This window comes from Salvia splendens, chromosome 17, assembly GCF_004379255.2.
Source record: "Salvia splendens isolate huo1 chromosome 17, SspV2, whole genome shotgun sequence".
Taxonomy (NCBI): domain Eukaryota; kingdom Viridiplantae; phylum Streptophyta; class Magnoliopsida; order Lamiales; family Lamiaceae; genus Salvia; species Salvia splendens.
The window spans coordinates 28231087-28516204 of NC_056048.1; the positions used below are offsets into that span (position 1 = coordinate 28231087).

Here is a 285118-nt window from a genome sequence, read left to right on the forward strand (position 1 = left end):
AGGGTGTAATACAACCCAAAAGAAAGAATACAAATGAAAACTGAATTGAATCGAAATTACAAAGTGAAACAAATAAACCGTGAAAAGATTTAGCCGAGTCGAGGAGGCCTCTTTCCGCAAGACGAGATACGTCCCGGTAGTGCTCTCGGTTTGGCGTGTCGTCCCCAAAGATAAAACGGCTACGTCTCTTTTGATGCTGCACCGCAATCAACAGAGCTCCGACGAACTGGATGGAGGAGAGGGCAGAGCTTCGACATAAAGACAATGCAGAGAGAGGGAGAGAGATTATGCTTGTGTAATGTGTGTCTAATGCAGTGGAATGGCTAGCCTATTTATAGGCCAAGCCACCATGCAGGGTCAACCAAGCCATGAAGGCTCATTATGTCGGATTCGTAACCGTCGGGGTTTCAAGCGTGTGGCAGGAGTGTGCCTTTCGCGTGTGGAGCGTGTGCTTTTCTCACGTGGCAGCCGTGTAGGCTTTGACTGTGCCACGCTTGACGATGTGTCAAGCCACTTGAATTGCTGACTCAGCGGTGGTCTAAAAAGATTAGTAATGGTCCAGACCCAAGCCCAAAGACCACCCAAAGACCAATTGCCAATACCCAAGTCCATGATCAAGATCGGGATCGGGATCGGGCCCAAGCCCGCGGCCCGCGACCACGAGCACGAGCACGTGCACGGGTTCGGGCGGGCGGGAGGCGGCGGCGGCGCGCGTGTGGGCTCTTTCACCCATCTTGGTCCACTATAATTATTAAGTAACATAAAGTCACTTAATTTAACACATTAAAATATGTGTTACTTCTCCTATGTGGGATAATTAACACTAGTTAATTATTCCCTAAGCTCAAACTCCAAGCTTTAATTAAAAGCTAATTATGCACAACTTTAATCCATTATTTCTCACTCACCGAAATCGGATTTGAGAAAGTGAATATACTACATTTATCTACGTTAAATGTAGATCGTCGCTATATCATTTAATTTCACAAAATTAAATGTCTCGTCACATTTATTATTTGGTCAAAATCCATTGACCGGGCATATTTAATCCATGATTTTTACAATCCCCTACATGAGTGGAAATAGCCGAATGCATATGCATGCAGACACAAGCTCAACCCTCGAAAGGTATATAAGCATAAGGATAGGTAGTTGTTGGCTTTGAACCCTCTATAGTCGACACCATCGGATACACAGGCGGCTTAGTAGCGCGATGCTTTGAACTAATCCCCCACAACGTGCACCGAGTCAATGGTGTTAACGCTTAAACACCTCAACCTCATCCGTTCTCACGTTTTGTGTCCATTGCGGTCTTGGACACCACTTTGGATTCATAAGTGCGTTTTGTGAAGCGACCACACTTCGCACTTACATAGGTGATTCTTAGTCAAGTACCTTGCCATACTTGGTCTCTTTGAGAACTCCATCTCTTTGAGATCCTTAAGAACCATTAAAAGCCATAGACGTAGCCTTTACCACTAGGCAAGTTCTCCAACACTCTATTGCTCTCTAGGGAATAGATATAGTTGAGTGTTTCTCATGAACTCTCATAGCTTAGTTGTCCCTTTGAACCAAGTTCTTGGGATCTCCAGTCATCATGGTTGGGTTGCCACTATGATAATTCTTTAGTTTGTGGATTTCAAACCCATTCCCTCTAGCAACTTATTCATTTGATCACGGTTTAACCCTTTGGTTAGCGGATCCGCTAGATTATCTATTGACTTCACATAGTCAATTGTAATCACCCCTGTTGTGATCAAATGTCTCACAGTGTTATGTCGTTGACGTATATATCGAGACTTACCATTATAGAAACCATTGTTTGCCCTTCCAATAGCCGCTTGGCTATCGCAGTGGATCAGCACTGGTGGCACTGGCTTAGACCAACATGGAATATCTTCAAGGAAGTTCTTAAGCCACTCGGCTTCCTCACCCGCCTTATCTAAGGCAATGAACTCTGATTCCATTGTTGATCGGGCTATACATGTCAGTTTTGTGGATTTCCACGATACAGCACCACCCCCAATAGTAAAGACGTATCCACTTGTTGAAAGTGAGTCTCTATTGTCGGATATCTAATTTGCATCACAATACCCTTCAAGTACCGGGGGTATCTCGAGAAGTGTAGCCCATGATTTTGAGTATGTTTTAAATATTTCAAAACCCTCACAAGAGCTCTCCAATGCTCTTTGCTTGGATTGCTCGTGTAACGACTCAACTTGTTCACGGTACAAGGATGTCAGGTCGAGTGCAATTGGTCAAGTACATAATGCATCCGATCACCCGTGCATACTCTTCTTGTGCAACGGGCTCACCTTTGTTCTTGCTCAAGTGAACGTCGAGTTCAATTAGAGTCTTAACCGGCGCGCCATCATAGGCTTTGATTTTATTCAATATCTTCTCAACATAATGTGATTGTGTTAAGATGATTCCATCAGACGTTCTTAGAATCTTCATTCCAATAATTACATCGGCTAGACCCATGTCTTTCATGTCAAAGTTTCTCTTTAACATGGCCTTTGTATCGTTAATTACTTGAGTATTGCTACCCAAGATTAACATATCATCAACGTATAGACACACTATAACATGACCGTTATTAGTGCTCTTGATGTACACACATTTGTCGCACTCGTTGATTTTACACCCATTTGATAACATCACATTATCAAACTTCAAGTGCCATTGCAATGGCGCTTGTTTCAATACATATAGAGACTTTACGAGCTTGCATACCTTTTTCTCTTGTCCAGGTACTACAAACCCTTCGGGTTGTTCCATATAGATTTCATCTTCTAGTTCACCATTTAGAAACGCGGTCTTTACATCCATTTGACGAATCTCAAGATTGTGCAATGCAGCAATAGCGAGAAACACTCGGATAGATGTAATCCTTGTTACAGGTGAATAGGTATCGAAGAAGTCATGTCCTTCCTTTTGTTTAAAACCCTTTACTACTAGTCGGGCTTTATACTTATCCACTGTTCCATCGGACTTAAATTTTCTTTTAAGTACCCATTTAAAACCTAGAGGATTCGTAACCGTCGGCGGTTACAAGCGTGTGGCAGGAGTGTGCCTTTCGCGTGTGCTTTTCTCACGTGGCAGTTGTGTAGGCTTTGACTGTGCCACGCTTGACGATGTGTCAAGCCACTTGGATTGCTGACTCAGCGGTGGTCTAAAAAGATTAGTAATGGTCCAGACCCAAGCCCAAAGACCACCCTAAGACCAATTGCCAAGATCAGGATCGGGCCCGGGCCCGCGACCAGCGACCAGCGACCGAGACCACGGGTTCGGGCTCGGGCGGGCGGCGGCGCGCGCGTGGGCTCTTTCACCCATCTTGGTCCACTATAATTATTAAGTAACATAAAGTCACTTAATTTAAACACATTAAAATATGTGTTACTTCTCCTATGTGGGATAATTAACACTAGTTAATTATTCCCTAAGCTCAAACTCCAAGCTTTAATTAAAAGCTAATTATGCCCAACTTTAATCCACTATTTCTCACTCACCGGAAATCGGATTTGAGAAAGTGAATATACTACATTTATCTACGTAAAATGTAGATCAACGCTATATCATTTAATTTCACAAAATTAAATGTCTCGTCACATTTATTATTTGGTCAAAATCCATTGACCGAGCATATTTAATCCATGATTTTTACATAAATTCATTTAGACCCTTCTTGGTATGATGGAATGGAATAAAGAGGGATTGAAATGGAGATTCCATTCCATTCTTATGCTTGGTGAATGTAAGGATAAGAATGGAATGGAATTGTGTTGTTTGGGTATGTGTATTGTGTGCACAGTATGTGAAGTGTGTGTAGCGTGTGTGTGTGTGCACAATGTGTAGTGTATGAAATGTGTGCGCGCGCAATGTGTGTAGTGTGATTTTTTTAATAATTAAAAATTTAAAAATTTTAATTTTATTATAAAATTTAAAAATTATTAAACGGTGTGATATTGAATTTAAATATAATATAATATATAGTAGAATTTTGTTAAAATTTAAATTAAGAAAAAAGGAGAATAAGAATGGAATAGTCATTCCTTAGCTAAATGGATGGAATGACTATTCCCATGTGGAATAAAATGGCCATTCCAAATGGAATAGTGATTCCTAAGAAAAAAATTTACCAAGCAAAGGAACGGAACGAAGGTAGGAATGTCATTCCATTCCCCCATTCCATTCCACCATACCAAGAAGAACCTTAAAGTTGATTAAATCTAAACTGGTAAAGACCAATTTAGTCCTCGGCTCGACTAATTTGTAACGGATTCAAATGCCCATTTATATAGTATGTTATTAATTGGATTGAATTATTCACTTTACTAATTTTATTTTTTATTTTTTATTACCATGAGTATCCATTGGTGAATCTAGTAACTATTTTTCGTGTTGATTTGTAGGCACCTCTAAAGTTAGAACAGTTGGTCTAATAATTTAAAATTTCTCCATACCAAAAGGCAAGGATTGATATCCTAATTATTTGGTTAAAATGGACAAGTCTCATGCCACTCAACCTCAACCATACCCCTTGAATTACACTTTACGATATTTTAATGCATTGTTAATCCATTACAAGTAATATTTTTAAGGAATAATACGTTTCAGTCTTCAGTTTTTAGAAGTTTTCAAGATTCACGATTCGGTAGCTATTCATAGTGGATTTTACTACGGTTTTTTTATCAATTTATTTCGTTCAATTATGTCTTACTGGATTAAGTCTTTTTTATAACTAAATTTTTATTCCATTATAGGTTTTGAATGTTGATTAGATTTATGTAAATGTTAAATGATGCCAATTTGGTTGTTACTCTATGATTTATTATGCCCAATGCTTATTTTCATATTTAAATAGTTGGCCACTATTCGGTACATATGCTAGTTAGTACTCCCTCCGTCCCACATAATTTGGGACACTTTGACCGAGCACGGGTTTTAAGAAATGTAATGAAAAGAGAGTTGAAAAAGTTAGTGGAATGTGGGTCATAGGAATGAGTTAGTGGAATATGAGGTCCACTACCAAAAATGGTAAAAGTGAAATGAGTCAAATTATATGGGACGGACTAAAATGGAATACTGGGTCAAATTATGTGGGACGGAGGGAGTATAAGATATTATAGACGAGCTAACATATGAATTTAACTTTACATGATTTTTTTTAAAACAATAAAATATGTTTGTTTTATAATGTTAATTTAATAAGTAACAGAGACGTAGGTGTGGGACGTGTGCCCGTAAATACCATAAGAATCTTTCGACCTCGACGACTTTATGAGAAGAATATAAACCTGTCCCTAAATGTAAATATAGCTAATTATGCATGTAAAAACAAAAAACAAATATGTTTGTGCATATATATCTTCAAACCCATAATATTATAACAAGTGGCGGATGCAAGATTTTAATGGTGGGGAGTCTAAAAATAAAATTAAAAAAATACTTTCTCCGTCCCACAAAAATATGCATTCTTTCATTTTTAGTCAATACCATAAGGATATGTACTTTCTAAATTTGGAAACTATTTTTTTCTTTATTATTTTACCAATTATGCATTAAAACTTGTGTTCAACCAAAAGTGCATTTTCTTGTGAAACGTATATGGCATACATATTAATTAAATCATAATGAATAAATATAAAAGTCAAAATACAATCATATCATGACACTTCTCTTCTATTTTCATATTATGTAATCGGTGCATAATAGTTTTATGAGTAACATTAACAAATATATTCTTCGTCTTCTCTTCTATATAGTTTTTAATATGAGGAACTAAACAACCCTGTAGCAGTTAATTTTCGATACTATTAAGTAGAGAATTCTTGATGAATTTCATCACAATTAGTCACAATTTATTTTCATTTTTTCATTTTTCTCTCATTATTCCTGTCAATCAGTCACAATTTCTTTCAGTTTTAATTATATATACATTAGTTTTCTAGCAATAGAAGCAATCAATATTAAAATAATATATTGAAAAAATTACTTAAGAATAAAAAATGTTTTAAGCAAGAAGGAGAAATAGAGAACGAAAGAGAAAGAAGTAGAAGAATACAACGCATGCACAGCAGTTGGAGTAGATTGTGCAGAATCTGTTGATTAATGGTGAGGGTTAATCCTAATTAAATATTAAATAATAGTATTAATTTAATTTTAATATAAAATTACAAAAATACCCCTGATTTTTTTGTAAAATTGTTGGGGTCCCATAGAACCTGGGAACCCTCACAACTCCGCCATTGACTATAGCACATGATTTTAGAAGATATTTATTTTTGTGTTAAGTGTGACATTTTTCTAAAATAAATTTAAAAAATGTGATATCTATTATTGAAGAAGATATTATAATCTTATTTGATTTTTTTTATTTTGTTTAGTTTTTATTAGTTCAATAGGGAACCAGTTCCACCCGCCGCTACGAGTGGTATGAATATAGCAACTGTTGAATATCTATAACATTATTGTCGGATCATAAATTAATCTGTGCATGAATTTTTAGGTATTAGTAGTATTTTAATAGCTAACGGACGGAGGGAGTAGGATTTTCTTGTGGCGGCTTTTTCAAGACTTCGTAGTTATGAATTGATAAAATATGAAGATTCATATTGATTGTTTTTATTAAAAGCATGGAAAAGAGAAAATGAAATACATATATAAATATAGTAGGAGGATAGAAATTTATTTTAGTAAACATGAAAGTAAAACACACAGCCCCAAGTTAATAGTAGATCAATTGTCATTGTTGTGGCTAATACTAGATCAATTGCCATTGTTGCGGAGCAAATACTGAACACAGCGTTGCATCATGGTGATGAGTGGTTGAACGGCAACGAGCGCAAAATTCGATGCAGCTTCCTCTTTGAGCTCGTACTCGATCCCATGTCGAATTATACATTGCTTCTCGTTTCCCTCCACCTCTATCACTTCGAATCTCACACGATACAGCGTGAACCCTAAATCCAGAAATCCACCTTCCACGACTTCTGCCTCCTTCACACGCTTCTCGTGATCCACCACCGTGAATTTCTCTTTGTACGACTTCCATCCCCCTCCCATCCCTGCTCAATTAATCAATTAAATTAACTCGGATAATTGAATTGAATGTGGATGGTACCTGGCTGGAAACCGACATCGAGAATGGTTCCGGCACCGCGCCTTTGACGACGTCGATCCGGCTGATGAGGTCGGGGAGGGCTTCCTTCACCAATTTGGGGATCTGGAGAGTGCTGTGGAGCTTCCACGCTTCGGTTGCCGGTACGTCAACCGTCTTCTCAACGGATATTGTTCCGTACATCTTCGATTTCCGGTTGTGGCAGAGGAGATGTCTATGCACTACAAAGAGGAGTTGAGATTGAAGGGTTATTATTTATAAAATAAGGGTGTGTTAGAATTGGTAGATAGAGGCATTCATTTTGCATTTAATGACCCAATGTAGTGTTTGATTATTGGTTAAATTTTCTGTGTGACTCGTTTGATGGGCAAGGGCCAGTTGAATTAAGGCTGAAAATGACTGTTTTATTATCATGAAAAATCAGTAATAATAATATGTGCAACACTATTTCAATCTTAAATTACAAGGAATTTACTAATATAGCCTCGACCTTAGAAATATAAAAATAATGTATAAAATATCTTTGAAAACCGCGCCAAGTCAAACATGAACATCATTTTGCGGACGAAGGAGTACCAAAAATCATCTTTACTAGCTTTGAAACATCACTTGAAAAGACTAGTTCAAGACATAATTGATCTATGTCAGTAGGTGAAATAATTCTGCGACACGTTCTACCATCACACTAATAAAAATATGAAACATCTATGTCAATAGTAATTCCGCCGGTGGATAACTTCGACCTGAGCTCGATTAGGATGATTCTGTCAGGGGCGGCGCTGCTGGGGAAGGAGCTGGAAGCGGCTCTGCTCAGCCACGTGTTGCAGACGGTTTTGGACAGGTGAAAAGTGAAAAATAACTGATATACCTAACTTCATTTTTCATGTCCTTTAAATGATCATTTAATACCGGAAACACTAAATTCAATTTAATTACTCCTTATATTTGTGTAGAGATTATAAGAACTATACTACTAATTGATTTACTTTATTTTACTCTAAATTCTGTGTTAGGAAAATTAGTTGGGTAGGTGGAGGAATGTGAAGTTAGTTAAATTGTCATTACTCCTTATTGATGTGTTGCATATATAACTAATCGATTCAAATCCTTATTATGGTACCACTTGCATCTAATACTTTGTCAATTTTGAATTATAATATAACTAAATATTACTTACTAAAAATATAGTATGGACAAACATGCTAGGAAATTTATGTTTATTAGTCCGCCCATGAATTTATTATTTTTGTCTAATATCATGAATTACTTGTGGTCTATCTAACCCACCTAGAATAATAGACATACAGACTAGGAAATTTATGTTTATTAGCCAGCCCATGAATTTATTATTTTTGTCTAATATTTTGAATTCCTTGTGGTCTATCAAACCCACCTAGAATAAAAAAATGATAGAAATTATGATATTATTATACATGGCTAAGTACATAACTTCGTGTACGAATTTTTAACATGCATGTTGCGTGGTAGCAACGGCAGAGATTGGCAGTCATTCTATAATTAATTAAACAATTTATTGAAATTATCTGAGTAAGGCGGGAGCATCACTATAAAGAAAAGGGTTAAATCAAATGAAATCAAATTAAGTAAGCCATTCTATTGATCAATAAATGTTGAATTTGTTGAATATTCGGTGCAATATCTCTCTCTAGGAACCGTGCATTTGTTTTGTATACCTCCAAAAAATTGCATTTTGATTTAGTTAACTAATTCCTTATTTTGATTAGTTATTAATTCCTTCTTTTGATTAGTTATTAGTTTTTAGAGAAAAGCTCTAAGTTCATGTATTTGAATCAAAATTTTATCATAATTAATTGTATATCTATCTAAATTTATGTCTTGTAATTAAAGGCAAATAATCCAAATATATACACATATATATACCTTAATAGATAATTTCAAAAGGTCATCGTTGAATATTTGTTGGTGGAATTTATTTGGGCCGTTAATTAATTCTGGCCCATGCAGAATTAATTAGGCTGAGCTCAAATCTCTTCCTCTTTACCGTCTGATTGTGCCACGTTGTCACTCACCCGAATTGTGATTTGGGACCGTTGGATTGAGATGTGTGTTTGTTATGTGTGAGACGGCCCTTCCACTTCCATTTACTCTCTATTCTCCCTCTCTACTCACTCGATTCAGTGAATTCTCTCTCTCTTCTCTCTTCTTCTCCGATGTCTTTTCCGGCGGTTTCTCTTCAGTTTATCACTATTTCTTTGAGTGATTGACCGGTGGTCTTGCTGGTGAAGGCAACTACTTCGGTTGCCAATGTATTTGTGAAATCTAGGGTTTTGTGTGTGAGAGATTTGGCGCGATGTTGTGTTCTGTGCTTCTAGATCCGGTGTGAAGGAGTCGTATGGTGTTGTTATCGACGGTGTGAGGTTAATCACTAGTCGGATTCAACGATTCTCCCTTGGGTCTGGTTTCTAGAGAATAGATCAGTTCTATAGGGGTGTGGCTGAGCCATCACCTTGATCTATTCTGTGTTCTTCTTGACTCTTGATCTTCTTGTGTAATATCTTTAGATCTAGCATGATCATGTTTGTTATTACTAACAAGTTCATTGAGTGTGCAGAAACCTTCAAGAAGTGACGACGGTTAATCAAGAATGTGCTAGGGTTCTTAACTATAATTGTAATAGTTGATTAGCAATTTCTTGTAGCTTGTATTCTTGATTAAAATCAGCCCATGGTTGAAAGTTTGGTTGAGCTCTCTTGTATGAAGAACAAAGAGATCTTGGTAAATAGTGAATCCGAACTGGTCTGATCCCTACAGACTGGTTCAGGGTTGGGCCTGTGTGGCTCGGGGTGGTGGATTGCGCTTGCAAGTTCTCCAATGTCTCTGTGTAAGCTCGATTAAGACCTGTGCTGATCTGGTGACCTGTAACATGGGGTGGACATGTGGTCTTGGTCTGGTGGTCTTGGTTTGAGGGGAGAATCGTGAGGGCAAACAATATCCCATAGTGAAAAATGAACAAGAGTTGCAAGCATATAAATGGGCTACCCCAACTCCATTAGTATGATGCCTTTTGGGAAGTACCCTAAGAGCAAAACCGTGAGGGCTTTGCCCAAAGCGGACAATATCATACTAATATGGAGTTCGGGTGTACGCCACGGGTCCCCTTACTTTTGTATTCAGCACATTTTTTCGTATAATTTGTGTTTTGGAATAATTCAAACTCTAATTATACTCCTTATTTTGTCTGTTGAGCCTTGTTGTGAAGATCATATATTGATAATGGCCTTTCTTCTTTTAAGAATTATCATACTTGGTTTTACTTTGGAATTTCTCTGAGGTAGTACTGCTGAACTAGACTAGGTGTTATTGTATTTAAGTTTTGTTCTGCCCTCGTGAGGCAATTCTCGTTTCTATATACCTGAATAGCTGTTGTATATATCGATTTCAATTTTTTATATTGCCTTGGATTCTGATGGCCCTGGTTCAATTCTATTGCTATTTACAGCCGAAACAGATTCACGAGATAAAGGACTTCCTGCTCACTGCAAGGAGGAAGGATGCCCAGTCCGTGAAGATCAAGAAGAGCAAAGATGTTGTCAAGTTCAAGGTCAGGTGCTCGAAATACCTCTACACCCTATGTGTCTTTGACCTTGAGAAGGCCGACAAGTTGAAGCAATCCCTTCCACCAGGTATAATTTGCCAGCATTGCTCTTACTGTCCATATAATTTTATCAGAATTTTGTCGCACCTTATCTCCTTTCAAAATCTTATTAATTGCTATTATCGGTGCGTCTGAATTGCTGAACATATATTCCTTGTGTAGTTTTAGGAGTGCCTAACTGAAACGAATTTATTTGCTGCATTTGCAGGTCTAAGTGTGCTGGACCTTTGAAGCTGGAACGATCTGCCTTTGGAGAGTTGTAGCACGTCGAAAGGGATTTAGCTTGAGCTTTTCTCAGTATATGTTTGAAGACTGTTTTGATGGAAATTAATTACTCTCATTTGTAGTGAAAACATATGTTGTGATCAATACATGCCTTGGGTGTTTAAGATCGTATCAGATAATGCTTTACTTTTAAATAGTAGTAGGACATGACATGACTTGACAATTGAGATTGAATTTTGCATTGTTTGGCCCTAGCTCGCTTTATTTGTTCAGACTTGTTCATTTTAAACTAAAAAGTTAGTACCTTCATAAAACTGAGTCTTTGTGATTTTGTTCTTTAATTTGTATGTTAAAATTTAAAATTGCCAAAATTATTAGAAATTTGGTGCAAAGTCAAATTGCTAGAACCATTAAGAACCTAATTTGTGTTTCTCAATTCCTATAACTAATAGTATTAATCTTGGAGACAGTTGACCACTTGAGCTATAAATTTTTATATCATTATTTTAGACGAAATGCTAATCACTGTCACTATAGCCAACAAGTCTATAATCATTAGTAGCTGAATATAATAGGCCATAGTCGATCGTACCTTTGAGATATCAGAGTATTCTCTTCGCTGCCTTGACGTGGGTAGTGGTTGGATTCTCCATGTAGCGACTTACGAGTCCTGTTGCGTACAATATATCCGGCCTTGTGCAAGTTAAGTACCGCAGGCTTCCAACCAGGCTCTTGTATAGTGTCGGATTCACCTTTTCCTCTTTATCGTTCTTTGATAGCTTGATCCCGCATTCTACCGGTGTGTTGATTGGTTTGCAATCCTCCATTTTGAACTTCTTCGGAATCTCCTTTGCATAGTGTTCTTGTGTGATGAATACTCCATCTTTACGTTGTTTTACTTCTACTCCGAGGTAGTATGCCATCAGCCCGATGTCTGTCATCTCGAATTCTTCAGTCATGGCCTTCTTGAATTCCTCGAACATGTTTGGATTGTTTCCTGTGAAAATGAGATCATCCAAATACAAGCATACTATTAGGATATCATTTCCTTTACTTTTCACATAGAGCTCATGCTCATGTGGGCATTTGGTGAAGCCGTTATCTTCAAGATATTTGTCAATCCTGGTATTCCACGCTCTCGGTGCTTGCTTTAGCCCGTACAAAGCTTTCTTCAACCTCAAAACTTTGTCTTCTTGCCCATTCACCACATAACCTTCAGGTTGCTTGATGTAGACTTCTTTATCAAGAAATCCATTCAAGAAAGCCGACTTCACATCTATTTGATAAATCTTCCATCTATTCTGGGCTGCAAGAGATAGTATTAGTCTAATAGTTTCTAAGCGAGCGATAGGAGCAAATACTTCATTATAGTCGATTCCAGCTCTTTGGCTATATCCTTTTGCGACGAGTCTAGCTTTATATCTTTCAACTTCACCGTTGGAATTCTTCTTGATTTTATACACCCACTTAACTCTAATAGCCTTGTGTCCTTTTTGGCAGTGTCACCAGCTCTCACGTGTCATTCTTCTCGATGGCTTTGATTTCTTCATCCATCGCGACTCGCCAATTTTCACTTGTCGTAGCTTCTTTAAAGCTAACTGGTTCACAATCAGCAAATAGGCAAAATAAGGTGAGATCTTCTAACCTTTCAGTGTCGTCATATACTCCATCCAAGCTTCGTGTACGTTGTGTGGCTCTTTCATTCAAGAAAGATGGTGGCGAGCCTCTGATAGATGATGTGGGTGTTTGTTCTTGTTGCACATCTCTCGTCTGTTCGTCCGTTCTTTGATCTCCAAATTGAGGTATGAAGGTGAAGTCATTCTTCGAGCTGAAATCCCATACTCCTTCTTCATCGAACTCCACATCTCGGATAATCATGGTTTTCTGTGAAGTTGGATCATATAACTTATAGCCTTTAGTGTTAGAGTTATACCCGATGAAGATGAATGGCTTGCTTTTGTCATTGAGTTTACTCCTCGTCTGATTTGGTACGTGTGCATAGGTTTTGCTCCCGAACACTCTCAAATGGGCGATCCCTGGTTTTCTTCCACTCCAAGCTTCTTGAGGCGTCATTCCCCACACACTTTTTGTTGGGGACCTGTTAGACAGGTACACGGCGCACGCCACTGCTTCTGCCCAAAGCTCTTTTGGCAAATTCTTCGTCTTTAGCATGCTTCAAGTCATCTCAATGATGGTCCTATTCTTTCGTTCAGCCACTCCATTCTGCTGGGGGGATCTCGGAACTGTTAGTAGCCGCCGAATTCCGTTTTCTTTGCAAAATTCTAGAAACTCCCTTGATGTGAATTCTCCACCTCGGTCGGTCCTCATTGCTTTGATTTCTAGACCACTTTCTTTCTCGGCGGCAGCCTTGAACTTCTTGAAAGCGTCAAATGCTTCTGATTTCTGCTTTAAGAAGTATACCCACGTTTTTCTTGAAAAATCATCAATGAAAAGTAGGAAATAATTATTTTTACCGAGGGAGCTTGGCTTGATTGGTCCACACACATATGCATGGATTAACTCCAATGGCTTCTGAGCTCTCGAACTCGACTCCTTTGGGAACGGCTTTCTAAAGTGCTTCCCAACTAAGCATCATTCACAGAGTTGATCAGGATTCTTGATGGGTGGTAGCTACCAAAATTCAGGTGCCCAAATCAAAGATGCCATAGCCAAGATTTATCTTTATAACATGCTTGAAGACACTTCACCACATCATTTTGAACATTTAATAAAAACATTCTATTCTTGGACATTGGCACCTTGGCGATTAATCATTTTTGCCATCTCTTATTGAAAGACTATAATCTTTCATATGAATGTTATAACATTTCTCTAAGAGTTGTCCAAGACTCAATATATTGTTTCTCATGTTGGGCACGTAATATACGTTTGAAATAAAATCATGAGCTCCATTCTTCGAACGAATTAAAATCTTGTCTTTTCCTTTAATTGGAATTTTAGATTCATCACCAAAGGAGACATTGCCACTTACTGATTCATCAAGCTCCACGAACATGTTCCTGTTCCCGCACATATGGTTGCTAGCTCCTATGTCAAGGTACCACATATCATCTTTTCTTCCAGCTTCTCCTTTATAAGCTAGAAGAACACATCCATTTTCTTCATTCGTATTCTCCATGTAATTGGCCTTCTCTTCAACTTTTGATTTTGTGTCTCTGCACTCGGAAGCATAGTGCCCATATCTATGACAATTATAACACCGTATTGAAGATTTATCGTACCTCGATTGTGGGGAGCTCCTTCCTCGTCTCATATTTGGGAACTCCTTTCTTTCTTCATTATTTGCAAAATATCCCTGACCACGTCCACGAGCATATCCTCGACCACGACCGCGATCTTGTCTTTGTCCGGGAACTCTTCCTTGTCGACCACCACCATTGCCCGAACTTTCTTCTTTCTCCTTTGGACTTACTTGCAACTTTAGAAGTTGCTCCACAATTTCTTGCTTCTTCTTTTGTTTCTCTTCTTTTGTTTCTCCTCATATGCTTGTAGCGATCCCAATAAGTGATCGATAGTCATTTCCTCCAAATCTTTTGTTTCTTCTATTGTCACTACTATGTGCTCAAAATTAGGGGTTAGAGAGCGCAATATTTTTTCCATGATTCTAACATCCTCCAATTTTTCACCATTTCTTTTCATTGACACCGCCAAGACTCTTGAAAAGTAATCCGAAATTGATTCGGACTCTTTCATATGCAAATATTCAAATTCTCCTCTTAAAGTTTGGAGACGTACCTTCTTTACTCGATCCGCTCCAATACACGAGATTTGGAGCTTCTTCCACGCTTCTTTGGCGGCGCTTGCACTCGAGATCTTCTCGAAATCGTCGCCCCCTAGAGCTTGGTAGATGAGATAGAGAGCCTTCTTGTCTCTCTTTCTCGCATCTCGCAATCTATCCCTTTATTGTTGGGATAGACTAGCCTCGTCTTGCGGCTCCTCGTAGCCACTCTCCACGATCTCCCAAACGTCGTGAGCTCCCAATAACGCTTTCATCTTGATACTCCAATTATCGAAATTGCTCATATTGAGCATGGGGACTTGAAACGACGGCAAGTTAGCCATACTATAGGTAGGAACTTATGGCTCTAATATCACTTTGTTGGAATATATAGGATATATGTTGGAAGAGTATTTTAGTTTGGAGGAAATATTTTAGGAGACAATGGGTGGAATATTTGGGAAGTGATTTAGGAGATGTTGGTGTGAGAAAAACTAGACACTATTTATTTATCAAATTCTCTCAACTTCTCAACTTATTCAAAATGTTACAACTCACCCCTATTTATAGGCATCCTAACATGCATATGGCTATGCCAAACTCGGGATTACTAGGGTTAATGCATATTAGACCCTTAACCGGTCCAGCTAACCTAAGTAGACCGTTGGGAGACCAGTAGCCAAACGAGGAGCCGGTATAGTAGTCGGATGCATGTGACAATACTGACTTGTTGTGTTGGAGCTTTATTGACAGCTCCTGCAGTACTCGGTTTCCAACATTGCGGAAACTAACTTGTAGACATACCGTGTCGTCTGGTTTGTTGTCATTGTTGTTGTAGTTTTGAGTGTGCCGTTTTTGGAAAGATTGAGAATCGATGATGTTGCCCCATGATTTGCAGACAACTCAAAATCTCAAGAGGGATTGCACGGGGAGATGTAAGAGAATCTCTGTCGTTCATTGCTAATGATCTTTTTTCAAGAGATTAGAAGAAGGGGGAAGGGGTGGAGATAGTGATACGAACCCTGCATCCTTTATATGCGAAATATAAATCCTATCAACATAAGATAATCGAGTTATACTCGAACTAGGACACATTAGTTAATAAGATAAAAAAGTTGATTTCTTAAATAAAACCAACTCCTACTCCTACTCCATTTCGCATATTTATATACATATATGTCGATAGAGATACATTGGAATAAGAAGTGTTTGTTATTGGGATTGAGATGAGATCAAATATGAAATTGGTTTGTCAAATTAACGATAGCCAAATTAAAACATTTGTATAAAAAAATACTTACTTCCCATGTTCCAACTAAGTCAAGGAGAAAATAGGAAGGGAGTCATATTCCTTTTTGGATATCCCAATTAAATTGAATAATTTCTTTTTTAAGAAAAGTAAAACATTTAATCATACTCTATTCATTCACCTACGTTACTCCCTCTTATCTCTTCTGTTTTTTTCATCTCTCTTATTTTATTTTAATTTAATCCACTCAACATATATTAGGGTAATAATTTATTTGACATTTATATTTGAATTAATATAATATTTACGTACAAACTAATAATTTTAATAATTCTTTAAGAACAATTGATGAAACAAAAGCATTTTCTTTGCGCCAACTGATCCAAATTTGAACTTGGGCTAATATTATAATTATCATAAATATAGACTAAAAATTACAAAAGTATCGAACTTGGGCTATTTTTTTAAATTATTTTGTATGCAAAAGTAAGAGAAAAAAGGTTAGTTTGTTACAGGCCTAAAGAAACGCTAATTTCTTACAAACTGGGCAATCATTAAATCAAGGCCCATTAAGGTTTCATATCTATGGTATATATAAGCTCGCACAAATCAACGCTCCCTAAAATTAGGGTTTTTGGCTCACTCTTCTTCTTCGCTTGCATCCGCCATCCTACCCAAAATGGTACTCTCCATTGAATCAATCTACTGTTTTTCATTTATTGCATCGATTGAGCTGAAATCTGTTTGTGTCTTCTTCTGATTCACGTTGTTTAATTTTTCTGTGCCGTTTTGTTGTTCTTAATTTGATTTGCAGCTGCCATCTATATGAATATGCGTTTTGATCTTGCTAGTATTGTTTACGGTGTGATTTGAGCTTGATTCAAGCGTGATAAGCTGGATTTATGTTGAAAGCTCTTGATTTAGTTGTAAAGGGTAATAGATTGATATTTTCTTGCAGCTATCAGTTTAAAGTTTCTGATTATGTTAACAAAAAGAAATGTAGTTAGTGCAGCTGTGTGTTTTGAATAGTTAATGTCTATGCAATATGCTAGCTCGTTTTTTTTGTTGAACATGATTTTTTTATGATTCTAGCAATGTATTATAGCTTTGCTTTTGTATTCAGCACATTTTTTTCGTATAATTTGTGTTTTGGAATAATTTAAACTCTAATTATACTCCTTATTTTGTCTGTTGCATTGTTGAGCCTTGTTGTGAAGATCATATATTGATAATGGCCTTTCTTCTTTTAAGAATTATCATACTTGATTTTACTTTGGAATTTCTCTGAGGTAGTACTACTGAACTAGACTAGGTGTTATTGTATTTAAGTTTTGTTCTGCCCTCGTGAGGCAATTCTCGTTTCTATATACCTGAATAGCTGTTGTATATATCGATTTCAATTTTTTATATTGCCTTGGATTCTGATGGCCCTGGTTCAATTCTATTGCTATTTACAGCCGAAACAGATTCACGAGATAAAGGACTTCCTGCTCACTGCAAGGAGGAAGGATGCCCAGTCCGTGAAGATCAAGAAGAGCAAGGATGTTGTCAAGTTCAAGGTCAGGTGCTCGAAATACCTTTACACCCTATGTGTCTTTGACCTTGAGAAGGCCGACAAGTTGAAGCAATCCCTTCCACCAGGTATAATTTTCCAGCATTGCTCTTACTGTCCGTATAATTTTATCAGAATTTTGTCGCACCTTATCTCCTTTCAAAATCTTATTAATTGCTATTATCCGTGCGTCTGAATTGCTGAACATATATTCCTTGTGTAGTCTTAGGAGTGCCTAACTGAAATGAATTTTGAAACGAATTTATTTGCTGCATTTGCAGGTCTAAGTGTGCTGGACCTTTGAAGCTGGAACGATCCGCCTTTGGAGAGTTGTAGCACGTCGAAAGGGATTTAGCTTGAGCTTTTCTCAGTATATGTTTGAAGACTGTTTTGATGGAAATTAATTACTCTCATTTGTAGTGAAAACATATGTTGTGATCAATACATGCCTTGGGTGTTTAAGATCGTATCAGATAATGCTTTACTTTTAAATAGTAGTAGGACATGACTTGACAATTGTGATTGAATTTTGCATTGTTTGGCCCTCGCTTTATCTGTTCAGACTTGTTCATTTTAAATTAAAAAGTTTGTACCTTCATAAAACTGAGTCTTTGTGATTTTGTTTTTTTTATTTGTATCTTAGAATTTAAAAATGCCAAAATTATTAGAAATTTGGTGCAAAGTCAAATTGCTAGAACCATTAAGAACCTAATTTGTGTTTCTCAATTCCTATAACTAATAGTATTAATCTTGGAGATAGTTGACCACTTGAGCTATAAATTTTTATATCATTATTTTAGACGAAATGCTAATCAAAGTCCTAAACAATTTATTGAGAATAACTAAATTATTGACAACAACTAAAAATCTTAAAATCTTGGTGCTATCAAACTAAGGTGTCCATGTTATAGAGTCCCCTCCGGTCTTAGTATTTGGTTGATGCATGATAGATTAAGTGTTTCTTACGTTCGTTAGTGTGTAATCAGGCTCTGCCCGCTTTTCTTACCAAATAATAATAATAATAAGACCCAAATTTATGTCCTAAATTGTTTTTTAAGACCTTGGTTATCAATTTTATATGAAACAAGTTCCAAATTTCATTTTCCATCTCATCTCTTTTGTTCAAAATGAAAGAAAATCAAGTCTTGCGTAGTTCGATATTTTAAATAATTAGCCACGTAATATAGTAGTGTTTGATATATTTGCCACTAAAAAAGTAGGAAATGAAGTGTCCTCTCTATAACGCATACTAGTAAATGAAGCTTTGAAAATAAATTTTGTTAAATTAAAGTACTACGAAAAATGAAAATAAACAATCGTACAATGACGATTGGATCATCTTTTATCCAATTAAAATATAACAATTGCTTGAAAAATAAGAATCGTGGTAGAAAAAAAATCCAGAGAAACAAATCTAAAGTTTCCCTTCACTTTGCGTCTTCCTCAACTCAATGTTCATGCACGCTCTCCAAAACTAACACTTCGGCAGCGCTCTCCTGTCTTTCCTCTGTATTGTTGTTCTAGAGAGAGAGGAGAGGAGAGGAGAGGAGAGGAGACAGATAGAGATAGAGATCCTCTCTCGACTGCTTCCGTCGAATTATTTTCAGGTCAGTTATCTTTTCAGATATGGTGGTTTTCATTTCTAATCTATTCAGCCGTTCATCTTTAGCTTAATTTCCATAATGCAAATGATCGATTTGGTTGAGGTGCAATTGGATTTATGAAATTGGAAGGAGTGAGGTTAGATCCTGGTAGATCCCGAACTGTATTGTAGGCGGAGTTATTTTGCAATGTGAAACCGAATTCGTTTTGTTGTTTTGTTAATTTTGTGTGATTTGGTTAATACGATCGAGATTATTCATATCTAGCTTGAATGTGTTTGCATCCAGACGGATCCGCGTTGGATTGGGTAGAGTTGTGGATGGAAGGAGCTAAATCATTTTGTAAGCATTAAGCCTACAGTTTATCGCTTTGAAACTTTTGAAAGGATGAATCTCTGTTTGATTCTTCTTTCTGCTTTCTTAGCTCTACAAGTTGAGTATCTGATTTGAAGGGAAAGCCGACGAGCAGGAAGAGTTGGAGTCGGTGCAGGACACTCAGCCATTGAAGTCTGGTGGGGGGAACGGCCAGATTCGATTTCGATCGCCGTCTGCGGCTGAGCTTTTGGATGAGCAGCAGCAAGTTCAGACGGAGAAGGTTTTGAAGAGAAACAGGCAGCACGAGACCTTTTCGGACAAGTTCCAGAGATGGCGTTGTGCGATGCTATTGGTTTTTGTCCCTCTCCTGCTGATTACCTTTGTGCTATTTCTCATGCCCTCGAGATCGTCTCCTGATTCTATCCCTCGAAAGTTTGCGCCCGAATTCATGTCTAAGAAATACGCGGTTATCTTTGATGCTGGAAGTTCTGGCAGTCGGGTGCACGTCTTCTGCTTTAACAAGCAGCTAGTTCTTGTTCCCATAGGAGACGAACTTGAGCTTTTTGTGCAGGTTATCTTTCTAGCCCTTCTCTTATAGCTGTATTTGTTTCAAAACTTTCACCTGCGTTGAATAATTGGTTAATGAGACTTTTGATTGATAATAGGTATAGTTGAAGAATGTTGCAGTGATGTATAGATTCCTCTAGTTTTAGAGAGTGGATGCTTATATTTTCTTTGGTGGTGGTGCAGTTCATGGAGGGAGGGGGGGGGGGGGGTTATTATGATGTAGAACAGGCAAGATGATTGAAGGGATCAGCAAGGACATGATAATTCTTTTAGGTATTTGTATGGTCAAATATGTCCTTCTGGTCGATTTTATCTCAGTCCTCAACTGTCAATTTTCAGTGTTGCCATAAGCTTTTTTTTGTAGGAGAGGGTATCGATTATGTTGGGGTTGCTGTGTCTCTGATCCTTTTCCTTTGGAAACAAGAAGCATCTTCTTAGATGGGCCCCTCTTGTTTCTGTTTAGGAACACATATCCAATACCTTGAAAAAACGAGAAAAGTAGTCAAGTCAAAATATTTCTGTACTAATAATTTATGGGGACATGGAGAGGAATGTTGAGCTGGGCTCCTACTAAAATATTGTTGCATTTGCAGTGGTTGTGCTAGAATTCAAGACCTAGTAGCAATTATCATAATTTATGTCCTTCACATATACTTTTAATTTTTTGTGTAAAGCCTCTGTTTCAATATATTAGTGGATATAAACAATTTTACTTTTTTTTCAGAGCCTATGCATCTAGTACTCTCTCTCTCTCTCTCTCTTCCTAACATTATGCTGGGTATTGACTGTCATCTGTAGTTGTCACCAGGTCTGAGTGCATATGCAAAGGACTCTGAGGCTGCTGCAAAATCACTATCAGAACTACTTAAAAAAGCTGAAGCAGCAGTTCCTGAAGAGCTGCGGTCCATCACACCAGTTAAAGTTGGGGTAGGGAATGTCATTTTCTGATGAAGTACATGAATAGCTCTTATCTCCTTGTATAACCTTAAAAATTGAGTTGCACCAATAATGTTCATGCAGGCTACTGCTGGGCTAAGGCAATTGGAAGGTGATGCATCTGACAAGATTTTACAAGCAGTAATTACATGCTCCAAAATTCTTATTGCAATTGTCCTTTTTTTGCCTTTCTCCTAGTTCATTCTAGTTACTCCTCTAAAATTTTGCATAGGTGAGTGATTATTTGAAGAAAAAAAGCTCATTTAAATCAAAGGATGACTGGGTCACAGTTTTGGATGGCAATCAGGAAGGTGCTTACCAATGGGTATGTCAAGATATACTATCTTATATTCCATTTGAGTGAAGAGTTGATTGTTATCTGCCATTTGTAAAATTGACATTTGTAGAAAGCTAAAGTTAAGTATTTGTACTCGACTAGCTTAACATGATCCTTGCTTGCAGAATGACCAGCAAATTATATACAGTTTTCAAGTGCTAAACTCTTCAACATTGTATACATTGTTCTCTGAAAACTAATGTCGATACGGTTACATGTTTACAGGTGACTATTAACTATTTATTGGGAAATCTGGGAAAAGAGTACTCCGGTACTGTTGGAGTGGTTGATCTCGGGGGTGGTTCTGTTCAAATGGCATATGCCATCTCAGAGTCAGACGCTGCTAAAGCTCCTAAAGTATCTGGTGGAGAGGAGTCATACGTGCAGGAAATGTATCTCAAGGGAAGAAAATATTATCTTTATATTCACAGGTATGTAGTCCTCAATGTTTTTATTTACTCTTACCTCTCGGCCTTCATGCATGCTACTAATTATGGTTGTTTTTCTTTCTCTCTTTGTTACTGATTGTTTGAGTACTGATGTATTTTCATTAGTAAGGTACTTCTTGCTCTTATGATAAGAGTAAATGATCTTGATACTATTTTCTTTCTTATGGGGTCAATATTTTTTACTTGCAGTTACCTACATTATGGGTTATTGGCTGCTCGAGCTGAGATTTTGAAAACTAGTCAAGAATTTGAGAATCCATGTCTACTTGTGGGCTATGATGGTTTGTACAAGCCTACTTGATACAGTATTTTCATCTAATCTTGATTTCCGTTTGTGTTTGGTTTAGCACAAGCTTACTTGAAATTATGTAATATGCTTAGGAACTGGTGATGATATATGGTTCATTTTCTAGGTTCTTACAAATATGGGCCAACAGAGTACAAGGCTTCTGCTTTACCCTCTGGCTCCAGCCACAGCAAATGTAGGGAGGCAGCTATTAAGGCTCTAAAAGTCAATGAATCTTGTACACATATGAAATGTACGTTTGGGGGTGTCTGGAATGGCGGGGGAGGCGATGGCCTGAAGAACTTATTCGTTGCTTCATTTTTCTTCGACAGAGCTGCTGAGGTAAGTACAGTAGTACACCCTCTACACATGTCCGCTTGACACAATTAGCACATTCTTGTCATTGAATCATGGTAATTCTCCTGTGTAGGCTGGTTTTATCAACCCAAATCTGGCTGTTGCAACAGTTCGTCCATCTGATTTCGAGGAAGCAGCTAAACAAGCATGTCAAACTCGTCTTGAAGATGCCAAGGCTTCATATCCTCGTGTGAAACCAGAACACCTTCCATTCATGTGCATGGACCTTGTTTATCAGGTTACTCTGCTTGTTGATGGGTTAGGTGGGTAACTGCATCCATGCTTTGGTTAGTTTGAGCACGTGCACAGGTTGAACACAAGCGAAACTGTTGATTGTGTGTTTCATGTGGCAGGCATTGAGCCATGGCAAACAATTACATTGGTGAAAAAAGTTAAATACCAGAATTCACTGGTCGAAGCAGCGTGGCCACTGGGCAGCGCCATCGAGGCTGTTTCATCGCCCGCCTAACTACTTTGCCTCCCGGTTAGCACATTCTATTGATCTGAGTGCATATTCTGCAACTGGTTTGCGAGTATTGCTTTTGGAATTGGATTTTTTGGTGACGAAATTCGTGATTCAATATATTCCTTGTTTAATTTTGTTAAAGAATGAGAAATAAGTATTTGAAACATAGGAATAGCTTACCTGAAATTATTACTGGTATTTTTACGGACTGTACTGATAAAACATAAAGATTCAACATTTTTTTGTGGCGTTAAAAAGTAGAAATACTAGTATATTTTATGGATAGTACGTGTATATATAATAAATCAATTCATCTTTTAACATATAAACGCCTTGATGTTGATGCACGAACAGTTATAAATAAATTAATCTTCTTCTTATCCAAATTTCTAGAATGGGACAAACTAGCGTTTAACCAAAATCCTTACACAATTCATTAACTTAATCAAATTTTTTGTTCAAATCTAACTAACCCCATTTAAGTCGAGCAATCATGTTTTTTTCAATTTTGTCGTTTACTTAGTCCTTAATCGCACGTTAGACTGCAATAATTGGAGCTTGTTGTAGTTAAAAACTACCTCCATAATTGACAATCAACCCACTAATGACCTGCTAATTAATTTTTTTATGTTAATTATGTGCCAATGGCAGCTAGGAATCACGGCACAGTCGATAGTTCTAACTAATCAATGCCAAATAGTAGTGGTATGTTAATTGTAGTAATATAGTACTAAAATATAATCATTAGATGCATATCATCTACAAGTAGGAGAAAACACATTCCATCGTCTATCTCCAAGAGAAAAGAAGAGAAGAAGATATTGAGAAGAACAAAGGTATGTCTACTAAAAACTAGAGAATTAATGTATTGTGCTTTACATTATATTGTGAGATGACTCAGATGTGCCGTTTATTAAGCTCATTTTTTTTTATTTTTTTGACGACAATTGTTCACTATTGATAGTTATATCAATTTATCTGTGAGATATTGACTTGCTTTTGTGATTTGTGGAAAAATAATAGTTTGCGGATGGTTAGAGCATTCTTGATAAGTAAGCCGATTTAAAACTCTAACCATGCTTATATTAAAACTAACAAAATAAATATGTAACAAAATGGATAAGAAAATGTTATCATGGTTATGAACTGTAAATTATAGAACTTACACTTAGCTCTCTTTCTCTATCTCAATGTTATATACACAAAGAATGGCAGAGGAAGCTATGGCCGCCATCCTTCAAGTTGTAGTTCAAAACCTTATCGACCATTCCAAGAAAGAGATCTCACTTGTCCGAGGTCTCGACGAAGAAGCAGAAAAGCTAAGCACCAGTTGTTACGGACGTTCTCGGTAACGAGGCCGGTTAACTAACTTCTCGGAGTGATAAGGTGATCGAACCTTCGACGAGCTCGAAGGAAAGCTCACGATTTGCTGTTTCACGGACGTTCTCCGTTGGGCAGCAAATAAGGAACGAAAATTATACTTGTTGCTCAAGACAAGTTTAGGGAAAATATTTCATTCATTGATGGATTAAAATGATAATAACCTCTCCTATTTATAATACTCTAATACTACTACCCTAACTTCCTATGATATATGATCGTATCAGTACCCTCCATGAATTCTTGAACGAGGCTGAGATGCGTACTATTCCCGGTGGGGCTGTCAAAAGCTGGCTGAAGAAGCTTGAAGATGTGGCCTTCGATGCTGACAACGTTTTGGATGAACTCAACCATCATCTTCTCTCCAAACAGATTAAGCCCATCAAACCCATGAAAGAAAAGGTTCTAGCATGCTTCTCATCCTCCAAATCGCATTGCACGTTCCCGAAATATGGCTGTTAGAATCCAAGAAATTAATGAGAATTTGGAGTCCATTAACAATGAGGCAACTGAGCTTGGCCTTGTCGGGAGACTTGCTGACGTGCCCCCTACTTTGGTAGATGCTGCTTTTGAAACTGATGCATTCACAATTGATCCAATATTCATTGGAAGAGATGAGGTGGTGTCGGAAATAGCCGATCCGATGAACGTTTGATTTCCATCCTTACCATTGTGGGAATGGGAGGATTGGGGAAGACAACTTTGATTAGGAAAGTCTTTCATCTTCTAAAAGAAGAGAATTGGTTAATATCATATACAGTTGATTGTGAAGGAAATAAATGGAAAAAAATTGTTTGCGATTGAGGAGGTGAAGAAGGAAGGAATGATCGCCGATTTGTTTGAGACAGCGCATCTCCACTTGTACAATTTTACTTATGTTTTTACATATCTGTTTTTCATGTGTTTAGGCAAAAATGAGAAAACTGAAGACATGTAGGGCGAATGCTTAACAAGTATCACCTTCTGCCCTAATTTTTATGTTTCTTATTTTTTTGGTAGTCTCAAATTTAAGAAATTCCAAATTGATAGTCAGTCTTAAAATATATTCATAGTTATGCCCTACACTAAATATATTTCTAGTACTTGAAAATATATTAATGTAACAAAGGTTGTGTTATATTGTTAACTCGTATTTAAATTGCTAACTACAACTAAATGATAAACATTATATTTTCAAATTAAGGTCAATAGGGGAGTGTTAGACATTATATCTTCAAATTAAGGTTAATAGGGAAGTGTAATATTGCTAACTCAATACTACTTAATTGCTAACTATAATTAAATAATAGTCCTTAGATATTCAAATCAAGAGCCTAGATCATCAGCTCCGAAATGTCAATACGATCAAAAACAACGTCAATAAGGGTATTAAGGTCAATTTACAACAAATTAGTTGTAACTAACTTTTGAAAAATATCCATAACTTTAAAACGCATATAACTTTCTCGATTTAAATTATTTTTCGCACAACATATATCAAATTAAAGATAATTTCATAAGGATTCTAACGAGATCTCACTTGCATATGTTCCGATGTCAAAATTTGAAAAAAAAATCAAAAATTTTCAATTTTTTCATACAACAACAAATGTCAACATAGTATATAAAATATGTCAATATAATACATATAGAATGTCAATTTTAAAGCAATGTGTTGGCATAAACAATGTGTTGACATTCTCAAAGTATTGTGTTGATATTTTCAAAACACTATATTAACATTTTCATTCAAAACCCTAATTTGGTAGTTTTTTTTCTTTTTCGATTTAATTAATAAAAACGAAAATTACACGTGACAAATTTTAGACCACTAGATTTATAAAATTCTATGGTCTTAAATTAGTTGTAGTTAGCAACTAGAGTGAGTTAGCAATTGATCACTCCCCAATGTCAATATCTATCATTTTCGAGTATCAATGTATCCAACAAAAAATTTCAACTAAGGTATTTATGTCAATTAACAATAAAGTAGTTATAACTAACTTTTTAAAAAATATCTCAAAAGTTTAAATGCATATAAGTATCTCAATCTAAATTATTTTTTCACACAACATATATCAAATTAAAGATAATTTTATAAGGATTCTAACGAGATCTCACTTGCATATGTTCCAATGTCAAAATTTGAAAAAAAATTATTGAGCTTTCGTATTTTTGTAGTACCAGATTAATGTAAATATAGCTAATAAAATATGTCAACATAATACATATAAAATGTTAATTCGAAATTATGTTGACATATTCCAAGCATCACATTAATATGTTTAATACACTATATTGATATTTTGATCCAAAACCCTAAATCTAATAGTTCTTTTATTTTTTAAATTTTAAATAACAATAAAATAAAATTACACATGTCAATTTATACACCATTAGATTTCTAAAATCATATGATCTAAAATTAGCTTTAGTTAGCAATTAAGGGGTGAGCATGTCAATACATAATTGCATTAAAACTTCTCAAATTAAAATAGAGTGAACCTCGACTACCGTTAAAGACCAACGATTTCTTGTACTTGAAGATTATCATGCCATATATGCTTGGTATCAAGTATCAAGGTTTTAGCTATGGTATCCTTTTTCAAATGTAATGTGAAAGAGAAAATGTAGAAACTCACATAAAAAGAAAAAGCAGTCCATGATTTTTCCTACAAGATAGCAGTTACCGGGCATATAAGCCAGTTATATTATAGTAGTACAAACTACCAAAGGGGAGAGAAAAATTAAGAAAATGGCAAAAGTAAAGCTCCTATGAAGCCAACAAAACGAGAGGGAAAAAGGAATGAATAATGGCGCCATCCACAATTCCTTGGCTGCTTCGACTGGTGATGCACCCACATCACAGTTTACCCACTTTAATTTTTCTGTAACACACACAGACAGAGAGAGAGGACCGTTAATTATTGTGTAAATAACTCTTGCAATTTTTCTTTTATGTTTGATGATGAAAACAGATGCCTGCCGTGTTTAAATTCAGCGTCATATAAATAAATACTCCTATACAAGTCCATTTTGTCTTCACTCGATTATTTTTGTCAAAAAACCACTTCCACCTTCACAATTATCGAAAACCAGTAACATAATAATAATTCAACACTTTACTCAAAAAATGTTTAAATGTACCTAACGCTAGTTGAGCACGTACACGTCATTGCATACACTTTGAACGAATTATTTCATGAAATGAAAATGAAACATCTCCAGTTCTATCATCACCACGATTGCAGTTGTTAGCCTTGACAGTAACGCTTGTATATACGAATAATCCAAATCTTAATTTAAATAATAAATTATATGTTGGAGTTTCAGTATTTCCGGAAAATAATCATAAACGATGTCGAGTCTAGACCAGTACAATTTTGCAACTGAGCGGCAATGTTGGGTGCTCAGCTTTAATTTTTTGTTTTAAAAAATAATCAACTATCTTGATATCATTTCCTAATAATCGGATTTAATTGCCATTAATTTAGTAACAAAAATGCTATAAGGGTCGCGTACGTAGCAGGGAACTAACGGACGAGGTTCTTTATCTAAAAAGGAAAAAAGTCAATTAAATAAAACAATTTAAAGGTAAAAAGGTTTATATTTAAATTTCCATAGATTGAAGGATTAGAAGAGTTGTACTTAATTAATCACGGTATTATGCTGTTGAAGGTTTCTGTTTGAATTTTTTCCTAGTAAGAGAAAATTGTGTACACGTTTTTCTTGATACTATATATATACTCTCATCTTTTGCGTTTCTCTGATCCATATTGGCGATTCAGTTATGTGAAGCACTTAATTAGGAGGCTTGTGTATCTTTTATATGGGTTTGAGTTTGTTTTCATGGGAAATACTTGAGGAGAAAACACATAATTGAAATCATGTCAGATTTAGTGAAAGTAGGTTTACAATTTTCAAATACAAATTACTATAGCTATTAAAATCAGTAACTGAAAACTAAAAGAGACAAAAGAGAGGAATGGGCAAAACATGCATGACCTATATGGCATATTTATACTATCAAATGCAAATGATCTAAGGTGGAGTATATAGTGAAATGGCACTGAAAGTCACATCTACCATATAGTAACATATTGTGTGGTAAATGCATATATATGGAGAGATGATCATGGAAATCAGAATTCTAATAAGGTAAAGATATCAAAATATGTTGAGAAGATGCAGATGATCAATTTCATTGGCTCAAAATCCTCTCAACAGATACCTAACCTGAGCCTCGAAAGCATGTAACCTTCCTAAACCGCTGCACCTCAAAGCATGACTTAGAAATTTGGCCTAAAAGCTCTACCTACATATAGCCTTCTTATCCAAGCACTTTAAGCAATCTAGCTATACTCTCTAGTCCATGGCTACAGTGAACGAAAACTAAATCACTAGGTGGGGAGCACATAACTATGAATCAGCATTTCACATCCTTTGTACTGGTTTTAAACGTCCACCCAGCATTAGCAGCCTGGCACTTGAGATGACCATCAATGAAAATTAAACACACAAGTATTATAACCCTACATACCATGAGATCTTCAAAAAAATTAAGGAAACCATCAAACATATAGTGAACATTAAAATTACTATACATTGTTGACCACTCACTGAGTAAATTTCTGCCTGGTCTAGAATCAGATGCAGAAGAAACAAATGATATTACAAATAGCCAGACTCCCCATTTTTTACTTCACATATATAGTCACAAAAAGATCCCTTAGGTATTCTAGTACATCAATAGGTGAACAACATCTTATATGCATGATTGAAACAATATCCAAGCATTGCTCATCCAGTGGCAGACGCTATACTAACTACTGAGCAAGAAGGTCAAATTAAATGAGTAAATAAACAAACTACGACATCTTCTATGAATACACCTTATGATTTATGTTTGCGTTCAAACATCAAGAGTTGATAAGGCCAAGAGGCCCAAAACAACTCTTGCACGTTCATCACTGGGCCAATCTCAAGTGTCAGTGCTGCTATTACAGACTGCAAGGGTGGAAATAACCTTTAAAACATGGACATGAGCACACTGCTCAAGATATAACCACATAAGAGGGTCATATCAGCCACCACCCTACCCCAATATTAGATGGACATAATATATATGTATGAGCACACTCCTAAAATTTCCTAACTAGCAATTTACCCTCAGAAGTCAGAACCTTACCCTACTATTAGGTTATTGAACATGAAAATGAGAGGCAGCACATGAAAGAAATACCATAACGAACATGGTTGGAAACATGATCTAAACGATTGAAGAGCCATGCCCTTCATAAAATAGCAAAAGAAAGACACAAAAATGAAGGTGAATAATATTACCTGATGAAGAAAGGGCATTCAATGACTCCCTGCACCCTGCTCCGGTTGATTACCCGATGGTTGGTGTATTCGGGAGAGAAGATTAGCTGCAAACAGAAGTGTACTCTTGTAACGTTCATTTTTGTCAGCCTCTGTTTCGGCACTTTCCTGGGTTGCCCCAGATGGAGGAGCACCCTGAGGCGGCTGACTTTGATGTGCTGCCTCTATTCTGGAAGAAGGTAATGGCATATACGGCTGTGGCTGGGGAACACCACTAAGTTGATTCGGTGAAGCCATAGGATAACCCGGTTGCTGGACAACAGATGGGTTATACAACCTCTGAGCATCTTTTCCATTATCCATCCCCTGACCCATCAAGACATCCTGAGAAACCCCTTGTAGATAGTATGGGTTGATATCATGTCCACTTTGCGAGGAAAAAACAGGTGTTACTGGTTTAGATGAAGCAGCACCTTGAGTCGCCATATTGATTGGGTGATCATTCATCTGGCTGTTTGGAATGTACATTTGATGGAACTGGTTAGCTGCATTTGCACCTGCATGAGCAGTTTGAGCTGCCTGCAGATGGTGCAACTGTGGGTTGATCTGGCTACCTAGCTGTTGCAAGAGGTGACTGGCCTGACCTACCAACTGCTGCTCATGCTTCCAGGGAGCCACATTGTCAGGACCACCAGTAACATGTGATGCTGCACCCAACGTAGAGGTGGTCTGCAGTGATGATGCAGTTTGTAAACCAGAAGAAGCATTGTTTGGAGGAAGTAGTGATGTCAGAGTTGCAATGAGTTCAGGTGTCAAAGCTAAGCCAGATTGTGTTGCAACTGTAGCTGGGGGAACAGAGTGTGCAGGAAAAGAGCCAGTTACAGGAGTAGGAACTTTTGGAAGCATGTTTGGATCCTCAGGGAGAACTCTACAGTTATCCAAAGGCCATTTCTCTGATTGATTAGGAGCATATCCAGTATGTGGAACAGTCAATTTGTGCGGATTTGCATACTGAGGATGACTTAACTGCGGATTAGTGGGAGCGCTGCTAAGAGCTACATCAGAAAATTTGAGAACAACTCCATAAAGACGTTCCGGCCCTGAAACTTTTAGAACTTTAGTCAAGAAATCAGATGGAGGCACTAGAAATAAGGTTGTCCCATCATCTAACTTCGCAACTCCTGCCCTGTCTTTTGAACCCAGGTATCTCAAGAACTCTGTATACGAAGCAAAATCCTCCTCACTGTCAGGTACAAAGAACACAATATCAAACCCAGTAGCATCCTCATAATGTTTGCTCAGCAAGTCCAATCCAGTTCGCGCAGAGCAATTAACCACGTCAGGGCTGCACCAAACAAAAATCCAAGATCAGATAAGGGAACAAAAACGATCTCACGAATATCCATCAATTCTAAACTTAATCTATTTACTGTGCACTACAATGTTGAAAATTAAGAAACACACACATCAACAGAAATTCCACAGCATACACATTTTCAAGCCAAATAACACTAGGTTCTTAGAAGGTGCCCATGCTAGGTATGTAGGATATATAGGGAGTGAAAGAGAGAATGGGTTTTAATTCATAGCATAAAAACTTACTAACATAATGTACAAAATCACAAATGATAAAACTACATGAAATATTGCAAATAGATTGTTTAGTTGCTTGTTAAAGAACATCCAAACTTTGCAGGTTGTGGGTTGCTACCAACTATATCATATGATGCTGGAATATGCAAGCCAAGAAGATCATAAACCTAGTTGAACTTCTAACAGAATAGTTGATAAATCGTAGGCTATCCATTCTTGTAAACTAAACAACATTTTTATTACAGAAAGATCTGTACAAGTGATTCAAGAAGCATCATGCCAACCACGAAGCTGTATTCTTACAATCATTAGTAAACAAGTGGTAGAATTGGTCATAAGTCACTTACAGATCAGCAGCAAGGCCGTCTCCCAGAGCAACACATCGAGCATGACAAACAGGTGTGCCACCCTTTGCAATAAGACCCCTCCATATGCAATCATGTTCAGCATGACGCTGGCCGGACCCACCAATCATGCCCCTTGTCATAGAACCAGATGCTCCACTACTTCTAGCTAAAGGCAGTCCATACGGCTCATCCAATTCAGCTCTTTCTGAAGGTAAAGCTGTCTCATACCTTGACCTTTTGGAGTCCCTTTGAAAATGGTTAGCATCAAAAACGTCCATTGTACCAGGCCCGGACCTGTTTGGTATATTGAAACCTATTGACGGAGAAGAAACTATTCCAGGTGGAGGAGATAACCTATTCCAAGACGGCCCTCCCATCAATGTTTTGGGACTAGGGTTCTGTAATTCAAACGTACTATGAGGCCCTAAGGGTGGCCTCACATATAACTCCGCTCCTCGAATTCCAAGGGATGGAATTCCAGGATTATTGCCTAGTAAAGCGGTATGGTTAAGACCAAGAATGTCCATCTGACCTGGTTGAAGTGCATATTCACTAAATTGTCCTCTCCCTCCAGGGAATTCTCCACTAAAGTACTCAATTAATATCCTGGGATCATTGAAGAGTTTTCCCTGTAATCCTTCTTTGGCACGCCTTGCTTCTTCGACACTTCTGAACTCTACGAAAGCACAGCTCTTGTCACTAATTGTCTTAATCCTCTCTATTTCCCCAAATAGAATGAAGGCATTATGGAGCATATCTTCTTCAATAACAACGGCAGGAGGATATCTTATCCATAGAACTTTACTATGCGGTGCATCTCCATATTGCAATCCAGCTGGAAGGAATTGCTGCAATGACAACATTAGAGTAAATAATTGAATCAATTGTGAGAAGGCAACCACAATCGCACACACCACAAACTTAACATGATAAACATGTTCTTAGAAACTGAGTCTACAGTTAGTGTTAACAAATTATAAGATCAAGGGATTCAACATAATGTACACATGCAGAGACGATGAGTAGACTACTCAGTATCATCAACATTATTCAGTCCCATGCATTAATGCACTGGTAGAATTTCCTAAGTTAACACTCACATTTTTCCTTTTGGTCCCAGCAAGATTAGGGTCAGAATAATTGCTCATGGAATCATGTCCAATCCACATATTCCTACCAGGAGCATCTGGACCAAGCTCCTGTATAGATTTGTAAGAGAAACCGTATTTCAGTCAGTAAAGGACTGAATGAACATTACGCTAAGAGATTAAATACACGTTCCAAATAATGACAAGTAGATAAAAGAGAAAGACTCTTGTGGTTAATATGAAAAGTTCATAGAGAATCACAGGAACAACTCGTGTCAAAGTAACTTACTCTTTTGGAAGACTGTGACCTGAGATAATCCACACGTATATGAGCCCCACCAATCTGTTTCCCATTCATTGTCTTCAGTGCCTGGGTAGCATCCTCCAGTGCAACATAATCAACATAAGCAGTGCTCCGATCTCTGAGGAACCTGAATTCCTGGATTTTTCCAAAGTTGAGGAATTCATTCTCCAGTTCTTCTTTGGAAACAGATTGACTTATTCCAGCCACCCACAAGCTTTTACAAGGTTTAGCCTGCACAGAGAAGAGATTCAACAAGTATTCCAAAAATGTATTATTGGCAGCAAAGAAAGAAATGCACAACGAAACACAATACATAGCAAAATGTTTATAGATTTCCTACGTAATACTTCAAAAAGAGGAGATTGACCTAGATGTTGTTCTTTTATCATTTACACAAGCAACAACAATACAGGTCATGCAAAACACACCTTATACAGTTAAAACCTGCATGTTTTCTGAATATATCTCTAGGCAATTAGATATAACGAGATTGGTAATGAACAATCAATTTAATATATTCAGGCTTTTTGATATAGAGCTCAATGCTCTGCATGAAAAATGTTTATAAACACATACTAATGCAGTTTATTGAACATGGAATCAGCCATGGGCGCAATCAAACTTCATTATTGGTCACTATGAGGAATCTACCCACCAAAGAGAGCTGGTTCATAACTTATTATTCCCTCAACGTCCAACATTCATTCTAAAGAAACCAAAATTGAGTCATTAGCAAAGGCACATGTATGAAGGCAAAATAAAATTATCTAGTCTTGATAAAATTGAAACGAAAGTTAACAAGATGTTTTCCTAGCCAATTGCATCGTGTATGAAAAACAAGTCATTAGCAAGATAAAAGGCCTATATTGGTCAATGAGTGATCAATGTCATTGGGATGAGGACCACAGATCGAATGTATTTTCCTCAGCTCATTGTTTGTGTTTTAGTTAGTTGTACCAATTGGATAAGTGGAATGCTTTGTGTTTGAAGAGCAGCAGAAGAATTTTTCCATTTATGACTTCCATAAGATCTATCAAATTAAAGAACATAATAATTTGCTGCAACTTGAAAATACTTCCTTTTTCTTAATGGGAGACTATTTTTCCATCAGTGATCATTGTCAAACTACATATAGCTTTGATATATGCTTATCATGTTGTTTTTCAAAATTCTCTCAGTATTCTCAAACTCAAGATCCTTTCAGCATCTGAACCATATTTTTCATTCAACATCGCCGCTATATTATCACAAAAGCATTTTCCCTTATGTTGGGTAACTTGGGTTAAAGACTGTCAGAGCAGTATAACTTTGTAAAACATATCTCAATGAATTGCCACGTTAAAATTTATATCTTCCAAGCCAATCCACCCTTTATGTTGTACAGAGTAAAGACGGTTAGTAATTGCGTAAAGAGAGCTTGTAGGGCTGGATGATGATATTAGAAACTCTTTGAAGAACAATATAAAGATTTATTTTCATTGGAAAAGCCTAACTATTATAGAAGTTCCCCGGGCTTACAACTTGTAAACGATTAATTTGAGTATATTAGCAAATGAGAAGGACTCACAATTTTACACTGAAATAGATAGATTCCAAAAGTAAATTTTGTTGTCTTAATTATCAACTGTTTTCAAGGAGGGAAAATAGAGTTGTACAAATGAAGAAGACAATGTACTGGTTGGTATATATTATAACCTCTACTCTGGTAGGGAATAAATGAATACAGTGCGCATTTGTGAACCATTTTTTTCTTCAGTTGACTTTAAATGTATAATAATGAAAGACCTTAGAGGTTAGGCCCAACGTTATCCTATTGTGGATTCCAACATTTGCTTATAAGGTAATGTGATGAGATGTTTCAATAGATCCTATCAATTAAATTGCCTATATTGAGCGTTTCACCAGGAAAATCACTTTTTCGAGCAAATGCACAAAAAAATGTTTTTGCAATAGCAACCAAGTTTTGGGATATGAATCCACAGTTGAAATGTTATACGTGTTGGAACGTACGCAAAAAAAAAGGAAAAAGCAAAGTTGCTTATTAAAAACCTAAAACGATTAAAATTGGCATCCAATCCAGCTCTATTCAGCTCAAGTACAGAAACATATTCAGCAAAACCAACTAATTTGAAATCCGAATAATAATTTACACATAACAAAGTCTGAAGCCAATTAATCAATAAATATTCACCAACCGGTTTTGCAAACTCGATTTTTAAGGAACTTCCATGGAAATAGAAGCCCTGGAGAGCCAATTTCGCGGATCTCGCCTCCTCCATTTCCTTGAACTGCAGGAATGCGTAGTTGCGAGCTGAGTACGTCGTCACGCTATCGATTTTGCCGTATTTCTCGAATAGCGCCTTCAGCTCAGCCTCACTAACGTCCTGCGACACGTTACCGATCCATAGATTGTTCGAGGGAGGGTTCTCCCGCTGCATATCGCCGCCGCCGCCGCCGCCGTAGCCCGGAGCTGGAATCCCGGCCGGCCTCATTAGAATTGAACCCAATCGAAAAGTATGAGGCGGAAACGGAAGGAAGAGATCGACGGAGGTTGAAAGAGAGAAAGAGGGGAATCGATGTAAATTAGGGCTTTCGGAGCTGAGCTGAGAATTGTTCGATTTGTAAAACGCTGCCTTTTGTAACAATCATTCGCATATATACTTATCCTGTATATCTATTTTAGAATTTCAAATATTGTGTTATTTAAGTTTTAACATTTTGGTTTATTACCCTAAGAGCATCAGCTGCGCGGAATTCCCAAAAACACCTCCTGCCACATTATACGGACTTCTCATTGCACTGCCACATTATACGGACTTCTCACTGCACAGTGGCGGAATTCCCGACGGACTTCCCACAATAAAAAAAATTCACAAATTCACGAATTAAACAATTTACGGAATTAAAATTTCGACGCGAATACGGAGAAAATGCAACTTTATTTAAAAAAACATACTTCATTAAAAAAATACATAATTACTATAAAAAAAGTACATTATTATTAAAATAAAAATCGGCTTCTCACTCCTCGGATTCCCTGTTGCCAGTCCCCGCCGCCGCCCCCCTCGCCGTCGCTATCCGACATCTCGTCGAACCCCAAATCGTGCCGCATACTGTTGAGGAGGAGTTTAAGCTTCCGCTTGTAATGGAGGTCGGTCGCTTGGCGCCATTCAACCATCGCACGTAACAAGGTTTCATGTCCCACGATGCGGGCGAATAAGGGGTTCTCGGGATCATTTTGGGGGGTGCTGCTGATTGGGCCTCGGCGGATCCACTGGTGCTTCCTCTCGACATCCGCGTCGCGGACTTTTGCCCAATCGGGCGACGGCGGCGGGCAGACGATGTGGGTGTGGGGAACTCTGACTCAGGAGGGGGGAGTTCCGCAGAACCAGCACTGCTGCTGTACTCTCCGGAGGTGCTGATCTTCGTCCGTTTCGGCCAGCCAGATTCAACACCCGCAGTGAACTTGGGTGAAGACTGCACCACAAGATACACCGGCCAATACTTGAATTCCCCGAAGCCCTTGTCAGCGTCGGGGAACTGCTGATGAGCCAGCAGGTTCACATCCTCTGCAGACATGCCACTGGTTGCCGAGCGGAGGTTGTTTGTGTAAATGCGGGCAAATCGGCTAAGCTGCCTCTTCAACCGATCCCACTGTTTCCGGCATTGCTCTGCGTTGTGAGGCTTTCCCCCTGGCGGTTTGAACTGGAGGTAGCTTTGGCTAATGCGCCACCACATCCGGTTGATGTGCTGGTTCGCCCTGACCTATGGATCCTCCACTACACTGATCCACGTCTTCGCCAACGCGACGCACTCGTCCATGATCCAGACGGTCCTCCTGCAGCGACAGGCGATCCTTGCATCATCCCGGGCATCGTCATCCCCGGCATCTGGGGCATCATTCTGGTACTCGGCCCGGGCATCTAGGGGATCATCTCATACCACTGCGGGTACATGTTGTAGTACCCGGGCATCATTCCCTGTGGCATTTGGGATTGGGGCATCATCCCCGGCATTTGAGACATCGCAGCGGACATCGGCGTACTCCCGCCAATGGGAAATGCGGCGCCGGTGACTCGCTCGAGGCGGGGAATCGTTGTCATGGTGCTCCATTGTTGATTCGAAAGAAAGGTATTTTTAGAGAGAGAGAAACTTGTTAATACAAGTGGTGCAAATGAAATGAAGTTCAACGGTATGTATATTTAGGAACCGAAAAAAAAACATTTAATGAAAAAAAATGGAATTCCTCGGGCGTCAATGCAATGGCGGACGTCCGCACGGAATTCCGTGGAACTGCGAATTCCTTCGCGGAATTCCGTATCCGTGTATGCCTTGCACAATGGCGGACGTCCCCTACGGAATTCCCGCACGCCGGTGGGAATTCCGCGTTGACGTCTGCCACTGCTGATGCTCTAAGGGTGTCCACTATAGGCGGACAGCCTCCTCCCACCCCCCTTCTTGCACAACCGTTTCATAGTCGTGCCACCCGCGTCCGCCCCGTTTCCACGCAATAGGGCGCCGCAGCCCTCGCCCCACCCCTTCTTCCTCAGCCGTGTCCTTGGCGACTCGGCGCCAAACGCCCTTCCGCCCCGATTTTTTGTCTTCTTCGGGGCGGACGCCCCGCCCACTATAGACAGGCGCGAGGCTTAGCCGCTTCCAGGCCCCTATAGTGGACACTCTTAGATGTTTTTCTTCCTAGAGTTGAACATTCAAATTTCAAATCGATTTTTTGTCTAAATCGATCCGATCTAAAAATAAAAAAATTATGAAAAATAAATCTAATCTGATCTGAACTGACCAAAAATCTGAATCTGAAAATCTGAAAATCCAATTCAATTCGAATAATCTGAAATTATATATAAAAAAATAAAATCTAATAGTATGAAAATCTAAAAAACAAATAGAGATGTCACATTTGAGAATGACATTAAATTTTATGAAATATTGTTCAAGGAGGGCATTAGAATGACAACTAGAATTAATGTGATAATCATATAATTCAATTACAATAAAAAATATGTTGTGCATATTCAATTTGAGAAACTATCATTTTAAGATCAAAAAATATTATTTTCAAATTTTATAAGGGTATTTTAGTCAATGCATAGTTAAAAATGGTAGGTAATTGACATGTATAGCATTGCATAAACTCTTTCTCGCTCCTTAAAATTATCTTAAATCTTAAATTACAATAAGGAGGAATGATGTGCTGCGCGCTTTTATATGAGCGCTACCTAAGCTACTGCTGACATGGCACTAACATAATCATTTTTTATTTTATTTCATATTAATTTCTTTCGTTTTCTCCCACAAGGCCACAAACACGAATTCTGTTCTTCCGCCATGGACATACCAAAAAATTCATTCTAATTGAGATGTTCATCCTTCTGTGCAAAACATTTAAATTCATAAGTCATTTTGTTCCGATGAGTTTTCGCCAAAACGATATCTGCAAATTTTGCATCCTAGTACAGTAGTACTCTTCTTCTCCTTTCTCTGCAGATTCTCCATTTTCTATGCAATAAAAAAAGCAATATCTCTTTCATACTTGTGTAAAAAGAATAAGAAACCAATTATTATGATAAAGGGGTGATTGAAATTTTTCATTTTGGTAGTGAAAAATAATTGCAGAAATTTTAGGAATTATTCAATATCACCGTACTCATTCCTTTATTTTTCTTCAATGAATTTCTCTCCTCAATTAAAAGATATCACTGTAATATTCCTGCGCAATTCTCTTTCTTCTTTAATTTTCTTCTTCTCAATTCTTTATCACAATAAAGAATACACCAAGAATGATAAAACATTCTGCAATTTTCAATTTTCTGACCACAATTTCACTCTTGATTTTTTTCAACCTTTCTCTTTCTAGGTGATAATTATCGTCAGCAGCTATCCTCCTTTGACAGAAATCAGAAAGTTGCTAAATGTAACCATGGCTTCTGACTGTGATTTAAAAAATACTAAGAATTAGGTGGAGAAAATTGTAGAAGGGAGATAGGAAGAAGATTAGAAAATTGTTGAATGTATCTATAGCTAATGACTGATAAAAAACCAGAATTAGGCGGTGAAAATTGTGGAAGATACGTAGAGATCAGATCTTTTTTTTCAATTTTGCAGAGAGATGTAGGTATTCGAAGCAGGGATTTGGATCCCCTGCGGTGCACAGCACTGCTGTGCACCTCACAAAACAATAAAAAAAATATATTTTTTTTATTATTAAAAAATTATTTTGTAAGGTGCACAGCAGTGTTGTGCACCGCAGGGGATCCAAATCCTCGAAGCAGAGAGGAGAGAGAAATTCAGAAGAAAATAAAAGGAAGGAGTGCATGAGTAGTGATCTGGCATTGTCGCTCAAGAGTCGCCCAACAGATCAAGACTCTTACAATAAGTATCTCAATTATTTTTTTCCAAAAAATATATCAATTTAAATATAGTTAAACGAGGATAATAAATGTAGATTCGTCTCATTAACCACTGTATTACAAAGTATATGATCGAAAAAGTAATCATATAACATAGTTTTCAAATAATAATTGTAGATACTACTCCTACACAACATATTATACTCACTAGCAGTGTTGTTAGGGTCGCGGGGCGCCCCGGGGCGATGAGGGGGGACCCCGGGTCGCGGGGCGATGGGGCGACGGGGCGAGAGACCCACGAATCGGGGCGCCAGAATAGCCGAATGCTGATTATATTTGTGTCTCTTTTATAAGTTTGTTGCTTGAATGTTTATCACATCAAATAAATCTACATACATCATTACTCCATATTAAAAAAGAAGATTATACGAAAAATATAAATTTTTAAACAACATAACATAACTAAATAACTGAATTTTATTATAAAAAATCATCAAAGTTCTAAAAAAAATTGCAAAATATAAAATAATTAACTAAATAATATCGTAATTTATAAAATGTAATTTATAAAATCGCAATTCTAAATTAAACAAATAAATAAAGCGTCGTTGCAATTCTCTAAGAAATTAGTTATATAGTTAAATAAAAATCAACATATATTTAATTTAATTAGAACATCACAACATATTTAATTAGATTTGAATGTAATTTTGATTGGTAATTAAAGGTATTTTTTATTTAAATTAGAACATCACAACATTATTATAGTAAAATACATATATTGTTAGTCAATTTTATGTATACAATTCAATAACGCTAAAAGAAAGTATGAAATCATTCTTAAATTCGATTTATATATAATATTTATAATTTTATATTTTAAAATCTAATATTCTCTTGTATTTTCAAATTCATAATAATATGAAAATTAAAATAAGAAATTACTATTTACACACATATACACCAGTCAAGAGTGAAGACCAACTAGCAAAACAGAAGTGGCCCCCACCTCATTCTCTCTCTTTCACTTTCCCTGTAATCCCTCCCCCATTCTCTCTCTACGCTGGTTCACTTTCCCTGTAATTCTTCCCCCATTCTCTCTCTACGCTAGTTCGTCAGTGAAACCGACGATCTTCATCTTCTTCCTCGCCCCAGCCGCTCGCCCTAGCCGCTCGCCCCAGCCGTCTCAGCTGCCCCAACGGCGGCCCCTGAATCTCGTCCCACCCTCCCACAATGGGACGACGTCGGTCTCGACCCTTGCGACCCGCGACCCAAGCGCGCTCGGGGCGCGATTTTAACAACACTGCTCACTAGTCACTATCTTTATACACTACGTCATAACATATTATCCTCATTATCTATACACTACTCCGAGCATATAAAATGACCATTTCATTATATTATTTGAAATTGCACCAATCATCTAAAGAAATATACTAGTGACACCTCGAATTAAAGCAAGAGATTCAAATCTTAGGATATCTATGATAGTATTATACCATTGTAATCTAAACAAGCTAAACTATATATCTACAAAAGTTTGTTACAGAGTTACAAGAGTAAGGTTACAAAACGATGGGGGTGACCCAGATCTTATTGCCTGTCATCTAACAAACTACGGTTAGATCCCTTCTCCGTCAACGGATTGTAGCTAGAGTTAGGTTTTGGCAATTTGCTAGCCAGCAAGATTGTTAGCTTACTGGCAATCATGTATATGATTACTGCTATCTCATCAATCTTCTCCTCGTATTGTTCGTACACGAAGCACACACTGAACACAAAGACCAAAGCTGCAATTGATTGACCACGAAGAGAAATCATTAAAGGATATCAAAATTTGAAACCAAGTCAAGCGCATATGATCAAAAGAAATAGCACTGCTGTCCACGACGTACCAAGACCAATGGCGTGGACCAAGTACTGGGAAACAATCCACTTGAAAACATACATGAAAGATGCAACCTGTAATCAACAGAAAACAAATTAAAGCTATCTACATTTTACATTAGCATTGGATACACTGGAGATGATAAAAATGACAGAAAGCACAGAAGATTACTCCAAGCAATGTGTGCCTCATCAGTTATGTGAGAAACTTCTACCCCCACGAACAATCAAATATAAAAAAAATCAACATGAGCAATTTAGGAACAAAGGACGCTCTTATATTAAAGGCATGTTACCAAATGCTTATTCAAGAAAGTATATCAATTGGAAAAAACTCATCTACCATCAAGTCTTTGCAAAGGACTGAATTTTCACCATTTTGGACTTAATACAAACCATTTCAAATTAGGAAAAGTTCAGTAAATACATACCTTAAAAAAGATAAGCCAATCTTCTCCTTGAGCCAATGACTTGATCAGGCACTCCACCTTATCCCACATACATTTCATCGCGAAGAAAAAGCTTCTCACATTAACTTCTGAGATCTCAAAACACGATGGTGGTAATCTAAGAACTGTGGATCCATATCTGTAGAACATGTGTTATAAATAACTGAACATGATTTCAATAAAAAATACGATGTTGAAATTACGCGATATATTCACTCAGTGATAATAATGCTGAGTATTTTATTTTATTTGTAGAAAATATTGTAACCTGCCAATCAATCAGATGCAGTTGTTTGATTCAGAAAAAAGTCCAAAACCAGAGTACGATAATGAACATGTGAAAGACATTGCTACGGCATTATATGGAAGAATAAACATAATTAATCTTCGCAGCAAAAAACAACCTCATATCCAAGAGAAGAAACTAGCAGAGAGATATCTGACAAGCAAAGAGGATAGTTTAAATCAAACTTACCCAGACAACTGTAGAACATGGTGCCCACAAAGTAATATGATGGTTAGCAGCAGCAGTTGGGCAAGAGATGAAACAAAAGTATTCCCAGACAGGAAAAACCAATAATACATAAAACCAAGCAATGCAAAACATATAAAGGTCTTCCTCTCATCACGCCACAGCAAAATATCAGCAACTGCAGCAAAATAGCACAGTGTCACCAACGTGACAGAGATTATAAAAAAAATTTACGCATCTCTTTCCGCAATACCTAATTGCATCCCATACAGAGGATGTGGCATCTATCCAAAAGCGAGTGGGTGCTTTGTTGTTTGGGGGTGGGGGGGGGGGGAGAGTTAAGATACTTCAGTTTATAGAGGGAAAGGAAAGGCTTATGCTATCCATTATGCCAAAGATTCAAGTAACACAATATTTTATATGATAAGAGACAGTGCAGTTGAATTAGCAAGGCCACTGATTTAACAGGGACTTCTGTTCCAAACATCATCTAATTGAATTGACAAATTGAAGAAACCTAAAAGTCGAGAACAAAAAATATATGACTGCATTGTGATACCATGGACCGGAAAATAAAACCAACCTTGTCCACCGCCTAACAGCTTTTCTATTTTTGATGGTTCATCGCTGCATCTGTATCTCATAAAAACTGGCTCTATGGCCAAATCGGAGAATGAATCAACAGTTAGTGTCATCGCTTCCTGTGACAAACAACAGTCCCCACTTTAAGGCATTTATTTGGTGATCAACCTACTCAAACTTGGGATGTGTACTTCCCAAGCTACTGGACAAGTACATTGGTGACATAAATTGTTAAACAGGAAATCTTCATTCTAGGAACCATATTCCAGATGCAAGAAAAACTATACAGAATAGCTGACAAAGATCTATATTCTGAAATATAAGCGTCAATAAACTTTTTGTATATGTAAGATGCACTGATGCAATGAAAAATAAAAGAGTAGACAAAATTGAGTGACTTAAAAAATAGCAGTTTAACTTCAAAATGTTCGACCTGACTTTAGTTCTTTAACGATAAAATACCAACCCATCCCAAATTCTCACAACAACTTGCTTAGATAAAGAATCAATGGACTTAGTCTACTTCTATAGATAGATGAACATGTAATAAGTTCGGAATTTGTAAGGTTAGGGGGACCAAATGTTTAATTTTTACCATGTTCATTTTGTAAGTGTATTGATATATAGGATCCAAAAACACCCTCAGAGTCTTGTATGGGGCCATTCATTTCTCAAGACAACCTGCTAGCATGAGTATTTGATATATCTATCTCGATACACATATACTCATAGTTATTCACAGCCAAGTCATCAGTCATCATTATAGAGAAGAGTCGACACGAGTTGAACATGGAATAACTTGCTTATCCTGTTGACGAAATTATTAGTGGGACTTGCAAGTCATCTTGCAAAGCAATATTCTTTGAGCAAGTTGTAAAATTCATCCTACTTTTCCCTACTTCATCAACTCATCTAGATAAGACCAAACCAACCTTCACAAGTTCGAAAATTAATACTTTCAATATTATTTGAGCAACAAAGATAGTATATAGCTCTTCTAGGTACTTCAAAAGAGAGTATGAAAAGTGAATTTTCTTATTACAAATTATAGTAGGAGATGTTTTTAAAGAGAGAATGGAAAATGTTACCTTCAGGGAAACAACTGGTGAGTAATTAATATGTTTCTGAGCAGCAAGACAACTAAATGTCCTCGTGCATGAAGCTAACTTGTAAATAGAGATAGAAGGATCAAGCTTTTTGAAGTCTGACTTCCGATGAAGCAATTTTATTAAAGAAAATATGTGTTCAGCTACGAGAGGTGGAATATTAAAGAAAGGCCTGCAACAAGATAAGTAAAATGCTATAGATCAAACAATAAGAACATTCATCCCAACTGCAGGCCAGTAAATCAAAATTGCAACACAAGTGATATGAAACCATCAGCACAAGAGGTTGTCCATATATCGCTACAAGCAACCACCTACAGTTCAATTTTCTGGTTATGAAAAGTGGGGGACGGGAAAAAGGGATAAATGTATGGTGGAGGCTAGAGGACTTCGGTTTCTGCCAGTTAGCAGAAAAAGGAAAGGGAAGTAGAAATGCAAAAGGTATGAAACTGATTACTTGTGAGAAAGTTATTAACTGAAAAGGTTTCATTCATCAGGAAACTAGACTTTTCATATCAAAGGGAAGTTTTTGTCCAAGAAAACTTGCTCAATAACAACATTAAATATTCAAAGCCAACTGATTAAAGATTAGACCATCTAATTGCGGGAAAATCGGGTTTCTAGGCTAGTTTGCCTTTAAAATAACGTAAATGTACCCATTTTGTTATCTATTCTATAAATGGGAAAAACGCCACCCTCGTTGGCGTGTTTTTAAGTGAAAACGCCAACCGTATTGGCGTTTTACAATTAAGAACCGTATGTGTCGTCGTATTGCATGTACGTTGAAAAACGCCAATCCCACTGGCGTGTTTAACAAAAAACGCCAATTCGGTCGGCGAGTCTATACAGAATGTTGCCTTCCGTTGTGGAAAAAAAGGCCAAAAATTCTCCAAGTTATACACGCCAGTGGGATTGGCGTGTTTCACAAAGCGCCACCTCCTTCAGCCTATGCGGCACCGATACGGATACGTGTATCCGTATCCGAAGGATACGGATACGCGGGTACGGCTCTTTCCCAAACAACCCAATACGCGGATACGTTTTAACTATTTTTTTTAATAAATAATAATAGTGCATAATAAATTACAAAATTGATATTCTAATTCAACATAGAGACATTAAAGGTCTATTACACTCAGATTTGGAGATGCCATACTGCTGAAATTGAAAGCTCTAACAGGGGAAGGGAGAGAACGATGTCAAGAACCTTGCTGCAGCCGCGCGGGCGTGGGTCGTCGTCGTCGTCGCAGTGGCGGCGCAGGCGCGAGTCGGGCGTGGGGACGAGCTGGGGTAGGGCAACACATTAGCCGCTGCTTATATACTCCTTTCAACAGGGCTCCTTTAGATGGGCTTTAAACTGGGCCGTATCCACCGAAGATACGTATCGAATCTGAGGTTTCCCGGCCCAATACGGCCCACCTCGCGGATACGCCCAGGATACGTATCGTCGGTGTATCCGTCGCGTATCAGTATCGGATACGTATCCGATACGCGATACGGCAACAGGGTGACGTATCGGTGTTGTAGAGCCTTCAGCGGCGTGCTTGAGGTGGTTTAGGGTTTACTTCGAGGAGCTGGAGGAGAGCTTCCCTCGCGCGAGCAACGAGCGGCTGATGCTGGAGAGGGCGGCGGGGAGGGCGGTGGTGGACCTGGTAGCGTGCCCGCCGCATGAGTCGGTGGAGAGGCGGGACGCGGCGGCGAGGTGGTGCCAGCGCATGCATGGAGGGGGGTGGTCGTTTAATGAGGTGAACGACGATGTGAGGTCGCTCCATCCCCACGATAATTCTTTGTGGTAATTAGTCGCTCCATCCCCACGATAAGGAGATGGCGTTTTTGTGAAACACGCCATCAAGATTGGCGTCTTAATTCAAGGTGAAGACGCCAACTCCATAGACGTCTTAATTCAAGGTGGAAACGCCAACCGCGTCGGCGTTTTTCAACGTACATGCAATACGACGACACATACGGTTCTTAATTGTAAAACGCCAATACGGTTGGCGTTTTCACTTAAAAACACGCCAACGAGGGTGGCGTTTTTCCCATTTATGGAATAGATAACAAAATGGGTACATTTACGCTATTTTAAAGGCAAACTAGCCTACAAACCCAATTTTCCCTCTAATTGTTTCATCCACCAAAGACTTCTTCTCTTATGATGGTCATATTTTCTGATAAATTAATTCATAAGGTCTAACAGCCATTCTCCCTGTTCAAAATCTTCAAGAGTTTGGACAAAAGCCTCAATGCACCTATGAGACTGGTGAAGAACTCAAGAAGAGAGGAACCGTTTTGGGAAGTTTGTAGCATCTAACATTCAATGAGAGAATAGTACCTTGGGTGCCCCAAACGATCTAGGAAAAGAAATGCAAATTCCCGAAACTTCATTGGCTCCAGATTTGTTATAAAGAAGGCCTGAAATATATATCAGCACAAAACACTATTTCACAAATGAGAGTGATTGATAATTGACAGAAGAAAGAAGAGCTGAAATTTTGAAGATACCTTTCCAGACACAGTATCAATCCGAGCGCTTAGAGATTCTTCAGCACAGATATGAGCATGAGCAACATTATCAACATATGTGAAGTCCGACACATTGTTTCCACTTCCTATAATAAACTGAAATGAGAAAGCCTATTACTAATTCCAAAAAGTACATACCCAACTCAATTAATAATATAGAACGAGCAATAGGGAAATAGTAGAGAAAGATCCTATGATTTGTACTTTTTCCAATATAATGAGCAGAAGCATGCAACTGATCATTCAGTAGTCAATCATCAAGAGAAACACGTGGCATCTACTCAATGCAGAACAAGACAGTGTTTGGAAGATAAATTAATATCTTTTGCAAAATCTTTGTGAGATAGCAATGTAGCTTCCGCACCTTATCCCAATTGGATTTTGCCATATTCACCAGCAAGGGCATGAGTTGCGGGTCTCCAGGTCCAAATACATTGCAAGGACGAAGCGCACAAGTTAAGAGGTCGTCAGCACCATTTGCAGACAAGATCAGCGCCTCAGCTTGAGTCCTAAGGTCAGCAACCATATCCCAGAACTGCAGCATATGTTCGTGACAAATGTGACTAAGAGAGAGAGAGGGGGAGTAGAAGAGAGAGACAAGGAGTTTCACTAAGACACATACTTGCCCAGAATATGGCAAGGATTCATCTCCACCACATATGTCATGTACATCATCGAAAACTACATCAGCAGAACTGCTGTGTATTAGCCGTTTTACTCCGCATTCTCGACAAGCCTTCACTACATTCTTTGCACCTGAAGAATTGTGACAAATAAGGATTAGTACAAGATGAAATGCCAGTAGACCGCATAATTATTTTATTACCTGGAAAATGAAAAATTACCTTGAACGATTACTTTGTAGCAAAGATAAAAATCTTGGGGAAATAAATCCATAGAGTCAGTAAAAAATACAACTGATACTCCCCTCAAAGCTGCACAGATATGAAAAGGTGTTACTAAGCAGCAACAGAAGAGCAATAAGTGTTCTGTCTTTACAAAATTACAAAGAGGCCTTAACATAAGAAAATGTCTAATGAGATGAAGAACAAAATTGATCGAAATCAAGAAGAGCTAAAGAATAGAATGAACCACAGAATCACAGACAAGGCAAAACTGCATAGAAAATTAGTTTCCAAACTCACTGTAAGAATGAATAAAAGCAATAAGTAGTTGTTTCTTCCAATGACAAGGGTATCAAGTATCTTGTTAGTCATTCTCATAGACATAGTGCTGCAGCTTGGGAAGGTTTTAGTGAACAGATTTCTCTCTAGAGATTGCTTTCTATCAAGATTGTAATATCCATTTTGGTATAAGTCAAGTGGAATGTAGAAGTACAGTAGAGTCATCTTCCCCAACAAAAGCTCCAAATTAAACGGTGTAACTATATAATCCCTACTCATCTATTAGATAAACTGAATTCCTAGTATCATGTGCTGAATTTTCAAAACCTTCAACACGTATCCGTTCAAACTCCAAATACAATCACTAAACTGAACCCTCCATGAGCATTACGTATCAATCGTATTATAGAAACATGCAACTTCAATTCAAGCTCAGAATGAGTACCTTCCACGATTTGGGATTTATCCCGCACATCAACCTGGAAATAAGCGGCGCGGCCGGAGGCGATCGCATCGGTTAGGAGCGGCTCTGTAGGCTTGAGCTCCGGAGACTTATGAGAATCGGCGACTCGGACGATCCAATTACCGAGTTTGAGCAGCCGCTCCACCAATGCGCGGCCGATAAATCCCCGGCCGCCCAAAACGACGCAGGTTTTCGAGTGTTTGTCCGTCGAATCACCGATTTCTTTCGGCATTTTCGAAGAATCGGCCGCGGATGAATCGAGAATCGGAGTGAATAGAATGGGAGAGAGATGAGAGAGAGAATAATGCAGGGGTGGGGGAGGAATGGATCTTGTGTGGTAGGCTCCACAGGAATCAAGTGGTCGGTCGACTGAACTTAATTTTCTATTGGACTTTTTCCTTTTTGTATTATCTGCAAATTGGATTTTGATTATATCTCAAGGAATATTGTAGTATTTGCTAAATCTTTATTGTCTGTGCCTTGTTGGGAATTTTCTTTGTGCAATATTTATAGGTGACAAAAGTTGTTACATTGATAAAAAAAAATTGGCTACTTTTTTTAAAGTATTTTTTACTTTTTATAATAATTTAAGTTCCATAAAATCTAGAGTAATAATCTACAACAATTTGAAATCATTGTTTTGAGTCATGTACTCCAACTCATGCCAATTTCATGAAATTTGTACATAAAAGTCATTCTTAAATATCATCCCACAATTAAAAAATGTGTTTTAAGAGAAGATTTTGGTTTGATGATTATATTTTCCTATGATTTTGATTGGTTGGTTTCATTCAAATAAGAAATTACGTAGCAAAAAAATTCAAGTTAGGTGAACAAATTCAACAAATCAAACTGCTTTCTTCATTATGAGTAGTCTTTACTTTTACAGCCATTTTACCTACTTTTCATTTGCCTCTTCCAGTACTTTGCGTTGAAGATTTCAGTAACCTTTCCAGCATCGATTCCATTTTCTTTTTCCTCCAGTACCCTTCAATTTTAATAAGAAATTTATTTTTAATTTTCAGATTCGTTGATCTTCAATAAAGGTAAGTAAGTATATTTAATTTATACCCCCGGCTTATTAACAAAGAAAGTTAACTTTATTTTCCAAAGTTACACACCACCAACTCAGAGGGATAAAAGAGAAACCCGATATTTCATCATTTGATAAAAACAGAGAATTCTTGCCTTCCAAACAAAGCAAAGTTCAATCAGAGCTTGGGATCCAACACACTGTAAAGGACCTACCTTATACATACATTACTCTGTCCATGTCACCACTTTCTTTCTCCAACAATGCCACAGTATGAGTCGTCTTCACTCCACGAATCGAGTTTAGCAGACTTCTAGAAAAGTCAGTGTCGCTGGTAATATACCTCCCTCCAGTCTCCTTATCGACTCTAGAAGTTGTCCTTGGCTTGACGGATGGCACCTAGCACCTCTGCATCATCTGCAGACTCGGGTATTTTGAGTGACTTCCGAATTTCCACACTTGATGTACGAAGAAACGGGTTACACAGCTTCTCGTTTCCTAATGAGGTTGGGATCTGGTGCACATAAGAATATCAGACAGTTTCTTGACATACAATTTAGAGAGAGAAACCATACTTCCGATGAAAATGTTTTTAGTGTTGCAAGAAATTAGACGAGGAAGTAAATGTGTCTCAGAGACACTGACACTCCACAGTTTTCATCAACTAACAATCCCTCTCTGCCTTAATGCAGCCTACACTATCAATTTGTGTGCAGCTATGCAATCATATAGAGTTCATAGCGTTATACTGGAAAATTGTGTGCACGATTCAATAAGCTGAAGAGCATGCGCATTTACAAAGTTAAAAAATACTATGAAAAAAACCTTGCAAAAAGAAAAACATAGCAAAGTATTTCCCCGTGTTTTAATAGAAAACTTAGTGTAAATAATAAGGCTACAGGAAATACCGTTGGGAGGCCCTTATTACGGAGGTGAGCTATGAGGGAAGCATACGACTTCAACTCCTCATTTTGAGGTTCTATAGATAGGGCGAACTTTGAATTACTCTGTTCAACATGTCACGCCAATAGTCACAAGAAGCAATTAGTTTGAGAAAATCATGGGGCACAGATATATAAGCAGGGCACTCAAGCCTAAAAATTAGGACTGCCTTTGTATCTTGGGCCAATCATAAAAGATTTGAAGTTAACTTACCAATGTGTATTCATGACCACAGTAAATATTTGTGTCATCTGGCAGCGCCACAATCTTCCTCAAGGAAGAGAGCATCTATTTAAGAAGCCATGCACAGGATGCCGGTCAGATATGTATCACTAATGGCACTTGGACGCAAGTTTATACAGGCAAAAAGATGTGAACAGTGAACAGTGAACAGTGAATGAAACAATATTGTAACCTTACAAGAAACGTAAGTCATCATAATTACCTGCGCGGGAGTCCCTTCAAAAAGTTTACCACATGATAAACTGAACAAAGTGTCTCCAGTGAAAATTGACTTCGATCCAGGAAAGTAAAAACTTATATGACCTGATTGCAGAGATCAATAATAGGTAAGGCAACATCGTGAAAATAATGCCTGCTTGTACTTGAGAACAAATAAAATAGAAAGAAATGCCAACACCTACTTTTCACTCCTCACCATACTTAGTGATTGAGTTAAAACAGTACTCCCTCCATCCCTAGAAAGATGACCCCTTCCTTGCGCAACACGAGATTTTATGCAGTTTTATTTTGTGTGTTGAGTGGAGAGAGTAAAGTAAGAGAGAGGGAATAAAGTAGAGATAGAGGTGTTTCCATTTTAAGTAATGGGTCATCTTGCCTGGGACAAACCAAAAAGGAAAGTGGGTCATCTTCAATGGGACGGAGGGAGTACATAGCACAATACCCACTAGGAACAAAAACTGCAAATGATTATATCCAAACATAATACATGCAATCTTTAGCTTTCTAATAATTTTATGGGAGGGCTCAAAACAAAGACCTAGATATGTCACTAATTAAACAAAAAGGGCAAGTGAACTCAGAAAAATTTTTACAGCTGATATACTTCAACTAACGACACATGATGCTAATGAGTGAAGCATTTAAGTATAACCTTTTGTGTGGCCAGGGGTCTCCATCACAAGCACCTCATGGCTTGCAAACTTCCATTTGTCTCCATCATTCAAAGCTATGTCAATGCCAGGAATTCTCTCCTTGTCTAGACCAGAACCAATAACCTACATAAAATATATAGAGGTGGCTCTGATATACTTCATTAAAGAATGATAATCAAGAAAATACTAGCAAATGAGTAACACATATTCACCCTTACAACTAATTATTAAAAATAATAACTAGTGACAAATTCTAAGGTAGAACATTCTATATAAAAGTAGTAAAAAATATTACCTCTGGAAGTTGGGTGCTAAATGCTACTTTGACTATCATGCATGGTAAGATTGTCAGGGTCAGTAATTAGCTTATTAAGAACAGATCCACTTATATAGACACACTTGAACAAGTAGATTAAGTTATTTAGGGAGCTTAGTTTCCCACCTATCAATTGGTTCATCAGAGCCACACTATATTTTTCGTAAAATCCTATTGGAGGATGAGAAAACCCAGTTTTGCATTGCAGATGTAGGCAAAAGTTCTGAAGCATCCCAGAATTTACAAAAGGTGTATAAGAAGTTATGAACCAAAAGTCACATTTGTAGTAATGCCAAAAAACATCCTACCCAGTACAATTGATACGTTATAATCAGCTGAGTTACAATCGATAGGTAATAATAGAATGTGTTTGATTTGATAGGCATCCATCTTATGCGATTTTATTTTGTATTTCTATGATACTAGGTTGTTCATTTTGATGGTCAAATGCTACCAAAGGTGGAGTGTGTCATACCTTTGCACCATACCTTTCTTTTAAGTCCAGGTTGCCACCAGTATGATCATAATGATGATGAGTGTTGAGTATGTAATTCAAATTCCAATTTTTCCTGTTCAATGCATCTATGATAGGAACAGCTTCCGAAGGATCAACCACTCCAACAGTTCCAGTGTCCATATCATGTAAAAGATAAGCATAATTGTCTTGAAGACAAGGTACCTATGAGAAATGAATAATAAGTAAGATATTTACAATTGTTTAAGCTTTCCCTGGTATACAAAAATTAAAAACACATCACACTTAGTTGCCAAAAGTGCATACAAACAGGTTCTTTCTATGTCTCTTGAAATTGATTTGAGGTCAAAAACAGAGACAAATGCAACACTGCCCTCAGCTTACCCACCCCTCGAAAGCAATAAGGTCAAAATCATATGTCCAGTGTTCCTATAAGACACTGGGAAAAACACAATCTCTTCCTTGATCCATCATGAAATGAGCCAACTATTATTATTTAATCATAGATTGTACTGAAACTTCAGACACCATACTCACCTGTTCAATTTGCAAGCTGTTTGACATATTTGTGATACTGCAAAAATTTGAGACTCCTCCAACCGTCCGGCTAACACTGCGTAGGGTTTTGAATGGCATTGAAAAAAGCCTCATAAATCCATACAAAAGATTCTTTCTAAGGCAAAGTTGTCCCATTCCGGGCCACACACATAGCTCCTTCTGAAATGACAATACAACAAACTGATTTAGGTAAATCAAAGGAAACACCATTTCGTTGTATTTCAGAGCAAAGGGATCAGAGAAGTTGATTTTGAAACCAAAATTAGAGTTTAAAAAACAACTACAATTGCATTCCATCACCTAAACAACATACAAAAGAAGAATCCCAAATGAGGCCCAAAGCTTAGTAGTCATTAATATCCAAACCAAAAATATTAATGACATGCTTCAGATATACAATCAAACACATACTTCTAATACCAATAGGCACAGCCATCTTGAGAGGCAAAACAGTTAATTCACAAATCAAACTTGATAACTAAGACAAAAGAATGGGAAAAGGATCAAATATCATGAACTAGTGAATGAATCTAAAATAATAGTTAAAGACATGCAAAATTGAGAACTCATTTCACTTACAACGGTCAGAATGTATAAACATGTTATTCAAACACAAACATCAGAATGGCTGCCTACACTAAAACTCAAATAATGATAAAAATAGCAAGCAAAAATTGGTAAAAATGATACAACAGTCAACCAACGATCTAGTCCTCCAGCTTATGAATCATCATAATTTACCAAACAACGGGGTTAAACATTACGTAAACACAATGATCAATCACACTACCTAAGATTGAGTACTCACTTCACTATACATGAGCAGAAATATGTAAACAGAATATCTGAACACATATACATCATCAATCATCATAGTCGTTCCTCTCAGCTAAAAGCCAAAACAATAAACAATAAACAAATAAATAATCCAACAATAAAATATTGAAAGAAATCGGAATCACTGATTAAAGAATCTTCAGTGAAACCCCCAACCGACAATTTTCTCACAGATGTGAAAACGTAAAACACGAATCACATTCACAATTCTCCATCCACTAAACGATCCCCACACAAGCACATAATCAGCGAACGATTGAACGTGAACAACACGCAAATGAACTAGATCGCAGCGGTTTCCTTCAATTAAAAACCTAATACAAAAGGTATTATAGATACTAGAAACTTATAGCTCAAATCCCCAAACATATCTCGCCATTTGGTTACCGAATTTGAATACAGTGTGAACCATAAACCCGAAATAAGACTCACAATCTTAAACATTTGAAAACGATACATAATTAGGGGAATTTGAAACTGAAACAAAACAAAAATTGAGAAGAAAAAAGAGGAGACCCTGGGCCTAGAGTGAGGGAAGGACGCCATGGCCTTAGGTACAGCTCTACAGAGGATCATCTGCATCTTCTAGTCATGACACAGTCGCCTTTTCTAGCTTTTTGGTGAGTGGTAGGAGAGAGAAACGACGCGGATATCACACCCACACTCAAAACGCACCGCACAACCAACAATAATTACACTTACTTTCTTTAAACCAAAAATATTTTTCAGGAGAGAGAAAGGTGAATCAGATCTATAGAATGACAGGGAATGCCATATATACTTGAATTTTATTTCATTAAAAAATAAAATAAAACTCATATACATAAAACATTACATCATTAATTTTGAAAAAAAATTATATAATGTACTCCATAAATTAACCTAATATTCCAATATTAGTAGTACAATTTTTTCATAATTCACAAGTATAAAAAAAACACAAATACTACTGTGAATCCCCAATAGCCACACTTTTACCTTGTCTCTAATTTGATTACTTAGCAAAACCAAAGACTCGGTTATAGGTCAAATGCATTTTTCATATTAGGAGAATACACTGTGCAAATTGTACTTAAATTTATTTATTATAATTAACTCAGCCTGTAAACTAAAAAATTAAAATTGTAAATTTCATCACAATAATAAATTAGTACATTATAAAATGTAGAAAATGTTATATAGTCGATGATACTTGATAGTAATGTATAGAATCAAAAATATCATCAATATCGTTTCAAATATGAGTAATAATTTTATTGTATATATGATCATATCTATAGGTGTGTATAACAACAATTTAAGTATACCACAATAAATTTGATTTACAAAATACTATTAAATGATAAAAGTAACTTAATTTGAAGAGTAAATTATAATTATTTTTTACAATTATCATTTTTTGCATACTAGTTTTTTTAATAAAGGATTACCAAATATTACTACTATAATAAAGTATGTGAGAAAAAGAGAAAGTATATAAAAAAGAGAAATAATTTTTTGGAAAAAAAATGATACAACTATCTCGTCACAGCTCAAAAGGAATACAATTCAACTATTTTAAGACAATGAGAATAAATTTATTTGATTACTGTTTATCAAGATTTTAGTATTTTAAAATATTTTTATTTTCAATTCTTTAAATATAGAGTATTTTTTATCATTATTAGTGTTTTGATTATGCTTTTATTAATCTTTTATATATTTAGTAGTATAATTTTATTTATTGGTATCGGTACTCTTTTAGCTTTTAATGTAAATAAAACTAAAATAAATTTATGTCAGCAAATCATACAAATTAACAATATTTTAAATGATTTATCAATAGCATGAAACAAGCAATTAACAAATCCACGTCAAATATATAAATAAATTAGATCACAGAGATTTAAAACTTAGTTTGAGAAATCAACTTCTTTACATTTTGCTATTAAATAATGGTAGTGGTGTCTAATATCTTTTGTCATTTATTTCTTCACCAATAATCATGTTTCATAATCTCAATGCATATATATAGATTATAAGTATGCATAGATATAGATATAGATATAGATTGTAGTATGTTTTTTCATTATTTACAAAGCCTCTAAAATCCAAGTAAAATACATTTTTAGTGGATTTATTGTAAGTCCCTAAATTTATATTTTATTGCAGAACATTGAGGACCTAAAACGAAAAAATGAAAAATATTTGTGATATTGGATTAAACCAATGTTTTAGAAACAAAAAAAGAAGCAAAATTATAGTGGAAACATTAATTGGTAAATGCATATATTAGAGACTTGATGAATAATATGTGCAATTATGGAGTCTTAATATGCATCGAGTAAAGAGAATGTGGGGTTATATTAATTTTGACAGCTATTGGACTTTGTTGGCCACCTACTAACTACAACTGAACTTTTAATTTTTGGTCTCCTACTTGGATTACTCTTATTTTCTTTACAAATTTACATTTTTTTTTAAAAAAATTAACTCTTATATAAGAGAGGAAATTACAGCTGATGTCAAGAGGGTTGCAATAATGTCTAAGCTCTTTAGACCTAGGACAAAGGCTCTACACATCAAATTTATGAGTTGACAAAAAGAGTTTTATATACATAAGAAAAGTGCTTTAAATAAGAGTTGAAATTTTGGTATATAATTAAACTTTGATGTGCAGTTGTAGTATAGTTGTAATATTAATTTATTGAAAATGATAATTCCGGGAAAGAACAACCCTGCGAAAACGAAATTTAGGAATATGTTAATTTAGGTCGATTTAAATAGAAAATACGTAGTTATGAAAATATAAATATTTATGTGATGTCATGATCAAAATCAATCGTATTTATTGGTTGGCTAATAATGGACACTCAATTCTAAAACCCCATCTTTCTAGATACGAATTCCGGGTATTTATATAGCGAATATACGTTTTCATTTAAACAAAAAATATTTGTATAGTAAATACAGATTGCGACTTACTACATTTTTCGGATTATTTATCCTTTAGCGTTGAACTATTTCTCTACTCAAAATCATAATTATCTCAATTTTATTATTAATTGTGCCATAAAGACCGAGCACACTCTCATGGGTTATAGTAGTATTTTATTTTATTTTATTTTATTTACATGTATATTATCTTCACCTTTTCAGGTGGATAATTTAGTTTTGATAGTTCATAAGGTAATTGATATCTTGCTTCCTAAAAGGCTAAAACCGAGGTATGCTCAAATAAATTTTATTTAAATCAGAATAAGTTTTAAAATTTTATTTGTATAAATGAGTAGAATCCGAAACTATAAATGCTGAACTGCATTCCATAAAAGCCAAAGGATTTTTTTCTGGAAGCATAACTTAAAGCTCATCCTGCAATCAAGAAAATGATGACAATAAGCTTTCATAAAGAAACTGCATGACTGTGTGTCTCTGTGTGTGTGTGTGTGTGTGTGTGAGAGAGAGAGAGAGAGAGAGAGAGAGAGAGAGAGAGAGAGCTGACATGGTAGTCATCCAAGTAATCATCAGGATCATGCTGCAAGAAAATGATTCAAGTAAATAATAAGTTGTAATTACAAACTAGTTCATTAAATCAATCAACAACAAAGATCAATAATGAAATGAAGCTTCTTTCAACTACCCCATTGAAACTTAATATCCCTTCTCTGTAAAAAACTTTATTTCATTCCTTTCTTTGGGGTAAATGAGTAAGTTAATGTATGCTGACTAACTGTATGCAGAAAAAGTAAAAGCAATGTGATAGTCAGAGAAACGAGCGAAGGCGATAGAGCAACGTACCCTTCTACGTCGTCGATGATCCTTGTCTTCCTCTTTTGCTCTTTTAGCGTCCTGCATAGACAGTTATCAGAAGAGTAAGGGTCAATTGTAGAAGGTGTTGTAATTGCATCGTTCTAAAAGTAGTGCGGAAACTTACTGCCTCTTCATTTGCTACTCTCACTTTTTCTACCTCCTCAAATGCCTCCTTTTCAATCTGAGGTATTTGAGCTCAACAACATCATACTAGCAATCAAGACAACAGCGTGCAAGTATAGACAATCTAAAAGCATTCTTACCTCCTTGTTTGCCAGTATCTCGTTAACAACTTCTTTTGCATACTGTGGTTCATCACATACCAATATGTTATCAAACACTGAACCAGCCTTCACCTGCAACGACATTGTGTGAGAGTACGGTGTGATGTGTATGAATCTTTATATGGCAGGAGGATAGTTATGCATATATTCTGCAATTGCAATGAATCCTCAACAGAAGGCTCTTTGAACATATGTCTAAGACACTTATTTGCACCTACATATTGCATGATAAAGAAGTGAAATTACTAATGAGATATCCTATTCTTTATATATACACAAACTGACAAAAAAATCTGATATTAAGTAAAGTCATAGTAGCATTATACCTGCCAAACTTCAATACCAACATATTTTATTGGTTTTAACACATAAAGGTCGGGGTCATCTTCAAATTCTGCAGCAAGAAATCAAGAAGATTAGAAGTGCACTTGATTGTTTTGTAGATATTTCCACTCAAGATCTGTAATAACAATGAGTAGAAAGAGCTGTGGCAGCATCTAGCTACCAGCTTACGAAATTTTCTTGTATAGTTGAGGCCTACCAGGGTTGTCAATCCAAGGAATTTTCCACTTTCCTTTGTAGTTCGGGTTCTTGATTTTCTGAAGCAACAGGTAAAGAAAGTTTAGATCTAAATTCTTAAAAATAATAAGCAACTTTGGCTGTGAAGTAAGTGAAATTGTACCTTTGGCTTCCAAGGGCCTTTATAAGCTGGGTTGGGTACTTTTTTCGGTCTCCATATTCCATCCTCATCTTCATCCCAGTCAGCAGGCTACCAACAAAAATACATTAGACTTAGTAGTTAATACCAATCTAATCTTACAAGGGAGTATTAGAGGGAAACATTGTTGTAGGAATGCTACAAGGTACGACAACCGATACTAGCAATGTATTCGTGCTTAAGCTATCAAAATAAAAGTTGGTAACAATTTTCAATAGAACTATTTAACGCTCAACAAACCTTTCTAGCTTTTGGATCAGATATTTCAGCTGGTATGTTATCATAACCCTGCAATTGTCAAAATGCTTCATGAATTTGGGAATTCAAAGTCCTAGCTGAAGGATAGTACAACATTTTACGGTCTAAGTAAAACTAGAAGTAACATACCTCTGGTTTAACACCATCAGGGTCATCAATATATTCTCTATCGTCCCAATCTGCTGGCTGCAAAAACCAGAGCATAGCAACTGAATTTAGAGTGCTCCCTAAGGGCACGATTGCATAATAAGATGCTCTATCAGAAACCAGAAGTATGTGTATAAAACTGAATAGAGATGGGTATTTTTTTGGTACCTTTTTTGCACGGACATGTTTAATTTTGCGAGGTGGGAGGATGTCCCAGTCATCGTACATGCTTCCAGACTCTCTTTCACGATTATCAACTAAGACACTGTATGTTGCATCAGGTCTCAAGATGAATGTGTAGAAATGAGTCAATTTGTCAGTTTCACATTGTAAATCCTTTTTAATTGGATAATTCTGGCCCTGATACGAAAGTATGACATGAAGCTTCTTGGTCTGAGGGCCGCAAATATCGGGTCCAAACATCAAGCTGCACATTGATAGCGGCAACCACAAGGATTAATAGGTAGCCTATATCAGCACTGAGTTAAAAGAAAAGGATAGAATAGACACATGTAGAGAGGGTAAACAAGAAAATGACTATGGAAGACTTAATAAATTCTGGCTTAAGTTTTCATTCCAAAATATCCACTTCCTATGACCATGCTGTAAACAATAAATTACACATACATGAGAAACACAAAAATAAATGCCAAACTAATATGTATTCTAAAATAAGACTGCAAACACAGAGGCATGTCTCTGAGACTGTTACATATTTCATAGAGCCACATTCGCAATAAATCATGAAAAAATAAGAAACAGTCAATAAGGATAACAGACCTGTATGGAGTGTCACCGCCAAATTTCTTCTGGTTGACATAGCCAGAGAGAAGCTTAATGTAACCGCCACCACATTCAATGTCTTGCTCGAACTTTATAGAGTATTGGAACACAAGGGTTCTATTTTTATTGCTAAATTCCGGTATCTTTGCAGAAATGGCATAGTGTTTGGCATCCTTATACGTTTGGATACCTGCTCGAGATAGCTATATCATATCAGATAGAGCTAGAAGTATCTCATAGTAAACAATTAACTGATTCCTCTATGACATGAATGCATAAAAGAATAACAGAAGTGTTCACACGAACTAATGGCCACTACCAAAGCTGCTCTCTCAATAGCGCCTCTTTTCAGATCAAGTCACACAGTTTCTCTACGGCAAAGCAAGGACTGTAAGTTAGCCTCATAGTGTTGTTATCATCACATGGAACCGATGTTCACTTCAAGGGAGATGCAAAAATATGTATAATGTTCAACACATGTTTGGTAGTATAAGTTTTCCCCAGTTAGTTGTGTCAAGCTCATCTTTCGACACTAGCTACCTCGTCTTCTTCGCTATAAACAAGGACTATATGTATTGTGAATGCACTTCTTCTTCTTTTTTGTTTCTTAGTCACTACATGATACAATGATATAGCATTGTGCATATATTCTGCCTCACAAAAAGAATAGATACTCTCTAATTACTATCTCATAGCAATATCAACCAAACATCCAAACAAGCACATACATACACAAACAAACTATACCTCTGTCATCTGGATCAGAGTTCCATTTTCCAGCCGTGTGCTTGAATGTACCCGCTTTTCCTTCACTCCTTTTCCAGTCAGACAGCACCCACCTACTTTTCCACTCATCTTCAAATCATCAAATATCAACATCAAAACAAATTGAAAAGAAAAATCACACAATTTCAACATGGTTATTTGTGTTCATGACTTATACAGTGGAAAAAATGCTTATGGTCCTAGTTCATCGGTGATATAAACCTAATAGCAATATGCAGCATCAATTCATAAAAACTGCAAATAAATACAACCACTAAGACGAAAAATCACATGATTTTGTTCCGATTCTATAAATTTTTGTGGACGACGGATTAATTTAGAGAGCAAAAATCATTGCTCGCTTACCTTCAAAACGTTCTTCGAAAAATATTTCCGATACAGCGAAGTCGATAGCAATCAGGAAAGTTAACAACAACAGAAGAGACTGGTTAATGCGAATTTCCATTTTTAATCACCAATAATTTCGGAACACTATCATCAATTCTAGCCTCAATTTGGAAATGTTTGTATGTGAAGTGTTAACTGCGAAGATAGAAACAGAGAGTTCGGTTAGTTTTAAATTATTGGAGTGAAGTCAACTCACGAGTCTACTGTATTTTGCAGAGTCAGTTGACTTTAGACAAAATTTATTCAATTCTAAGGGTGTCCACTATAGGGGGCGGACAGCCCCCTCCCACCACCGCCCCCCTTCTCGAACCGCCGCGCCGCCGCGTCAGCCGCGGCTACTGCAATAGACAGCCGCGGCTATAGCCCCACTCCTTCTCTCTCTGCCACCCTTAGCCGCGTCCTCGCCTCGCACGCGGCGATTCCGCGTCCGCCGTCCCTCCCCTCACCCGCCGCGTCCACCCCCGTGGCGGACACCCTTCCCACTATAAGCCGCCCCGCTTCCGCCCCGCCATCGCCCCGCTCGCGGCTATAGCCGCGTCCACGTTATAGTGGACGCTCTAACTTAATAGCCTCAAAATTAGTGTCTTAAAGTTTGAAGTAAGCACATCATTAAACCCATAGCCAATGCATGAAATGAACCTTATCACTATCCACTGTGAGATGTGATCACCTTCGTGTAGTTCAATACTCGAGAAGGAATGAAAGTGGCAAATGATATAGGCAATTTCTGGAGAAACAATAACTCTCCATTGTCGATTTGGCTGGAAAGTTGGATACTTCAATCATCGGCCAACTCCCGGTTAGTCTCACATATGTTAACTTGTTGGATTTGAGCTAAATGTTGACTTGATATTTCTCGCAAAGCTTCCAAATCTCGTGATTATTTAGCTGTTAGGGTAGTCTATTGTGCAAAGCGATAAGATGTATTGCTCTAGAAGGAGATTTCATAAGTTAAAAGTTCAGTGGATTTGGAAGGTGGAAAGCCTTGCGAGCTTCGAAACAGAGGAATAGTCACTATATTGTCTGCAATAACTAGAGATAAGATCGTGCAATTTTTCAGTTCGGTTGAGGGAACTCGAAAACCTGGAGATCAGATTGCCTACGCCACAATAATTCTTTGAAATAGAGCAGTTCATTTATACCTCGTGCATCAGTTTTAAAAATGATCAATGTGCACTAAAACATACGTACAATGGAAGGAAGGGGTAAAAAAGTTCAACTTTGAAATCGGTTTATTTCACCGGTATGCATTTGTTACACTCTGTGTTCTCAAATTCGTGTTATGAACTAAACGTCTTCATAGTGAACTGAAATGTTCGTATAGTGAACTACAAGTTACAACGCCCTTATAGTGAACTAAACCATAAACTATTCGCTATAATGATATTTTGGTTCACCATGTATTTTCAAACGTGTTATGAATGAATTAAAATGATTTTATAGTAAATTAATAATATAGTAATAATTTATATGTAAAATTTAAAATTGCATGAAGATAACCAAGAATGAATATTTCATTTTTTACTATAACATAGGTAAGAATTAACATTGAATAACTTTTTGATTAAAAATCTCCTTCTGACAATGAAAATATTAATTCCTAGGCCCAATAAAATAAGGTACAATAAAATAAACATGGGTCCAATAAATGCATTATAAAAGGGGTTAGAACGAAAAAGGATATCAAAGATTATATTTACGCGACCTTACGTGACTACGTCACTCAATCATATAAAAATAAAATATTTGATTAAAATAAATTATAGTAGTATTTAACTAAGATGCAATTTTACTAATGTTTACTTTATTATCTAACTAACTGAGGATTAATGTACATATCCAGCTGAATCTAATAAATCATTCTATAATCGCCGTGGTCGACATTATAAACATCATAAGCAAACAGACTAGTTATAGTTCAATTTTCATGTATTGATATAGTACTACAGCTTTTTGATTGGATATATAAGTATTGATGTTGACAAAATATCTGGTGAAATTAATCAAGATGGTAAAATACTGTTTTCTTACTAGAATAAATTAATCAATTGAATATGTGTCATATTTTCTTACATGAATAGTTATTAGTAAGAAGAAAAAACCTATATAACATTTTTCTAACCTTGACCATCTCGATTCTCATTTCAACACCTACGCAAAATTTTCCATCTATAAAATTTATAAATGACATACCAAAATTTTAAGTTACTAGGAATCTGAATTTTACTATATAGAGTATAGATAAAGATTGACATTCCTTTTTAAGAATGCAACTAATGCTATACCTTTGAAATCCTTTGAATTAGATTGGATAATACCAAACAATCATGTCTTGAAACACTCATGATTAACCTACCTAAATAGATAATTCAAATTTTAAAAATAATGCCGTAAAATAGGCATGCGTTAATATTCCATCTTGTTCTCGTCGTATGATTGTATCCAGCCCTTAAAATTATTTAACTACATTCCTAATTTACAACTCATAATCATTAAATATAGTTTATTAATTTATTCCACATGAAAACAATTCGAAACCAATACTTATTAGAACTGCTTTCAAAATTACTAACCTTGTAACCTTGTTAGTACTACAATTTACTATACTGTATATAAATTTTATAAACTATCATAATAGCAATTCAACCTTTTGTTTTATTGTAGCAAAGTAGAACGATATAACAACATAATCTTAATCCCAAGTTTAAAATATTACCCAAGTTTTGATATCTGTTTCTTATAACATTATATATTAAGCTTTAGCATTCTTATTAATAAAAATATAAAAAATGAAGTAAGAAATCTTTTATATTTATTGGGCCGAATGTCCATACCCATTGCCTGCCCATATAATCACGTCACTATAAAATAATCGATTCATTTTCATTAAACACACACAAACACACACCGTGTGTGTATATATTTTGTATGTATATACTCATCGTCTCTCTGAAGCTTCCTAACCTTCTCACCATGTGAGATGTGATTCGTCTTCTCTATTTCTCATGTGATAAAGCTGTTTTGGATTCCCCTCACTTCACCTCTTTTAGAGATCTAATCTCGAAGAAAAAACACGGAGAGAGAAAAACGAATTAGAAAATTATTCTATTGTAAGCACTTTCTTATGTCTTTGGTTTTTGTTTACCGGATTTCCTTGCTTTCCAGAATTTTCTATTAATATATGGATGTGCGTTCTGTGGTTCATGTACACATTCCATGCTTTAATGTTGTGAGCTTTTTCTATTTAATTGTTTTAGTGTAAAAGTGTGTTTGAAGCTCATTGAGTAAGCAGATCTTTAGTTGAGTTCATGTGATTTGGTTGTATTTGTGATTAGGATTTGCAATTTAGAGCTGCTCTGATGATTTTTTTTGAAGTATTGATTGTTAACATAGAAATTTTACTTGTTTAGGGTTTTTACTAGCTGCTTCCAGTTTAGGAGATTTACGAGAATTGGAGCGGTCATTTCCGAGAAATTCGAAGAGTTATATTGTTAGGCATTTGCTTCGTTTTTAGTCTTCTGAGCTTCTTGTGCGAACTGAGGTTGGCTTTCTAAGTAAAATTGTTTGGTTTTGGAGATTGTTCATTTTAGAGATTGTGGATGATGGATAAGGATAAATCTCACCATGGGAATGCACTTCCGCCGTTGGGGAGATACCCTGTTTTGTCTCCACCTGGGAGTAGTTACAGTGCAAAGTTGGAGCAATCTGGTTCGTTGAGTTTACCTCCGTTGGGACCAGGCAGTTCATCAGAGCAGGGTCATTTTGGTCATGGTATGCAGTCAGATTCTAGGCAATTTAGCCATGATATAAGCCGCATGCCCGACAATCCACCAAAGAATATTGGTCATCGACGTGCTCACTCTGAGATTCTTACTCTTCCGGATGATATTAGCTTTGACAGTGATTTGGGGGTTGTTGGTGGCTTGGATGGGCCTTCTTTTTCCGATGACACCGAGGATGACTTGCTTTCCATGTATCTTGACATGGATAAGTTCAATTCTACATCTGTAACTTCATCATTCCAAGTTGGCGAGTCGTCTAATGCAATGGCAGTGGAGCAAGGTCTTTCATCTGGTCCCTTGGGAGCAGCTGGTCAATCTTTATCAGAAAAACCAAGGATTAGGCATCAGCATAGCCAGTCCATGGATGGGTCGACTACTATCAAATCAGAGATGCTCATGTCTGGTTCAGAAGATCCCGTGTCTGCTGATGCTAAGAAGGCCATGTCTGCTGCTAAGCTTGCTGAGCTTGCTCTTATTGATCCAAAGCGTGCTAAGAGGTAGCATTTTCATTCTGATTCCATTACTTTTTTCCATGGTAAATTAGCAAAATTTTGAATATGCTATTTGCATCCTGCATGTCCATGTTAATTTTTTGTTCATACTTTCTCAGGTTTACTCAATTTGTATTACAGTTATGTACATCACTATTTGTGTTAAGTTGAAGATAACATCATGCCTTCAACATTAAGAATGTGAAGAATATTGCCAATTCAATTCATTGCTGATCTGAATTGCCAGTAGCCATCTATTTATGTCTTACTATTTTATAGTGCATTTAGCGTGTCAGTTACTATAGGAATGTTAACAGTTAAGTTTCATAAGAACATGTAATTACGAGGAGATAGCCTTAATATCCTTGTGCTATTTTATCTGACCAGCATGTCTTATGCTTTCTTCTAACAGGATTTGGGCAAATAGGCAGTCAGCAGCAAGATCAAAGGAACGTAAAATGAGATACATAGCTGAACTTGAAAGGAAAGTACAGACTCTGCAAACAGAAGCTACTTCGTTGTCCGCACAGTTAACTTTACTGCAGGTGACTTTAGCCTCTTTCCTGCATCAATTATTAGTTCATGCTGGCTGCGAGCTCCAATAATCAATCCCACTTTCCTGCTCCCTTGAAAGAAAGAAATAACTTGGTACATCTTCTGAGGCATATACTTGTTGACTGAAACTTCAAAGGAAGAGTTTAATGAATAATTTAATGAAAGGAAGAGTTTAATGAAAGGAATAATTTGCTGTGTCAGAAATTGGTTAGGGTTTTATGTTTGGGTATGCAATGTGTTATCTGGAAATGAATGTGATTTGGCTTAGCTGAAATGACAGAATTGCACAGTTCTTCTCTTTGGTTATTATATTCATTGTTCGTGTAATCATGCGTGTTTCTGTGTTTTTTCTTTCTAATATTGTTGCCCGTGTAATCATGCACCGACCTAGTATCTTTGAGTATATCTATAGAATGTTAATTGTGTCTTGCATTTTTAAGCAGAGAGATACCAATGATCTTACAGCTGAAAATAGTGAACTCAAACTGCGGCTGCAGACGATGGAACAACAAGTGCACTTACAAGATGGTAAAATATCTACGCTTTAACTATATTGAATAGTACATTTTATCCATCTGTTTCTTGTGCACTCTTTCCTATCTAGCTTTCTTGAAATAATTGAAATAAGAAGATGCAGAATGGGGCTGGGAAGGAAGTAGAGTATTGGCTTTAAAGTCTCAGATAATTTACTCTTGCTAATCTTAGTATGTTGGCTTGAGTGGTTAGATTATTTGACCATTTCGTCATCTATGCATCAAATCATTGCTGAATTTAATTTTCTTAAGAAATCTTTTTCTAAGTGCTTGCTCTAGAGAATTTGTTGATCTTCCAAAGAATAAAATGTATATTTGGATTTCTTTACTACTAATGTCATAGAAGTAAACATGAATCAAGTGAAAAATGAAAATGAATAATAGATTGATGGTACTCTTTGGCATGAACTGTCATAGGATTGATGAGGGAAGAATTTTGGTTGAGTGCTTATATTATTTGAAGATTGAATAACCAATGCATTTGTAAAACCAAAATTGATATATAATTCACATCCTACACAATAAAAGCTAACAGATATTCTCCTTCACTCGAACTTCAGCTTTGAATGACGCATTGAAAGAAGAGATTCAGCATCTCAAGGTTCTAACTGGTCAGCCAATGTCTAATGGTGGAGCTATGATGAACTTTCCTGCATCCTATGGAGCTAATCAGCAATATTTCTCCAACAGTCACACAATGAACACATTGCTGACCGCTCAACAACTTCAGCAACTCCAGCTACATTCTCAGAAGCAGCAGCAGCACCAATTTCAGCAGCGTCAACTTCATCAGTTTCAGCAGCAACAGATGCAGCACCAGCAGGAGCAGACTGCCGATATGAAGCTTAGAAATTCTATGCAATCTCCTATGGAAAAGGACCGTGCCCCCGACTCATCATCGAAGGACTAGGCATGTTTATTGGGCAGAAGGCTGCGTATGTCATGAATCTCTGTTGTGATCTCTTAGCTCAGTTACTTTGTTAGTCCGGTTTAGGTAAAAATGCACAATATTGGTTTTAGTAGGCAGTTTATTCAATTTGAGCTCACTCCATATTTGTTTCATTACTCTCACCTAGTGTAATGAGTTTCGAGTATTATGTTTAGTAGTAAATCTTATTTACTTCACATGACTGTGTTCAATTTTTTTATTTTTAGTAAAAACAATCTTTCAGCACCTTTTTATGTATAGTCAGTTAAAATCATTAATTTTATGTTTGATAAAAGTACTCCATGTCTTATTGCATGATTTTTTGACTGAATTCCCCTTCATAAGAAATTACTATACGTTTAGATAAAACTGAAGGTTTGAATTATTCATATATAGATAGATAACTAAGTGATATTACTAATATTTGACTTAAAAGCAATGATGTCAAGTCAACACACCTCAAAAAAAATGACTGGTGTTAGTACGTTGTAATCAAACATATGACAAAATGTGTTCTTTTAAAAGATTATTATGTTTAACTCGGGCGGTAAAACAGTAATGACAATAATAAAAATAATTGCACCAATATAGAGTATTGTTTTATTTTTATAGCAGGTAGAATATATGCGTTGCTTGACCTACAATATGCCTAACTACATGTGCATGTGTCGCATCAAAACTGAATCAGATATTTCATATTCCATACTTGAATAAAACAAAAAAATGCATTGCAAATATGGAAAAACACAGTGAGCACACTAACTAACGCGCAACATAGAATACTTAAATTGCAATAAAATCTCTCACATGAGAAACCAGATGTGATGTAAATTGTGGTTCACTGATCAATTCCAAATAAACAGTTTATTACATCGTGTAAGTTCAATTGAACACTAGTCCACAGTTCACACAACCTTGTTAGGGATCTGACTGTACCATAAATTAAACAGCAAACTGCCTACATGACTGTATATCCGGGACCTCCGCCGCCCTCCGGTACTGTCCACTCGATATTCTGTTTCGGGTCCTTAATATCACAGGCCTGCAGAACGAAAAGAAAAATCGAACTCATCAACTAGAACAATTTTATCAAAGAATCACAACATTATGATAGCATCAACGGTTCATCTTTTTCATGGTGGCAACTTCACGTTGAGTTGCTTCTGGAAGATTCTTGATACGCGCATTTTCTAACGATTGATGTATGGAGCATACAAATTCGTAACGACTGTACCTTGCAATGCAGGCAGTTTTGAGCATTGATCTGTAGCTTCTGATGGCCATTTTCATCTGTGGTGTACCTATGATTCGTGCAAGGATCATCAACGAGGACTGGGGATAAACGGGTCGGATTGGATGATTTTGTTATTAAGTGTACTTACTCATAAACACGAGCTGGGCAATATCTTGATTCAGGTGCAGCGTACACGGGCAAGTTTACAAGTTCAGGAATTTTTGGGTCCCTCAGGCGAAGGTGAGCTGGTTGGTCGTGGTCGTGATTTGTACTGCTCCTGAAAGAAAGTGAAAATTGAAATTGGTAACCATGTCATAGCAGGATTAGCAGAGTTCAAACATGACTATATAATATGAGAGAGAGAGAGAGAGAGAGAGAGTGCCTGTACAAAGATGTTGGTACGTCAAAAGATATAACGCCATCAGGCTTTGGGTATTCAATCGGGTTCCACTTCTGCGCTTCCTGCAGTTTCAAGTATGACGAAATAAGTAAAGAGCATAGTCGCCGCCTTCACTTAATAGGTAATGAAAAATAAGTATATAAATAATGGATTCATGATTATTAGTCCCAACTAAAGCAAGAACAGTGAACCATGATTATTAGCTCTTACATCTGTTGCCTCGTGATCAGGTTTTCCATGCTTCAGTGTCCAGGGAGATCTACCCTTCATTATATAACTGGATAAGGAAGCACCAAACAGATGGTAACGTACCAGCTAAAACATGAAGACAAAGTCTAGAACAACGTTTGACAAAGAAGCTTTTGATGAAATGAAGGAATAGTTAATCTTACTGTTCCAAAGCACTTAGTGCTAGACCAGGATATAGACCATAATCAAATGCCTGCAATATAGTAAGAGATATTTTAGTTCCCTTAAATAATTATTTTTAAATAAATCATAACACTCACCGGACGATAATTTCTTGCACTGTGAAGCTCTTTCCATATCCAAGAACTTCTTAAACTGTCCCAGAAGGCTTCTAATGATGAGCCTTCGCGAAGTGCTCGGAATGCAGATTCCGCAGCTAGCATTCCTGATAAAGAAGAGAGAGATTTAGATTGACACAATAGTGAAATAATGAAATTAAATAAGATAGGCATTCTCTCAGTCCAAAACTGACCTGCCTCCTTTGAAGGGAAAGAGCAAAACATCGATAGTGGGAAGCTTTTCATTATTTTTGAATTTGGAAAATAATAATTTAACAAACAATACGAAGAATTTTTTATTATGATTTCTCTTACAGCAATGCCCATCAGATGAAACTTTAATAAAAATATATAGATCAATACCTGATTTCATAGCAGTGTGGGATCCTTTTATTTTTGGTACGTTTAGGAAACCAGCCGAACATCCGATGATTGCTCCACCAGGGAAAACTGGATATGGTATGGACTGCAATATAACGAACATCATATATTAATTGAAATATGTTTAAACACATAATGTATTTTAGAAAATTAAAACTTTTCTTCCAATGACCATATAAAACTACGATTGATTGTTTCAATTCTTCAGTTATTTGTTATCTCTTTTGTTTTTCATGTCCAGTTTCATTGTAAGTTGGAGAAGAATGAACTGCATGATTCACCTGGTAGCCACCTTCGTTCAACGTTCGAGCACCATACTCAAGGACAGTACCTCCTTCAAGCAGAGGCTGGATTGCAGGGTGATGCTTAAATTTCTGAAGAGAAAGAGAAAGAGAAAGAGAGAAAAAAGATAGATCAGTACCATATTCAGAACTCTCATGAAAGATCAGTAAGCATGCTTTAAGCAAAATTTTCAGTTTGTTGATGAACGAGCTGGTCAAGCTTTACCTGAAACTCTTCATAAGGATTCAAGTAAGGATTGCTATAGTTCAAGGCAACCACAAATCCAAGAGCAACCTAAGGAGAGGAAAAATATAGAGAAACCCAAATTTTTATAAACAGCTCAAGACCATCATAACATCAGTTATCCACATCTAGAAATGTTAGGATCCCATATCGATTCCACACAAAGCTACAATCTTGTGATGTCTTTGCATAAGAAAACTTTTTGGGAATAAGGAAGGCATGTAGAACTAGTGCATTGCAGAAATGGAGGATACGATTAAAGCAAGTGGCATGCTGTAATCGTGGGAAACTGGAACTAAATAAAATGCTAGCAAATAAAAGCTATTGATAGATGGGAAATTACAATTTTTTTGTCTATATGAAATGTAGATGCTTAAGAAATACCTGTTTATCTTTCATATGATACAAGAAAGATCCCCCATAGGTCTTGGGATCCAGTGGCCAGCCTATGGCGTGGAGCACAGAGCCAGGATGATGCTTTTCTTCATTAATCTCCCAAACCTGACAGATTAATAATCTAAGGAACAAGGTTCGCTTGCCTCATGGATACAGTAGCAGCAAAATTGTTGGTTGACAGCTCTTAAATTAGACGTTTTAGTGTCAGATTGGAAAATTACTAGTTAGAACACTTGCAATAATCCACCTCATTTTCATATGAGAGAAAAGTACAAAAGAATTTTATCAGTGCCAATGTTTCCACACTGTTGAAATGTCCCTATAGAACATTTTTATGGAGGCTCGTGGCGACAAACATACAAAGATGAGGTGCATGTAAGAAGAAAATGAGAAGCTCACAACCAGAAAATAATAGACCTTCTAATGTGCAAGGTTCAGCAGGAAAATGGAGCTCGCTCGCGTAGAATGCTGCATATATACCTCTTTAATTCCTAAAGCATAAGTCTGATGTTGCCCGTGCCCTTTTTCTCGCAAGTTGTACTTACTTATCACTTTCTGCGTATATCATATGATCCCAAATCAATTTACATCCCCATAGCCAATTTGTCAGCCAAGATATTCTTGGTAAAGATACAGATAACAGATCGTTTAGAATTACCTCTGATAGAGACCCTCGACAGCCTTCTGCAAATAGAGTCACATGGCCTGCATCAAGCACAAGACAACGAGATGCTTAGTGCCAGAGACAACCATTTACTTGTTCATTTTAAGACGGAGCAAATTGTGATATGATTTCGGTGTTTTTAATTATTATATTACTATAAGAACCAGCACTATTGCACAATATATATGCTATATCTAAAAATTGCAAAATCCACAGTATGGTACCCCGCACCCAAAGATCCATATCCATGAAGAAGAATGTGTACACAACATGACTTGCCTTTTAATTCCACACCCGGCTGAAAAATGTCTTTTTTAGAGCCATCTTTAGCCACTCCCATATCATTGGTAGCAATGCCGACTACCTTATCAGTAGAGTCATATAAGATCTGAAGAATAAATTGATAGAGTGAGAGCATATACTTGCGAACATAACATTGATGAGCCCCAACAAATAAGTACCTCGCTAGCTGCGAAGCCTGGGTATATTTCAACTCCTAACTCTTCAGCCTTCAAACCCAACCAACGTACCAGCTGACTCAAACTGCAGAACTAGCTTCACATTAATATATGTGTCACAAGCAACAGTTCCTATTTTATTCTACAGATTGAAATATAAATTCAGTCTGATCATGTCTCCCCTGATTGTAAAGCTGATGATCATGAATTTTTATTTTCCCATTGGATGGTACATGGTTCCAATGATTCATATTACCATAAACAAGATCATGAGAAGTTACAGTAAAAAAGACTTTGTTTAAGGGAGGCTTCTAAGGTTATTACCTTATGACATAATTTCCTCGGTTATCGAATGGAGATGGTAAGGAAAAAGCTCGAGTCTTAGAAAGCAACCAAAATTTATCAGATGAAACAGGGACATAGATGGGTGCCTGGAAGTTGTGTTGATAATTAGAATCAAAACATTGCAATGAAGACCATTAATATGTAGCAATATCATTCAAAAAGCCAAAAGAATGTTCTTTTCTATCATTGTCACACAATAAGATCAGATTTTATCAGTAAGATTGAAAGTTTGTCAACTAAAATAGAAGAAGCAAAAATTGTCAGAAGTTACTTCAATTCATTTTTCCTCTCCAGTGGTTTCATGATCTCTCTAAAAAGTCTGGAAGATGTTATCTCCATAAAAATGCTAATGCAATTCATGCAAAGTCGATTGTAGTGTTCCCACTAGCTAGGAAAACAATGTTCACAAGCTAAGTCAAAAAATTCATATCCCCAACTAAAGAATTTTTATAATCTTGAAAAGCTACATTCCAAAACATATTTTTTTTAAATGGAAAAAAAACACACAAACCTCCTCTTGTTTCCAATTTGGCAGAAGCTCATCCAATGCTCGAGGCTCGAAAACATTCCCCGATAGTATATGAGCACCTAGTGTACAAAACAGAGGGAATAAATGACAAAGAAGAACAGAAAAGCAGAAGCTGCTTGTGCTTGAACATAGCCCATAACAAATTATTACTGATTAGAAACACACTTCATACATATAGCCTCCATTTAATCAGATTTCTTAGAGGTTAATTTTCACAAATCTCATATTTCAATTTGTTAGTAATCCTCTACCTTTCTCAAGCCCCAGCGAATATCTATAACTGCTTCAATATTTCTTTAAATTAAAAATTTTGAATGAGCAAATGACTAGTTTCATACCTACTTCAGCTCCCTTCTCCACAACACACACAGACAAATCAACATCATTTTCCTTGCACAATTGCTTCAATCTTATTGCAGCTGACAAACCAGCAGGTCCCGCCCCAACAATCACCACGTCATAATTCAAACACTCTCTCCTCGCCGATTCACTGCAAAAGCTCCTCACTCGACTGAAATTCGAAGGAGCTCGAAGAAACCTAGACAGCCAAAACCCAATGTAATTTCGACTGAAAGGTGCAGTCTTTGATGAACTAGAGTGAGCAGAGGTGTTGGAGAGATGGTGAAACAGAGAAATTTGAATTCCGGTTACGGATTTCGATGATTTGAATTTGGAAGAGATGAGCTTGAGCATGATTCAAAGAATTGATTTAGATGTCAAAAATGTTAGCTTTGCAGCTATTTACATGGAAAATTCGAGGGAGAAAATCTTTATCAATATAGAAACAACTGAATTTTTTAGCATAGAATCGTGTACACTTCAATCTTATTGATTTTGGAGTATATTAGGATTATATTTGATGATAAATATCTCCACGTCACTAATTACAAGAAATAATGAGTTTTGATGATAAGTTAGTTGTAGTTCGAAAATACTAATCCATATGATTATAAAAATTAAATCTTATTTTCTAGCACCAGAATTGTCATTTGTTTGTGAATATTGAATTCGGAAATAATTAAAATATTTTGGATACTAGATTTGATGGTGAATATCAATATCAAGAAAATAAATCTAGATTAAATTGAAGTTAAATAGAAGTTGGATAAATAGAATAGGACGTGGAAACACGTGGAGATACGATTGTTTTATTTAAATATTTTAGGATAAGCTTTGCGGGATTTACATCAATCAGCATAAACTAGCTTCGAATTTTGTCTATGTAATTTTTCTTTTTAGTTTTAAATAATTAGTAATTCAGAGTGCTAATACTCATGTAAATTGAGTTGATTATTCCATAAATAACGCCTAGCTACCACCATGACCATGAATATCATAACATGATACACAAAATTAAGCAAAAAAAAGGGAAAAAACACAAAATAATCTAATTAAGATACTAGAATGATTCTACAAAGTGTAATGCACCATGGCAATGTGGTTATGAGCCACAGTTCCAATCCACAATTTCCCATCCCTCTCTCTAACCTCACTCACTAGCTTCATCACTTCCCCTTTCCTATCATCAAGAACGTCCAAGATCTCTCCATCTCCATTCAATCTTGCCACCATCGTGTACATCGGCGTTCCGGCCGATTCCGCTAGGTATTTAATTGGAACCGGCAGCCGGAAATAGAGGGTTCGCATCCACGGATAGTGGATTAGAATCTCTTGCACCGCCGTTCTGCAACAGTCTATCGCCACCCAGAAATCCCCTCTCTCGCTCATCCGCACGTTGTCAGGGAACCCGGGAAGGTTTGCAGCCACCTCTACCTTGCCGGACTTTGGCCCCTCCAAGAAATATTTCATGATCCTACACTTTAAGTGGTTACTGCATGCAATAGCCTATCGAATATTTTTGCGACAAAAAACATAAAATGTAAGTGAGATGTTTCTATTTTGACACATGATGAATTTAGGTAGTGGTGTTTAATCAATATTTTTATAGTCACATGCATTTTTATGATCTTGGAATCACCTGCAGTTGGTAGTTTCGGTGTAGAGAAGGAAAGATTGGTCCTTAGACAACTGCACCCCATTTGGAAAAGCCAATCCTCGGTGAACTACGTGTGTAGTTTTTGTAGGAGGATCATATCTCAAGATTCTCCCTGTTGATTCCCCTTCCAAAAGTATCAAGAAATGATCCCTACATTAATTAATCTTCCAATTTCATCACCAAAATATATATACACATGAATAAATATATCTTGATCTTAGGAACTTACACTCTATTGTATCTAGTGCTCGAATCTGTGAAGAAAATGGAACCATTTTGATGAATATCAAGATCATTAGCAAAAAGAATTGGTTGGCCATCCACATGTGTTGCTAGTGGTGTTGCTAGCCCACCTTGGCCTCCCACCACCATCAGCCCATAATAAGCATCCGTGATGTACAAATCCCCGCTTTTCACGTCGAATCTCAGCCCGAGAGGCCGTCCACACTCCGCCTCCACCCTCCACTGCTTCTTCGTCGTCGAGTCCACTCCTTGCGCACACACTTTCTCCGTCCTAGAAAATAGTACGTGCAATGCTAATGGTCAACAATTTTGACTAATTAGACATGTCAAAAATTTTAAAAATTATCCGGCCCAAAACCGAACCGGACTCGATTGGGCCGGGCCGGGCCGGCTTACCAATTAGGTGAGACGAGGGCGAATGTCTCCCAGCCCACGTCTTCGCCCATCCACCGCACAATGCGCCCGTCGGCCAGACCCGAATACGGACCCCGGCCCAAAGGGTCAAACTCGAGAGACTCGGGCCCAAAAGTCTCGTTCTTGAAGAGCAAATAGCCTAGCCCTAGACGGCTCCGGTTGTCCCAAGGCCAGCTCTTCATCACTTGTTTGTAAGGAGCAATGTCGTTTCTCACGGGCCGGAAGTCACGGCCCGCAATCGGGCTCAGCCCGAAAGGGTCCATCATTATAAAACTCAATGCTAGTAAAAAGAGAAGAATGTAGGGGTGCTGCAAGAGAAGTATTCTCTTCTCCATGAAATGATGATGATGATCAAGATTATTTTGATTGTGGTAGGATTAGAGTGTTGTATAAGTATTACTCCATAAGAGAGGGATGGTGGAATTGATCATGAGATTGTTGTGTGGAATTATGTGGTTTGGGAGTAGGTTCTATGATAAATCACTAATAATGTCATGCTTATCTTGTTCGTCTCATTTATAGTTGAGAAGTGGAAAAGGAAATTGATGATTTCTTCTTGCAATATTGGTTGTGTGTTTTACCTTACGAGAGCAAATCTGCAAGACTTCTTCAGTTCTTGGCTGATTATGACTTACTAACAAACTGTAGTCTGTATGTATAATTGATGTGCATATCCAAAGATGAACAATAGAGTGTGAAGTAATGAAATTCACACCGTATATGCCATAGAGATCTTATTTAATGGAATTTGTATAGAAGTGTTCGGTTTGCAAGATTGTATTCCGGATTAAATTAGTAGTATGTTTGGTTCATGAGATTTAGTCCCTCAGCTCAATCCTAGATGGATAATCATGGGATAATTAGTCATAGCTACCCCCTATGACTAAAATAATGTTACAACTCAATCCTAGATTTTATCTTGGTATTATTTTATCTAGGAAACCGAACACCACCTTAATATAAGTACAAAATAAAAATCGCGGGTATCCTAAAACGACAAAATGAGACATTTTTTTATAGACGGGGAGAGTATCATTTTCTAAAATCTCGTGTCCAAAAGAAATTCATCACTAATAAGACGAATAAAATGTTCTCTCATTAGAAATGAAATGTTTTCTCTTTTAATTTGTACACTAAAAATGACACATTTTTAAAAATGAAACCAACATCACTATTTTTTTTTCTATTTTACTTTATTTGCTCTTCATTTTATCATATGAAATAACAATGTAAAATCTTGTATTGAAAAACTTTAATATAGAATGGCAGAGGGAGTATATGTTATTTTATTTTAGGGATATTGGCACATAATATCATGGAACTTTAAAAAAGTTGAGTTTTTCCCACGAATTTTGAAATTGACAAATAATATCGCGAACTTTACCCCGAGTTTGTTATTTCCCATCAAAGAAAAAATTCCGGCAAATAATATCGTGATACAGACTTTTTTTCGTAATTTCTCGACAACAACTTCGAGAGCTTCAAAATTTTTAATTTTTGAGAATAGTTTTTCTTGAAGCACACCCTCCAAAATTGTTCTTCAATCTATTAATATAGCCGGAATTTTTTTATTGGTGGAAAATAATAAACTCGGGATAAAGTTCGTGATATTATTTGTCAATTTCAAAATTCATGGGAAAAACTTAAACTTTTTGAAAGTTTCATATATTAAGTGGTAATATCCCTTTATATATTTATTGAAAAGCAAAAATTGATGATGTAACTATCAAGCTCAATTTGAAGCAACAACCACGGTCAACTCTTCACTTCCTCAACATGTGATTATCCGAGTATTCTCGACAAATACTATGAATTCACAACTTTTTTTAATTACTTTAAAAGGAGGTTAAAATTAAATTATTATTCTACTTTTTTTTTTCTTCTTTTACCTTTTTTTTGGTTTGAAATAATTATTCTACTAAAATCTCAAACTTGGCTATTTTAACTTTGAATCCTATAGGTTATCCGTATGATCACGATTAAAAAGATCATTTCAGTTAGTAAGATGAATTAATTTTTACTACTATATCATTATCAAGTTCATAGCAAGCAATTGGAGAGTCGTATAAAAAAACATTGATTGAAGTGTGGAAATTTATTGCATTTGTTAAAATAATTAGGTCATCTGCAACGCGATCTCTTATCCGTCCCTTAAGAGCATCCACAACCGTGCTCTTGCCAGCGGCACGGTTGTGGGCCCGGGCGGTACTATTCATGCCTGCTCTCTGGCAAGAGCACAACACCCACAATTGTGCTCTTCCGCAAGGACGAGCACAATTAATTTAAAATTCAATTAAACAATAACATTTCCATAATATTAAAATTCATTTAAAAACCACAATAAATATTACAAATAACAAATAAAATTAAACATTACATAATTAAAATCCTAAAAATGAAAAATTACATAATTAAAATCCTAAAAATTAAAAATTACATAATTAAAATCCTAAAAATTAAAAAAACCACTACTCGTTGCCGAATTTCACCCACATGTGGTTGATTAGGTCTTCTTGTAGTTGATTGTGGATTTTGAGTGAATGTTGAATGTGTTGATAGTTTGTATAAGAATTATGAATGAGAGATGAATGAGAGATGAATTGATGTGATAAATGAGTGATGAATGTGTGTATTTATAGATGATTTTGGGAAAAAAAAATCAAAAAAATTCAGAAAAAACGGGAAAAACGGCCATATTTTTTGGATTTGGAAAATATATTTTTTTAATTTTTTAGCATTATTTATAATTAAATACCGATTTTTAAAACAAAAAAAATAAAAAATGTTTAAACACAACGGCTGTGCCGTTGACGAATGGGAGCGCGCCACGTGTGCGTCCGCTGGCACGAGCGCAGCGGCGGCGGATGGCGTCCGTGCCAGCGGCGCGGACGGCGGTGGCGACGGACGCCACCGCTGCGCATGCTCTAACCGTCTCTTAAATTACAATTCTTGGACCCCACTGTACTTTTTTACTCCATCTCTTAACTAAGGGATGGAACCTGCAACCCTCCATATCTTATCCGTCCCTTAACCGTCTCTTAAATTACTATTCATTCAATTTCATTTTTTATTTTTATTTCCAACAAATTCAATTAATAAAAACACACTTCATTAAATAAAATAAAATTACAACATAAAATAAAAATACAACTTAAAATTCAAAAAAATAAAAAAAACACATAATTAAAATCCTAAAAAAAAAATTACATAATTTAAAATACAATTTTATAGGAAAAAAACTACTCCGCCGGCGAATCATCCCCCGAAGGCGGTGGAGGTGCACTGAAGCCACCTGAAGGCGGAATACCAAGTTGTCTTGCCATAAACTCAATTCCGGCAAGATAGGCTTGGTATTGGGAAGACGTCATGCGGGAAGTGCCCGCCATTGTGGCGGTCATGTACATGGACATTAGGGAGTTCGAGGGTGCCCCCGAGCCCGCCTGGCTTGGTTCGGCTCGGCCCCTCCTCCCTCTGGCCGCCTTCGCCGACATTTCTCCCTTGCGGCCGACGGCGCCCACGGGAGGACCTCGGCCTCGTCTGCCGTGCCCTTAACCTCCTGCGAGGTAAACTTTTGTGCGGCGATGCCTGAACCGCCCTCGCGAGAAGGTCTATGTATGTTTGGAGTGCTCCAGTTGTGTAAGAAGCATACGCCATTATGACCGAGTAGTACGACAATATCAAAAGGGTGTTTTCTCCCCTTGCAGATTTTATTCCTCAGATTTAAAACTTGAAGAGATATCATCCTTTTGTAGCCGTTGCCGGAATCCGGGGATAACCATGTCGCCGTTGATCTCTTGGATATAATGTTCTCTCTCTCTCTCGACACTTTATAAGTAAGAATCCTTACAAACTTTTTTTTTAATTGTTTTTTTTATCTTTTAAATATCTTACATTTGATTTTGTCTTTGCAAAGGCATATAGGTATGTTAGTATGTAGATGCACCGGCCGGAGGCATGCATACGTCTTCATTTCACTTCAATTAAAGCTTCAATTAAGTTTAACACACCCAACCTCTCATTTTGCAAAATAAAGGTAACAAATGCTTGTAGCTCATATCAGGGGTTTAACACGAGCACCTCTTTTGCAGCTCAGATTACTATTGTTTTCTCCGGAGGGAAATTCCGACTTAAGGTGACTACTCCTTTTACTTTTAATTTTTGGTAGAAAATGACCACAACTCTCTGTAAAACTCAATAATCATTTCATACGAGTATTGGCTTTTTGATTTTGATTTAGATTTTTTTGGTTAATTTTGGCTTCGGCCAGCATGAAAATTCTGCCCCTGTTGCCAGCCAAACTACAGAGTTTATGGGACACAATAGACCTTCGGCTTCTGGTACTTAGCCTCTTCTTAGACCAAAGAAAATGGGTTGCCTTCGTTCTATGGCTCTCCTACCTCTCTGCTGACACTGTCTACTTCTGGTAATTCAATGAATGCCGCCGATAGGAGGCATATGATCACTCTATTTTGGGCTTCTTTCCTCCTGGTGCACCTCGGCGTCTCTGCCTATGCTATGGCCGACAACGAGCTTTGGCCTCGGCACTTACTCGGTCTAACTCTCCAAGTTATCACCACACTCTACATATTTATGAAGTCATTCTCCAACTTCGGCCTCAACATTTTGTGGTTGCTGATTCTCATTGTCGGGGTCATCAAATTCGGCGAGAGAAGTTGGGCTCTCTTCGCCGCGAGTAAAGATCAGATTCGTGGTGATGAGTCGGATCCTGGGCCCAACTAAGCGAAATGATACTGCTTTTAGTGAGAAATACGGTTACAGAGTATCGATTGGGAAAGCCCTCGACCTCATCCCATTGTCTTCACAAGAGGGTGCCTCGTCGTCGTCAGTTATCAACATCATCTCGTTATTGTTGGTGGAGAGATTGAGACCATCCCTTCGTCATCGGTTATCGACGTCAACCCTGGACAGTCACAGGATCCTCCTGATGGAGTCAATGAGGATTATGAAAGAATTGCTAACATCTTACATGTGGCGTATTCTTTCTTCACAACATTCAGAAAGTTGGTTGGGGACATGACTCTTAGCATTCAAGACCGGGAAATCAGTGTTTTTTACTTCAAGGACTTGCGATGGGATGATGCTTTCCTCATAGGATTGGCATTCGACTTGTTCTATACTAAGTTGCCTTTGGCTTTCTCCTTATTTGGAATCATACTTCGCCATCTCAGTTTTTCAATCACCATTACTGCATTCTTCACCTTCTTGGCCTTATTCTTCAAGAACATGATGCATTACCCAAAAGAAGATGTCTGATAGAATGATGATTCTCTTGGAGCGATGCTTGACAAAGAAGCCGCATTTAAAGGAGTCCAGATTTTTATAAAAAAATACACAGTTTTATCGTGCGCGTGGGGCCGGCAAAGAAGAGATGGTCTAATTCAGCACTTCAATCCCAAGAAAGTACTTGAGATCTCCCAAGTTCTTCATCTCAAATTCCTGAAACAGATTTCTTTTTAAGTTCTCGATCTCCTCAAGGTCATCACCTGTGATAATCATATCATCGACATAGATTATTAAGCAAGTAATTTTATCTCCTTGCCTTTTTAGAAACAGGGTATGATCAGAGTTGCTCTGTGTATATCCGTAGCTAATCATTGCTCCAGCAAACTTTCCAAACCACACTCTTGGGGACTGTTTTAGCCCATATAAGGTCTTTCTAAGCTTACATCCTTCACCTTCCCTGAATTCTGCTGCAAAGCCTGGTGGTACCTCCATATACACGTCTTCTTCATTTTTTAACTCACCATGCAGGAAGGCGTTAGTTACATCGAATTGGTGGAGCGGCCAATCCTTGTTTGCTGCCACAGATAGCAGAACTCGGATTGTGTTCATTTTGGCCACTGGGGAGAAAGTTTCTGAATAATCCACTCCATAGGTCTGGGTATAACCCTTCGCAACTAATCTTGCTTTGTACATTTCTATCGATCCATCTGGTCTTCTCTTGATGGTGAAGACCCACCGACATCCCACTGGTCTCTTCCCTCCATGTATAACACATTTTTCCCACGTGTTGTTTCGAGTGAGAGAATCTATTTCTCTCTTCATTGCTTCTCTCCAATGTTTGTGTCTCATAGCTTCCTCCCACGATTGTGGAATATCCTCTTCCTCATATAACGCCTTCTCGAATGCCTGAGCCATCTCTGATAGATGACTTGTGACTAAGCATGCAGTGGAGTAGCGGGCTTTCCTATTGATCTTTTCAGGTGTATATCTTTTCGGTGGAATTCCCCTGTTTGACCTTGGTGGAAGAATATATCTCCCTGTATCGGAGTCAATCCCTTCTACTTCTTCCACTCCCCCTGAATCTCCATCAGTGTTTTCCACAACATGATCTAATACTTCTTCTGCACTCACGTTATTAGTAGGATAAATATTGGATGAAGCAGGGACATGAGTACTTACATCGGATAACCTCAACAGGGATCTAACTGGGTGAGTGTCGCCTTCGACGATAGGCCTTCCTACTTCAGAGACCTGCTCAGTGGAACTGCGTACTGCCGTCTCTGTTAGGTCCGCTTTAGGATTACTTGGAGTTGGTACCGGTGGCATCGATATCCAACTTAGCGAGTCCTCAATATTATTATCTCTATTACTCTCCCCCTGACCGCTAAGATGGGTATAGAAATACTCAGTTTCGAGGAAGTTGCAATTCATTGTGATGAACATTCGGTTGGTTTTCGGATCAAAGCACCTATACCCCTTTTGATTCACCCCATATCCAGCAAAAACGCATTTAATTGCACATGGGGAAAGTTTGGTTCTTTCATGTTTGGGGGTATGGACAAAAATGGAACATCCAAAGATACGAGGTTCAAGTGTTAAGGGTGGAGGAATTTTGATAAAAGTGGATAAGACTTGAAGTGGTGTTTGATGTTTGAGGATACTTGTGGGCAGTCAGTTTAAAAGGTAGGCTAAGGTGGCAATGACTTCTGGCCAGAAGTGTTTTGGGGTTTTTGATTCTATGAGCATAGAGCGGGTCATGTCTAGGAGAGAGCGGTTTTTTCTTTCAGCGACACCGTTTTGTTCAGGAGTATGGGCACAAGAGGTTTGGTGTATTAGGCCTTTTCTTGAAAAAATTGTTTCATGTTGGTATTAACAAATTCCCCCCCCCCATTATCTGATCTCAGGATTTTGATAGTTAGCTGAAGCTGGGTTTGGATAAGATTGAAAAAATGGGAGAAATGTGTAAAGACTTCGGATTTGTGTTTCATAAAATATACCCATGTCATACGGGTACAATCATCGACAAATATTAAGTAGTATCTAAAGCCTTGCCCCCGATAACTGGTGCGGGCCCCCACACATCCGAATGTATTAAGGAAAAAGGAGAATCAGTACGAGTATTATTTAAAGGATAAGAAGTTCGATGGCTTTTAGCTAAAAAACAAGTCTCGCAATACATGTCATGCTTAGGAATAAATTCAGGAAATAATAATTTTAAGTAACCGATAGAGGGATGTCCTAACCGTCGATGCCAAAGCCAAACTTTTCGATCTGCAGACCCGTGAGTTAGCATGGCAGTCCCTTTTTGAGCTATCTCGTCTATGTAGTAGAGCCCATCGCGTTCAGTACCACGTCCAATTATTTCCCTGGTTTGGATATCCTGCAACATACAGAAGTGCGGTTGCATTAGTAAAGTACAATTCAACTCTTTTGTAACATGGCTGATAGACAATAGTTTGTGAGACATAGACGGAATATATAGACAGTTTGATAACTGTAGGGTAGGCGATATCTTCACAGTTCCTGCCCCTTCAACTGTTGTAAATTCACCATTAGCAGTCTGAATATAGGATTTCTTTGGTTTGTGGATATTCTCAAGATATGAAGCATCATAAGTAATAGTGTCTGTCGCACCACAATCAAATATCCATCGGTCATTTTTCCCAACATCATTAGATATTTTACATACATTTCCAAGGTTTTCTAAGGGCTTAAATCGATTTTCACACAAAATTTGGGCATTTTTGAAGTTATTTAGGAATTGAGGGCTTAATTTGGGTGAAAGAGGAGTACATGGGTCAATTTGCAAACAATGGGGTCTTTTATGCGAATATGGTAAGTTATGGGGTGGATTATAGGATTTTTTGGAAATATGAGGATTCAAATTAAAGATTTCCCCAAGTCCTAAACCTAACTTACCTGGTTCCGCCGTCTCCTCACTCTCGATCAATTCCGACTCCGCCCAGTTTGCAATCACTGTTCCGCCGGCAAAATTTGCTTCTCCGGTCTGATTCGCCGCCTGAAAGACTCCGTGCATGCCTCCTCCATCGCCGCCCGAGTTTGAGCAGCCTCTCGGTTGCCCTCGGTGGTGGCGAATTGCCCTCCATTTCCTACACGATCCTGTTCTCCGACGGCAGCGGCAGCGTGGCCGCCGCGGTTCCATGGCGTTGTGCGAGAAGGCGGCGGTGCATTCGATGGTTTACCGTGTTTTTCTATCCACCAATCGGGGTACCCAACTAACTCGAAACACAACTCTTCGGTGTGTTTCTTTTTCTTGCAGTACGAGCATACCAGTCTGGATTTGTCCTCGTCATCATTCCGCCGGTTCCATCCAGTTGCGCTGCCTCCGCCGCCGCGACCGCTGCCCCGCGAGCCGTTCGGTACCCAGCCGTTGGGCTGATTCTGCCTTCCTCGAATGGCTAGTCCAGCGCCTACACCTTCTGAAATAACTCCATTGTTGGAGTTGCTTGGCTGCAATACCTGGGATCGCGTTTCCTCACGTTGGACCAGGTTGTAGGCTTGATCCACAGAGGGAAGTGGCTCCATCTTCACTATCTCCCTTTTGGTAGCTTCATACTTACTGTCAATTGCAATTAAGAATTGATAAAGTCTAAGTTCTTGGATGAATTGATCGTGTATCTCGATATCTTCGGGATACTTTATCCGAGTTGTTTGTTTTTGATCTATTGATAACCACAGATCTTGTAAGGTACTCCACGTTTCCTCCAACGATTGGTTTCCCTGTTTCACCATGCTTGCTTTTGTGTACAGGTCGTATACCTGGAGTTTGTCTCCTCCGCTTCCGTACGTGATGGCTAACGCATCCCAGATGTGTTTGGCCGTCGGTTGCTTTGAAACCCGGTTGACCAACCGTGGTTCGATGTTCTGTATGAGCCATGTAAATACGCAATGGTCGGCTTGCTGCCATTGCGGGAAGGTTGGATCTGTTCGTGGCGGGGGAGACGACACTCCAGTTATGTGAGAAACCATCCCCCTGCCACTTATCGCCGTTTGCATCAGTACGGCCCATGTGGAGTAATTCTCCCCATTCAATTTGTTACCTCCGATGTGGAGAGGTTGAGCATCGATTTTGTAGGTTATTGGTGGTTCTGGTGGGTTGTTTGTATCTTCTGGTTTGATTGTTGTTGGTGGCATCATCATGGCAAAACTTTTGCTCATGATTTCGGCGATTTGCCGAGCGATCTCATCCGACTGGGATGAGACCACTGTTTTATCGTCTTCTGACATGGTTGGGTGGTTCTCTGCAGGTTTTGGCTATAGGGTCGAGAAAGGTTAGGGACTATGATGATACGTTTCTGAGTCCTGCTCTGGTACCATGTTAAACGGTACAGAAGAAGACATAGGAAATTGTTGTGGGAAAGGATGATAATTCCATTGAATATTGCTCCCTTTAAATAGGGGCTAGAACACAATATACATGGTAAGTCTTGCACAAGAGAAAAGAATAATTCTATTCTATGAAACTTATTCTGTCGATTATGTAATTGAGGTAATTGATCATAATTGTGATCTTTCCTTTCTTAACACTATTAATATCTAATTTGGCCAAAACTTTTAAGGCCTCAGTCTGTCACTGCTTTATTGCCTATTTTCTCATGGTTTTTACATATAATCTCTCCATGCATGTAATTTTAAATTTTAAATTAAGTAAGGTTACCCTCATTTCTGCCTCATCTCCCATTTGGAACTTTGTATCACAATCTCATATTTGGATTAATAAATTATTCCTAACAAGCAAATTTTTTAAGCGTTAATATCTTTTTTTCTTCTTTACATTTTTTTATACAGAGACGATGATTGTTTGGTGATAGAGAAATTGGACCATCTCCAGTCATTTCGATCCCTTGATAGAAATCTTTCTCAACAACTTTATATTTGTATTTGCAGAATGCATATATTAGTTTATGCAAAAGATCTTGTCAACATTATTCTCTCTCTTACTTTACCATATCTTCACTTTAACAACTTATTATCATTTTTATAAAATGAGTACGCAAAAGTGACCGGGACTCCTAATGGCTGACATAGTGAGTATATAATTAATGTGTATAAAAACAGAATGTTAAGTCATGAATTTTTAATTTTTTTCAATTGTCTCATCCATGCACGGTGACTTGAAAACGTATTTTGTATTTGCACGGTGACTTGAAATTTGCACGATGACTTGAAATTTGCACGGTGACTTAAAAACGTATTTTGTATTTGCATGGTGACTTGTAATTTGCTGCCTAGAAATACTGAGATTTTCTGTATCTGTTTCATTGTAATTAGTGTATTTTATTTAAGTACGTAAATTGAGAAGGTATATCTACGTGTACATTAATCACATATCAATAATTTGATTATTTTTTGCTTGTAAATATTCCTCCGTTCGCCATTTTTTAGACAAGTTTCCTTTTCCGTTCGTCCATTCATATAATGAATCTCACATTGACATTCTACTAATTCATTTCACTCATATTATTACTATAAACTACTACTAATATAGTACTAGTATATATTAACTTGTGACAACTAACAACGAACGCGAAGAGCAACTTCTTTGATCATATGAGTTATAAGTTATAACGAGACAAACCATGATATGAGATATATAACTATAGAAAACTAATTTTTCATTAAATTATTCTTATAATAAAATAACTGAAATTTTGCTCATTTCAAATTATTTTATATCTTGCCTCAATATATATTACTATATGCCTTCATCATCCCATAGTGAGAAAATTCACATTCTCCAGATCCTGCAATCAAGATTGGAGCATGCAAGTCCCCCTCCCCCGTCGCCTTGAATAAATAAATGTGGTGCAAGTAGGCATGCACAAACCGACCCGGCCCGGCGGTTAACCGGCGGTTCGGAACCGCCGGTTCATGAACCGGAACCGGGCCCGGAACCGGCGGGTCGAACCGGCAGAAGGGTCGCAGGGTCGGAAGGGCCGGTTCAGGTTCGGCAATATATTGAACCTGAACCGGCGGTTCAAAACCGGCGGTTCGGCGGTTCGAACCGCCGGTTCAAAGGGTCGAACGGCATAGGGTTCGTAGGGGTTCAAAGTAGGGATTGGTATGAACCGGCGGTTCGCCGGTTTTGGGCGAAAACCGCCGGTTTTGGATGAAAACCGCCGGTTTGAACCGGCGGTTCCGACCGGTTTCCGCCGGTTCCGGAAGCTTTTCAGGCGTAGGGGCTAGGTGAGGTCAGAAACCGGCGGTTTGTGTCGGAAAACCGTGGACCAACCCGCCGGTTTTGTGGAAAAACCGCCGGTTTTGTGGTTGAACCGCCGGTTCAGGCGGTAAACCGGCGGTTCGGCCGAAAATTTGAAAATTTAAAATTTGAATTTTTTTTTATTTCTTCCAATTTTACTCCTATAAATACCCCACTTCTCCTTCATATTTCCTTACCCCATTCTTGTGTTAACAAGGATTTCATTCTCAATCTCCATTTCTCTATTCTCTCCTCATTCTCTCTAATTGCGCAAGTTTAATTCTACACTTTCTGCTCACTACTATATTTGTTGTGCTCATAATTTACCACTTCTTTTATACTTTATACATATTTCATTCCAAGTCAATATTACTTTTCATTTATCAATATATTCAATATGTCTTCTTCTCGTGGTGGATCGGGACGTGGTGATCGGGGCAAGGGAATAGCCCAAGATCAAAGCACTACGCGTCCCTCAAAATCTCGACGACCTAAATGAGGGAAACTTTTGACAATTCTACTATAATTGTTGATTGTTAGACGAAACTCAACATTTAAAGTTGAATTGCTAAAGATGTCCTTAATTTAGTTATGTAGAAAGATCTTCTTCGCCGGTTAAGAGTATATATATAATACACTTATACGTTTAAGAACTTCAACGTCATTTCTTGTCATTTGTAATTAGTTCTTCACTAGTAGTCTCATTTGTATTTAAATTTTGTTTAAGACTTCAAGACCGCCATATGTTTTCAATTTGTAATTGTTGTAACTTGTAACGTGTAATTTGTAAACATGCAATTTCAATAAAATTGCAACTTTAGCCGTATTTTTTTCAATTTTATTTACTCACATTGCATACAAAAACAAACTTGAAAAGTGTAATTTAATTTGATTAAAATTGAAAAGTTGAAAAATGCAAAAAAAAAAATAAATAAATAAAAATTCGTCGAACCGCCGAACCGGCCCGGAACCGGCGGTTCAAGCCGAAAACCGGCGGTTTTGAACCGCCGCGTAACCTGCCGGTTTTTTGAACCGGAACCGGAACCGCCGGGAGCTAGGCGGGCCGGTTCAGGTTTGGCAATTTCTCGACCCTTGAACCGCCGGTTCGCGCCCGGAACCGGCGGTTTACGACCCTTGTGCATGCCTAGGTGCAAGTAGGCTTGAGCCATTTAATGACCATGCTAATTAGTCACCAAATAATATACTACTGGGTGTTGTTCGGTTTGCAAGATTATATCCCGCATTAAATATGTAGTGTGTTTGGTTCATTGAGATTCAATCCCACAATTCAATACTAGATGGATAATCATGAAATAATTAATTATAGCTAACCCGTACGACTAAATAATCTCACAACTCAATCCTAGATTATGTCTCGGTATTATTTTATCTAGGAAACCGAACACCACCTACTAGTATTAATAATGACTTCATTAAAATAACATCAAAATAAATATGGCCACTAATAGAAACTCCTTCAACCACAGCCATACATGCAAAAAAAATGCATTTTCTCTCTCTTTTTCCCATGCTTTGCCGCGGTGTCTCAACTACGTTCTAGCATTTGATACACAAGATCTAAACCCTTATCTCCCACTTCACTTCTCCTCCAATCAAAAATTCTTGTGTTTTTTTTCATCACTCATTTTTTGCTCTTTTTCATCCAAGAAAACACACTTCACTCACTTGAGCTTCTCTTTGTCTCACTTCTTGATTTCAGCAGATATTTTGTTGAATAATAGACCCCTTTGAGTTTTGACAACAACCCTTCAATCTATATCTCATCAAATATCTGTTTTTTAGTGGTTAAATTTTTGAAAAAAGATTGTTTTTGTTTGTGAAAAGGGTTGTTGTAAAAATTTGATCTTTGAGGGTCGAGTGGAAGATGAAGATTCAGTGCGATGCGTGTGAGAAGGCAGCGGCGACGGTGATCTGCTGCGCCGACGAGGCGGCGCTGTGTGCGAAATGCGATGTCGAAGTTCACGCGGCGAACAAGCTTGCTAGCAAGCACCAGAGGATTTTTCTTCACTGCCTCTCCAACAAGCTCCCTCGCTGTGATATTTGCCAAGTATGTCAATCTCATAATCCTTTTCTTTTAGTCATATTTATGTGGTTTGAGTTTGATTTGTGAGATTTGATTGTGTTGTTGCTGGTTTCAAGATTCACTTTTTGGTTGTTTTCATGGTTGATAACCTTCAATTTTTTGACTTGTTTTAAGATGTTAAAGATTCATTTTTGGGTTGGATTTGCATATATGCCATGTTTTGTTTATTTGATGATATAATTATACACCTCTTTCAATTGAATCTAAAACAGTATTACACTTTGTTACTGAATAGATCTACAAGATGCTTTGCTATTTAGATCACCAATAGAAGAAATTCATGCCAAGACTCATTAGTGCAAGATTCAAACAATCTGATAAATTTTCTAGACTAAAATGAATGCATCAGTTATGTAGCTTATGATCCCTTTGCATAAACTCTGATGCAACAGGAATAATAAGTTGATTTTAAACATAGTTCTAAGAATAGCATGATTTGATCATTGAAGTTTGAAGTTTGGATGAAGAATATCAACTTCTTTGCTACATCAAAACTCTTTTGATAATAGTAGTTTTTTGTTTCTTGGATATAAGAAGACTATATGTCTTATCTGCTACTCCGCGTGCTAACTTTGACCACAATGTAGGACAAGCTGGCCTTCATATTCTGTGTCGAGGACAGAGCACTCTTCTGCAAGGACTGTGACGAGCCCATCCATTCAGCCAACAGCCGCGGTGCAAACCACCAACGCTTCTTAGCAACCGGGATCAGAGTGGCTCTAGCCAATGCTTGCAGTGAGGCTAATGTCAAGAGTGACTTGGATCCAAAGCCCCCAAAATCAACCTCACAACATACTGCTCCAATCCATGCTTCTGGAATCACATCTTCGTTGTGGGGTGTCGATGATCTGCTGCAGTTTTCTGACTACTCTTCACCAAACAAGGTAAGAACTGAATGTCCTTGACACTAGTACTAATCCTTGAGCATGAACGTTGACTCATATTGGCCATATGTTTTGTCTTGATCAGAAGGACTTCAACGAGCTCGACTGGCTCACGGACATTAGCTACTTTGGCCAGCAAGTATGTCCGGAGGTTTTATCAGCAGCGGAGGTGCCTCAGCTTCCGAGTTCTCACATGATCTCTTTCAGACAGCCGAAATCGTACAATCCTTTCAAGAAGCAGATGACCGAAGTTGATGATGATGAGGAGGAGTTCTTCAGAGTTCCTGATCTTGGTTGAAATCTTGATGATCGCAAGAATGTCATAAAAAGGAGTTCATGTATAGTTGGTTAGGGCATATCTGTAGCATGTTAAGGAGATTTTCTTGCATGCATGATGTAGCTAAATGATGTTTTTTGTGACCCTTCTTTGTAGGAGATAAGTTTTTGCTTTTACATTAGTTTTCTACCCGTTTCTTGATGCACCCTTTTTCATTTCTTTTGATCGTTCATGCCGATGATCTTGACTTCAAAGGTGTTCAGTTACTTGAGATTGAATGGATCCAAAATTATTTGCAGATTAACTTTGTTATGGGAGGAAAGTGAGACTAACTAATAATAGGTTGCACTTGCCCAACTCATTTAATCGAATAACATCTATGAGAATTCTAGTAAGTATATTAAAGACTAAAGTCCCAAAATAATCCTTAACATATTGCGTTTTTTTTTTTTTATTTTAGTCCAAAACATTATCTTTTGAATTATTCGGTCTCTCACATTTGAAATCGGATCATATTTGGTCTATTTTGGACGGTTCCGTCAAGTTTTTGACGGCTTTAATTACCGGGTCACAAATCCGTCACTAATCCATCACTAATTGGGAGAAACTGATCCGTCACTAATCCGTCACAAATTCGTCACAAAATCCGTCACTAATCCTCATCATACTATATTTGTTGCCAATCGACGCTACGTTAACATTTCATATGTAATTCTTAGCATACTATATTCGTTGCCAATCGATGCAGCGTCCATAGCTCCGCCGCCGCGACAACGGGGAGGGGATGGCGGAGGCCAGTGTCTGGGAGCAAGACAGCGGCGATTGGGAGAGTGACGGCGGCGGCCACCACAGTGAAGCTGCTGGAGCTACTTTCAATACCATAATTCAATTGAAATCAAACGAGGAATCGAGAGCCCCTCTGTAATTGTTCAAGAACTACTGTTAGTTCAACAAATTGATAGGAGAGAGAAGTGTTGAATGTTGATTGTGGTTTTAATTTAATTTTTTTTATGTGTTTTGGAAGGTGAAAAAAATTGGGTTGAAGGAAAGAGGGATATGGGTAGTAGATGTGGGAAGAAATGGCGAATCTGATGCAGCAACAGCCATCTTCTCTCTATCACAGAAACTCCGGCGAATAAGAGAACGTCGGCAATCACAAACCCGGCGAAAATGACCGCCAAGAAATCGGCGAGGACTGCCGCGTTGACCATCCCTCGTCGAGCGGTTGGTTGAGCTCTCTTTTTCTGTTGAGTTGAAACCAAACTGCAGTGACCGGTCACTCCCCCAATCGCCGCCGTCTTGCTCCCAGACACTGGCCTCCGTCATCCCTGCGGCGGAGCTATGGACGCTACGTCGATTGGCAACGAATATAGTATGATGAGAATTACATATGAAATGTTAACGTAGTGTCGATTGGCAACGAATATAGTATGATGAGGATTAGTGACGGATTACTGACGGATTAGTGACGGATCAGTTTCTCCCAATTAGTGACGGATTTGTGACTCGGTAATTAAAACCGTCAAAAATTTGACGGACCCGTCCAAAATGGACCAAATGTGATCCGATTTCAAATGTGAGGAACCGAATAATTCAAAAGATAATGTTTTGGACCAAAATAAAAAAAAAACGTAATATGTTAAGGACCATTTTGAGACTTTAGTCTATATTAAATGATTGAATCCAACATTTACCATTAGCGAGAGTTTTAAATTTGCAATTTGTAATTTTTTTTATATTTTAATGTGTTTATTAATGTTTCATAAAAATTATGATCAACTAAGATTAATATTATAAAGTGTTTGTCACCTTAAGTTAGTCTTCAATGAATAATTTAGGATAATTCTACCTTATAAAATTATTCTTGCAATGGTTATACTTTTGATTATTTAATTTCATATTATAAAATTATTCTACCCTAAACCCTAAATATGGCAAAGACACTCGACTCGATTATTTTAAATTCACTGTATAACCACCGATAGTCGATACACCACGCAATACATAAATAATCATATATTAAAGTATAAAACTAAAGAATTTCAAGAATAAGATAAACTTATTACACTAGAACTAATTATATGTAAAATAAAAAAATCAAGAATATTGTGCTAATTATTTGCACTAATTACTAAATACTCCAAGCTGTTACAGATAATAGATAAGAGCTGCAACTAAAGCTCTGTAGGTTACTCTGTTTCGGAAAACTGGAAATGGACGCAGCAAAATTGGAAGAAGTGTTGAGGGTTTTTGATAAGTCTCTTTCTCAAATTAAATGGAGGCTTAAGCCTTCTTCTAAATCTCGGCTTCAAACCGGTAATTGCCTTGTTTTTTTTAATTGATTTTCTGCTCAAGTTGATTGCCATTTGAAGTTCCTTGTTTTTTGAATTGATCAATTGATGGTCTGCGTGCTTTTTATTTATTTAGCTGGTTTGGGGAAACTCAAAGTTACGGTTTCGTTATTGGTCCTTCGTTGCTTTTTTGTGGGAATTAGTGCAATTTTTTGGAATAGATGGATAATCCACTTTTCGTAATATTCATTTGTATATCTTATCTGAGGTATGATGGATTGCGAAGTTGCTGTTTTACTCTTTTAGTAGTTGAATTGAACTTGTGCTTTTGAGTGTTATTTGGAGAATGGGATATTAGGGCATGCGAGTGGTTGATTGTTGATATAATTTCCATATGCAGATATTTTGGCTTTGTGTTCAAGAATGAGACCTTGCATCATGGTAGATTATGGTGGGAAGATACCTGAATTGGGGAATAATCTTTGTGCATTTCTTGAACACTGCAAGAAGGTAATTCAGTGTTCTACCAGCTTGATATAATTGGTTCATCCATGTGGTTAGGAACTGTGATGTTATATATTTTCACATATATCACAGCAGTTGGCTCTTCCAATGTAGTAGGCTGTTCGGCATGCATGTACAGGTCGACAGAAGTATTATAAGTCAACTTGCGAGTCTGGATTCTGACATTACTAGGACACACATTGATGTTTCCTTAGCATTGTTGACATATGGGAAAGATATCAATGGATGAATATTCCAGTTGAGTATTTTAGCACTGTTAACTATTGGGAAATAGCATGCCTCTTTATTTCATGTACATGCTGAATCGCAGGAGTCCTTGATATGTAAGCTTTTGCACGTCTTGGTAGTAGATGACATGGTGTATCTTGTTGAGGCCAGAGCACTTGCAGACTTTGTCAAATCAAGTTTGGAAACTGCGGTGCTGTTTATGGACCTCGAAACTGATCCTCCAAAGGTAATATTATCTTCTGGCAAACTGTCATTTTTTTGGGTGTATCTTTTGTGGATAGAGCATAACGCCCCGATGGTATGATTCCAGATGATGACGCAGGCGGAGGAAAACCCTGCAATGATGCAGCTTCTGTCAGCTCAAAAGCTGTACTCCTCTGTTTTTCACACGGATGGAGTAAACGGTGATCACTTTCAAAGTCGAGAAACTCACAACATTGGGTCCTCTCTTGATGGACCTGCTGTTTTTGAATCTCCTGTGATGGTCGATCTAAGCTACTGCCTTCAGGAAAGTGATGTAACCATCCCAACGCTTAACCGGTAGGGTAACTCTTTACTTTTATCCCTAATTTTGTCTGATTTTTATCCGATAATGCTGCCGTTTTTGGTTTATTGGTGATTCATATTCATCATACTATTAAAAAATGATTTTTAAAGTACTTGACATTTTCCTGTTTAGGATGTAAGCTTAGCATGATTAGCATACACATTGCTTTTTTTTTCCTAGCTCGCCGTGAGTTTCATGGAGATTGTAATGCTACCACAGATGGCTGCTTGGTTACCCTGTTGTTTATTTGTTTGGGAAGGACCACATTGAGCGTGCTGTTTATAATCTCTCTTCCAAGTCTCTTCACATCTATCAAATATTTGTCACCAGGTATCGTTGTTCCCACTTTGATAATAGCTAGTTCTGACTCTTGCAAATATAGTGATTAGTGAGAGCTAATGCTATGTTGTTGCCATTATGGAAATTTTGACATAGGTCTAACTCATCAAGCAAAGTAAATCGGAAAGAAGAACTGATGAGGTGGGTGTTTTACTTTGCAAATCGACATTTTGTTTTATTGCCCGTTGCATGAACCTCTGACAGATTATTTTAATACAATCCTTTGCAAATTTTATTGCCCATTTTACTTTTGTTCTATTGTAGCATCACATAAGCCAATTATCATGATGCAAAAGATGCTAAAAATGAGTTCTTCGTAGCTCCAGAGAGAGAGGTCCTTATTATCCTTTCTTTCTGGACCAGTACATCTCTGATTCATAACGGCCTCAAACTGGAGTTTCTGTAAACGTTCAATAACCGCTTCAACAATTTTCCTGTTTCAGTTTTACAGTGCCTTATGACTTGAGCCTGGAGGGAAGCAATGAACCATGGGCAAAGTCATTTCTGGCTGCCTTGAAGGAAAGGTGGGAGAAGTGCAAGCACATCTGGGGATCACTACGTATGGAGGTTAGTGGTTGTTATCCACAGGCAATTGCTCTGTGACAATATCACACATATTGTGTACGTATTTTGCAGAAGATAGGAAGAGTTTCAATTACTATTCACTCGTGCAACTGTTATGATAATCTAGATTTTTTAAATCGCCTATTGCATCTACCAAGGTTGGCTACTTATATGAGATCCAATTAAAACAGATCTAGTTAAGACACATAAAAAGCAATAATGAAACTGATGAGCTTATGTTTCCTGCCTAGTGATGCCTTCTGCTACTCTCTATTTTGTGCAAAGATGTAATCTTAGTCTCTTATCTGCCTCCGTATTATAGCACTGACTTTTAGAGACGTGTTCTGCCACTATATCGGCATTGGATGTGCTCATAATGATGTGATTAACACTGTTTGTTAATCCTATTGTTTAACAGTCTTTAATAACTGTACTTGTATAGTTTTATCAATCTGGTGAAGTTTGGTTGTGACTTGTGACATTTAATGGCTGCTTCATGCCATATTATCTGTATAGGTAAATATTCTGGTATATCAAGATAACATAGAAATATTTCAGATGATAGTGATGGCTGAAACTTTGGATAAAATAATATACTCATACATATTGATAAGGACATCACTTTTGTCTCAATTGAATTACATGCGAAGTTTTTGCCTAAGAGCATCCACATTGGGACGCCCTATAGCCCACCCTATATGGCGCCCTATCCTCCGCCACATCAGCATTTTATCCTCATACCCATTCACCTGCAGTGGGATGTCCTATAGTCCGCCCTATAGTCCTCTCTATAGCATTTTATTTATTTGAATAAATAAACACTACAAAATTTGAATAAAAACTTCATTTTATTGAAAGTTCAAAGAGTACAGTACGAAATAAAAAAAACTACAAATTCAACGGCCGTTACGGTTCCAAATTTCTTCAACCATGTCGGACATGAGTCGAGAATGGTCTTGTTGGTTGCGCATTGAGGTCTGTCTAGCTAAACCTCATTGTAGCCCACCGGTAATCCTCGAACGTAGGGCGGGGTTGCTGTGCTGGAGCTAGATCCAGCTTCATCATCGCCCCAATTGGTGACTCCCCCACCTTCGTATTCGACTTGCACGTCCTTGTACCAGAAATGCGCCGGACCTTTCACTATTGCCCACCGCGCTTGGAGCACACCAAATGCCCGCTCCACATCCTTCCGCGCAGCCTCCTGCTTTTGCGCAAATAAAACTCTCTTTTGACCTATTGGGCAACTGATCGTCTTCAAAAAAACAGGCCACCTCGAGTATATGCCATCGACCAAGTAGTACCCCATATGATGTTGGCTTCCGTTGCAGTGAACTCGATGGTCGGGCTGTTGCCATTGCATTGCTCGGTGAATAGATATGATGAGTTAGGACGTTGATGTCGTTGTTCGACCCCGCCAAACCGAAGTAAGCATGCCAGATCCAGAGCCGATGGTCAGCGATGGCTTTGAGGATCATCCTCGGGTGGTTGCCCTTGTATCCACTAGTAAATTGGCCTCTCCATGCCGTCGGACAATTCTTCCACTCCCAGTGCATACAATCTATGCTCCCTAGCATTCCAGGAAAGTCGTGAACCATCTCGTGCATCTTCATCAGGGCCTGGCAATCGTCAGTAGTCGGCCTTCGCAAATATGTGTTGATGAAAGCCTCCACAACTCCCCCACAAAATTTCTTCAGGCACTCGCGGCCTGTTGTCTCCTTGACGTGAAGGTACTCATCGAACATGTCCGCCGTGGTGCTGTAGGCCAACTGCCGGAGCGTAACCGTGCACTTCTGCAACGGCGTAAGTCCGGGTCTGCCGATGCCATCTTCCCGATACTGGAAGTAAGGATCACGTGCCTCCAACGTTTGGACAATGCTGAGAAAAAGATCTCGCTTCATCCTAAACCGGCGGTGAAAAACCGTCGGGCCCCACCGCGGTTCCTCCGCAAAATAGTCTGCAAACAGACGTTGGTGAGCTAGGTCGTGCTCGCGGCGGACAAACGTCCGACGACGAATCGACCTCTGGATCTGCTCCGCTTGGACCTGCACCTCCGCTTCACGCTTGCGATCCATTTCGGCCAAGCATTCCGCCGCAGTCTCATGAACGCAATCGAACAAGGCCCGAGTAATACCCTTCGAGGTACTCCAATCGTCGCCGGGTCTCATTTTTTTAGTGTGAGAAAGATTGGTGTGTGGGGAAAAGATAATTGATGAGAGATGGAAGAGAAAAGTGTGGAAAAATGGAATGAGAAGTGATGTATATAGATAAAAGAAATTTAAAAAAAAACTAAAACGCGTTGGATCGTCCGCATCGCCAGCAATGGGGTGGATGATACCCCGGACAATGCGCGTTCCAATGCCATATGACATCGTCCGCATCGGGCGTGCTATCGTTCATCCCATTGTGGGTGCTCTAATATACATAAAATTCAAGCTTGATAAACAAGGAGGTTTGGGTTTGACCCTGTCCCGATTGAATTACATGTGATGTTAGTTTGTTATAATCAAATAATTGTAGACTAAAACATCACATGATCAATGAAGCATTTTGTTTTATAATCAAATCATTGTAGACTAAACGCAATCATATTCTTTATGCAAATTCCTCTCAACTTTAAATTTATGGTATCAAAATTGTTGACAATGTACCTTTTATTAAAGAAAAAGGCAGAAATATAGTATATATGTTGCTACTTTGTATTTATAACTACTCACAGTTTAGGAATTGCCTCAGCATTCACTACAATGTGCCGTGTGCGAAATCTAAACTCAGGAAAAGTAAAATTGCAAAAGAGAAAATATGGTTTATGGTTAAACCACCAATTCGAAACTCTAATAAACCAAAATGAAACTGCAATAAACAGACAGACATTCTGGTGCCTATTTTGGTCCAGTTTTGAGCACTTCAAGCACCTCAGAGTGGTTGGGGAGAGCAGGGATTGCACCCTTCTTGGTTGTGGTTATGGCGCCACATGCACATGCATATTTCAACACTTCCTTCAGCTTTGCTTCATCCTGCACATGTTGCACGAGGGATGGTTAGGGTCAGATCTAACTTTAGACGAGAGATGGACCTGTTATACTCGTACAGATCGTGCAAGCACAATATATTGAAATAGGAATATGTAGTGGGGATTTTACCTGAATGATGGAAAGATCATCAACTATCTTTGCGAGGAGGGATCCGACAAATGAATCACCAGCGCCAGTGGTGTCAACTGCCTTGACACCATAGCCAGGCACAGATCCTTTGAAGTTCTAATTTCCATAAAAAAGATTAAGAATTAATGATAGCAAGAGAAATAATAATCAAGAACTAGACAAAAATAAATCATAATATTTCCAATATCAAAGTCTATAAATTGACCCTTCTCATATGGAGTAGTAATAGTCTTTGTTGAAAGGTTGGAATCAAGAATTGGGTATTGGGACATAAAATCACATGATTCACACCTTCCAAGATATGAGAAAACGAGAAGAAATATTATTCTACAGTTTATAGTAGTAAACCTTCATTAATAAGTTTTAAAAACCAACTGTTCAGAAATACAAAGAAAAAACCATGGCTTCTTGCATCAGCAAATTAAGTGCATTACTAGGGGCCATTTTCTCAATAATTATAAAACTTCATGAGCTGCTTTTGATGTCCTTTTTAAATTGCCACACAAGAAAACACCTACTACTTGTCTCCACAGATAGACACTGTATTTGGAGTGGTCATTATGACTAATTAATTCAACTCTTAACCCGCCCACTCCTACCAACTACATTATGAAGAAGGTTAGGTGAGAGCATACCTTTGCATAGTATTTGCAGCCCTTATCTCCAAGTGTGACCAAAAGGAGCTTCAAGTTGGGGTGCCACAAAGACATTGCAGATTCATCATTAATCTTGCTGCTGCCGGTGAGGAACTCAAGCTCGTTGTCGCTGACCTTGATCAAATCCGCCTTGTTCCAGATGCTCAATATCTGCTCCTTGGCATACTCGGCCGAAGGCCACAGTGGCAGGCGGAGGTTGGGATCATATGAGAGAAAGGCCCCAGCTTTCTTTGCCTCCTCCATGGCCTTCATGTGGGCTGATCTGCATGGCTCCACAATCAAGCTGATTGATCCATAATGGAAAATCTTGGCCTGTACAAATCAAACACATGTTACCACTTGCAATTAATTAGCTAGTACATCAATCAATGACTTATAAATGAAGGATTAGGGCGGCGGCCTAATTGGTGGAATATGGCAGTACCACAGTCACCAACTCTATCTGAGGGAAAAATTTAAGTCTATTGCCATTTTCAATGCTATACATAAAAGGACAAAAGGTTGAGCAATATTTTAACGCCACATATAAAGATATTCCAGAAGAATTTCATTGTCCAAGATAGTGCCCATTCTGATAAAAACTGGTAGCAGTGTGACTGCCAAAACTAGATACTTCTCTCAAATACAATGAACTCGGTGCTTATCTATATCATTGAAATCAGATATTTTGTGTTTAGCAATCAGATTTGAACAAAAACAGATGACAACAAAATAGTTACTTATTTTCTTGAGGCAATTTTGTGTGTGAGAAAGAGCTCACAAATCACATCACTCTTGGACATTTTGTTACTTGTATCCATCATGCTCTAATCATAAACTCTATAAAATGAATAAAAGAAGCTTATGACTGCAGATACAAAAAGTCAGATCATGGAATAAGCTAATTTCATTAACAAAAGTAACAAAACTAGTCGTTTGTATTTTGTATTTACAACAACTAATGGATAAGTGGATATATTAGAATCAAATGCATCAAATGGGTCAATTGGATTAAGAGTAATATTCATGCCTAATAAAAAGGTTCACGGCAAAGAAAATTGAAGAGATCTCAATTTCAGCAACCAAATGTGGGCCCCGATATTAATGTTGATAACTAATCCAACCATTCATGGCACAATTAATTAATTAATACGACTGCTATTTTGGATCCTAAAAAGCAATTAGTCAAAATTATACACCGCATACGAAAATATGATGCGCGTGAGATTCACCTACCATCGTTACAATCCAAATCCAATAGCAAAAGCAATAAAAAATTGCTGGAAAATGAGATCTATTAATCCGAACAACCATGAAAAATCAAATTCAGCCAAAATTCGTAGCAGAAACACGTCTGTACATATAGGATGATCCAATAAACCAGATCCTTCTGATTTTAAAAAAAATAAATAAATTCAACATCCACATTCTCACACACACATAATGTTGCTGCAGATAATTTGGATCAGATCAATTATACTCACAGATTTAATGAGATTGAGATTCAACTCCTCCGGCTTGAGGAGCATGTCAGCGCTGGGATTCCTGTAGAACATGAACTCACGCTCACCGTCGTCGCGTAGGGTCACGAACGCCAGAGCGGTGCGTGCGCCCTTGTCAAAATTGATGCCTTCGGTGCAGACCTTGTTCTCCTTGAGGATCCCGGCGAGCATTTGGCCGAACTCGTCGTCTCCGAGCTTTCCGACGAAAGCGGCCTTTCCGCCGAGCCTGGTGATGGCGATGGCCACGTTGGCGGGGGCGCCGCCGGGAGCCTTGAGGAATCCCGGCGCCTCCGCCAGCGACAAGCCGGAGACCGTCGGAACGAAGTCGATCAGCATCTCGCCGAAGCTCACGATCAGACCCTGGCCGGCACCTGATTTCGCCATTGTTGAACTGAGAGAGAGAGAGGAAAAAAAATGAATATGTAGTGTACGTAACTGTGTGTAATTGTACGCTAGAGTGTGTGTGTTTTAGACAGGAAAATGGATGTGGGAGACTGATGAGAAATGGTTGTTTATATAGAAGGGTGTGTGGGGTAGGAGAATGGATTTTTATTTTTTATTTTTTTGTTAATGTGTTTTATTTAGATATTTGGTTGTTAATTGATTGGGTGGCGAAAAAAATGGATAATCCACTAAATATTTAATAATGGAATGTAAATTTGTGGGGTGATTTTTTGTTTATTTATCGGCTTGTGTTGCATTTCAAAAGGTGGGAACTCGAGGTCACGGGTTCAAACCCCGCCACCTGCAGGGAGACTTTCGGTCTTAATCTGCAAGTCCGGTCGAGTTGGATTAGTCGGATTCCGCCACGGTACACCTGTGATTAAACAAAAAAAAGTTGGAACTCCCCAATTTTATTTTCATTTTTGGTGCAGATATTTTTGTATCTTTTTGTAATTAAATGTTGTCGAATGTTAATATAGTTGGGTAGTTGGTTGGATTGGAAAATTCCTTTTAATTATGTGTGTTGTCATTGACTTGTTGAATGATTTGGATAAAAAGATATAACTATGAGTTTTAGTATACCTGTATTTGTTTTTGAAAATATTATTTTGTCATTATTAGTATTATTCTGTTAGACTCCTAATTAATAAATATAAAAAATAATAGTTATAGAATATCACTTTATGGAAGAAGAAAAATAGACATCGTTATAACTTATGCGGTTATGCCACATCGGATAACTTTGGATTATTGGATATTTGCATAGTCTTGCTTTAAGAAAGTTGTGATTAAGTTTAATCACTTTCTATTATTTATGGGATTGGCATTTAGAAATATTGGATACGAAGATATTCGATAAAAATATGGATTCCATTAAGGAATGGGTTATTAGGTTTAATAGTAGTAGTACTTTGTAAAGTTCGAACTGAAGTAATAATGCTTCTTATTTTATGAATATAATTTGAAAATCTAACATGTTATCCTTAATTAACAAGTAGTACCAACTACGTAATATCTTACTGTATATTTTTGTATCACATGAACAAATCATATACTTATACGGTGACAGGATTTTATACATACCATTTATGGTAGGGATAATCATCTATAAATACACGTAATATTTACAATAATAAATTACGCACGGGTTGATTCTACTCCATATAATTTTTTCTGTATACTCGTTTGAATTTGAAAGATTATAAATACACAAAAACTGCCTAGTCCTTTTAAGGCTGATAAACAAAAACTAAACAAAAGAAGCAATCCATGATTCAAAAAATAATCATAAATATATCTATCACCTTGCTAATTCATTCCATGTTCAAGCTGATAATCTGATGGTGATGACCTCAAACACTCATAGTCATAGATCAAAATACTTTCTTGGATCGAAAATCAATTCTCATCTGCACCTTCATCACAACAAGTCAAATCTTCACTTAACATGGCATCACCTTCACAATTCAAATTATGTGAAGACTCTTCGTCCTCCGACAGTTCTCGTGCAGTCAATGAAGTAGTTTTACTAGGACAACCTATTACCTTTGGAGGATCCAAGATTGATTTGGGATCTCTGTCATTTGGACCACTGTAGAGTGCAACATGCCTGTAGTACAGTTCTAGCTCCTTCTCAGCAATAGCAATGAACTGTCTCACAGACTCGAGTGATTGTTCGTATTTTGACTTCTCCAGTGCCTGTTAAACATCCCATGTTTTATTCTGCAAACAAGTACTTACTAAAGCAAGTAGTTTCGAGAAGCATACCCGTTTTTTTGAGAGTGTATCAATTGGTGACATGACCTTCGGCTGCACATAGTTTTTGCCACGATAGAAGATTATGGTGTTATCTTTGAGGATTTGGATAGGGATTCCACCACTTAGCCTAGCGATTTCATCTGCATACTCGTGCACTACGCCTGGCTTGCAAGGCTTGCAGATAACTTCAACAGTTTCATGTCTCTTCCAATGCATGTGCACATTTAGGATCACTCCTCCATAGACTCCTCTTCTTCATACTTCAACATAGTTGGACCTTTTCTGGGCCATTTTCTTCATATAAAATAGCTCCTCGCCAGTCAATACCTCGGGTTTAACCATAGGTCCCTGAGCTTTGGCAACTTCATACCTTTTCAGCCTTTCAATCAACAAGGCTTCCTTGGTTCTAGCCTGAAACCAACTTTTCGTGTTATGAGATAAACAAGAAGACTTAGAGGATGTTTGCCTGAGCTTATTATCATCGTTAAAATAGCTTATTAGATCTTAAAGCAACTGAGGAACAATAAATCAACAATAGTAACACTAAATTGCTAAAATCAAGCATAACAACCCAAATTTTGATTCTATAAGAAATTGTGGGCATATACTTGTTCAAGCTTGTACTTAATCCTTTCCTCAGCAGTGGCAAATTTTCGTTTTTTGTCGCCTTTGACTCCAAGCCTTCTCGGGTCTCTCTTATTGGCAGCCTTTCTCTGACGAAAGACCAGGGCACTGGTATTGCCATTTGACAGAGACATTAAGCTTTATGCCTACCTGCAGCTGACAAAATCTTTTTCATCGCAGAATACTGAGTTTTAGCATTTGAAGAAGCTAAGGATATAAATATTCAAGAATTATTTAAATAGGACAGGCAGCTCGAGCTACAGAAGATATGGATGGATACCAACATCTTGAGCTCTCCAAATACAAAAATGTGGACTAACTTAGTAGCCAGAGCATTCTAACAAGCATTTCATCAAACAGTTGGTGCCCGAAACACATCATTTTGAAATAATGCTACTGCTGTTCTAAACGTACTGAACTTCTACAAATCGAAATTTTCCATTTTCGAGCGTATTGAATTGCATTAACGCAATCCCAAAATAACTGGAATTTGAACTAGCAGAAACATATATCAATTCAAACCATGTTAAGATTTGAGCTTCAAGGCGAAGTTTGAGTCAAACCTTACAGTAACAGGATCAAGAGGCAAACGAACTTTTTTTTCTGTTTGTTTCTGGAAATCAATCATTTGTACTTTCCGGATGTAAAACTCCACGTTCGAAATAGCAATCAACACACACTAAACCAAACGCGCAAGAACAACAATGCACAGCGTTTACGTGGTTCGATCAATTTGATCTACATCCACGGGAGAACTCGAGTATGTTGTATTGATGAAGTAAACCGAGATTACAATGCAAATCAACGATGAAACTACACAATCTATACAGCTTCTATACAAGATTCCTCTGCTAAATCTCAGTAGCAAGATGAACTAACCGAAGCTAAGATCAATGAGTGAACTCTCTTCAAATCAACACTTCAAGGTCAACGCTCCTCACTTCTTCTTGAGCAAGGATTACAGAGCTCTCTCTTTCTCTCGATCTCTCTCAATATGTGTATCTCTTCTTGATTTCTTGATCATGCTAGAAGTGTGTGTGTATGAATGCATATATATACCCCACTCTAACTAACTCCAACCGAGCCGTGATCCCATGCGCTCAACCTCACGTACACCCTCATGCACAACTAACTTAACTAACTAGTCAAGCTTGATGTTGTGAGACGCATTTGGTTAACAACTCTCCATCTCGTTTCCAACATCAACATTTACTGTCATAATTCTCCATTTTCCCACTTCTTTCACCTTTTCAGAATGCTCCAACTCCAAGCAGTCTGTGAACTTGGAGGCAGGTATGACCTTGGTTAAAGCGTCGGCCGGATTGTGCTCAGTGGCTATCTTCTTCACCTCTATCTCCCCTTTCTTGACTTCATCTCGAATGAAATGCAGCCGTACATTTATGTGCTTGCTCCTATTATGAAATGTCTGATGCTTGGATAAGCAGATTGCACTACTGCTATCACAATTCACACTCACCTTTCCTTGCCTCTCACCAAGATCTTCCAACATTCCCTTGAGCCAGAAGCTCTCCTTCACAACATCTGTAAGAACTATGTACTCAGCTTCTGTTGTGGACAAGGCTACCACAGATTGCAGATTGGATTTCCAAGAAACTGCTGAACCATACATTGTGAAGATGTATACAGTTTGAGATTTCCTATTGTCTTTGTTTGAAGCATAATCTGAATCACAGAAGCCTTCTAAAATCTCTTTTGTCTGGTCTCCATAACCCTTGTATAAGATTCCATACTCTGAGCTTCCCTTCAAGTACCTCAACATCCATTTCAGAGCCTGCCAATGAGCCTTGCCCGGATTGCTCATGTATCTGCTAGTAATGCTCCCTGCATGAGCAAGGTCAGGTCTGGTGCATATCATCGCATACATCACACAGCCAATTATATTAGCATATGGTATGTCTTCATCTCATTTAGTTCTTCTTCAGACTTTGGTCCTTTCTCTGCACATAGCTGAAATTGATGCCCCAATGGTGTTGAAACAATCCTTGACTCACTCATTTGATATTTCTGGATCAACTTCTCAACATAGTGTTGTTGACTCAACCACAATATCCTTCTTTTTCTGTCTCTAATGATATCAATACCCAGGATTCTTTTAGCCTCTTCCAAATCCTTCGTTTCAAATCTGCATTTGAGGTCATTCTTCACTTTCTGAATTTCATTGATATCTGATCCTGTAACAAGCATATCATCCACATATAAGAGTAGAAATGCCACTGACTTTCCATCCCTTTTCTTCATGTATACACAGCTATCGTACTTGGAGCTTTCAAATCCAATCTTCTTCATATGATGATCAAACTGCAGATTCCACTGTCTGCTGGATTGTTTGAGGCCATATATGCTCCTTTTCAGCAAGCACACCTTATCCTCATCTCCTGGCCTTACAAATCCCTCTGGTTGTTCCATGAATATGCTCTCTTCAAGTTCACCATGTAAGAAGGCTGTCTTCACATCCAACTGGTGCAATTCCCAGTCATTCTTTGCAACCAATGCCATGAGCATTCTTATGGAGTTGTGCTTTACCACTGGAGAGAAGATCTCATTATAATCAATGCCTTCTCTTTGATTATATCCCTTAGCCACTAGCCTGGCTTTGTACCTGATCCTATCTCCATCAGATGCCTCTATCTTCTTCTTAAAGATCCATTTACATCCAATAAGTTTAGCAGCTTCTTTCTAGTAACAAGGATCCATGTCTTATTTTGTAGCAAGGATTCAATCTCATCTTGCATTGCCTTAATCCATTTATCCTTCTCTCTGGATTTCATGGCTTCCTTGTAATTCCCAAGTTTACTGGATTCAATTTCTTTTGCTGCACAGAAAGCATAGTACACAAGGCTTGCATTGTTGTATCTTGTTGGTTTTCTGATTCCTCTTCATCGGGAGAGGAAGGAGAAACTGAATGTAAAGGTAATTAACAATTATTATGAATTAAGTGTTGTTGCTCAGCATGATTAGATTGTGTATGATGTGAAAAGACGTTAGAGTGAAGTATATGTGACGAACAGTGAAGTAAATATGCTCAATATGTGTTGTACTGTAGTAAATATGCTTTGTAGTGAAGTATATTAAACATATAGTGAACTATTATATGTTTACAGTAAAGTATATTATGCATATATGCTCACAGTGAAGTATATTCTTCTTATAGTGCATTATTTTTTTCATCACAGTGGAGTAAAAACATGCTTAGAGTGATGTATTTCATGGTTAGAGTGAAGTGTTTGTGATCCTTGCTTATAGTGATCTATTTTTTCATATCAGTGAAATAAAAATATACTTAGAGTGATGTATTTCATGGTTAAAGAGAAGTGTTTGTGATCCTTGCTTATAATGATCTATTTTTTTCATCACAATGTAGTGAAGTATATTGAGCATATAGTGAACTATTATATGCTTACAGTGAAGTATATTATGCATTTAGTGAACTATTATATGCTCACAGTGAAGTATATTATTCTTACAGTGGTTTACGTACCAAAATGCCCCAATGATTTGAAACCAAAAACTGGACAAAGTTTCATGACCCTTGATCGCGCATTGGACTTCTACAAAAATGGATCGAAAAAGGAAAAAGATGTCATTACTTGGATTTACGTGGTGTGTAGCCGAGAAGGTACAAAGCAAAGAAGGAGTGAACAATCTGAGGTGAAACGCAAGCGTTCTTCTATTAAGTACTTTTGTAATGCTAAAGTGTGTTGAAAGTTTTTTATGGGGGTTGGTTATGTTATACTGAAGAATATTGGGGAAATGTTTTCTTTCTATTTACTTGAATGTTTATAGTACATGATCGATACACCCTTTATAGGTCTAAGAGTGCACCTATATGGTATGTCTAAATTACAGTGATTGGGATTCTATCTTAGGAAGTAAATCAATTACAAATTATCACAAATTATATGAATGATCTTCGGTATCTTCGGCATGATCTTCGGTATCTTCCAACACTCCCCCTCAAGTTAAGTGATAGGATTTCCAACACTTAACTTGTCTAGTGCTTCTCGAAACGACTTCGAGTTCACTGCTTTAGTCAATATGTCAGACAACTGATCTTCGGACTTGACAAATGGTAGCTCGATGATTTTGGCCTCAATGTTCTCCTTTATGAAATGTCGATCCACATCCACATGTTTAGTTCTATCATGTTGAACCGGGTTTTCTGAGATACTAATCGTTGTTTTATTATCACAGAACAACTTACAAGGTTGTGACGGATGAAGGCCAAGTTCCGTCATGAGTCTCTTTAGCCACAATATTTATGTGAGACCACTCTTTATGCCTCGGAATTCTGCATCTGCACTTGATAATGAAACCACCTTCTGTTTCTTGCTTCTCCAAGTGACAAGGTTCCCTCCCACAAAAGTGAAATACCCGGCGGTTGACTTTCTATCGTTGGGGTTCCCCGCCCAATCTGCATCAGTGAACCCATGTACTTCTAAGTGACCATGTTTTTCAAATAACACCCCATGATTTGCCGTTCCTTTCAAGTATCGAACGATTCTTATGGCCGCTTCCCAATGGTCTTCCTGAGGTGAGTGCATAAACTGGCTGACGACGCCCACCGCGTATGCTATATCTGGACGAGTGTGTGAAAGATAAATAAGTTTTACCACTAATCTCTGGTATCTCCCCCTGTCGGTGAGCTTTCCTCCTTCTCGTATCTGCAATCCATGGTTCTGTACCATTAGAGTATCGGCAGGTCTGCAATCTATCATTCCCACCTCTGCGAGCAGATCAAGCACATATTTCTTTTGGTTTATGAAGATTCCTCGATTTGATCTTAATACTTCAATGCCCAAGAAGTACTTGAGGATGCCTAGGTCTTTCATCTCGAACTCTGTGAACAGGTTCTTCCTCAATTCACCTATCTCATCTTCATCGTCTCCTGTGATAATCATATCGTCAACATAAATGATGAGGCACGTAATCTTTCCATCCTTTTTTTTGAGAAACAGTGTATGATCTGAATTACTCTGCTGGTATCCATATTTCTTCATCACTTCGGTAAACCTGCCGAACCATGCTCTCGGAGACTATTTTAGCCCATAAAGCGTTCTTTTCAGCTTGCATACTTCTCCGGTCCTAAATTCGTCAGTGAACCCTGGCGGAGGAACCATAAACACGGGCTTTGGCAGTTCACCGTGCAGGAAGGCTTTAGTAACATCGAACTGATAGAGAGGTCGGTCTCTATTTGCGGCTACTGAGAACAGTACCCGTACGGTGTTGATCTTTGCCATTGGGGAGAAAGTCTCAGCATAGTCGACTCCATATGTTTGAGTGTATCCCTTTGCCACCAGTCGGGCCTTATATCGATCAATCGACCCATCTGGTCTTCTTTTGATGGTGAACACCCATCTACATCTCACGGCCTTTACTCCTTTCGGCAGTTTTTCCTTCACCCAAGTGTCATTTCTCATCAAAGCTTTCATCTCGGTAAGCATAGCTTCTCTCCAGTGTTTGCACTTCATTGCCTTTTCGTTTGTCTGTGGGATTTCCTGTTCTTCATACAATGCAGCCTCAAATGCTCGGGCCATTTTGGTCAGGTTTCTTGGGCAAAATTTGCCACTCCATATCTGTTTTTCTTTCCGATCCTCTCAGGAGAATATCTCTTCGGAGGAACACCTCGATTGGTCAGTGGGGGGAGCACATACCTCCCCGTATCACCATCTATAGTATTTTCTTCAATCTCTGCATTGTTAGCACCATCTGTAGTATTTATTTCAGGAACTGGGTTCTGACATACCTCAGATATCGGTTGAGGCGGGTCAGATGAACGTGGTTGAGGAGACTCTGGAGGGGCCTGCTCGGCGACAGTGACAACCGTCTCTGGTGGATCCTCAATCAAGTGGCTTGGAGGTGACACAAACCAACTTAGACAGTCCTCATGATTATTTTGAGGGTTGTTGGACTTCTTCCCCTGACTACTAAGGTGGTGAGTGTAGAAAAACTCGGTTTCAAGGAAATCGCAGTTTATGGTGGTGATGATTTTCTTAGAGCTAGGGTCGAAGCATCTATACCCTTTATGGTTGACCACATACCCCACGAAGACACATTTAATTACACACGGGGAGAATTTTGTTCTCTCATGTTAAGGAATGTGGACGTAGACGGTACACCCAAAGACTTTTGGTGACAAGATAAGGGATTCAGGTATTTGGGCTTGCTGGGAAATGATATCAAGGGGAGTTTTGGTTTTCAGGACTTTGGTCGGGAGTCTATTGATTAGGTAGACGGAGGTTGCAACAGCTTTTGGCCAAAGGTTTTTGGGTACGTTGGACTCAATCAAGAGGGCACGGGTGATTTCTAGAATGATTCGGTTTTTCCTTTCAGCAACTCCATTTTGTTCGGGTGTGTAGGCACATGATGTTTGGTGTAAAAGGCCTTTTTTCTGGAAGAATTCTGCCATGGTATGATTAACAAATTCCCTCACATTATCAGAACGAAGGATTTTGATGGTAGTGTGGAAATGGGTTTGTATCATGTGAAAAAAAAGATGAATTTGTCAACCACTTCCGATTTGTGTTTCGAAAAATAGATCCAGTTCATTCTGGTGCAGTCATCTATGAATGTCACAAAATATCTAAACATATTTCCCCCGATAACTGGTGCAGGCCCCCACACATCAGCATGCTCTAAATCAAACATGAATTTCATACTAGTATTTGAAGGTTTAAAAGAGTGTCTGTGGCTCTTGGCCAAAACACAGGTTTCACAAGAAAAATCTCTAGGTAAAGAAAAATTTGGGAACAAAAGTTTAAAATAACCCTGGGATGGATGTACTAGTCTTCTGTGCCACAGCCAAGCCTCTATTTTCGTGGACCCGTGAGCCAGCATCACACTGCCATGTTGAGCTACCCCATCCACGTAGTAGAGTCCTTGGTTCTCAGTGCCACGCCCAACGATCCTCCTCGTCCGAATATCCTGTAAGATGCAGAAAGATGGATGCATTAGGAGTGTACAATTCAATTCTCGTGTCACGTGGCTTACTGACATCAGTCGCTGAGACAAGCTAGGGACAAACAAGTAATTTGATAGTTGAAGGGTAGGAGAGATTTTTATGGTTCTCGCTCCGGCTACCGTAATTAATTCCCCATTGGCAGTTCTAATGTAAGTTTTAGTAACTTCTTTGAAATCACTAAAATCAGAAATTTCTGGAGTCATAGTGTCTGTAGCACCACAGTCAAAAATCCAACCCTTCCCATTATCCCATCTATGTTTTGCACGGAGAATGCAGCGGAAATTTCTGTTAGAGGTGCAAATCGGTTATATGTGCAAATATGGCTAATAGGGGGTGCACTTGTGATAGTAGGGGATGTTTGGGGTGTTTTCTAGAATTATCCAATTCTGTAGGGTGTTTTTCCGGTTTTGAGGAACTGGTGGGGCAACATTTAGACACATGTATATTAGGGGGGTCAATTTTAGGATTGTAGAGTAATGGAGGACTATTCTGCAAAAGTTGTAAATAAGTAGGGTTTGGGTTTGATCTTCGACCAAACCCGTTACCTCTGCCGCTGTTCCATTTGACCGACTCCGTCTGGGCTCCCGTCCGCTCGACGAAGTTTCCGACCCGGACCCTACCTCCGCCACCACCGTTGTTATCGCCGGAGTACTCCTGGTTGGCAGTTTGATTTCCATCTCCATTTGGTTCGTCTCGGTGTTGATTTTGGGGGTTCCCATGCCTCTGTCCCGTCTCATTGATTTCGATGGCTGCGAGCTTAATTTGAGCCCGTGCTTTCTGTTTTTCATCCCACCAATCCGGGAATCTCACACGGAGAAAGCAGGTATCCCTCGTGTGTTTGTTTTTTCCGCAATGCGAACACCATAGATTGCTCTTGTCAATTCTTCCTCCGGTTTGGTGGCTGATTCCGGTCGGTGGCAGTCGTGGCGATCCTTTGTTGGTCGATCGATCTCTTTGTGCCCCGAACCCATATCCGATTTCTCCCGATGATACATCGGTGCTTCCAACGCCGGGGTCTTCAGCGGTTTTAGGGGATGCCGGTGGCATGATTCTCAATCGAGCCGCCTCCCTCTGGACCCGTTCGTAAGCCTCTTCAACTGAGGGATAGGGTTCCTCGTCTTTGAGGATATCTCGTCGGATGGTGTCTTTTTCTGATTCTGAATCGGACATGGTTGTTTTTGTGCAGGGATTTTAGCCTCTTGGCCGTGATGGGTATGGTTTTTGGTAAGGGTTGGTTCTCGGCCTCTTGACCGAGATTGGTATTGGGTTGCTTCGGCTATGATGAAGCTTTTCTGAGCCAAATCTTCGTCTGCTCTGATGCCATGAAGAATATTGGGGAAATGTTTTCTTTCTATTTACTTGAATGTTTAGAGTACATGATCGATACACCCTTTATAGGTCTAAGAGTGCACCTATATGGTATGTCTAAATTACAGTGATTGGGATTCTATCTTAGGAAGTAAATCAATTACAAATTATCACAAATTATATGAATGATCTTCGGTATCTTCGGCATGATCTTCGGTATCTTCCAACATATACAAAGTTTCGTTGAAGAACATAATCACGTATAACCATGGAATACATCACTCTAAGCATGTTTTTACTTCACTGATATGAAAAAATAGATCACTATAAGCAAGGATCACAGAAACTTCACTATAACCACGGAATACATCACTCTAAGCATGTTTTTACTTCACTGATATGGAAAAAATAGATCACTATAAGCAAGGATCACTGAAACTTCACTATAATAACAGAATACATCACTCTAAGCATGTTTTTACTTCACTTATATGAAAAAAATGGATTACTATAAGCAAGGATCACAGAAACTTCACTATAACCATGGAATACATCACTATAAGCATGTTTTTACTTCACTGATATGAAAAAATAGATCATTGTAAGCAAGGATCACAAAAACTTCACTATAACCATGGAATACATCACTCTAAGCATATTTTTACTTCATTGATATGAAAAAAAAAGATCACTATAAGCAAGGATCACAGACACATCACTCTAACCATGGAATACATCACTCTAAGCATGTTTTTACTTCACTGATATGAAAAAAATAGATCACTATAAGCAAGGATCACAGACTTTTCACTTTAACTATGGAATACATCACTCTAAGAATGTTTTACTTCAATGAGATGGAAAAAAATTGATCACTATAAGCAGGATCACAAACACTTCACTCTAACCGTGGAATACATCACTCTAAGCATGTTTTTACTTCACTGTGATGAAAAAATAGAGCAATATAAGACAGGAATTACTTACCATTGGAGTCTTTGGTTGCATTTTTTTTTCTGTCGATCAAAACCTACATAAAAAAAAAAGAGAAGTAATCAAAAACCAGTAATTAGCACTAATCTACACAAAAACAACAAATCAAAAATTGCAAATTCAGCTATACAGAATCATGACATGATAGCGACAATTCCAGCATCGAGTTCTCAAATCTCAGAATCGTTTCAAATCTCAGAGTCGTTCTCAAACCGACTCCATTTCGACCAAATCTCAGAGTCGTTTCAAAATGCGAACACATACATTGATCAGTTCTACTAATAGGCACCATGGAATACATGGTGTATACAGCCGGAACCTCCGGTTGTATAAATCACAATACACGAAAATATTGTAGATTAAAATAAAAAAATAGTAGGAATGACTCACGGTCGGAGCCTTGGTGTATACAGCCGGAACTTCCGGTTGCATTTTTCTTCGAACGTTCAACAGCTACAAAAAAATTCAAATCTAAATCAGTTCTAAAATCAAAACCTACAAAGAAATGTTAATCAGTAGGAAATTTACATTTTGAAAAATCTCTTTGATTTGTAGCCATTTGTTCGACGAAGGAATGTGAGAACTAGATGTTGACGACTATGTAATGAGGTGACGACGACGACAAGGTTGAATCGCACGACAAAAGTTGGAATTTTGCAGAAGAGAGGAGAGGAGAAGAGAAAAGTTGAACAGCGCAAGGTTTAATTTTCAAAATGAGAGCAATTTTACTTTTAACCCTAATTTTGTTCGTTATATGACAATTATACCCCCGCCTTCTTGTAGTGAAGTAAATCTTTGGTACAGTGAACTGATTTTGCTTCAATTTCAAAAATGACAAGCCCTTGATTTCTTGATCTTATGGCTGAAATTTGTTTTCTAGTTATTGACTTAATATGCACTTGCCCCATATCACTACTCAACGAAAAAATATACAAATAAAGTATCTTTGTGCATAATTTACATAGAAATTTAAGCATAATACCTCTTTATCGTGCATTTTCCCCCACCTCACAATACTTGAAAACTCAACTAGAATAAGATAATAACAAAGCACTGAACAATAACAATATCAATATGGACAACTAAACAAAATGTTGAACACAAGATACTACGATGTTACATAGCACCAAAAACCACTTAGATCAAATTCAAGCCACAAAAGCTACTGATATATCTGATTAGTTACAGCAGTCTGTCACAATATTAAGACAAAAACTAGACATTCATTCATCAGGAAATGAAAAAAAAGTGAGCTACTTCTTTTTACCTCCTTTTCCTTTCTTTGACTTGCCTTTATTCTTACCCTTTCCTTTACCCTTGTTGCTGTGATTGGGCTTTACTTCCTCAGCTGCTGAATTCCCTTTCTCTGTCTGCTTCTTCTTTCCTTTCCCCTTGTCGCTGGGATCAGATTCAACTTCGACCGCTGCTGAATCCTCTGTTTTACTATCTTCATCTTCAGCATCGCCGTCACAGTTTTTGTCATCGCCCTTCTCCTTGGAGTCGACAACTGCACTTTCATCATTCCTATTTGTACATGTCCCTAATGCTTTAGGAATCTCCCCAATAAGATCCCAGTTTATTAGCAAATTCCCATATCCATTCCCTGAGCTTGAAGCAGTCGCTGAGCCCATTTCTGAAGATTTCACAACAGTATTCTTATCTTCATTGCTAACTGCAGGAGGCGTGACTATACCGCTAGGCTTGGTCACATTTCCTTCAACCATAGTAGGTTGATCAGATGCTGCTGTACTCCTAGGAAACAGTTTCTTCATGATATCAGTTCTGCAAGAGAAGGAACTCAAGTCGAGTAGGACCGCATCAGGATAGCTGAAGCTGCGAGTGATGTCACCACCCGAAACCACAATGACAAGAGGATCACCAATAAGCTTGAAAGCAGTAGCAACTGCTGAAACAAATTGAATATAACCTCGCCTTCTAGGTCGAAGAGCATCATAGAACACCTTTGGCAGATGCCTTGTAATATCAGATCGAGACATCTTCTGATTCAATATATCAAAAGCTTAAGCCCCATGTTATACACAACACACACAGAATCATGACCAATCTCAGCAGAAACACAGGAAGATAATATTTGCAATAAATGCCAGAGTTCTTAATCCATACTTCTGTTTCAGTTATGTTACAAAGAAATTGGTCAACCACTAGGCAAACAAAGTCTGTCATGCTATCAGGACGAGATTTGTTGTGCGTGGTCAAACTAGTTTCTGGATTGGCATCTGGTGGCATACATACCAAGTATTCAACAAATGAGGATTTCGATGTGAAAAAGATGCCGCTAGGATGAGGAGCCAGGATCAACATTCTTTGCACAAGATAAATGAAACATTGTGGAGAAATATAGTCATACACCCTCCAATCGATGTTATAAGTTTCTTCCAACGCTCTAAGCAGTGCTTGACCCAAAGCTTCCCTTGAGAACCTAAGTGAATATTCTTGCACACATTGTAAATGTGACGCACTGCCAGTAGACTCACCAGATTTCGCTTCCTCTGCAGGATCTGACCCAGTAGGTCCCCTGAGAATCTCCATGAATGACTTCCAAGGTGTTCCATTTGAAAACCTTTCAGAAATTTTATCATAGAAGCCATGATTCAGCTTGTCACTACCCAGCATTGTCATCACTGCCCGTCCAATCTGCCCACTTGTAAGTTCCCCCCTTCCAGCAATATTTCTGATAACAATTTCTTCGAGAAAATTGCTGGAAAGTTCAGTTTCTCTCAAAGATATCATGTTTTCTGATAAAGACTCTCGAGGGTCCAAAGGGAAATGAAACATAAAGCATTCAGAGCACTGGTCCACAAAACTCTGCAGCTTTTTGCTATCTCCAAAGTTCAAATGAAAGAACTTGGAATCCAGGAAGAACTTTGCAATGTTAAAAATGAATAGCAGACACATACTTTTGCAGTGCATAGACAAGCGCTTCATCGTGGAATCATAAAGACGTTGAAGAGCCTCCAACACTTTAAGTCCAACAAAAACTAACTCTTGAAGCCAGAATTTAGAAGCCGCTGATGCACAGTGACGAGCTTCTAAAGTCGCCACATTCTTGTTCCAACGAATAAAACCCTCAACAGGTTTTACCCAAGCAGCATCAGGATTCAGCAAGTGAAAGGCAAAGCTGGAATTATCAAGCAACCTCAGTCCAAAGTAATGAAAACAGAAGCCAACGACACCTAGTAATTCGATGGAATCATTCTTTTCAAGTCTGTTGAGACATTCTAATATCTCTAAACTATGTACCTTCCACAAGTTCCAAAGGTAAACAAGTGATCCACCAGAGACATGGTTCTCCCCTATTCTCTGAGAAAACGACCTTGGATCCAACAGAAGTTCATGGTCCCACTCATACTTGGTAGCATTCACTTGAAAATGTACTTCTAGAAGTTTTCGAACGACAAGAATTTCAATAATTGGAGTTTCATAATGCTTTGAAGCATTGTAAAAGTGCAGCAATTCAGACAAATTCTTGTTATCATAAGACAAAAAGTTGGACTGTGCACAAATTGATGCATGATAGGTTCCAGAAACCTTTTGTGCAACTGACCTCATTCTGTTTAGAAGTTCCACTTTCTGAGGAAATGATTTTATTGGCCACCCTCGATTTCCATATCCCCACAGAACACAAGAAATAACATAAGAAAAGGCTAACGAACAAGCATTATTAAATTGCCCCGCCTTTTCCAGCAGATCAACCTCACGCAGAGTATGTCCCAGACTCTTCGCAATCTCGGAAGCCTCATTGAAGTTTCCTAACTCTTCTTCCAGAACCAGAAGATATTCAAGGCAATCCAATGACCTTAGAAAGTTGCGTTTGGAATCTGTGGAACAGAAGGCTCGAACAAACCTCATCAGTGATGCATCCTTTGCCTTGTGGCACTCTAAAGCACAATTTTCCAAAAACTCTTGCACAATTCTATTAATCTCCATAAATTTAGCCATTATTATGCTGTTTGACAGCGCGTCCTGCTTCCACTGCTCAATATACTGCAAACCGAGGTAAAAATGTTTCCCCCTGGAGCAAGCTGATAAGCAGTCTCTTAAGAAGTTCCCACTCTCATAAACTTTTGCAGCAAGTTCATATTTTCCAGCTAATGAGAAGCACTCACCAGCTTTTCTTAGTTCTGAGTTACCACATTTGTCCCAATAGATCCTTCCTGCATGGATGAATAAGCAAATATGTATCATGCCAAACAAATAGCAATATATCTTCGTTGAATATTAAATTTGTACAGAACAACCTGATTCCATACCCCACCAAGAGGCAAAACAGGTATTTTATTTTGGTTTTCTGTTTGTCCAGAACAGCCTGGTTCTAAACTACTTTTTATAGAATTTAATATCAAGAAAACACAGATTGCATAACCTTCAAAAAAATGAAAAAATCAACATGCTCATTGTGAATGTCATCTGTAAAATACCTGCTCTTTCAAACTCCCCCAGTTCGTAGAAACATTCAGCTGCAGATTCAACTAGGTCGATTGAATCAAATATTTCTGCAGCCTCTCGAAGCACTGTAGCTGCCTCTTCAGAATTTGAAGCGCGTAGACTATCAGCAACAGCTCGAAGACCAGAGGCCTTAGCCCTTTTCTCCCAAGTCTCATCACCTGCTTTTTCAAAGCACATTGTCGCCATCTCATAGTTCTTCTCCCAAAAGAGCTAGCACCAAAAATAAAAAGAGAGAAGAAAAAAAAACACTTAAATACACCAATACTGAATGGTGAAGGAAGAAACAATAGATGAAAGGATAAAGTACTAACTAACCTTGATACCCTGTGATTTCCACTCTTTCGGAGTGCTAGCCCTCTGCATGGCCTCCGCTAGAGAATCATCTATTTTCTTCACTTGCACAAGAGACAGCTTCCTCCAATAATCAAGCATTGGCTTGGAAACCTCTACATCGTTTTCACAAATCCATAATCTTTGCCTTGTTCGAGTAATCGCCACATATAATTGCTTCAACTCAGAGCATAGGAGATTGTGCTTTGACTGGCTAAAACTCGGGAAGGAATTCCCAGAATCCCCAGAAAGAAGATCTTTTTCATTCAAGAATCCGTACACGACTCTCCATTGGTTACTCAACGGCGAGGAGCCAAAGAAATTATACAGTAGAACATCCTATATCCATCATAACATCAGTAAAACTAAAGGTGATTGTATTCTGACAAAATAAAGATAAAACAAATTACTAACCTGAAACTCAAGGCCCTTGCACTCCACTATAGTCAGAATGAGAGCTTGATGACCAATGTACTCGGAAATTTCCTTCTTTGCTAAATCATCCCGTACTAGAATAACCTGGTCAGCACCAAAGCCCACCCATTTTCCACTACTCTTCCCACTATGTCCAAAAATAGAAATGATCAAGTTATCATCACTTCCAGGCTCGAGAACAATCGGAGACTCACCATATATACGACTCGTCTCAGGGGGCAGTACATCAATAGAGTGTGGGAAGAAATGGCATATAAGAGCTACAACACTTTGAGCTAACCTAAGTACTCCAGTATGGGTACGGAAATTGTAGGACAAATTAAACATATCGGATATAAGTCCTTTCTCTTTCTTCCCTGACAAATCACGATTTTGAGATCCCATAACAAACTCTTCATAGAACAAGGATCTAATATCCTCAAACCTGAAGTCAATCCCTCTGGCAATGGTCTGTGCGGTATCACCAGAAAACATAAACCCTTCCTCAACATTGTAACAGATGTATCTGAAAAGGGAAATTTGCCTTGTTGTAAGGTCTTGGACTTCATCAATGTAGACGAAGTCCATTTTATCACCTGCAAGATCTTCTTTGTTGAGTCTGAGATGAATGTCACTCACAAAATCAGCTAGATCAAATTCACCGCTTGCTAACTTCATTTTCTCGTAGTCCTCAAAAATATCATAAATTGCTTCTCTCTGTTCCACATATAAAGTGGATATCCTACTCTTAGATAATGATATGTAATCCTGTCTGCTTCGCTTGTAATCAGATGCTCCACCTTCCAGAGGACCTCCTTTAATATGTGAGATTATCTCAGTATAAACTCTTGAAGCATCCAGACTCTTTTTCAGCTTGGCATTGAAATGGGGCCAATATATAGAGGAAAATCGATCATAAGTGACCTCGTTATTCCTCAAGAAAGATTGTAGCCGCACTGATCTTCTGTCTCCAAATTGAGGGGAATCTCTTACCAAAGGAAACCTCTGAAAATATGACTTTCCCAGACTGCCATCGAGCATCATCAAAAACTTGTGAAATGTAATGATAAGAGGGTATTTTTCCTGTTGAATGCCAACAAAAGTATCTGGGATATCTTTAAATTCAGAAACTTCATCAACATCATCCATACCAGTGAAGCTGTCATGTCCAGAGTTGTTTTCAGTAGAAATGCTGCAAAAAGTTAGACATATGTAAATCTCTCATGAGTTAGTCTTTGAAAAAAGAATGAAGTAAATTCTGTTGCAGTGCTATTAAAAAATTCTTTCAGACAAAGAGCGGGGTGCTTGAACAAGGAGGTCAATTTCAAACAAGTTTAACTTCAAAAATTCAGGAGGATGTGTAATGTAAATGACTACTTCTCTTTTAAAAAATACATACAAGTATAGTGAAATGATATTCTGTTACACACACACACACACACACACATATATATATATATATATATATGAAACACTGCAAATGGCTCTTCAAAATGGGGTGTGTAACAGCTCCTGTCTTAATGCCACAAAAAAAATATGCTGCCAGTAAATGTTTATGTACAAACTATTCATCACATGAGTGCTGTAAACAGATTGTAGCAGTGCAACTAGATGATACGGTGACAGAGTGGGATGAACACACCTTTTCATCTGAGCTACATTCTTTTTAACAGCATGACACAGTTTTGGGCTAACGGTGACAAATAGCTGGTGTAATACAGGATCTGTGGATCCACCACGGCATGGCTCAACAGCAACTTCATCAGTGATACTCATATTGCCACCATCATCTTCCTCTTCATCTTCATCTTCATCTTGATCTTCATCGGTGGTACTCACATTGTCGTCAGCTGCCACAGAATCCCGTGAAGCAACACAGTACTGCTGCAATGTCTTGTACAGCTTCATAGTTAGAATAGTCGTTTTCCCAGTGCCAGAACGACCTAATATGAAACTGCTTCTAGTAAAATGTACTATTTCCCTCTCCTCATCGGTAACTTCAAATGGAAGATCAACACATTTACCCTCATTATCCGAAAGCAAATGATTTACAGTACCACATGACAAGGAGTAGAATTTCATCAGCAACAGGCTTTCACTAACTTTTGAGTTTTCAACATAAGTTCTGCATTCAGCGGAACTAGTACTTGCACCTGAGACTGATTTCGTGCTACTAGGATTCTTAAAACGTGATGTATCACAGGAGAGCGGCCAACTCATTGGCACCTCCAAATTCCTAAACAAAAAAGAAAATAACTTAAATAGGTCTAACAAAAATATGCTCGTAAACAAAAATGTAATGCCACAGGTACACTTGAAATATTGCATACAAATATTTCAAACCACTATATATCCTACATATGCACAACATGATGAGTTATTTACACACAAAATGCACATCATTAAATATCATGATGGCATCCAACATCACATAACCAACTGACATACCTCTCAAATAACTTGTCATTGCAGTGGTTGATGAAAACATCTGTATACATAGAAGCTATACTGTCAATTCTTTTCAACAATTTTGTGGTGTCCGTCATAGGCAATATGTCCCACACTTTCAAAACTTGCTTATAGATGGAGTCCTTCATCATGTCAATGGAGCAAACAACATAGTATATATCAATCTTAAATTGTTTTATGATGTATGAAGAATTCTCACATTTCCAGTCCACATTTAATTTCCGAGGCCGCCAACCTCGTCCGAGTGTTAGTAACAAATTTATGACCAACTTCTTTGTATTTGAAAATCTCAGTTTCTGAAATGACTTCCTGAAGTTCTCACTGAACAAAACCTGGAGTAATGCACAACAGCAGGAAAAATCAAAGGCTATAACATGGGAACATAACAGTCAGTGGCTCAGTATCAAAACCATAATTCACATTAAAAAACATATCATAGGAAAGGAAGAGATGAAGATCAATGCTTAACCAAGTAATAAACACCACAAATATTAATATCCCGAGAAGAGTTAGGCAGCAAGGTGTGAAAGTATGACATATCTGAAACAATTCAACTCAAAGTAAGGAAGCTGTTTATTGATGCAATGATGCTGACATACGCAATTTCTGAAAGAGACTGACCAAACGAGTAACATAAGATACTAAAGATAACATAAATAATCTAGTACCTGCCACCTTAAATTGTCGAAAAGTGTACTCTCCCCACTAAAAAGGTCATCAAGTTGATCCAACTCCTTTTTCACATCTATAATAGTTTTTTCAATGTCGCTATCATCATCAGCATTGAAGAAACATCGCCGATTCTTGGCATCAGATACTATTTCATCCCACACTGAATCACTTTTACACAAAGTTCTCTCATTTCCTAATATCCACAGACAATGACTAGAAGAAAGGGAAAGATTGATCATAATCTATTTTAAACAAAACGCAAAGTGATACAAAATAAGATGTAGAACCATTTTAATCCTTACCGGGCTCGTGTCAATGCAACATTGGTTCTTTTAGGACTGCACAAGAAACCAATGGAACCACCTCTGTGAGACCTTACAGTTGATATAATTATAATATCTTCCTCACCACCTTGAAACCCATCAATTGACTTCACCTTAACTGTAATCCTCTCAAGGTTATCGTATCTAGATCTGAGCTTATCTTGAATTGCTGCAACTTGGGCAGCATAGGGAGAAACTAAACCAATACTGAGATTTTCCTTTGAGCTATTCCATGCTGCTCATGATACATGTCAAAAACAAATTGATAAGAAACAAGGATATACATTTACATGAGACAGGTATGCTGGGGAAACAAAAAAGGAAAATAGGGTTTTATGTCACTAACATACAGAAGGTGGTAACTCATAATCATGGAAACATCTGATATAAATTAGAGAAATGTACCTTTGAGGAGTTTCTGGACAAGCTTCACAACCACGGCAACCTCAACCATGTTTCTTTTGCTGACACCCACATCATCTAACTCCTCTCTTCCACCACAAACATTTATAAACGAATAGGGACCGAACATTTTCCCTGGAAGATATGATCTTTCGTAGCTTTTGCTCTGCACATTAGGTCCATCAAGTATCTGGTGTTGATAAAAATTTGCATTTGGAAACCAACTTATTGATGGATGCATTCTGTACTGCACATTAAGTAGATGTTTGGGATGTCCCATTGAGCTTAATCTTTCAAACAAGCTTCTCCCAAAGCCAGCTTCTTCAGACAGCTGCATACAATCATTATCATTATTGATAAACATCCACTGAAAAAGAAATCAGTCAAGAGCAGTACAAATTATGCAACTAACAAATAAGAAATCAATATAGAACCTTGCTTGATACAGTTGCTGGCAACTGAATCTCGTCCCCAACCAGGATAGCATGCCTCACATCTTTAATCTGAAACGCAATGGTTGTTTCACACTCCTTAACCTGAGCTGCTTCATCGACGACCAGTAACTGGAAGGGCTCCATATCAACCGAATGTAGCTTAAATGCGGATGATATAGTGCAAAATATCAGTGAAGCTTTCTGGAAGCAAAACTCTTCAGTTGAACTTTTACCAAATACTTTTGGAAAGCCAAGATTACTAAGAGAAGTCTGAAGAGATTTTATAATGAACAGACACTGACTTCTGACATATTGTAAGGATGTTGTATCAAGAAAGGATTCAGAACCGGTCATTATTTGCTGCATGAAGATAGTTTCTAAATCCATACATGTAACGCCATTGTTCTCAAACAGCAACTTTTCTAGCGAGTCAAGAAGAGAAAAAAGTTGCATTATCTTTTGGTGGTTCCCATTGTCAACAAAACTTCTTGGTAAATGAGTGACAACTGTCAGCATGCAATTTCTCAAAGGTGGTGCTAAACTTTTAAATCGATCTCTAGCATAATCCAGAAGTGAGTTTGTTCCAGACTGCACAGCTTCACCATAGCAATGTTCTCGGGAGTGGATCTTGTCATTTTCCACAAAGATCCTATGATGAGAGACACAGTTTTCAAGAAAATCAAGCATGGATGAAACACAATGCATCCAACCAGTTAGTGGTACTAAGATTTCCGTAAGCCTATCAACCCGGTAATCTAAAAAGATTTCCTGGATGTCAGAGCCAACTTTAAGGCGATCATTGTTCCCAAAGAGGAGCATGCCTCCTAAAGGACAAGTCAACAAGCTCTTCCCACTTTCAGTTTTAACTGAATTTCTCACGAGTGTCGTCACACGAGAAGCCAACTCTGTAATTGCAGTATTCGTTGGAGCACATATGAGGGTCCTCACATTCATTTCCAAGAGGATATACAGCAAGGTACTCAAAGTTGATGTCTTGCCAGTCCCAGGTGGACCCCATATCAGTTCCACAGAGGGTTGGTGAGTGCATCCAATTCTGCATATGGAGGCTCTGATTGCCCCAAGTTGTGATTCATTTGACTTGGATAATAAAGTTGATCGAAATTTCTCCTCCACTTCATTGTGAAATTTTTTAGGGCACAATTCACAACTTTCCTTGGCCTGTTCAAAAACATACAAACTAATTAAAACAGAGGCAAGCAGATAAATGTAGATTTACCAAGTAGATTAATTCAATGCAAAGCTAACCAATAGAAAAACAAAATATTTAGAACAACAACACTGTTAACATAAAGAAGCATATCTTTGTAAGATCTCATAATGGGAGCATACTAAGAAACATCCGACATTTATAAGTGCCTGATCAGCTACTACAAAAACAGAACATCAAAGCATCAAAGATAGTTTGGAGATGAAAATAGAGACCTGAATATTGGTTAAGGAAACCAAAGTACAACAAACTGCTATCACTATCATACGCGGTGTCTACTAGAAACTATACATCCTTCACAGCAAATTAATTTTAAAAAGGTATAATAAGTTCAGAGATTTATAAAGCTTTTAGATCGGTAAAATGGCATACCAGGTCACTCTTGACTAATACTTTCTCAATGATCTTCAGATTTTGGCGCATTCTTAATGCCATCCATATCCTTTTGTGAGTGGTTATGTTTGTCAAGTATACCACATAGAGAGACTTGCTTTTCTGATCAACTAAATCAGCCATGCCTGTGGTTTTAAGTTTGAATTCACAGGATGAACTGTCACCAATCTCATCCTCAGAAATTTTAACTACGGATGCAAAAGTGTACATTGTTCCAATGCGTTGCAAGTCAGAAACACTTTCAGGTTTTGAATCCGATAGGAGTACAAGATCATTAGGCAATGTTCTGTAAGGCTCTTTTCCACGATCACTAATCTTGTTTCTCCAGCTGTCAACTTTAACATTATACAGAAGTGTGTCTGGTTTTGTCACTTTGAAAGAAACCACTTCAGCAAAAGGAGCTTTGTAAACAGTCTCCAAGGAAGTAGCAATTGCAGCTCGCATTTCTTCTAACAGAGGGAAATCAAATGATGAAAGATAATGATCCACACTTTCAAATACCTCTGGAATCTTCTCCACCTGTACATAAATAGAAAGTTAGTCAGTGAAATCAAAGGAGGTTAAAACTGAGCATTTAACATATCCATTCATCTCATGAATGTAGAGAAGCAGTATCGATCACGAGTTATATCTATTTATCAACAATCAAAAAGTGATATCATCTTCTAAGAGACAAAAAAGCAAGTAGTTAAACCTCTCTTCTTCATCCAAGCATACATGCATTACTAGTACCGTAGTACAGCATATACAGTGCGAACCGGTGCTTCACCAGACAACAAGTTTAACCAACGTGTTTAACATGTTGAGTCTTAATAAGCCAAGCAGCCATGAAAGAAGCATATTGAGAACATCAGCAAGACATAGTACCTTCTTAAGCCTTCTCATTTATAACAATGTTTAACAACGCTAAGGACCACCCAAAAACATCTCTTTCACTAAGCACTAGCTGATTAAAATTAAACCAAAGAAAGCAAGCTCAAAAAGTCTACACTAGCTGAGTAATAGTCCGATTCCGGTTATCCTGTGCTGAATACCTGTTGAGAGGGCATTGACTAAGAAACCAGCTCAGACTAAATACGTACTACTTCATACTACCTCCGTCCCCGAATAAGAGTCGCTAATTTCCTTTTTGGGTCGTCCCCCATTAAGAGTCACTCTTCATTTTTACCATAAATGGTAGTAGGTCCCACATTCCACTAACTCGCTCCACTCACATTTTATTATAAAATCAATATAAAAAGTGGGTCCCACATTCCACTAACTTTTTCAACCAACTTTTCTTTACATTTCTTAAAACTCGTGCCCGGTCAAACAACGACTCCTATTAGGGGACGGAGGGAGTACATAACTAAATCCGCTAAAAAAAAATCAAAATTCATAATCCGCAGCTATAGAAACTCACACACCTGATGTTTGTACAGATCCTCGTCAAAAATGTCTTTCAAGGACCACGAAAATAGCAAATCAGTAAAATCATTTTTACGCCATGAGCGCTTTTCAGTTCCCACACTGTTTTCCTCCATTTTAGCTTCCATTTCTCAAACAGATTCTGCAGAAAATGAAGATTAACTCAGAAGACATGAACATAACACTTTTACGAGCATGAATGGTTTTTTTTGAACGAAATTCAAAGATGAAAACAAAATGCATTTCCTTCGTGCTGTGGAAAATGTTACCAACCAGAGAATCTTCCGTACGTATAGTTGCTTGAGCACGATCCTTCCACTACAAGAGTGAGAAATTGGAGGGTTTTGATCATGGATTCTAAAAAGCTGGGAAAATGAAAAGTCTGTGGAAAAGGTGAGAGAAATGGTCTTGGAAAATGTAAAAGGCGGGTCTATTCAATTTCTTCTTTTTTTCCACATGCGATCATAAATATTTATTACTTTTACTATTATATTCCAAAAAATAATTAAAGTGTGGTAAAAGAGTCAATTTTGGGATAAATTATTTTATTAAAAGTGCATAGAGAATTAGAGATAATGAGATTCGTACGGTACAATCTTATGAAATCCATGTAAGACCATCCACAATAGGAATAGCCCAGCAATAGCCCAGCCACTGCCACATCAGCAGCACTAAAAATCCTCCAGCCACATCATCAAAACAAGCAAATAGCCCAGCAATAGCCTAGCCATAGCCCAGCCACATAATATCCACATCACTATTAACAAATATATACAAAATGAAATAATTAACAATCACACAATATGCGAAATTTAATTTACGACACAAAAACGAGAAAATTCACTAATATTAATAAAATTTAAAAAGTACATTAATTAAAAAAAATTACATAATTAAAAAAAACTAACGGCGGTCAATCCTCTGTGCCCATAACTCTTCAATTAAATCCTTTTGGAGTCGAATATGAGCCGCCGTTTGGCGCATGTCGGCATGTGCTTGTAAGAGGCCGGCTTCATCGTTAGGTACCCCACTCCGTACGTTGGGGGCGGCCACGCCGTGGCTTGGACCGGCTTCATTTTCGTCGTTGACCCAATTGGTCAGTTCGCCACCTTCATCTTCGACAATCATGTTGTGCATGATAATACATGCGTACATGATGTCAGCAATGCATTGGACATCCCACATACGCGTTGGACCCTTAATTGCCCCCCATCGAGACTGGAGCACACCAAATGCGCGCTCCACGTCCTTGCGCGCCGACTCCTGCCGTGCCGCAAAGTAGGCCTTCTTCTCATCTCCTGGGCATCGGATCGTCTTCACAAAGACGGGCCACCTAGGGTATATCCCATCCGCCAAGTAGTAGCCCATATCATGTTGGCTGCCGTTGGCGACAAAACTGATGGCCGGACCGACGCCCTGACACTGCTCGTTGAAAAGTGGCGACGAGTTGAGGACGTTGAGGTCGTTGTTCGAACCAGCTATCCCAAAATACGCGTGCCAAATCCAAAGCCGGTAATCAGCTACGGCCTCCAGGATCATCGTGGGATTCTTTCCCTTGTAGCCGGACGTGTAGAACCCCTTCCAGGCTGTGGGACAGTTCTTCCACTCCCAATGCATACAATCAATGCTGCCTAACATACCCGGGAACCCATGCTGACTCCCGTGCATCCGCAACAGATCTTGGCAGTCTTCGGGGGTAGGCTTTCGCAGATACTGATCACCGAATACTTCTATCACTCCCAGACAGAAATTCTTCAGACATTGCAGGGCAGTCGTCTCACCGATGTGGAGATACTCGTCCCACATGTCTGCCGCGCCTCCGTAGGCCAACTGCCGGATTGCCGCAGTGCACTTTTGAATAGGTGTGTGGCCGGGTCTGCCAGACGCATCGTGTCTGAAGCGGAAATACAGATATCGAGACTCCAAAGCGTTGACAATACGCATAAACAGGTCCCTGGTCATCCTAAAACGACGCCTGAAAAGGTTGGCGGTGAACCGAGGCTCCTGTGCGAAGTAGTCTTCGTATAGGCGCTGATGTGCAGCTACGTGATCCCGATCAATCACACTGCGGCGGTGGACCACGTGGGGAGGTCGAGGTATCGCCGGCTGCAAGGCACTTTCCATCCATTGGTTTATCGCGTTGGTCGTATAGGCGTCCAACGCCTCGGCCATACGACGTTCGTACTCCTCAGCATCCCCTCCGTTACCACCACTACTACCACCAGCGTTACTCATTTTGCGTTGTTGATCTTGAACAGAAATTAAGATAGAGAGAGTACTCGTTAAAACAAGTGGTGCGAATGAAAATGCCGAGCAAAGCGCGTATATATAGTGTTTCGGAAAAAAAAATTTAAATTTCGCGCTGGGCGGTGCGCTGGGCGATCCGGGAGCTGCAATAGCGCCGAACGGACCGCCCAGCCGACCGCCGAGCGCCACGCCACCGCCCAGCGCTGCGCGGTTTCTCTCTCCACTCAGCCGCTGGGCGGCTGCAATAGACCGCCCAGCGAACCGCCCAGCGCCGGCGCTCGGCTGGGCGGTCGCTGGGCGCCTATTGTGGATGGTCTAAAAGGAAATTTTCACTAAGCTACAAACTTTGTGGTTAATAGTATCCAAGTAATTTGGTTTAACACAGCTTCTAAAATTTAGATCATGAAAAATGAAGCATGAGCAATGTCATTTGATCATTCTTTTACATTTTTTGATTTGATTTAGTTTATACTTAGTATTGTGATTTTTCATCATAATTATCTCTTAGTTCAGTGATACATTATAATAAATGGAACTTTATTATTGATCAAGCTGTTCCTTACTTCGAAACTTATTAATGTCATATTATTGGCATTTGTTGTAAGTGGTACGATGTGAAATTCTTAAATTTTTTCACAAACAACACACCTATGTCCTAGTAAAATTATTCAATATTCTTTGTTGATGTACACTTTTTTATTGGTTAAGATAGTCAAGGGGTACATAATTTATTAGGTTATTGATAATTGAGGGTAATGGGTATATTAACTTAAGGGTGTCCACTATGGGTAAGGCGGGGCGGTCGGCGTGAAGGAGGGCGGAGGGAGAAGGAAGGCGCGGCTATCATAGTGAAGGGGGTGTCCGCCTCGGAGGTGGACGCGGCGAGGGGGGAGGGAGGCGGCGGATGCGGGATAGCCGCGTGCGGGGACACCCTAATAGTTGCATAATAGTTTCAATTTCCATGCTAGTGGTATATTAACATATATTTTGGCCCATTCTACGTGATGGAAAAAACGTACTACATTGGAAAGCATAGAAAGGGACAAAGATATTTTTTCTTCGCGATTAAGGAAGCTGAATATGCCGTACAAGCAGTACGCTCGAGCAAAGGTAAGAGCATCTCCAATGCCCGGATGTCCCACTCGGACATCCACTAGGACTTCCCAAAAATACATCTTGTCACGTCACTAGGACTTCCCATCCCACTGCCACGTCACTAGGACTTCCCCTGCACAATCCGTCCTTCCCATCGCCCTTCCCACTAGGACTTCCCGCAATAAAAAAAATCACAAATTCACAAATAAAGCAATTTACGTTTACGGAAATAAAATTTCAATACGAATACGAACGGGAAAAATTAACAACTTCATTAAAAAAAACATACATGCTTCGAAAAAAAAATTACATAGTAATAAAACAAAAAAAATACATACTTATACATTCTCGGCTCACTCCGCGTTGTCCTCGTCGCCCGTGCCGCCCCCGTCGTCCCCGCCTCTGATATCGGCGCCAACAAAAAAAAAATAATTCTGGACGTCCGACCCGGATGTCCGACCCACGCCACAATGACGGACGTCCACCCGCCCGTCGCCCCGCACGTCCGAGGACATCCGACGTCCTTACTGGACGTCCGTATCCGACTTGCCACGCCACAATGGCGGACGTCCCGGTCGCCCGTCGCGGATGTCTGACCGGATGGAGATGCTCTAAGAAAAATAATGCTTTGGAAAACTCTCTTTTTAAATTTTACACCATCATTAACTTTTTAAATGAAATATCCAATCGTTTTAAATATTTCCTTTTAATAATCTCAATTATATATATGATTATAATAATAACCTTTAATGTGTAAAAACTAGTATAAGAATAGGAAAGAGAAGAGCATGCATTTGATAGTACTCCGTAAATTTGTATGGGTGGAAATGTCACAAGTAAAATATAGGAGTACTACATCATGATAGTATATCTAATAAATTCATCGTCTGAAATTTTGACTTCGTAAATTTATGAGTACGTGTCACTAACTCGGTTTATCATATAAATTCGAATTAATTTTCCTGTATCAATGTACAATATATAGATCAAAAAAGGCATCATGTCTTTTTCACTTTACCAATGGGCCAATATAAACTTAAGCTATATTTAAAATTACAGTTTACGTAAAATTAATTAGGCCGTACAAGCCTACTACGCTGAAAGCCCAACGTTTTATTAGTACTACTCCGTCCATTTAAAGACACTATTTTATAGGAGTAGTATTATTTATTTACATCTCCATCCAATTAAACACGCAATTTAGACACAAGTTCTAAGAAATTATTTTTTATAGAACAAAGTAAGTAAAAGATATAGGTCTTATTTTTATATATTATTAATTTAATAAGAGTAGTAGAATGTGAATGTAATGAGTTTGTAGATTACGACCCCACTTATTAAAAATGAAAAAAAAAATGTGTCTTTAAATAGATAACTTTTCAAAATGACAAAATGTGCAAGGTTTTGGTAGATGTACTACTTCTATAACTATTATTATCATTATTTATATTATTATTATGGGCCGGGTAACATGGGTTGTTCATAAAATGAATCAGAAACATAATTTTTGTGTAAAAATACTAATTTTATTGGAACTATCGATATCCAGTTAATCATTCAATCACGTCGGGTATGATGATGAAATAGCATGTAAGAAGTGGACCTTTGTACATTTAAAATGTTGAAATAAATGTGTAGAATTTATCAAGTACTAATATCTTGAATATTTAATTTTGTTATCTAATTATAGAAATCTGATGCAACTGATGATGCATTCTATGTAGATCAATTTAGTATTGTGACACGGCCATGAAATATAAATAGTGAAAAGAAACTCAAACAATCTCTACGTGGATTGCAAAAATAAACTCAAAACAGTTGCAAAAGCAACAAGGAATCCGGAAAAAAAAGTAAAGCTTAATAATTTAAAGCAATTCACGTTATAATTAAATTTAAACTTACTTTACATGTTACATTAATTGATGATCCTTCTATGCATTGAATAAATCCAAATACAAATTGGTTGGTGAACTTATGGTCAACGTATTTGGCGCTGAAAAACGTTAAGTGAGAGCATCCACAACGGTGGACGTCGGCCCACGTCCGTCCGTGCCAACGGCAAGGACGAGGCTCGCCGCTGCTGGCACGGCGCTGTTCGATGCATCAAGCAGCGCCGTGCCAGCGAGTAGGCGACGTGGCGGCACGCGATTGGGCAACGGCATAGCCGTTTCCTTTGAATATTTTTTTTATTTAAAATTCGTTTTTTAATTTTAAATAATGATAAAAAAATAAAAAAAAATTCCAAATCCCAAAAATATGGCCGTTTTTTTGCCCGTTTTTCTGAATTTTTTTGAATTTTTTATATTTTTTTCCCCAAAATCATCTATAAATACACACATTCATCATCCATTTATCACATCAAATCATCTCTCATTTATAATTCTCATACAAACTATCAACACATTCATCTATCACTCAAAACCTCAAATGGATTTCACCCATCTTATGGCGGAAGCGGAGCGCGAAAAACAAGAATACTACGAACAATATCGTGCCGCTTACGAAGCATATGTCGCGGCGAATACCCCCGCTCCTCCTCCTCAACGAACTAGATCAACTCGCCGCTACATCCATCGTGACCGGGAGGGAGCCCACGAAAGGCTCGTTGCAAACTACTTTGCCGACCAGCCGCGGTTTCCGGCAGATTACATCAGGCGCCGTTTTCGCATGTCAAAGCGCTTGTTTATGCGAATCGTCAACACATTGTTCGCACGTGTTGAATTCTTCCAAACAGGTCCAGATGCAGCCGGCCGGCAAAGTATCATGCCGTTGCAGAAGTGTACGTGTGTCATCCGACAACTCGCTTTCGGGTACCCACCACCGATGATTGCCAACGGTTGCTTCGTCTTCACGAATCAGTCCATGGCTTTCCCGGAATTCTTGGCAGCATTGACTGCATGCATTGGAGGTGGAATAATTGCCCGACTGGTTGGAGGGGGCAACACTTAAGCAGTCACAAAGGCGGCGGCCCAACACTTATCCTTGAAGCGGTCGCCGACTACCGCCTATGGATTTGGCATGCATATTTCGGCGTTGTCGGATCCAACAACGACTTGAACGTGCTCTATTCGTTACCCCTCTTCAATGATGTGATGAATGGTGTAGCACCGGCGATCGACTTCACCGTCAACGGAACTACATACCACATGGGTTACTATCTCGCCGATGGTATCTACCCAAGGTGGTCGACTTTCGTGAAGACGCTCAGCAACCTGCACGACCCGAGACGGGTTCTTTTTGCGCAGCGTCAAGAGTCCGCGCGGAAAGACGTCGAAAGAGCCTTCGGGGTCCTTCAAGCCCGATTCAACATTGTGATGGCCCCGGCTCGGCTGTGGTATGTGAATAATATAGCTGAAATCATGTTCACGTGTATTATCTTACACAACATGATTATAGCCGACGAAGGGCCGAGGGCGGCTAGCTTCTACTACGAGGATGAAGCCGGAAGCTCAACAGCGAGGTCTCCCCCACGCCGAGGTGAGCATACGACAGTTGGCCAGAGGATTGAGACAAGGCACACAATGCGCGATACCCGAACCCACATTCAGCTACAAGAAGACCTAATCAAACACATATGGGCGAAATTCGGCAACGAGTAGTGGTTTTTTAATTTTTAGTATTTTAATTATGTAATTTTTAATTTTTAATTTTTAATTTTTAGGATTTTAATTATGTCGTTTTTATTTTATTTGTCATTTGTAATATTATTTAGGTTTTTTTAATGAATTTTAGTATTATGGAAATGTTTTTGTTTAATTAAATTTTAAATTAATTGTACTCGTCCTTGCGGAAGAGCACAGCTGTGGGTGTTATGCTCTTGCCAGAGAGCCGGCAGAAAAAGTGGGTCCGGGCCCACAACCGTGCCGCTGGCAAGAGCACGGTTGTGGATGCTCTCATGAACCAGATTATGAGACAAAGTTTAGCCTATTTAAAATATCATCGATTGTTATAAAATGAAATTTCCTATTTAAAATTTTCGAAATTTAAGACTACAAAATGGACTTTGCTCGAAAATCATACTTTAAACTATAATAACCCTACATATAATTGATAGCTACATTTTATTTAAAAGTACGCAGAAGCAATATCTACACTGCACTGCATTTTATCTATCTATATATATATATATATAGAGAACTGTTCTGCTGCACAACTTGTGTGAGCGTTATGTGAGCGACTCTGATCCACAGAACTGTTCTGCTGCACAACTTGTGTGAGCGTTATGTGAGTGATTCTGATCCACGTAGGAGAGAGAGGGAAACACGTTCTTATTTTTATTTCTTTTCTCTTTCTATTTATACCTTTTATCTCTCTCCTTTTAGATTTCAGAATTTTGAATATATCTCGTCCTCTTTGGATTTTTTTCTACATCACCGTGAGTTTGTCGAAAATTCGCCGCAGAACGTCACGGCGGGATCGAACATCAATTCGGCGGCGCTCGGGCGCACCCGGGGGTTGGCGACCTTCGCAGATCTGCAGACTTGGGCGACCGCTGAGACATAAACTTTGTCTTCACGGTGGGGGAGTTCAACGGCAGCACGATCAACACAATAGACTGTAATCCCGTGGGAAATTCAGAGAGGGATCTGGTGGTGGCAGAGCTGGATTTTTTGGTGAATGATTTTTCACCATCGGTCAAATTCCTCAATTTAATGAAAAGGAACGAGGGGTGTGCGGTGGGGTGGATTTTATGTTTGTGGATTTTTTTCAACAATATAATCTTGGAAGATGAAACTAGAAGAGATCGAGATGCAGTAAATCATCAATAATTTCTCTTCTGATTAACTTAAACAGCAAAATGTCGTCTAAAATATGTTGCATCAGTGTAGCAAAAAACAAGAAATATACACTAGTCAAATTACTGTAACTCTTACCCGGTCTGTGGGGATACCATAGTAGCTTTGTTAGCTCTTGTGTTTTGTATCTCTAGTACGGACCGAGTCACTTTTGGGCTCGTCTGATGTATGTTCTTTTGGTGATTTTTGATATATACAGGTTGGGGGTCCGCCTTAACCCCCCGCCGTGATGGTGTTTGAGGAAAAAAAAAAAAATTACTGTAACTCTTGAATATTGAGATACTCCTTCTGTTTTGTTATACGCTTATATGTCACTGGCTCGTGTTTTAGTTTTTGATGTTTTGATTTTATGCTTTCTTCCAAATCTGCAGAACTATTATGCGATATGAGTAGTTTATACTATTAATTCATATTGAAGGTTGGGCATGAGATGGATGTTCAGCTTCCAAAAGCAGACTACTTATGTCAGTTTCTTCATCACTCATGATATAAGTGACTAGTAATAAATGAATTATTGTTAATGACCATTAAAGAAATCTCATTCTCGTAATAAGTTTCTGATCAAATAAAGTAGCATCTCAATTCAGCACTACTCCATTCATTAGCTTTGAAGTTCCTGAAAAACACTGCTAATTATTTCAGTTCAATTATTGTGGAGTACATATTTTGTTCATAAAAATATCACGAAATAAATGACCAATCTCATAAAACCAAATTTAATGCATAGAGAAAATGAAAACAAATAATTAATCTCATTAAAAAAACTAGATGTACTCTCATAGTTATATTAGCAGCAATACAGAAACAACATAAAAAATAATTTCAATAACTATGGAGATCAGTCTTTTTCGTTTGCAAAACCATTGTCGTCGTAACCATCGTATGCGATTAATCTGAAATAGTAAAGTTAAATTGATTGATTATTAAAACAACTATAAAATACAAATGATAAAATTCAACAGCAATTCACATACCAGTCATGCAATTTTGGACAATTACGTTTATCATGTGATACTCCACTTAGTCCACATCCATGACAAGCTCTAGACTTTAAAGTTGACTTCTCCTTTGACGATAACATTCTCTTACTGCATCCCTTTGTTCTTATATTAGAAGGATCGCCAATATTTCTGGGTTTATCTAAGTTCTTCCTTGTTTGACTACTGGGCACAGTGGTTGAACTAGCACCCATCTCTTTGATTTTTCCATGCAATGAATCAAGTTGTTTATTCAAAAACTTTGTCCCCTCATCAGTCAAAGATGCATAATCAATCAATATTGATGCCTTATAGGATAACTTGGAGCGTCGTGTCATCAAAAGTCTTGTTGGATCATCGTTGGTATTTTCATCATCTAGTGCATAAACAACACCAATCTTTGCTTCTTGCGTCCATCTTTTGAGTATATACTTCTTAGGTAGTTCAAATATTTGGCTAATCCGGAAGAAAGCTAGCATGTGTCTGCACGGAATGCCATCAAACTCGAATTTTCCACAACTACAAGATATATGATCTCTTTGTCTATCATGCATGAGTTGCCTTGGTTTTGAGGAGGAACTTTGAAAACTTACAACATTGTACATCATGATATCATCTCTTGTAGTGGTATGCTCCACAAAGTAACCATGACTTTGACTCATTTCATCTTGAAACTCCGTCCATTTTTTCTTCGTGTACACTTTAACCATTTGTGTTTCCATCGGCCAATTTGTTTTGATTTTGGGATGCTCATTCATGTCAATATGATCAGCAACTAACTCATTGTGTCTTTGGTGTCTTAGTGCTCGATTGAATCGAGTGATAAAATCCATCAATGAGTTCTTGTGAGAGACATACTTTTTGAAAAATGAATGCGAACTCTCAGATCTCTGACTACTTGACATCCCAGCAAAAAATACATGTCTAAAGTATGCCGGAACCCACTTATGCCGCAATTCATACATCAACAAGATCCAACTATTAAGTTAGCAGGTCTAATAACATCTTTCCAACCATGCTCGAATTCCTCAGGAGAAGTAGAATTTTTTATAACATTTTTTATGCTCTGATAATGCTCTCTGAAAGTCACTGCTGAAATCTTTTCCGGAAATTTATTCAATATGTGCCACAAACAATAACGGTGTACTGTTTTCGGCAAAACTTGTGCAAGTGCTTTCGTCATAGCAGGATCTTGATCAGTGATGATTGCTTTTGGTGCCCTTGTTGGCATAGCTTCCATGAACTTATTAAGCAGCCACAAATATGATTCTGTCTTCTCATCACTTAGAAATCCACAACCAAACATAATTGTTTGATGGTGATGATTTACTCCTACGAACGGTGTAAAAATCATTCCGTACTTATTAGTGTTATAGGTAGAATCAAACACAACAACATCACCGAATACATTATAAGCACTCCTTGATTTATGATCTGCCCAAAAACATCTTTTGAACCTATTATCTGAATCTGTCTCATAGTCAAAGAAAAATGATGAATTTTTCTCCTTTTCAGATGTAAAGAATTCTACCAAAGTTTCGGCATTGATCCCCTTCTGTTCATCCCTCATATCTCTCTCAAGATTCCTGATATCTCTTTCAGTGCAACCTACACTTTCAGGCCCCCCATGCTCTATCTCCATTAGTTGCATTTGCTGACAGGTCGGTATATTAGCTTCTGAAAATTGTTGTGTCAACACTCTCTTCGCAGCAGAGACACTACGGTGTGATCGGAGTAAATGCACCTTTAAAGGAGTAGAAAGTCCATGATTATGACATTCAGTAAATAAGCTAATACTCCAATAGGGTCCAGTTTGTTGTTTGACAATGGAGATCTTTGCCTTACAATCAGTTCTAACTTCACCACGAGCTCTTTTCTTGATCGGGCCACCACTCGACGCTCGATTTTTTGAGCGGACTTCATCAATTTGACCAGCTTTAAAGCATACAAATTGTTTCCAAACAACTTCATTCATCTTATTCTTTTTGCTATTGCTTATTCTTGCACTAAAACCAGCTTCACGTGCATATTGATTGTAGAATTCAAATGCATCATCTATTGATGCAAATTTCATTCCAATTTCTGGCTTTCGATCATTCGCAGTTTGAGGAATATGCAGTTCATCATTCATATTTTCACTCCTTAGATATTGATCAATGCATTACTAATTTTGAATTTAACTGAATATAGTATAAAATATTTGGGATTATGATATATAGGCAGAAGATTCCAAAGTCATTTGATTGTATATTTATTAGATTGATGGGAAGTTTTGTATTTCACGTGAAAGTTGTTATGGCTATTAAAACAGTCGCACTGCCTCTATGTGGCGAGTTCTCAACCCTTTAGAGAACCTTGAACATGCAAGCGTTATGCATAAATAACTATTTTAAGGTCGAGATTTGGAGTTTTGAAGATTTTCGTTTGATTGCAATAATCATCTTTTTGCATTTCCAAAATGATATATTTGTTTCTTTCCTAATATTAGAAAATCTATCATGATTCATGTCTTTATATAAAATGTAATTCTCCGCATATTAATATATGCATTTCTAAAAAGATATTTTTAAACATCCTAAATTATTCTCACACTGTGAACAAGGATCACTAGCTGGACTATGTGCTCATAGCTTTGTCAAAGCATATCAAGGAAGATATTTCCACCAAGATAGAAGATCATGGAATAATTGATTGATTCAATCACATAATAGCCTAGAATAGATTGATCACATTAATGATATTTTCCATAGTTAGGGAAAAGTCTTTCCTATAAATTGAGAGGTTGTAATACATTGTAACTCATTCAATCAATATACAAAACATCTTCCCTACTCATACTTACAACCTTTTCGGCAATATGATTCACCTCTCTCGATTACCACCTTCAAGATGGTATCAGAGCAGGACGATTCGGGCTTGAGACTCAGAGCAATCTCATCATAGTCTCGAATACCTTTCCCGACCTTTTTGAACCCTGCAAAAGCAACCAACACACAGGATGTCAGAATCCGAAACTAATAACTCCCAAATTACCAGCCAACCAATCACCCTTTCTACAGAACAATTTGCAGAATTTATGAGACTAAGTATGTCTCAAAAACCTCCAAAACAGTCGTTTCAAACTGAACCCCAACCAGAGTCGTTGGGAGATGTACACATACAAACCAAGCTCAACGGGGAGAACTATGCCCTATAGGCGAAATTGATGCAGAAGGCGATCGGGGGGGGAAGGGTCTGATATCTCACATTTCCGGAGTGTCAGACCACCCTCCTTCACCAATCGACTCGGCCTACTCAAGGTGGATACAGAGAGATCATTGTTGCTTCAACTGGATCATCAACAACATCGACGCCAGCCTCGTAAACGAGGTTTCCCAATACGAAACAGCCCAAGATCTCTTGGGAAAACTTGGTTGTTACGTACGGAAACGGCGCCGATCCATTCCAAATCTCAGACCTGCACAGACGAGCATACAGGATGAGACAAGGAAATTTATCATTGGAAAATCTATGGCAAAAACTACAGGACTTGTGGATCTCTATCGACAGCAGAGACCCGAATCCGATGGACACTCTGTCCTCAATCGAGAAATACAACCAAATCATCCAACGACACCGACTCTACCAATTCATATGGGCGCTCGACGACAGATATGACAAGATCAAGCGAGAGATCATACACATGGATCCTATCCCAACGGCCAGAAAAGCCTATGGAATTGTCAGACGGGAGGCCGACAACAAAAAGGTCATGAACTCAGAAACCAAAGACTCCGGAGTAGGGGTCGGACTAGCAACCCTCGATCGAAGCCGAACATACTCCACCCAGAACCAGCCGCCACCATCAAAATTCTACCGACGAGATGAGGACAAAAGTAAGCTCGTGTGCACCCACTGTGGGGGGAAGAAGCACACAAAAGAAACGTGTTTTCACCTCCACGGATTCACCGAATGGTGGGAGGAAATGAAAAGGCTCGCCAACTGAGAAATGGTCACCGAAATAACAACGGAGGAGGCGGAAGAGCAGTGGCAGCCGTGACAATCGGTGACCGGGCTACCTACGCCGATGTATCGGCGGGCAGCATCGACCCAATTGTGGAAAATGGAGGCGGTGACAGAGATCAATCGGTGACAGGGGAGAAAGCCGTGGCGTCGGCTTCGGTGGCCCTAGTATGGTCAGAAGGTAACAAAACACGGGGAGACCTCACCGGCGACAGGCAGATGGCGGCGGCTAGGGTCCCCACTGGAGAGGACATGGCGATGGAGGCTAGGGTTTCAATCGGTGGAGTCGTTAGGGTTCATGGAGGAATTGGGGATTTTTCCCTAAAAACCTTCCCAAATCAGAAACCTAATTTTGACCCCAAAACTACCCTGATTTCCCAACCTGACCCCGAGCCAAAAGTACCTCTCAAATTGCACCCCCATACTCTTCAAAATGTCCCTCTTACCCCCGAGCCAGAAATATCCCTCAAATGATACCCAGTGACTCCTACAAATTACCAAATAATCCCAAGAAACTAAAGCCACCCGATATTTACCCCCTTAAGAATGAAAAATCCTAGTCTGAACCCCATATTTTCAAAAACCTGCCATCTATACCCTGTAAAAATTCCTTTGATGTCTTAGCATGTTCCTCCATGTCTCAAACAGGCCCTAAAAATATCCATTGGATTTTTGATTGCGGGGCAACTGAAACAATGTCATTCGATGCTTCTGATTTTCTGACTATCTCAAAATCCACGAAGTCCTATGACCTAACAGCCAGTGGGGATCTAGCCCGAGTCTAAGGGGCCGGCACTATTAATATCTCGCCCACTCTACGCCTATCTAACTGTCTTTTTGTCCCATCATTATCGCATAAGCTCTTATCTATCAGTCATGTGACTAAGGAGCTTTATTGTAAATTATTAATGTAGCCGAATTTTTGCATGTTACAGGATATCAAGACGGGGACGATAGTTGGGTGTGGCACTGAGCGACGAGGACTGTACTATGTGGACGAGATAGCCCACAGAGTGCCGCGATGCTGACTCACGGACCGACAGACAGACAAGCTTGGCTTTGGCATCGTTAGTTAGGACATTCGTCCATAGGATATCTTCGCATGCTTTATCCTAAGTTAGTTAATTCTATGAACTCCTTTCATTGTGAAACTTGTCTTTTAGCCAAAAGCCACAGACACACGTTTAAGTTGAACAATACGAGAATGAAAAAACCTTTTGCTTTAATACATTCTGATGTGTGGGGTCCGGCTCCTGTTAATGGGGGTCAAGGTTTTCGCTATTTTGTGTTGTTCATAGATGATTATTCTCGTATGACTTGGATATATTTCTTGAAAAATAAGTCTGACGTTTTTGACAAATTCACCCAATTCTATACCTTAGTCCAAACTCAGTAAAACCAAAAAATTCAGATCTTAAGGTCAGATAATGGGGGGAATTTGTCAATACAAAAATGCAAGACTTTTTTCGGGAAAAGGGATTAGTTCATCAGACATCTTGTGCATACACTCTAGAACAGAATGGGGTAGCAGAAAAGAAAAATAGATATATCCTTGAAATTACCAGAGGCCTTTTAATCGAGTCCAAAATACCCAAATCTTTTTAGCCCGAAGCCATTGCCACTGCGGTCTACCTTATGAACCGATTGCCCTCGGGGATCCTAGAATTCAAATCACCCTTAGACCTTTTTTCCCAACATTTCGAGTTACCCTCTTCCCTGTCTCTGGAACCTAGGGTGTTCGGGTGTACAGTCTTCGTGCACATCCCTAAACAAGACCGTACCAAATTTTCCCCATGTGCCCTCAAATGTGTCTTCCTCGGTTATGGAAAAAACCAAAAAGGGTATAGATTTTACGACCCAACCACTAGGACCATGCATACCTCTATGAACTGTGATTTTGTAGAGGGAGAGTATTTTTATAGCCAATCTAGTAGTCAGGGGGAGACACAACCTTCAGATAATCATCCGAACAGTGACCTAATAAATTGGATACCTACACCCATGCCTACCACTGGCCCAAGGGAAATCCAATCAGGGGGAGAACCACAGTCAAGTCCTGTCACAGAAGTTGGTCCAACAGATGAGGTTAGCGGCACCGCCGGGCCGTCACATCCTATAGTACAGAACGGGGAGCAAAGTGACAACAACCAAACATCAACCCCGTCATTAATTCTTGAGGTAACTAGTTCAAACAATGATAGTGCATCCTCTACAAACACAAATCTTGACAGGAACAATGGAGCCGAATGTGGAGCCAGTGGAGGGTGTGGAAATACGGAACAACCATACGAGTTACCTACTCGAAGTACAAGAGGAGTTCCACCTCTAAGATTCTCACCAGAATGGAAAGGGAGAAAGGCCAGATATGCAGTAGCCAATATCGCCCAAGGACAGCTATCAGAAATGGCCCGAGCATTAGAAGCTGCCTTGTATGAGGAGGAAGAAATTCCACAGTCATTCGAAGAGGCATCAAAACATAAACATTGGAGAGAAGCCATGAAGAAGAAGATAGATACCCTCGTCACAAATGAAACATGGGAGAAGTGCACACTACCTAATGGGAAGAAACCAGTTGGATGTCGGTGGATTTTCACCATTAAAAGAAGAGCATATGGTTCAATCGAGAGATATAAGGCGAGACTTGTGGCGAAAGGATACACTCAAATGTATGGAGTAGATTATGAAGAGACCTTTTCCCCTGTTGCAAAGTTGAACACTGTTCGAGCATTACTGTCTTTAGCAGCTTGCAAAGATTGGCCCCTACATCAGTTTGACGTAATCAATGCCTTTCTTCATGGAGAATTGGAAGAAAATAAAGAAGTCTATATGGAAGTTCCCCTTGGTTTTTTGGCAGAATTCGGAGCAGGCCAAGTGTGTCTTTTGAGGAAAACACTATACAGACTAAAACAATCACCAAGAGTCTGGTTTGGAAGGTTTTGCCAGGCCATGGTTAAGCAAGGATTTACACAAAGTCAATCCAATCACACGCTCTTCACGAAGAGACGAGGAGACAAGATAACATGTCTAATCATCTATGTGGACGACATGATCATCACGGGAGATGACAGTGAAAAAATTCAAAGCCTGAGAGAGAACCTATTCAAGGAATTTGCGATGAAAGATCTCGGAACGTTGAAGTATTTCCTTGGAATCGAAGTATTGAGATCAAGACACAGGATATTCTTGAGACAGAAAAAGTATGACCTAGACTTGTTGGCAGAAATAGGTTTATTGGAGTGCAAGCCAGCAGAAACCCCTATGATCACAAATAATGGCTTGAAGATAGAAGAAGGAGCCAACCTTGCAGATCGAGAACGGTATCAACGGCTGGTAGGAAAGCTCATCTACTTATCGCACACCCGACCAGACATCACTTATGCAGTTGGGGTAGTCAGTCAGTTCATGCACCGACCACATGGAAGCAGCCCTAAGAATCGTTCGATATCTGAAAGGGACGGTGGGCTATGGAGTGTTCTTGGCCAAAAGAAAAGACCTTGAGATTGACGGATACACTAACGCTGATTAGGCAAGCAACCCCGTCGATAGGAAGTCCACAGGAGGCTACTTCACCTTTGTTGGAGGTAAGAGTTCAGAGGTAGCCTTGTCAAGTGCTGAGGTAGAGTTCAGAGGAATTAAGAGTGGACTTATGGAAATCATGTGGTTAAGGAGGTTATTGGCAAAAATTGGCTACCCACCTACACAGAAGAGCCAACTCTTCTGCGACAATAAGGCAGCAATCAGCATCTCAGAGAATCCAGTGCAACACGATAGAACTAAACATGTGGAAGTCGATCGGCACTTCATTAAAGAAAATCTCGAGGCCGACACCATTGAGTTCCCGTTTGTACGATCTGAAGAACAGCTGGCAGACATCTTGACCAAAGCAGTCCACCCAAAGGCCTTCAAGGAGATTTTGGGCAAGTTAAGTATCAGGGATGCCGTTTCTCAACTTGAGGGGGTGTCAAAGCATATCAAGGAAGATATTTCCACCAAGATAGAAGATCATGTAATAATTGATTGATTTAATCACATAATAGCCTAGAATAGATTGATCACATTAATGGTATTTTCCATAGTTAGGGAAAAGTCTTTCCTATAAATTGAGAGGTTGTGATACATTGTAACTCATTCGATCAATATACCAAACATCTTCCCTACTCATACTTACAACCTTTTCGCCAATATGATCCACCTCTCTCGATTACCATCTTCAAGAAGCTTAATACAGACCATTTTGATATCTGATAAATAGTCACGAGACGACAAATCAATTACAACTTGGATGATTTTACATTATTGTAACGGTTTAAAAAATTTTGTTTAATTTACAAAACAATAGGATGGAGGAATTTAAATTGTGGAGGTACTGAAAGTGATTCAGCATCGTTTTTGTTAATATATACAACCAAACTTTTGGTTTTTGATCTTATTACTCTATATTTTTAGATTTATGCATGGAAAGAAGGAAGTAGGATCTTTCGTAACTTCTTTTGCGTTATGTTTGTTTCTTTGCGCTACAATTAATCAGTTTAAATATGTACTACCAAGTAATACAACTTTTGTACTTAAAATTATAAGGTGCAACAAATTTTTTAATTATAATAGTAGTTGATACAATGTGAGTAGAGAAATTATCTTAATTTAGAAGATAACCATTGTAATGAATAATAATATAAAATACAGGATGCAATATGAATCATGTTATACTAATAATAAAAAAATCATTAAAAATAGTAAAGATAATATATTTTGAGTTATTATAAATGAAATGAAAATATAAAAATAATTGAGTTTGATGGTTTGTGACTGGTCAAACGGTGGTACAAAAATTGTATATATATGTATCACCGGATTCAATCAGTTTCCAGTCAAAGAAGCTTTCTTTCACAAGGCAGCAACATTTGTTCTTCAAGCTCACTGACACATACACAAATTATACGAAAAAAGCCAATGCCAGTAGCGGTCGTCGTTGGTTCCTCGTCGCCCTCTGCCACCAAGCTTCACCACGGCTAGTTTCTCGTTCCCTCTCATATATTTGTTTCGTTGTTGTATGTATTATGTTGATGATCTGTCAAAGCTACTCTGAGACTGAGCGTGTGGAGATATTCACAATTGCATGCTTGAATTCGGTATCTTGCTTAATATTGTATATTTGAATTGATTTGATGGGTCAGTGATTAAGTGATGAATACTAGCATAAGTTAATTTGATGGATCGGTGATTAAGTGATGAAGGAGAAAAACTGATCTTATTTCCATTCATTTTCTGTTGTGTTGCTCTTAAACTGAAGATTTGGCTGCTTGTTGAAACCAGACACCTTTTTTAAATACTACACATTTGGAGTGGTTTTGGTTGATATGGTCTCAATTTCAAGAGGATCTACACCAATAATGGGATTTTGGAAACTATCTAAAATCGGTTTCATTTTGAATGTCTCAAAAATACTCACATTTGCTTGTTTCCGGAAGTTGTAAGTTAAATGGAGGTAATTCCACAGGGCTGGATGGAAGATATGGACTTGGCACAGATGGAGGTTTTTGTGCAGGCCATGAATTTGGATAATTCATCTAATAACGTTGCTGAATTGATGAATTTTGCTGCACAATCTCGATGGTGTGATAACTCTTGTAATTTATTTGACCAGATTTATCCTCATTCCGTCTTGTCCCCAACTATGTCACCTTTCACTGAGTTGAACTTCAGTCCACATGATCCAGGAAATCCTCTAGTGAATGGGGATATCATGGGAAGTTTATCCTATCCACTAGGGTTTCCTCCTAGTGAAAACCAATTGCCTCTTCCTACAGATTCTACTGATCACAATGCTAGTTTGATCAGAACTCGGTGCCATCAATATATAGTGGGTGACCTGAGGAATACCGTCATCCCAAGGTCTCCTATGCTACTACCACTGGCCGAGAGAATGCTCAAAGCAATGTACCTACTCAAGGAGTCGTTTACAGAGGGGACTCTAGCCCAAATTTGGGTCCCAGTTAAGAGTGAGAACAAGCACATCTTAAGCACGCGTGAACAACCTTATTTGTCAGACCACCAACTTTCTGGATACCGTGAAGTGTCCGAGTTATTCACCTTTTCAGTAGAGCCAAATTAGGTTCTTTTCTGGGGCTTCCCGGTCGTGTTTTTACATCAAGGACTCCAGAGTGGACTTCAAATGTGATGTACTACAATAAGACCGAGTACATGAGGATGAAACATGCAGCTGATCATGAGATTCGAGGGTCTATTGCCTTACCTATTTTTGAGGATGATTCACTTGGAAGGTCGTGTTGTGCAGTGTTAGAGTTGGTTACCAAGAAAGAAAAGTATAGTTTTGATTTGGAAATGAAAACTATTTGCCAAGCATTAGAGGTCAGTTTCTCTCACTCTCTATATATGATAATATTCCTTATATGATAACATATCATAGGATAAAGTTTTAATGGACTGAGGTGTAATACCATGATTTATTATGAAAACATAACTACACAAGTATGATTCTTGGTCCTTAATTAGCTATATATTTTTTTATTCTTTTTATTATAAGAAGTTTTACTGTATTTGTTATACATGTCGAGGCCTTAAAATTCCTTTGGTTATAACAAAAGATGCAAGTGATAATCTAGTCAAACTTCTTTTATAATTCCCCTTTATTGATTCTACATAATTTGAGATATATGTGGTTCTAATAAATTGTGATTACATGTTAATACTTGCGTCCAACCTTTTACAGGCTGTGGATCTAAGGACCAAGGTGCCTCCTAAGATTTGTCCTCAGGTTTGCCTCCAACCTTTGTTTTGGTTACTCATACATTCTTTTAGAAGCATGGTGGATTAAGTTATGTAACAAAATGTTTGTTCCAGGCTCTCTCCAGGGACCAAAGGGCCATTTCAGCTGAGATAAAAGATGTTTTACGTGTTATTTGTCAAACGCATCAGCTTCCTCTTGCACTAACATGGATCCCATGTAGTTACATAGAAGGGACTAATGATGAAACTATGAGGATGTCTTCTCTTAATGAGAAATATGTTCTTTGCGTTGAGGATAATGCTTGTTACGTAAATGACAAGGATATGGAAAGTTTTGTACATGCATGTGCAGAACATTATCTTGAGGAAGGACAAGGTATTGTTGGAAAATCACTTCAATCAAATCAGCCCTTCTTTTATCCAGATGTGAAGGAATACCATGTTAATGATTATCCACTTGTTCAGCATGCTCGTAAATTTGGCCTAAATGCCGCCATAGCCATCAGAATAAGATCTATGTACACTGGTAACAACGACTATATACTTGAGATCTTTCTTCCCATCAATATGAAAACAAGTGTAGAGCATCAACTCTTGCTTAGCAACCTCTCGATTACCATGCAGCAGATCAACAAGAGTTTGAGGATTGTATCGAACACTGAATTGCTCAAGACACATGATTCTAAAATTGGAATGTTGGATAATATGGTGGAAACTTCATCAGAAAGAACATTGTCTAGGAGTTTTAAACGACTACCTATCGACAGAGAGTCGACTAGTGGTGATGGTCTAATGGGAAATGCACATGAACCGACAAAAGTTTATTGTCCTCGTGAGAAGGTATGTTTGTATTTGATCTTCTTTCATTTGCTTAAAGCAGGTTGTGATTGTTTTAGCTAGGATGATGACACATTTTAAAATTGCTAAATTAAAAAGGTTTTATGACATATGATTCAATTGCAAGACTTATATTTCTTATTGCATCTTATTATTGATGTAGCCAACTGCTCGACTGAAGAAACAAATGGAGAAGAAGAAAAGCATGGCTAAGAAACATGTCAGTTTAAGTGTTCTTCAAAAATACTTCTCGGCGAGCCTTAAAGATGCTGCAAAATGTTTAGGTGGTAAGTCGTCATGTTTAGCTAGAAACATCGAAAGTAGGATCCAATTCACAAAGAGCAATAAGCACACACACGAACACCCAACAAAGATGTGAATTACTTTATGTATGCATGGGACTCATTGTAACATATGCATGATCATAAGGTTGAGACTATATCTTCTTGTTTCCACAGTTTGCCCCACTACTCTTAAAAGGATATGTAGGCAATACGACATCCAAAGGTGGCCATGTCGTAAGATAAAAAAGGTGAGTCGATCTTTGAGAAAAATACAGAGTGTTCTCGGCTCTGTTGAGGGTGTGGAAGGAGGACTTAAATTTGATGCAACCACTGGAGGCCTTGTGGCAGCTGACTCAATCCTTCAGGAGGAAAAACAAGTCATACTTCAAACAAAAAATCCTCAAATTGGAAACTCAGGTTTGGTAATCCAGAATATGTTACCCTCTTGTTTGAATATAGATATGACTACCATGGAAATGGAAGGTGAGACCAGCAATCGTTTTAGAAGCTACAATTCCAGATTAGCTGTGATAGAAGCCAAGCTATCGAAGAAAGAGGATCCCAAGTCACTTTTCACCTTTAAAAGCTCTAGCCATATAGCATTTGCTGTTGACAGGGATGACATAGTCGAATATAGCAAGTCGACTTCCTCTGGTATGACAGACTCAGTCAGTGGATCAGGATCAACTTCAATTGTAAAAGGCAGTTCGTCAAGCTCCAGAATAAGACAGATCACAACAACGGATACATGCGTTGGTGATAGTTGGTCAAAAGTTACCATAAAAGCTACTTATAAAGATGATACCTTTCGATTTAAATTTGAGGTTGCTTCTGGATGCTTCCGTCTCTACGAGAAAGTAGCATCGATGTTCAATCTACAGACGTGGCAATTCCAGCTCAAGTATGTTGACGATGAAGATGAATTGGTGATGCTGGTGGGTGATTCTGATTTGCTCGAGTGCCTCGAAATATTCAATTTTATGGGCAAACAGAGCGTGAAGATCATGGTTCGTGACATCCCTGGCATCTCGAGGAGCTTAAGTGGTAGTACATCTTGTTAGAATCTATGAGGGGTCCGCTGATTGGAATATTGTGCGATCGTTGATTCGACTTTTTGAAACTTGAGAGAATATAAAACTGGTGAACTTGGATTTGGTTGGATAGCTTTCTTTCGTTGTTCATGAACATGTTAGGGTTTGGAGCCCCTTGCACAGTGGAAGACTTGTACAAACAAATAAATCAGACATAGGATCTATTTGACCGATTATGAGATTAATCTATTCACATGTTAACACGGAATTGCATGCTAGAACGCAAATAATTCATGCTCATAGAATGTAAATCCTAAACATGAATTCTACGGTTTAGAGTTATCGATTTGATTCTCCAAAGAATTATCGATTGCTCGCGCCTTCTCCACGATGATCTTCAATACTAGACCACGGATCTTCTGACTGGTGTCCCGAACTGTATCTCGACATCAGGGTGGGCTGATCTTATCGAAACACTAGGACTCGAATAAAGAAGACAGAACTTTCACACGGAGGAGAGTTGAAAAACTCACGGAGGAGAATTTCACTAAAAAAATCATCCCTCTCTTAATAATTAGAGTGGGCGAAATTTTTCCCACTAAAAAATTGTGTTTTCTGTCTCTTTTATTCTCATATTTATATTAAGTTCATATTGGGCACAGTCAGGGATCTATGGAAGGTTTTGGATATGGGCTCCCCCAATTAGCTTTTTACTAATTAAATTGAACCCACAATTTAATATAAGCTTATATTGGAATATTACGAGCAACCACTACAGACGTAATATTGACCTCCCCATCCAAATCCAAAATTACAAGTAATCCGGGTTTCCATTTTGTTTATTATTTATTTCTCGCGCTTAAGATATAAATGTCCATTAATTAATTAAAGTCTGCTATGGACTTAATTAATTAACATCTTATTAATTCCAATAGTGGACTTAGCAAGAAACACTTATTTATTATTCATAGAGTAATAAAACTCCAACTGGTCAGTTTCCGAATAATAAAACCTTGTTCAAGCTCCTCTTGAGGACATTATCAAACGAGACTCTCCTCGCTCACGATTCAACATAATAGCAATTCTAGCACCGCTAGATAATGATCACCACTACCCAATATACCTGGATCGTTGGGTGACGAAAAACCCGCACCTTTGGTAAGTCAAAGTAGTAGATACTCAATATCGTATACTCAATGCTAACGTATGTGGATTAAGAAATAGATATTTATCAAGACCTCATCTTTCAGTAGATAGCATAAAGACTCGTCTTGCTGTTAGATCCATTCAGTGCTATACTACACAACGTCATCTTATTTCAATAAGGCTTAGAAATAATCGGACTGACATTGCAACCTTTCACGATAGGTAGCCAAAGCCTATCTAGTTTGTGAAATTCTTCTTTTTCTTTTGCAAAGCATTGCATAGAACCGACTGTAGTTACCTTAAAGTGGACGACGCCCACAACCAGTCTACTAAGCAAAAGACTTAGGCTTTGTTTACTTCTTATGCATTTAAATGTTTATAAAACATCTTATAAACGCACAAGCAAACACAATGTAATAATATACTGATTCTATTCGTGCGAAATGCTCGAATAATACTGAATCGGGTCAAAAGTGGATTGTAGAGTTTTTCCGTACACAAGCAAGATTCTATTCGTGCGAACTCGCTCGAAACATGCTTTTCAGTATACTAAACCTAACAATCTCCCACTTATACTCAAAACATGCTTTCGAGTATACCCACTGCCAAAAACTCTCCCACTTATACACAAAGCAGGTCTTGGAGCTAGATATATCGAACTACCATTCATTTCGCATCATGTTTGAAACATGTTGCCACAAAGGCAATTTCTGTGAAAAATCTGCTTGGTTGTTCTCTGATAATATCTTTTGCACTACTATGTCTTTACTGCGTACTTGATCTTTAATTAATTTCATCTCTCTATGTGATTGCTTAGCTTATGATCTCGTGTTCCTCTTGAGTTAGCCTTTGCTAGAGTAAAATACTCATAGGCATACTCAAACTTACGATCAAAGCTACTAGGAGTATACTCCTAATGTAAGCACATATAATGAGGATGACTTACTCGATCACTGATTAGTCATAAGACTAAGTTAGTGTAACCCCAAGGACATTACATGAATGACTGGTAAACTAAAATATAGCAATTAGTCTTTCTCAAGTACTATGGTATATCCATTACCTCAATCAAAGTCCTTCGCCATGGTTAATATGATATATACTTGCTATGCAAAAGCACAACTAATATCAAACTTAGTACACATCATAGCATACATGAGACATCTATCTCCAAAACTAGTCTCATAATTCTTGTTCTCACTAAGCCTCAAACGACACTTGACTAGAGACAAGACAATTCCATCTTGAAAGGTAAAAACCTTTGCATGGAAATTCTAATGCTAAAATGTTCCAAGCAATGTATAGATATAGGATTCCTAAGAGAATCTCAACATTTTTTCTAGTAATCTTAAAGACTTAGATGCGTAGAATGTAATTAGTTTCTCTTAAATCATTTATCTTAAACTGGGTAGACAACTAGTTTCCTACGCTAGATGCCAATCTTAGTTGTTTGCAACTTTTGTAGATTTCATTATCGTAGAGTACCAATAATACCATATTTAATGCACTTTCAACTTCCTTGTGCTTACAACACATTTAAGGGCACATGTTAAATTTCAAACATTTGACAATCTTGATAAAAACACATATACTCTGACTTAGACGCTGGCCTAAGACCACAAAGGTCTTCATAAACTTCCAATCATGTGTTCCTTGCCCTTTATTACATACCTATTAGGATGTTCCACGTAGATGATTTCTTCAAGACTTCTATTAATAGAAAGCTGTCTTGACAATCATAATACATACATTCTAATTTATGTAAGTTCTAATAGACAGAAGGATCGAACAAATCTTGGCACAACGACAGCGAGAAGATGATATTTCTCTTTGGGCATAGCCCATTGTCATTGTTTAGCCATTTGAGATCCACATTTACACTTGCAAATGTACTAACTCCCACTGACTGACACAGCCTGTAGGTAGTATTGCAAGTCTTGTAAAACATGTTGTCTATCTAAGATTGTAGTTTGGAATCTATCACCTTTCCAAGGATGAATATCCAAATGAACCAATTCTACATTGTAGTTAAAGGGAATATGTTCAAGTTAATCTAAGACCGAGTCTTGCGACACTCTTAGACCCATGAACTTGTTATGTTCCTAGGAACGCTCCCACTACGATATGGTTCTTACAATCTTGGGTGTTGAAGTTGATTTTATTAGTGCAAAATTTCTAATGGTATGAGTCCTTGGTAATGTGGAAAATTCGATATCTCTCTCTGTCCTGAGAGTTATCACGATGTTAGGCTTTTAGTTCTTCTCATGATCTTCATACAAGAATTCTATCTTTGAAGATTACAGAACTAATAATCTTACATCATTTGGGACAACCTTAAAACATACCTCAGTACTCAATTCCAATTACTTGGATACCTTTCCAACATGCGTTGGAACAACATTACACCTTGAGATGTGCTAGACTAGAGTCGCTCTAGTCCACAACTCGTGTTTTGTAGAAGGTACTGATGATGGTAGTTTCTTTAAGGTGTATCTCGTTGTATCTAACGTTTATCCCATTAATGATAAGATTTTCATGAGTACAACTCATCACTTGATCAAACTTGTCTTAGAAAGACTTTGATTCCTTCTTACATAACTATCCCATTCTATGAAAGAATGCTTGGATTCGTTAATGGAGATTAGACTCCCACTACTGATCATAACTCTTTGCTCGTCTCCTAATTGGTGTAAACCATTGAGACTTGCTAGTCTTTCTACGTTGCACTTCTATAAGTATTATGAATCAAATGATTCTAACTCATAGTGCATCGAAAAGACATTCTCGACTTTCAAGCTATTTAACAAATTGTTAAAATCTTGATAGTCTAGATCAGTTTGAACAATAACTAAGTATTTTCTTGGCCTTAAGACTAAGAGCCATAAATACTTTATCATTCATTGTTTAAAAAGTTGATGTGTTGTTTAATACTCAATCTTGTTGCATCTATATTGTTTCAATACTATGATGCCTTAAACATCAACCATAAAACAATAATTGAGCATTAATAGCTCCCACTGCCACAAAAGCCTATTTGGACCAAGATCTCTTACTTGGAAGTTGCATTGTCATGTAAGTCATTGTCCTGCTATAAAAGAGGTCAATCCAACTTACAAAGCATATTCACTCGCTTTAAACAAACTTTGATGACAATTCAGGCTCTCCCATTTCCAAATCTAGTCTTTTGTTCAAATGAACTAGGACTTAGGAAAAATGCAGCCTTTATGAATTCGTCATCTATCATGTTACTTTTCTTTAACAGTAATATAACGACTAATGTTCTGAAGGTTTTCTACTTTTCGGTTAAACCTTCTTTTAGTCATTTCTTATTACTCCAGGCGATGACTTGAGTCAGAAACTATTTGAGTGATCAAAAGATTCCTCAAAATATTCTGTCCTTTTAGGATATTCCAATCGAATCATCTTGACAGATTCTATTGATATCCATCTTTCATCGTCACTAACCAAGACTGGTCGTGCTACTTAAAAGAAAATAGCTTGACCTTATTCCTTAAAGAACTTGTCAAGTACATGCAAAAAGCATTCTCGAACAATCTTCGTGGAATTATGTCGAGGAAATGGAGGACATGAATCATTGAGTATAAACTCCAAGTTTTAGCGATGAGAATCTTATCCATTTTAATTTCCAATCTACATAATTTTGGCATTCGAGTTCATTTCTTTAAGGATCGCAGACAAAATATGAATGACATAATGAAGATTTGGCATATAAACTTATTGTCACATACTTATGCTCAATACATAATCGCAAATAACCACAAAACAATTATGTATCTTGCAACTGTAAAATTAAAATTTTGTACCCTCCAGAGGAAGTCAATACGCATTAAAATCTTACAATTTTACTGGTCACAACACCGACGAATAGTCCAGAGACCACAGAGTGGCATGGCCGCCTAATGTTGCCTAAGCAAGACCACCGAATTTAGCATTACAGAGTCTCATTTCTACAACACACTCTCATAACAATGCTCATGTGCTGCTAACAAGATCAAGCTATCCCATAAATTATATGTGAACTTCCGAATCTTGCAGTTTCTTAGGATTATTGTCCACACAGAGCAGGTGGCGATAATATTGGAAACCACATTCTAGTTCATACTATTTATTTTTTAGAAATCCGCCCTCATGAACTCGCTATTTCTTAGGATTATTGTCTCCACAGAGCAGGTGGCGATAATATTAGAAAAAAACTTCATAAATTGCAGACCAAATGATGGAGACCATATACAACGCACTTGTTGTAATTATCGCTTAGATATTTTTATATGGTTTTTGCATAATTATCACATAAGCAGATAAGACAGATAATCCACTTAAAATATATAAACACCAAATAAACAGATAATTCCATTTAATGCATGGCATTTAAACACGTTGGATAATTAACGACAATTATTTAATCTAGTCAAGGGAGAATCAATTAAATAATTATGTTTTATCTTGGATAGTAATTATCCAAATTCATTTAGGATTTATCAAGATAGTGTTAACTATCTAAATCCATTTAGGATTATTCTCGATTTTATTCCGATAAAATCAAATCCTTCAATTCAAGACAACGTTGATATAGGATTATCATTATTTAAACCGTTCTAGGATATTAATAGATAGAAACGATTCCATCATAATCCATACGATAAATAAAATCCAATCAACCAAGATTTATATAAATCTTATTTCTTTTTAGAATAGACATCTAGAATATATCAAACACCACTTGGGATTTCTTCGATAAATTAATTTATCTAAATCCAATTAAATAAGGATTTTCTTATATATTATCTTTATCGTAATCTATCTAGGATATAAATCCGAAAGATAAGGATAACTTGGATTAATATTTATTTTAATCCATCTAGGATTAGTCTTAATAGAATTAAATCTATTCAAATCCATAGGATAAAATAAATTAATATAAATATTAATCCTAATCCATCTTGGATTTATTCTTGGAGTAAATCCATATAAATCCAAAGAATTAGATAATATTATATTATAATTATTCATATTTATCTAAGATTTATATAGGAATAAATCCACATAAATCTGTAAGATAAGAATAAAATATTATATTATCACTATCCAAATCCATCTAGAATTTATCTATGAATAAATTCATATAAATTCATAGGATAAGAATAAAATAATATTATCATTATCTAAATCCAACTAGGATTTGTCTCGGAATAAATCCATATAAATCCATATGATATAGATAAAATTAGATTATTATTTTCCAAATATAACTAGGATTTATATAGGAATAAAATCCATATAAATCCATTAAATAAGGAAAGAATCTAATTAATCCATGATTTGATACAAAATCAAATCTTATATAATATATAAAATCCACAAAAGATATATTCAAATCTTATTCTCATATTTATCTTGAATTATTTCCAAAATTGAATCCAAGGATTTAGAAACTCTAATCAAATTTGGAAGGTGAAGTCACGAGACGAGTCGATGCGACGTCGCGCGGGTGGAACCCGCGCGAGCGTCGCGCATAGGGTAAACCCTAATCTTGCGTCGTCTAACTCGAGTCCGGGAAACTACCCGCGAAGGGCTCCCACTCGTCTCGCGAGCTTGCCGAGCCTGACGTCTCCGACGCTACTGCATCGACGTCGCTCCAGCCGCTGCTGCCCGTAACTCCGCTGCCATCGCGCTTGCAGATCGCCGCTGCAATCGTGCAGCTGCGTCGCTGCTCTCGCTGCAGCGTTCTGGCTGTCGTGACTGCACCTGCTGTGCCGCGTAGCGCAAACTGCCCAGCCTGTAGGCTTGGCCTGCCGACGCAGCCTGCCTCTTGAAGCCCTGCGGAGAACTCCGACGCTGCTGCTGCCACAACGGACTGCCGTTGCTTTTCCGTAGCCGTCGGCGCTGCAAGTTGCAGCCTCCAACACACAACAATATCCCATAAAAGGCTCCAAGTTTGATTCGTTAGATTTAGTTCTTTAATCAAGTCAACGTGAATAATCAGTAATTCCAACACCAATTCACGTAAGGATAAAGAAAACTAAAAGGAAACATGATATTGAATTGAGATTTGCACGACATGAATTAAATAATTACAAGATGTACTCTTCAAATAAACATCACGTAAACTTCATGTAATTCTTTTGTCATGATTCATATGTTGTTATGCAATCTTAAAAGAATCAAAGCACAACAAAAATTAATCCACATAATATTCACATGTTAACACGGAATTGCATGCTAGAACGCAAATAATTCATGCTCATAGAATGTAAATCCTAAACATGAATTCTACGGTTTAGAGTTATCGATTTGATTCTCCAAAGAATTATCGATTGCTCGCGCCTTCTCCACGATGATCTTCAATACTAGACCACGGATCTTCTGACTGGTGTCCCGAACTGTATCTCGACATCAGGGTGGGCTGATCTTATCGAAACACTAGGACTCGAATAAAGAAGACAGAACTTTCACACGGAGGAGAGCTGAAAAACTCACGGAGGAGAATTTCACTAAAAAAATCGTCCCTCTCTTAATAATTAGAGTGGGCGAAATTTTTCCCACTAAAAAATTGTGTTTTCTGTCTCTTTTATTCTCCTATTTATATTAAGTTCATATTGGGCACAGTCAGGGATCTATGGAAGGTTTTGGATATGAGCTCCCCCAATTAGCTTTTTACTAATTAAATTGAACCCACAATTTAATATAAGCTTATATTGGAATATTACGAGCAGCCACTACAGACGTAATATTGACCTCCCCATCCAAATCCAAAATTACAAGTAATCCGGGTTTCCATTTTATTTATTATTTATTTCTCGCGCTTAAGATATAAATGTCCATTAATTAATTAAAGTCTGCTATGGACTTAATTAATTAACATCTTATTAATTCCAATAGTGGACTTAGCAAGAAACACTTATTTATTATTCATAGAGTAATAAAACTCCAACTGGTCAGTTTCCGAATAATAAAACCTTGTTCAAGCTCCTCTTGAGGACATTATCAAACGAGACTCTCCTCGCTCACGATTCAACATAATAGCAATTCTAGCACCGCTAGATAATGATCACCACTACCCAATATACTTGGATCGTTGGGTGACGAAAAACCCGCACCTTTGGTAAGTCAAAGTAGTAGATACTCAATATCGTATACTCAATGCTAACGTATGTGGATTAAGAAATAGATATTTATCAAGACCTCATCTTTCAGTAGATAGCATAAAGACTCGTCTTGCTGTTAGATCCATTCAGTGCTATACTACACAACGTCATCTTATTTCAATAAGGCTTAGAAATAATCGGACTGACATTGCAACCTTTCACGATAGGTAGCCAAAGCCTATCTAGGTTGTGAAATTCTTCTTTTTCTTTTGCAAAGCATTGCATAGAACCGACTGTAGTTACCTTAAAGTGGACGAAGCCCACAACTAGTCTACTAAGCAAAAGACTTAGGCTTTGTTACTTCTTATGCATTTAAATGTTTATAAAACATCTTATAAACGCACAAGCAAACACAATGTAATAATATACTGATTCTATTCGTGCGAAATGCTCGAATAATACTGAATCGGGTCAAAAGTGGATTGTAGAGTTTTTCCGTACACAAGCAAGATTCTATTCGTGCGAACTCGCTCGAAACATGCTTTTCAGTATACTAAACCTAACAGAACATTCCTGGACAATTATGTAAAGTTGGATGGTTATAGCTAATGGAATAAGATAGCACTCGGTTGTCATGTTGGTCTAACATATGTTAGCTTATATTAAACACTATTTTTATGTTTTAATTTTTGCATAGTAATCACCTTTGTCCGCTTGTTTGTCAATATACATATCACATGTTTGCCATCTCTCTGTTTGGCATGACACGTTGAAACGGTAGATACAAAAATCTATTGACAATTATAGCCACATGAATTATTCATAATTCCCGAATTGTCCTCATTAACCCTATTTGGCGTTGAACCCAATTTTTATTCTCGCCCCCTATTTTCATCTTCTCCTCATACTTCATCCCCATATCTACCCCCTTGTCTGGACGCTGCAACCTCCGACGACGGACGCTGCAACCTCCTACGTGGAGAAGAAATGTCAATTTTCCTAAAACTACAGCAAAGAAGGAAGCAACATTACAATTCCAAACAAGAACCACTTCAAAATCATTACAACAAGTTTTAAAAAATTCCAAAAACGACTAAAACAAAGTGGATGTAGTTTACATATTCCTTGCACAAGCTCTAAGAGCATCCGCAATGGCGGACGTCGACGCGGAATTCCCACGGATTTAGCGGAATTCTGTGGCGGACGTCCGCCATTAGGCCACACACGCGCGGATACGGAATTCGCATGAGGACGTCGCAGGTCCGCGCCCTTCCGCGGAATTCCGCACGGAATTCCGTCCTGACGTCTGCCATTGCGTGGATTCTCATGGAATTCCGCACGGAATTCCAATTTTTGCATTTAATTTTTTTTATTTTCTATAAATACGTCTCGTTGAACTTCATTTCATCCGCACTACTTGTTTTAACGAGTATCTATCTCTCTAAATACATTTCTTTTGAATCATCAATGGAGCACCACGATAGTGATTCTTCTCCCGCCTCGGGCGATTCACCGGCGCCGCATTTTCCCATCGGCAGGAGTACGCACTTTTCCCAGTCGATGTCCCAAATGCCGGGGATGCTGCCCCAATCTCAAATGCCATCGGGCATGATGCCGGGGTACTACAACATGTACCCACAGTGGTATGTGATGATGCCTCAGATGCCGGGGGTGATGTCTCAGATGTCGGGGGTGATGCCCCAGATGCCGGGGATGATGCCTCAGATGTCGGGGATGATGCCCTAATCTCAAATGCCATCGGGCATGATGCATGGATCGCCTGGCGCTCCGGGGGGAGTAGGTCGTCGGTCCCCCAATCGCCGGTGGACAACATCTATCAGCCCTTTATGGACTTACTGTCGACGGACAACCCAGTGAGTCCTCCTCTCGAGACTCAGTTCGCTGTGGTCGACACGTTCTCGTTCGAGGAGTTGGGGCTTTCTCCGGTCCGGGAGACTCCGCCGGCGACAGAGAGGAGGGGGAGGCCAGGGCGAGGGAGGGGCAGGGTACGGGGCGTCCCGACTTACGCTGCTGACGTGGGGGATGGATCCAGCCGGCCCAAGCGGACCATCTGGAGCTCAGACGAGTGCGTCGCGCTAGCGAAGGCGTGGATCAGTGTGGTTGAGGATCTATACGTCGGGGCAAACCAGCACATCGACCGGATGTGGTGGCGCATTAGCCAGAGCTACCTCGAGTTCAAACCAGCGGCGGGGAAGCCCCACAACTCCGAGCAATGCCGGAAATAGTGGGATCGGTTGAAGAAGCCGCTCAGCCGATTTGCCGGCATTTACGCAAAAAACCTCCGCTCGGCAACCAGCGGCATGTCCGCCGAGGATGTGAAGCTACTGTCTCACCAGCAGTTCCCCGACTCCGAAAAGGGCTTCGGAGCATTCAATTATTGGGATGTGTATCTCGTGGTGCAGGATTCACCCAAGTTCAGTGCGGGTGTGGAATCCGGCTGGCCGAAGCGGACGAGGAGCGCATCCGGAGATTACAGCAGCAGTGCTGGTTCCACTGAACTCCCCCCCCCGCCGATTTAGAGTTCCCCACTCCCACATCCTCCGCCCGCCGCCGTCGCCCGATTGGGCAAAGGGCCGCGACGCGTTTGTCGAAGGGAAGTCCCAGCGGTTCCGCCTCCGTCGATGGCCAATCGGCAGCACCGACCCAGAACGAGCCGGATCCCGAGAACCCCTCCTATGCCTGCATCGCCGCACACGACGCCTTGTTACGTGCGATGCAGGAATGACGCTCGGCGACCAACCCCCACTACAAGCGGCAGCTTAGACCAGTCGTCAACAGTATGCGCCGCGACTTGGGGATCGACACGCTGACGGATAGCGACGGCGAGGGTGGCGGCGGCGGTAGTGACGGCGAGGGAACCGGCGGCGGTGGATCCGGGGAGTGACGAGCCGGTTTTTATTTTAAAAATAGTGTACTTTTTTATAATTAATTATGTATTTTTTTAATGAAGTATGTTTTTTTAAAAATAAAGTGTGGTCATTTTCTCCGTATTCGAGTCGAAATTTTAATTCCGTAAATTATTTACTTCCGGAAATTGGTTAATTTGTGAATTTGTGAATTTTTTTAATGTGGGAATTCCGTCGGGAATTCCGCAGGGGAATTCCGTCACTGTGCAGTGGGAAGTCCTTATGACGTGGCAGAGCAGTGAGAAGTCCTTATGACGTGGCAGTGGGAATTCCGCGGGGAAGGGCGTCGGGACATCCGCACCACTGTGGATGCCCTAAAGGATAGGCATATAAAGTGGTACTTTGAAATTTTCATATTGTGTGCACACTCTTAATCCATAGGTGAAATCAAGTTTCCCATTATGAACTCCACCAATCAAGACAAAGTTATTGCAAATTTTCCAATAATCATGATAGTAGAATAGAGCACACTGAAATCTCTTGGATTACAAAACAACGTCTCAATTGAAATAAAATACAAAAAACGTCAACCCACATACTGCATTCAGCCACAAAGAACAAATCTAGCAGGCGAAATTGCATCTATTATGTACATAATCACGGTCGGTCACACAAACGAAGACGTAATGTTTTTTTGGAGTTATTCAACCAAATTACCTTCTGAATTGGTCAGACATGGGTCGTGTGCGGTCGTCGGTGCATGTTCAATTGGATTCAACCTCCACACAAAGGCAACGCCGACGGGATCTTCAATTGGATTCAACCTCCACAGACCACAATTAAACTGTGAAGGAAGATTTTCGAAATAGAGTGTGTCGTTACCAAAATTGTCGAAATGGAGTCCGTCGAAATATCACCGCGGATCTGGTCTTCTTGATTTTTAGCTTTTGGGCATTCATCAAGGATTGAAGGGAGTCAGTGTAGTGGAAGGCGGTGGAATAAATGAAAGGGGTATCAATGTCATTTGTTGGTGAGAGGCGTTATCATTTTTTTGGGGATGTTGGACAATCATAGCTTTTGGAGGGTATAGAGATATCTATATTTTTGAAATACCAAACACCAAGAGTGTCAGGTTTTGAAATTGTACGTCGGGTCGTGTGGAGTCCTAACATGGCAAACAAACATAGATATTGGGATAGATAAGGGGGCTTTCTATGTCTAACATAGCAAACTAACATTTAGTGTCTAGCTTTGCTTAAGTTTGTTGAGCTGTTGAAGTTTTAATAGTTATCATGATAAAGTATTAGAAAATGATGAGTTCTTTGTTTTTCTTTTACTTTGAGGAAATATAAATAAAGTTTTTAGTTATGAAAATAGTTTGTCTAAGTAGAATTGATTATTTACTTGGTAGAAACGACATTAATTAGCTATATTTTTCTTACATAATTTTTTCATTTTAATTTAAAGAAGTTTAATAATACTTCCTCCGTCGAAAGTTTGTCACACTTCTTTTCTGTACTTATTTTATAAAAATAATAATAAATAGTTAAAACAGAAATGATAAAGTAAGAGAGAAAATAATGTAGAGAAAAGTATTAACTAAATTATTTTCTTTTTTGCTTTATACTCTCTCCACTTTAATTATTTATTACTCGTACTATTTTTACAAAATGAGTATAGAAAAGAAGTGTGACAAAATTTCAGGGACAAAGGAGCATGCAGTAGTTGTCTTTGTACCTAAAAATTATGTTGGTAAAGATCGCTATTATTCAAACTAGTATCACACCCGTGCGATGCACGAGTCATTTTAATTTCTTCGTATTTATTTCATTATGCGAAATAAAATTTGTGAAATGATAAACAAAAGAATATTCGACATCCTCTTACTTTGGATTATACTTTTTCAATCACATTAACCCCACATGGCCACAAGAGTGCGTGTAAATGCTAACTTTTCTTTAAAATGTCAATACATTCACATTAAAATTTCAGCACATATTTGTGTTGACATTTTAATAAACTGTCTTGACATTTAAATATCAGACTTAAAATTAAAAAGCATTTTAATTCTGTGAAAATATGAATTAACCTTTGAGTTATAACTGCAGGAGCAAGTTTACGTTGCAATAATTTAAGATTGCACTGGTGAGACACTTCCTAGTCGAGCTTCATTTCATTGCAATATAGTGCCCCTATACACTAAAAACCCAAACCTTGAAACCTAAATCCTAAACCCTTAACTTTAAAATATACTCATCATGACCAACAAATGAGCCAAATACCAATAAAATTCTCCATCCGTCCCAGTTCAATTTTACTTTGTTGATCACTTATTCTATTTTGAGGGTTTTAGATCTGTATTCGATATCTTACACTGGGTCGGCCTACTTGATAATCCTTACTGATAGTAGGTTTTTTTACCTGAATCTTGGTTGTAAATCTGATTATATGCTCATATCAAGAAATTGCAATTTTAATTAAAAAAACATGATGACATTCTATTTTTTTTTTTAAATTGTGCAAATCTATACATATATAAAAGAGAGTTTTGGATCAATAAGAGTGGCTCGATCGATACATTTAAATCATAAACCATAAACACTAAACTATGAACTCTTAAACATAAATACTAAACCCTAAACCCTATTAGCTTAAAAAAACCCTATTAGCTTCTAGATTTGAGATCAATTAGAATGGCTCGATACACTTGAACACTAAACCATCAATCATAAATCCTAAATGCTAAACATTGAACCCTGGATGTAACCGTTCTCGAGTTCGAACCTTGGGTGGCGTAATTTGTCTTTCCTCCTTGTTATAGGAGTTGATTTGTAATTTCCTCCTTCATATATATGATATAAATATATGAAGTTAATTTAAAAAAAAAAAAAAAAAAAAAAACCCTGGATGTAACCGTTACCTTCATCTCAATTACATGGAGATATGTATTAGTATTAATTTTCATAAACTTTCTCACTTCTATTAAAAAAAATATGCACACAAAATTGTTGATTAGTGAATTTAGCAAAATAAATAATCTATATTTAATTTTGTTAGTATTATGACAATACATCCAAATTTTTGTTAATAACACCCACAGGAGTAATTGCAACTTGACCCAACTACTACTAACATTGTTAGATTATTGAGAAGGGAGGCTCCTCCCTCAAACTCTCATTCTCACTATCGCGACCTCTTTGTCTCCGGCGTGTAATTGTCGGCGTCGGTCCTCACTCTCGGTTCTCACAACGCTGTCCATTCCCTCGTGAGCTCTCATGCCTCTGTTGAAGAACTCATCTACAGAGAGAGACGTCATTTCTCAATTATATTAACGACGTCAACCCCAAAATCGAGCTCATCATCTTCAGCATCACCACTAATTTTGGTGTACCTTGCATCAGCTCTTCGAGGAATTTTGATTGGAAAAATAATTCTGTGAAGAGAATTTATAGATTACTCTTTGATTCAAAACTCTTCACCTTTCTCATTCCTATATTAATTTGTATGTTAATGAGATCGATCAAGCTTCTCATGCCATTTGCAAAGAATTCCAAACCAATTAATAATTTTATTATTTGCAGACCATGACATTTTATTTCCCCCTACTATAATCAGTGATTAATTAGATTTGTAACGATCATTCACTGCCAGGCCTTCCCCTTGCAATACTCGAACCACTCCATTGAAATTTCTACATTATCGTCATTAACTTAATAAGTCATTGAATATCATGTTGTAACGTTTCAATAATTACTAATATAATTACTCATATATGTATGAAGAGTTGCTACTAATATGATTGAAAATCATATTATGTAAAATAATTTAAATTTACAATCACAAAAACATAAATAATGCAACTTTAGAAATAAACCAATCATATACACATATTTAAGATAATTATATGAAATTTACATTGTCTATAAAATTAATCAAGCTTCCAATAACCACAATTAATGTACTCTTTTATCTCCACCACAAAAAACAATAAGCATAATTTCATATATTTGTTCGTTGTATGCCATTTTGTGTCCATTTCTTTATGCAATTAAGAACAATTAAATACATACAAAAATTAACTAAAAATGACATAAATTGGGGACGTGATAGAATATATTGTTACTACTACTTTACTATCCTAAATAAGTGGAACACGAAAATATTGATATATTATATTTTTAGAAATAATTTTATAAAAACGTAAATCAAATGCATACAAATTTAAATAGAATTCATATAACACTAAAAATAAAAATAAATATCAACAAATTTTAAAAATTGATAAATATGTTATTTCGAAACATCCTTCCAAGCCAAAAATCCTAGCCCTAATTAAAACCCCTCAATTTCTCAAACCTTGTTTCCCCAATCATCTCAAAGTTGAAACACATCCGTTTCTTCTTATTATAAATGATACATATATAATCAATCATCATTTCTTTGACAAAATCCAAAATCAATTTACACAACACAATCAAATGTTTGAAGTTTGTACATCCATCTCCAATTCTGTCGCCGTCGATGCTTCTTTCAACCTCTATTTCCATTGGAAACCTTCCACTCTTCTTCGCTCAAGAACCACGATTAGCCCCCCCGCCCCTCCAATCTAAACTAAGAAATCTTTCAAATAACAGAATACACCTTTCCGGTTTGCATCACTTCTTCTTCGATCTCTCATCGGAGAGAGAGAACACGTCGCCCTTCGGATCAACGGCGTCCACAGCGCTGCACCGCCGAGAAAGCGCTCTGGATTATCATCCTCATGGCTTTGGGGATCTGCAGCGATATCTCACCGCCGTTTCCCAATTATCTCGACCGCAAAATCGAGATCATCATCCCAAGCATTCACCATTGAAATGGCACCACCGCATGCAGAATTATCCTGTGGTAGTAAGTATTTATAGGGAGACGTTACTTTATTTCATACAAAGAGTCTTTTTGATTCAAATGACTTCTCATTCATTCTTATTCCTATATTAATGAATATTGATGGTAGAGTCAAGAGAAAATTAAACGTTACAATGGAGACCAGACCAATCGATATTTCTTCTTAAGGTAGCTACCTACTTTTTAATTTTATTATCCATAATGACATTAAGACCATGTTTGGTTGTTAGGATTCTGTCTGGGAAAGTAATCTGATTCCTTAAATTTTAAATTCATGTGTTTGTTTTCGTTTTTAATCAAACTGGGAAAGTAATCAAAATCCTGAAACAAGGAAAGTTGGTACAATTTTCCAGGATTCTGAATCCTAACTTTTCTTAAGTATTCTTTTTCTCAGTTTTAGGATTCTTACATATTTAATGCAGTATAGTACAGTTTATTATTATTATTATTATTATTATTATTATTATTATCATTATTATTATTATTATTATTTATTACAATGTTTTAAAAATAATTTAAAAGTATAAACCATACTTAATTTCAGGATAATAAATAACTATAATTCAAATTATCATAATTATAACTATATTATTAATATTTATTTTTATTTTTATTATCATAATAATAATAATTTATTAAATAATTAAATATAATTATAATTATATAATAATATAATAATTATTAATTTATAAATTAGTAATTAACAATAAAATTGTAGTGAAATTTTAAATTATAAAATTTATTCAATTAAAAATTAAGTAAATATAATGATAATAATAATAATAATAATAATAATAATAATAATAATAATCTTATGTATTATTATATTATTATATATTATGATGTATAATCCATATTTAAACTATCCATCGTAATAATAAATAAAATAATATAATTATTATCATTTGTAATTAATAATTTATTAAATAATATGTATTATTCTTTTTTATAAATAAAAAATGATAAGTATATTTTTAGTTTAGTGTTTAAATCAAATATATAATTTCAAATCTTGATATTTTCCAAACACGGGAGAGTAAAGTTATTAGAAATTATATTCCCGGGATTCATTTTCCCATGAATCATTTTCCTTGCCAACTTTACTTTCCCGCCAACCAAACATGTCCTAAATGTGATTAAGATGGATAATGTGTTAATAGCACCAGCACCAACAATAAAATGAAACTGCCGATTGTGATTATTAAAAATCAGTTTTAAAATTGATTGTTCCCCTCTCTTTTTTCTTACATTGTGATGACTTCGATATGTCTTTTTAGAAAAAAAAAGAATAACTTTCATTATTATTCATTCTTAATAAACTAAAATTCTTATTAATTATTTTTGAATATCCCTTACCCCATAGAGATATAGAATAGAAAGAAGCATTTTGATTTCCGCTGTAATTCTGAAAATGAATATTTAAATGGCCTTCAAAAGTAAGCAAATAGATGCGAAACATATAAAATGCGGTTAATCCTGCGGTGGCCCAAGCTATTACTGCAAAAATAGGCGATTACAACCAGCTATCATTAAGAATTTCATCGATTTTAGAAATCTAATGGTGTATAAATTGTCAGGTGTAATTTCGTTTATTATTATTTAAATTTAAACATTTAAAAGAACTATTAAATTTAGGGTTTTGGATCAAAATAACATAGTGTATTAAACATATCAATGTGATGCTTGGAATATGTCAACATAATTTCGAATTGACATTTTATATGTATTATATTGACATATTTTATTAGATATGTTTACATTAATCTGGCACTAAAAAAATACGAAACTCAAAAAAAAATTTCAAATTTTGACATCGGAACATATGCAAATGAGGTCTCGTTAGAATCATTATAAAATTATCTTTAATTTGATATATGTTGTGTGAAAAAATAATTTAAATTGAGATAGTTATATGCATTTAAACTTTTGAGATATTTTTAAAAAGTTAGTTATAACTATTTTATTAGTAATTGACATAAATACCCTAATTCACATTTTTTGTTGGATACATTGATACTCGAAAATGATGGATATTGGCCGTTGATTGAAGATCTATTGTTTATCATTTAGTTGTAGATATAAAAATTCTATCATAATAATACTGGGCTAAAGCAGCTCAATTTTCTGTCACTAAAAAGGATTCTAATGATCTCATGGATAATCTTTTCCCCTTAAGAAGTAGTAGGTTTCTTTTGTGATCTATTAACATTATTCTTGTTTTTTCACATCAGATTTAGTAAGTTTTCGTTTTCCTTCAAAAGGTTCCTATAATGCAGGAGTTTACTCCATGCTCATGAATTGTGAAAGATAAATCCTTGATCTGATTTAACATTATTCTAGATCAAATATTCTGATGAAACTGTATCTGACATGGAGAACTGTATTGAAATGACAACTTTTCCAAATTAAAACACAATGGTATAAATTGTTTTACTTGATATGTAAGAACAATTATGGTTTACTGGAAATGAATTAATGCTAGGGTACTGCGTTGATGAAATATTAGTATTTAAAACATCCTATTTAATAAGGTTTTTATTCTTGCATAATAACATTGGGACGTTGGGTGCTATACTACTGATTTGAGATGATCATTTTTGCATACTAACATCAGTTCATATGGAAGGCTTTAAGTTGCCATTTTTCTCAGTTTGGGACTTTTTGGGTGCAATACTACTGATTTGAGATGGGCTCTAAACCATAAAAATGTTAAGTGGGCAATGATATTGCAATAAAAAGATAAATGATAAATCACAAAACAAATAAAAGACACACATAGAAATACGAATAAAACTTAACATTAGAACAATAAAAAAATACTTCATTAACAACATTAAGTAAACAACATTAACTATACAATAATAGGAATAGTAAAATAAAGAAAAAGAAATAGTAAAGCACGAACTCAACCAAATATACACCATCATAGCGCCACAACTTCTCTCTCCTACTGTTTTCTACCCCATTTTCTCCTCCAGTCTATTTAATCTCCAAATTGAAGATTTATGCATGTGTGCAAAAACAATGTGATTCGTCTTCTTTGCTTCCTTTTGCCAATCATTGACTTTGGCTGTGTTTTTTTGCACCAAAAACATGAAAGTGATGAAGTTGACAACGAATGTGCAAAACATTAGCTTCAAAATATTATAGACAGTCAGATTCTATGACTTTTTTTTGTAAAAAAAGAACTATTTTAGCTCAAGCAGAAGAAATTAAAACAAAGTTAACAATAAAATAAATTAACATTAAGAAAAAGTTTAAATGTGAACTAACATAACTCAAACAGTGAATGATCCTCAAAATCAGATTTAAATGTGATAGCGTAATTTCACATTCATCTGAAAAACACATACAAACCTTACTTTGATGACATATGCAATATTGTTAGGCGGCAGCTCATTAAGAAATTAAGGAATGTGAATTCCATAAAACATTTGATCTTGTTGGAGAAAAATTCAATAATGTAACCGGAGAAGCTAATGAAGTTGTGAAAAAGAAACATAGCAAATGAGACATATTTATAGGTAAAAAATATAAAGTAATAAATGCCGCTCGTTTTTGTATAGCATTGGTGTATATATTGCAATTTGGGCATGTCATAATTATTGTTACGTTACTTTTAATTGATACGTTACTTCTAATGACCATAACTGCCGAAACACTAAAAATTCCAAGGAAGATGAAGGAAATTATCTAACGATGGTTGCATTCTTAGAGAAATAAATTCCCATCACAATAACCGTCCAAATATATAGGAGTATATGATTATGATTGTAATCAATTAACCAATTTAATTCTTATCAGCATAACCGTCCAAATAAATTCCTATCATTTTTGTTTATTGCATTTACACCCTATGCATAAAATAGTTATTCAAAACCTCCCAAAACTCAACTTTTATATATGTATAGATTCGTATCCGGTTAATCTTTATCAATGAACCCATGCTTCACCGTCTATAGTGTTTTATTTTAAAAAATGTGAAATGAAATGAATAGTGAATAAAGATTTCATTTTTATATATAATTTTATTTTATTTAATTTTCATATTTATTAGAAATTTAATAGTCGTAATTAATTTTAACTACAGTGAACACTTGAACTTCCAACTTTCTCGAGTCAAATAAATTGATTACGGCGGCCGGAGATCCATCTCCGACGACATATCGACGGCGGTTATAGTTGCTGTTGCTAAAGGTGTATACTCAAGATTGCTTAACGGCGCTGAAAATGAAACGCATCTAAAACAGTTGAGGCACGTTTGATGTAATTTAATTTGTGTTTCCATTTTCCAATCTCTTATTGCTCTGATTTTCTGCCCACTATGATCTGTTTATTGACATAGTTATCATAGCCCATAAACAATTGTTCTGTGCAAAGTTGCCCATAAACAATTGTTCTGTGCAAAGTTGCCCATAAACAATTGTTCTGCTACTTTGCACAGAATGTGTTTGTATCTATGCCAGAACTAGCTATTTGTACCTGTTGTCATTTTCAAGCTATTAAGGACGAAACATATTTTCTTGTGGAGTTTTGCAAGTTTGATTGTATTATGCAAGTGAAATTCTCATGAAAGCTAATATATTTAATCAACTACAACATTGATGCAGCTGCAGAAAGAAGTTTTTTTTATTTGGACATCGGGAAAGATTCTGTATATGTCTAGCTCCTCCATGCTTCTAAATTCCCTTTAAGGATGAGATTTCCTACCCTTTCATTGATGGCAAATCTCCAAAATATTTGTCACAAAATCAAAGATACGTCATCAGTTCACAGATGGAAGGAAGTGTTTTCTCATTATAAAGAGATAAGGAAGGGTGAATTTCAACTGATAGATCACACAATCTACTCTCATGTGCTCAAGGCTTGTTTAGCTTGCTCATCTAGACTTGGAGAGTCCGTTCACGCCACATTGAGTAAGCAGGGATTTGACTCATTCAGTTCAGTGGTAAATTCAGTGATGGACTTTTACTCAAAATCTGGTGAATTGAGCTCTGCATATCGTGTTTTTAATTCCATGAAGAAAAGAGATTCTGTGTCGTGGAACATAATTCTCCATGGGCATCTAGATCAAGGTTTTCTTGAAGAAGGAGTTGATTTGTTTATTCAAGCTAGAGTATTTGGATTCGAACCCAATATCTCTACCTTGGTGCTCGTAGTTCAGGCATATCAAACCCTGCAAGCTTTTGATGATGGACAGAAGTTTCATGGGTACTTGATTCGGAGTGGTTTGTGGAGCCTAACTTCAGTTCAAAACTCTCTTTTGGGTATGTATGCAGCAATTAGGATGGGCTATGCAGAAACCCTTTTTGATGAAATGCATGAGAAAGATGTGATATCATGGAGTGTGATGATCACAGGATATATGCATGTGGATGATAACGTATTTGCTTTGTTGTCATTTAAGAAGATGATTTCAGAGTTTGGAATTGAACCGGATGGACAAACCATGGTAAGCGTGCTTAAAGGCTGCACTCAGTTAGGAGAGTTAAAAACCGGAAAAACAATTCATGGCTTTGTGGTCTCAAGGGGTTTGAATTGTGATTTATTTGTAGGGAACACTATTATTGATTTGTATTGCAAGTGCGGAGATGTAGAATCTGCGATAGCAGCATTTTGGGAGATGCCTTATAGGAATATAGTGTCATGGAATTCTCTTCTTTCCGGGCTTGTTCGCAATGAGAAGCATGCTGAATCATTGAAATTATTTGCTTCGATGGAAAAATCAGGACTTGAGGCTGATGAGGTGACTCTAGTGAACCTACTTCTAGTATGTAAAGTCTTGGGGGATTTGCATCAGTGCAAGTTGGTCCATTCTAGAATAATACGGAGAGGTTTCTATTCAAATGATATGGCTCTGAATTCTTTGATTGATACATATGCAAAATGTAATCAGATTGATCATTCGTGGAGACTATTCTGCCAAATCAAAAGACCGGATATTGTGACCTGGAGTACAATGATCTCAGCTTTCACTCGCTGTGGCTTGCCTGATGAGGCAATTTCTCTATACCGACAGATGAGGCTTTCACAAGAAAGGCCGAACCCTGTTACCCTACTAAACCTTCTTGAGGCGTGTGCACTTTCAGCTGAAATTGGAAGATCAAAATGTGCTCATGGCATTGCTATTCGAATGGGCTTGGCATCACATGTAGCAGTTGGGACATCAGTTCTCGATATGTACTCAAAATGTGGGGCAATAGAAGCATCGAGGAGGGCGTTTGACCAAATCTCACTGAAAAATGTAGTTTCCTGGAGTGCAATTATTGCAGCATATGGCTTAAATGGACTCCCACATGATGCTGTGGCTTTGCTTTCTGAAATGGAAGTCCACGGTGTAAAGCCTAATTCAGTAACAATCCTTGCGGTGTTATCTGCTTGTTGCCATGGGGGATTGGTCGCTGAGGGACTAACTCTCTTCAAGGATATAGTGAACAAGCATGGAGCTGAACTAAAGTTGGAGCATTATTCATGCCTTGTGGACTTGCTTGCCAGAGCTGGAAAACTTGAGGATGCATTTCAACTGATTAAATCCATTCCTGCTGCCATGAAGCCCGGCGCCAGTGCTTGGGGTGCACTTTTGAGTGCCTGTAGGACCTATGAGAATAGAAAACTCACGGAAGGTGCACTCCCTCAGATCTTTGAATTGGAGCCATCAAGTTCGGCTGGTTATTTACTTGCATCTAACACGTTTGCTGCTGGAGGTTCATGGACAGATGCGTCTAGGATCAGATGTTTGATGAAGGAGAGAGGTGTGAAAGTTGTGGCTGGTTACAGTATGGTTCATGTGGGTAAAAACATACATACTTTCACCGCCGGTAATAAATGTCATTTGTTGTCTCATGACTCATATGTTCGGTCTAGCTGTTGAGCAATTGCATTCATGCATGACGATTGATCCAATGGCAAGAATACGGGTTCTCCAGGATCCAGAGTAAGAAAGATTTACAGTCTTGGAAAGCCGGCGTCTTTATCTTTTTTGAAGGGATGCTTTCTTTGTCGGAATTAAAAATCGATTTGGTCAATGATCATCGCATTTCTATAATGACTAAGACACAAAATGATTCTCCTTTAGGTACACATACTGAAAAACATCACACTTTTGGGCAGGGGTCACTGGTGACGACAGGTGATGATTATTATTGTTTTCTTCTCATGCTCATTGTTTATGATACATAATACTCAATTATAAAGGAACTTCTATAATGCCAGGCTGTTAGCTGATGCCTCCACAAAAAAATGAAGTTGCATTCTGATTCAAGAAGATGCCTCCATGACTTAAGGAGCGTGCAATGGGTTGACCACTGATTTCTAGCTGTTGCAGGCAGGCTGAGCTGTCATCTCAAGTGTTATGATTCTATTGATAAGGCATTAAGGTAAAGAACTGAGGCTACTCACCATTTTTGTTTGAACCCATAGGCTGTGTTGACATTTTTGTGTGCTAAGAAGGTCTCAAACAACTTGAGAATTAATCCATAGCACCTTTAGCAACTTTGACACATCATATTTGGAAAAATAATTGCAACCCTTCCTCTGACTGTGGTAGATTCAAAAATGTCTATAAAGGAACTCTAGGTTTTTTCTGTAGCGGATTCATTAGCTTTGTCTTCAACCCCCACCCCCCCCCCCTCCCAAGTGCCAAATACTCTGCCGAACATACACACTTCTTGCTTTTCAACACCGAAAATTTTGATCAACTGGTAACAATCGAAAAACACGGACGAGTTCTGAAGAATTTCACAAATAAAACTATAGAAGTATAGTTGATGAATTATCTGAGTTTGTTAGAGCCCTTGGGTTTTTAACTCTATAGAAGTACTCAAGGGGTTAATATTTTGAGTGATGCTAAATGGCCATAATGTGGCCGGCCATAAAGTGTTAATTTAGTTCATTTACATATATAAAAAATTAGAATTACCGATATAAACTTATATGTGTGTGAATGGACTTGTGAGTTGATACTTATCTTTGAATTCCATTACGTAAAACACATTAATATCACGAATTACTGTATACGTTGAGCAACAATCAAGAAATGACAGTAGTAATAAGTTGAGCAAAAACTACGAAAGAGCAGCACTAACATGTTAAGCAACATATAATGAAGATGATATAAAAGTAAAATCAAGTAGTATTAAACCAAAAATTTGAAAAAAAAATCAACTTTTTTTGTTATTTAATTAATTTATGGCTGGCCATAATGTGGCCGCATAGCATTATTCTAATATTTTTCCACTGTACTACTCTGCTTTTTTGCATTCAGCATATAAGTGAACCAAGTCTAGGGAGCTTCATTTTGCTAGAATCCTCTTGAACACATTTTCTTGAATAGTTGTCTGTTGCTTTTTTGTAAAAAATGATACAGTTCATCCCTACTACTCTTACCAGTTATGTACATTCTATATGTTCACAATCTCACAATCAAAAGCATAGATTCACAATCTGAATTGATAAAAATTTGAGTGCTAGCTACTATAGCAGTAATACTGTTGACATTTGATTTCATCATCGGCTGAAAAGACTCAAATAGCATGAAAAAAATATACTCCAGTAACAAAAACTAGGTGACAAAAATCAAATCAAAAAACAAAACATAGGCCAGAAAGCCACGAATTACAAGAATGAATAAAACTGTTCCTTTTTTTGTTTTCCTAAACTTAAGCATCCCCACTTTGAGCCATTCATAAAGAGTATCTTGCTATGAGTCCATGATCAATGCTTCGCTCCCTTCTCATTTTTTGTCTGAATGACTGCAAAATGTTGCACATACAATATACAGCTTTCTGTATTAACACTTTGTTATCAATGGATCCTTCGCAGATGGCTATGTGAAGCAACATATATCAATCTTTGGGTTCATATGATAGAAATACATATATTCTTGTGGCAGATTAATGGAGAGATAAGAAAAAACCAAGATCTATGTACACTGCAGTCAACGAAAATCACCCTGCTGAAAACGACGAGATCGAGACGGCCGCATCAGTTGCCTAATGCAACGAAGCTGCCTTCTCTCATCATCTGCTTGAACTCATCGAAGTCGACTCTTCCATCGCCATCCGCATCGACCTTGGTGATCATTTTTTTGCAGTCCTCAGTGCCCCTCCCTTGCTTGAGGCCGAGGGACGCCAGCACAGAGTTCAGCTCGTCAACTGTAATGAATCCATCGCCGTTCTGATCAAACACGTTGAATGCCTCTTTCATGTCCTCCTCCTCGTTGCGCTCGTCCATGATGGTCCAATACAAGGTACCAAACTCGTCAATGTCGACGCAGCCATCTCCGTTGACATCCACCCGGTCGATCATCTGGGACAGCTCGTCTCCCGGGATGAAGATTCCCATGTTCTCCAAGGAGCCGTTGAGCTCAGTCTTAGTGATCCGGCCGTCGCCGTTCCTGTCGAACATCTGGAAAACCCGTCTCAGCTCTGCAGCATCCATTCTTTGAGGAGGGCGGAAAGACGGGGAGGATGGGATGGGTGAAGAGGAGAAGGACGAAACAGGCTCGTTCTTGATATGTTGTGGTTGTTCCGTGTACGAGTACCAAGAAGCTGGGAGATACGCTCTGAGCTTCTTAGGAACCAAGTACTGGAAAACTGTGTAGAAGAGCTTGTAGATGAGGAAAATTCTCAACAAGATGGTTGGCATTGTGGTTGGAGGAGTTGGTATTAGGAGGAGGAGTAGTAGTATATAGATAGAGAGAGGAAAGTTGAAATGGAGTAGGAAGTGGTGGTGCTAAATAAGTAGGCGGCCGAATTTAGAGGAAATTGTTTTATGTGGGAGTTGAAAAAGAGCGAGCTGTCTTGATGCAATTGGACGTGTCAAAATAGCGCGTTGTGGATTCTTGAATCGTGCAATAAATTAGTGGCTATTTAAATCGAAAAACGCGTTGTTATAATGAATGCATTTTAGGTTTTGCAATAAACTAATAGTGGTGGGGCCGGGCCGATTTGGAATTATAAAAAGGTGTTGGTGAAAAAGAGAGAGAAAGAGACCGTTGATAACGGATCTAAACAAACGTTTAGCTTGAAAAGGCCGGCTGTGCAAAAACGCGTGCTAATTATTTATGTTGCTTTTGGGCTTTGGCGTAGAATGAGTACTTACTACTCCACTAGTATTTGCTACTCCTATTTGCTACTCCACGAAAATGTTTCCCACCAAGTCCCAAGAGTCTGCTTCAATTGCAGCTGTGAGGTGGCTATACTATATATCGGGGAAGAAGACTGATGAATCCGCGAATTTCTGATGTTAGTGAATGCAGGAAGATGCAGATCACGACACAGAGAATTTACGTGGTTCGATTTACGGAGGTAAATCTACGTCCACGGGAAGAAAAGAGGGCAGAGTTGTATTGCTTGATCTGTTTTCTACAGCTTACAATACAGACTTGCTATTTTGTATTTGATCTCTAGAAGGCGAGAGAGTCTAACCCTATCTATCTGATCTAGGTTCTATTTATACATTGAACCAAGATCGTGGCATGCAGCTATTTACTAGGTAGTGGATGTCGTGGAGATCGTGGCGATCTTGCATGGGTCCACTATCCTGCATGAGTTAATGACTGCTTGACACCACTAAATAGATCGTGGGTGTAGTGGAGGTGGAAATCCTGCATGAGTCCACTATCTCCTAGTTCGGTCGAATACTGAGACCGAACTGCTGAATTATTGCCGAGCAGCTTTTGCCGATCTGAGAGTAGAGCTTGATGCCGACCTGAGAGCAGAGTTTGATTGGTTGGCTTTTACCGAGCTGTAGGCTGGGGCCGAACTCTTTGGTTGTGCCGAACTGAATTCTTTAGTCATGCCGGACTGATACTCTTTAGTCGTGCCGAACTGATACTCTTTCTTGGGCTTTAGGCTGATGGGCTTTACTGCTGTTGGGCTTGTTTAGTACGTACTCCATCACTACCCCCCCCGGAAAGCGAAGTGAATTACTTCGGCATTCTGGATAAAGGTACGGGGTAAGTCGATGTTTGTCCTTGGTCTTATGAAGTGAACTCTTCTTTGACCGGACTCGTCTTTGGTCTGATGAAATAAACATCTTTGACCGGACTCGTCTTTGGTCTGATGAAATAAACATCTTTGACCGGACTAAGCTTGTGTCCTAATTTGGCGAGTTTTATCGCTCGGATCGGACTTTCCGTTGTCCTAATTTGGGGATCGGACTTTCCCTTGTCCTAATTCGGCGAGTTTTATCGCGTGGATCGGACTTTCCCTTGTCCTAATTCAGGCAAGTTTTATCGCGAGAATCGGACTTTCGTTGCAGTTCGTTTCAGACGAAGTGCTTGATTTTTAAGCCGAATTGTGGTCTTGTATCCTCTTTAGAAGCTTGGACTTCACAATCGTTGGCTTATTGCAGCTCGTTTCAGACGAACTGCTTGTTTAAGCTGAATTGTGGTCTTGTATCTTCTGTAGAAGCTTTGACTCACAATCGTTGGCTTGTTGCAGCTCGTTTCAGACGAACTGCTTGTTTAAGCTGAATTGTGGTCGTGTATCTTCTGTAGAAGCTTTGACTCACAATCGTTGGCTTGTGGCAGCTCGTTTCAGACGAACTGCTTGTTTAAGCTGAATTGTGGTCTTGTATCTTCTGTAGAAGCTTTGACTCGCAATTGTTGGCTTGTATATGTTCTAAGAAGGGGATCAGCCTTCGAAGAACAAGATACCTCAGTAACATTTGTAAGAGACGACACGCACAGAGACAGACAAAACACACAAAAACGCACAGAGACAAATAAAGACCAAGTAAACCAAATAAAGCACATTGACTGAACAGGACTCAAGACTGACTGACCGGACTGTCTCTTACAAATGGAACTTTTTGAGGTTGGAAATGTGCCATGTTCGGGGTACCTGTTCTCCTGACATGTGAGCCAATTTGTAAGACCCTTTGCCGAGGACTTCTGACACCCGATACGGACCTTCCCATGTGGGTTCGAGCTTGCCCAGCTTTTCTGCTCGGCTTACTTCGTTGTTTCTCAAGACGAGATCTCCCACTTGAAATTGCAGCTTCTTCACCCTTTGGTTGTAATACCGGGCTACTTGCTCCTTGTACTTGGCTGCTTTTATGCATGCCAATTCTCTTCTTTCTTCGGCAAGATCTAGCTCGGCTCTCAGTCCGTCGTCATTCATTTCTGAGGAGAAATTTAGAGTTCGGGGACTGGGTACGCCAATCTCCACCGGAATTACGGCTTCAGTGCCGTACACCAGACTGTACGGAGTTTCACCGTTGGAGGTTGTGGGTGTAGTTCGGTAGGACCATAGGACTTGAGGGAGATTTTCTACCCATTGTCCTTTGGCTTGTTCTAACCGAGCTTTTAACCCTTTCACCAGGATACGATTTGTTACCTCCGTTTGTCCGTTTGCTTGTGGATGAGAGACCGAAGTGAACCGCTGTTGAATATTCAGCTCTTGGCACCAATTCTTGAACGTCTTGTCGGTGAACTGAGTCCCGTTATCCGAGATGAGGATGTGGGGTATGCCAAATCGGCACACTATGTTCTTCCAGACGAAATCCAATGCCTTCGAGCTCGTTATCGTAGCTAATGGTTCAGCTTCCACCCACTTCGTAAAGTGGTCCACGGCAACGATTAGGAATTTCATTTGCCGAGGAGCTTGAGGAAGTGGTCCCACTATGTCTATGCCCCATTGCATGAAAGGCCAAGGGCTTTGCATAGTGAATAGATCGGTCTGCGGCATCCTTGGGATATTTGCATGGATTTGGCACTTCGGGCAGGTCTTGACGAGCTGCACTGCTTCTTGTACCAAGGTTGGCCAATAATATCCCCATCTTAGAACTTTTTTAGCTAAAGCTCTAGCTCCGATGTGGCTGCCGCACGATCCTTCATGAACTTCTCTGAGGATGTAGTCCGTCTCTTCTGGTCCTACGCACCGCAATAACGGCTGGAGGTAAGACTTTCTAAAGAGGACTCCTTCATGAAGTTCGTACCGAAGTGCTCGGCACGTGATCTTCCGAGCTTCTCTCTTATCCTCGGGCAATTGTCCTTGATCCAGATACTGCAAGATCGGCGTCATCCAGTTCGGCGAGCTGGAAACTGAACGTACCTCGGCTTCATCAATGCTTCGATGCATTAATTCTTCCGCCTTTGAGCTCGGATCTGAGGCCAACTTACTTAAGGTATCTGCTCGGCTATTTTCCGCTCTGGGAATGCGGATTATCCGAAAATAGGAGAAACTTCGGCTGATGCTTTGCGCTTTGTCCAAATACTTCTTCATTCTCTCGTCATGAGCTTCACTTGTACCCAACATGTGATTTACTATGACTTGTGAATCACAATGGACTTTGAGAGATTTGACGAGCAGACTTTGCGCTAACTGGAGTCCGACCAGGAGGGCTTCGTACTCGGCTTCATTATTAGTAGTGGGGAATAGGAACCGAAGTGAGTAGGTTACCTCGTGTCCGTCGGGAGCGACGAGTAAAATACCAGCTCCACTTCCCATCTTGTTTGAAGCTCCATCTACGAATCCGCTCCAGCAGTCTGGCGGCTCTACTTCGGATTCCAAGGGCTGTGCTAGTTCGGCATTGGCAGAATTTTTCTGTTCGGCAATGACAGGGATTGCTTGATCGAACTTGGCCTCTGCAAGAAAATCTGCCAAGGCTTGTCCCTTGATGGCTTTTCGAGGTAGGTACTCGATTGAGTGTTCTCCCAGTTCTATGGCCCATTTGGCGATTCTGCCTGATGCTTCTGGCTTGGTCAAAACTTGCCGAAGAGGCAGATCGGTTAAGACGCATACCTTGTGAGCATAGAAGTATGGCCGCAGTCTCCTTGCTGCATTTACTAACGCCAGAGCAATTTTTTCCAGAGGTTGATACCTTGTTTCTGGACCTCTTAATGCTCGGCTTGTAAAGTAGATGGGAAACTGCTTTAGGCCTTCTTCTCGTACAAGCACCGCGCTGATGGTTTGATCTGATGCCGCTAAGTATAAGAATATTACTTCGGCTTCGGTTGGAGCAGAGAGAATAGGAAGCTCGGCTAGATAACTTTTGAGCTCGTCAAAGGCCTTTTTCTGCTCGGCTCCCCACTCGAACTTTGGTGCCTTTTTCAACACCTTGAAGAACGGCAGTTGCTTTTCGGCTGCTTGGGAAAGGAATCGATTCAGTGCGGCTAGACATCCGGTTAGCCTTTGCACGTCATGTATGGACTTCGGCATTGCCATGTTCTGAACGACTTGAACTTTTGAGGGGTTTGCCTTGAGTCCGTCCTTTGAAACCCAACAACCCAGAAACTTTCCCGAATCTACCAAAAAGGTACACTTTTGGGGATTAAGTTTGAGGTTGGCTTTCTTGAGCACGTTGAGAGTGGACTTAAGGTTGTGCTCGTACTCCGAAGTGCTTTTGCTTTTGACGACTATATCGTCAACATACACTTCGACCTCCTTTCCAATCAGGTGCCGAAAAAGCTTGTCTACCATCCTTTGATAAGTGGCTCCGGCATTCTTTAAACCGAATGGCATCTTTTTATAAGCGAAAATGCCGAAGTCGGTAATGAAAGCTGTTTTCGGAGCGTCACTCTCATCCATCAACACTTGGTGATATCCTTTGTATAAATCAAGAAAACAGAAAATTTCGAAGCCGATCAAAGCTTCTACTTTTTTATCTATATTCGGAAGGGGATAGCAATCTTTGGGACAGTGCTTATTTAGATCGGTGAAATCTATGCACATCCGCCATCCTCCTTCCTTTTTCTTGATCATGACAGGATTGGCCACCCACGAAGGATACTTCACTTCGAATAACACATCCGCCTTCAATAATTGACGGACTTCGTCATGGATGACTTGACTTCGTTCTGCCGCAAAGAGTCTTTGCTTCTGTTTTATCGGCCGGACCGAAGGATCAATATTTAACCGATGAGTGATTACCTCGGGGGGCACTCCGGTCATGTCCAACGGAGACCATGCAAAGACGTCTTTATACTCCTTGAGGAGCTGGATGGTTTTTTCCCGAAGTAGAGGCGTTCCCGCGAAGCCGATCTTAACCGTTCTGGATGGATCGTCTTCGTACAGCTGAACTGTCATCGAGTTCGGCTCCGGTATGACTTCGGTCATCGCCTCTGACTCCGGCTGCTGTGATTGCTATGCTTGATGGTGCCGATCTGACTGCTCGGCACTTCTAAGCGCAATTTGTAGACATTCCTTTGCTCTCTTTTGGTCACCTCGGATGACCGCTATCCCTCCTTTAGTAGGGATCTTGATGGTGAGGTGATAAGTAGAGCAAACGGCCCGAACTGTGTTGAGCCAGTCTCTCCCCAGGATGATGTTGTACGGGGACCGAGCTTTCACCACAAAGAACTCGATCATCGTATTGGAGCTTGTAGGCGCTTTTCCCACCGTGATTGGAAGGCTGATAATACCTTCAGGGCGGGTGTCCTCCTGGGCGAAACTTTTCAGAGGAAGCGGAGCCGGACTGAGCCGAGCTGGATCCACTTCCATTTTATCGAAACATTCTTTAAAAAGAATGCTGACTGATGCTCCTGTATCCACAAATACTCTGTGGATCAGTTTGTTTGCCACTCCGGCTTGAATGACAATAGCGTCTTGGTGAGGAGAGATGGCTGGGACGGGATCGGCATCTGAAAATGTAATCACTTCGTCTTTCTTCAGCCTTTTATGTGTTGGCTCCTCTTGATTGGAACCTCTGCGTTCTGCTTTTAGGGACGACTTAGTCTTCCCGGCAGGGAGAGCATCAATAGTCTGGATTACTCCATCATATTGCGGCTCGTCGTCGTCTTCGGGATCCTCATGCCTTTTCGGATCCTGAGGATTGCAGTTCGCACCTCTCTGCCTTTTGTTCTTTTTCGGCTGCTTGCTTTGGTATTTTTTTAACGTTCCTGTTTTCACAAGAACATCAATACCTGCAGCCAAATCTCGGCACTCCTCGGTATCGTGTCCGTGGGCTTGATGGAAGGAGCAATATTGATCATGAGGTCGCCGCACGGCTGATTTCGTCATCCGCTTTGGTCTTTCGAACATATCAGAATGTAGTTCGAAAATTTCCGCTCTTGACTTGTTCAGCGGTACGAACTGAGCGGGCGGCTTCTCGGGGTTGAGACGGGGTCCCAATCTGTCTTGCACCGGAGCCCTTTGAATTCTTTCAAATGGAGTCCGGCGAGGATGCCCCTGATCGCTATGATCGGGCTTCCTTCTGTCTCCTCGGGACGATGAGCTGTCTAACGACCGTTTGCGACGGTCTGCCTCATCGGCCCGGGAGTACTGGTCCACAATGTCCCACATTTCCTGAGCTGTCTGCGGACCGCACTCAACGAGCTTCCTGTAGAGAGCTCCAGGCAGGATTCCATTTTGGAATGCCGAGATGACAAGCAGATCGTTGAGATCGTCTACTTGCAGGCATTCCTTGTGGAATCTTGTCATAAAGTCGCTGATTTTTTCGTCGCGACCTTGACGAATAGAAAGCAGCTGAGCCGAAGTGATCCGGGCTTCCGCTTTCTGAAAGAACCTCCTGTGGAAAGCATCCATTAGATCTCGGTAGGATCTAATGCTGCCTTGAGGAAGGCTGTCGAACCACCTTCTGGCGTTCCCGATGAGCAGCTCGGGGAACAGCTTGCACATGTGGACCTCGTTGAGACCCTGGTTCGCCATGTTATATTGATAGCGTCCCAAGAAATCATGAGGATCCACGAGTCCGTCATAGGTTATCGACGGAGTTCGGTAGTTCCGCGGCAAAGGAGTTCGGGTGATATCGTCCGAGAACGGGGTCTTTAATGCTCCGTACATGGCGAACCCGACATCTCTTCGGTACGGAGGAGATGGAGTTCTCCTGTGGTTCCGGTACCGAGGAGGAACTGGAACATGTCGGGGTTGAGGATTCTTTCTCCTGGAAGACACGTCACTACTGCGGTAGTGACTTTCATGTCTGGATGAGGAGGGAGAATCCGCCGTTGTCTTCTCCGGCTGTTGGCTTTTCTGCAGGAAGGTTAAGAACTCCTCCTGCTTCTCGGCCAAGAACAGCTTGACAGCTTCATTTAAATCGGGCTGCTGGGAAGACTCGGTGCGATGACTCCTGGAGTGGCTTGTTCCTCCTTCGTGAGAACCGGAGGTAGATGTCTCCCGAGGCCGTTTTTCAGACCTGCGAGCTGGACTAGCTTCCTCACGGTGATCACGAACGGTATTACGGGTGGTATGTGATCTGGTATGCATTTTTTTTTTTGGGTGGAAAAAGGGTCAAAAATTCGCTTTATCACAGATTTGGTTCTCTGTTTCCCACAGACGGCGCCAGTGATGAATCCGCGAATTTCTGATGTTAGTGAATGCAGGAAGATGCAGATCACGACACAGAGAATTTACGTGGTTCGATTTACGGAGGTAAATCTACGTCCACGGGAAGAAAAGAGGGCAGAGTTGTATTGCTTGATCTGTTTTCTACAGCTTACAATACAGACTTGCTATTTTGTATTTGATCTCTAGAAGGCGAGAGAGTCTAACCCTATCTATCTGATCTAGGTTCTATTTATACATTGAACCAAGATCGTGGCATGCAGCTATTTACTAGGTAGTGGATGTCGTGGAGATCGTGGCGATCTTGCATGGGTCCACTATCCTGCATGAGTTAATGACTGCTTGACACCACTAAATAGATCGTGGGTGTAGTGGAGGTGGAAATCCTGCATGAGTCCACTATCTCCTAGTTCGGTCGAATACTGAGACCGAACTGCTGAATTATTGCCGAGCAGCTTTTGCCGATCTGAGAGTAGAGCTTGATGCCGACCTGAGAGCAGAGTTTGATTGGTTGGCTTTTACCGAGCTGTAGGCTGGGGCCGAACTCTTTGGTTGTGCCGAACTGAATTCTTTAGTCATGCCGGACTGATACTCTTTAGTCGTGCCGAACTGATACTCTTTCTTGGGCTTTAGGCTGATGGGCTTTACTGCTGTTGGGCTTGTTTAGTACGTACTCCATCAAAGACATATGAAGATAAAGTTTCTGAAACTGAACTAATCATTGATGGACCAAAAAACAATACTTGAGACATCAATCCCAACTGATTGACATCTTGGTATCTTCCTTAGATCAAAAGTTGTGTGTCGTGTATATAAAAGGTTTGGTATAAATGAAGGAGTCTACACTTCTTGATTGGCGTCAAATCGAGTCCTACTTAAATTTGCAGCAAGCTAAGGGAAGCGAGTTTTGTGTGTGGGAGTTATCAAGGTGAAATTCACATTGATGGGGTACGAACTAAACCCTAATGGCAAGCCCAATAATAGTGACGGCCCATCAGCCCAGAGCCCAAGAAAGAGTATCTGTTCGGCACCAAAGAGTTCGGCACGACCAAAGAGTTCGGACTCAGCCTACAGCTCGGTAAAAGCCGACCAGTCAAGCTCTCCTCTCAGATCGGCAAGAGCTGATCGGTAAAGTCCAGCAGTTCGGTCTCAGCATTCGACCGAACTAGGAGTTAGTGGACTCATGAAAGGCCTCCACGACCTCCGCTATACCCACGATCTATTTAGTGGTACGAAGCAGTTATTGAGCAGTTATTGCTCACCCACGATCTTGTTAGTGGGGCTGCAAACCACGACCTTAGTTCAATGTATAAATAGAACTTAGATCAGATAGAAAAGGGTTAAGCTCTCTAGAGATAAAACATAATTTAGCAAGTCTGTGTTGTAAGCTGTAATCCCAGATCAAGCAATACAATCTTGCCCTCCCTTCTTCCCGTGGACGTAGATTTACTTCAGTAAATCGAACCACGTAAATTCTTTGTGTCGTAATCTTCATTCTCTACCAGCATTTACTAACATCAGAAATTCGCGGATCCATCACTGGCGCCGTCTGTGGGAACAGAGAACAAAATTTGTGATAAAGCGAATTTTTGATCCATTTTTTCCACCCAAAAAATGCATACCAGATCGCAGAGTACCCGTATTCCTGCCCGTGAGAACCAGGAGGAAGCCAATCCATCCCACAGGTCTGGAAAACAGCCTAGGGATAAATCCACCACCAGTTCTCATGGCGAAGGAACAAGCCGCTCCAAAAATCGTCCCACTGAGTCTTCCCAGCAGCCCGATTTGAATGAGGCTGTCAAGCAGTTTTTGGAGGCGAAGCAGGAGGAATTCTTAACCTTCCTGCGAAAAAGCCAAAAGCAGCCGGAGACGAAAACGGCGGATTCTCCTTCTCCCTCCGCACAAGAAAGTCACTACCGCAGTAGTGTCGCATCTCCCAGGAGAAAGAATCCCCGTCCCCCACATATTCCAGTTCCTCCTCGGTACCGGAATCACAGGAGAACTCAATCTCCTCCATACCGACGAGATATCGGATTCGCCGTGTACGGAGCACTGAAGACTCCGTTCTCGGACGACAATCACCCGAACTCCCCTACCACAGAACTACCGAACTCCGTCGATGACTTACGACGGGCTCGTGGACCCTCACGATTTCTTGGGGCGCTATCAATATAACATGGCGAACCAGGGTCTCAACGAGGTCCACATGTGCAAGCTGTTTCCCGAGCTGCTCATCGGGAACGCGAGAAGGTGGTTCGATAGCCTCCCCCAGGGCAGCATCAGATCTTACCGAGATCTAATGGATGCCTTCCACAGGAGGTTCTTTCAGAAAGCGGAAGCCCGAATCACTTCGGCTCAGCTGCTTTCCATTCGTCAAGGTCGCGACGAAAAAATCAGCGACTTTATGACAAGATTCCACAAGGAATGCCTGCAAGTAGACGATCTCAACGATCTGCTTGTCATCTCGGCATTCCAAAATGGAATCCTGCCCGGAGCTCTCTACAGGAAGCTCGTTGAGTGCGGTCCGCAGACAGCTCAGGAAATGTGGGACATTGCGGACCAGTACTCCCGGGCCGATGAGGCAGACCGTCGCAAACGGTCGTTAGACAGCTCATCGACCCGAGGAGACAGAAGGAAGCCCGATCATAGCGATCAGGGGCATCCTCGCCGGACTCCATTTGAAAGAATTCAAAGGGCTCCGGTGCAAGACAGATTGGGACCTCGTCTCAATCCCGAGAAGCCGCCCGCTCAGTTCGTACCGCTGAACAAGCCGAGAGCGGAAATTTTCGAACTGCACTCTGACCTATTCGAAAAGCCAAAGCGGATGACGAAATCAGCCGCGCGTCGACCACAGGATAGCTACTGCTCCTACCATCAAGACCACGGTCACGATACTGAGGAGTGCAGAAACTTGGCTGCCGGTATCGATGTTCTTGTGAAGGCAGGGACATTGAAAAAATACCGAAGCAAGCAGCCAAAGAAGAATAAAAAGCAGAGTGGTGCGAACTGCGCTCCTCAGGATCCGAAAAGGCAGCCGGATCCCGAAGACGATGACGAGCCGCAATATGATGGAGTAATCCAGACTATTGACGCGCTCCCTGCCGGGAAGACCAAGTCGTCCCTAAAGTCAGAACGCAGAGGCTCCAATCGAGAGGAGCCAACGCATAAAAGGCTGAAGCAGGACGAAGTGATTACGTTCTCGGCTGCTGATCCCGTCCCGGCCATCTCTCCTCACCAAGACGCCATTGTCATCCAAGCCGGAGTGGCAAACAAACTGATCCACAGGGTGTTTGTGGATACAGGAGCGTCGGTTAGCATTCTTTTTAAAGAGTGCTTCGACAAGCTAGAAGTGGACCCAGCTCGGCTCAGTCCGGCTCCGCTTCCCCTAAAGAGCTTCACCCAGGAGGACACCCGCCCTGAAGGTATTATCAGCCTTCCGATCACGGTGGGGAAAGCGCCTACTAGCTCCAGTACGATGATTGAGTTTTTCGTGGTGAAAGCTCGGTCCCCGTACAACGTCATCCTGGGAAGAGACTGGCTCAACACAGTTCGGGCCGTTTGCTCCACCTATCACCTCACCATCAAGATCCCTACTAAAGGAGGGATAGCGGTCATCCGAGGTGACCAAAAGAGAGCAAAGGAATGTCTGCAAATTGCGCTTAGAAGTGCCGAGCAGTCAGATCGGCACCACCAAGCATAGCAATCACAGCAGCCGGAGTCAGAGGCGATGACCGAAGTCATACCGGAGCCGAACTCGATGACAGTTCAGCTGTACGAAGACGATCCATCCAGAACGGTTAAGATCGGTTTCGCGGGAACGCCCCTACTTCGGGAAAAAACCATCCAGCTCCTCAAGGAGTATAAAGACGTCTTTGCATGGTCTCCGTTGGACATGACCGGAGTGCCCCCCGAGGTAATCACTCATCGGTTAAATATTGATCCTTCAGTCCGGCCGATAAAACAGAAGCAAAGACTCTTTGCGGCAGAACGAAGTCAAGTCATCCATGACGAAGTCCGTCAATTATTGAAGGCGGATGTGTTATTCGAAGTGAAGTATCCTTCGTGGGTGGCCAATCCTGTCATGATCAAGAAAAAGGAAGGAGGATGGCGGATGTGCATAGATTTCACCGATCTAAATAAGCACTGTCCCAAAGATTGCTATCCCCTTCCGAACATAGATAAAAAAGTAGAAGCTTTGATAGGCTTTGAAATTTTTTGTTTTCTTGATCTGTACAAAGGATACCATCAAGTTTTAATGGATGAGATTGACGCTTCAAAAACGGCCTTCATTACTGATTTCGGCATTTTCGCTTATAAAAAGATGCCATTCGGTTTAAAGAATGCCGGAGCCACTTATCAAAGGATGGTAGACAAGCTTTTTCGGCACCTGATTGGAAAGGAGGTCGAAGTGTATGTTGACGATATAGTCGTCAAAAGCAAAAGCACTTCGGAGTACGAGCACAACCTCAAGTCCACTCTCAACGTGCTCAAGAAAGCCAACCTCAAACTTAATCCCCAAAAGTGTACCTTTTTGGTAGATTCGGGAAAGTTTCTGGGTTGTTGGGTTTCAAAGGACGGACTCAAGGCAAACCCCTCAAAAGTTCAAGTCGTTCAGAACATGGCAATGCCGAAGTCCATACATGACGTGCAAAGGCTAACCGGATGTCTAGCCGCACTGAATCGATTCCTTTCCCAAGCAGCCGAAAAGCAACTGCCGTTCTTCAAGGTGTTGAAAAAGGCACCAAAGTTCGAGTGGGGAGCCGAGCAGAAAAAGGCCTTTGACGAGCTCAAAAGTTATCTAGCCGAGCTTCCTATTCTCTCTGCTCCAACCGAAGCCGAAGTAATTTTCTTATACTTAGCGGCATCGGATCAAACCATCAGCGCGGTGCTTGTACGAGAAGAAGGCCTAAAGCAGCTTCCCATCTACTTTACAAGCCGAGCATTAAGAGGTCCAGAAACAAGGTATCAACCTCTGGAAAAAATTGCTCTGGCATTAGTAAATGCAGCAAGGAGACTGCGGCCATACTTCTATGCTCACAAGGTATGCGTCTTAACTGATCTGCCACTTCGGCAAGTGTTGACCAAACCAGAAGCATCAGGCAGAATCGCCAAGTGGGCTATAGAGTTGGGAGAGCACACAATTGAATATCTACCTCGGAAAGCCATCAAGGGACAAGCCTTGGCAGATTTTCTTGCAGAAGCAAAGTTCGATCAAGCAATTCCTGTTATTGCCGAACAGAAGAATTCTGCCAATGCCGAACTAGCACAGCCCTTGGAATCCGAAGTAGAGCCGTCGGACTGCTGGAGCGGATTCGTAGATGGAGCTTCAAACAAGATGGGAAGTGGAGCTGGTATTCTACTTGTCGCTCCCGACGGACACGAGGTAACCTACTCACTTCGGTTCCTATTCCCCACTACTAATAATGAAGCCGAGTACGAAGCCCTCCTGGCCGGACTCCAGTTAGCGCAAAGTCTGCTCGTCAAATCTCTCAAAGTCCATTGTGATTCACAAGTCATAGTAAATCACATGTTGGGTACAAGTGAAGCTCGTGACGAGAGAATGAAGAAGTATTTGGACAAAGCGCAAAGCATCAGCCGAAGTTTCTCCTATTTTCGGATAATCCGCATTCCCAGAGCGGAAAATAGCCGAGCAGATACCTTAAGTAAGTTGGCCTCAGATCCGAACTCAAAGGCGGAAGAATTAATGCATCGAAGCATTGATGAAGCCGAGGTACATTCAGTATCCAGCTCGCCGAACTGGATGACGCCGATCTTGCAGTATCTGGATCAAGGACAATTGCCCGAGGATAAGAGAGAAGCTCGGAAGATCACATGCCGAGCACTTCGGTACGAACTTCATGAAGGAGTCCTCTTTAGAAAGTCTTACCTCCAGCCGTTATTGCGGTGCGTAGGACCAGAAGAGACGGACTACATCCTCAGAGAAGTTCATGAAGGATCGTGCGGTAGCCACATCGGAGCCAGGGCTTTAGCTAAAAAAGTTCTGAGATGGGGATATTATTGGCCAACCATGGTACAAGAGGCAGTGCAGCTCGTCAAGAAGTGTACGAAGTGCCAAATTCATGCAAATGTCCCAAGGATGCCGCAGACCGATCTATACACTATGCAAAGCCCTTGGCCTTTCATGCAATGGGGCATAGACATAGTGGGACCACTTCCTCAAGCTCCTCGGCAAATGAAATTCCTTATCGTTGCCGTGGACTACTTCACGAAGTGGGTGGAGGCTGAACCATTAGCTACGATAACGAGCTCAAAGGCATTGGACTTCGTCTGGAAGAACATAGTGTGCCGATTTGGCATACCCCACATCCTCATCTCGGATAATGGGACTCAGTTCACCGACAAGACGTTCAAGAATTGGTGCCAAGAGCTGAACATTCAACAGCGGTTCACTTCGGTCTCCCATCCCCAAGCAAACGGACAAACGGAAGTAACGAACCGGATTCTGGTGAAAGGGTTAAAAGCTCGGTTAGAACAAGCCAAAGGACAATGGGTAGAAAATCTCCCTCAAGTCCTATGGTCCTACCGAACTACGCCCAAAACCTCCAACGGTGAAACTCCGTATAGTCTGGTGTACGGCACTGAAGCCGTAATTCCGGTGGAGATCGGCGTACCCAGTCCCCGAACTCTAAATTTCTCCTCAGAAATGAATGACGACGGACTGAGAGCAGAACTAGATCTCGCCGAAGAAAGAAGAGAATTGGCGTGCATAAAAGCAGCCAAGTATAAGGAGCAAGTAGCCCGGTATTATAACCAAAGGGTGAAAAAGCTTCAATTTTAAGTGGGAGATCTCGTCTTGAGAAGCAACGAAGTAAGCCGAGCAGAAAAGCTGGGCAAACTCGAGCCCACATGGGAGGGTCCGTATCGGGTGTCAGAAGTCCTCGGCAAAGGGTCTTATAAATTGACTCACATGTCAGGAGAACAAGTACCCCGAACATGGCACGTCTCCAACCTCAAGAAGTTCCACTTGTAAGAGACAAAGTCCGGTCAGTCTGTCTTGTGTCTAGTTCGGTCATAGGGGTACATGTTTTTATTTGTTTGATTTTACTTGTACCTTTTACTTGTCGTTTTATAAAAAGTTTAAAGTTTTTTTTCTTTCATCTTTTTCATTTTTTTCTATGTGTTTTGTCTCTATGTGCTTGTCGTCTCTTACAAATGGTACCAAGGTATATCGTTCTTTAAAGACTGATCCCCTTTTTAGATCGATTATTAAAGACTATTGTGAGTCCAAGCTTCTAAGGAGGATATAAGACCACAATTCAGCTTAACAAGCAGTCCGTCTGAAACGAACTGCAATAAGCCAACGATTGTGAGTCCAAGCTTCCAAGGAGGATACAAGACCGCAATTCAGCTTAACAAGCACTTCGTCTGAAACGAACTGCAATAAGGGAAAGTCCGATCCACGCGATAAACCTCGCCGAATTAGGACGACCAAGTTCGGTCAAAGAAGTTTACCTCATAAGACCGGGGACGACCATGTCTAGTCAAAGAGGTTTACTGCACAAGACCACTTCGGTTAACTGGGAAAGTCCGATCCACGCGATAAAGCTCGCCGAATTAGGACAAGGGAAAGTTCGATCCCGGCGACAAAAATCGCCAAATTAGAACACAAAGACGAGTCCGGTCAAAGATGTTTATTTCATCAGACCAAAGACGAGTCCGGTCAAAGATGTTTATTTCATCGGACCAAAGACGAGTCCGGTCAAAGATGTTTATTTCATCAGACCAAAGACGAGTCCGGTCAAAGATGTTTATTTCATCAGACTAAAGACGAGTCCGGTCAAAGATGTTTATTTCATCAGACCAAAGACGAGTCCGGTCAAAGATGTTTATTTCATCAGACCAAAGACGAGTCCGGTCAAAGATGTTTATTTCATCAGACCAAAGACGAGTCCGGTCAAAGAAGTTTACTTCATAAGACCAAGGACCAAGTCCGGTCAAAGAAGTTTACTTCATAAGACCGAGGACAAGTACGGTGAAATTTTTTCGCTAAGCTGTAAATACAGTGTTAGAAGCGAAAACAAAATTTCATTTTTCAAATCTTGTTCGGCATACAACTCCGCTACCCTACAAAATGGCGTTACGCTATTACAAAGGACTATTCTACTGTCCAGGGTTGCTGAAGTTAAGCCACCTATCTGCAAAATCCTCTGGAAGCCGAGTTCGGTTGTTCCGAGCAGATGAAGAATAAGCAGGTCGACGAGATGCTATCCTCGACCCAACGCCTCTTCCCCGAGCCCGAGAAGTCCTAACACCTCGGCGATGAAGAGTCTCTGCAATAAGCATCTGCTGATCTTGCTCGCTCATAGTCACAACTCCTCGGCGAATTTCAGTCCGTCCCTGTCTTGACGATTCCGGTTGCTCCTGAGCCCGTTCTCGTCTTGACGTTTCCGGCTGTTCCGGAGTTCGTTGTTGACTGGAAGTAGGATTTTGAACAAGGGAACCAGAGGCTTGATCTGGAGTGCGAGCATCTGTTGGCACGACATGCCGAAGGAATCTTTCTATGGAGGGGCGCCGAGAAAGAACAATGTCGTACCGAGAAGCCCAGCGCCGTAATGATTTCACAACTTGTTGGCAAGCCGAGCTCTCCAGCGCATTGTTCTTCCGGAGTACATGATATTCCTCCCACAGTTCGTCAACTCGACTCTGAACATCTGATATGGTCAATCCCCCGCGCACACGGATGTAATCCTCGTACGCAGTCCTCTCAGCAACGGTCGTATTCAGCTCGGCCTCCAGATCCTTCTTATCGGACTCTAAGTCCTTATTATCGGCCTCCAGCTTCACTAAACGAGCCAGAAGCTCGTCATTCTTCGTCTGATCGGCTATAGCTCTTTTCTCAGCTTCGTCTAAAGCCGAAGAGTACAGCCGTTTCCAGTGAAGTATCTCCATCTCCTTGAGTACAAAGCAGCTATATTAGTTCGGCAGCTGTACCGAGCAGATAGTAAAATACAACAGGAATAAAGGCGAGTACGAAAAGCTATACGAAGACAAGTGTAGAGAATTTTTCATTCACAAGGAAAATTTTTACACTAGGAGGGCTTCAAGGCCATTTTACAAGGAAGAAACTAGACTAAGAGAAGGGAGACGAAATCATACTCCACCAGCTTCGTCTCCGGCTCCTTGGTCTGGTTCAGCTTCTTTCTCCTGAGCTACTTCAGCCTCGGCCTCGCCTCCTGCCGGCCTCGCCTCCGCCTCCTGATCGGCTTCCTTCTCCGGATGCCCGGCCCGTTCGACTTCGGCCTCCAGCTCCAGCGGCTCGGCCTCACCCTCTCCGTTGTAAGTCGAAGCGGGTGAAACGGGTCCCACGGAGGCAAAGATAGCCTCCAGGTTCTCGTCCCGATCAGCTCGACAACTCCGGACTCGGTCTGCAGAAAGCAGGACCGAGGATGAAGCGAGCTCCTCAAGGAGCGGCAGATTCTGAAGCCGAGCTGCTATCTCTCGGCTGTACAGAGGCAGCACGACGTCGGCCCCCTGCTCGCCCTTATCGGCAATTAGCCTTACCAGACTACCGACAAAGGCCGAGAACTGGCTGCTCAAAAAGAGTTTCTCCGTGTAAACACGGAGAGCCTCCCCCTGGGCAGCCACGGCGGCAGCATCCCTCCGTTTCGTCTGCTCTCGCTGGATGACGAGCTGGTTTTTGGCAAACTGAGCTTCATCCTGGGCCGAAATCCTAGCAGCTCTGGCTTTCTCAAAGTTAGCCTCAGCCTGTTCGGCCCGATGACAAGCAGCCGCCAACTTCCTCTGCATCTCAGCATAGTCATTGGACGCTTTGGAGAGTTCGACGGCGACGAGCTTGGAGAGCATATCGTTCCTCTGAAAATGGATAAAGAAAAAAGTCAACAAAGGGGCCACAAAAAATACAGGAAAAAAGCAAGGCCAGAAAATCAAGAAGAGAATTCACCTCGGCGAAGTCCGTGGGCCATAAAAACGGCTCACAGATATGTTCCGAAGGAGGCGCCAAGACCACGTCTTTCTCTGGCGCTCTCGGGGGCTTCTGGGCCTTCCCCCTCCCCTTTGCCGAAGTCGACTCCGGCTTCTTCGGATCCGAAGAGGTTTTTTGCCTTTTCGGAGTCCTCTCGGCATCAGACGCCGAGCTGGTGGTTTTCGGCCTCTCCGGCTCCTTGGACTCCGAAGATTTGCGGCTAGCCTTACTCAGCATGTACACTGCCAAAAAGCAAGAAAGCAAAGTCAGATTTTCTTCGTTAAAGCAGTAGAGCATAAAGATAAAGAGAAATCCTCACCCTCGGCCTCTTCGTCCGAAGACGAGATGTCGAACACGACGTCGCCCTTGACGAGCTCAGACTCCGTGTATTGTTTCCTAACTATGGGAATCTTGTTGAGCTCGCCATCGAGCTCGTCCAACGGTTCAGGCCGAGGATGACGGATAACGGACTCCGGCCCTCTCCAGGGAAAACTAGGAGCCGCGGTCCTATCATAGTAGAAGAAGCGATTTTGCCACTTCGGCCACTTCGTTTTACAAAAGGCCCTAAAGGGCTGTAAAGGGATCAAGTAAAACCAAGACCCCTTCCTCTTAAATTGAAAGAATTTAAGGATCGCCTTCAAAGACAAATCCCTTCCTAACCTACGGAGTTCGGCAGCGAAGGCCGACAAGTGCCTCCAAGAGTTCGGAGTCACTTGGCCTAAAGGAAGCTGAAAAAAATCTAGTAAATCTATAAAGGCAGAAGGGAGGGGGAAACGAAGCCCGCATTCTAAGCAGGCCTCGTACACGGTGGCGTACCCCTCCGGCGGGGAGTCAGCCCTATGATCACCGTCAGGTACCACCGCCTTCCCCCCAGGAAAAAAGTATTTTTCGGGTAGGGATATCACAGTATCCTTACTCAAAATACTATGGAAATACTCTACGGTCTTCTCCCCGGACTCTTTCCGGCCAGAAGACCCCTTATCCCCTTTCCTACCGCTACCCGACTCCGAAGAAGAAGAAGACATTTTTCTTACTTTTTGAAGGTGAAGAAAGTCTGAAGAAGCTCTTGAAAGCGGAAGAAAATTTCTCGAGAAAGAGAGAGTATAGAAGACGCAACAGCAAAGGTGTTCAAATGAGGAAAAAGGAGCATATTTATCAGATTCGGGAAAGATTTCGAGATCGTTGCGCCGTTTCGAATCCCACATTTTCAGGATTCAACGGCCGGATTTTACTGTCGCATTTAATGCAGGCACGCGCAAGGCACGTCCCCTGACGTCAGCCTCCCCCTTACCATTATCCAGAATGCCGAAGTGACTCACCTCGCCGAAGTGATTCACTTCGCTTTTCGGGGGGGGTAGTGATGGGGTACGAACTAAACCCTAATGGCAAGCCCAATAATAGTGACGGCCCATCAGCCCAGAGCCCAAGAAAGAGTATCTGTTCGGCACCAAAGAGTTCGGCACGACCAAAGAGTTCGGACTCAGCCTACAGCTCGGTAAAAGCCGACCAGTCAAGCTCTCCTCTCAGATCGGCAAGAGCTGATCGGTAAAGTCCAGCAGTTCGGTCTCAGCATTCGACCGAACTAGGAGTTAGTGGACTCATGAAAGGCCTCCACGACCTCCGCTATACCCACGATCTATTTAGTGGTACGAAGCAGTTATTGAGCAGTTATTGCTCACCCACGATCTTGTTAGTGGGGCTGCAAACCACGACCTTAGTTCAATGTATAAATAGAACTTAGATCAGATAGAAAAGGGTTAAGCTCTCTAGAGATAAAACATCATTTAGCAAGTCTGTGTTGTAAGCTGTAATCCCAGATCAAGCAATACAATCTTGCCCTCCCTTCTTCCCGTGGACGTAGATTTACTTCAGTAAATCGAACCACGTAAATTCTTTGTGTCGTAATCTTCATTCTCTACCAGCATTTACTAACATCAGAAATTCGCGGATCCATCACACATAGTATCTTCTAATAAGCAATTACTCAAGTGATTTTGTTGGATGAAATATTCGGCCTGTATCTTCATGATGGTGAAGTAGAAAATCTCATACTCCATTTTATATTCCATATTAGTAGTAGTAATACGGAGTAGTAGATATATATGAATTTTAATTCCCTGTTGTTAAAAAAAAAGATTTCAATTCCCTGCTTATTTTGCTTTGTTCTTTTTGGACCAAAAATAATTTCCCATGTAATGATAAAATATTAATTCTAAAGAGAAATTTAGTTAATTGTCTTGTGGTTATTGGTCTTATATGAGCTCATCAATAAAAGTAGTCTCATTTTCCATGTAATGATAAGATTTTAATTTTCAAGAGAAAATTTAGATAAATTATGTAACTGTCTCGTTGTTGTTGTTCTAACTTCTAACATAAGCTCATTAATAAAATTAGTCTTATTTTTCATGTAATTATAAGATTTTAACTTTCAACAGATAAAAATATGAGCTCATTAATAAAATTAGTGCTAATTGTTTGTTAATTAGTTGGGTCAGATAGATCAAGGGCCATAAATATTGTTTTTATTCAATTTAACTTTTCAAGGCCCAAATATGAAATATGTTACTCTGCCTCTAATAATTTCGAAATAGTACTATTGTTTTTCTTGCGAAGATAAAACATAACAGTATTTTCTAATTTTTTTTATCCACGTGTCAATTTATCATGAAAATTTGTATATTAAAAAATTGGATAAGTTCTGATAGTGATTAAATTAGAAATTTGATATTAGTATTATTTTTTGACAAGAAATTAGAAGTCTAAGCACTTCAATAATTTAAAATGGTAACTAATGATATAATTAAGGGTTTTTAGCCTATAAATACATCAACTTTGAGTTTTTTTTCTTATTTTTCTCCTAAACTTTAAAATTTGAATATAAATGCATGAACTTTTGATTTTTTTGATTTTTCCCCAAGATCCAAAATCAAAATACATGTGGCAAATTAAAGCTTATGTGGCAATCAACCTGTTTTATATTAATTAATAAAATAATAAATTTGAATTCCACATCTGCCAACTCTTATGGACCACACACTTCCCACTCTTTCTTGTCGAGTTCTTCAAGAAGACTCTATCACACTGCCGTCGGGACAACGCCGGAGATGTTTGCATCTCCACCAGCCTTCTCCTTGCTCAGATTGAAGCTCGCACCGCGTGAGCGCACTCCTCCGCAAGCTCCCTCTGCATCTGCCCCTCCACCTTCCAAAACCTCCACAATTGCAGTGCGCTATGAACGCGGTCGCCACCGACGCGCACCCCGACAGCATCTACGGAAACCACCACTTGCCTCAGTGCTCGTTCTGCAATGGGGATGACGATGTGAAGAGGATCGTGAAGAATTCTCCGTGGAAGAGGAAGAATTGAGTGCAAAGGAGGAAGATCTCTCGCCTGATCAAGTCCATTCGCGATTCCTTTTTGGACATTCTTTAGCACTTAGAAGGAGGAAGTGCCGACGGGCTGCGCGAGATCTTTGCCGGCAGATGGCTCATTATCGCCGCCATACAAGCTGATCTGTGGCGTTGCTCCTCGTCCACCACTGGAATTTCCACCACGTGAGCGTCTTTACCTTCCGCCATTGATGTAATCTTCGAGAGGTAGCAGGTTGGAACGTGAGACACGAACATCTCCGGTGCTATCTCGACGGTGGCAGGCAGAGCCTTCACGAAGAGCTCGACAAGAAAGAGCAGGGAGGGTGAAAGATGGCTGATATGGACTTAATATTTATTATTTTTTAATTAATATAAACATATTGGTGTAGTTTTGGTTGCCACAAAAGCTTTAATTTGCCACATGTATTTGATTTTATATATTGGGGAAAAATAAAAAACATCAAAAGTTCATGCATTTATATTCAAATTTTAAAGTTTAGGAAAAAAAAAGAAAAAACTCGAAGTTCATATATTTATAGGCTAAAAACCCTATAATTAAAATAAAACAATAAGTTTGGTATTGACAAATTATACTAGTATTCCGCATTTTCTTGATTCAAATTTCTCAACAGAAAAAGAAAAGAGAAAAAAATATAAATTTCAACAAAGAAAGTCGAGCACCTAAAAATGCATCAGGCAATTCGGCATTCCTGCAACTCAGCGTCGACCACAATGAAAACTCTCCCATTTTTGCTCTCTTAATTCTACAGCATCGATCCGCCCCACAGCTTATTATTCCCATGGTTGCTCATCATCGGAGCTTTACTATCATTTTACTATCTCTATCTATTCTTCAATTTTCTCCATCAGCTAAGGCCATCAGGTATTACGCTTTCGATTCTCGTATAATTTTATCGATTTCAGGGGTCTTGGTAACTGTAGCGTGATAAACTTTTTAAGCTGGATGAATTGTATTCAGGCTACGCTAGCTATATAAATTTCGATTAATTTATTATCTTGCTACGGATTTGGATCTTTACTAAGCCAATTTTTTCAAGATTGTTTTATTTTTTAAATTCATTCTAGTGTTATTGTAGTTTTAGGTTTACTTCTGTTAATTTTGGTTAAATGAGGTTGATTTGTAGTTACACGGTTGCAGGAAGGATGTGAGCTTTCAGCTGAAACGGCATTGTAAAACCACGGTGCAAGGAAGATTCTACCTCGCTGATGATAATGGTAATTTAATTTCTTGAGTAAAAATGGATGTGGATATTTTTATATGTATCTAGCCTGTGCGATATTTGTAATTCTTAATTATGATGTTTGTAAATACTAGAATAAGTATCAGATAAATTCTCATGTATAGAACAAGTGAACATTTTTACCTTTTTTGCATGCTTGATTGTACTAAACCATTAGTGGATTGAAGAGATTGTTGTCTAGGAAACTAACTGAGTCTGTTTTATGGAGAATAAGAAGTTTCTTAAAAGATCTCTAGAGTCACATATAACTTTTTAATTTAACAAATTCTTTCATGAAAAAAGGACAAAGAAGTTAGGTAATTTGAGGCTTTCCGGAGTCTGCTTGGTCAAAGGGACCATAATTTGTCAGAAGCCTTATGATCACCAAATATAGTCTTCACGGTTTCTCATTCTCTGCAGGTTATGTATGTGATGCATTCTCAGTTGACCCACGGTCTCGTTGTTGTCCAGGAAGAGGAGATCAGTTCTCTTGTCAGTGAGTTATCTCTTTTAAGTCATTTTTCTTTTTTCTTTTTCTTACTCTTCAAATTCAATTGTATATGTTACTGACGTTACAGTGACATAAAAATAATACTACAAATTTAATTACAAGTCTGAAAATATTAAGTTGAAAGTATTTGCCGTCTGCTTTAAAAATAGAGTACAAGTTGAAAGCAAACATTTGGAATGGTGGAGTGGGAGTGCCAATTTGCAATTTCTATTCCTAGTCATTTTATACCTTGTTTATTTTCATTGTGATTACTTGCAGGGGATGCAATATTGTTTCTCAATGTTGCAACTCGTATGAATTCTGTGTTTCCTGCTGCTTGCATCCGCAGATGGTAATTTCATCCTGATTTTTTGCATACCTAAATAACTATTCTTTCTCACTCTGCTACACTGTCTACTTTTTCTCTAGATTAATAAGGAACTGGCTTCAAACGTCCAAATAGCAAAGCCCGTGACTGCTGGTAAACTCTACTCCTATTAAATAGCGATTTAAATGCAAAAATTTTGTTCATCTTTGCTGTAGGGTTCTTCTAAGTTGGTAATGATCTTAAGCTAGGTCTGTTGATATGATTCTGAATGGCTATCTTTTAAGTTATACTATATGTTTGAAGTTTGATTTGAAAAAGTTTGAGATCAGCTGATCGGCATAATGGCTCCTTTCCCAGTGGCAAACTCTGATATAAATTTCTCAATGTTTTGGATGCATTTTATGATGAGTTCTGTAGCTTTCTCATGCAAGCATAATTATTTGACCTCATGATCTATTCACTGCCATGATGATGTTATATTTGGTCTTTGTTTGACAGGAATCTATGGAAATATTTTTGATTATTGTGCTGGGAGGTGTCGCCATAATTCTGAGAGCGTGGTATGCACTCTTTACATGAAACTATTTCTTCACTTATATTACAGCATTTTGACTGGGATTCGATGTAGTTTTCAGATATTTCAGGTTCATGAAAATGCGTATATGAGTGAATTTCATCATTGTTTTTCCATACCAACTAATTCATCAGGTTAATGCATCATGTCCATGCCTAGTGTAGTAGTGTATACGTCAGAACATTAATATTGTGTTATGACTTCAATGGCAGAGTTGATTTACTTGTTCTTATAGGTTCTGTTATAGAAACTGTTAAGTATATACCTAAAGATTAAAAAAATCTTTTCCCGTTTGGGCATATAGAGAAATAGATTTCAAAAAGACATGCATTTGATTTCCTTCACTGTCTTATACTATTTCTGCGTATAAAAATTGCCTCATGAGCAGAGATTTCCGACTTCTGGCTTGAAATTTTCTTTCAGTTGAAGACGATACCCACACTTGTAGACTTGTAGCACAACCCTCCTTTTTTCGGCCAAACTATTGCTGCAGTTATCACTGATACAATTTATGCTTATTTTATAGTATATGATTGTTAAATGTGAAAGTTCTCAGAAACTAAATTGACCTATGCTTAATAGTATTTCTATGACAGAATCATCAAGCACACAGCTGGAAAGACTAGCCGGCATCAATGTCATTGTTGGAAGGTAAAAATATCCTGATGTTGGTCGATTTATGTTTTCAAATCATAGAAGAACCTAAAAGATAGCATATGCTAATGGATTTCTGTTATTTCCATACACATAATTAGACAAGGAGGATCTTGTGACTCCGTCTGCAAGTCTAATGGAAAATCTTGTGTGCCCAACAAGCTCTCTCTACTGAATAACTGTCAAGTGTAAGCGTTCTTACGTTCAATGCAAGCTTTTCTTGATAACATTGCTCGTCTCTGAATTATTTTCTTGTATAACAATTAGAATGAAAAAATACATGAGCTGCAAAGGTGCCTGTTTGTCAAGCGTCGGAGCTGACCAACCAGCTGAAGTAGTCGATGATGCTCCGACATATCTGGTACGCTTGCAATTTCAAATTTACTGAACCATCTCTGCATATAGTTAATCCATGCATTGATATCGGTGATGCTTTTAAGTCGTTCTCATCACCCAATTATAGAGTGATAGAGAAGCTTCAATATGTACAAAAAAATCTGCCAACATATAACTCAAATTTCTACGTTGATTGTGATGATCTCACATATTGGATGCCAGTTATTCTTTCTTAGTAACAATAAATGCCTACATATATGTAGTGTTTGGTTCAAGTAAAACTTCTTATTGTGAGTAATGAGAACTAGGAAAACTCTTGCACTGAATCTACAAGTAAATAACAGTATTCGCTGAGTGCAATTGCTCTGAACCTATAAAGTAGCTGCACTGAATCTATATATTAATAATTAACATATGGTTGCATCGTTTATTAACTTCTCTTTCTTCATATTTTACGTATTTAGAACCCCGGAGCATGCTTGTACACGGAAAGACAATCTACACTTTCCTGCGACGGCTCTCACAGTCACACAAGGAGGCTTTGCCCCTGTGCATAAGGTTGGTTTGTAACGCGTGTCTGTGTCTGTGTCTGTCTCTCTTAAGAGCGTGATGACAATTCTATTTACTTCTGCAGCGAACATATAGTATCCATTTAGACAATCATCATACAAGAGGAAGAACAGCAGGCTATAAATGGTTGTAGATTAGTTGTTTTTCTCCTACTTTTAACAGGGATATGTGGCTTATCATTAGGTTCTTTCAATACCCTATCCCTTGAAAGAGTTTCAATGTATAATATAGTCCAGAATTTTGAATAATATACTGTAATCATCTCTAGTTTTCGATCTGTATTTTTATTGTTATAATCTTTGCACGCATTGTTTATATGCGACCATGAATACTAATTATTCGTTCAACAAAGAACATTGTTGATATTTTTATTTTAAAATTCTAATTTTTCGTTAATAATTTAAATTTTTCTCTATCTGTATAATTTCATCTCGTACATTGATCAAATGTGTACGAATTAGTGGAGAAATTCACTTCAAATATGACGCTTATGTAAGGTACAATTAAGAGTAAAATTTATGTTTATTTTTCAATAAGAAAAAGAGTAAAATTTTGATAAAAGCTTTTATTTTTTGAGACACTACTATTTCATTTCTCCGACTCTGATAAATCTGGTAGTACTTCCGTGGTGCAAATTGGTTAGAATTTGGAAGTCACAAAACGTTACTAATATTGCAATTATTGTGCCAATGAATGAAATTGCATTTTTGTGAGAACTAATATAAAATGCTCGTGTCTTAGTTAATTACTGTAGTACTAAGCAAATTATTTGTCCGTTCATATGATTTAATGTTGTTAAATTTATATTAGATGAATTAATAGGGGATGTTTACAGTATAGAGTTAATACTAGTATATAAGGAGTAGTTTAATTTGGGATAACATAGAATTAATAATAGCAGTATATCATTAAATAGATCTAATTTGGTATGATGATATTTAAATCACTATTTTTCATGAATCAAAATAAAAAATTGATATGAAAAACAAAACTTTCATGAATCAAAATAAAAATAATACATATAATATGAATGATTGCATTTTGAACGTTGGTTAAACAACCTACTATAGTTTATACAAAACGATTTCTTGTACCACATCAATTTGATTTTGACCGCAATGCGACAATTACAAAATAAATTAAAAAACTTAAAAACTTTTTATTTATAAATACAAACTTTCCCAATTTTATATCAAATATACCTTGATAAAGATAAATATCAGAAATTACTTCAGGTTATAAATATCAGAGCTTCCCTAACAGGACCACAACAGTCCGACACTGAAAGCATCAAAAGTAGGTTCACTGAATGTTGCATTTGCGAATGACAAAAAGTAGGGAACACTGAAAAATCTCTACTCCATTTAAAAGTGTAGTAGAAGTAAAACAGAACAAGGTGAAACTCTAACGACAACTTGATTAGCAATGGAACAAAACTTTTACTACTTAGCAAAAATGCCACCTGGGTGTCAACTTGACTTCTCGAAAAAGCAAAAAAAGATACCTCTGCAAAACACGCACATAAAATTAGGTACCAAGAAATGAATACTCCGCATAATAAAAGATCGGCTCTCATGCAGCTCATTAGTCTGACTCTTTTTCAAATGTGTATGTGTGTGCGAGGATTGTTCTGAATCTTTTTCTAAGGTGTCTGTGTGTGAGAGGATTGATTCTTGCTCCATATAAAGGAAAAGCAGTCTGTGCATATAGGTTGAATCATCTCTTAATAAGCACATAACAAAATTAGATAAAAATAAATGAAAATAATAGTACAAGAATAGCTCTCACGCAATTCCATATTCTGAATCCTTTCTAATGTGTTTCTGTGTGAGAAGTGAGGATTATACTGAACTTTTTTGTAATGTGTAATGTGTATGGAGGAGAATCTTGCTCCTTACAAAGGAAAAGTCGTTTGTGCATAAAATTTAGGTTGAATCATGTACTTGGATTTACGAGTGTCTACTCATTTATATTTATATATATCTTAAACTACAGTTTTATTTTGCAGATGAATATGCAACCAAACTGATACAAACAGTTGCTCGAATTGAAAGAGGAACAAATATGCTCAAATTGATACAAACAGTTGCTCAGAACTTAATACTATCAAAGTGCAACAAAAGCTTAAGCTAGAGCTCATAACTCAAAAAACCAAAATATGCTCAAAACTGTCATGATGAGTCAACAACTTACATATTCAAAATCATGGCTATAATACACATCATATTAATCATCAACAAACACAATCTTCCAGACATAAGTAATACAACAGAAAAGAGCTAAAAAAGAAGTTTAGTACCTTAAATGTTGCTAGGATACATCATCACCCTCACTCTAGTACCCTGTTTAACAAACAAAGTTAACACTCATCACGCATATTTAAACCATCATCATGAACAGCGAAAACAATGCATTGAAAGATAAACGCACCATAGATTTTGGTGGAAGATTGGACTTGAACTTGGCGCGGACAACACCGCTGTTACCATGCGGCCGCGTAACCTTTCCCCAAATGCAACGGTAGTGGGAACCGTTCTTCTTCACCTTCGCCTTGTAAATGTATGCCATGCGCTTCCCGAGGTACCACGCCACTTCCTCTTGAGTGTTGACGCCCTCAATCTGAATCAACGACGTGTTTGGGTACTGATTCGACTTCGACCTATATAATTCACACAACACACACACCGAATCACCAATTTTTCTCCATCAACACATCAACCGAACACAAAATTGTAGCTAAGTTTTACCTCTTGTACCCCAATATAGTCCCGCGGACGTATAGCCTGCGTTAAAACGATCCAAACAGGCGGAAAAGTTTAGAACATAAATCAAAATTGAGCGAGTAATCGGTGTTGGATTCGGACTGAATTAGGCACAAATGGAGAGATAACCTGACACGCTCCCCCTGGCGGCCTTTCACCATTGTCGCTGACTGAAAGCTAGCGTCGGCCGAGTGGCTGCGAGTGTGTGAGAAAGTCCAAAATGCTGAGAGAGGAGCCCTAGATTGAGGTTTATAGGTAGTGATAAATGCTTCGTGGGCCGAATATTGGGTCGATTTTGGGTTGTTGGAGTGTGGGCTCAATGTATTTATGAATAATAATGTCATAGGCCCATATATGTTATTCTTTCTCTACATTATCAATCTCTTACTTATCATTTCTACATTTTAATTATTTATTACTCCCTCGTCCCACATAAATATGCATTATTTCATTTTTAATCAATTCCATAAAAATATATACTACTTTTCAATTTTAAAAACTCTTTTCACTCTAATAAGGTGGGGCTCATTCTCTACTAACAATAGTTTAATTACTTTTTTTCTCTACATATGTCTTACTTTTCTAATTTTGCATTAAAAGTTGTGCCGAATCCAAAGTGCATATTCTTCGTTGTATTATTTTTATAAAACGTGTCCAGAAAAGTTAACGGGTTGCGGATGGAGGGAGTAGTATTGTATATGTAGATATCATTTTATTGTATTAAGAGATATTTTAAGAATATATGTATCACATTTTTTCACATATAAATACATAAACTCTATGAAATAATATAAAATTGTTTTATAAAACGGAATAAATGAAAACAATTATAATTAAATGGCCTAATTCACAATAAAACTCTGAAATTGCAATGCAATAATAATGGGCCCACGATAATTACAAAAAATACTACATCCAATTTTAATTTAGCAGACAAAACCTAATACCTCAGTCCAGAGCAGCTCCGCTCCAACACTCTTTCCGGTCGCCCTCCGCCACAATTCCCGCCGCCGTTCTGCGACAATTCCGCCACCGCGCTGCCAAAAGTACTTTCCGACGCGGTAGTTGATCGCTTATAATCATAATATAGGTGACTTATCTTTGTTAATTTGATTTTGTAAGGAAACTGGGAAATGAAACAGAGTGGGAATCGAGTAATGTATAAGACCATTTTATGTTTATATCTTCTTATTTGTAGGAAAATGTGAGTATAACTCCCCAGAATTCGTAGTCTACTTTTGAATTTTAGCTGTTAAAGTGGCTAAAGTAGAAAAGCTGGTTTAGTGAATTTTAATTTTAAAATACAACCGATTCAGATGGTTTCTGTATTGCATTATATTTACGGTTTTAAGCATTTACATTTTCTGTTCATTGCTTAGAGGATACGTGTAAGTGAAAAATGTGGTAGAGCAATTGTTTATTTGTGGTGTTATGTACGTCGATTACTGATTCTATAATGTGTTTGTTCTCATTCAATTATTCAAATCATACAGTAATGCTTACAATTTTGTTTTACAGATAAACAACTAAGAACATGGCTGCTGCTAGTGGAACCAATGATTTATCATCAGAGATGGAACTGGATGCTTTTCGACGTCTTTTTCCTCTACGTTTTCATGAACGACATCTCCTTGAATCTATAAGGCCGGATGGGCGTCCCCTTGGAAGAGCTAGAGACACTTCGCTTAGTCTTGGTTTGTCACACTGTTTTCTTACCTCTTGTTTGTTATATTGTGATAACTGATTGCTGAATATCCAACATTTGAAAGTATAGGAGCTGTTGCGTCTGCTAATGGATCGGCTCTAGCAAAGATAGGATGCACTGTAAGTGTGTGCTTCTTAGGGATTAAACTATTTGAGTTCTTTGTAAGCACTGACTGAAAGTTCACATTATCCTCAGACTATGTTGGCTGCCATTAAATTGGAAGTCATGACTCCAACTGTAGAGGCACCTGATGAAGGATGCATAGGTAAAATATTTCTGTATTAGATTATCGCATTTGAAATGTTCTTATTGTCTAGTAATGTCAGTATATTAATACTACTTATTCTTTGCAGCCATTGACTTTCACATGCCTCCGATTTGTTCTCCACTAATTCGCCCCGGCAGGCCTGCAGAGGTGGCTCCAGTGATATCTAAGCAATTATCTGACACCATCTTGAGGCAAGAGATCACATGACACTATTTTGGCATCATTAATTCAAGCATGATTTGTTTTTGAGCATTTAAATATTCATTTTGTGCTCACTGTACAAATACACTCAATGCACACAAAATTGATTATACACTGTAGTTGTTATGATCATATATGTATTTTTATTATCATAACAACTACAACATGGGAACTTAAGTTGTAGTATTCAGTTCTGTCTCGATTCTTGATTAGAAAAAAGAGCATTTAGAATGATATGTTAATCAGTAACATTTGCACGTATGTTTTGAATGATGCCTAATGATCTATGGGTTTCTAAAGTATGTATGGTTATTTTTGTTAGGTTCATATTTTGATAAGTTGTAATCTACTTATGTGTTGCCATGTCATCAGCCGTGCATCATGTGCTTAGTATTTTTTAATTCCCTCATTTGTTTTAACTTAATGCGGATTTTCCTTTTGATATGGAGTACAATAATTGCTCCATAGAATTATAATTAATGTTAGTATTAAAAAATTAGCTTTCTAGGAATTCATATTTTTTCTTCTGCAGCAGCAGCCAATGTTTTGTCTACTTTAGTTTAAAATTCATTGCATCTCTGGGTTAAAAGGAAGAAATTAAAGAAAAGTAGGTAAGTATCTCTAACATGGCCATCATATTTTTATCTTTCACTCTGGGAAATACCCCAAAGTGGCCTTGTCTCAACCGAAGCTCCATGTGTTATGGGATACTTAGTTACTTAGCAAACACAATTTTAAAACCCTATGTTGATATTTTCTCTTGCTGTGCATTCTTCTTCTGTTTTAATTCCTCCCAGTGGCAGATTTATTCTTTCAGCATTATATTGGGGGACAATATTTTCTTTTAACTGAAAAGTCAACATATGTTTCATAACATCAAATTTTCTAGTTTTGTTGTGTTGCTCACTGTCTAAATTGTATAGTTCTGGCATGATTGATCTCAAAGAGTTATGCTTGGTCAGCGGCAAGGCTGCTTGGATGGCCTATCTGGTAAAGTATATTTAATTATACATTTCTTCACCAGCTGAATTTTGGTTTCATGCCTTGACTATCACCACCTAACACCATAAGAAATGACTCTTGCAGGACATATACTGTTTGGATGCTGATGGCGCCCTTTTTGATGCAGCATTGCTTTCAGCGGTGGCTGCCTTCTCACATTGTAAGTTATGCCTGGAGACTGCACTCAATAAAGTCTACCTTCCTCTCTTTGATTCTCAACATTCTAAAGTAATTCCACATTGCAGTGCAAATTCCTGTAGTCTCTCTCAATGATGACGGGAGAATAGTTCTTGTGTCTGAGGAGAACAGTGGATCAATGAAGGAAAAGGAACCTGTCAACAAGGAGAAGATAAAGCTTAAGATGAGCAGTCAGCCGTTCTCCTTAACATGCATACTTCACAAGAACTACATTCTAGCAGATCCAACCTCTGAGGAAGAGTCCATCATGGAAACGTACCTGACAGTTGTGCTGGATACGAATTATCAGCTTGTGTCTCTCAATAAACCCGGTGGACCAGGTCTAGCAAGCACATCATCAATCCAGGTGAATTTTTCCTTCTTTTTCTCCTCCTGTGATTTCGTCACTTTTATATCAGAATATTATCATTTGGATGAAGAAACATACTGATGGTGCTAAAAGATCTCACAGTTCCAGCATTGATGCCGTGTAAATTAAGATCATATCTTTCTGACAGCAGGTTCCAGTTTGCAATGACAAACATGCATGTATATGTAGAAGATCCCTGTTTGACTTGTCATTGTCTGGACCAATCTATCCAGCATGTTTAAGCTTGATATTTATTTAATCTATCAAGCTTGTTTAAGCTTAATATTTGTTCATGTAGCAATGCTTATTGCAATAGTTGGACTTATATTTCTAAATAACAAATGTTGTTGCCTGCAGGATTGCATAGTATTAGCACGGAAACGAGTGAAAGAACTTCAGCAGATCTTGGGTGAAGCAATTTCTGATATGGAAGTTGACTGAGATTTGCTGAACTGGATTGTAGTTTTCTATATTTTAAAAAAATTCTGAGTTTTGATATATTTTACTTTTTTCTGTATGTTTTTTTTTTGTTGTAGCTGTAGAAGAGAAATTAGTAACCTGAGATTAGAAATGAGTTCATACGATACAATGAAGTGATTTTCGCTGTGAAGTTCTATGGACTTCTTTACACTGTCTGTGATGAATCTGATGATGGGAATGTTATATGTTTCCAGACAAATTGCACGTTTAAAGCTTAGTTTTAATGTTTTGTTTTATTTTGATGCAAGTTTACAGACAAATTGCACTTTTATCTAGCAAATCTAACGCCACCTGTAAAAATTCAATCTCTCACTAAGAAATGAGAACTATGATTTTAAATACCAAAAATTAGCTGAAATTATGTATCAATGTTATACTCCTATGTTTGAAGGATTTCTTGGTTTTCCCTATTTAAGTGTAATTATATCAGAGGAATAGAGGAGATATGTACATTCAACTTTTTTGAAGGGCCGCAAATGTCGTAATCTCATGTCTGATATTAAGAGATATGAACCAAGTATTTTAAATATGTTAGCAAGTTCCACAATTCAAAAATGAATATATAGAAAATGAATCTACGTGCCTAAAAGTTTTTTACTCAACTTAATTAGAACGGATGGAGTATTAAGGTCGACCAGTTGTATCGTGTTTGATTTTGCACAATGCTTTATTTGCATTGGTGACCAACGTACATAATCTTGAGTTCATTAAGGTGATAGCGAGCCCACCATCAACCACCGACGAGGTCTCCTTTCCGGCCACCGTCTAACAAAACATACCACCCCAATACATGAGAGTCACAAATGCAGCCATCAAGTTTAAACGATCGAGGATTGGGATACTTGGACAATGAGTGAATATTTGACGAGTCTAATGTGTAGGGATGATACAAGTTGATAAAAGAAAAATAGACTTGCAAAAAAATGAAAATAGACGACTCTTTGTCCATGTGAATTACAAAATATTTCATCATTGTTTCATGTTGGTACAAAAAGTTTTATGATTGTTTCATATTGGTACTAATTTTTTTATCATTGTTTCATGGTTTGTACGTCATATAAGTAAAAGGTAAACACCGTTTAAACACATATAACGGAATGTACTAAATTGAAACACGAATGAAAACTTTTTATATGATTTATGTCAATTTAAAAACTTTTTGTACTAACACGAAACAAAGATAATACATTTTGTATGAGTTATGTATTTATCCCGATAATGTAGAGGTAGAAGAATAGATACAGTAGCATATTATTGTGAACTAGTTTCCCTCCCGATGCACGGCACATTATATCTTCTTCTTCTCTTTTTTAGTTTGTCCCACTAAAGATGTCACATTTCATTTTTAGAAAAAAGTTCTCACACATTAATATAAAAAGTATATTTTCCCTTTGCACTTCACCCACAAAACAAAGCCTCCTAAAACTCCGTAAGTATGATATCTTCTATGGAAAGGGGGAGTATATAATATCAAATTAAGAAAATATATAATTCAATAGTGATTAAGAATTCATATCTATTACAAAAATTGCAAACACACATCAACGACATATAATTAAGAAAATATATGATTCAATAGTGAAACAATATCACCAACGAATAAAAAAATATACTTAATTAAGAATTCATGAACAAAATTATAAAATACTTCATTCATAAGTTTTGGAAGATATATGTTCACAGAGATGTAGTATATTTTAACTTGTAAAATATAAATACAGAGTGACACATATATTAATAAGGATTTACCTATTAATATTAAATTTAATTTGTAAACTTCATTGTAGTTTCATCAATAGTATACTCCACAACTTAATAATATTCTAAACAACAATATGAAATAATTATTAAACTATACTAATATATTATAGTCCAAAACAATAATACTAATAAACTATGCCTTGAATGTATATGGCAAATATACAATTAAATGATCAATAACAACCAAGAAAATTTCAAAATGTAGAATGCCATTACATGGAGTGATTGAATTATAGTCCAAAACAATAATACTAATAAACTATGCCTTGAATGTCCATAGGAAGGGTCGTATTGAATTCTTGGCAAATTTGAAACTGTAGAATGCCATTACATGGAGTGATTCTACATGGTGTGTAAAGGATGCGTTAAAAAAAGGTGACAAATTAAGGTTGAGAATATGTTGACATATACACGTTGTGATAAGACTGATCGAGCTGCCTTTCCGAGGTATGATAATTTTGTTTGTATAATAGGAGTATGGACTCTATTTTTTCTCACGAAAAATTGAAAATAGAAACAATGGATCCCTTCCTAATTTGATCACGAAACTTAATCTATAAGGTGCCGAGACATGTTCCTTAAATCCTATTGGTTTTAGATAAATAAAAAAATATTAATAAAATAAGAAATGACACACATAACTTACGATCATAGAAAATACATTTCAAGGAAACTACATTTGATTTGTCTACGTATTTAGCCATTTCAAAAATACGCACACTGGCGTTGACTGATTTAGTTATTGCTAGGCCTTAGATAATTAGGAATGTGAATTACATGACTTCAATTCTTTCCTCGGGTAAAATCACAATGTTAGGAACACATTAGTCACAAAAAAGAACACTTACAATAGACTCAAATAAATATACTATCATTAGCTAAGAGTAATAACATACCGGAATTTTTTTTTACTTTCTGTCTAGAATTCGTGATGTGATGGGAGAGGCAATGAGGATGTGAATTATAAGGTAACAAATGATACCTATTTATAAGCAAAAAGTAGAAAGAAGCTATTATAAATGGATGAAATGATAGGGTTTATGGCTCCACATTAAAAATATTAAAGATTTATACGTTAGAAAGTCGTAACTGACATTTTGTGAGAAGTTGCAATGTACGTTTATAACTATATAAATTTGCTTGTAACTGACACTATGCTTACCATCATTATAATAGCTTAAAGTTTTGGTAGTAATTTTAATTTATTAGGGTTTAGAAAGCGGTTACAAAATTATGAGTACCAAATTTGAATACATTAATTGTATGTTTACATTTATATTGTTGATTGAAATCATGAGCATTAAACCGCTAACCTATCATTATAATTACTCAAAATTCCAAAACTTACACATATTTAAATTTATGCCCCAAAATTAATAAATATTCAATATTAAGGTCAAAACTCACCTTTTTATATGCGTATAGATAGATAGATTGCAACTTGTTCGTGATAAAAGAATTGAAAGGAGTAGTGCGGACCCCACAAGCAGGCACCAGAGTTTCTTAACCCTGTCTGTTTCAATAGGTGTATTTATTAGGCCATCCACAACGCTGTTTCTATACCGTTCCTAAACCGTTCCTTAAACTACTATTTGCGGGCCCCATTGTACTTTTTTACTCCATTCCTTAACTAAGGAACGGAACCTGCAACCCTCCGTTTTTTATCCGTTCCTTAACCGTTCCTTAAATTACTATTCATTCAATTTCATTTCTTATTTTTATTTCCAACCCAATTCAATTAAAACAAACACACTTTATTAAAAAACACACAACATTAAAAAAAATTACAACTTAAACTTAAAAAAAAATAAAAACACACAATTAAAATCCTAAAAAAAAATGCACAATAAAAAACACAATTAAACGTGGGAAAATAAAAAAACTACTCCGCCGGCGAATCACCCCCCGAAGGCGGTCTAGGTGGAGGGGGAGTCGGAAGGCCAAGTGTGTTCGCCATATGCACAATTCCGTTCCACCAGGCTACGTATTGGGAGTGCGAGAAGCGGGAAGTGTCCGCTATTGTGGCGGTCATGTACGCCACCATAAGTGTGTCCGAGCCTCCCCGCGAGCCCGATCCCGTGGCCGGCTGGCTTGATTCGCCTCGGCCCTTCCTCGCTCTAGCCGCCTTCGCCGCCTTCGTCCCTTGCGGCCGACGGCGCCCACGGCTGGATCCCCCGTATTCGCCGGCCGTACCCCCAAACACCTGCGGTTCACCCTCGCTGGCCTCACCGGTGTCACCAGACGGGTAGTTGCCGCTCGCCGTGTGCTTCGTGCGCTTTGAGGTTGAGCCCGAGCTGGAGCGGACACCGCCGGCCACCTTTCCTCGTCCTTGACGATCTGCCAAATATCAATAAATTTGAACTGTAGACCGGTGTCCTGGTAGAAGACATGCAAAGCCGCCCTCAGAATGTCGGCGCCCGAAGCTCCGCTTTGGTAGTGGGCCGCTTCGGCCGAGTAGATGCCGCATAATTTTTTGACCTGTACGTCGACTCGGCCAAAGTGAGAACGGAGCATTGTATATTTGCGCTTCCGGGCCCCTTTCGGCTTAGTCTGGTGGTAGATATCACAGACCTTTTCCCAGAAGCACTTGGCGGCTTGTTGATTCCCGACGATGGGATTGTACGAGACGGTGAGCCAGGCGTTGTACACCGCCTTTGTTTCTTCGTTGATGTACGGATGCCGGCCCAGATCCTCCGGTTCCTCCGCCTCGGCCTCCTCCCTGGGTGGGTTCAACGGGGATATCCTCCCGAATCTGGGACAATCCCTGAGAAGGCCGCGAGGCGGAGGGTCGAGCGTATGCATCCACATCGAAAGTCGGTGGTTGGTACCCACCCGGCGTCGCCGACCCCTGGGTGCCCGGCGTCGACGAACCGGAACCACCAAGTGTGTTGTACATGGTCTCCCAATCGCCGAACGCGTTGAGATCCCACCCACCGGAGCTGCCACGCGCCGTAGTTGCCGTTGTCGGACATTTTGTGAAGAGATTGAATATGAAAATTGGAGAGGAAATGAAGTTGATTTAGGAAGAATAGATGTGTAGTTGTGTGTGAAATGAGGATGAATTATGAGTATTTATAGAATAAGAAAATAAAAATAAAAATTAAAAAAAATTAAAAAACGGTAAAAAAACGGTAATATTACCGTAATTTTTTTTTTATAAAATCGATTTTTTTTAAAAAATAATTATTGCGTCAGCACGTGACGTCGCCCACTCGCGGGCCGGCGAGTGGACGTCACGCACGACGAGGGGAGAGCCACGTCGCCGAAGCGCGTGGCGGCACAGACCGTGCCGTGAGTTGTGCCGCCGGCACCCGGCACGGCATGGGAACGGCACCAAGACGAAACCATGCGCCGCAACGCGTTCCGCTGCGCTTTCGTTCCGGAGGAACGGCACGCGAAACGCCAGGTGCCCGCGTTGCGGGTGCTCTTAGGTTTCAACTAATAATCTGTCTATACAAATTCTATCCTTGACCTCCCACATTCAACAATGGCGTCTTCGATTTGCAAGCACGCAGCCATCGCACCATCTCCTACCACCTTCCGCTCCAACAGAATCCCTATCCGCCGGGTCTACCTCATCAGAAATGGCCGTCCATCCGCCGTCCGCTGCTCCCTCCTCCGTCCTGAGTACATCCCCAACCACATCCCCGACCCCAAGTACGTCCGCATCTTCGACACCACCCTCCGCGACGGCGAGCAGTCCCCCGGCGCCACCATGACCACCAAGGAGAAGCTCGACATCGCGCGCCAGCTCGCGCGCCTCGGCGTTGACATCATTGAGGCCGGATTCCCGGCCTCGTCCGACGCCGACTTCGAAGCCGTCGAATTGATCGCACGCGAGTTTGCCAACGTGGATTCCGACCATGTTCCGGTGATTTGTGGTCTGGCGAGGTGTAACAAGAGGGATATTGAGCGGTCGTGGGCGGCGGTGAAGCATGCCAGGAAGCCGCGGATTCACATCTTTATCGCCACAAGTGAGATTCATATGCAATTCAAGCTCAAGATGTCGCCGGAGCAAGTGGTTGAAAAGGCTAGGACTATGGTGGCTTATGCTCGGAGTTTGGGATGTGAAGATGTTGAGTTTAGCCCGGAAGATGCCGGAAGGTGGGGCAGATTCATTTACTTCTAAAATTAGTTACACTAATGAATTCTTTGATAATGATTAATGAAGCTTTGTATGAATACTGCAGTTTTAAAGTTTTTTGGAATACCTAAAACAACAACAATAATCTAAGTATGAACTCGTTCTCTTAGTTAGTATCAGGATGGGGTCGAGCATTTCCTATAGTCTTTCATGATTTCGCTTCTCCCAGATGGAACTATGTTTTGAATAAGAGAAAACATATTATCTTGTTTGTCTTATATCTGCAGTGAAGATGCTTCTTTTTTGGTTATTATTTTCTTTCTGTTGTTTCTTGGCTATTGAATGATTGGATTCTTATTCAGTAAACTCGCATTTCTGTTGTTTCCGACCACTAGTAAAACATGCAGTGTTTTGCTATGCGCCTGCAAACATGCAGTGTTTTTTCTTCATTGTATGAATTGGCTTACTCATTTCCAATCTCAAAAGAAAGTTGTAGCTGTGGTGTTTTTATAGTTTTAACTTGAATTGGATTTTGGTGGCTGGCTGGGGTGGGTTGGGTGTTGATCACCTTGACGTTCATAAAGTGGCAATTGTTGCACTGAATGAATTCTGAAAACTCTGATTGGAACAGATTTTTCAAAGTTTTGAATTGCTATCGACTTAGGGAAAGGAGTGTCTGTAGATTTTGCGGCCAAATGCAATCTTGTTAATTTGTTAACTCATCTTTCTTATCTTCGGATTCTATTCTTACAGATCTGACCGAGAATTCCTTTATCAAATTCTTGGAGAGGTTATTAAGGCTGGGGCAACAACTCTTAACATCCCTGATACAGTAGGCTACACTTTGCCCTCTGAATTTGGACAGCTAATTGCAGACATAAAAGCAAACACCCCTGGAATTGAGAATGTCATTATCTCAACACACTGCCAGAATGACCTTGGACTTTCTACTGCTAATACTTTAGCGGTATGTGTTTTATATGCTTGGAGTGCTGAACAAGTAAACTCAGGTTGGATTGACACTGGTGCTTTTCTCAACTTCAGGGGGCATATGCTGGTGCGAGGCAAGTAGAGGTTACCATTAACGGGATTGGTGAAAGAGCTGGTAATGCGTCACTGGAGGAGGTGTGTTCTCCTACTCTTTAGTTTTGTGGGCGTTGGAGGGGGAGGGAACCTTATATATCTATCTATACTTTCTAAATTTACCTGCAGTGAGAATTCTCTTTGCTTGGAATGAAAGGCGGAAAGTAATGTGGATCATCATATAGACATTTGAAAGCTAGTTTCTTGTATCTCAAGTGGTTAGTTTTTAGTCTTAATCATTAAAACTAAAGGAAACATAGTAGATGATATGGGGTTGTTAGTGGTTTCTTCTGGTTTGGTACATCATAATTTAAATTCTCTTTGCATCAAATCACAGTTATCTTTATGTCCGAGCACCCAGTTGGCTGAAGGACTATTTAAGTCCCTATTATCCTCTAAATGGAATTATGTCTCTCTTTCTGATCTGCTGCAGGTTGTAATGGCCATAAAATGCCGTGGAGAGCAAGCTCTAGATGGTCTTTACACAGGGATCAATACTCAACATATTGTCATGGCGAGCAAGATGGTACACTATTCTCTGCATCATTTATAATTTTTGAAAATTTCTTATAAGACATAGTCACAGTCTTATATGTATGCATAGTCTCACATTGTTGAACACCGTGTTTTCAGGTAGAAGAATATAGTGGGCTGCGTATCCAGCCACACAAAGCAATTGTTGGAGCTAATGCATTTGCTCATGAAAGTGGAATTCATCAGGTTAGTCTTCGATGGTTCTCTTTTATGCATGTGTCTTCTGGATTTACGTCGAACGTAGCTTTGTAAATCTATGTCTTACGATGATAAAACACAAAGAGACTGTCTTACCTCTTGTTTTGCAAGTGGTGACTGAGAGCACTATGAAAAGATAATATAATGAAATTTGGCAATTTTTAAGATTTCCTATCTTGAAAAGCTATGCTCTAGTTTATGGATCTTCACCTTATAAATAGTGAACTTGCCCGCTGAAGTTTTCAAAGAATATCTGACCCATTGAATTTTAAATGTGTAAAAACAAACAAATCATTATAATATATTATTAAGTAATGAGTAATAACGAAAAAATCATATTTATACATTTTATCCAATCTCTGTTTGCAGGATGGAATGCTGAAACATAAAAACACCTATGAGATTATATCTCCCGAAGATATTGGACTTCTTCGTTCTAATGAATCTGGTATCGTGCTTGGAAAACTCAGGTGCATGCTTTACTACTCTCTTGCACCCATTTCTGCATCTTCATTGTTGTCCTATGGTCGCGATTATCAAGTCTTTTGTGACATTTGTTCTCTACTAAAATGCTACTCCATTCTGTGGCCTATTCCAATTTATATTAGTACTGTAAACTTATAGTACATTGTCACCTAGGTTAAGATTCATGCACAAACATGGGTACGGTAACACTGAATATTTGGCATCTGTTTAACTTAATCTATGGGGAGTCGAAATGAACAAAATACATTTTCCACTGTGTAGTTTGCAGTTTCCCATTATTACTAAATAATCTCAATAAACAAATATAAGTAAATATCATATGTATGACAAATTAAGAAGTGCGTGGAATAGATCTAATGGGGGCTTGGTCGCAAGACGTCAGGAAGAGGCACAACAATTATACCATAAAAGTCATTGTCATCTATTCGACCTGAATCCACCAAGCCAAGTGGTCACAATTCTTATAGGATAACTCATGGTCAAGCCTATGCTATCAGAGCTAGTAGGCATGTCTCATTAGCTCTATAAACGTGAGGATCTCTCAATCCTTGTTGTTAAGTCTATCTCAGTTAGTTACTTTCTAGATCATTGATGTTTTCATGATGATCATCAACATATCCTAGGTCATGATATACCCAGAGTATTCATTGTAATGTCTATTCTTTTTTTTTCCGAATTATTTTTCAGTGGACGCCATGCTTTGAAAGCCAAAATGTTAGAGGTACATTGCAATCTTTGAGCTTATTCTTAACTATTATAGTAGCTTCTGCAAATGTTCCACCAATGCATCAATGTTTACTCTAAATGAATCTGCAGCTTGGGTATGATATTGATGGAAAGGAACTTGATGATCTATTTTCACGCTTCAAAACTGTAGCTGGAAATAAAAAGGTACTGTCTTATCTGCTAAGACAGATGTAGAAGACTAGAATAATGTGTTTCATATTACAAAACTATTTCCCACATGTTTATATTCTGTTGATGTTCCAGAATATCAGCGATGATGACCTAGTAGCCCTAGTCTCAGATGAAGTTTTCCAGCCACAAACTGTTTGGAAACTTGAAGATGTACAGGCATGTCTATACCCAACATTCTACATAGTTGTTAATCACTATTTATAAATGTGGTACATTAAGATAGTTCATTCAATTACCATACTTGTACCTTACCCACAGGTCACATGTGGATCTCTTGGCCTTTCAACTGCAACAGTCAAGCTCATTCATGCAAATGGCGATGAACATATTTCTTGTTCGGTTGGGACTGGGCCTGTTGATGCAGCATATAAGGCAGTTGACCTTGTTGTTAAGGTTAGAAACTTCAAAACATTTCAGCTGTTGTACACTGCATTGCCCTTTTAAGTTGATTCAGATTTCAGGGACATATTTGAAATTGGTGTGTTCTGCTGCTATTAGTGAATATAATTGTAGACACATGTATAATTCGTTAAATTAGTTGCTTTGAGTTTCTGTTTCTAACTTCTTTCTGCAACCAAATTGGTTCATAGTTTGTTTTCTTGTGAATATCATTTCTTTAGGCTGTGAATTAGGGATCCCAAATATGTACTCCCTCCGTCCCACTGTAGTTGGATCATATTCTTTTTGTTTTTTTGGTTGTCCCGCTATAGTTGAGTGATATCCCCTCCGTCCCCAAAGAAGAATATACACTTTGGGTTCGGCACGGGTTTTAATGCAAAATTAGTAAAGTAAGAGAGAGGTAGAGAGAAAAAGTAATTAAAGTATCATTAGTGGGGAATGGGTTCCACCTCATTAGAGAGAAAAGAGTTTCCAAAATTGGAAAGTGCATATTCTTGTGGGATGGACTAAAAAGGAAAGAGTGCATATTCTTGTGGGACGGAGGGAGTATTATTTTTCTGCAAAAAACAACACATTTAATCTCTTACTTTATTATCTCTTCACTTATCTGAGTACTATATTGTCCTCTCTACTTTATTTGTCATCATTGACTATTGCGGTTTAGGGGTCTAATGACTCTAATCTCATTAGACAACACCCGAGCCTTGATGTTTGTACCTCAAGATTCTCATACTAGTTCTCTTTTCTTGTAAATTTAATTGTATGAAACAAGCTTGTTTACAGTTTTGCATGCTCACAGGTTCCTGTAACACTTCTTGAGTATTCCTTGAATGGTGTCACTGAAGGCATTGATGCTATAGCCACTACACGGGTTCTAATACGTGGCGAAGATAGTGTAATAGCTACCCATGCATATACAGGAGAATCTGTCAACCGCGCATTCAGGTACTGAGTACTTTGCATCTTTCAGAAATTTGTCTAAATGATGTTAGAGCAGACAAATTTTGTTTCATTGAATTTTCGTTTTTCTGTAACACAATCATCTTCTATATAACCAGTGGGACTGGTGCATCCATGGACATCGTCATCTCAAGTGTTCGAGCTTATGTCAATGCACTCAACAAGCTCCTAGGCTTCAAGAACCGTCTAAAAACTGAAGACCCCAACAAAAGCAAGGTAATACATACATTGTAAGTGAAGAAATAGCACTTGATGTAGCTTAAGGGTGAGGAGCATTATCTTCTTCTTGAGTTGCCGGTCGATATTCAGTTTGTTCTTGTTTGGTTTATCTCTTTTGGTAGTGGAACGGTGATGGGCGAAAACGCCTTTGCTATATCTTGTATGTAATGGAACTTGGAAACTTAGTTGAAGTTGCTGATCAACTGATGCGTGTGATTTGTGTAACATTTTTGCAGCCACTTGTAGTAGTATTGATTTGTGCTCAGCAAATAATGAGATTGTGCTGCAGGTTGTATTCATCAACTGGTACACGTTCCACTAGATTGCAAAGTCATAGACAAATAAGTTTGTTGTAGTTCCTGTAGTCTATATGAACCTAGTTCCTTTAAATCGTGATTTGTGCTAAAACAATGTTTTTATGCCCAATTAGAAGGAACGCTCTAATTCTCCAAAAAAGAGTGAGGCTCTAATTATGATACCAGTTAAATGCTCGAGTGCATCCATGGAATTATGGAGATAACTAAATCTTAAGCAATTAGATGACCCAGTGCTTATTCCATTATCTTTATCCATGTAATCATACACTCATAACACCAATTTTATTTATAGTAGTATTAATTTTCTTGTTAATTGTTAATTTATTAATGAAACACAAATTAACAATATTATTAAATAACTAAAAGTTACTGCACATAATACTAAATTATTGTACTACTACAATTCAAAGATAAAAAATATAAAGCTATTGTTCTCAACATCCTTGTGACGGTAGCAGGCAAGTATTTGGACAGCTCGAGTCTGAATGGAATGAGTTGCTGACTTACACAATTCTTTGCTTGTTAGATAGCAAAGCTCACTAGCATTCTGTATTATAGAGCATTAGAATTGGTGATGGAACTGTTTCTTTTATCAATCAGATCCAAGATTACGAGTTGAACTTCAGAGTGACTTTGATGCACTTTTCTTGTCTTGTTTACTTTCCTTTTCTATCAAACAAGATAAGAATAATAATAATCAAACACCCCACAACGAAAAGATTAATCAAACATAAAGAGTCCTCAAGTAGGAACTGAAAATTTTAGATTCAAGTATAATAGTATTACAACTTAACAATACACTTGAATTAACAAAACCTGTGTATGAAGCAATAACAGTCGACATATTACAAATTCAATAATCACACAAATACATGAGAGGTGCCTGTCCCCCAACACAAATCTTATTGCAAGAGAGATTCAGATAGAAATTGAAGGCTTTTCAAGTCGATGATTTGGTAGTAGAGGGATTGAACGGAAGCTGTTCGGCGCAGGAGAGTACTTCATTGGGTCCTGCTTGCTCTCGACCGACACCCAACAAGTCAAGATAATAGAGGTAGTGAGAGATGATGTTGTTCATGGGATCAATGTCACCCTGCCCACAAGTGAGCTCACCATATAAAAGATTCATGGTGCTTCCAAATCCAGGAACTCGTTTTGCTAATGTATCATTCTTGGTGGGTTTCCAGTTCCCAACAAAGACGTCGTGAGCAGATGGCTGTTTCTTTTTCACGGGAGTCATCCACCTATAGATTGCAGCCTGGAAGGCAATAGTGGCATTTTGTTCAACGTATTCGGGATGGTTCAACAAATCCTGATTGATGCCTTTACCAATTGCTCCGTAGTTGTAGTTCCTGGAGCGATATCAGAACAAAACATGACTTCTTATTTTTACACAATGTTAGCAGATTCACAGAATACAAGTTAAAAAAAAAAGTAAATGATATCGAATAATGACTACACATAGCCATGGTAAGTAGGCATTAACAAGGTACACTAATACACATTGTTGCCTATATGACACTATGCATGATTCCTAATATTAAGTCTTACTACCAACAGGGGATTAGCACTGGGTACATGCTTGCATCAGTCGATTCTCTACCACCAAAATAAGTCTACAAGTTGATATATAGCCGAGCAAGGTTAACCAAAACTCGAGGAGATTTATTCTGGAGAAGTAGGAAAATAGCTCGCGAGAAAGATAAAAAAAGTACCAGTAGATTGGAATAGCTCCACGGCCATAGTATTCAGCTCCAGGAGCACATGGATACTCGTATTTGTAGAAGTCATCACAATATTTTTGGCTGGGACTCATTTCCTTGTTGAAGCATAGACCCCATGCTAGAGGTCCACCCGTAGCCACTCCATATCCACCTGCATCATTTCCACACTGATAACTCTGCTAGAACGAAGGAAGACAAACAATTCACCTGATAGATGTTTATTTCAAAGTGGCAGAGGATAGATATTTTTGCAAGTAAAAAGACAAGAATCTATATCATGTCTACCATATTGTTTTTCCAAAGGCAATTCAGTAACCGGATTCACCAGCTCAGCCACAATCCTACTTCTGTACGTGTCTCAAAATTTCCAGAAGTTTACAATATCAAAGACTGGTAGTAACTAATAATTGCAACATAAATCTACATTTTTCCAAAGCAAGGCTGTCAGGATTCTACACAGTTTTAACATCAAGACTCATTAGCCGAGGCTAAAGGCAAGAGCCAATAATGAGAAATTGCCAAGACTCTGAAATACTTAACAATCATACAAGCTTTTCCTTTGATTGTAACGAAATTAATATGTCAACATGCATATGAGAGTAGCTACTACAAATAAACTAACTCCTGACAGCTTATGGATATTATTTGACAGTAAACAATCAAATTCATATCACTTACATACATAAACAGCATTATAATAACCAAAACATACAGAAAAGAACTAAAATACGCAGCAAGAGCATTTACAAACTAACCAACAAAGTAACAAGGTATAAATAAAGGTCACACTTTGGACTGCATTGAACATAGATTATTACACCAACAGACTTATATAAATCCCAAAAGGAATCAGTCAATACTACTACAGGTAACAAGTAAAAATGACTGAAGAACCACTCTAACTTAGGGAAAATTACCAAGTCAACCTCATTTGAGAATGGAAATCTTTCCCTCATAACTAAAATCATCGAAAGAATCAAACAAATTTACCATTAAATTCAAAAAAGAGAGGGAAACCATCAGCTACAAGCTCAAATGCACACCAACAATCTAGATCCACAGCACATAATAATCACACTACAAATTTAACACTTTGATGAGTCAATACTTGCAAATTTCTACTCAGATTTAAAAATTACAATTCCCAAACTTCCAAATTTATAAAAATCAAACACAACTAAAAGAAAGTAAAAAAGTAGAAAAAGCTCACACGAAGTTTTGCAGCCGACGTGGCCTAGGAATGCGGCGATCTCCTTCATCTGCATGAGCTTGCCGCCGGTGGTCCCGAATCCGAGGTGCTCAAACGTGGAGGCGGCGAGGATGAAGGACCGGTAATCCCAGAAGCCAACGGCGTTCGCCACCGGTGAGTTCCTCTTGGAGAAGAGATTCTCGAACTGGTAGGTCTGGAAGACATCGGAGATAGTGAGATTGCAGCAGTATTTGGACCAGCCCTTGCACTCCCATCCTTGGTCGCACACCTTCTCACCCTTCACAGTCTTCACTTTGATTTCTTTGTCGGCCGCGCCCGCCAAGCACGCTGCCATTGCCATCACGCAGATCGCCAAACCGATCTTCGCCTCCATTTTCTGCTAAATCACCCAAAAAATTATCAGAAATTAGAGGCGTTTTGCTGAAATTGAAGAAGGAATCGATGAATTTTAGAAGAAATAGGGGGAGCTTTTTATGAGTGATTGACTAATCATGGAATTGACACAAATGCATTGAAGATTAATGGAAGGGAGAGAAAGTGAAGGGCTAACCACTACTTACACACAGTCAGTGTAATTTCAAGATACTTCTTGGTTGGAAAATAATTATACAGAGAACGGAGGAAAGAATCAAACAATGGTGGAAAATCAAGATTTATTTTGCTTGGATGAAATGCGAAGAGAATCAGAGAAGAGATGCCCACCGACGACAGACTGTGTTAGCTCAGCTGTCGCTTTCACGGTCTTCCTTTTTCCTATTTTTCTTTATCTTTCATAGTTTTCATAATATTTCTATAATATAATTCTAATTATAATTAGTTATGATATTATCCTATAAATTTTTGCGTACTAATTAAAATATTTATTAAAATACATCTCAAATAACTTATTTTTTTGTCATGGTATATTTTATTTTACTATATTAATTTTTATCAAAATCTATAATATTAAAAAATAGGAGTAATTTTATAAGTTTATTTTTAATTTTAAAAATTATGAGAATAACGCGAAATAGCGAAGTGTTATATAGTACTCCCTCCGTCCTGGGCTACTCGCCCTTTTCCTTTTCGGCACGGAGATTAAGGAATGAGTGTATAGGAAAGTAAAAAATTACGGCGGTAGGTGAAAATTTTTACTAAAAATGGAAAGAGTGCAAGTAACTTGGGACGCCCAAAAAGGAAATAAGTGTAAGTAGTGCGGGACGGAGGGAGTATAATTTAAAATATTATTGTCGAAGGTAAGTATGTACACTTTGTAGCTTGAAATGGTACTTTATTTAAGAAAATACCCTCACCATATAGAACTAGGATGATTGATGAGACGGGACCAACGACTAAAATCGAAGGCTGTTATGGCATTATTATTATTATTATTATTATTATTATTATTATTATTATTATTATTATTATTAAATTTTTTTTATGAGTTTGGCATTTGGTAAGGGTGGGCTGACTGAGAATAATTGATTACTTGGAAGTGTTAAGGGCTCTGGCCCACCCAGCTTGTGTTTTTCCCCACCGACACTTTCATTTACAACTATACCAACTTCTATTTAGTACTACCACTACTATTTAAAATATAAATAAACAAATTTGGTTGCAATTGACAACTAGCTAAGTAAATATCCGAATTCGAGATCATTTTATAAAAAAGTATTTTTTTAGATTGACGTTTAAAATTTTAGGATACGTTCACTTCATAAAATACCCTGAAATGGGTTCATTTCTTGATAAATAAAGACGTTCGGTTTGTTTGGACTAATTCTGCAAGGCCCTCGAATTTCAATGCGGGCCGCACTATTCATTCAACAAATGAGCAGAAATATATCCATGGAATGAGGTGGTATTCATAAATCATAACCGGATAAATTTATAAGATCATCCACAATGCCGCCCAGCCGAGCGCCGGCGCTGGGCGGTTCGCTGGGCGGTCTATTGCAGTCGCCCAGCGGGCGAATGGAGAGAGAAACTTCGCAGCGCTGGGCGGTCGCGTGGCGTTGGGCGGTCCGCTCGGCGCTATTGCAGCGCCCGGATCGCCCAGACGCACACACACTTTCAGCTACTATTTAATTGAGGAAGGGTTCGATCAGAGGCGATCAAAGGGATTGAGTGCAGCTAAGAGTTAGTAGATCAGAGAACATCGGTTAGTTGTTCTTCCAATTGAGGTTTTGGTTGATTCAGACTTGTATAGATATATGGATTGTGATCTTCGTATTGTATGTGTATTGGATCATTGTTCCTGAACGTTCATCTACAAGATTTCAGCTCTAGCATGTAGGCACATTGCCAAACCACGTAAGTCTTGCGTTCTTGGTTTATGTCTATGTTCTTCATTTTGTTCTTTCGATTTTTCGTGGATAATTGGAATTACAAATTGGCATCATATGAGGGAATCACGATCTGATTGCAATGTCTACGACGCAATTCGAGATTGAGAAATTTAGCACGGAAAATGATTTTGGCCCTTGGAAGATTAAGATGCGAGCTATGTTGATACAATCTCATTACATAGAACATTCACAATAGGGGCGCCGAACACTTCATTTTATTCACACCTCTTATTCTCTCTGTTGGAACATTTTAATATGGTCCAACATAATCGTCTAAAGATTGTATAATATTTATGACTATTTATTGGATGACCCGATTACGTGATCTACTAAGTTAATATAACTTATAGGGTCAAACGATCATCTATAAAAGTATGAGGACTTTTGTGCAGATACTAATTTGGATAACTTTAATTTTGTTATGGGTGAAATTAGAGTTATAATAAAGTTAGGGACTTATTCTCTAATTTGCGGTTATGGTCCCCAACTATTAACGCTATAAATATGTCAATCTCATCCCATTCCGAGAGACAATTCAGAAACTCAAGATTTCCAGATTACAGAGAATCTGTGAAAAGCGTTAATACTTGGAAGGCCAATCACCAATCTCAAGAACAACATGAATTCGAATCCATGTACGCTTCCGCTTTATGTTTATTAATCGTATTCGACATGTATGATTTATGTGTGAATCATTAATTTGATTCCAACAATTGGTATCAGAGCCAATACATGTTGGAACGAATTGATAATTCGTTGATTTATAATTTTTTGTTGGATTCGGTAATTATGTGATTAATTCGGATGAAAATTCGAAACTGTGTTCTATTCATGCGAAATTGTTTGAATCTGTTAAGACTTTTGATGAAATCAAAGTTTATTTATCTGCTGTTCAAAATTTAGTTTTCACTGACTGCCGTCCAATTATTCCGGTGAACGGCGACGTCGCCAAGTCTCCGGCAACGTTGCAATGGTTGACGGCGGTTAGGGTGGTTAAACGGTGCCTTATTTTCATGAAACGGCGCGACGGCCTATTATAAAAACTGATTTTAGTTTCTTAACTTTGGGGACTGCTGCAATTTTAATTTCCGTCAGCAGTAGCCAATTATTTCTTGTCTTGGTCCATAGTTTTATAAAATGTTTGGGCCACTTATAAATTTTTTTTTTTAAGGGCCGTGATTTAATTTTTATTGGGCCACAAAATTTGTTGCTATTTAATTTTAATTTATTAGTCGTTTGTTTGAACTTGTACAAACAATTACTTAAAACAATTAATCGCATTTAATTGTTTTGATTATTAAGTAATTAATTAAATAATGACTTAAAGCTTTTGTTGTTTATCATTCTAAATAAATTAATTAAAGCATTAACTCGCCAAAGTGGGCTCTGATGTGTAGATTAATTTTATTTGGAATGTGTATTATTTGTATACTTGAAATACATGCGAATAGTTAATCGGCCCAAAGGAAGATTGTTATTTGGCCGTGTTTCTTGTGTACTTTGTGGTAATAATATGAGATTATCCTTAAGTCATTGTGGACACTAAGTCGGCCCAAAGGAAGACTTATTGTTTGACAGGAAATGATTATCTATATTTGATTACTACGTATTAAGATGTCACTTGCAAGTTATTATTTTGTCCAAAGATGAAATTTTAATGTTGTGCCGACTTCTTGAAATGGGAATTGTCATTATTTAATTTATTTACTTATTATTTACGTGAGCTAATTATTGTCCTACTTGTTATTTTGTTCTTTGCTAGCTCAAGAATCTGCTATTGGTTTTCTAAATTCCATTCCTGTACTAAAAGGCAATACCTATGCATCGTGGAGAAGCAAGGTATTGATTGGTTTGGGGATTGCAAATTTAGACTATGCACTTCGGACGGAGCAACCCGCCCCTCTTACTGATGAAAGTTCCGATGAGGATAAACGGAATTTTGAGAGGTGGGAACACTCCAATCGCATGAGTCTTATGATTATGCAACATGCCATCCCTGAAAACTTTCGCGGTACTGTCCCGAAAGAAGCAACTGCTAAGGAATTCCTCGAGGCCATTGATATGAATTTCGCAAGCAATGAAAAGGCCGAAACGGCTTCATTGATGCATAAACTTGTGACTATGAGGTATAATGGCCGAGGGGAAATTCGGGAGCACATTATGGAAATGTCAAACACTGCTTCAAAGCTTACGGCACTTAATTTGACGATCAGTGATGATCAACTAGTGCATTTGGTTATGATATCTCTTCCTCATCAATTTGATCACTTCAAAGTTAGTTACAATACTGTGAAGGATAAATGGTCATTGAATGAGTTGATTTCTCATTGTGTTCAAGAGGAAGAGAGGTTGAAGCAAAGTAAGACGGAAAGTGCTCACTTAGCAACAAGCTATAGGGGGAAACGAGGAAAGGACAAGGGAAAGAGGATTCTTTCCGAGTTCGCTAAAGGGAAGAGGATTCTTCCCGATTCCTCCAGAAATGTTGCGGGTCCATCTGCAAAACAGTTTAAGAAGGAAAGATCAGGTTCAGTTTGCTTCTTTTGCAAGAAAGATGGACACAAGAAGAATGATTGTGAAGAATATCACGCTTGGCGCGTGAAGAAGGGTACATTTTTCACTTATGTTTGTTCAGAAGTTAATTTAGCTTCTGTACCTGGACATACTTGGTGGCTAGATTCTGGTGCTACTACTCACATAAGTGTGTCCATGCAGGGTTGCCTCCAGTGCCGAAAGCCGATTGATGCTGAAAGATTCATCTATGTGGGCGATGGCAAACAAGTTGAAGTGGAGGCAATAGGCACATTTAGATTATTACTAAAAACTGGTTGTTATTTGGATTTAGAACAGACTTTTGTTGTACCGTAATTTAGACGGAATTTAATTTCTATTTCTGTATTGGACAAATTCGGTTATACTTGTTCATTTAGAAATGGTAAATTTAGTCTTTATCTACATTCAACTTTGGTTGGCACCGGTTCTCTTTCTTATGGTGATAATCTTTATTTGCTTAATACTATTACTTCATTTAATGAAGCCCTGCATGTGAACTCACAAGGTACAAAGCGTAAATTAATGAGTGAGAATTCTGCCACAATTTGGCACAAACGTTTGGGTCATATCTCCAAACGGAGAATAGAAAGACTTGTGTCAGATGGAATTCTTACCATTCCCAATATGGCAGACTTTCAAGTCTGTGTTGAGTGCATTAAGGGGAAACAAACAAACATTAGGAGATTTGAAGCCAATCGGACTACAGACGTCTTAGAACTTATCCATACAGATATCTGTGGACCGTTCCCTACTGCTTCTTGGAATGGTCAACGATATTTTATTACGTTCATAGACGATTATTCCAGATATGGTTATTTATATCTAATAAGTGAAAAATCTCAAGCACTGGATACGTTCAAGAGTTACAAGGCCGAGGTTGAAAACCAACTTGGCAAAAGAATTAAGAACGTCAGATCTGACCGTGGTGGAGAATACTATGGTAGATATGACGGCTCAGGTGAACAACGTCCAGGACCTTTTGCCAGATTCCTAGAGGAATATGGAATCGTTCCCCAGTACACAATGCCTGGTAGTCCTACCATGAATGGTGTTGCTGAAAGACGAAATAGAACCCTCAAGGATATGGTTAGAAGCATGATTAGTCATTCTACTTTGCCAGAATCCCTTTGGGGAGAGGCACTTAAGACCGCAACATACATCCTAAACCGTGTACCTACTAAAGCAACTGCCGTAACCCCTTATGAATTGTGGACGGGCAAAAAGCCCAGCTTAGGTCATTTACATGTTTGGGGTTGTCCAGCAGAAGCTCGGCCTTATAGGCCAAACGAGCATAAATTGGACTCTAAAACGGTAAGTTGTTACTTTGTAGGTTATCCTGAGCGGTCAAGGGGTTTCAAGTTCTATGATCCCACAACTAGATCATTTTTCGAGACGAATAATGCAAGATTCTTTGAGGAAGTTGAGTTTGGGGGGGAAGATGGTATGAAGAATGTTGTCTTTGAAGAGGAAGTAATTTCACTTCCCTTCATTCCAGAACAAGACGACACTCTCGTAATTCCTGTTCCGCCTCCCGAACAACAACATGAAGAACAACCTCAACCTCCTCAAGAACATCATGAAGTAGTGCCACTTAGGAGATCCACTAGAGTAAGGAGACCTGCAATATCTACGGATGAATATATTGTATATCTCCAAGAGCATGAGGTAGACATTGGAGTGATGGAAGATGACCCAGTCACCTTCCGTCAAGCCATTGAAAGCTCTAATGCTCAAAAGTGGATCGATGCTATGATTGAAGAGATTAAGTCTATGCAAAGCAATGACGTTTGGGATCTTGTCCCATTGCCTGAAGGTGCAAAACCCATTGGTTGCAAGTGGATTTTTAAGACCAAACGGGATTCGCAAGGCAATGTGGAAAGATATAAGGCTCGTCTTGTAGCAAAAGGCTTTACTCAAAAAGAAGGCATCGATTTTACCGAGACTTTCTCTCCAGTTTCAACGAAAGACTCATTCAGAATAATCATGGCACTAGTGGCTCATTTTAATTTGGAGCTACAACAGATGGATGTAAAGACAGCGTTTCTTAATGGCGACATTACAGAAACGATTTATATGGTGCAACCTGAAAACTTTGTGTCTGGTGACCCAAAGAAGATGGTATGCAAACTTAAGAAATCCATCTATGGTCTTAAACAAGCGTCTCGTCAATGGTATGTTAAATTTCATCAAGTTGTCGTCTCATTTGGTTTTGAGACGAATCCTGTTGATGAATGCATATACTATAAGTTCAGTGGGAGCAAATTCATTTTCCTGGTTCTATATGTCGACGATATTCTACTTGCTTGCAATGATGTAGATTTATTACATGACACCAAGAAATTTCTTTCAAGAAAATTCGAAATGAAAGACCTTGGTGATGCTTCTTTTGTATTAGGAATCCAAATACATCGGGATCGTTCCCTAGGTGTACTTGGATTATCACAAAAGAGCTACATCGATAAAGTGTTGGCAAGATTTGGCATGAAAGATTGTAGACCAGGAGATACCCCTGTGGCTAAAGGTGATAAATTCAGTTTAAATCAATGCCCCGAAAATGAGCTTGCAAGAAAGGAAATGGAATTACTTCCCTATGCATCGGCTGTGGGAAGTCTTATGTATGCACAAGTATGCACGCGTCCGGATATTGCGTTCATAGTAGGCATGCTAGGTAGATATTTGAGTAATCCCGGTATGGATCATTGGAAAGCAGTCAAACGTGTTTTGCGGTATCTGCAAAGAACAAAGGATTATATGCTCACTTATAGGAAATCGGATCAGCTTGAGATCATTGGGTATTCTGATTCGGATTTCGCGGGATGCCAAGACAGTCGTAGATCCACGTCAGGTTATGTGTTCATGCTAGCCGGAGGGGCTATATCATGGAAAAGTGTTAAACAAACATTGATAGCCACCTCTACAATGGAAGCAGAATTCATAGCTTGCTTTGAGGCATCACAACATGGAGTATGGTTGCGGAACTTTATTCAAGGACTGCAAATTGTGGATAGTATTGAAAGACCACTCAAGTTATATTGTGACAATAAGTCCGCAGTCATGTACTCCAACAACAACAGGAGCTCGTCGAAGTCCAAACACATTGACATCAAGTTCCTTGCTGTTAAGGATAGAATTCAGAGTAGACAATTGCAAATTGAACACTTAGGTTCAACTTCCATGCTTGCGGATCCTTTCACTAAAGGTTTACCGCCTTCGGTCTTTCATGAGCATGTATTTCACATGGGTGTTCGACCTTGTGATGCTTTGGTTTAGAGGGAGTTTATGTTCATATATGTAATGATATTGAATTTCAATTATTAAGTGCACACTTTAGTTACTTTGGTTTTAGTTACTTTGAATTATGCTTTGGTATTTTCTGATCTCACTACAGTTTCAGAGGACCAGTTGAAAATAGACATGCAAAGATCACATAGCATGTAATTTTCATGCTGTACACTCATATTTTGATTTGTGTTGCTTGATGTGTTGATATTTGTGATCACTGATGAGTTTAGTCATGTATACGTGTTATGACTTAAACTTCTTTGGTTCTATATTAACATGTTTAGTAGACCGGATCGGTAAAGATGATTAATATAAATAGTAAGCGCGCAACTTCAGTAATGAACAATCAATTGGTGACTTTTATGTTGGCCCAAGTGGGAGATTGTTGGAACATTTTAATATGGTCCAACATAATCGTCTAAAGATTGTATAATATTTATGACTATTTATTGGATGACCCGATTACGTGATCTACTAAGTTAATATAACTTATAGGGTCAAACGATCATCTATAAAAGTATGAGGACTTTTGTGCAGATACTAATTTGGATAACTTTAATTTTGTTATGGGTGAAATTAGAGTTATAATAAAGTTAGGGACTTATTCTCTAATTTGCGGTTATGGTCCCCAACTATTAACGCTATAAATATGTCAATCTCATCCCATTCCGAGAGACAATTCAGAAACTCAAGATTTCCAGATTACAGAGAATCTGTGAAAAGCGTTAATACTTGGAAGGCCAATCACCAATCTCAAGAACAACATGAATTCGAATCCATGTACGCTTCCGCTTTATGTTTATTAATCGTATTCGACATGTATGATTTATGTGTGAATCATTAATTTGATTCCAACACTCTCGACTACAAATTTTCTTTCTCTAGTAATAGAATGAATCCCGATAGCGATTCCTCGAACACCAGCAAATCACAATATCGAAGCGACGGGTGCAGGGTTTGGAGGCGGCGACGGTTCCTAGTCACCAGTAGCGGCAGTGGCGGGTCGAGGTTCTCCAGCGGCCAATTTGGGAGCGGGTGGGTTCGGGAGCAGCGACAGCAGTCCCCGGGTGGATTTCTTGGTGGCAAAGTCGGTGCTGGTAGACCGATGAACCTCAATCGCCGTTTGGGGACAATGTATATCGGCTCAATATGGATGGTTGGCTAATTTAGCGAATGATCCCGTCCCAGCGACCAATGAATTATTCAGCAACGAAGAGTTCTCGCTTTTAGATTTAGATGTTTCTCCAATTAGTATGGAGAATCTCGAGCCGGTGAGTCGTCACAGTCTGTGGGTTGGACCAAGAGGACGGTCTACACTTCAGAATAGTCTATTGCTGTTGCGAGGTGTTGGGTTTCTGTGTTGGAGGACCCAATTATGTTGAATGATCAGACAAGGGAAGAGATGTGGAATCGTTTGTGGAGAGATATGAAAGAATAAAGACGCGGGGGTGCGAAGTACCACAATGGGGACTAGCTCCGCAAACATTTTGACCGAATGAAGACCGTTGTTTCAAAATTCAACAGAATCTATGAGAACAACCTCCGGATGATGAGCAACGGCTAGAGTCTGGCAGACGTGAAAGAGCTGTCGATGTGGGAGTTCTCCCAAAACGACATCTTTCTAGTTTTCAAGTTCTAGGATGTCTGGGTCCAGAGCCTTTGTTCAAGCGGCAAAGAGCTTAGACATTATTGTATGAGGTGTCAAGTTCGAGCCCTCTTGACTTCAGTTGTAATTTCCTCATTTCTATAGAAGTTTATTTGTAATTTTTCCTCATTTCTATAGAAGTTTATTTGTAATTTCCTCCTTCGTATAGGAGTTTATTTTTTTAAAAAAAAGTTCTAGGATGTCTGGCAAATCCTAGAGGAGTCCCCCAAATTCCGGGAGGGCTTAAGATATGTTGTGAGATAGGGCTGACGATGTGGAATGAGGAAATTAGAGATGAATAAAGATCACATAAAATAAGTACTCCCTCCGTTCGCCATTAGGAATCCCAATTTACCATTTTAGTTCGTCTGACATTAGGAGTCTCGGTTCACTTTTACTATAAATGGTAGATACATATCACTTTCTACTAACTCATTCCACTCACATTTTATGTAAACTAATAAAATATGGATTCATAAAGTATTTACTGGTTTGATTTGGTAATAAGAAGTAATATGAATTAATAAAACAAAGAAAGAATGGGTCAAAGAACGAGGGTTGATCCATCATCCAAGGACTTCTTGGTTAAAAGACCGACAATACCACCACTTGGTTACTAACTTCAATATAACATTAATTGAAAATGAATATTTTTCTACGTATGGAGGGAGCGATTTTGCTCGTTCCGACTTGATGACCCTAAGGGCATCCGCAGCGGCAGCTCTTCGCTGTCTCGGTCTCATCCCGGAGAGACGAGACAGCAGCGAGACACCGCTGTAACCCATCCTTCTCGTCGCTTAGCTCGGGGGGAGGGGGGTTGGCGGGCCATCTCGCCACGTGCCAGCGCTACGTGGCGAGCTCTGGCGCGCGGCGGACGCCCACTCGCCGCCCCGCGAGTGGGCGTCCTCATCGCTGACGCAATAAATATTTTTTTAAAAAATTGATTTTTCACAAAAAAAATTAAAAATTAAAAATTAACAACTAAAAATTTAAAAATTTCAACGGTAATATTATCATTTTTAAACGGTAATTTTTTCTTTTTTTATTTTATAAATACTCCTACTCTTTCATTTTACACACAAACACACTATCCCTCATCTTTTTTTAGGATGTTATAATTTTTGTGGCTTTTAATGATTTTACGAATTAATAGTATTAATTTAATATTTCAATGAAATATTAATTGAATTTGTTGGAAATAAAAATTAAAAATGAAATTAAGGGATGAGATGGTTAAGAGCATCCACAATGGTAATAGGCCAACCATAGGCTAGCCACAAACTCCTTCTGCCACATCATCAGCACTAAAAACTCTTCCTGCCACATTATCAGGACAAGCAACTGGACAAGCAATAGGCTAGCCACAATAAACAAAATTATAAAAAATAAATAATTAACAATCACACAAAATACGGAATTAAATTTACGACACAAATACGAGAAAATTCAATAATAATATTAAAATTAAAAAAAGTACATTAATTAAAAAAATTACATTAATTTAAAAAAAATCCCGCTTCCACACATGAGCCCCCGCCTCCTCCTCACTCCTCGTCGCCGCCGTTGTCGCCGCTATCCGGAACCCCAAAATCTGCGGCATCTGAGCCCGCGTCTGAGCCCCCAACTGTGCCGCGGTGACATCCAAATCGACCCGCAACTCTCAAGCATTGAGTGAAGAAACCTCTTCTCCACGGGGTCAGTTGCCGCCCTCCATTCAGCTAAGATCTTGTGCATCTGAGCCCGCGTTTGTTGACTCGCGAAGAAGGCGAGCTCGGTTGGCGACTTGCCAACAAGGGGGGATGCCGACTGGACCTCTTGGGACCCCTGGGCGACTCCCCTCGCTGCCCGTTGCGCCCGCCTTTGACCAACCGGGCGAGTGCGGCGAGTAAACGATGGAGGGGACGGGAACTCGTGAACATCCTCGGGGAGGTCGTGGGAACCGCCGCTGCTGCCGCTGTAATCACCGGCATAGTTCAGTCGCTGCTTCTTCGGCCAGCCAGCATCGACACCTGCCCGAAACTTCTCGGAGTTCATCAGCACCTCATAACAGTTCCAGTAGGTGAACTCCTTATAAAGCCCGGGCACGGGAAGGCTTTTTCCGCTATCCTCCTGCAGTCCTCGTCAGTTTGGCCACAGGTCTGCATGTGGAGGGCGTTGGTGTACAAGCCCAAAAATCGGGAGACCGTAGCCATGATTCGGTCCCACCCCTTCAGGCACTCCTCCCCGGTGTGTGGCCTCCCCTCCGGGCAAAATGTTTGGTAGGCTGCTGCTATTTTAGCCCACAAGTTGATGATCCTCTGATTGTTCGAAGTGAGGGGATCATCGCAAACACTCACCCACGCCTTGGACAGCGCGACGTTCTCCGCATCCGGCCACTTCCTCCGTGCCGGGCTGTCGTCATTAGCCGGCTGCGACGACTCGCCGGCCACCCTCTTGGCCTTCCCCTTGCCCTTCTTCTTCTTTGGCGCGCCCCGACCCCGCCTTACTCCCTCCGTTTGAACGTGAGTGTCCGCATCCTCGAGATCTATCCCCAACTCCTCTAAGGAGAAAGTCTCATACCCAGTGAACTGCGTCTCCAATGGGGTCGATGTGTGCGAAGAAGTAGTCAAAAAATCAAGACTGGGGTGATAGACATTGTCCCCCCCGGCATCCCCTGCCTCCCGGGCTGCACCCCCGCCTGCCACCCCGGCATCATCTGCGGCATCATCTGCGCCATCATCTGCATCCCCGGTACCCCCTGCCCGCCGCTCGGCATCGCCTGCCCACCCGACATCCCCTGCCATCCCGGCATACTAACCCCGACTGCCATACTACCCCCCGCTGCCATACTACCCCCAGCTGCCATCCCGGGCATCATCTGCTGCCAATGGTATATGTTGTAGTACCCGCCGCCCATCGGCCCCCATCCAGCTCCCACGGGTACCGTGGGAGTTTGAGACCCGCTCGTCGCTAAAGTAGACTCGTTGTTGTTATCCATTTTGCGTTATTGCTCTTGTACAGAAATTAAGAGAAAGAAAACTCGTTAAAACAAGTGGTGCGAATGAAAATGACGTGCAAATTGCGTATATATAGTGTTTTGAAAATTAAATTTAAAAAATGGGCTGGCCGATGTCTCGCCGATCGGGAGCCTGCAATGGCGGCCAGCCAATCAGCGAGCGCATCGGCCAGCGCTCATAAATCGGCGTGCGCTCGCCTAAATCCCGCTCGTCGCTTACATTGGTTCGGCGAGCGGACCGGCCAGCGCCGGGAATCGGCTAGGCGGTTCGCTCGCCGCTATTGTGGATGCTCTAAGAGATGGATGGATGCATGTGCTGTCTCTTAGTTAAGAAATGAGGTAAAAAGTGCAGTGGAGCCATAAATAGTGAATGGATGAGACGGTTAAGAGACGATATTGAGACACGGATGCAGATGACCTAAGAGATATTTAAGCTCTCTGGACGATCGGGAAGGGGCGGTCGCTCCCTCTACCCCCGGGGATCCATCGGCGGATCCAGGTGGGGTCGCGCGGGGTCGGCCGACCCCACCGGCGGTCCACCGAACATTGCCGGAAAACATCATCTTCGACCTTTGACCTGGTGCAGTTCCGTCTCCGACCCCACGGCCAGCTTCAACTCTACCCGAAGCCTTCCGCCTTTTCCAAAAACTAAGAGGAGAAAGGAACAATACTAATAAGAATAGAGTAGAGATAGATAAGGGGAGGGGTTGCAGAAGAAGCTGATGTATTCTCAACGAAGAAGATAAACAGAGAGGTTAATATTGATTTTTGGGCTGAGGAGCGGTTAATACTCCTATTGATTGTTGGGTTAGAAAATCTATAAGTAAAAAATCTAATTGATTGCCTCTGGTCACTCGCCGTTAATACTGCTTTTTCATTTAATTCGCCTGCCAATAATTTTCTAAGCCATGTAGTATTAACTTTTTTTCTCCTTAATTTTCCCACAAATTTACATAAATTCCTAATTTATTTAAGTTTATTAGTTAAAAAAACCAGTCAATACTGTCCTTTTTAAATAATTTTATCTTTATTACAAGAGTTACAACTTTCTTTATAAATAAAAATTCTATATTTCTACCCAATTATTATTTTGATTAAATAGAAAGTTATAGTAGGAGACTAAGATTAAGATTTTTGAGGGGCATAGGCTTTGCACAAAAAAAATTGGTGCGTTATTGATATTCTTTTAATCATGTTTTATTATTTTTTTACTTTTATTTTTTTTATTTGACCTAATTTTTATGGATATAATAATTATATACTTATGTTTTTTTATTATTGATTTTAATTACCATCCATATTAAATTAATGGATAAATTTATTTTAAAAATATCTTGAGTTTGTATCTGTTCTCATGAGTTTTATATGTTCTTCTGGTGCTAATGTTGAACACAATCAACGACTGGAAGATATGTTTGCAATTATTTCCAATGATAAAATTTCGGCCAGCTTCAAAATATGAATATTCATAAAAGTTAAAAATATGAACTCGTAAAAGTCAACTATCGTGATAAAACAAAGATAATTTTATTTGTAATGTATTTTTATAATATATATAATATTATTATATTAATTATCTCGTCCGACCCCACGATTTTTAAATCCTGGATCCGCCCATGCGGGGATCTACTAGTGGACTGTGGGAAGGACTGTTTCTATTGTGAGGGCTCTTAATTTTATTTTGAGTAACAATAATTTATTAGCTCAATTATGTCATTTTTATGATTTATGACTTCAGTTTTAATTTAGTTTTCAAATGTTTTAATTTGATGGAGTGTGTAACTGGTGGAGTCGTGGAGAGGTAAATTAATTTTAACGGCGCATTTCCTCTTCTTCACCAGCTAAGGTTTGTTCTTTATAATTTGATCGCATAGTTTCAACGTAACAAATAAGTGATTAACTACTTACATTACATATCGAGATCCAGAAGCAAAGGGACTTTCTCCGAAAAGCTTTGAATCAAAACCTCTTTTGCCACATTCTTCAGCTTTTCTCACTACGTAAATTCAGTTATCTGCGCAAATTGGCGTATCCAGCGGTGTTTCTCATCCGGAAATTGGATCTGTCGGCGGAGCATCGTTCAGATCGAAATGATTGTTGACTGCGGGCCTTGGGATTAAAGTGATAGCTATGCAGTGGCTGATGATTGTTTGATCGAAATGATTGTTGATTGGCGTTTGCATTTGTTTTGAAGGTTGATATCTCGTAGCCTGCCCAGGGTGGTTTACCGATGAATAACGGGATGATAGAGTGCAGTGTCTGTCATTCCAAATTGGTTAATCCATCCACTAAGGCTGTGTCACGAGCTTATGATCGACATAGGAGCAAGGTTTCGTCTAAACAGCGGGTGCTTAATTTCTTGTTAGTTGGCGGTGATTGCGTCCTAGTTGGTTTACAGGTATCCTTTCACATGGTTTTATCACAGTGAAGATGTTATTTTTTTCGTAGCAATATGAATGCGATGCTTTAGTTGATTTATTTAGAAGATGGAATAGTGCGTTATAGTACCATAGGTTCTCATTTGTACCAGTGTGATTTCTTATTAATCTCTCTGTTCTGCGCCTCATATGATGTCTGCTTTGTCTTTCCAGCCTGTTCTGGTTTATATGTCAAAGGTTGATGGCCGCTTCGCGTTTAGCCCTATTAGTGTCAACTTTTTGACAGTGGTTATGAAAGTATTTTTTTGCAATTGAAATGCTTATATTCCAGGTATGTCTACCCATTTGATTATTAGAATGAACAGAACTAAGTTTATTACATATGTAGTTTTTTCCTTCTTCCTGTATTGGAAAGTATGATTTTGTATAGATGGTTGAAAAAACTTAATAGAAATAGGAAGTTATGGTGCTTGCACTTTATCAGTAAGGTTATGAGATATGAAGATATTTGATGATGTTTTAAAACAATTATTTAATTTGATACTGGTGAGAGTCACAAGAATCACCTGAAGCTGTTACATTTGAAGTACATCCACTCACATTCTGGATGAGAGTGAGAGGCCTCATAGCATAGTACCAAACTAATATTTGTGATACTTAAAACTCTGGCTAGATATTCACATAATCTTGTTTTGAGTACAATGAGGAGGAATATATCTTATATTAGTCTATCATGGGGTTATTGATAAGTTCACCCAAAAATATTATTATAAAATTATACCACCTGCATTAATATATACCTTATGTACGCCAATATTTCTATCTGTGGTCACATGTGGGTCTTTGTGTGCATCTCATGAATATAAATATATATACTCCATATATGACAATGGGGAATATTAGCATAGCCTAAAAACAATTTTAATGGGGTAGCACGCAGCTGTCTACTTGGGTAATTATATTATATACTCCTATAAGTTATAACCGTGCAAATCATACTCCATGCCCTCCTTGTTGTAGTTATGGTGTTGTGTCTGTCCTGCAGGCTAGGAGACAAAAGTCTGGTGAGAAGCCGCTTCTCTCAATGTCTACGTTCATTCAGGTGCTTTTAAAACGTGGATTTAAGTTCATAGAACTTCAGCTTCAAGGAGACTTGAGAGCATCTCCAATGCCGGCGTCAAAATCGCGACGCCGATTTTTTGCCGACGCCGGTTCTGACGCCGAACCATTGGAACCGGCGTCGGTGAAATCGGCGTGGCCATGCCGATTCGCGCGATGACGCCGGTTCCGACGCCGATCCTCACGGCGCTATTGTGGGTTCCGGATCGGCGTCAAACCGGCGTCAGATTTTATTTTTTTATTTTTTTTTCTTTTGAAAACACTATATATACGCGCTTTGAACGTCATTTTCATTCGCACCACTTGTTTTAACGAGTACTCTCTCTACCTTACTTTCTGTTCAAGATCAATAACGAGCAATGGAGAACAACTACGAAGGTACTCCAGTGACTCCCGGGGGATGGTCTCAGACTCCCCCGCCTCCCGGTGTAGGGTCTCAGACGCCCCCGACTCCCGGGGTAGGGTCCCATACTTCCCCGGCTCCTGGGGGAGGTGGTTGGCCTCCGATGACCGGGTACTACAACATGTACCCGTGGCAGCAGATGATGCCGGGGTGGGCACCCGGCATGCAGCCCCCTATGCAGATGATGCCGGGGTGGGCACCCGGGATGCAGCCACCGGCGCAGCAGATGATTCCCCCCGCGCAGGGGACGCACGGGGGGACAACGCCTATCGGCCGACTTTTGATTTTTCCACCGGTTCTTCACACACATCGACCCCAAGGGATGCACAGTATACAGAGACCTTCTCCTTAGCGGACTTGGGTTTTGATATGAACGAGGTTCCGGAAACTCTCATTCAAAGCCAGGGAGTAGGGCGGGGTAAGAAGAAGGGCAAGGCCAAGAAGGTCGGTGAGTCGTCGCAGCCGGAGGCTGAAATCTGAGGCCGGAGGAAGTGGACGGACGCGGAGAACGTTGCGGTTGCCAAGGCGTGGGTGAGTGTCTGCGACGATCCTCTCGTTTCGAACAACCAGAGGATCGTCAACTTGTGGGCCAAGATAGCCGCAGCCTACAGGGCATTTTGCCCTGAAGGGAGACCGTTCACCGGGGAGGAGGTACGGAAGTGCTGGGACCGAATCAGGTCTGGCGTCTCTCGATTTTCGGGTTTGTACGCCAACGCTCTCCGCATGCAGACCAGTGGCCAAACAGAGGAAGACTGCAGGAGGATTGCGGAGAGAGCCTACCCCGATCCGCAGAAGAAGTACTATGAGTTCACCTACTGGAACTGCTACGTTGTGCTCAACGAGTTGGAGAAATTCCGGGCAGGCGTCGACGCTGGCTAGCCGAAGAGGCAGAAACTGAACTATACCGGAGATTATAGCGGCAACAGCGGTGGTTCGACAGACCTCCCCGAGACGGCCCAGGAGGTCCCGACTCCTCATTCGTTCGATCGCCGACCTCGCCCGGTTGGCCAAAAGCAGGCGCAACAGGTTGCGAGGGGGGCACCCCGAGTTCCCAGGGGGTCCATTCGACATCCCCCCTCGGCAGGTCTACCGAGGAGCTCAAATTCTTCGCGCGCCAACAAATGCGCGCTCAAATGGTGAAGACCTTAGCCGACTTCCAAGCGGCGGTGGACCCCGAGGTGAAGGATTTTCTTCGTGTATTGCTCCAGAGTCAGCGTGAAGAATTGGAGGCGATGAGGAGGGACACCGGCGGGAATAGCCGCGGCGTAGGTGGCGACGGAGGCGGCGACGACGACGGTGAAGAAGCGCTGGGCGACGACGAAGACGAGGACGGCGGCGAGGAGTGATTTTGTTTTACTTTTTAAATTAATGTACTTTTTAATTTTTGTACTTTTTTTTTAAATTATTGTACTTTTTTTTAAAAATTAATGTATTTTTTAAGTTTTAATATTATTATTCGAATTTTCCGTATTTGTCTCGTAAATTAAATTCCGTATGTTGATACGAGTGTAAATTAAATTATATAATTGTTATTAGTGATGTGGATAGGTAGTGTGAAGGCTATGTGAGAGCTATTTGATGTCCAGTTGATGTGGCAAGCTGATGTGGCAGGAGAATTGTAGTGCTGATGATGTGGTAGTGTGAAGGCTATGTGAGGGCTATTTGACGTCCAGTCTTACTGGAGATGCTCTGAATCCAAATTGCTTGCAGTTGACCAATAAAATTTGTTTATTATGTTGACTAGTCTTTCCCCAACTTGTACTGTGGTTTTCCCCTCAACCTCATTTTAATAATTTCTTGACTGACATACCTTGTTTATATGTATTTGCAGGCTGCTTGTAGCAATACGCTACTTGCCGTTCCAGCCCTTCTTTATGCTATAAATAATTACCTGAAGTTCATTATGCAGGTACTTGTATTCGTAGCATTCTAGTACATTTGCTTTTCTTTTAGTACTTTTCTATTGATGTAGTGCTACAAAATGTTTAAAGGTATTGTGAAGCATATGTATCTGTATCGGTTGGTTTTGTTTCTCATATGGTTGGTCATTCTTGAGAGCGATCACTTGTACATATATATATAACGCTGCTTGCTTCATCTTTTAAAATGCCGTTCAACACCTACCAACTGATGTCACACTCAAAGAAGTGATCATAAAGCAACGTATACAAACCAACATATTGACATATGAAAATATATTTCATCTATTGGAAGTTCCTATGTATATATATACCTATATATATATATATATCAGTATGATTTATGCATGGTTGTACCGATTTTTTTTATGGTAAAATATATTTAGTAGGGTTCACTCAGTATCATTGTTGGGATAACAATTTGATGCCTTTTTAACATTAGGATTTGGCATTTATCAAGGCCACTCTACTCCCTTCTTGTTAATTTCAAATTCATTGATAGGGATGCCTTGGATGATAACAATAGTGTTTAGTTTCTTCTACTTTAAATGCTTTTCTGGTTACCATAAAATATGTATCCTGAATATTGCTTATGTGGGATCCCGTTATTCCTTTATCCAAATAAAGAGAAAATTTTGCATTGTATACTTTGGCAAGTACTCCTTCCGTCCCATTCAAGATGTCCACATTTTTGAATGACATGAGATTTTAGGAGGAGTTGTTAAGTGGAGTAAGTGAGAGAAAAAAGTAGTTGGATATTTTAATGGGGAGAGAGGAAAGAGAGATTTATTTCCAAACATAGAAAGTGGACATCTTAAGTGGGACAAACTAAAAAGGAACAGTGGACATCTTGAGTGGGACGGAGGGTGTATTAAACTTAAAACAGTGCATAGCATCTGCGCTATGCACTGTAGCCACAATATTTACGGGCATAGCATCTGCGGTCATGTTCGGCCATAGATTGACCATGAACTTTATGTTAGGGATATCAGTTGTTTTCATTTCAATGCACCAGGTATCATAGGTAACGGAGATCTCTCCTCTTTCATGTATACATATTGGGACTTACCTCTTGCCTTGTTATTTGTCTAGTTCTTTTCGCCTCTTGCAAAAGTTAAGGATGATCAACAAAGTGATATGCTTAAGAAAGCTAATGTGCAGGATGATCATAGGTATTTATTTTCTTTCTTGTTAATCTGAACTTATTTTATGGAATCTTGTAACCAATCTGAGAAAGATCTTCTCTAATCTGCATATTCTCAATGTTTGTTATATTAGGTCAAGGGATTCATCCTTCATAGAAATAGCTGCTGGAGCTAATGAGGAGGTATAATCTGTTATTTATTTTGAAGATGATAACCTCTCGTTTCTAAAATTACATGGCCATCCTCATTACTGTTTTCTGGGTCCAGGCTAGCCATCGTGTGGGACTTGATGAAAGACACCCTCTTCTTCCAACCTAGAGTTGTTTTGCTTCAGTAAGTGACAAGAACTTTATTTGTTATTTCCTTTAACTAGCATGCCGGCCATGTGTGCACGTCCACTGAAGGATGTGTGTGTATTATCTCTGCCACACCATTTTGTTTATATCAATACATTGTTGATACCGCACAAGCAAAACATGCATACCATTCTGCTATTTCAACATTTTAGTGTTTTTGAACATTGAATTTTGTTTCAGGTCTCGACACTATCCGTGCAAAATATAAAATAGAAGACAACGAAATGTTTATTAGAGTAAAACAGAAAGAATAAACTGCGATTGGATGTCACACTAAGAAGCATGGTTAATGTCATTTTCTCTCTGGCATCGTTTCTTCCCCGGAAGAGTTTGACACTACGTTGATGGAGAATTTAACCTTTGAAGATAGTGTAAAAGAAGTGCTACATGTTCTATCTGCCGTCTTACCCTTATACCTACAGTGTTAGCTCATATGTATATTGATGAATTATAGGTCAATTTTACTAATACGATATCTTCCTATGTATTTTGGTTGTGGTCTGTAACTTTGAGATTTCTTATCTAGGTAATTATTTTTATTTTGATGTGACTCTCCAAGTCCAAGAGTAGCTATGTAGATAAATTCAATTTAAGATCTGCATCCTTAAAGGTTAAACACAGCTAGAGATCCTTGTACTAATAGTATATTTTATTTCATTAGGTCATTTTATAAATGTTTGGTTGTATTAATGGATTTGGTTTTATTAAGTCCTTTACTATTTTTTTTTGTTTCATTAGGTTCTTACTAATGAAGATTATTTTTATTTATTTTTATTTGAGAAGTTTTTATACTTTTATTTTTAATTTGGTTGGATGTTTTTAACGGACTTTAGCATTTAATTAACTTTAATAATGTTAGTTAAATTTATAGCAATATGTCCTTTTTCGAAATACTCCCTCCGTCCCCAAAGAGTGTGAACTACGCCGATTCTTGGGCTGACGCCGATTCTCACGCCGATCCGCACGGCGCCATTGTAGGCCCCGGATCGGCGTCATACCGGCGTCAGATTTTTATTTTTTTTAATTTTTCGAAATACTATATATACGCGTTTTGGACGCCATTTTCATTCGCACCACTTGTTTTAACGAGTACTATCTCTATCTTAATTTCTGTACAAGATCAACAACGAGAAATGAGTAATGCCGGTGGTGGTAGTGGTGGGGATGCTGATGAGTACGAGCATATGATGAACGAAGAGCTAGATGCCTATACGAGCCGTGAGGTTGATCGATGCCTGCAGAGTTATATGCAGCCGGCGGTACCTCGCCCACGACCTGTTGTCCACTGTCGAGAAGTGGTTGATCGTGATCATGTAGCTGCACATCAGCGCATGTTCACAGATTATTTCGCAGAGAAGCCGCGTTTTAACGCCAACCATTTCAGGCGTCGTTTTAGGATGAGGAGGGACTTGCTTATTTCGGCAGACATGTGGGACGAATACCTCCACATCGGTGAGACGACTGTCATTGAATGTATGAAGTATTTCTGTCATGGCGTGATTGAAGTATTCGATGATCAGTATCTCCGAAAGCCTATCCCCGAAGATTGCCGGGATCTGCTGCGGATGCACGGGGATTAGCATGGGTTCCCGGGAATGTTAGGCAGCATAAATTGTATGCATTGGGAGTGGAAGAACTGTCCCGCTGCCTGGAAGGGGTTCTACAAGAGAAAGAATCCCACGATGATCCTCGAGGCCGTAGCTGATTACCGGCTGTGGATTTGGCATGCGTATTTTGGGATAGCCGGTTCGAACAACGACCTAAACGTCCTCAACTCGTCGCCCCTTTTCAACGAGCAGTGCCAGGGCGTCGGTCCGACCATCAGTTTTGTCGCCAACGACAACCAGCATGATATGGGCTACTACTTTGCGGATGGGATATACCCTAAGTGGCCCGTCTTTGTTAAGACGATCCGGTGTGCATCAGATGCGAAGAAGGCCTACTTTGCGACGCGGCAGGAGTCGCCGCGAAAGGACGTGGAGCGCGTATTTGGTGTGCTTCAGGCTCGATGGGCTGCAGTTAAGGGACCAATACGTTTGTGGAATGTCGACTGCATTGCTGATATAATGTACGCCTGTATTATCATGCACAACATGATTGTCGAAGATGAAGGTGTACAACTGACTAATTGGGCCAACGACGATAATGAAGCAGGTCCAAGCCACGGCGTCGCCGCCGCCAACGTACGAGGTGGGGTACCTCACGATGAAGAAGCCCTCCTCCAAGCACATGCCGACATGCGTCAAACGGATGCTCATATTCGACTTCAAAAGGATTTAATTGAAGAGTTGTGGGCGCGGAGGATTGCAAGGCGTTAGTTTTTATTTAAAATTATGTAATTTTTTTAAATGTACTTTTTAATTTAAATGAAAATAGTATATTTTCGCGTATATGTGTCGTATATTTAATTCCGTATTTTGTGTGATTGTTAATTATTTATTTTTCATAATTGAGTGATGTGGTTGAGCTATTGCATGTCCAGTTGCTTGTCCAGTTGCATGTCCAGATGATGTGACATGAGGATTTTAGTGCTGATGATGTGGCAGTGGCAAGGCTATGGGAGGGCTATTGCATGTCCAGAACTACTGGAGATGCTCTTAACACTTATACCATTATAATAATGTGGACCCCACCATCCACTAACACTATTTTCACTATTTTTTTTCTCTCTCTTACATTTCTCTTTATTTATTAAAACCCGTGGCGAATCCAAAGTTCATGCTCTTAGGGACGGAGGGAGTATGTATAATTTGCATGTGTATTCTCTTATAAATTATTCTTCACATGGGATTTCCACTCATTTTACTCAGACAGCGATGAAATCATTAGACAAAGAACACCAACACGAACACAACCTTCTGTCAGCCATAAAAACCATAATGCAGGTCAGAACAGACACACTCTATGTAAGATTTTTCTGAAATCCACTACTGCTGAGGGTCTTACAGCTAAAAAACACTTGCCAAGGATTCATCTGAGCTGAAAAACGATGTTCGAGCAACGGTGAGTCACATCCCTGGCTCCTGAGTGGTTCAAGAATAAGAGCAGCAGCACTGAGGAAAAAGATAGCTCCATTACAGGTTCTGATCATTGAAGTTTTCTTAGTATTGATGAATTGTTTTGGAGCTTATACTTCTCCAGATATCTAACTAGAGAATTGGAGTAGCAGTTTGGAGTTTGGGTGAGATATAGGTAATTCAGATAAGGTAGAATGTGTATTTTTCTTCTACATTTTTGGAACAACAGAAGGCTTTGTTATGAAGTTGCACATGGAGATGAGATATAGGCTTTGAAGTTGCAAAAATTACTGTATTTTCATTTCTGAAGTTACTTATACATGCCATGTGTATTTTTGATGAAGTATTAATTTTGGTAATTCCAACTGACAATGTTTTGTTTGAAAAGGTGTATTGAAATTTCTTGATCTGATTTTTGGTCATGTTAAATTCCAAACTATCAAACTGGGCCGATAGGCTATAAGTGGGTACGGAGTTATATGGGCCGAGGACATTTGCCGCAAATCGGTGTTTATTATTTTTAAATACAAGCTTGATCAGATTTATATTTATATTTATAGGATTATATTAAAATGACAACCATATTTAAAATGACAACGCGACAACAGCATAGCATGCAATCTGTAATACATAGACAAATAACTCGGCGTATGGTTCCAAACAATATGTGATGTGAAATCAGAGCACTATGGTGATAAAATGATAATCTAGACAAGCAATTTGCTAACATAGGCAAGCAATCTGTGATACATAGACAAACAATTCAGTATATGGTTCCAAGCAATATGCAATACGAAATTAGAGATAAACAAGCAATTTGCAATACACAAGCAAGCAATCCGAGTCACCATAGTGTTCTGATTTCATATCCCATATTGCTTGGAATCAAATGCCGAGTTGCTTGTCTATGTATTATAGATTGCATGCTACGCTGTTGTCATGTTGTCATTTTAAGTTTGTTGTCACCGTAACGCACCCCTATATTTATATTTATAGGGGTGCGTTAGAATGATAACCATATTTATGGTGATAACCTAATAACCTATCATTTTATGGGTCAAAAATATCATTTTTACTAAAAATGATATTTATACACTATAAAATGATATTTTTTCAGCATGCATAAAATGATACTTTTAATCCATAAAATGATATTCTATTTTATAAAATGATATATTTCGTCCATAGAATAATAGATTATTAGGTTATCACCATAATTAGGTTATCCCATATTGCTTGGAACCAAATGCCGAGTTGCTTGTCTATGTATTATAGATTGCATGCTACGCCGTTGTCATGTTGTCATTTTAAGTTTGTTGTCACCGTAACGCACCCCTATATTTATATTTATAGGGGTGCGTTAGAATGATAACCATATTTATGGTGATAACCTAATAATCTATCATTTTATGGGTCAAAAATATTATTTTTACTAAAAATGATATTTATACACTATAAAATGATATTTTTTCAGCATGCATAAAATGATACTTTTAATCCATAAAATGATATTCTATTTTATAAAATGATATATTTCGTCCATAGAATAATAGATTATTAGGTTATCACCATAAATATGAGTTATCATATGATCACATCCCTATATTTATATTTATATTTATATTTATATTTATATTCATATTCATATTCATATTCATATTCATATTTTAGTGCCAAATACAAGCAAGAGAATGTAGACTAGTCTACCTTGGTGTGCTAGCTATAGCTAAAACCAAGACTATTATTTAGATTCTTACAATTGAAACAGCTCTTAATTGGCCATACCAAAATGATTCAACTTGTTATGTCCAATCAGTAATAGGTAGTAAACTAAACACCATGAAGTAATGTTAAATAATATGATTAACCTACCTTTCAGTGAATATGTTATGCATTTCTAGACCAAAAAACAAGAATTTATTCATCTTAACTCAATACTTAAATCAACACAAGTATTTGGCATTAAGGAACTCAAAATCTAAAGCATAATGATTAGATAAAAGTTAAAACCATCTGATAGGATAAACCCCCTATCGGGTTGATCGGCGTCCGTAGATCGGCGATCGATAAATATCTGTTGCGGGCGAGTGCCCGACTCGCCCGTCGAGCAAGACAGTTTTCTCACTTTGGAGAAGACGATAAAATAATATTGATATTTTTGATTGATTTCTCAAATGATTACAATAACTCCTATTTATAATGCTAATAACTAACTTAATGAACAAGAAAACAAAGAAATTGAAAAGATATGCAAATCCTAATTTATCTAACTAATAATACTTGTATCACCATCGTACTCTGAAATGGTAAAAGAAAAAGTCCATGATGAGGTGCTAATTACACATCCAATTATTATAATACTATTTCAAAAAATAATGCACCATGAATAATTGACTCAAATTTCAACATAGTGGGGCTAAAGCAAAGGAAAGAACCTTCCATCTCACGCTATAAAATAGCAGCTTCCACTCCTAAATTTTCTCATCAAGCAAACTGTAAGAGTATTCATTTTTAATAAAATTCATAGAGCAATGGGTGTGATCACTTACGATGTAGAGACCCCTTCCCCCATCCGGCCGAAAAGCTGTACAAGGCGGTGGTGCTGGACGCAGACAACCTCATCCCGAAGATCATGCCACAGGCCATCAAGGAGGTGGAGATCGTGGAAGGCGATGGGGGCGTTGGCACCATCAAGGTGATTCATTTTGGCGAAGGGAGCGAGTACAAGAGCGTGACGCACCGTGTGGATGCCATCGACAAGGACAACTTGACCTACACCTACAGAATCATCGAAGGTGATGCTCTATCTGGCCTTCTGGAATCCATTACTTATCACATCAAGGTTGTCCCAACTGAAGATGGAGGAAGCATTTGCAAGAACAGAAGCATTTACAACACTAAGGAGGGTGCTGAGATTAGTGAGGAGAAGATCAAGGAGGGGAAAGACAAGGCCCTTCATATGTTCAAGGCTATTGAGGCTTACCTCATAGCTAAACCGGACTACTAGAAGACTGCACCACTGCCTCAATTCATATTTGTGTGTGCGATCAGAGATGTGATATGTTATTCGAAATAATTCATAATTGTGTGTGAAACTATAGGCTTAATTGCCTAGCTACTTGTTTTCTTTATATATTGTGGTTGAGTGAATTTATTGTACTACTATTGAATTTCTCTTGTACTAATAAATTATAAATAAGCATAATACTGCACCTTTGAATTTTTTCCCGGTTGTTGTTACTTTTTTTGTTTATATTCTTTTCGTGCTGAGGTCAAAATAATACTTCTAAGACTTAATTTAATACTCCTCATGTTCCATAGTAACAGAGTCATTTTGCCATTTTGATACGTTCCATAGTAATAGAGTCATTTCATTTTTTAGTAAAAGTCAACACATTTTTCCACACTTACTTTACTCTCTCTTCATCTCTCTACCTTTTTCATTTTCCACTTTATTTTCCATTTACTTAACTCACCTAACACAATTTTTCTTAATCTCCGTGCCAAAAGAAATACCTCACGGAGGGAGTATTTGACATTGAATGGATAATACTAAAAAATACGTCGGGAAAAGACATCGATCAAATCGGACATGTACTCAGGGTAATCATGGACCAAATAATAACTAGTTATCAGTTCTATTATATTTACAGAGATTATCATTAGTACTATTGTTATTTTGAGAGTTTGAATGGACGACCATAATTACAAAAATAGCAATTTATTACGTAGGTATTGGGCTAGATTGTATGTGTGCCTGAAAGTAAATGTAATTTACTTTAAATAATTATAAAAATTGATAAAAATAGAATTTAATTTTTAAAAGATAAAATGGTTAAACAAGTTTAAAATTAATCCTTTTATAAATATTAATTTGATTAGCACGTTTTGTTATATACTTCAATTATGAAGGACTGGAATTAAATAAATTTCTGCATGAATTGAGTTGAGTAGCTGGACGCCTGGACCATTATAAAACTCTAAAGCATCTCGCACGATAACCTTCACGATTGTCTTCATTTACACCAACTAATTACACTTGGAAATTATAGAAACTGAACGGGATCGAACTCAGAAATGTTGACCTTCTCTTTTCCACAAACTTGGGCTATACAAACACACAATCAGGTAAGAGAATGTTTCTATGCTATATATCTTCTCTCATTTCTCCATGACACTGACTGAGCCAAATTTACAACCATTACAAAAACCATCTTTCTCACTCATATTTTCTAAATTTACTTCAACTAACTAATCATGGGTGCCATCACTTAACGATATTGAGATCCCTTCCTCCATCTCGGCCACAGAGATCTTTAAGACCGCATTGTTCGACGCGGACAAGCCATCAAAAACTTCGAGATCATGGAAGGAGACGGTGGCATTGGCACCGTCAAGGTTATCCATTTTGCGAAGGGAGTCAGTATAGGAGCGTCAAGCACCGTGTGGATGCCATCGACAAGGAGAACTTGACCCACACCTACAGGCTACAGCTTCATTGAAGGTGATGCTCTCTCAGATATTATAGAGTCCATCACTTATCATATCAAGATTGTCTTAAATGAAGATGGGGGAAGCATTTGTAAGAACAGAAGTGTTTACAACACCAAGGGCGATGCTGAGATAGGCGAGGGGAAGAAAAAAGGAAGGGAAAGACAAGGCAATGGCTATGTTTATTCTGAAGCTTAAAAGCTCCATACATAAAGATTTATATATGTGTTGTTGTGTTTTGATTCCTTCCATCATCTCTTGTCGAATTTCAACATTGAAAATATGCACCTCTAATATCTTCTGAAGCAACAACGAGATAGACATTTCTGAAGCCATCTCCTGGTAAATCAAGTTCAACACACACGAGATACTCTCAAACTCGGGATGTGCTCTATCTTCAGCTAAAAATACATTTCCACCAATGCTCAACTCAATCCAACTACAGCCAGGTTGCTTCTTCACACCACTGTCTTTCATACGAACCCACATGTTATAAGCTTTTTCTCTCATCCCGTTAGCTAGATACATCTCAGCAAGAATCAAATACACGCCCGAGTTAGAGGGCTCATATCCAAAATCTTCTCCCCAGCAATCTCAGCCAATGAAATGTTCTTGTGCAATCTGCACGCTCCAAGCAATGCCCCCCAAACACTTGCTTGAACCTCCAGCCCATCTATAGTCATCTCATTCAACACATCCATCGCTTCATCAATAAGTCCGAATCTCCCTAAAAGATCAACCATACAAGTATAATGCTCATTTGTCGGCTGAAGAGAGTATTTATTTTTCATAACATTAAAGTAATGTTTCCCAAGTTTCACAAGCCCTGCGTGGCTGCAAGCAGAGAGTATACCGACAAAAGTGATTTGGTTGGGCTCCGCTCTTGATGATCTCATCTTCTCAAACATCACAGTAGCTTTTTCAGCATGTCCATGTTGAGCTAATCCACATATTACAGAGTTCCAAGAAATGGTATCGTGGCAGGTCATGGAATTGAACACAAGTAATGCAGAGTCCATATTACCACATTTAAAATACATAGTTATAAATGCATTAGCAGCAGCAGTAAAGCAATCAATTCCAAGCTTAATAGATTCTGCATGGATTTGTTGCCCAAGATTTATTGATGGCATGTCTGAACAGATAATGAGAAAACTCGTAAATGTGGCTTCATCCATGGAAAAACCATATTCCTTCATTCTGATAAACAATCTTATACCATTCTCAAACTGATCATTTTCCCCAAATCCAAATATGGCTGCATTCCACACGGCTGTATCAAGACAAGGCATCAGTTGAAAAACTTTGTTGGCGTTTTCAACCTCTCCCATATTGATGTACCCAATCATGATATTCGTCCACGACACAATGCCACTGAATGGAACTTTCTCTAAGATTGCATGAGCTTCTCTCACCAAACTCTTCTTGACAAAACTCAGCATGATTGAATTCCATGATTTCTCGTGTTTCTGAGGTGTCTCATGGAAAAGCCTCAAGGCATCTCTGGTCCTCCCGACACTCAAGAAACCGTCTATCATTACACTCCATGAGTTTCTGTCCTTTCCAGGCATTTTATGAAACAATCCTTCTGCAATTTCAACAAAGTTTTGTTGCACATAGCCACCAATCATCGTATTCCATGCTCCAACATCCTTCATTGGCATATCATCAAATATTTTCCTAGCTTCGACAATCTTACCGGTGCCTACAAACGCCTTCACCATAATAGTCCATGATGCAACATCCCGCACGACCATCCCCCTGAACAGTTCCTCTGCCTTATCAAACTCCTGAACCTTCACCAATCCTCCCAAAACCAAATTCCAAGAAACAACATCTTTCAAAGGCATTGCATTAAACACAGTCATCGCCTCACTCATCAATCCATTTTCAACATAACCTAAAATCATCGAATTCCAAGTGTAGAAATTGTTAAACTAAACATATTAAAGTGTATGAGAGAAAATGAGGAATTTTTATTCATCACACGAAAATTGAATGAGGATACAAAGGAGAGAGCTAGCTATTTAAAGGAAGAGCTAACTAACATCTCAACCAACTTCTAACCAACAAACTACCTAACTTGTAACTAACATGCTGACTCATAGCTGACTCAGATCTGACTAGACGCCAGCTGTGTGACAGCTGGACGTAGATATTTTCTCCCATGCACACTTCTTCTTTATCCATGCAAACGTGCTTCTCCTTCATGCTCGCGCTTCTTCTTCATGCTCTTGCTCGATTATCTTCAACACGCCCTATCAAGATGGACTATACAAACTATTAAAGTTCATCTTGTCAAGTATAGATTGGAATGCCGTATCTCCCAATGGCTTGGTGAATATATCCGCGATTTGCATATTATTCCTAACATGTAAAGGCTTGATAACTCCTTGAAGAAATCTTTCTCTAACCGTATGGCAATCAATCTCTATATGTTTTGTTCTCTCATGAAATACCGGGTTCGAGCATATGTGTATGGCCGATTGATTGTCACAGTACAAAGGCACTGCTCTTTCTGTTTTCACTCCAAACTCTTCAAGTAAACCTTTGGCCCACACAACCTCACATGTGGCTTGTGCCATAGCTCTATATTCTGCTATAGCCGATGACCTAGAGATTGTGTTTTGCTTCTTAGCTTTCCATGAAATCAAAGAGTTACCAAGGAACAAGCAATACCCCGTCATGAACTTCCTCGTGTCTGGGCATGCTGCCCAATCCGCATCTGAAAAAATGCTTAACACAGGCTTGCTGTTGCTGGAGAAGAAGAGTTCGTGACCTGGAGTTCTTTTCAGATATCTTAGAACCTTTTCAGCTGCATTCCAATGATCTTCACATGGTTTTGACACATATTGGCTCAGCTTGTGTACGGCAAAGGTAATATCTGGTCTTGTGATGCACAAATATAGAAGTCTTCCAATCAATTTTCTATATTTGGAGGGATCTTCCAGTGGAGAGCCAGATTCTAGCTGCAACTTCTTTGTGGAGTCCATGGGAACTGTTGAGGGTTTGCAGCCTTGAAGTCCCGCATCATTGATCAAGTCCATAGCATACTTCCTTTGAGATATTTGGATTCCCTTTTTATTTCTTGCAATCTCAATGCCTAGGAAGTATTTAGGTACTCCTAAGTCTTTGAACTTGAAGTGGTTCGACAAGAATTCCTTGAAGCTCTCAGTCATCTGTGGATTTGAAGTGGCTACCAAAATATCATCCACATAGACTACTATGCCAAAGAAACCGGATGCATCACTTTTGTAGAAAAAGGAATGATCTGAGGTCGATATGTGTAGTCCAAACTCTCTGAGAACCTCTGATAATTTCAAGTACCACTGCCGAGAGGCTTGCTTAAGCCCATATAGAGACTTCTTTAAACGGCAGACCAAGGTAGAGTTAGGAGTGGCCCCTTCAACAACAAGTCTATCAACTTCTAGACCTTGTGGAATGGTCATATAGATCTCTTCCTCTAGATCACCATATAAGAATGCGTTGTTAACAACCAAATGACTGAGTGACCAGCCAAAAATAGAAGCTAAGGCAAGCATCATCTTCATTGTTGTGAGTTTTGCAACAGGTGAGAATGTGTCTAGAAAATCGACACCTCATGTTGAGTGAAGCCTTTAGCAACAAGTCTAGCCTTGAACCTTTCCACGGTTGCATCAGCATGGTACTTGACCTTGTATATCCATTTGCAATCAATGGGTGACTTGCCCGGTGGTAAAACTGTGATATACCAGGTATTGTTTTTGATCAAGGCTGACAACTCATCTTGCATAGCCAATTGCCATTCCTTTATCACAGAAGCTTGGTTGTATGTGTGAGGTTCAAATATGGTGGACATGGTGATGATGTATTTGAGATATTCAGGAGATAGCTTGGAAAGGCTGAAGTGAGCAGAAATTGGATAAAGAGAGGAAGAAGCAACTGAGTTGCAGATATAATCGGTTAAGTGTGTGGGAGATTTTGTGACTCTACCAGATTTTGTCACAGTGGGGTGATGAGAATCAGAATTTGGGGGAGGTGTGGGTGGAGTTGTGGCAGGAGAGGGTGGTGGAGATGGATCAGGAAAGGTGGAAGGGTTGAGAGAATGTGGAAGAGGATCAGGGAAGCTGGATGAAGGCAGATGAGCCAAGGGAAAAACATTCTCATGGAAGACTACATGCCTGGAGATTATCTCTTGCATGTTATCCAAATTAAGGAGTTTGTATCCCTTGAATCCAGAAGGGTACCCCAAGAAAACACATTTAGTGGCTCGGGGGGAGAATTTATTTCTGTCTCTCTGCAGTGTAGAGGCATAGCAGAGAAGCCTATGATCCTCAAATGGGAATATGATGGAGGTTTCTCAAATAACATCTGGAGGAACTGAACATGGAGTTCTATTTATGAGATATGAGGCACCAAGGATACAATCCCCCCATAATTGAATAGGTAAATGAGATTGAAACAACAAGCTCCTAGCAACATTTAAGAGGTGCTTGTGTTTCCTTTGAACCCGAGTATTTTGTTGAGGGGTTTCAACACAAGAATGTTGAACAACGGTTCCGAAAGAAGTGTATAAGGAGTGTAAGTTGAACTCTGGGGCATTGTCAAATCTGATGGCTTTAATATGTTTACTGAATTGTGTGAGTACAGTGTGGAAGAATTGAGTGAGGATAGGTTTGACATCCGATTTGTTTTGCATGAGAAAAGTCCAAACAAATCTAGAGTGATCATCAACAATAGTGAGAAAGTATTTGTATCCATGGTTTGTGTTTGGGGAGAAAGGCCCCCAGACATCACAGTGGATGAGATCAAAAGATTGATTAGCAACAGAATCAGACAACTGAAATGGCAGATGTTGCTGTTTTGCGAGGGGGCAAATTTCACACAATGAGTGAGTATTATTTGAGAATGATAGAGTTTTTGACATAGTTTTCAGCTTGCTAAAAGATAAGTGGCCTAATCTTTTATGCCAAACATCAATAGAAACAACAGAATTGACATAAGAAGAGTTAGGAACAGGTACAAATGAAGGAATGGGACCTGAGTGAGCAGTAGCTTGAGTGACACCTTGCTCAGAATTTACATCTAGTGTGTAGAGATTTCCCAACCTTCTACCCTTCCCAATCACATTGGCCTGAGAAGCTTCCTGGATGGTAATCGAATTGTGAGTAAAAGTGACATTACATGATAAGGAACTGGTTAAAGAGCTGATGGAGATTAGATTGAAAGTGAAGGATGGAACAAAAAGGACAGAATGGAGAGTGATGTGAGGTGTCAAGCAGACAGTTCCTATATGAGTGATAGGGGCAGTAGCTCCATTAGGAAGCTTAACAGAAGCATTATGCACAGGATATGCTGACTTAAAGAAAGATAAATTGCAGCAAACATGATGTGTTGCTCCTGTATCCAAAAGCCAAATAGGAGAAGGCACAGATATATTGGCTACAAAGTGGTGATACAGAGTAGTACCTGAGAATGGAGGAGAGGATGATTGGATTGGAGATTGAGTTTGTTGTGCGGCTGATGGAGGAATGGAGGGAGATCCAGTGGAAAGTTGACTTTGCAAGAGAGTTATCAACTGTTGACATTGATCAAATGTAGGCATTGCTGATGGAGTAGAGGACTTATCACTTGACTCAGCCAAACTGTCATCCACAAAATTGACAGATTTTGGAGTAGTGTAGTCTCTGGAGCCAGAACTTGGCTTGAACTTTCCCTTGCCGAAGCTTGGTGGAAATCCATGGAGAGCAAAACATTTATCAACAGTATGATTCGTTTTTCCACAATGAGTGCAAACTCTACCTCGATTGAAGTATGAAGAGGCAGCATTGGCTGAGTAAGGTTGCTCACTTGGAGCTGGTGGCAGTGTATGATTGTATCTCGGAGTATCAATTCCTCCAAGAGTACGCTGCCTTTTTTCTTGTAGAACCAGAGAGAAGGCTTTGGAGAGAGAAGGTAGGGGCACCATTGACAAAATGTGAGAACGGATTTGTGAATAAGATGAATTTAATCCGATCAAAAACTGCATAACACATTCAGATTCCTGATGGATGTGCCATTTGGTAGCATTCTGGCACCTGCAAGTCGTCGTGCAAACACACCACGAAAGAGGCTGAGTATGCTTATACTCATCCCAAACTATCCGGAGATTGGTGAAGTAGGTGTTGATGTCATCATCTCCTTGGTTTAGTGACATGATTTTCTGCTTAAGTTGGTAGATGCGAGCTGAATCGCATTGTGAGAAGCGATCACGCAGATCTAACCAAATCTCTTTAGCATCATCGAGATACATGATGCTAGAACATATCTGAGAGGACACCGAGTTTCTGATCCAAGAAACGACCATGCTATTGCAACGGATCCAGGCTTGATAGAGAAGATCATCATCCTGCGGCTTCAACAAAGTGCCATTGATGAACACTAATTTGTTCTTCGCTAATAGTGCGGTAGACATGGATCGGCTCCAATTGATGTAGTTGGAGCCTTCAAGGACATGAGAGACTAGTTGAAGACCAGATTGTCGCTTGGATGTAGATAGTATGGACTGGAGAAGTCTTCCGCAGGCTGGATCGGATTGGCACCACCACCACTGCGCCGCGCCATTGAAGAACGAGAGAAATCAGAGTAAGGTTGCGGAATTTAGGAGTAATTTCACTGATACCATGTAGAAATTGTTAAACTAAACATATTAAAGTGTATGAGAGAAAATGAGGAATTTTTATTCATCACACGAAAATTGAATGAGGATACAAAGGAGAGAGCTAGCTATTTAAAGGAAGAGCTAACTAACATCTCAACCAACTTCTAACCAACAAACTAACTAACTTGTAACTAACATGCTGACTCATAGCTGAGTCAGCGCTGACTAGACGCCAGATGTGTGACAGCTGGACGTAGATATTTTCTCCCATGCACACTTCTTCTTTATCCATGCAAACGTGCTTCTCCTTCATGCTCGCGCTTCTTCTTCATGCTCTTGCTCGATTATCTTCAACACCAAGTAACAATGTCTCTATTCTTCATGCTCTGAAATACACCTTCAGCCTCTTAACATGCCCGCATTTCATCAATCCAAATATCATCGTATTATACGAGAATAAATCACGGACCACCATCTGGTTGTACAAACTCGCTGCCTTTTCGTGGAAACCATTTTGAAAGTAGCCTCTGATCATAGCATTATAAGTGACGGTATTTCTGTGAGGCAATTCGTCGACCAGCTGTTGGGCATCTTCTACATGACCATTTCTCATAAAATTTGAGATCTTTGAATTGACGGGTTTCAAATCGAGCTGCGCGGTGACATTCCGATGATTCAAATATGGTTTTCGACTGAGAGAATATGTACGCGCGACTGCTTGTTTGAGTTGAGACGACATACTCCATCACTAGTACACAGCTTAGAGTTGGTTGGAAATACAGATAAAATAAAGAAAAAAATTGACTTAAGAAGTTGGGATACAATTGGGCCTATCCTCCAAAATTTGGATCAATTTTAAACTACTATAATTAGCATTATAAAAATTTGGGCTTTTTTGCTCTAGGCCTTTGGGAAACAATGGTAAAAAATAAAAGTGAATTATAGTATGTGACTGCCGGACAAAAATGTAAGGAGTAAGTTTATACTCCTTCCGTCCTAGAAGAATACGCATTTTTTCCTTTTTAATTCGTCCCATAAAAATATGCACTTTCTAATTTTAGAAACACTTTTCTCTAATGAGCTAAGAGCATCCACAATGGCGCCTAGCGCACCGTCTAGCCGAGCGCCGGCGCTAGGCGGTCGCTAGGCGAACCATTGCAGAAGCCGAAAACCGCCGAGCGGTTTTTCGGAAATGAATTTCGCCTAGCGCTAGGCGGTCAAAAACCGCTAGGCTATGCGCTGGGCGATCCGCTCGGCGCCATTGCAGCGCCCGGATCGCCCAGCGCATAGCCCAGCGGTTTTTTTTTTTTTTTTAATTTTCGAAACACTATATATACGCGATTTGCACTTCATTTTCATTCGCACCACTTGTATTAACGAGTACTCTCTCTATCTTAATTTCTGTACAAGATCAACACCGAGAAATGGATCTGAACAACGAGCCTAGTTCAGGGACGAGCGGTTCTCAAACTCCCCCAATCCCCGTTGGAGGCGGATGAAATCAGATGCCAGGGTACTACAACATGTACCCATGGCAGCAGATGCTACCAGGGATGCCGACCGGAGGGAGTCTGCCGGGGGGGTTCCCGGCGATGCAGGGTTGGGCACCCAATATGTAGATGATGCCGGGGTGGGCACCCAATATGCAGATGATACCCGGGGGAGGTTCGGCGACGCAGGGGACGCCGGGGGGCGTACCGGCTACGCAGGTGACGCGGGGGGACGTCTATCGCCCCAGTTTTGATTTTTTGACTGCTTCGTCGCACACATCGACCCCAACGGATGCGCAGTTCACGCCGAGCGGTTTTGATGATTTTGCATTGTCGGATTTGGGGTTTGATAGTCTCGGAGTTCCGGAAACTCCCGTTCAAACGGGGGGAGCAGTGCAGGGTAGTGGCGCCCCAAAGAAGAAGGGCAAGGGAAAGAAGGTCGGGGAGTCGTCGCAGCCGGGTGGGGATGAACCCACGGTACGGAGAAGGTGGACGGACGAGAAGAATGTTGCGCTGTCAAAGGCGTGGGTGAGTGTTTGCGACGATCCACTTGTTTCTAATAACCAGAGGATCGTCAACGTGTGGGACAAGGTAGCAGCAGCCTACCAGCTATTTTGCCCGGAGGGGAGGCCACACAACGGGAAGGATTGCCGGAAGGCGTGGAACCGAATCAGGGCTGCCGTCTCCCGATTTTCGGGTTTGTACGCCAACGCCCTCCGCATGCAGAGTAGTGGCCAAACGGAGGACGACTGCAGGAGGATAGCGGAGAAAGCCTTCCCCCAGCCCGGGTTGTATAAGGACTTCACCTACTGGAACTGCTATCTTGTGCTGAACGACTCCGAGAAATTCCGAGTAGGTGTCGACGCTGGCTGGCCGAAGAAGCAACGATTGAACTATACCGGGGATTACAGCGGTAGCAGCGGTGGTTCCTACGACCTCCCCGAGACGGACCAGGTGCTCCCCAACCCTCGTTCGTTCGGCCGCCGACCTCGCCCCGCTGGGCAAAAACGGGCGCAACGGGAGGCGAGGGGGGTCGCCGGGGGTTCCCAGGAGGTCCAGTCGGCATCCCCCTTTGACCGCCAGTCTACAGAGGATCTCAAGTACTTCGCGCGTCAACAAACGCGCCAGATGATGGTGAAGACGTTAGCCGAATGGCGAGCGGCGACGGACCCCCAGGAGAAGAGATTTCTCTTCACATTGCTCGAGAGCATGAATGACGATCTGCGTGGAGGCGGCAGCGGCGGTGGCAGCGGAGGCGGCGGTGGCGGTGGCGACGGCGACGACGGAGGCGAGGGAGCCGACGTGTGATTTTTTTTAAGCAATGTACTTTTTCGATTATGAATGTAATTTTTTTTTATTAATGTACTTTTTAAAAATTTTTGTACTTTTTTTAATTTATTGTACTTTTTTTAAAAAATTAAAATAGTATTATTAATGTTTCTCGTATATGTCTCGTAAATTAAATTCCGTATATTGTGTTATTAGTGATGTGGCTATTGATGTGGCTGGGCTATTTATGATATGGCTAGGCTATGGCTGGGCTATTTCTGATGTGGCAGGAGGATTTTTAGTATTGATGATGTGGCAGGAGGAGTTTGTGGCTGGGCTATGGCTGGGCTATAACCATTGTGGATGCTCTAAGACCCATTTCCCACTAACAATACTATTATTACTTTTTCTCTCTACCTCTCTTTTACTTTACTCATTTTACATTAAAATCCATGCCAAACCCAAAGTGTATATTCTTTGGGGACGGAGGGAGTAATATACTTCAAGTATTTTTTTTTTAAAAATTATTTTCAATAAAAAATCATTGATAATATGTACGAATAAATTAAAAATAAGTAGTACAGTACCCCTCCGTCCATGAAATGTTGTCCAGTTTTGTCATTTTGGAAAAGTTGTCCACTATGCTTTTTTTTTGGTAGATGGACCTCACTTTCCACCAATTCTTTACACTCACTGTGACGCCCCGGAACTTTGTTCTTTTCTTTTGAGATAAATCAGATTTATTAGCTTGTGTGTGCCCAACCAGGAGGAGCTCAGAAATGAGATAATGAGCGAGGCACGCGATACCCCATACACTGCCCACCCAGGGAGTACAAAGATGTATCAGGACTTTAAGAAGAAGTTTTGGTGGGACGGCATGAAGAGGGATATAGCATCCTACGTTGAGAGGTGTCTTGCCTGTCAGCAAGTGAAGGCACTGCACCAACAACCTTATGGGAAGTTGCAGCCGCTAGAGATTCCCGAGTGGAAATGGGAACACATAGCCATGGATTTTGTCACAGGACTGCCAAAATCTCAAAGAGGAAATGTTGCAATCTGGGTGATAGTAGATCGACTCACTAAGAGCGCCCATTTTATACCGATACCTATCACGTACGGGTCAGAGAAGCTAGCCCAGTTGTACGTGAGGGAAATCATTCGCCTACACAGCATATCAGCGACGATCACGTCAGACAGAGATGCTAAATTCACGTCCAGATTTTGGAAGAGCCTACAGAAAGCGCTAGGGGCGCAGCTGAATTTGAGCACGACATTTCACCCACAGACCGACGGACAGTCGGAGAGAACCATTCAAACACTAGAAGATATGCTAAGGGCAGTAGGACTAGATAGAGGGAGCAATTGGGAGCAAGTGCTGTCACTGATAGAGTTTGCTTATAACAACAACTACCAGGCGACAATTGATATGGCTCCGTACGAAGCACAGTACAGGAGGAAGTGTAGATCACCCCTCTATTGGGATGAGGTCGGTGAGAGGAAAATTTTGGGCCCAGATGCAATCGGGGAGATGATAGAAATTGTCAGAAAAACCCGAGAAATGATCAAAGAAGCTCAGGACAGACAGAAGTCCTATGCAGATGTTGACGGACTGACTTGCAATTTAATGTGGGAAATAAGGTTTTCTTGAATGTATCGCCCTTCAAAGGGATAACCAGATTTGGAGTCAAGGGAAAACTCCGACCCCGATACATAGGACCGTACGAGATTCTGGAAGCATTTGGACCAGTAGCTTATCGATTGACGCTACCGCCGAGCTTTGGAAACGTTCACAATGTATTCCATGTATTCCAGCTTAGGAAATATGTGTTTGCTCCGAAGCACGTGATTCATCAGGAAGAGATGATAATGAAACCAGATCTGAGCCATGAGGAAAAGCCAAAAGCAATTCTGGACAGGAAGGTGCAGCGGTTAAGGAATAAATCTATCACTTCAGTGAAAGTACTGTGGGAACACCACGAGCAGCAAGAAGCCACGTGGGAGTTGGAAGATAAGATGAAGGAGCGATACCCCGAGCTGTTCGAGTAAAGCATAGCAAATTTCGGGACGAAATTTCTTTTAAGGGGGATAGAATGTGACGCCCCGGAACTTCGTTCCTTTCTTTCGAGATAAATCAGATTTATTAGCTTAATTAATTTTAGTTTAGAGGACGTGTGATCGTAGGATTTCCGTTGTAATCCCGACTTTTGAAATTATAAGTGCTCGATCTTGGAGAATAAGGAATAAGAAATTATTGATGCAAAGGAAAAGAGAATAAATTAGTACAATACTTCTGAAGAGGATTTTTGCATATCTTGGGCGGATAGATTGAAAGAGACTACACAATGATGTTGCATATACAAGAAATATTGGATACCTACTTGGGAGATTTCGTACACTTGCATGGGAATGAAGATGGAATTACATTCTTAGAGCGTCCACTATAATGTGGACGCGGCGGACGCCGCGTTTGGGGCGGAAGCGGGGCGGAAGCGGGGCGCCTTATAGTGGCGGAGTTGTCCGCCCCGGAGGCGGACGCGGCGAGGGGGGAGAGAGGCGGCGGACGCGGGATAGCCGCGTGCGGGGCGAGGACGCGGCTGAGGGTGGCAGAGAGAGAAGGAGTGGGGCTATAGCCGCGGCTGTCTATTGCAGTAGCCGCGGCTGACGCGGCGGCGCGGCGGTTCGAGAAGGGGGGCGGCGGTGGGAGGGGGCTGTCCGCCCCCTATAGTGGACACCCTTATAGTCACTAGAACTACACGCCTACTTTTCCTGCCAACACTGCATACAAGGAGTACATCAAGTATGACTTACTATTACATGAAATTGGAAAGTATAGCTACTACTCTAAGCCCACTACTAGGTGTTTCCAAGAAAAGGCCACAAGATTTGCCAGGATCATCTTCCCTCCTTCCCTTGCTTCTGCAACCTACAAAGCTCCAAGAGCATCCATGTAACTGCCAGCAAATTACAAAAAAAGGGGTTAGAAGATTCTCACATAAAAAGTAAGGGATGAAAGCTTCACAAAAATAGAAAAAGAGCAATCAACATGTCATCACTCTGCCAAGTCCAAAGAATGGACAAAAGACCAAGATATGCCAAATCTCCCAACAAGGGGGTGGAGACAAATAGGGAATAGAACATGAGCTCATAGTAAGCCCCGAAAGGGAAAGATCCTGCAGGAACATATGCACATACACAGCCAAGAGATCAGCCAAATCCAAGGCTGAAAGGCAGCCATAGAAACAGCCCAGAAGTTACACCAAAAAGGCATAGATAGCCTACTTACAAAGCTCAAAAGGGAGCAAGCTGGCAGCCAAAAATAGGAGACTTTGCCCCCAAGTTTTCAGGCACAAGCTGCCAACAGTTGAGAGCTATATAAGGAGCCACAACCCTCATCTTCTCCCCCACTTTTCGGTCACCACAAGTTTCACATTGTATCATAAGAGGAGAGCAGAAGGGGAGGAGCAAGGAGAGGAATTGGCAGCAAGAACACAACAAGGATTCACCAATCAAGGTAATCTCCCAACACAAACCACGCATCATATAGGAAGCTTCGTACAGCCACATGATCGATTCCAGAACTTAGAATCATAGAGAGCATGAGAACTTAGAACCATAGATGCTCAAGAATCAAGTTAGAACATAGCAATACCTGCTGCTAGAATTAACAGTATGAACCCAAACAATTGAGAAAGGACACAAATCACACTGTAAATTTTATATTCAAATTAAAGCATCAAATCTTCCTCATCAAATAAGCTACTGCCCAAGAATATAAAGTTTTGAAAGACCAAGCTTAAAAAGGGGTAGGGGAAAGGAGGACTTAGCTTAGGCGACGGGCTGTTCGGCGTCGAGCAAGCGACGGAGGCAGCAGCCCTGCTCGCCGAGACTGGCAATGTGGGTACGACGGCGGGCCTCGGAGCTTCGCCGGAATGAGATGGCTGGACGGAGGAGTGAACGGCAAGGAGCCGTGAGGGACAGAGAGGAACGAAGTGGAACGAGGAGGAGACGCCGCTGCTTCTTCCTAAATTAGGGATTTGCAAGGTTTGAAATCAGAAGGGGCGAATCCGGCGGACCCCGGTAAACTGAGTGGACGGCGATTTGGCCGGAGAAGAAGGCGCCGCTGGTTCCTAAATTTAGAGAATTGCAGTTTGAGAGGAAATGTGATTGGGGAAGAAGTACCGATGGCATGAGGAAAGAATTGGGCTAGTGCCCATTTTGTTTTGTCGATGGGCCTTTTAACTAATTAAGTATAATGGATTATTTTGTAATTTCCAAAGTGGACTACTAATTAATTGGCAGAGGGCCATTTAATTTGTTGAGAAGTGAAACTGCGAAATTTAAATGTTAGTTGGGCCAAGTAATGCCTTTTAAGAATTTCCAAAAAGAAATGAATTAAAAGGGGGTGTAATTTGGGCCGATTATTTGTGTGTAAGGACTATACTAATTAGTTGATCGGGCCACCTTATGAAATGAATTGTTGGGCTTGAGAATTTATTTTGGATGAGATTAATTTAAGAATCGAGTTGGAGCTTGATGAATTAATTCATGAATAAACTTCTAAGTTTCCAAGAATGGAAAATGTTGAGTTGGAGCTTGATGAATTTATTTGGGCCGACCGGCGTCGCCCCGCGACGCCATGGGCGGCCTTAAGAAAAATCCGAAGAAGAAGGAATTTAAGAAGGGATTTTAAGAATCCATATTTTATTAATTATTTAAGAGAAAATAGAATTTCTCCAAATAAGCGGAATAATTAAGTACTGCCGTACAGTAAATCCGAGTTAGGATTTAAGGAAAATCCTATAAGCCGAGATTAAGAGATAGATGCTATCCTATAGGGTGCATGCATTCTTTTTCAGAAAAATAGTTCAAGTACTAATTAGCGTGTTACGCTATTTATTTCTAAAGGAGAGATTATTCAAGGGCAAGCGAGGCGAAACGAGGAATTTAATTGAAGATAAGCATACCAGGTGGGATGGTGGGCTGGTGGGCTTTCTTTTAATATCCAGCACTATAGGCCGAGAGTTTGGCGATGCCAAAAATTTAGTGACGAATTCGGTTCCCAGTGGGACAGAAAATCCTGTTCGGAATATGGTGCATAAGAGCTGTGAGCCATCCTAGAGAGGTTGGCCGGCGAGGGTGCTTGTTGAAGGTGGCCACCTTCACGGCACACTAGATTCTCAGACATGGTAGGATACACCAAGAACTTAGAGTGCAGTCGGACTTTTAAGATCACAAAAGAATTTAGTATGCTTGGGCCTTTTAAGAAAAACCCCCGTGTGATACTGTTGATGGATGACAACTTATATTTGTACGTTTTGTTTTCGGCACGTGTCCAATGAGTACTCTTGTACTCAGCTGTAACATCCCAAATTTTTGCGACTTTTATTTTAATATGTCGATTGGAAATTTCATTTATGGGATTGAGTTTGATTATGTGGAATAAATTGTCATGGATGTTTTGGAATGAAGTGCTTTATATTTTTTTTTAATGTGGGGGATCAATTTAAATAAATTCATGCATTTAGTTCTAGCCAAGTAAAGTGGCTATTGTCGGCCCCTCCAATTATTGGAAATTTTATTCTTTCTTGGATTTGATTAATTGTTTTGGGATATTCATCCAAATTAAATCCAAATCAAATTATCCCTAAATTGTGCTACATGAAATTCGAACTCTAACCTATTGTTTTTGTGAGTTTTGAATATTCTCTATTTTAATTAGGAGGATGAATTAGCTCCTTTGATTTAATTGGTACCTTGTTGATTTCCTTAGTTATTTTAAATCCAATTAAATCTTGGCTCATTTTATTCCCTCACCCCAATTAAGTTAAGAGTTGAATTATTTCCTTGTGGCTAATTAAGCCAATTTTCGGCCCCCCTATTTGTAGAGGATAATATAATTGTTTCCTATTTTGTGGAATTTCTTTTATTCAAATAAATACGCAATTTAATACATATGTCTAATTAATTGGGGATGTGAATATTTTCCTTCTATTGTGTCTCCATCCCACGCGTTTTTTTTGGCTTAATTTCCTTGTGGAAATTTATTTAATTGTTGCCTATTTTATGGGAGTCTTTTCCTATAAAGAAATTACTAAATTTAAATCCTATTCTATTTAATTGATGATTTAAATAATTTCCTTGTGCACATCATCAAAATTTTCGCCATCCCTCATTATTTTCCTACTTGGAGATTTAATTTATTTTGTTCCCTTGTTTAAGGAATATTCATTGATTTATTTCCTAAATTGTGGATCTATTTCTCTCCAAGTAAATACCAAATAATTCCTTGTTAATTCTCAGCCATAATTTTCAAAAATTATGCTTCTTTTAATTGTGGGATTTTAATTATTGGCCCCTATTTTATTCCCCACAATTAATTAAATTTTGGATTTAACCTAGAACTATAAAATCACCTAAACTAAACCCTAGCCCCCATTTTTCTTCCTACCCTAGCTGTCCACCCCCTCTCTCCCTCTCTCTCACACGCCTCTCCTCTCCCTCTCCATATTCTCTCCAAAAATCCACCATTCATCCTTGTTCTTGCATCCGTTAGAGTTGATTTTCAAGAGTTTCCGACGAATCGTATCAAATTCTTGTTTCCACCGATTCGTTTCTATCAAGAAAGGTATATTTGATTCATTCCCCCTTATTCTTTTCATTTGACCCTTGTTCTTGAACCCTACATGCATATAGTGAGTGTAGGAATCATAGATCGTAAAATTTATCGGTGTGAATTTGTGTTTGCATGAGAACTTAGATGAATATGCGATTTTGAATGAGTTTATGTGGAGTTTGATTTGAATCCTTGGTGAATAATGTGAGTTTATGTGAGAGCATGATTGTGAGAAACTTTTAAGCATGATTGTGTGTTATAAGCATGAAAGATTGTGTTTGGATGATTGGGGAAGAAACCCTAATAAATTCATAAGCCTGAAATCTGTGATGTTCGGACAGTGGATTCCGACGTGTTTTTGACCTATCAAACGATCGAATTTTGGCATAAAATTTTTACTGAGTAAACTTCAAGGTGTTTTCTGTGTTTCGTGTGAATTTCATCCCTTTTTGTTGAAAAATGAATTTTTAATAAATATTTGAAGTTGGCTGCGCAATTCTGCCAGAAACTTGCATTCTCGCCCAGAATGTTTCGTATTCTGTTTGACCGACCAAATGACCTCCTTGTGATGTGATTTCTGAACTAGATGAAAATTTGAAGTGTCTTCTGAGTTGTGTAAAAATTTCAGCCTCATTGGGCATCGGATGAATTTTTGATGATTTTTACAAATCAACCGCGCAGTCCTGCCAGATTTGTTGTTATGTAGAAATATCACTTGTTGCCAAGTTTTAATGAATTATATGATGCATGTATGATTTGGGAATGTATCCTATGCCGTGATTATATGTGACACGTTTAGAAATATTATGGCATGTTTTTTTTCCTTATGTTGATGAATGTTGGGATGGTAAATTAAGGGAATGATAAAAGGAACGATAGGACATGCATGATAATATAATTTGATGGAAGGCTAATTGTGTTGTCGTTGGCAAGGGTGATTGGGTATACGTGTGCTCGAGGAACGAGGGTTGCCATAAGTTGGATTTTTGTGTTGTTTAAACAATCGAGGTGGGCTTTCTTTTTCAAATCTCTTTATTTTCCGAAAATATGTTGTGGTGTTATAAGGGTGGTTTAACTGTTATGTCATGCCATGATGTTTTGTTTATGAGATTGTTGCCTGATATTTAGTTCGTCTGAGCTTGCTCCGTTAGGCTATATGGCTGTGTTGTGAAATGAATTCGGGTCTGAGTAAGGCCGCAAACCCTATCAGGCTGTGTACACTGGTGGGATCGTGAGCCGTCCTTGCTAGTCGACCGGTCTCGTGGGCGAATAGTGTGGCCACACTTTCGTCACACTGTGATATGATGATTGTGATTGATGGGTTGATGAGAAAAGTGGGGAGATAAATTGTCTGGCCAGACTTTGAAATATTTTTGTGTTCTCGTGATATTTCTTACTACATATAAAACTCGAGATCACTGGTATGGATGACATAACTATATTAAAATGTTTTCGGCATGAGCCCATTGAGTACAACAAGTACTCAGCCCTGCATATTCTTTTTCTTTATGTGCAGGTTGAGCGGGATGTTGCGGAGGATGTTGAGTTGGCCTAAGAACTTAGGATGCGTTGTGTCTCCATACATAGGCGTTATCCTCGACTCTCTTTAAACCTTATTTCCGCTGCTATATTTTGAACTATGTCTCAAGACTTTATTCTTTTTCATACTGTGTTTGAGCATGTTCATTTGTGTTAGGTTTTAATCCGATGTTTACCTTGTTACTCTAAAATGGTTTTTCGTGAACTAAACCAAATGTTTTCTTTTGGAAGTTATTTGGCTTTTAATATTTATTTTCTCCGCTGTTTATTTTGAAAAGTCTTTTGTCATAAGTCGTTGCTAATTAATAATAAATTTATAACATTAAGTTTCTTTAAACTAAAAATTCGTTGTCTAAACTTTTAATGAACTAAAATATTATTCCTTTAAGCTAATTAAGTTTTCATAAAATGTTATCCTCGTATGGTGTCGTTTTTGTCGTCCCTTGGTCGCGATCGCCGCGTTTGTAGTACCCCTAGTATGGGCGGTCGTGACATCAACCCTGCATGTATTTATAAATGTGCAGGTTGAACGTCCAGATGGAGGAGAATTGATCGGAGTCGATGCTATTAAATAATCATGTGGATTTCTCGACGAATCGTGTCTTCATACACGAAGTCGTTTAGTAGGGACCTATTTCCGCTGTATTATGTTAAGTGAGAATCTTAAAGTCTTTGACTAGTATTTCTTCCAGTTTTTCCTTGATTTTCACCCCCCTTCTACCCCGCCTCTTTAATCCCCCTATTAGTCGCGAATTACCCATTCTTGTTATCCTTAACAAGGATCGGGTCGTGACACTCACATTCTATTATAAAATGACCTTCATTCCACTAATTTTTTTTAACTCACTTTTCTTCGCATTTCTTAAAATCTATGCAGAGTCAAACTTGGACAATATTTCATGGACTAGAGTACTTAGTAAAGAAATCAATTGTAAATAGAGATTCATAAAGAGGCTGTGAAACCTTATCTTACATATATGACTCTCCATTCTGATTGGATTACATCTCTCCACGTCAGAATGATTTTCTCTTTATCAAGTTAAGATAAAGAGAGCGGACAGAGAGATTCCCGTCATCAGCAGCTCAACACTAGCCAAGGATGGCAACCACCGCAGCGGCTGCATCTTTCTCGACATTCAAATGCATAAGCTCCAAGACTTGGCCCACCGATCATCTCTCAATAAAGATTTCATGTCCAAAAATCTCGGTTTCTTACTCTCTCGGGATTGAATCAATTCCCTCTGGCTCTAGTGGTTTGTGCAGCAAGTGGAGGGCCCCGCGTATAACCGCCGCGGTGGCACAGGAGGAAGCTGCTGAGGTGGAGGTGGCTGCTGCTGCTGCTGATGAAGCTGCTGAGGTGGAGAGCTCGGGACCAAATACTAAGCTTTATTTTGGGAATTTGCCGTATCTTTGTGACAGTGCGCAGCTTGCTGGAATTATTCAAGCATATGCAAGTCCAGAGCTGGTTGAGGTATGCTATTCTATTTAAAATTTATTTTATTTTAATTTTTTTCTGTGGATTGGGGAATGCATATGAGTTTTTTTGTATTGATCTACTCTACTTTGTTTGTTGTGGGGGCTAGATTTTCTAATTTTATTAAGTCAATGTTTATACTACAACTTACTATAATTCAGCTTGATGTTCCTCAAAATGTAGAGAAATTTAACGATTTATAAGGATTTCAAAATATGCCTTTACTTGATATTTACCTATTTCTTTTTCCTTGTTGGGTCTGTAACGTGATGTATGGAAACTGTATAGGTTCTGTACGACAGGAACACCGGAAGAAGCAGAGGATTTGCATTTGTGACCATGAGCAGCGTGGAAGAATGCAACTTGGTCATTGAAAATCTTGATGGAAGTGTAAGACTCTATCTGCAAAATCAAAAAAGCAAAGTTTGTGTGAGCCTGAAAGCATTTCCCGTGTGTTTGTTGTTGCAGGAATATGGCGGCAGAACGTTGAGAGTTAATTTCTCAGACAAGCCTAAACCAAAAGAGCCGCTTTATCCAGAAGCAGAACACAAACTTTTCGTGGGAAACCTGGCATGGACCGTTACATCAGAGAGCCTAACGCAGGCGTTTCAAGCATACGGAGATCTGGTGGGAGCAAGAGTCCTGTATGACGGGGAGACAGGGAAGTCCCGTGGCTATGGATTCGTGTGCTATGCAACGAGAGCTGAACTAGAAGCTGCAATTGAAGCCATGAATGGAGTGGTACTAGATTATCTCTTCTTCCTAAACTATACTAGTGTTAACCCTTATGCAATGTTAGTGATGGGTGTTGTGTTGTTGGTTGTTCAGGAACTAGAAGGGCGAGCAATGCGTGTTAGCCTAGCGCAGGGCAAGAGTCAATAGGGAAGATATGCCTACACAAAGATGCATTGGATTTGCTTAACACCAAATCACAAAATCAGAGTTGGCGTTGTTATGGTGGTGATGTTTATAGCCATTTTTCATGGCCATCTCTAAATAATGGTAACCCACGTTATTTGAGGTGTGCAATCCTTGTGTATTGAATGAGATATGACAAGTTCAAATAGAAAAGACTGAGTGACTCTTGGGAGTGATATTATGAGTCGAAGCTGCTGAATCAAGGAATTTGAAAATGGAAGCATTATTTTTGTTACTACTACAGCCACTCTTTATTTATTCGAGAAACATGCAAGATTTCTTTGGATTGATTATTGATAGTAGATTACAACGAATGAGTATGTACATCCTTAATGCTCCCTCCGCCCTTCATCATGTGCCTCAATTTGACTCGACATAAGTTTTAAGAAAATATAGAACAAAGTTAGTAAATTGTACTCACATAGCTTTATATATTTGTTTTGTAAATCTGTATATAATACAATTTGAGTGTAGTGAGTAATGAAAATAAGTAAAACTGAATAAAATGGATACACTGCAGTGGATGTGCTGGAGTTGACATGTGTACTCATGCTCAAGCCCGATAAGGAGGGCCCCTGCTCATACATGGATTGTGAAGATGGATGAGCCTATGACTCAGCCGGGGAAGTTCAGTCCGGGTGAAGGAGGAATGTGGAGTAGTTGAAGCAATAGGAAAAGCTACGTACTGTCTTTGTGAAGGAGGAGGAATGTGGAGTAATTGAAGCAATGGGAAAAGCTACGTCTTTGTGACTTCTCCTTCTCGCAAGAAAAAGACTTATATAATTCTTATAGTATTGTAGTCCAAAAAACTGTAAAGATTAAAATAGAAAAAAATAAAAGATTATATACTCTTGGGTAGTGCTCACAGTTTGATGTGTACCTCAGAGTAGAATCAATTTGGACACTATTGATTTCTTGCCACATATTAGATGGCTACTAGATAAAAAAACATACCTCTTCATTAATATGAAAATTTATTTGAATATCAAAAAACATACTACTATCTCTTATAGTGGTATCATTTCAAAATATGAAAATTAAGTAGCTACTTGTAGTACAGCTAATACCATGTAGCGATAATTTCCGATCACAATTTATCCAAGTCATTAACGTCGTGTGGTGCAGGAATCAATTCATATAAATGTTACTAATACATTTCCTTGTATTTTCATCAAATTACAACTGGAGAGCTTGTATGCCTACTAAATGCATTCTTGAATTGTTAAAGCATCTAGCTCAGTTCTATGTATCTGTGTTTCTTCAGTGACAGCTCCTTCACCCCTCTGTTTCCCATAGAAATTTAGCATATGCAGCCAGCACTTCACTGAAATTAAACCAAAAACAACATTACATTCTTAACATGAAAACTTTATGCTTATTTATGAGGTTCTTGTCTTTTCTCGAAAGTTGAGGCAAATCCATGATCAACTAGGTTATAGGTACAAGGTGTTAACCAGCAAGTGATCTGTGTTCATGTGAATTTACAGTTGAATATAAAGTTGCTATAAAGTGTAATCATGTATCCATTGTTACCTATCCATTGGAGATGCTTCAACTGCCCGTTCAAAAAAAGGTGCAGCTCTGTCTTTGTCGTGATGAAGCTGCCACAATATACTGGCATACAGAGAAAGCAGCTGTCCATCACGGGGTTCTTCTTGTATTCCTCGCAAATAATATTCTTCAGCTCCCTCAAGATCTCCATTTTTCTGTCATAGAGCAATGAATCAATCACATATGCATAACAAATATATTAAGGGGTTGTCTGGTTTGTAAGATTATATCTCGGGATTAAATATGTATTGTGTTTGGTTCATGAGATTGAATCTTACAACTCAATCCTAGATGGATAATCTATAATAATTAGTCATAGCCACCCCCTTTAACTAAAATAATCACAAAACTCAATCCCAGACTACATCTCATGATTATTTTTCCTAACAAACTGAACAGCCAGTAAGAATACAGAAGCTATTTACGTATATTATTGTCTCAATGAATTTGAGGCTTGTGATAATGCAAAGAAATATGAAAAGAGTATTGTTTCACAACATAAGATCCAAAGAATACGTACAAAGAAGCTCGATCAAGTATAAGACTCACTTATTGGGAGATCCAATTTACCTGATGCAAGAAAAGAGCATAATCTCTCAGAAAACTAACGTTGTGAGAACTTTCCTCGACCATCCTCCTGTAGTATTCATCAGCATTAGCAGTTTCATCCATGTTTGAGTTTGTAGTGCCAAATGCATTGTCAAGTCCAAGCCCCATGGCAAGATGTAAAGTAGGGCTAGACGGCCTCATTTCTTCTATAAAATCTCCTCCAAATGAATCCACCATAACAAGATACTCATTGACCTGCCATTTCTGATCAAACAGCATGAGTTTAAACTCTCAAAACTCAAATATAATAACAAACAACAACACAACCTGGGTGTCATCAGCCAAATGCTCTTCCCCCTCACTTTCTCCTACATTCCACAAGAAACTTGCATATGCAGCAAGGACATCACTGTCAAGATGAAACCATGCCTTCAATTGTTAGATCAGTAGCCATTTTGTATTCATGTTTGAATACATTCACCAATGCTAGTTTGTCAGAACAATATGAGACAGCAACAAAAATGAAAACTCGCCTATTCGCAGGAGCAGCCTCAACTGCTTTTTCAAAATAGCGTAAGGCTTTAGCTTGGTCACCACGGAGCTGCCATACCAACTTGGCGTATTGAGAAAGCAGTTCACCATCTTCAGGATCCGCCTCTGTAGCTCGAAAATAGTATTCCTCAGCACCACATAGGTCTCCGGTGGACTGTCACGAAGTTAAATTCAACAGTTTTATAGCAATGATCAGACTTTGGATGACTGTTTCAACATTTTAGCACAATCTATGGGAAAAAGAGATCGTGCCAAAGCTCTGCAACACAAAATTCAGCAAGATATTTGTTCCCGGATCTCTTACTCTCCATGATCCTTAGATTTTCTTGAAAATTATACTCCTTAGTACAGGAGTATAATTGATGCCCAAACATTACATGATGCACCAACCAAGATATTAGTATTTTTTATTACACCAAAAGCCCAAATGGCCTATATACCTCTAACAAAATCACTGTACTACCTAAATATGTTCTTGAATAACTGTACAACAGTTAATATGTGTGTACAAATACAGAAACAAATAAAAAATCCTAAATTACAGTATTTTTTATTAATCCTTGACTTTAATGAAAGGATTTTCAGCAGACAAACTGAAAAATATCGATAGGGCTACTCAATAAATACAGCAAAAAACAGTACTCCAGTAAAAACAAAGTTATAGAAACCTCACCTCCAAATATTCAGCATGATTTATCCACTTTGTGAGAGCGGCAGCATCGGCATCGGCATCGCCACCTCCCCCTTCCACCAGAAAAATAGAAGGGCTAGTTTGGTCTCCTCCGGTTTCAATCTTGAGATTTTTTAATCTACTCGGTGCCTTTCCCTCCTCTTCTTCGTCTTCATCCTCAACTTCTTGAATCACTCTCATCCCATTTTCCCCAAAGCTGAACTCAGCATCCACGTTTTCCCCAATGTTAGCAGTACTCTCAATCTTCTCTCTCACCTCCTCCACATTTCCGACATGTTGGCCGAACTCGTCGTCAGTGTATATGCAGAAGGAGGGCTCCGTGCGCAGCAGCATCGATTCTTCATCGCTTTGCTGCGCGAATTCACTCATACTTGTCTACAATTGAAATAGATGGAAAAATGTTAGTGTGAGGCGGTGGGATTGATGAACTACTCTTTTATATGCAAGGTGAGATCAGAAACATGTGATTAAGATAGGGTCTAATTACGGGCAGTCAAAGCAAGTGCAACTTTCTTTTTCCGTTTTTTTGTGGCATTTCTAAGAGCATCTCCAGTGGGCGGATGTCCCACTCGGACATCCACTAGGACATCCCGAAAACACCTCTCGCCACGTCACTAGGACTTCCCATCCCACTGCCACGTCACTAGGACATCCCCTTCACAATCCGCCTTTCCCATCGCCCTTCCCATCCCCTTCAAAAATTAAAAAAAATTTAAAAATCGGACGTTCGACCCGGACGTCCGACCCACGCCACAATGGCGGACGTCCGCCCGCCCGTCGCACCGACGTCTAAGGACACCCGACGTCCTCACGGGACGTCCGTATCCGACCTCCCCTGCCATAATGGCGGACGTCCCGGTCGCCCGTCGCACACGTCCGACCGGACGTCCGCCATTGGAGATGCTCTAAGTTCCATCCGCGACTGATATTGGCAACTTTTATAGGGTTGACTTTTTCTACTCACACGTGAAAATACTTAATTAGCGCACTTATTTATTTATTTATTAAATAGATAAATATTATACTCTTATAATGCTTATAATATCATAATTCAAAATAAGACCAAATCAATATTCTTATATTTTGAAATGAGTGGATGGGATTAATTAAGGCTCACGAATTTCAATAAATAGTAGATAAAATATCAACAAAAGAGTAATATCGTCATTATGTTATTATATGATAATTTTTGTGGTTTTTTTTATATCAACATAATCCATTACAAATATCAACACAATGACATTGATATTTCAATACAAGTATACGAAAATATCTACACAGTTTTATTGATATTTTATATACACTATATTGAGATTTTTTTGCATTAAAAAAATCTGTTTATTAACATGTACGAAAACTGAAATAAAAATTATTAAATTTCATCGTCCAAACGTCATAGGAACATATGCAATTGAGATCTCATTAGAATGCTTATAAAATTACCTTTAATTTGATATAGTACTTTTTATGAAAAAAAAAAATTTAATTCGATAGAGTTATGTAAATTTAAAGTTTGAGATGATTTTGATGAGAGATAATTGACATTAATATCCTTTAAATTTATTTACTAATTACTTGATATTATTTTAACCACTAGATCACTTAATTTCGTTGCTAAGAATTGGTCTTAATCTGGGATGGCTAATTAATTAGCAATTGATCATAACCCTAGTGTATAATATTGTACTCCCTCCGTCCCACTCAAGATGACCACATTCTTGAGTGACACGAGATTTTAGGAAGTGTTGTTAGGTGGAATAAAGTAGAGAGGAAAAAGATAGTTGAATGTTTTAATGAGGAGAGAGGAGGTTATTTCTAAAATTGGAAAATGGCCGCACTCGTCCACGCCTAGCCACTCGCCAGTGGCTAGTCCACTATTGTGGATGATCTTAGAGCATCCACAATAGTTCGTGGACAAGCAATAGATCAGCCATAGCCTAGCCACAAACTCCTTTGCCACATCATCAGCACTAAAAAACTCCTGCCACATCATCAGGACAAGCAACTGGACAAGCAATAGCCCAGCCATAGCCTAGCCACATCGTCAGCACTAAAAACAAATAATTAACAATCTCACAAAATACGAAATTAAATTAACGACACATATACGAGAAAATTCAATAATAATATTAAAATTTTAAAAAGTACATTAATTTTTAAAAAATTACCTTAATTAAAAAAAAACTCATCTTCCACAAATGAGCCTCCCCGCCTCCGCCTCACTCCTCGCCGTCTTCGTGCAAATCGCGTATATATTATTGGATATTTTAGTGTAATTGGGTTAACTTGATTGATCAACGTAATCATAATGAGACATCAAATAAGTTAGAAGAGCAGAGTGTACACTTATTTGAATTCGTTATGACTAGACGGGGGTTCGGGGGCAGCGCCCCCCGAGTAGCGGGGTCCAAGGGGCGGCAGCCCCTGGCTGGGGTCGAGCTGTACAGAAAATTCAGCTTGGAAAGTTTTTATTTCCATTAAAGTTGCTGTACAGAAAATTCATCCGTAAAATTTTTTTCGAAAATTAAATAAAAAAATATTTTCGAAAATTTAAAAAAAAAAACAAAATTGCGCTCGCCGGTCGGGAGGCTGCAATAGCGGCAAGCCGATCGGCGAGCGCTCGCCGAAATTCTCACCGACTTGGCGCTCGTCGGCTGCAATAGTTCGGCGAGCGGACCGGCGAGCGCCAAAAATCGGCGAGCCGGTGCGCTCGCCTCTATTGCGGATGCTCTTAAAGATGGAAGTCAAGAGGGACATGAATTGTATAGCTGGGCATAAAGGATAAAACAAATAAAATATTATCATGATGTTCAGTTTTCTAGATAAAATAGTACTCCCTCCGTCCCATAGCAGATGTCACACTTTTCTTTTTAGTTTGTCCCCAAAAGATGTCACATTTCCTCTTTTGAAAAAAGTTTCCTCTCACATCAATTATAAAATTATTTTTTCTCTCACCATTTAACACACAAAATAACATCTCCTAAAATCTCGTGTCATCTTCCTAGTGTGCCATCTTCTTTGGGACGGAGGGAGTACCAAGATATAATCTAGGATTGAGTTGTGGAATTATTTTAGTTAGAGGGGGTTAGCTATTACTAATTATACTGATGAGACTCATTTCATTCATTGGTTTTGGGGTGATTTTCACTTTTATTGGGGAGATAATGTGCAAACCATGAGTTTACGTGTGCAGGTTTTCTGTTGGATCAAGTAAATTGTGCAAACTGACCAAGCAGACGCAAATTGAGCAAAAGTGAAGTGAAAATGTCGATAAGCCGTCTAATTGATCAAGACGAATTACCAAAAGGAACAGACAGTGCAAGGAATATGATAGAAGAGAGAGAATTCGAAGACATCATTTATTTTAAGGGTACAAATATCAAATTATGAAGAGCATACCCTAGAGATTTGAGCCTTAGGCCGTCTTATATAAAGGGACCAACATTGAAGGAAGATGCAGCTCTCCCAGCTCTTCTAGCTCTCTTTTAGTTTTAGGGATCTCACCATTCTACACACAGTCACACACACATCCTTAGACAGAGTTCTTAGCTGCAAGTCCACTCCACTCCAGAATGCTCTTTGTCTCCTAGCTCGAAGGGAGGAGCACTTTAGTTCCATCCGTTCTTAGCCTTGAAATCGTGTTTCACTGCTCTACGGAGAAAAGATACAATCTTTACATTCTATTTTGCATCGTTTTACTTTTGTTTTCGCAAGTGTTTTAGTGTTTGAACATCTTAGCTCAAGAAATATTTTAGTTACTTCGTTGTTGGTTTTGGATCTTGTCTTTTGGAGCTTTGAATCTGGTTTTATCTGAAGTTATGGAAGTTTTTGTTGGATCTGGTGATGCCGTGTTTTATTCATATTTGTTGGATGCTTTTTCGCAATTGTTAGTTGTTAGACTCTCTTAGACCTAGTTTATTGGTGTTTGAATAAGTAGGTCTAGTTTATTTTGTTTTGTTTTCGTGATTATGGAAGTTTTAGTTGGATCTTACATTTTGTTGAGATTATTTACTTTCATGTTGGATGCTTTTCGCAATGGGTAGTGTTAGAATCTCTTAGATCTAGCTTGTTAACGTATGATTTCGTAGATCCATGCTTGTTAGAGTTTGATTTCGTAGATCTGATCTGTTCTATTTTAGAATTGCATGATTATGGCTAGTTCTGCTTGTTCGTCGTTCTAGTTGATCAGTTAGTGTAGATCCAGTAGTTCTTAGCTTGAATTTCTCGACGTTCCATTTGAAGCATGCATTGTTTCTGCGTCAATGGTGTCTTTTAGCTCTGTTTTAGCTCTGTCTTAACTTAGTTACATGAAGAAGATGAAGTAGGAGGCAGTGGCGGATGCATGAATTTTACAATAGGGGTTTCAAACCACATAACACAAGAAAAATGAGAAATACAAATAAAATAAATAAGAAAAAATGAGAAATATAAAAAAAATAAACAAGAAAAAATAGAAATGGCACTCAGGCTAGTAGGTTTGTAGGCCAACTGCTAAACCACTTGAGCTAATGCTATAATACAAAGTTTCATATGTAATATATATATATAGACAATCAAATTGGTGGAGGTTCCAGTGGCCCCCATCCAAATATGTACGTCCGCCACTGGTAGGAGGTAGTTAGAGATTCAGATCTGAAGTTTGCTTTATGCTTTTGTTTTTCCAGTTTTTACTGTCAACCCAACCAATTTGAGAAATATGGTTTCCATTTACTTTTCTTACCTTGTCTATCTATTTTAGGAAATCTCTAGTATGAGTTGTTAGTTGCAGGTGCTCTTAGTTGTTTTAATTTAGATCCAAATGTTTGCTTTATGTTTAGTCTTTCATGCATATTTCCATACGTTTCAGTCTAGTTAATCAGTTAAGGTAGAGTTCTCTGTTCAGTCTTCTAAGTCAAGTAGGTAATTCTTAACCCACTTTAGTTGCGTGGCAGCAGCCAAACCCTCCCAAAATGTCCTTCACATGTTTAACACTTCCATCCTTGTGGGATTCGATTCTTACTTCCCTATACTAATTAATAATATTTGTGGGTTAAGGTTTTGAAAGCAGCCTCAGATTGCACGTCCGATGACACGTAGATAGGTCTAGAGAGTCTGTCTGGTCAGTTCACGTGTTTCCCATGCACATGCACTGACGTGGATTGGGCTAGCCAGTCTACTTGATCAGTCTGCGATTTTTTTATTTACAGCACGTGTTCCGAGCTAGACTTCATGTACTGTGATTATCCATCTAGGATTGAGTTATGAGATTGAATCTCATGAGTTAGTGGAATATAGAGTCCACTACAAAAAATGATAAAAAGTGAAATGTAATAAATTTTGTAGGACAGACAAAAATGAAAAAATGTGACAAAATATAAGGGACGGAAAGAGTATCTTTTTACCACGTTTGGTAATGGAACCACCTTCCACTCACATTTTATTATAAAATTATACTATAAAAGTAGGACTCACATTCTACTGACTTTTTCCATCCATTTTTCACTATATTATTTCTTAAAGTTCGTGCAAAATCAAATGATCAATTAATGGATGATGGAGACTAGGGGATAGTATATTTTTTTCTTCATATTTTAGTATCAATCATTATTTTATCCACCCAGCTCATGTATATAATGGATATACATAATAATTATGGATGCCGTCCATTTTAATTTTACATTAAATCTTAACTTGTAATGCGTTAAAAATTATTTGTTGCAAAGAAAAAGAAGAAATCGAACATTAGTACTAATTTAATTACCTAATTAATTCTTTGTTTGGGCGTTGTTGCACTTGAGTGAAGTATATGGTGTTTACTGATAAAGATTGAAGAGTTAACGCCAAAACAAAGAGTAAAAACAGGGTTGGAAATACATACTACCACAAAATATAACGTAGAGAAACGAATGCTTCGCAATGAAGAACATTCCACATCCACTTGTTCCTAAATTAGTAAAAATGCAAGAAAGCCAATCCCGATTTCATTCTTTATCTAACCTCCCTACATCCATTGCATTGATGTTGTAGTTATCAATCTCCTCCAGCGCCTCTCAGACCTACCTGCAACCACCGGCAACGGTGGGATCTTCAGCCCACCGTTGCATGTGAAGAAGAATAAAAAATGGCTCCGCCGTCGAAAACGCACCAGCTGCTGGAGATCAACATCATCTCCGCCCAGGATCTGGAGCTGGTGTCGAAATCGATGAAGACATACGCGATGGCGTGGATGAACCCGAAGCGGAAGCTGACGTCACGTGTGGACGAGGAAGGGCGGAATAATCCTACGTGGAACGAGAAGTTTGTGTTCAGGGTGGAGGACGAGTTTCTGAAGCAGGACACTTCGGCCGTGATGATCGAGATCTACTCCAACAATTGGTTCCGCGACACGCTGGTGGGCACCGTGCGCTGCCTCGTCGGAAATCTGATTCCTCAGACCGGGCGATCTCACAGGGGCCAGCCTTATATCGGCATGCGCTTTGTTGCTCTTCAGATACGCCGTCCATCGGGGAGGCCTCAAGGTATCTTGAACATCGGCGTGGCCTTACTGGATAGCTCGATGAGAAGCATGCCGTTATACACCCAACCTGCCATGTCCGCCGTCGGGTACCACGATCTAATGGAGGACCCGGAGGCGATTCCCGGTGATGGCCCCATGCTGCGGAGACTGAGAAGCGAACGTAGCGAGATGACGGGCTTCGGCAATTTCTCCCCGAGTAGCTCCATCATCGTAGTCAAGCCCAAGATCGAAGCTAAAGAGAACTCCATTTTGAGCATCACCGAATGCATGGTTCCCGTGGAGACTGTAAGGAGGGTGGGCAAGGCCAGTTCTGTCATTAATGGCGCAGAGCTCAGAGATGACAGGCCTAGACCACTATCTAGGAAAGGTAAGGCAAGTTCTGTAGTGAGCTATTCGGTGAAGAGCACCAAGACACCGGAATCTCTTAAGGCAATAAATGTTGACGTTAAACAACTAGCAAAAATGTACGACGAGGCCGTTGATAACGACGACAGCAGCCAAGCCGTTAAGGACTCTCAGCCACAGCAGGAGTACGTCAAGAAGGGAAATATGGCATGGTCGGACTCCGAGGTGGGGCCGTCTCCTTCGGAGGTGGCGGCAGTGATGGCGGAGAGGCGGTATCCGCTGCAGGACGATGACAAGGAGAGCTCGGTGTTGGACGGCTGGAGCATGGACGAGAGCGTTGAAGGGCTCAGATCAAAGCTAGAGAGGTGGCGGATGGAGCTGCCGCCCTTGTACGACAACGCCGACGCCGGCGACTTCTCGCCCAGTAGTTATATGTCGTCGACGAGGACTAAGGCTGGTAAAGCTAAGGATGGCAAGTTTTCGTGCTTTGGGAATATATTTGGAATGGAATGCCAATGCGTCTGTGGCAAGCCCGGCGACAAGAAGCGCCAGCTCACGTCTCCGGAATCTTCGCCGGATAAATCATCCATCTTTTGAAGGAACACGCATTTGACAAGTTTATGTGTTTTAGAGTGAAGTTGATACTACTCTTGCATGCATATAATGCTGGTGTTTTTCATTTCAAATCTATGTTGTTTTTGTATGTTTTTTTGGCGTTCATGATTTCAAGTTTTGATTTTTCAATCTTGATCAAAGATTCAAGTGCAGAAAATGGTGGATGATTCGATTGGGAGGTTTTTGGAGTGAGATTGATTTCATGGGCTTGTAATTGTTCGTCTAATTAGTTATTTTACATGATTTGTAAATCAATAATATTGTTGCTCCTTTTTGAGCGTATAGATATATTTATTTAACGCGTATTTTTACTTCGTATATAGTTATCTTAATTACATGTTTGCACCACTAACCTCGTATGCTTTCTATAATTTAGTTTGTGACTCTTAACGTACTCCCTCTGTCTCATTAAAGATGACTTACTATCTTTTTTAGTTTATTCCACTCAAGATGATTCATTATTAAAAATAAAAATCCTTTTATCTAGACTTTATTTCATCTCTTTTACTTTATTTTCTCGAACTAACACAAAATACTACATAAAATCCTGTGCAGCTCAAGAAAGTGGTCATCTTCCTTAGGACGGAGAGAGTAGATAATAATTATTTTAATTAAAAGTAATGTATTGCTCTCTTTTTCCCCGAAAAGTATGAATTATTTATTTATTAGTCTCCTTAAAAAGTACTAAGAACTTTCTAATTTTGGAATTGTTAAACAACACACTACCCCTACACACCATTTTATTTACAACTTATACCCTTACACTCCGTTTGCCCGTCTCACAAAAATATGTGCATTCCATTTTAGAAAAGTTATATCAATTAAATAATATAGGTTCCACTATCCACTAACTCTACTTTAACTACCATTCTCCTTCTCTCTCTTACTTTACCATACCATTCTCCTCCCTTCTCTTACTTTACCAATTTTCTCTTAATTCATGTGCCATACCCATTGCCCATATTTTTATGGGACGGAGGAAGTACTTTACTCTCTCTTCATCTCTATTACTTTATTCTCTCTATTTTAATTTTTATCACATCTATTTTTAAATCCCGTGCTCAAAAGAAATGTCTGAACTAGCTTGTGGTAGATAAAAGGGTTTAGAGTTTTTTTAATCCTCAAACACCATCGCGGTGGGGGTTAGGAGGACCTCCAACCTATCCATAACAAAACCAAAACAGTGTCATACATTGGCCAAGCTCAAAAGTAACTTGGACCACAAAAGATAATACAAATGAAGCAACTAAACACGAGATTAGGACAGCCCCACAGGTTGGATACTATCCATCTAACAAACAAAGTAGAAACATAATAGGGTTTAGGGTTTTTTCCCTCAAACACCTTAAGGTTTAGGGTTTAGGGTTTTAGGGTTTTTTTCCCTCAAACACCTTAGCGGTGAGGGGTTAGGCGGACCCCCAACCTGTCCATATCAACCAAATAGATAAAAGTCTCATATATACAAAGTCCAAGCCTAAAAGTGACTTGAACTAGTAATGAACAAGACTGAAGAACAAGCTAAGACAACCCCCACAAATCGGGTGCTATCTATCTATCTATCTATCCATCTAGCCAAAGCTACGAAACAAGTGAACAATACATACATGTGGCTGGCCCAAAAGTGACCAAGCCCAAAAGCAAGTCATTGGCGGCACATGCAACAAAAACGATGACGGCGTCAAAGGTGTCGGATTGTGCTCAAATTCAGTCAGGAGTTGCGGAACGTGCCAACGACCGATACTCATTGCTTAGGCCATGGATTTCGGGCATCCGAGGTCGTCTGAGGGGCGAAACAGCCAGAGTTACTATCCTGATTCACAAAAGTTACACTTGTATATAAAGGAAGTTACTGTCCTAGTTGATAGAAGTTACTATTCTGATTCATCGTGGTTACTGCTATAATTCATCGAAGTGACTCTTCTAATTCATCGGGCTCACTGTTCTGATCGATAAAAGCTAAAGTTTTGACTGATTAAAGGTATTGATGAGGTGCAAGTCATTGGCGGTGCAGGCAGCAAAAACGACGGCGGCGTCAAAGGTGTCGGATTGTGCTCAAATTCGGTCAGGAGTTGCGGAACGTACCAACGACCGATACTCATTGCTTATGCCATGACCGGCGATGGATTTCGGGCATCTGAGGTCGTCTAAGGGGCGAAACAGCCAGAGTTACTATCATAATTCACAAAAGTTACACTTGTATATAAATGAAGTTACTGTCCTAGTTGATAGAAGTTACTATTCTGATTCATCGTGGATACTTGATAAGACTCGTTTCATGCATTTGTTTTTGGTGATATTATACGCTTTTTGGGGAGATAACGCGTGAAAAAGTGGTGAATTTAAGTGTGCAGGAGCTAAAAAGTGTAAAAGCGGCAAATGCAAGATCGACTTGATCAACTCGGGAAAGGAGTGAAAATTGGCCAGAAATGGAGCTAAGTTGATCAGTTGGAGACAAGCAATGGAGCCTGCCCAACCAACAAGTTGATCAAGTGGAGTTCACTACATGACTGAGTTGATCAATTGGAATTCACCACTTGAGATGTCTGAGTTGATCAAGAGGAACGCTGAGTTGATCAAGTGGAGCTCACTTGAAGACATGAGATGGCTGAATTGATCAAGAGGAGCTCACACACAAATGAGTTGATCAAGATGATTGAGAGAAGCTCACACACAATGACATGGGTTGATCAAGAGGAGCTCACCACATGAGTTGATCAAGATGACTGAGTTGATAAAAAAGAACTCACCATATGAAGACGTATCTCCTGGATCATCCTAAATTACTGCAAGGGGTAAAATGGTCAAATCGGATGAGAAGTTGCCTTAGGGTTGAAGTTGAAGCTGATTTATAAATAGAAGTTTTTTCACAATGAAGAGGAGCGCTTAACGCTACCGTAGTTTAGGTAGAAAGCTCTCTTAGCTTAGTTAGTTTAGATACTACTTTCTTAGCTTAGCTCTGTAGTTCCGGCGGAGGAATTGACAACTCCGACGTCGGGATTGCATTTAATTTCATGTTTTTAAGACTTTAGTGTAGATTTACAGTGTGTTGGTCGTTTCGACGGTGGAATTGATACCTCCATCTTAGAAGCTACTTCACCACCTTGCTTTCTAATTAGATTTAATGGGTTCGACAAAGGAATTGATGACTCCGGCGTTGGATCTCGCTTATTTCCAATTTTTCGAAGCTTTGAATTACTTTCATGTTGATGATTATTTACTCATGTTCCTTGGATGCATTTCGCAATTGGTGTATAAGAGGTTAGATCCATGTAGCTTAGCTCTGTAGTCTTGATGAAGGAATTGACAACTCCGATGTCGGGATTACATTTCATTTCATGTTTTCTTAGTTGGATTTAGCTTAAGCTCCCAAGCTCTGTTCTCATGATTTAAAGTTCGAGTTTCCCTCTCTAGTGTTTAGGTCCATGTTCAAGTGCTTAAGGCGTGGTGGCTAACACCAACCCCTTGTCATAGAATGATCTCGAGTAGGTCCCTAGTCTCTGTGGTTCGACTCCTCTCTTGCCGCATATACTTAGTAATATTTGTTGCAAAAGGGGAAAACTATAAATCTGTTGAAAGGAGGGACACGCGCTTACGACACACGTGCAAAACCCCTTCTCTTCAAATGGCGCCGTTGCCGGGGATAGATGGCGTTTTATGTGCTTGTGTTTGAGACACTTGGTGTAAATATTTGATTTACTTTGTTTATTTTCATTTTTTTTGTAGTTTATGTACCGGGGCCCGAAACTTGGACGCTGGAACAACACCGTGAACTGGAGAGACATTGAGGGTAACTGGAGGATAAAAGCAGCAGCAAGCCCCGTTGTCACTAGATCCGGGTTGAACACAGGAGGTCCATCACATTCCAGCTCTGAAGGAGAGGAAGATACACTCCCGTTTGTTGAACCGATAAAGGAAGAGACCGAACCAGAAGAAAATCCTTTCCATATGGCAGATAGAAAAGATGATGATCCTGAGATTTGATCCCTAAATACCCACATGGATGGCGAGTCGCATTTTTATGGGCGGAAGGTAGAAAATCCATATACCTTCCTGCATGAATTTTGCAAACTGTGTAGGATTAAAAAACGACCGATGGGGTCAAGTGAGGAGGACTACCTACTGCGAGCTATTCCCTTCGTGTTACAGGGAGAGGCTGACACCTGGTTCATGAGGTTGCCTCCTAGGTCTATCCGAACCTGGTCGAAGTTCCGACAGGTGTTTTTGGACTACTTCTTCCCTTCCACGAAGATAAATGCCATGAAGAAGTGGATACAGAGAGCCCACCAAGACATCGATGAGACCTTGAGCAAATACTGGGAAAGATACAAGGGACTACTCGACGCGTGCCCAAATAATCGGATGATGGAGGCTAATGTTTACAACACATTTTATGTAGGGCTGACCCCCACGAGCAATGATTTGATGAACTCTTCGAGTGGTGGTGACTTCTCTAAACTGAAGGTGAGTGAATCCAAAAAGGTGTTGGACAGGTTGATCAACGCAAAAAGAGCGTATGACAACCCACACAATTCAATCCTAAAGTGGGTACCAGTCAATGTATATGCCGATACAGCCGAAGAGAGAATGGAGGCTCGCATGGACAAGATGGAGAATGTACTGTTAGCCGCGATGGAAAAACAGACTCAAACTGCACCTCAGGAGAAGGTGAATACGGTAGCAAGGCAAGAAGGGGTGTATCCTAGTTGTGGACCCTCGGGACTTCAAGCTCAGGTGAGTACTGCTGGACCCACCGGCCATAACTTATCAACAGCCGCCAGCTATCAATTATCCATCGCAACAAGAGGGACAACCTCAATGGCAGAACCGGAACCACGAAGGGAAGAGCAACTGGTACAACAACAGGTGACATGGGAATCAGACACACTAGCAGAATAGAAACCAGAATAATTAGATTGTCTCATATGTTCCACCACAGCAGAGAGGTTACCAGAATCAAAATTCGAATGCCCCCTCACAGCCTCGGGGGAGTCAAGGACCACAAGGAAATTTCCACCGTGGAGGAGGATCCTCTTCCGGCAGTCAGCCGGGAGCAGTTTCCAATCAATCAGCAGCTAAGCAACCCAAAGGAACAGATGAGTTGATTGGTGATTTGTTGAATTCCCAGCAGCACATGCAAGGCAATATGCAAGCCAACAATGATATGGTGCACAAGCTGCAGGATTCCCAGATGGAACACAAGGCAGCTCTGGACATGCTCACCAAACAAATCTCACAGATGGCAACTACCTTAAGTGAAATGAGCGGGAATAATGGAAACATACCCGCCACTGTCAAAATGCCAGACAGAGTCAATATCAGCAAGATCACTCTGAGATCGGGGAAAGACTATGCTGAACCCTCTGGAAGAGTGGAGGAAAGTAGTGAGATGGTGATCGACGAACAGGTGGTAACAAAGGCTCTGGAGGATTATGAGAAGGGGCCACTGCCAAATGCTTCCGACCCTGTACTCCCCGATGAGGAACCTGAGGATCTGTGTGATGAGAAGAAAAGGCATGAGAATGTTGAAAAGAACGAAGGAACAAGCCATGCCATTAAGCGTACCAAGCCTTATCCATATCGGGGGGAACCTAAGAGACAGAAAGAAGACCCCACCGATTTCATGGAAATCTTTGGGAAATTGGAAATCAATCTTCCTCTCTTGGAAGCACTGAAGTTGCCACGATTTAGCAGATCCATAAAGGACTTCATAGCTCGAAAAGCGAAGGCTGATGGGAAGATCGTGATTGGGGAGAGTGTCTCGGCAGTCATCCAGAAGAAAAGGCTCCCCTTAAAGAGAACAGATCCGAGAATGTTTACCTTACCGATCATCATTGGGGATGTCAACATCGAGCACGCGATGTGCGATTTGGGGGCCTCGATTAATGTGTTACCATTTTCGATTTACAAGAAGCTGACAGGGTTTAGGCTGGTTGATACCAAGGTGATCATCCAATTGGCTGACAGGTCGTGTATTAACCCTGAAGGAGTTCTGGAAAATGTGATCGTGAGGGTACACAACTTCTTATATCCAACAGATTTCCATGTGATCAGAATGAATGAGTCAGAGACAGGGGAGTCAAGTGGAGTTTTATTGGGAAGACCGTTCCTGAGGACAACCAAGACGATAATTGATGTCAGTGATGGCACGATATGTCTTGATTATCACAGCGAGAAGTATACATTCAACATCGATGAGACCATGAAGAAACCACTAGACGTGGAAAATCTGAATTCCATCGATGTTATCACACCTTTAGTTCAGGAGTTTCTTGAAGCTGAACTCTTGAAGGAGAAACTTGAGGCCTTTGAGATAGATGATGCTATAGAAAAAGAGGTTTCTAATTGGTGTGAGGCATTGGTAACTCGTGAATTAACTGATGATGAAATCAACAAGGCTATCATGGGATTATGCCACATGATAGACTTAGCCGGATCAAGTGGCTCAGCCCAGCTGAACAGTTTAGAGGGGGTGAGTAATGCTGAGAAGTTACCTGACTTCGGGGAACTTTAGAAAAGAATATGGAGAAGAATCCGCTACCACAAGAGGCAATCTCGCCCAAGAAGGAGTTGAAAACGTTACCACCAGATCTGAAATATGCCTATCTGGGAGATGACGAGACATTTCCAGTGATCATCAACAGTCGGTTAACTGAGGAACAAGATGAAGAGTTGTTGGATGTGTTGAATAGGAATCAGAAGGCGATTGGATAGACATTATCCGACTTGGTGGGGTCAACCCAGACCTGTGCATGCACCACATCCGTTTAGAAGAGGGGGCCAAGGCTCACATAGAGAATCAAAGGAAGTTAAACCCCAACATGAGAGAAGAAGTGCTTAAGGAAGTATTGAAGCTGCTAGCTCTGGGGATCATCTATTCTATCCCAGACAGCAAATGGGTCAGCCCGGTTCACATGGTCCCGAAGAAGTCGGGGATTCAAGTGGTGAAAAAAGACAAGAACGAGCTGGTGCCAACCAGGTTGGTAACAAGATGGAGAATGTGCATAGATTATAGGAAACTGAACGAGGCCACATGAAAGGATCACTTTCCACTGCCCTTTATCAATCAGATGTTGGAAAGGTTGGCAGGGAAACAATACTTTTGCTTCCTCGATGGCTACAGTGGTTATTTCCAGTATATGTGGACCCAGAGGACCAAGATAAAACGACCTTTACGTGCCACATCGCAACGTATGCCTATAGAAGGATGCCATTCGGACTATGCAACGCACCGGGGACTTTTCAGCAGTGCATGATGAGCATATTCTCAGATTTGTTGGAGCTATGCATTGAAATTTTTATGGATGATTTCACAGTATATGGAGATTCTTTTGAAGTCTGTCTGGCTAACCTAGATATGGTGCTGAGGCGATGTCAAGAAAAGAACTTAGTTCTGAATTTTGAAAAGTGTCATTTCATGGTGCCTGAGGGGATTGTGCTAGGCCACGTTGTCTCTGAAAGGGGAATCCAGGTAGATAAGGCGAAGGTAGATGTCATTTCGAAGCTACCATTCCCTACAAATCAGAATGAGATACGAGGATTTCTAGGCCATGCAAGTTTCTACAGAAGATTCATCAAGGACTTTGCCAAGATCGCGCAACCATTGACCTACCTGTTGAAAAATTATGTAGAGTTCAATTTCGATGAGAAATGTAAGCACACCTTCTAGCTTTTGAAGGATCGTCTCATATCTGCCCCAATCATAAGAGCTCCAGATTGGAATCACCCCTTTAAGGTGATGTGCGATGCAAGTGATTTCGCAGCCGGAGCAGTTTTGGGACAGAGAATAGAAGGCGGTGCATTCCAGAGTGGGATCAGGAAGATATACTGATTCATTGCCATGCCTTGGCTTGTGGTGGTCATTTCGGTCCCAAAATGACAACAAGGAAGGTTCTCGACAGTGGATTCTATTAGCCAGACCTGCACAAGGATGCCTATGGGGCATGGATATTATGGGACCTTTCCCTCCATCCCATGGGAACTCCTATATCCTGGTCGCGGTGGACTACGTGTCCGAATGGGTGGAAGCCAAAGCAACAGTGACATGCGAAGCGCAAGAAGTATCAAGGTTTTTAAAATCTAACATCTTCTGCTCATTTCTGTAACCGCACGATAGAGGCCCTAATGAAGAAATATGGGGTGAACCACCGTTTGTCCACCTCGTACCATCCTCAAAGTAATGGCCAGGCTGAGATTTCGAATAGGTAGATTAAAGGTATTCTCGAGAAGATAGTGGGCTCTTCAAGGAAGGACTGGAGCAAAAGGCTGGAAGACGCCTTGTGGGCCTACCGCACGGCGTACAAAACTCCAATTGGCATGTCACCTTATAGACTGGTTTTCGGAAAAAAGTGTCATCTCCCTGTGGGCATTGAACATAAAGCTTATTGGACAATCAAGGAAGTGAACATGTAACCCAAGGTATGCGCTGAGGAGAGAAAGCTCCAACTGCAAGAGTTAGAGGATCTCAGGCTTGAAACCTGTGATGCAGCCATTGGTACAAGGAGAAAACAAAGATGTGGCACGAAAAAAACTTGAGGACAAAGAAGCTGCATGTTGGACAGAAGATCTTGCTATTCCACTTGCGACTCAAGCTGATGCCACGGAAACTCAAATCTAAGTGGACAGGACCATACACCATAGTCGCCCTGATAGCAAATGGGGTTGTGGAACTTCAAGGGAGTGATCATAACTCTGCTCCTTTTATGGATAATGTCCATATGGTTAAACCGTTTAGGGATAACTCGGAAGTGAGCACGGTGGAAGAAATTCCAGTGCGCACAACCAACTTTATCGCCTAAGGTGATCAGCTTGTAAATGCCTCGGGTGTCCACTTGATCAGTTGAATGTAACATTTTCAATTCTAAGTAGATCAAGTGAATCCCTGAAGCATTTGCAAGTCTTGTGAATAGTGTAAATATCGTCCTCTGAATTTTAAGTGGAAATCCAAACAAAATGAAAAATTCCAAAACCAAAAAATTATTTTCGGGAATTCAAATCGGCAGATCAAGGTATACTAGCAGAGAATGAACATTTATCCTGATCCCGTTGGTTTGAATTCCCTAGTTTCCTTTTTAGATAAAATTTTCTTTAATTTCGGGGAGTGTTAAACGAGGGGCCGAGCTGCACGTGCGAGAGAAAGGGGGAGGGGGGGGGGGGGAAATGGAGGTTTAGGAGGGAAAACGAAGAGTTGGGAATAGAATAGTGACTTTTAAACCCTCCATACTCCACTCCCCCAACTACGCCCAAAATATTTCTCATCACGATCTCTCTCTACAGGTTCCGGTAAACACAAACCCTAATCTTTAATTCCACCATAAGT

The 285118-nt window shown here is 39.1% G+C and overlaps 27 protein-coding genes, 3 long non-coding RNA genes and 5 pseudogenes across 46 annotated transcripts; 17 read left to right on the forward strand and 18 right to left on the reverse strand.

Moving 5' to 3' along the window:
* Positions 1-6646: 6646 nt before the first annotated feature.
* Positions 6647-7334, reverse strand: LOC121774067. 2 transcript variants are annotated; one of them, XR_006044906.1, is made up of 2 exons: positions 7127-7334; positions 6647-7070 (listed from the first exon to the last, which is right to left on the reverse strand). XR_006044906.1 is itself a non-coding variant. In XM_042170983.1 (2 exons), the coding sequence occupies exons 1-2, from the start codon at positions 7304-7306 to the stop codon at positions 6767-6769; spliced, it is 468 nt and encodes a 155-aa protein (XP_042026917.1). In that variant the 5' UTR covers positions 7307-7334; the 3' UTR covers positions 6647-6766. The 2 variants fall into 2 exon arrangements, 1 of the variants encoding a protein (XP_042026917.1); XM_042170983.1 differs by having other exon boundaries at positions 7143-7334.
* Positions 7335-9270: 1936 nt separating this feature from the next.
* On the forward strand, positions 9271-11156 carry LOC121773586. Its single transcript, XR_006044772.1, has 2 exons — positions 9271-10788; positions 10969-11156. It is a non-coding gene; the product is annotated as an uncharacterized LOC121773586 (long non-coding RNA).
* A 5404-nt stretch (positions 11157-16560) lies between these two features.
* LOC121773469 lies at positions 16561-18128 on the forward strand. The gene is made up of 3 exons (XR_006044756.1): positions 16561-16655; positions 17431-17614; positions 17807-18128. It is a non-coding gene; the product is annotated as an uncharacterized LOC121773469 (long non-coding RNA).
* A 795-nt stretch (positions 18129-18923) lies between these two features.
* On the forward strand, positions 18924-25191 carry LOC121775175 (apyrase 2-like). 4 transcript variants are annotated; one of them, XR_006045100.1, is made up of 12 exons: positions 18924-19132; positions 19415-19468; positions 19579-20012; positions 20807-20935; positions 21029-21085; positions 21177-21269; positions 21507-21712; positions 21920-22011; positions 22144-22358; positions 22447-22636; positions 22727-23675; positions 24047-25191. XR_006045100.1 is itself a non-coding variant. In XM_042172183.1 (11 exons), the coding sequence occupies exons 3-11, from the start codon at positions 19785-19787 to the stop codon at positions 22840-22842; spliced, it is 1326 nt and encodes a 441-aa protein (XP_042028117.1). In that variant the 5' UTR covers positions 18924-19132; positions 19415-19468; positions 19551-19784; the 3' UTR covers positions 22843-25191. The 4 variants fall into 4 exon arrangements, 2 of the variants coding, with proteins under 2 accessions (XP_042028117.1, XP_042028116.1); XR_006045101.1 differs by having other exon boundaries at positions 24447-25191; XM_042172183.1 differs by having other exon boundaries at positions 19551-20012; positions 22727-25191.
* Positions 25192-26815: 1624 nt separating this feature from the next.
* On the reverse strand, positions 26816-35474 carry LOC121774642 (flowering time control protein FPA-like). Its single transcript, XM_042171497.1, has 6 exons — positions 35048-35474; positions 32838-33083; positions 32561-32659; positions 31461-32308; positions 29542-30865; positions 26816-27086 (listed from the first exon to the last, which is right to left on the reverse strand). The coding sequence occupies exons 1-5, from the start codon at positions 35342-35344 to the stop codon at positions 29560-29562; spliced, it is 2796 nt and encodes a 931-aa protein (XP_042027431.1). The 5' UTR covers positions 35345-35474; the 3' UTR covers positions 26816-27086; positions 29542-29559.
* A 5195-nt stretch (positions 35475-40669) lies between these two features.
* LOC121775340 (3beta-hydroxysteroid-dehydrogenase/decarboxylase-like) lies at positions 40670-48173 on the reverse strand. Its single transcript, XM_042172419.1, has 12 exons — positions 47806-48173; positions 47082-47171; positions 46859-46992; positions 46601-46771; positions 46216-46332; positions 46046-46125; positions 43696-43885; positions 42609-42726; positions 42029-42203; positions 41536-41692; positions 41113-41179; positions 40670-41007 (listed from the first exon to the last, which is right to left on the reverse strand). Exons 1-12 carry the CDS (start codon positions 48053-48055, stop codon positions 40811-40813), a joined length of 1746 nt encoding a protein of 581 aa, XP_042028353.1. The 5' UTR covers positions 48056-48173; the 3' UTR covers positions 40670-40810.
* A 787-nt stretch (positions 48174-48960) lies between these two features.
* LOC121774961 (probable hydroxyacylglutathione hydrolase 2, chloroplastic) lies at positions 48961-53810 on the reverse strand. Its single transcript, XM_042171883.1, has 8 exons — positions 53616-53810; positions 52242-52421; positions 51705-51908; positions 50913-51036; positions 50244-50344; positions 50012-50086; positions 49765-49863; positions 48961-49370 (listed from the first exon to the last, which is right to left on the reverse strand). Exons 1-8 carry the CDS (start codon positions 53679-53681, stop codon positions 49224-49226), a joined length of 996 nt encoding a protein of 331 aa, XP_042027817.1. The 5' UTR covers positions 53682-53810; the 3' UTR covers positions 48961-49223.
* A 2498-nt stretch (positions 53811-56308) lies between these two features.
* On the reverse strand, positions 56309-60425 carry LOC121775034 (calreticulin-3-like). Of its 2 annotated transcripts, XM_042171985.1 has the most exons (14): positions 60210-60423; positions 59826-59933; positions 59076-59268; positions 58464-58722; positions 58278-58334; positions 58131-58178; positions 57855-57941; positions 57714-57771; positions 57499-57566; positions 57152-57244; positions 57013-57069; positions 56877-56927; positions 56581-56613; positions 56309-56450 (listed from the first exon to the last, which is right to left on the reverse strand). In XM_042171985.1, exons 1-14 carry the CDS (start codon positions 60307-60309, stop codon positions 56439-56441), a joined length of 1224 nt encoding a protein of 407 aa, XP_042027919.1. In that variant the 5' UTR covers positions 60310-60423; the 3' UTR covers positions 56309-56438. The 2 variants fall into 2 exon arrangements, with proteins under 2 accessions (XP_042027919.1, XP_042027920.1); XM_042171986.1 differs by lacking the exons at positions 56309-56450; positions 56581-56613; positions 56877-56927; positions 57013-57069; positions 57152-57244 and adding an exon at positions 57255-57386 and having other exon boundaries at positions 60210-60425.
* A 2727-nt stretch (positions 60426-63152) lies between these two features.
* LOC121773416 (probable transcription factor PosF21) lies at positions 63153-66788 on the forward strand. Of its 2 annotated transcripts, none has more exons than XM_042170277.1 (5): positions 63153-63361; positions 63662-64530; positions 64937-65069; positions 65520-65607; positions 66173-66788. In XM_042170277.1, the coding sequence occupies exons 2-5, from the start codon at positions 63851-63853 to the stop codon at positions 66520-66522; spliced, it is 1251 nt and encodes a 416-aa protein (XP_042026211.1). In that variant the 5' UTR covers positions 63153-63361; positions 63662-63850; the 3' UTR covers positions 66523-66788. The 2 variants fall into 2 exon arrangements, with proteins under 2 accessions (XP_042026211.1, XP_042026212.1); XM_042170278.1 differs by having other exon boundaries at positions 65523-65607.
* Positions 66789-67303: 515 nt separating this feature from the next.
* Positions 67304-72822, reverse strand: LOC121774835 (electron transfer flavoprotein-ubiquinone oxidoreductase, mitochondrial-like). Its single transcript, XM_042171695.1, has 18 exons — positions 72338-72822; positions 71982-72058; positions 71450-71556; positions 71129-71210; positions 70947-71055; positions 70662-70708; positions 70484-70558; positions 69992-70108; positions 69590-69658; positions 69364-69456; positions 69065-69167; positions 68684-68808; positions 68567-68616; positions 68385-68451; positions 68157-68236; positions 67923-68051; positions 67775-67841; positions 67304-67582 (listed from the first exon to the last, which is right to left on the reverse strand). The coding sequence occupies exons 1-18, from the start codon at positions 72690-72692 to the stop codon at positions 67499-67501; spliced, it is 1836 nt and encodes a 611-aa protein (XP_042027629.1). The 5' UTR covers positions 72693-72822; the 3' UTR covers positions 67304-67498.
* A 433-nt stretch (positions 72823-73255) lies between these two features.
* LOC121773921 (protein STRICTOSIDINE SYNTHASE-LIKE 13-like) lies at positions 73256-75009 on the reverse strand. Its single transcript, XM_042170838.1, has 4 exons — positions 74635-75009; positions 74225-74509; positions 73978-74145; positions 73256-73812 (listed from the first exon to the last, which is right to left on the reverse strand). Exons 1-4 carry the CDS (start codon positions 74985-74987, stop codon positions 73410-73412), a joined length of 1209 nt encoding a protein of 402 aa, XP_042026772.1. The 5' UTR covers positions 74988-75009; the 3' UTR covers positions 73256-73409.
* A 12649-nt stretch (positions 75010-87658) lies between these two features.
* LOC121773258 (B-box zinc finger protein 24-like) lies at positions 87659-89557 on the forward strand. The gene is made up of 3 exons (XM_042170069.1): positions 87659-88184; positions 88808-89104; positions 89190-89557. Exons 1-3 carry the CDS (start codon positions 88002-88004, stop codon positions 89400-89402), a joined length of 693 nt encoding a protein of 230 aa, XP_042026003.1. The 5' UTR covers positions 87659-88001; the 3' UTR covers positions 89403-89557.
* Positions 89558-91503: 1946 nt separating this feature from the next.
* LOC121773227 lies at positions 91504-94347 on the forward strand. Its single transcript, XM_042170042.1, has 8 exons — positions 91504-91514; positions 91583-91697; positions 92073-92182; positions 92508-92651; positions 92736-92965; positions 93192-93302; positions 93408-93452; positions 93755-94347. The coding sequence occupies exons 2-8, from the start codon at positions 91595-91597 to the stop codon at positions 93912-93914; spliced, it is 903 nt and encodes a 300-aa protein (XP_042025976.1). The 5' UTR covers positions 91504-91514; positions 91583-91594; the 3' UTR covers positions 93915-94347.
* A 2203-nt stretch (positions 94348-96550) lies between these two features.
* Positions 96551-99668, reverse strand: LOC121775048 (fructokinase-2-like). Its single transcript, XM_042172003.1, has 4 exons — positions 99156-99668; positions 97672-98004; positions 97016-97132; positions 96551-96889 (listed from the first exon to the last, which is right to left on the reverse strand). Exons 1-4 carry the CDS (start codon positions 99555-99557, stop codon positions 96755-96757), a joined length of 987 nt encoding a protein of 328 aa, XP_042027937.1. The 5' UTR covers positions 99558-99668; the 3' UTR covers positions 96551-96754.
* Positions 99669-100765: 1097 nt separating this feature from the next.
* Positions 100766-103000, reverse strand: LOC121775049 (annotated as a pseudogene).
* A 9373-nt stretch (positions 103001-112373) lies between these two features.
* On the reverse strand, positions 112374-124231 carry LOC121775509. 3 transcript variants are annotated; one of them, XM_042172589.1, is made up of 14 exons: positions 124065-124168; positions 123818-123960; positions 122391-122930; positions 120791-121969; positions 120360-120687; positions 119934-120189; positions 119628-119844; positions 118939-119291; positions 118133-118726; positions 116491-117682; positions 116062-116415; positions 115719-115956; positions 115407-115454; positions 112374-115322 (listed from the first exon to the last, which is right to left on the reverse strand). In XM_042172589.1, exons 2-14 carry the CDS (start codon positions 123944-123946, stop codon positions 113293-113295), a joined length of 7458 nt encoding a protein of 2485 aa, XP_042028523.1. In that variant the 5' UTR covers positions 123947-123960; positions 124065-124168; the 3' UTR covers positions 112374-113292. The 3 variants fall into 3 exon arrangements, with proteins under 3 accessions (XP_042028523.1, XP_042028522.1, XP_042028521.1); XM_042172588.1 differs by having other exon boundaries at positions 112374-115454; positions 124092-124231; XM_042172587.1 differs by having other exon boundaries at positions 112374-115454.
* Positions 124232-132911: 8680 nt separating this feature from the next.
* Positions 132912-133838, reverse strand: LOC121774586 (protein FAR1-RELATED SEQUENCE 5-like). Its single transcript, XM_042171431.1, has one exon. It carries the CDS (start codon positions 133836-133838, stop codon positions 132912-132914), a length of 927 nt encoding a protein of 308 aa, XP_042027365.1.
* A 59-nt stretch (positions 133839-133897) lies between these two features.
* LOC121774587 (protein FAR1-RELATED SEQUENCE 5-like) lies at positions 133898-135064 on the reverse strand. The gene has a single exon (XM_042171432.1). It carries the CDS (start codon positions 135062-135064, stop codon positions 133898-133900), a length of 1167 nt encoding a protein of 388 aa, XP_042027366.1.
* A 6758-nt stretch (positions 135065-141822) lies between these two features.
* Positions 141823-146042, forward strand: LOC121773595 (annotated as a pseudogene).
* A 19826-nt stretch (positions 146043-165868) lies between these two features.
* Positions 165869-170874, forward strand: LOC121775230 (pentatricopeptide repeat-containing protein At2g17210-like). Its single transcript, XM_042172271.1, is given in 6 exon segments — positions 165869-166095; positions 166451-168672; positions 168674-168774; positions 168916-168969; positions 169053-169216; positions 170661-170874. Coding segments are annotated over 3 exon segments (2250 nt in total). The 5' UTR covers positions 165869-166095; positions 166451-166536; the 3' UTR covers positions 168929-168969; positions 169053-169216; positions 170661-170874.
* On the reverse strand, positions 170368-171674 carry LOC121775231 (calmodulin-like protein 3). The gene has a single exon (XM_042172272.1). It carries the CDS (start codon positions 171483-171485, stop codon positions 170823-170825), a length of 663 nt encoding a protein of 220 aa, XP_042028206.1. The 5' UTR covers positions 171486-171674; the 3' UTR covers positions 170368-170822.
* A 21375-nt stretch (positions 171675-193049) lies between these two features.
* On the forward strand, positions 193050-196967 carry LOC121775026. 2 transcript variants are annotated; one of them, XM_042171973.1, is made up of 12 exons: positions 193050-193286; positions 193563-193639; positions 194065-194140; positions 194414-194486; positions 194564-194615; positions 194961-195022; positions 195098-195170; positions 195633-195687; positions 195792-195878; positions 195958-196051; positions 196491-196584; positions 196672-196967. In XM_042171973.1, the coding sequence occupies exons 1-11, from the start codon at positions 193204-193206 to the stop codon at positions 196581-196583; spliced, it is 825 nt and encodes a 274-aa protein (XP_042027907.1). In that variant the 5' UTR covers positions 193050-193203; the 3' UTR covers position 196584; positions 196672-196967. The 2 variants fall into 2 exon arrangements, with proteins under 2 accessions (XP_042027907.1, XP_042027906.1); XM_042171972.1 differs by having other exon boundaries at positions 193053-193286; positions 196661-196967.
* Positions 196968-197878: 911 nt separating this feature from the next.
* Positions 197879-199574, reverse strand: LOC121775027 (60S ribosomal protein L35a-3-like). Of its 2 annotated transcripts, XM_042171976.1 has the most exons (5): positions 199488-199574; positions 199344-199379; positions 199027-199255; positions 198896-198938; positions 197879-198102 (listed from the first exon to the last, which is right to left on the reverse strand). In XM_042171976.1, the coding sequence occupies exons 1-4, from the start codon at positions 199517-199519 to the stop codon at positions 198897-198899; spliced, it is 339 nt and encodes a 112-aa protein (XP_042027910.1). In that variant the 5' UTR covers positions 199520-199574; the 3' UTR covers positions 197879-198102; position 198896. The 2 variants fall into 2 exon arrangements, with proteins under 2 accessions (XP_042027910.1, XP_042027909.1); XM_042171975.1 differs by lacking the exon at positions 197879-198102 and having other exon boundaries at positions 198736-198938.
* Positions 199575-200266: 692 nt separating this feature from the next.
* LOC121774904 (exosome complex component RRP43-like) lies at positions 200267-203760 on the forward strand. 3 transcript variants are annotated; one of them, XM_042171810.1, is made up of 9 exons: positions 200267-200404; positions 200877-201052; positions 201133-201182; positions 201259-201328; positions 201417-201522; positions 202456-202522; positions 202619-202694; positions 202780-203078; positions 203439-203760. In XM_042171810.1, exons 2-9 carry the CDS (start codon positions 200893-200895, stop codon positions 203520-203522), a joined length of 912 nt encoding a protein of 303 aa, XP_042027744.1. In that variant the 5' UTR covers positions 200267-200404; positions 200877-200892; the 3' UTR covers positions 203523-203760. The 3 variants fall into 3 exon arrangements, with proteins under 3 accessions (XP_042027744.1, XP_042027743.1, XP_042027742.1); XM_042171809.1 differs by having other exon boundaries at positions 200271-200419; XM_042171808.1 differs by having other exon boundaries at positions 200275-200448.
* Positions 203761-208787: 5027 nt separating this feature from the next.
* On the forward strand, positions 208788-214428 carry LOC121774902 (2-isopropylmalate synthase A-like). Its single transcript, XM_042171802.1, has 12 exons — positions 208788-209426; positions 210160-210373; positions 210451-210531; positions 210923-211015; positions 211123-211209; positions 211591-211691; positions 212395-212428; positions 212524-212598; positions 212698-212781; positions 212884-213018; positions 213824-213969; positions 214083-214428. Exons 1-12 carry the CDS (start codon positions 208810-208812, stop codon positions 214216-214218), a joined length of 1803 nt encoding a protein of 600 aa, XP_042027736.1. The 5' UTR covers positions 208788-208809; the 3' UTR covers positions 214219-214428.
* An 812-nt stretch (positions 214429-215240) lies between these two features.
* LOC121774903 (chitinase-like protein 1) lies at positions 215241-218172 on the reverse strand. Of its 4 annotated transcripts, none has more exons than XM_042171805.1 (4): positions 218015-218172; positions 217455-217830; positions 216236-216395; positions 215241-215872 (listed from the first exon to the last, which is right to left on the reverse strand). In XM_042171805.1, exons 2-4 carry the CDS (start codon positions 217825-217827, stop codon positions 215461-215463), a joined length of 945 nt encoding a protein of 314 aa, XP_042027739.1. In that variant the 5' UTR covers positions 217828-217830; positions 218015-218172; the 3' UTR covers positions 215241-215460. The 4 variants fall into 4 exon arrangements, with proteins under 4 accessions (XP_042027739.1, XP_042027740.1, XP_042027737.1 ...); XM_042171806.1 differs by having other exon boundaries at positions 217455-217833; positions 218015-218168; XM_042171803.1 differs by having other exon boundaries at positions 218005-218166.
* Positions 218173-221395: 3223 nt separating this feature from the next.
* Positions 221396-222597, forward strand: LOC121774588. Its single transcript, XM_042171434.1, has 3 exons — positions 221396-221408; positions 221544-222386; positions 222494-222597. The coding sequence occupies exons 1-3, from the start codon at positions 221396-221398 to the stop codon at positions 222520-222522; spliced, it is 885 nt and encodes a 294-aa protein (XP_042027368.1). The 3' UTR covers positions 222523-222597.
* A 9461-nt stretch (positions 222598-232058) lies between these two features.
* On the forward strand, positions 232059-238184 carry LOC121773865 (annotated as a pseudogene).
* Positions 238185-243121: 4937 nt separating this feature from the next.
* On the forward strand, positions 243122-243813 carry LOC121773809 (annotated as a pseudogene).
* Positions 243814-244878: 1065 nt separating this feature from the next.
* LOC121774634 lies at positions 244879-252244 on the reverse strand (annotated as a pseudogene).
* A 4449-nt stretch (positions 252245-256693) lies between these two features.
* On the reverse strand, positions 256694-259808 carry LOC121773585. Its single transcript, XR_006044771.1, has 2 exons — positions 257503-259808; positions 256694-257410 (listed from the first exon to the last, which is right to left on the reverse strand). It is a non-coding gene; the product is annotated as an uncharacterized LOC121773585 (long non-coding RNA).
* A 3125-nt stretch (positions 259809-262933) lies between these two features.
* On the forward strand, positions 262934-265238 carry LOC121775091 (28 kDa ribonucleoprotein, chloroplastic-like). The gene is made up of 5 exons (XM_042172062.1): positions 262934-263265; positions 263489-264082; positions 264374-264475; positions 264554-264826; positions 264914-265238. Exons 2-5 carry the CDS (start codon positions 263711-263713, stop codon positions 264965-264967), a joined length of 801 nt encoding a protein of 266 aa, XP_042027996.1. The 5' UTR covers positions 262934-263265; positions 263489-263710; the 3' UTR covers positions 264968-265238.
* Positions 265239-266074: 836 nt separating this feature from the next.
* LOC121775090 lies at positions 266075-268791 on the reverse strand. 2 transcript variants are annotated; one of them, XM_042172059.1, is made up of 6 exons: positions 268329-268791; positions 267637-267809; positions 267431-267512; positions 267125-267367; positions 266537-266709; positions 266075-266327 (listed from the first exon to the last, which is right to left on the reverse strand). In XM_042172059.1, exons 1-6 carry the CDS (start codon positions 268713-268715, stop codon positions 266279-266281), a joined length of 1107 nt encoding a protein of 368 aa, XP_042027993.1. In that variant the 5' UTR covers positions 268716-268791; the 3' UTR covers positions 266075-266278. The 2 variants fall into 2 exon arrangements, with proteins under 2 accessions (XP_042027993.1, XP_042027994.1); XM_042172060.1 differs by having other exon boundaries at positions 267125-267358; positions 268329-268790.
* A 5575-nt stretch (positions 268792-274366) lies between these two features.
* On the forward strand, positions 274367-276072 carry LOC121774051. Its single transcript, XM_042170965.1, has one exon. It carries the CDS (start codon positions 274447-274449, stop codon positions 275782-275784), a length of 1338 nt encoding a protein of 445 aa, XP_042026899.1. The 5' UTR covers positions 274367-274446; the 3' UTR covers positions 275785-276072.
* A 3822-nt stretch (positions 276073-279894) lies between these two features.
* LOC121774589 lies at positions 279895-282313 on the forward strand. Its single transcript, XM_042171435.1, has 2 exons — positions 279895-280533; positions 280739-282313. Exons 1-2 carry the CDS (start codon positions 279895-279897, stop codon positions 282311-282313), a joined length of 2214 nt encoding a protein of 737 aa, XP_042027369.1.
* The last annotated feature ends 2805 nt before the right edge of the window (positions 282314-285118 follow it).

Coding starts and splice junctions, on each gene's coding strand:
- LOC121774067 (XM_042170983.1), bottom strand. CDS start 7,306: ATGTACGGAACAATATCCGTTGAGAAGACGGTTGACGTACCGGCAACC. Junction 7,071..7,142: donor GTGCCGGAACCATTCTCGAT/GTCGGTTTCCAG, acceptor TTAATTGAGCAG/GGATGGGAGGGGGATGGAAG.
- LOC121775175 (XM_042172182.1), top strand. CDS start 19,447: ATGGAAGGAGCTAAATCATTTT. Junction 22,359..22,446: donor TCTTCGACAGAGCTGCTGAG/GTAAGTACAGTA, acceptor TCTCCTGTGTAG/GCTGGTTTTATCAACCCAAA. Junction 22,637..22,726: donor TCTGCTTGTTGATGGGTTAG/GTGGGTAACTGC, acceptor TTCATGTGGCAG/GCATTGAGCCATGGCAAACA.
- LOC121774642 (XM_042171497.1), bottom strand. CDS start 35,344: ATGAGGCCGGCCGGGATTCCAGCTCCGGGCTACGGCGGCGGCGGCGGC. Junction 32,660..32,837: donor GGTCACAGTCTTCCAAAAGA/GTAAGTTACTTT, acceptor AAATCTATACAG/GAGCTTGGTCCAGATGCTCC. Junction 30,866..31,460: donor GACGGCCTTGCTGCTGATCT/GTAAGTGACTTA, acceptor TGTTTGGTGCAG/CCCTGACGTGGTTAATTGCT.
- LOC121775340 (XM_042172419.1), bottom strand. CDS start 48,055: ATGCCGAAAGAAATCGGTGATTCGACGGACAAACACTCGAAAACCTGC. Junction 46,772..46,858: donor CCTTGCCATATTCTGGGCAA/GTATGTGTCTTA, acceptor CATATGCTGCAG/TTCTGGGATATGGTTGCTGA. Junction 41,008..41,112: donor GGTCCACGCCATTGGTCTTG/GTACGTCGTGGA, acceptor AATCAATTGCAG/CTTTGGTCTTTGTGTTCAGT.
- LOC121774961 (XM_042171883.1), bottom strand. CDS start 53,681: ATGCAGATGATCCTCTGTAGAGCTGTACCTAAGGCCATGGCGTCCTTC. Junction 51,037..51,704: donor AAGAAAGGTATGGTGCAAAG/GTATGACACACT, acceptor TATTTTATGTAG/GTTATTGGTTCTGGTCTAGA. Junction 49,371..49,764: donor GTAATAAGGGCCTCCCAACG/GTATTTCCTGTA, acceptor TATGTGCACCAG/ATCCCAACCTCATTAGGAAA.
- LOC121775034 (XM_042171985.1), bottom strand. CDS start 60,309: ATGGAAATTCGCATTAACCAGTCTCTTCTGTTGTTGTTAACTTTCCTG. Junction 59,934..60,209: donor TTTCGAAGAACGTTTTGAAG/GTAAGCGAGCAA, acceptor GATGATTTGAAG/ATGAGTGGAAAAGTAGGTGG. Junction 57,567..57,713: donor TCCTTGGATTGACAACCCTG/GTAGGCCTCAAC, acceptor TTCTTGCTGCAG/AATTTGAAGATGACCCCGAC.
- LOC121773416 (XM_042170277.1), top strand. CDS start 63,851: ATGATGGATAAGGATAAATCTCACCATGGGAATGCACTTCCGCCGTTG. Junction 65,070..65,519: donor CACAGTTAACTTTACTGCAG/GTGACTTTAGCC, acceptor TGCATTTTTAAG/CAGAGAGATACCAATGATCT. Junction 65,608..66,172: donor ACAAGTGCACTTACAAGATG/GTAAAATATCTA, acceptor CTCGAACTTCAG/CTTTGAATGACGCATTGAAA.
- LOC121774835 (XM_042171695.1), bottom strand. CDS start 72,692: ATGCTCAAGCTCATCTCTTCCAAATTCAAATCATCGAAATCCGTAACC. Junction 71,211..71,449: donor CGAGGAAATTATGTCATAAG/GTAATAACCTTA, acceptor CTAGTTCTGCAG/TTTGAGTCAGCTGGTACGTT. Junction 69,659..69,991: donor ATCATATGAAAGATAAACAG/GTATTTCTTAAG, acceptor TCCTCTCCTTAG/GTTGCTCTTGGATTTGTGGT.
- LOC121773921 (XM_042170838.1), bottom strand. CDS start 74,987: ATGGAGAAGAGAATACTTCTCTTGCAGCACCCCTACATTCTTCTCTTT. Junction 74,510..74,634: donor GCCCTCGTCTCACCTAATTG/GTAAGCCGGCCC, acceptor ACTATTTTCTAG/GACGGAGAAAGTGTGTGCGC. Junction 73,813..73,977: donor ACCGAAACTACCAACTGCAG/GTGATTCCAAGA, acceptor CTTAAAGTGTAG/GATCATGAAATATTTCTTGG.
- LOC121773258 (XM_042170069.1), top strand. CDS start 88,002: ATGAAGATTCAGTGCGATGCGTGTGAGAAGGCAGCGGCGACGGTGATC. Junction 88,185..88,807: donor CTCGCTGTGATATTTGCCAA/GTATGTCAATCT, acceptor ACCACAATGTAG/GACAAGCTGGCCTTCATATT. Junction 89,105..89,189: donor ACTACTCTTCACCAAACAAG/GTAAGAACTGAA, acceptor TGTCTTGATCAG/AAGGACTTCAACGAGCTCGA.
- LOC121773227 (XM_042170042.1), top strand. CDS start 91,595: ATGGACGCAGCAAAATTGGAAGAAGTGTTGAGGGTTTTTGATAAGTCT. Junction 93,303..93,407: donor TATCAAATATTTGTCACCAG/GTATCGTTGTTC, acceptor ATTTTGACATAG/GTCTAACTCATCAAGCAAAG. Junction 93,453..93,754: donor CGGAAAGAAGAACTGATGAG/GTGGGTGTTTTA, acceptor TTCCTGTTTCAG/TTTTACAGTGCCTTATGACT.
- LOC121775048 (XM_042172003.1), bottom strand. CDS start 99,557: ATGGCGAAATCAGGTGCCGGCCAGGGTCTGATCGTGAGCTTCGGCGAG. Junction 98,005..99,155: donor ATCTCAATCTCATTAAATCT/GTGAGTATAATT, acceptor TGATTTGTACAG/GCCAAGATTTTCCATTATGG. Junction 97,133..97,671: donor GCTGCAAATACTATGCAAAG/GTATGCTCTCAC, acceptor TATGGAAATTAG/AACTTCAAAGGATCTGTGCC.
- LOC121775509 (XM_042172588.1), bottom strand. CDS start 123,946: ATGGAAGCTAAAATGGAGGAAAACAGTGTGGGAACTGAAAAGCGCTCA. Junction 117,683..118,132: donor AATGTAGCTCAGATGAAAAG/GTGTGTTCATCC, acceptor AACTTTTTGCAG/CATTTCTACTGAAAACAACT. Junction 116,416..116,490: donor GCAAGGGCCTTGAGTTTCAG/GTTAGTAATTTG, acceptor TGATGGATATAG/GATGTTCTACTGTATAATTT.
- LOC121774586 (XM_042171431.1), bottom strand. CDS start 133,838: ATGTCAAGTAGTCAGAGATCTGAGAGTTCGCATTCATTTTTCAAAAAG.
- LOC121774587 (XM_042171432.1), bottom strand. CDS start 135,064: ATGAATGATGAACTGCATATTCCTCAAACTGCGAATGATCGAAAGCCA.
- LOC121775231 (XM_042172272.1), bottom strand. CDS start 171,485: ATGCCAACCATCTTGTTGAGAATTTTCCTCATCTACAAGCTCTTCTAC.
- LOC121775026 (XM_042171973.1), top strand. CDS start 193,204: ATGGTTGCTCATCATCGGAGCTTTACTATCATTTTACTATCTCTATCT. Junction 194,487..194,563: donor GCTGCTTGCATCCGCAGATG/GTAATTTCATCC, acceptor CTTTTTCTCTAG/ATTAATAAGGAACTGGCTTC. Junction 195,879..195,957: donor CTACTGAATAACTGTCAAGT/GTAAGCGTTCTT, acceptor TATAACAATTAG/AATGAAAAAATACATGAGCT.
- LOC121775027 (XM_042171976.1), bottom strand. CDS start 199,519: ATGGTGAAAGGCCGCCAGGGGGAGCGTGTCAG. Junction 199,256..199,343: donor ACTATATTGGGGTACAAGAG/GTAAAACTTAGC, acceptor TGAATTATATAG/GTCGAAGTCGAATCAGTACC. Junction 198,939..199,026: donor ATCTTCCACCAAAATCTATG/GTGCGTTTATCT, acceptor TTTGTTAAACAG/GGTACTAGAGTGAGGGTGAT.
- LOC121774904 (XM_042171810.1), top strand. CDS start 200,893: ATGGCTGCTGCTAGTGGAACCAATGATTTATCATCAGAGATGGAACTG. Junction 201,329..201,416: donor ACCTGATGAAGGATGCATAG/GTAAAATATTTC, acceptor TATTCTTTGCAG/CCATTGACTTTCACATGCCT. Junction 202,695..202,779: donor GGTGGCTGCCTTCTCACATT/GTAAGTTATGCC, acceptor TCCACATTGCAG/TGCAAATTCCTGTAGTCTCT.
- LOC121774902 (XM_042171802.1), top strand. CDS start 208,810: ATGGCGTCTTCGATTTGCAAGCACGCAGCCATCGCACCATCTCCTACC. Junction 211,016..211,122: donor TTGTCATGGCGAGCAAGATG/GTACACTATTCT, acceptor CCGTGTTTTCAG/GTAGAAGAATATAGTGGGCT. Junction 211,692..212,394: donor ATCGTGCTTGGAAAACTCAG/GTGCATGCTTTA, acceptor ATTATTTTTCAG/TGGACGCCATGCTTTGAAAG.
- LOC121774903 (XM_042171805.1), bottom strand. CDS start 217,827: ATGGAGGCGAAGATCGGTTTGGCGATCTGCGTGATGGCAATGGCAGCG. Junction 216,396..217,454: donor CGTCGGCTGCAAAACTTCGT/GTGAGCTTTTTC, acceptor GAAATGATGCAG/GTGGATATGGAGTGGCTACG. Junction 215,873..216,235: donor GGAGCTATTCCAATCTACTG/GTACTTTTTTTA, acceptor ATATCGCTCCAG/GAACTACAACTACGGAGCAA.
- LOC121774588 (XM_042171434.1), top strand. Junction 222,387..222,493: donor CGCTTGGCGCGTGAAGAAGG/GTACATTTTTCA, acceptor GTGTCCATGCAG/GGTTGCCTCCAGTGCCGAAA.
- LOC121775091 (XM_042172062.1), top strand. CDS start 263,711: ATGGCAACCACCGCAGCGGCTGCATCTTTCTCGACATTCAAATGCATA. Junction 264,476..264,553: donor TTGAAAATCTTGATGGAAGT/GTAAGACTCTAT, acceptor TTGTTGTTGCAG/GAATATGGCGGCAGAACGTT. Junction 264,827..264,913: donor TTGAAGCCATGAATGGAGTG/GTACTAGATTAT, acceptor TTGGTTGTTCAG/GAACTAGAAGGGCGAGCAAT.
- LOC121775090 (XM_042172059.1), bottom strand. CDS start 268,715: ATGAGTGAATTCGCGCAGCAAAGCGATGAAGAATCGATGCTGCTGCGC. Junction 267,810..268,328: donor ATCATGCTGAATATTTGGAG/GTGAGGTTTCTA, acceptor ACTTCGTGACAG/TCCACCGGAGACCTATGTGG. Junction 266,710..267,124: donor ATGCTCTTTTCTTGCATCAG/GTAAATTGGATC, acceptor GCTCTATGACAG/AAAAATGGAGATCTTGAGGG.
- LOC121774051 (XM_042170965.1), top strand. CDS start 274,447: ATGGCTCCGCCGTCGAAAACGCACCAGCTGCTGGAGATCAACATCATC.
- LOC121774589 (XM_042171435.1), top strand. CDS start 279,895: ATGGGGTCAAGTGAGGAGGACTACCTACTGCGAGCTATTCCCTTCGTG. Junction 280,534..280,738: donor CCTCGGGACTTCAAGCTCAG/GTGAGTACTGCT, acceptor GTTCCACCACAG/CAGAGAGGTTACCAGAATCA.